Source organism: Hemitrygon akajei, chromosome 17 (assembly GCF_048418815.1).
Source record: "Hemitrygon akajei chromosome 17, sHemAka1.3, whole genome shotgun sequence".
NCBI classification, from domain to species: domain Eukaryota; kingdom Metazoa; phylum Chordata; class Chondrichthyes; order Myliobatiformes; family Dasyatidae; genus Hemitrygon; species Hemitrygon akajei.
This window is the reverse complement of record NC_133140.1, coordinates 72,448,411-72,700,138: the sequence shown is the minus strand read 5'-3', so window position 1 is coordinate 72,700,138 and position 251,728 is coordinate 72,448,411. Positions and strand designations below refer to the sequence as shown.

The 251,728-nt window shown below is 42.7% G+C and overlaps 3 protein-coding genes and 1 long non-coding RNA gene across 5 annotated transcripts; 2 read left to right on the top strand and 2 right to left on the bottom strand.

Moving 5' to 3' along the window:
- The first annotated feature begins 12,837 nt into the window (after positions 1–12,837).
- Positions 12,838–194,933, top strand: LOC140740831 (meckelin-like). 2 transcript variants are annotated; one of them, XM_073070373.1, is made up of 28 exons: positions 12,838–13,869; positions 71,398–71,480; positions 72,631–72,709; positions 74,814–74,889; positions 86,819–86,885; positions 90,135–90,170; positions 94,431–94,502; positions 98,955–99,070; positions 105,133–105,232; positions 109,412–109,489; positions 112,463–112,528; positions 114,239–114,383; positions 118,339–118,447; positions 120,263–120,356; positions 122,477–122,533; positions 128,818–128,916; positions 130,667–130,765; positions 137,367–137,462; positions 140,288–140,387; positions 144,028–144,158; positions 163,426–163,566; positions 168,453–168,533; positions 169,783–169,899; positions 171,412–171,528; positions 173,402–173,506; positions 177,793–177,895; positions 187,963–188,105; positions 191,223–194,933. In XM_073070373.1, the coding sequence occupies exons 2-28, from the start codon at positions 71,430–71,432 to the stop codon at positions 191,301–191,303; spliced, it is 2,559 nt and encodes an 852-aa protein (XP_072926474.1). In that variant the 5' UTR covers positions 12,838–13,869; positions 71,398–71,429; the 3' UTR covers positions 191,304–194,933. The 2 variants fall into 2 exon arrangements, with proteins under 2 accessions (XP_072926474.1, XP_072926473.1); XM_073070372.1 differs by lacking the exon at positions 12,838–13,869 and adding an exon at positions 53,459–53,734.
- LOC140740832 (protein phosphatase 1 regulatory subunit 3D) lies at positions 15,400–24,336 on the top strand. Its single transcript, XM_073070374.1, has one exon. It carries the CDS (start codon positions 15,612–15,614, stop codon positions 16,497–16,499), a length of 888 nt encoding a protein of 295 aa, XP_072926475.1. The 5' UTR covers positions 15,400–15,611; the 3' UTR covers positions 16,500–24,336.
- On the bottom strand, positions 49,766–53,196 carry LOC140740833 (uncharacterized). Its single transcript, XR_012101941.1, has 2 exons — positions 53,012–53,196; positions 49,766–52,575 (listed from the first exon to the last, which is right to left on the bottom strand). It is a non-coding gene; the product is annotated as an uncharacterized lncRNA (long non-coding RNA).
- Positions 194,934–207,625: 12,692 nt separating the features above from the next.
- On the bottom strand, positions 207,626–248,482 carry LOC140740830 (CBY1-interacting BAR domain-containing protein 2-like). The gene is made up of 8 exons (XM_073070371.1): positions 248,388–248,482; positions 244,388–244,622; positions 239,712–239,780; positions 238,731–238,796; positions 220,590–220,694; positions 220,096–220,209; positions 215,493–215,591; positions 207,626–210,127 (listed from the first exon to the last, which is right to left on the bottom strand). Exons 1-8 carry the CDS (start codon positions 248,402–248,404, stop codon positions 210,023–210,025), a joined length of 810 nt encoding a protein of 269 aa, XP_072926472.1. The 5' UTR covers positions 248,405–248,482; the 3' UTR covers positions 207,626–210,022.
- Positions 248,483–251,728: the final 3,246 nt, after the last annotated feature.

Here is a 251,728-nt window from a genome sequence, read left to right as displayed (position 1 = left end):
ACTTGAAGCTTCTTGCTCATAGTTTTGTTTGGATCTACATAAAAGTAGTTATTCCTCTTGCTTTATTCATGTGGCCTTAATTACTGAACTTGTTCATTGCCAGTATTATAGATACCACAGAAAATTAAATCTAACTCAAGACATCTTTAATAAGGTGAGTATTTTTTCTAATACTTAGTAAAATAGTGATTTTCATAGTGGATTACTAATCCAAAGCCATAAATCTGATCTCACTGTGGTGGATCATAAAACTGTAGTTAATTTATGATCATTTATGGTTATGTTGAACAACAACTTCAAACCTAAGCCCATCTTTTCATGAAAGAGAACTTACTTTTAATCCTCATGCATGAAATACATTTATGTCAAGGAATTGTGTAGGTGGTTTGGTCAAAGTTTAATGCTGTCAGGAAGACTGTTTCTATCATACTGCTATGATGAAGGTGCAATTGATGTACTTTTTAAATCTGAATCTGAACAACTTACAAGACAAAATCCTCTTTTAAAACCTTTACAACCTAGAAAGCAGTAGAAGTTTTGTTAGGACTGCATAATGTATCTAAAATTGTTGACACAGTTTAAAGCTGTACTTCCTTGTGTATCACAGAACAGGTTCGTTCTGATCCGTCGCAACATTTATGCTCCACAAGGCACCTCCTTACTTCTCCATCTAAACTGTTAAAATCCCCACTAATCATTATTTCCTTTGGGTTCTCTTAGTTATCATACTCTCCCATCCAGCAGCAGTCTGTCCATGCTCTTTGCCTCATACCCTCAGGTTCATTCAGCTTTTGGGATAGCATTCATCACCTTTAAATCAGTAATATTATAAATCTTGGGCATTGAGATATTTTCACCAGTTTTGAAAAAATCTTTGACTTGCAACATAAACACTTTCTCTCTCCACAGATGCTGTCTAATCTCATGAATGTTTGTAGCATTTTGTTTTTATTTTAAATTTCCAGCATCTGCAGTTTTGTTTTTGATTTTCACCAGCTTACTTGGTGTAGCATTTTGTGAAAATATTCATTTGCCTTTGTGCTGATGATCTTTTAAATAAAAAGTGCTTTTCATGTGAGAGTTTATGACATCATTGCAGATCCTGGGTGCGTGATGCTGAGTTGCTGTCCTAGCAAATGTTTGTTGGGGGTGGAGCATGGCAGAGTTTAGGTGGCTGACAGTGTTGCAGGTCTGTGCGGATCTTGCCTTCTGTTGCTCTGATTTCCTCCCACATCCCACTGAGCTGGTTTTTCTGGTTCAGAGTGGTTTGTTACCTGTCATCAGGACTACATTGTCTAGGCCTTCAGTATTCTGATAATGGATGGTGAGGTATATTAAGCACTTGTGACAAATGATTTTCATTGACCTTCCTACGTGGGAACTATACTTCATTTCCTTTGTAATCCCCGTCATGAGTGGGGTTGCATCCAGAATATGCTGAAGTTTGGTACCCTGTTTTCGGTCACAAACAGCATACTGTGGGTGCCAAATGCGTCACTAATGAGTACAATTCATTGTTAATGTATTACGAGTTTTGCCAGGTAGCTAAATTTGTTCTCTCCAGCCACAGCCACCATTATTATTTGGTTTCTTGAAATTACTTTTATTACTTCAAGAACCCTAGACTTTAATTGAGTTTCCCATGGCACTTTTACCAGAAACCCATATACCTATGCTAACCCCATTCATTCTTTCCTTGAGCAATCTTTTGCTTTATTTCGGTTGTCAGCATTATGACTCGGTTGTGTTCTGTAACGTTTCTTCATGGTGCTCCTTTGTTTTTACATGTCAAGAAGTCAGTCACAGCGAGCTGTCTTTATAATAACTGCATGCTCAGTAACTTGCAATTATTTGTAACTTAATGGTTTGCATAGTCCTGAAAGGAGGTAATAGTTGAAGTGATGAAAAACATTTGATCCATTTGTCATATCAGTTCTCTTAAAGGTCATTTTTATCTTAAGCATACAATGAGATATGTATTTTGAACTTTCTATAATAAAGGCTCCAATAGAGGTGAATGGTATGTCACAGAAGAAGTGCCCATTGAATTTTTCATTGTTTAGTATGGCCTTGCTCTCCACACAGACATTCTGCACAACATCCTATTCCATGGGGAACTAACTAGTCTTTATTGCACAGCTGAGACTGAACTTTTGGAGAATCATTGGTGTAAACCTTCCATTGGAAAAATTAAGCGGAGAGAAAGAAGAAGTAATAAATGTAACGTTTATCCTACTTTTCACTCATTATCCACCCAATTTTTCAAGGAGATTTTCTTCTACATCTGGTGCAAAGTTCCGCATGAAATCCTTTGGGATTTATTATATAATACTGTCCTCGCCCCTTTCATCCTTTCACATCAAAGTCTGTACTTTGTAATATAGGTAGTTAAAAGTAATTTTACCTGGGGAGATTAAGTGGTATTTCTAATGACATTTGTACATTTTCATAAGCTGTGAATGGCACATGTACATCAAAATTTGTTTCTGTGTAACAAAGTTACCAGGCATTGTTAATTATCCCAATTTGTGTCATAAACTGCATTGAAATTGTAAGCGAGCTTCACTGGCCTAAAGGGAAACATTAATTTGGTTTACAGTATCTGTGCTAGATTCAAACCTAAGCTGAAAGGATGACAAGCACATGAATCTTTTTGGGCATTTAATTTATCTACATGTCTTGGAAGATTTCTGAAAATGTAATTGCTGGAAGATGAAATACTGCTTCATGAATCATCCCATGCCAGTTTTAAGTTCAACAAATTAATTGTGTATGCCAGGTGCCCAGTGAGCTGTTCCATTTGTTATGAACAAGGATAATAATCTACTGGTTTCACTCAGCCCTTCTGACATAGTGTGATGGCTTCCACCCAATCTGTAAACCAAATTTCTACAGTTTGGCATCAAAACAGAAATAAAATACTGTTTTGTTACAGTTGAATCTCTTCCTCTTGTATGTTAAAGTAATTTTGGTATACTCTAAAGTATGTATATAAAATTCAAATGAAAATGGTGTGCATAACATCTTGGCAAATTGGCCCTGAAATACAAACCACGATTGTTTCTCAGTAATGATTATTTTGGGATTGCTGGAGGTTAAAGTAAAATATTTCTTTTGCATATCAGAAAGTTTGACACAACAGTCATTAAAAATTTACTAACTTGATATACATTTCACAAAACTGTTTACTTCTCATTCCAAAGTTTGCAATTATAATCTTTTAATTATTAAAGTTTTACATCATATGCAGGTGCAATGTGGTAAATGTAGAAGTTTGTTCTGTTACTTGAAACTAATAGGAAGCATCTTACACTATTTGAATTTAACGATATAGGCATTAAACTAATATGGCATGGCCAAAAAGTCATAAGTTACCACATTGATGAGTTTCTCTTGAGACCAACTCCGGATTGTTGTGTGTGTTGAATTGGCTCTTTTAAATTACTGAATCAGTTGGTGTGGATGACTTCTCTAGGCAGCCCATTTCAGCACTTCCTACACTTTCTGTTTTTCATTGTCTAAAATGTATCCCATTTTGCTTTGTTGGTCTTGTTTGCTGGAAGTAAATTGTAACATTAAGCATTCATTAATGTGATGAACTCACTCACTGTGTATAAATATTGTATTCACCATGTGGATGCTTCATGTCTAGATTCCAAGGTGAGTGTTTGCCTAACTAAATAATTGAGGGTGGCTTGCTCTATAGAACAATATTGTTTTGTTCCATGCTGATTAATGAAATAAACCAAGACGTATATTTTTAAATGCAGCATAGATAGTAGTTCATATATCTCACAGGCCATTGTCAAGCTGAGCTAGCATCACCTGAACTGATTTGTACTCTGTTAGTATACAATAAAAATCAAGCAGTATTAGGTGATACTAGACTGTTTTTATTTTGTTGATGTGTACAACATGAAATGGATCTAGGTTCATATTTGCTGCTCCTGGTCACCGACATGTAGTTGAAATATTAACCTATTCTGTAAAATGTTTGTTTTGATTGTTTATAGATAGGCACAAGTCACGGAAGTGCATACGGCCAAAATATTGAAAAACAGAACAGTCAGTTCATGACGTAATTGACTTCTCTGCCCCCCCCCCCCCCCCAAACAAATCCCCAGCCAAAACAAAAAAAATCTGTTGATTTGGCTCTTTTAAAAGTACTGGTGCAATTGGTTAGGATGACTTTCTCTGGGCAACCCATTACAAAAGTTCAGCACTTTCTGTACTTTCTATCCTGATCCGATTTTCATTCCCCTGAAATTTATTTATCCTGTTTTGTTGCATTTGCTTAAAGTAAATTGTTGAATAATGTAGCACACAAAGGACATAGAGTCTAAGTGAATCCATGTCAAATAGTCGATGAAAGCAAAAGAAAATATTTTTTATTTATTACAGTACAGCACAGATTAGGCCCTTCCAGACCATCAAGCCACATTGCCCAGCAACCCTGATTATCATTTGTACTTTACATCTGCAAAATTTGGCTTGTATGTGGATTTTTGGCTTGATGTGTCATTCACGTTAAGGGGTTAGCTTGTGAAGGGGGACAAGTTATCTCATGTTGGTTATGATGAGTTTACTGATTTTGAGAGATGTTTATTTTCATACACAACATCAACCTTTCAGACAATGCAAGACATGGTGCATGTTTCAGAAATGATTACACATTTAATACAATTTGAAGGCAGAACCTGACTAAATGGGCAATATGTTTCAATCGGCTGCCTCAACAAGCAGCAAGATTTTTATCATTCGATAAGCAGCCAAACTTTCATAAGAATATGGTTGATGGGGAGGGAGAGAAGCAGCCTAGGGATTGATCTTCATCGATCATAAACATTTACAACTGTTTATGATATACATTAATGATTTGGAAGAGGAGACAGTGTATCTATGTTTGCCTATAACACTAAATTGAATTAAAAAGAAATCGCTGAGGGTGTGGAGAATATGCTGAGAGGTATAGGTAGGCAAAGGACTGACAGATGGAGTACAATGTTGGCAAATGTGAGGTCGTCCACTTTGGAAGGAAAACTTAGATTATTTAAATAGTGAAAGATTGAAGCATGCTGTTACGCAGAAGGATTTTGGAGAGCTTGTGCATAAGTCGGTTTGTAGTAGCAACAGGTAAATGGAATGTTGGCTTTTGTTTCTGTAGCAGGTAGTTTGTTGTTACATTTTATGTAGTTCCTACCAAGGAACATTTTAAAGAGGAGCATGAACAGTACAAAAAATACTTGCACAATAATGTAGTTAATTAGATACCAGATGTGAAAATGAAGAAAGGAAAATAAGCAGATTCTGCCTACCTGAGTTTTTCCGGTATCTTATGCTTTTATTTTAATGTTCAGCATCTGCTTTTTTTCCTGGTTTTCATGTAGAACACAAGAGTTTAATGGTGGAGAAGAGAAAAATAACATTTCTGGTAATATTTCATAGGAGGTTGTTTGCAGGAACTTCATGAGTTGCTGTTGCAATTTCCGACTCTGTTCATGGATATTGCTTAACTGATTTCACTGTCCTTGAGATGCATCCCTGCTTAATTTGCTTAGGAATTAAGGTTTTTAAAATAATTTAAGTAAAAGGATAACCTGAAAAGACGGGGTTTATTTTTCTTTCTTCTTATCTGATACCCAGGTAAGTATTTTATAATGTATGTATTTAAAGTTTTAGTACAGTGTAACAGTTTGAATTCAGTGACATATTATACTCATGCACTTCCTTTAGAGATTCTTTGATAGACGCTGCACAAACATGTTTAGGGAAATCAATCACACTCTTGTGCCAGTTGGGCACAAGTTCAGGTTTTTGTGGAACTACCAGATATGATGCCTGTTGAATCCATCCATTGCTCTTTTTTTTCTGCCAAGTACATGTGCCTGAACAGAGAGACTCGTGTTTTACAAAATAGATTGTGCTGTTTCTCTGACTGACTCCAGGTATTTTCTACATCTCTGATGGTATCACCTGCCTGCTCGCCATATCCTTTGACGCTGTTGACCAATCAGGAAACAATCAACTTCCACCTTAACTATACAGGTGGACTTGGTGTCCACAGCAGTTTGAGGCAGAACATTCCACAGATTTACTACTCTTTGGCTAAAAAAATTCCTCCTTATCTCTGTTTGAAAGGGTCACCCTCAATTTTGAGGCTGTGCCCTCCAGTTCTGGATACCCCCATCATAAGAAACATCCTCTCCACATCCACCCTATTTAGTCCTTTAAACATTCAGTAGGTTTCAATGAGATCCCCCTGCATTCTTCTACATTCCGGTGAGTATAGGTCCAAAGCTGCCGAACACTCCTCATATGTTAACTCCTTCATTCCCAGAATCATCCTCGTGAACCTCCTCTGGACTCATCAATGACAGCGCGTCCTTTCTGAGATGTGGGGCCCAGAGCTGTTGATACTGCCTGACTATTGTGTTATGAAGGCTTAGCGTTATCTCCTTGCTTTTATGTTCTATTCCCCTTGAAATGTATGCCAACATTGCATTTGCCCTCTTTACCACAGACTCAACCTGTAAATTAACCTTCTGGGTTTCTTGTATGAGGAGCCCTAAGTCCCTCTGCACCTTCTGATGTTTGAACCTTCTCCCCATTTAGATATGCACACTATTGTTCCTTTTATCAAAATACATTATCATACATCTCCCAACACTATTATATCAACCACCTTTTTGCACATTCCTCCAGTTTGTCCAAGTCCTGCTGCAATCGCATTGCTTTCTCAGCACTACCTACCCCTCCACCTATCTTCATATCATCTGCAAACTTTGTCACAAAGCCATCAAATCCATTACCTAAATCACTGACAAACAATGTGAAAAGCAGCAGTCCCAATACTGACCCCTGAGGAACACCTCTAGTCATTGACAGCCAACCAGAAAAAGCCCCTTTTATTCCTGCTCACTGCCTCCTGCCTGTTAGCCATTCTGCTATCTATGCCAGTATCTTTCCTGTAACGCCACAGGATTTTATCTCGTTAAGGAAGCTCATGTGGCACCTTATCAAACACCTGAAAATCCAAGTAAATGATATTCTCTGCCTCTCCTTTGTCCGCCCCACCATGCTTGTTATTTCCTTGAAGAGTTCTAATGGATTTGTCAGGCAAGATTTCCCTTTACTGAAACCATGCTGACTTTGACTTATTTTATTCATCTCGAAGTACCTCAAAACCTCAGCCATAATAGACTTCAATGATTTAGCAACCACTGAGGCTAGGCTAACTGGCCTATAATTTCCTTTCTATTGCCTGCCTTCCTTCCTTCTTAAAGAGTGGAGTGACATTTGCAATCTTCCAGTCCTCCGGGATCATACCAGAATCAAGTGATTCTTGAAAGAACATGACCAATGCGTCTCTTCAGCATCCTCTCTCAGGACTCTGGGATGTAGTTATCTGGTCCAGGTGACTTGTCCATCTTAAGACCTTTGAGTTTGCCTATCACTTTGTCCTTTGTAATAGCAATGGCACTCACTCCTGCTCCCTGACACTCATGGATCACTGGCACATTGCTAGTGTCTTCCACGGTGAAGGACAGATTCAAAGTACCCATTAAGTTCATCTGCCATTTCTTTGTCCCCATTACTGCCTCACCAGCATAATTTTCCGGTGTGCCAATATCAACTCCCTTTTACTCTTCATATAACTGGAAAAAAATACTTCTGGTATCCAAATTACAGTATTAGCTAGTCTGCCCTCATTTTTAATCTTTTTCCTTCTTATAGCTTTTTTAGTTGCCTTTTGTTAGATTTTTAAATCTTCCCAATCATCCAACTTCCCACTCACTTTTGCTACTTTATCTGCCCTTTCCTTGGCTTTCATGCAGTCCTTAACTTTCTTCATCAGTCACAGTTGCCTACCCCTGACATTTGAGAACTTCCTCTGTGGGACATATCTATCTCGTGCCTTCTGAACTATTCCTAGAACTTCAGCCATCTGCTCTGCAGTCATCCCTGCCAGTATCCTCCTCCAATTCACCTGGGCAAGCTCCTCTCTCATGCCTCTGTAATTCCCTTTATTTCATTACGCTACTGATACATGTGTCACATACCCCGTGACCGGGTTACCAAACCAGCAGAAATGGAATAATATGTTGGAGTCTGGTGGTACTGTAACTAAGAGTGTTTATTAGTAAACTAAGTAATACAGTACAATAAAATGCAAATATACATATAAAACATGTTAGCAATGATATATACAGAAGTGTGGAAATATAAATCAAAACCAAGCTCTTTCAAAGTCTAGGGGTAAATGAATAGTCTTAAGATGATGCAGAGTTCAGTTTAAGTCGAGCTAGTTGCTGTGGGTACCATTGGACAGAGCGAGAGGTGAGCAGTTGCAGCAGGCAAACCTTACATTGTCTTCTTGTCCTGTTGTGCTGTTGCGGTCACCGACTGTGACCCCTCCGTTCCCGGCCAGACTGTTCTTCAGTGGTGATCCCTTCACCCAGGCGAGGGTGGACACACCCCACTGGTCTGCCTTCACACACTGTGAGCCTCTGATCGATCCTCCAAGCCCCCACCTTCCTGATGCTCTTTCAGTATCTCGTGGCGTGTCTGCCTGGGTCTGAGCAGACCCGTTTTTGTCTCCCCTGACGGGGTACCAGCCATCCATCAACTGTCCATGTCCATCATTTGGCCCCACCTTGTTGTCTCAGCAGGCACCTGGCACCGCTTTTCTGTGTCAGCAGGGATTCACACAAGCAGGCAAAAGTGTCCTTGGAGCAAAAGTAAACAATCATCGAAGAAGCCATAATACTAAATCATTCTCTCTCTCTCTCTCCCTCCATAGTTCACAGGGGGGTCAACTCTGGACCCCATCTCTGCCTGGTTTGCACATCACACATCTATTTCTCCCTCTGAAATTGCTGTACAAATTCAATCATATGATCACTGCCTCCTGAGGGTTCCTTTATCTTCCCTAATAAGATCTGGGTTATTACCCAACACCCAATCCAAGCCTTTCCCTGAGTAGGCTGAAGCACAAGCTGCTCTCAAAAGCTATATCGTAGGCATTCAACAAATGTCCCCTCTCGTGATCAACACCAACCTGATTTATTAATCCCCTTGCATATTCAAGTCTCTATTACAATTGTGTTATTGCCCTTATTACATTGCCTTTTCCAGTTCTGTTTGCAATCTTATCATCAGAGCCTGGCTACTGTTTGGAAGTCTATATATGACTCACATAATGGTTTTTTTACGCTTGTATTTTCTTAACTCCCCTCTCAGAGGTTCAACATTCTGACCCTATTTCACCTCTTTCTAAAGATGTAATTCCTCTCTTACCAATAGAGTCACATGCCTTCCTGTCTGTCCTATGGATAGAAAGTATATCCTTTGATGTTAAGCTCCTATAGCCTTCTTTCAGCCACAATGTCAGTCTGACCAATCTTTAATTATGCCATGAGTTCGTCCACCTTATTCTGAATGCTACGTGCATTTAAATACAGCACTGCTTGAATTCTGCCTCTGTGATACAATTTAACTCTTTGCTCTGTCTGCATTTGTACCCAATCATTAGCTTGTCCGTCCTTTCAGTCATGTTCCACCCATCATCTACCTGGCTGGCTCACCCTCAGTTCTATCATCCTGGTTCCCATCCCCCGCCATATTAGTTTAAATCACTTCCAACAGCTGTAGTATGTCTCCCTGGGAGCACATGGGGAGAAATAAAAGTACAAAATCTTAAATTACGGGGATTTTAACATAAAGAGAGAGTTATAGTATTCTCAGTGTCAGCAAAAGAGCTGGTCATTGACTTCAGGAAGGGGAGCAGTGCACGGTACTCCTGTCTACATCAATGGTGTTCATTTGAGGGCTTCAAATTCCTAGAAATGAACATCTCCAACAGCTGTTCTGGCCCAACTGTGGTGATGATACGGCCAAGAAAGTTCACCAGCACCTCTAGTTCCGCAAGGAAGCTAAAGAAATTTGGTATATCCCTGATCTTTCCGATTCCTATTAATGCATCACAGAAAGCATCTATCTGGGTGCATAACAGCTTGGTATCGCAACTGCTTTCCCCATGACAGTAAGAAACTAAAGGATTGGGGGCGCAGCTCAGCACGTTATGAAAACCAGCCTGTGTGTTGTTGCTACCTTAGTGAAGTTGCTGGCATTATCAAAGACCCCACCCAGCTGGGTATTCTTTCTCTCCCCCTCCCCCCCCCCCCCCCCCCCCATAGGGCAGAAGATTCAAAAGCCTGAAAGTATATACTCAGGCTACAGGACACCTTTACCCCACTCTTAAAAGACTAGTGAACCATTCAATAGTAGGATATGATGGATTATTTCTCTCTCAACCTACCTTGTTATGATCCTGCACATTATTATTTGTCTTAGATAGATAGATAGATACTTTATTCATCCCCATGGGGAAATTCAACTTTTTTTCCAATGTCCCATACACTTGCTGTAGCAAAACTAATTACATACAATACTTAACTCAGTAAAAAAAAATATGATATGCATCTAAATCACCGTCTCAAAAAGCATTAATAGCTTTTAAAAAAGTTCTTAAGTCCTGGAGGTAGAATTGTAAAGCCTAATGGCATTGGGGAGTATTGACCTCTTCATCCTGTCTGAGGAGCATTGCATTGATAGTAACCTGTCACTGAAACTGCTTCTCTGTCTCTGGATGGTGCTATGTAGAGGATGTTCAGAGTTATCCATAATTGACCGTAGCCTACTCAGCGCCCTTCGCTCAGCTACCGATGTTAAACTCTCCAGTCCTTTGCCCACGACAGAGCCCGCCTTCCTTACCAGCTTATTAAGACGTGAGGCGTCCCTCTTCTTAATGCTTCCTCCCCAACACGCCACCACAAAGAAGAGGGCGCTCTCCACAACTGACCTATAGAACATCTTCAGCATCTCACTGCAGACATTGAATGACGCCAACCTTCTTAGGAAGTACATTCGACTCTGTGCCTTCCTGCACAAGGCATCTGTGTTGGCAGTCCAGTCAAGCTTCTCGTCTAACTGTACTCCCAGATACTTGTAGGTCTTAACCTGCTCCACACGTTCTCCATTAATGATCACTGGCTCCATATGAGGCCTAGACCTCCTAAAGTCCACCACCATCTCCTTGGTCTTGGTGATATTGAGACGCAGGTAGTTTGAGTTGCACCATATCACAAAGTCCTGTATCAGTTTCCTATACTCCTCCTCCTGTCCATTCCTGACACACCCCACTATGGCCGTGTCATCAGCGAACTTCTGCACATGGCAGGACTCTAAGTCATATTGGAAGTCTGATGTGTACAGGGTGAACAGGACCGGAGAGAGTACGGTTCCCTGCGGCGCCCCTGTGCTGCTGACCACCGTGTCAGACCTACAGTCTCCCAACCGCACATACTGAGGTCTATCTGTCAAGTAGTCCACTATCCAATCCACCATGTGAGAGTCTACTCCCATCTCCGTTAGTTTGTGCCTTAAGATCTTGGGCTGGATGGTGTTAAAGGCACTAGAGAAGTCAAGGAATGTAATCCTCACAGCACAACTGACCCCCTCTAGGTGAGAGAGTGATTTGTGCAGCAAATACGCACTTTCATTGCACTTTCATGGTAGCTATTGTTTTTCAGTCTGTTACTATTTTTACCTTGTTCTACCTCAATGCACTGTGTAATGATCTGATGTATGTGTAGTTATGCAAGACAAACTTTTCACTATATCCCAGTACATTTGACAGTGAAATCTATTCCATTTCCCCCATTTCACCACCTCTCCCCACACCAAAACGCAAATTTTAGTAGGCCAGTTCAGCTAAGACAGGAATTTCATTAACAATTGTTTTTCACAGAAATGTCAATTTTGAAAGAGCTCAATCCCAATAAACATTAATTTGAATATCATGTTATTTCTATGTATTAATAAATGAACAAAAAACAAACTGATAAATGTTGAAGCTTTAATCAGAAAAGGAAATTATTATGGTCTTGAACTAAATATTATTTCAGTTCTAGGCACTGATGGCCGACAATAATAAGACAAAACATGTCATTACTTTTCAAATGAAGTTTACGCGGTCCTAACCAATATCAGTGAATCTGATCTAACCAGTTTGCAGATCCGCAAAGTGACTTGCTACTAAATTACTGTGGGTCGGTGACGCTTTCCTCTAGCCCGAAGCTTGTGGATTTCAGTCCAAGGTGGAACTGACACTCCAGTACTGCAGTGTCAGAGGTTTACCTTGGTGAGCTGTTAAACTAGGTTCCAACTGTTCTCTCAATTTGAAATTTTTAAACGTTCCAAGCTACTAACTTGGAGAAGAGCAGGAGCCTTTTTCTGGTGTTTTCAACAATATGCCTCAATCAGCATTGCAGAAACAGGTGATCCGCCTGTTATGATTTCCCTGATTTGAGGTGTTGCTTATATATAAACTGCCTCCTCTTTTACATTATTTAATAAAGAACCAAGTGTCAACACCATTGTAATGTAGCTGGATTGGCAAGGAAGAGCTTTGTTGTGGAAGTCTCTCTTACAATTAAAGTAGCACACTGCCATTTGCACTTACGGACACAGACTGACGTTAAGTACCTGAATATCAAGCGCTCTGAAATTAGAACGAAACGACTGAAACCTCCACAGGCGTTTCAAACGGCATTATAAAACTCGACCGAAATTACAGTTCCATCTGTTTGCAAATTAATTGTTGAGAGGGAAATATTTGTAACTGACAAAATTCGATACTTATTTCATGCTATGATTTAATAATAACAAGTTGGTCTGAGTCGTGTTGCTATCTTGTTGTGAACTATAATAGTTATTTTCTCATCGCAACACAGCCAGTGATGTTTTGGACATCTAAATGGTAAAGTATTTAAATACAATTTCATTTTCGTCCGTTACGATTCGTCTTTGCAGTGAGTCAGGTGCTACTATAGCCGCACGTGCAAGTCGTGAATATATCCGCAGTGCGTTCATTGCTCATTGATTTCTTCTCAAATTGGCCACGTCAGGAAATGTCGAGAGGTAAGCAAAGATTGAGACATCGTGTTTGTGTGCGTATGTAGCAGTCCTCCCCTCTGCCTCACATTGCTCGTGAACGTGACTTCACGCACGATCTCACTGGGCGGCTACAAATCAAAACCCGTAGCATGGCTAGATCAGAAATGAACCGTGTTTAAAAAATCATAGAAATGCCATCTCCACAATTGGCTAAGTTTAAAAAAAAGTACCGGAAATGTACAAGTCAAGGCGCAAATGAAAGAAAAACGGGACTTTAATCTGGATATCACACATCAGAATAAATTGTGTCAATATCTTGGAGCGAGTTGATCCCAACTCGTATTTTAATTACTAACTCCAGAAGTGTGGCTCTCCATCTATTGCAGTACCCATGAATAATTAAATCCTAAACATTGATATATTACGTGCGTAAGTATCTGGAGAGGAGTGTTTGAAGGCAAATAGTACTGCGGTCACTTGAATTGAGTACGACGTTCTCCTGAGGTGTTATCCATTGTTGAGTCCTCAGGTGGCTGTAGAGACCGATCCGGGATCCACATACTCTGGTGCAGTGTCAAAAATCAAATGCAAATAAAAGTATAATATACTCGTATGGGTAGATTGCATCGTATGTGGACTGAGGAAAGTTGGAGGTGATCCCTTGCTCTGTAATTTAAAACTTGCTTTGTGGACGGAGACAGGATGCAGCCGAAGAGACAATGAGTAACATACAGCGGTAGAATTGTTGGAAGAATGTAGTGAAATCTATGTAAACGATAGGTTTGGATCAGTGATTAATTACACCTGAAATAGCGCGGATTAAAAAAAAGAACATTGGAAATACAAGAAACAAGACTAGAATGACTTTATATTGACAATGAAGTTGCCAAGTTCAGCTAACAGTGTGGTTCGGTGAGTAACACTTCCTTCCAGTCAGCAAATTGTGGGTTCAAGTCCCACGCTGAAAACATTGCCATGAAGATCGAGACTGTAAGAGGATGGCTTTTAGGTGAGGTCTGCTTTTTCCCATTTATCATTGGGTCTGGAAATGTGTATCGTTACGGGTCTACAGGTCAGATATTGTTCCTTGCAATGGAATAGTGTTCAAGGTGGAATGCAGAGCAAGTTTGAGGCTTAAGGTGCTTGAAAACATGCAAATTAGCAGCACTAATGACCACTTGGCCCAATTGGTTCATATTTAATGAGATCTTGATTATTCTGATTTTTAAACCTCAACTCTGCATTCCTTTCACCCTTGTTTATCCAAATCATCTAACTCACAAAAAAATGGTTCCAGCTTTGTAGAAGAATTCCAAAGACCCCTGATCTTCTGAGAAAACTGATTTCCCTCTACCTTAAATGGATAACCCCTTTTAAGAGGGAGCCCTTGTTTAGATTCTTCTGCTAGAAGAAGCATTTTATCTATACCTGCCCTCAGAATTTCAATTAAAACCCTTCTCCAGTAGATACAGCCCAGCTTGTTCATCCATCCCAGGTTGCTTTGGCTGGTAAACCTTATGGGAACTGCTTCCAACACAGCACATTAACGACGTCTTTCCTTAAATAAAGTACTACATACAGATGGCCTTTCATTTCTAACCGAGCTCTTCCTCAAATGTGTCAAACTGGACACATTGGAGGCTGTGGTAGAACACAGGGCCCTATGGAAAATTCTGGCAATTCTGGACAATGTTTCTCACCCTCTGTATGCTACTTTGGCTGAACACAGGAGTACGTTTAGTAATAGACCAAGACAAAACGCCTCTCTCTCCGTCTTGTTTTACGGCGGTTGGCACCCAGCTTAATGGTGCATTACCGCCACGACAAAACGCCTAAGAGCGCTCTACATAGAGTTTCATTCTCAAACTCGGCCATTCGGCTCTATAAATGGTCAGCCTATAGCCGGAGAAGTGATGACCCCCCTCTTCTCCCCCCCCCCCCCCCCGTGTTAGCCTTTTTGGGGCAACTTGCTTTTTAAAAAATTCTTTCTTACCCCGCTTCTAATATTTGTATATCTGTGCACTTGTAATGTTACTGTAATTTCCTTTGGGATCAATAATGCATCTATTTCCGCCCCTCTCGAGAGCCCTGAATTCAAACCAGAGTCAGCCCGCGTCCGCCAACCATTTCCAATCCGCCTCTGTTCTACCCAACTCAACGAGGATTAACCCTGACATGCCCCATCTCTCTCCTGCTCTGCACTGAACTCGATTTGGATTCGCTTCTAGTGTCCGGGTTGAAATTATAATGTTGCTAAGCCCTCTTGGTTTCCACACCGTCCCTTTATATTTTTGATTAATGCTGCTGATAAGTTGTGATCCCAACGGGGCTTCTGTTTGATTTATTCGTCGCTACGTATGGTACTTTAAATTTTAAAGACGCACCCGCCCCCTTTTCTTCCTCCTGTTACACGCGTGGGACTCGATAGGGTGTTGCGAAGGCTTGATTGTCATCGACGTCATTGCGCTTTAAGCCCAGTTCCCTCTGTAGGCTGTTAAATGTATTTCCTCTCCTGGATATAGGAACACGTTCCGCAGTTCTACCGCAGACACAGAGCTATCCAGGCGTTCACCAAATCAACAAAATGTGGTTTTAACACGGAGGTTTGGCCCATCTCTTGCAAACCTACCCCAGCCTCAGCTCGCCTGTCCCTCATGGAGAAGCCGGAGGTTCATTCGAGCCTGTGCATACCTCGGAACTTCAGCTGCATAGCTAGTCTCAGTGGCAGCTTGGCTGGGGAATATGTCGGCTGTGGAGCGGAAGGAGAGCTCGACTGTCACCCCAAATGTCACCAACAGGAGAGGAGCCGAGAAGGGTCCAGCAACTGTGGTGGTCATCCCAGCCCGGGTCAACGCAGGAGGGCCAAGTCGCTGCCAGCCCCCGCCGAGCGAGGAGCCGCCTCTCTGGAGACAGCGTCTACCTGCCGGACCAGGAGGAAAAGTGTCCGCTTTGCAGACTCATTGGGTTTGGAGTTGACCACCATCAAGCACTTCTGCGATGCTGACGTGCCCCAGATCCCGCACCGGGTTATGGCTCGGCTGAGGAACGAACGACCCGATTGCCTGCTGCCCACCAAAATGATGGACATACTATTGGACAACCCAGCCCACACCTTGGAGCCCACGTTCAGCAACCCCGTCAGCTGTCCCGGCTTCCTGGAGAGGGTCAGGACGGATAAGGTGTGTCTGGAGTCCTTCTCCACTGACCAGTTCAGTATCCTGGGGCTCATCAGGGTCTCTAATATCGCCTTCGAGAAGCAGGTGGTAGTCAGGTATACTCTCAACCAGTGGACCTCTTTCGTGGACATCGTAGCCAGCCACAGCTCGCACTCTCCGGACGGCCAGACTGACAATTTCTTCTTCAAATTGATCACCCCGCTCTTTCTGGACATGGGTGGAACTATGCAGTTCGCCATCCGCTACTTGGTGGCAGGACAGGAGTTCTGGGACAATAATAAAGGTCTCAACTACCATGTTGTAAGTCACAAGGTTAAAGTCTCCCCTCCCAAGGACTGGGAAAATGGCTGGATTCATTTCATTTGAACGGAAAAGAGGAAACATTCTTTACCGTGTCTACATGGTGGTGTTTGAGAGTCGCATCCGGTCTATCTTGTCTCCTACAAGGTTTCGGTTTCTGTTTGAAAGTTTTAAGTCGTGGGGACCACTGAAAACTGGAAATCCTCCTTGACTGATTCCATTCAGTGTTGTGGCGGGAAAAGTTGTCCTCGGTCATTATAAGCAATAAGTTGAGTTCAGTTTCCGTTGTGAGGTGGGAGTGTCAATGTTTTTATGATCAGGTATACACGAATAGAAATCACCGACTTAACACGTTAATTTTTTTCCGTCTCCACGGAGGCTGCCTACTGAGTATGTCCAGCATTTTGTGTTTTAATAAGCTCGAGCAGTAACGGGTGTAAGGGTAGCCTGTGAAATTAACCACACGAGACTTCTTAAGCAGCTACAGGGAGAGGTGACTAAATTTCAGCAGACTTCCAAACTTGAGCCCTTTATATAAACCTTTTTTTACAGAAAAGTTTTTTTAAACCCTTTTTATAAAGTGCACTTTGCGTTTCCAAAATGGGACTTTTACTTGACTGCTTAATCAGCGAATAATATAACTAATTTTGAAGACTTGTACCATCTAGAAAATAATATCTGGACAACCTTTTCATCACCTTTGCAAACACTTCATAACCCTACATGCCACTTGCAGCAAATGAATGCAGACATCCTTTGACTCACTGGCAGTTCTCCAAGGAGGAAACCAGAATAACCTTTCAGAACTGACAAGGGTGCTGATGACAGGGGGTGAATTGCTTTATTAGGGTCTCTGGGAGCTTCCTGCAAAGGGAGTCAGACACAAATAATTTCTGTGTGGACCAAGTGTAATTGTGGGAGTATCATCCTGAGTGTTATATGCTCATAAATCTGTTATGGATAAAGCCAAAGGATCTGATTCTTGAAATATATAAAATGGTCTGCAAACGATATAAAATAGTGTGTTTAAAGATTTCTGTAATAATTAAATGTAACTCTAAAAAGTTTTAGAGTTTGTGAAGGTGTATATGTGGTGGGGAAGACAAAAACACTGTGCCCTTTGGCCAAAAGACAGATACCTTTAGGTTTCATTCATTGGTTCTTTAAAATATAAACCTTCCAAAACCCTTGCTTAAACCACAAGGTAAAGGTGGACAATTGAATCAGCATTATTAGCATCTCGTTGCAGATTTTAAGTTTGGTGATGCAATTATATTGCTGCTGAATCATTTTGGTGTAAGTTGAAGGTGTAGCAAATTGTTAGGTTTGTAGAGAATGGCTCAGCTATTTTATTTTCACTGTTTACTGTGTGTACAGTCTACTTGGCAATATGATTAGTGTGTCCAATTAAATATTCTCTGGCATTTTTGTGGATGAAATATACCTTTAAAATGAAAGCAGTATCTTTGCAATTGATATATAAGGTCTATAAGCTTTCTTCTGGTTTGGCATCAGTATTGCTCTTAAACAAGAGAAGGTCTGCAGATATTGGAAATCCATAGCAATTCATACAAATTGCTGGAGAAACTCCAGCATTCTGTGAGTGATCTTAGTTGGCCAGCAGGAGGATAAGAAGTTTTGCTTGATGTAGACCATGGTGGACATGACCAAATTCAATTTCCCATTTATTTATAAGCCAAAATATATGGAATTTAATAGCCCATTGGTTCCCAGAAGAGCAATTCTGTTTCCCTTTTCCCTAGCTCTTTCCCTTTAGCACTGCCAAATTATTCTCTCATGTGAAAATCATAAACACAAGAGATTCTGCAGATTTTGGAAATCCAAAGGAACAGACATAAAATGTTAGAGGGACTCAGCAAGTCAGGCAACATGTATGGAGAGGAATGTTTCAGGCCGAAGAGTCTCCAGAGAAAATGACTAACCTACTAAGTTCCTTCAGCAGTGTGCGTTTCTCTCAAGTGAATGCACATTTCCCATTTGAAGGTGCTGATTGATTCTATTTCCACCTCAATACAGGCAGAGTTCCAGATCATTATTGTCTACATGCTTCATTGTTCCCCTTGAATCTTCCATCCAAAAAACTCTTTGCCACAGCTGTTAAATCTGCTTCTATCTAAACCGCAATCTGCTACCCCTTTGATAAATCTCAAGTTGTCTTTGCCTTAAACAGAACAAGTCCACCTTCTCCAGTTTAACCCAATAACAGAAATCCTTTATCCCATGGAGTCATTAGTACTTCCTGGCCACTCTTCAACTTGAGAAGCATGCATATAATATGGAATTTAATACATTATATAGAACTTTAAGTAGGGTGCAAAGTATTAGCCGTTCACATGACGGTTAGACTTTCCAAAAATTGAGCTCTGAAGTTTCAAATAAAACAGAAGTGGGTAGTGTAGACATGTCAAATATGAAGATATTAAGCTTTAAGCCCTCTTAAGAAGCTTCCCATATCAATTTGAGTAGATAAGTGTTTACTGCTACACTTATTTTAGTTTTTTTTAAAAAAACTTTAATTGCTTTTCCACTGTACATAACACATTTAGATCATTTTTAAAAAGAACAATATTACATTCATTTTAGCACGAGCTGTAGGAAGACTGGAGAAACCCACATTGTTGAACTTGCAACCGAGAAAGCTGAAAGGTAACTTAAAGAATTTAAATTTCTGAGGGAGGTGTCAGGCGAAACTGCTTTCACTGACAGGTGGGCCAGGGTAAATAGCTAAAGAATGTACAATAAATTATCATATTTGGAGTGCACAGGCTGAAGGCACACTCAAAGGCAACTGGGGGGGGGGGGGAAGAACTGGATGAGAAAAGGGGTTTTGGGAAGAATAATTAAGTGGGACCAAATCCATAGTCATCACAGACTGGATGAGCCAAATGACATCTGTCATTTATATGGCCTTTGCTATGACTTAAAATCAATTACAGTTAAAATTACAGATGTTTATATTAAGGATTGTGTCAGCATGGACTTATTTCCAGAGTTGCTTCACTTAATGTTTTTTTTTAAAATGGCTTCCTAAAACAAAAAAATACTTTATTTCATTAACCAACCAAGGAAAAACACATAAGTTATATTTGATTAGACTTGAATATTTGTAACTCAGTGCATGCATTAATATTATTCGGGGATAGCTCCTATTGCTGTGCTGCTGCAGATTAGTTGTGGCTTTATTTGTACCTTAAAATATAAAGCGTTCAGATTGTTTGAAGCCTGAGCAGTTTTGAAAGTTAGAAGGGAGTCCCTTTTATTGTACGTTCAAAGTAAACTGAATTTGCTGGTGTGCCAATTTTGTGGTATTGTTCTGAGTAAAGTTCCCATAAATTATTTTGAAACCAGGTGAATTTAAGGGAAATGCCAATTTCTTTAACATTATTTCCAGTGTATGAGGAAACCTGCAGTATTGGGCCACACTTAGCCTGTACCCTAATCTTGAACTCCCTTTTCCTGTGATTTCCACTTCCCCACTGCTCAACATCTCCAGGGTACAGGCTCTAGTGTAGATTATAATCTAAAAGATCATTCTTTAATGTGTGGTCTCGGTGCTTACTGATAAATAACCTAAGTGCCTTTGGACATCCTGCAGCAATCAGTTGGAGATTTAAAGTTTCACATAGAAGGGAAATAAATGTTGCCAATGTTTAGAAGTAGACACTAAAGTTTTTGACAACGGTTGCAAAGTTTGGAAAAAGGAAGACAATCCAATGTATGTGCCATATCTAGTATCTACTGTTTTTTAGAAGTTTTATTAATCTCATTGTAGGCGTGGATGCAGGAACAGTTCACTTGCACTCCCCCATCCCCCCCCCCCCCACACTAAAACCTGCCCAGCCATTCGATGATTGCTTCTGATTCAGTGAGTCTCCAGTCCATTTTCCTACTTCATTGCCATGTGCTCTAAACCTTTTACAGTCCGAGCATTTAACAAGCAGCCTTAAAAATGAATGCCTGGGCATCTGAGAATGAGATTTACCACATTTTACACTCTTTTTCAGTCCTAAACCCTTTATCCTGAGATAATGCCCTCAATTTTGGACTCCTAACTAGAAAAAAAAGTACCTCTTAGCATCCACCCAGTTAGAAGTCTGCTCTACACAGTTAGGCATGGCTGTAAATATAACATTTCAAATGTACTATTGATCTGGTTCTGGACTAAACACTAAATATGGGTCAAGGGCATTGACTGAGCAAATCTTCCTGAACTGGATAAAGTACTAAGCAATTTGGTGTGGCAAGACTCAACCCAGCTTCAGCATTTTTTTTAGAATAGCCACTCAACCTGACCCACATCCAACTTGTATAGATGGGGGACTTGGGTGGCTGGGCTCTATTGAGAGTTTTGGCTAGTCCTAACCAATCTTTTTTTTGTAGCAATCAAGTTTTACTTAGTAATGTTACAGTGACTACATGGAAATGTTTATAATTTCTAAAACTACTGACTTGCCCATTCTCAGTATAAGCTTTGAGGTCACTTTATTTTACAGGAAATACCTAATAAAGTGGCCATTGATGGTATGTCCGTGGCCTTCTGCTGCTGTAGCCCATCCTTCAACGTTTGATGTGTTGTGCACTCGGAGCTACTCTTCTGCACATCACTGTTGTAACATGTGATTACTTGAATCGCATTCACCTTCCTGTCAGCTTGAACCAGACTGTCCAATCTTTGATCTCTGTCATCAACAGGTCATTTTCACTCACAGTACTGCTGCTTACTGGATTGATTTATTTTTTGCACCATTCTCTGTAAACTCTAGAGACTTGTGCATGAAAATCCCAGGAGATTAGCAGTTTCTGAGAACTCAAACTACCCTTTCTGGCACCCACAGTCTCATTCCACAATCAAAGTCACTTAGATCACATTTCTTCCCCATACTGATGTTTGGTCTGAACAACAACTGAATTTCTTGACCATGTCTGCATGCTTTAATGCATTGAGTTGATGGCACATAATTGACTGATTAGATAATTGCATTAACAAGCTAGTGTACCATATAAAGTGGCCACTGAGTGTATCTCCGTTCCTGGTTTAAGGGGAACTATAGTCCATCTTTCTCATGTATCAAAACATTGCCATTTTACCTCTGCTATTCTGTTCCATCAAGAGCAGATGGCTATTATTTTGCATAGTAGAAGAATCCACCTTGATTATATCAACTGTAAGAAAGGCTGATGATTGTGATGCAACTTTATTACACTGTAACCGCATTTTAAATCTACTATACCTTTTGGTTAAATAAATTACTGAGTTACTTCTGTACCATTAAGTTCTTGTTTAGTTTAACCAGTTGGATAGCTAAGCCACATAGATCAGAAAGATCCCAGATTTGATAATCTCTGGTTTGTGCTAAAATGCGTTGGAGGTGACGTGTTTCTGGGATATATGGAATAAGACCTATTCCTTTCATAGTTAAATAGTTTAATTCTCTGCTATCCAGTTTAGGAAATACCAGCACTCAATCTTATTTCCTCATGAAACTGCATCCCAACTTGAGTCAATACATTGATGGAGCAGGGAAATTGGAGAAACTAACCTGGATTCTTTACTTAAAAAGAAAAATTCTTATATTTCCATGCAGTAATATAAAAATCTTGTCAACCTTTTGCACATTAGCATCACAAATTTGCATATGACTGGCAGTGAAAACCACTTATTCTGAATAGGTGTGGTACTATTTAACTGATTAATTCAGGATACTGATACATAATTTATGTACTTCAACCTCATTTAGTTGAATAACAACCTACACCCATTATATGTCATGCTTCTGTGAAAGGTACCAAGATATTAGAGAATTATGAAATCATATCATAGAAGGTAATGATTGGAGCAGTTGTATCTACACCAGCTCCTGTCATGTAGTTCTCTTTGTCTCACTGACCACCTCCTTCCCCATGGCCCTGCAAATTATTTTCAAGTGCCTATCCATTTTTCTTTTGAAACCTCTAACTCTATTCTGTCATCCTAACTTAAGTGAGTTCTGAAGCCTAACCAATTCCTGTGTTGAAAGGAAATTATTTTCCTAAATTCCTCTATCTTTTGCCCATTCTTTACTTATGTGCCCTCTCCTTGACCTAACTGATAATGGGAAGATGTTTGCTATAAAACCTTAAGTAATCAATAAGATTTCTCTTCTTCCACACCTTCTTCACATTTCAAATATGCACATTAACGTGTACCTCCTGATTGTTCAAGTGGTAGACTACAGAAAATTGTACATCCATAATTATAGGAGTGCTGTTGACATGCAACAGTGGAATGACATTCACACATTCATGATTTTGAAGTATGCTAACATGGAAGAAAACTATTCACTATTGTCATCTTGGAGTTGCTTTCAGATAAGACACCAGCTCCCAGACTCTTGTAGAACAAAATGATGATAAGAAAGGGCAACCAAGGGACAGCTCCTATTCTGAAAGATATTTTTGGGCCAGTACATGTGAGATGGTACTTGAGAACCACAGAGCTCCTCCAGTATCTGTAGATGGCGTGGCAGCAGAGACAGCCTAAAATAAACAGACAACAGATAAGGAAATCAGTGGAAAGTAAGATGAGAGAATATGCATGACCTTAACCACCCATTTATATAATTATTTCTCACCACTGGGAATTTAAAATGTGATTGTGTAATGTTTTACTGTGATAAATGACTGTATTTTTACATGGATATAAAGAATTGAATCTATTTTTAAAAAATTAAACATCAGCATATGTTGTATTTGAATACAATTTCTGTCAGACTGTAACATTCAGGATTCATTATTTTATGTGTTTTGAAAATAAGTCTTTTTGACTCATTATTTTAAAATTTAAGTCACTGTTTACCCAACTACAGTTTGTATTTTTTCCCATTATGTAATGGCAGAGTTGGCATTTGTTTCCAGATTCTAACTGAACAAGCAATAGGACCTACTGTTAACATGGACTTAAAGTTTACCTGTATCAGCATCCCTTGGTGCAGTTACTAATTCTTACTGTTTTTATTTTATTCTGAAAGAATATCTGTAATTAATGGAGATTTTTGTTTGGAAAATGGTGAATTGTCAATGCTATGGAAATGTTAATGAGTCATTTGCACAGACTAGATTTATTTGATATCGAGCATTAGGATCTTCAGGGAGATTTATCAGAGGGTTTCCAGAAAACAGTTCTACCAAGGTGTATTATTTCCTCCTTGATCTATTTTCACAAGTTATTTTAAATGCACCAGCATCAAACTGCTAGTAAACTTGTACACACACTCTGATTTGCTGAATTCAGTTTATTTTTTGGTAATTTCAATGGTTCTTCATTTGGAAGGTGTTAAGTTTTTTGGCTTTGAGATATTGTCACTTGTGCAATAGTCTATCTGTGAACTATGCAATATTAATCTCAATTGGTTATCAGATCTGCCAAAGTATTTTAGATGGATATATATCAAACTCCTGTTATTTTTAGACATTGTCTTCATTCAGTGTAGTACATTTTTGATCTTTGTGCAATTCAGGTGGCTACTATTTGTTTGTCCATGTGTCTGCATGTTGTTTCATTTTATGGAGCGAAAACTTGTTATCAAAATAAGCTTTAAAATTATATCAAATGTTTTATGTCTTGTGTCAATTTGAAGGGAGTGATTTCTGTATTGATTTTAGTATCTGCAATGTTCAGTTTGTTGTCTGTACTTAATGCAGTAAATCTTGGTGAACAATTGCATTTTGTTATGATCAATATAGTTTGATTACAGAAACCAAACTTGTCATTGACTATTCTAGGCCAAGTTGCCTATATACAAAATAGTATCATTGTATTTTCTATTTGTGAACCTTGTAGTGTGGAAACATAGGTTTATATTTTTGTACGATGATGTCAATAAACTTCTGTGTTGCACTTCTATGTATGAGTATTTTCTTTAATACTGAATTTTTCAATTCTGGTCACCTCATTTATAGGAAGGATGTGGAAGCTATGGAGAGGGTGCAGAGGAGATTTACCAGGATGTTGCCTGGTTTGGAGAACAAGTCATATGAAGCAAGGTTAGCAGAGCTGGGACTTCTCTCTTTGGAGCGTAGAAGAATGAGAAGGGACTTGATAGAGGTCTACAAGATAATGAATGAGAGGCATAGGTAGGGTGGATAGTCAGTACCTGTTTCCCAGGGCACCAATAGCAAACACCAGAGGGCATATGTACAAAATTAAAGGAGGGAAGTTTAGGGGAGACATCAGGGGTAAGTTTTTTTACACAGAGGATTGTGAGTGCCTGGAATGACTTGCCAGGGATGGTGGTGGGGGCTAAAACATTAGGGGTATTTAAGAGCCTGTTGGACAGTTACATGGATGAAAGAAAAATGGAGGGTTATGGGGTTGTGTGGGTTTAGTACTTTTTTAAGGATTATAGAAGTATTTATAATGTCGGTGCAACATGGAGGGCTGAAGGGCCTGTACTGTGTTGTAGTGTTCTATGGTTCTATGGAATATTGCCTTTAAGTAAAGATGAAGAAATCTTTAATGTTAAAAGGAACCAAATTCAATCTGTTACTGCTTTGAGGCCTAGGAAAGTGCTCAGTTAATTTCCACTTGAAGTGCTTCCAAAGCTGGTTAATACATTTCAATAACTTTCAAAAATCCCTGAGGAAATGCATTATCTGTTACGAGGTGGTGATGAGAAATATCATGGAAGGGTAACTATCATCTTTGCCAAATCTTGTTGATTGGTTTGAACACCTTAATGGAACAGTATCAATATTTGCTTTGATGCCACACTTCCTCATTAGACCACACCATGGATCTGCAGTAATAACTGTCCTTGTTGTGGTTTCTCGTGCCCCACAAACGACCGGGAGACGCAGAAGATTCTTCAAGAAGTATTAAACTTTAATTTGCAAATCAAAGCTGAGACAGTCATTGAGCTAGTTGCTGATTGCCCACCGATTCTTGTACATAGCATTTTTTATAACAATCTCCTGGTTTAGTTGCATTAGCATATCCAATTGGTCTACAGTTGCGTATCACAAGTACATCCGCCACTATTGTTTCTACCCATTGACTTAATAATGTTCTAATCTACATCTCTTAGCTACCTCTCATTAACACCCCATTATCATCTACATTCTTAAGATTTCATTCTCCTACTAAATTGGATACATGCATAGCAAATAGCAAACTCAAAACTGACTACATAGTTTTGGTTACACAGCAAACAATGCAACTTTTATACTCCAATGTCCTCTTGACTGATTTATTGACGAGGAACATGTTATCATAAACTGGTCTCTGATAAGATTTCTCAGTTTTAGCACAGGAAATGGGAAATTTAATGTGGGAGAAATAAGCACTCACCATTTCCTGCAAATTAACTCAACATTCATGAAATTTGTACAAAATGTATATTATGTACAATATAATATTTGTAGAGGGATCTACAGCTCCAAGGGCTGTACTGAGTCAGTCTGAAGTTTCATTCTAGATGAGCATAAAAATCTTTAGGTGTTGGCTCCTGTACATTAAGGGAGTGCTGCATTGTTGAAGATGTTTTCGTCAGATGGTACATAAAACTGAAACGAAAAAGGAGAATGGCAGGTTGCTGCCTGGATTAGAGAGCATGTCTTAAGAGGAGAGGTTTAGCGAGCAAGGTCGTTTTTTTTTCTTTGCAGTGAAGGAGGGTGAGAGGTGACTTCATAAGGCATTGGTAGAGTGAACAGTCAGAGACTTTCCCAGGGTGGAAATGGCTAATACAATAGGGCATGATTTTAAGGTGATTGGAGGAAATATAGGAAGGATATCAGAGGTAGATTTATTACACAAGATTGGTAGATCCTTGGAACTGCTGCCACAGGTGGTAGTAGAGGCAGATACATTAAAGACATTTAAGAGATTCTGATAGGTACAGAGATGAAAGGAGGCAGAAAAGAAGTACCGTAGATTCCGGATTTTAAGCCGCTACTTTTTTCCCACATTTTGAACAGCTTTGAACTCTGCGGCCTTTAATACGGAGCGGCTAATGCATGGTTTTTTTTCATGCCGCCAAAAACATTTTGCCTCGTAACAGTAGACCAATAAAATTGATGAGTAGTTCACAGAGGTCCAATGAAATTGTACGATAAATCAAGCGCACTTTCACAATTAAATTATTGTAAATCAGTCATTTGTACTCACCCTCATCAACATGGAAAACACTCGAAGAAAAGCATTGTGCTGCCTTTATGGCAGTTATTTAGTTTATAATATTTTCGCTTAGTAATTCATTTGTTAGTTAAAGTTAGAACTGTTTTAACTATATTTGTTTTCTGTACTACATCCCGGGATGCTATGACGTCACACCCGGTTTCGCCGCGTCTTGTGGGAAAAATGCCGTTTGCGATAAACGGGAAGGCGGGGGGCGAGCGGCGGAGCAAAAACGCTGCTTTTAAGTTAAAGGCGATCAATAACTTTTCCTGGTAGACTGCAGTATATATATTTTTTACCAGTCGTTAGGAGATATTGGAATGTTGTTCAGTAAAAAAGTATACGCAACGTATATTTAAAAGTAGCCGCGTTACAGGCACGGTTCGAAAAAAAGCATTTGCAATATGTATTTGTTTATGTTACCATATGGATTTAATTAAAAGTTAAAAAATCCTCACGTGTAATATCTTTCTGTGTAAATATCTCATATTACAACGTGGGACACCTGCGGCCGAAAATCCGGTGCGGCCTAAAATCTGGTGCGGCTTGTACAAGTACAAAATTGATTTTCTTTCTAAAATTAGAGCCAGCGGCTTTTAATCAGGTGTGCTCTGTAGTCCGGAATCTACGGTATTAGGTTGATCTTAGAGTAGGTTAAAAGGCTGCACAACATCGTGGGCCAGAAGGCCTATACTGTCCTGTACTATTCTTGTATTCTAAAACACTGCAAACACGAAGTCTAAAATAAACAGAACACACAGAGTAAAGCAGGTCATGAAACCAATTCTGGAGAAAGCTTGCATTTCAATTCTGTGACCTTTAATCAGAAGTAGGAAAAGTTAGAAATCAAACACATCTTAAGTTGCAGAGGAGAGGGAGGATTGGAGAGTGTTAAGGGAATGATAGGGTGAGGACCAGAAGAGGCTAGATGAGACAAGTTGTGCTGGTGCCAGAATGAGAGATGAGTGAAGGGTTCTAATTCATCGCTGATCTGTCTGTGGGAGATACAGATAGAAGGAGCTGGATGAAGGTAGGAAGGATGAGATATAAAAGGTTAGAGTAAGGGGTAAGAGATTTAGAAGGAAGTTGAGAGGGTCTATTCTCACCTAGAGAGTGGTGACTACCTGAGGAATACTATTCAAGGGAGTGCTGGAAGCAGAAGCACTAACAACATTAACAAGTGTTCAGACAAGTCCTTGAATTGCCTATTTGTAGAAGGTTATGGACCTTGTATAGATGGGAGCCCAGTGACTAGAGTGGGTGTAGTGGGCTAAATGGCCTTTTTCTCTGATGTCTGACTCTTAACTGCTCATTTGAGTATGTGTCAAAATACCTTCAGGATTACTTGGAAAAAATCCAGAGTGTTATCTTGCTCTACAATCAAAGGATGTTGTAATGTTCATCAGGTTAGGAAGCAGATGACTAAAAAGAGAAATGCCTACATCTGGTCCGAGCTCCAGATTTTTATTTTGGCTTTAATCTTGTTCTCTTATGTCTTTGTTCATCTCTTTTTATCTACATCTCTTCCAGGCACACAAGTTGTGATTAACCATCCTTCACCGACAGGAAGTGATTATTTTATAGCAAATGTTGTGCAATGTGAAAATGTTACTTGTTGCAAGCTCTTTAGGGAGTGGTATACATAATTTACATAGAAGATGAAACTGATTTAATTCAATCCAAAGCAAAGATGCCAAGTTTGAATAAAGCAAACTACAAAGGCGTATTTTTACTGTGGTAGATTGTGAAAGGAGGGACTGAACAACCAAAATACTTAAACACAGTAACCCCTTATACACTGATCAGCTTCCAGAAACAGTGAGACACTATAGACATAGAGTGAATGATGAGCTCAATGAGAAATTAGTTAGTAAAAAGAAAACTTGGTATTAGAAGAATTAATGGAACTGAAAGCTACTAAATCCCAAGGGATTTACAACTAGGCGTTTAATGGTGGCAATGGAGATAATGCACTCATTGTCATCTCCAAATTTTCACACTTGAGAATGGTTCCCTCAAATTGGAAGGTAGCAAATGTAACCTCAGTATTTAAGAAAGGATGGAGAGCAGAAAGCAGGAATCTACAGACCAGTTAGCCAGAAGAAAGAAGCTGGGAAAATGCTAGAATATATTATTAAGGTAATAGACTGTTCGACTGTCCATTCCTACTGCCGTTTTCCAATGTAAAGAAAATTGTGCCTGACACATCTGTTAGCTTTTCTTAAGCTGTAAGAGTCAATAGAGATAAAACAAAAGCAGCTGATGTGATGCAGTGAATTTTCAGAAAGCCTTCAGTTATTGGAATTGGTTTATAATCATCACATGTATTGAGGTACAGTGGGCACCATATTTCATCTTGACGTGTCGAAGTTGGATTTCAGTCCAGTCCTCTGAAGAGTTTGTACATCCTCCCTGTGGAATGTGTGCATTTTCTTTGGGTACTCAGGTTTTCTTCTACAGTCTGAGGTACCGGTTAGTAGGTTAATTGGTCATTGCAAATTATCCTGTGATTAGGTTAGGGTTAAATCAGGGGTTGCTTATCTGCATGGGCTGAAGGGCTGATTCTGCAACATATCTTTAAATAAAATAAATAAAAATAAAATAAAACTTAGATTCGCATGCCATCCATACAGACCATTTCAAAACATAAATACATCAAAGCAGTACAAGGGAAGAGCAATAACAAAGTGCAGAATAAAGTGTTGCAGATACAGAGAAAGCACAGTCTAGGCAGACAAGGGCCATGGTGAGGTAGATTGTGAGGTCAAGAGTTCGTCTTTTATGCAGAAGAGGCAATAGACAATAAGTGCAGGAATAGGCCATTCGACCCTTCATGCCAGCACTGCCATTCAATGTGATCATGGCTGATCATCCACAATCAGTACCCTGTTCCTGCCTTCTCCCCATATCCCTTGACTCCGCTATCTTTAAGAGCTCTATCTAACTCTTTCTTGAAAGCATCCAGAGAATTGGCCTCCACTGCCTTCTGAGGCCGAGCATTCCATAGATCTACAACTCTCTGGGTGAAAAAGTTTTTCCTGAACTCTGTTCTAAATGGCCTACCCCTTATTCTTAACCTGTGGCCTCTGGTTCTGGACTCCCCCAACATCGGGAACATGTTTCCTGCCTCTAGCATGTCCAATCCCTTAATAATCTTATATGTTTCAATCAGATCCCCTTTCATCCTTCTAAATTCCAGTGTATACAAGCACAGTCACTCCAATCTTTCAATATATGACAGTCCCGCCATCCAGGGAATCAACCTTGTGAACCTACGCTGCACTCCCTCAATAGCAAGAATGTCCTTCCTCAAATTTGGAGACCAAAACTGAACACAGTCCTCCAGGTGTGGTCTCACCGGGGCCCTGTACAACTGCAGAAGGACCTCTTTGCTTCTATACTCAGCTCTCCTTGTTATGAAGGCCAACATGCCATTAGCTTTCTTCACTGCCTGCTGTACCTGCATGCTTACATGATGAACAAAGGACACCTAGATCTCATTGTACTTCCCCTTTTCTTGACCTGACACCACTCAGATAGTAATCTGCCTTCCTGTTCTTGCCACCAAAGTGGATAACCTCATATTTATCCACATTAAACTGCATCTGCCCTACTCACCCAACCTGTCCAAGTCACCCTGCATTCTCCTAACATCTTCCTCATATTTCACACTGCCACCCAGCTTTGAGTCATCTGCAAATTTGCTGTTACTTTTAATCCCTTCATCTAAATCATTAATGTATATTGTAAATAGCTGCGGTCCCAGCACCGAGCCCACTAGTCACTGCCTGCCATTCTGAAAAGGACCAGTTAATCCCTAATCTTTGTTTCCTGTCTGCCAACCAATTTTCTATCCATGTTAGTACCCCCAATACCATGTGCTCTAATTTTGCCCACTAATCTCCTATGATTATCAAAGGCTTTCTGAAAGTCCAGGTACACTACATCCACTGGCTCTCCCTTGTCCATTTTCATAGTTACATCCTCAAAAAATTCCAAAAGGCCCTTCTAAGAGTCTTATAACAGTTTAGAAGGATGGTGGTGGTGGGGGGTGGATGATCTCATTGAAACCTTTCAAATGTTGAAAGACATAGACAGAGTAAATGTGGAAAGGATGTTTCTCATGGTGCGGGAGTCAGGATAAGTGGGCACAGCCTCAGAATAGAAGGGCATCCATTTAAAACAGAGATGCGGAGAAATTTCTTTAGCCCGAGGGTGGTGAATTTGTTACCTCAGACAGCTGTGGAGACCAGGTCATTGGGTGTATTTAAGGCAGAGCTTGATAGGTTCTTGATTGGGCACAGCATCAAAGGTGATGGGGAGAAGGCTGGTTGGGGGGGGCGGTTGAGCTGAGGAGGGAAAAAAAGGATTGGCCATGGGCCAAATGGCCTATATCTATTACTATCTCTTATGGTCTTATGGAAATGGTGAATGTCATAGTGAGACAATACATTGTACAGGTGTGATCTCTCTCCCTAAAGAAGTACATGTTTGCAAAGAAGCAACTGTAGCAATGATCCACTGCATTGATTACTGGGATGGTGGATTTTGTTGTATGAGAAGAGATGAACCAAAATGGATCTGCATTCTCTTGTGTTTAAGATAATTAAATATGATTTCATTAAAATCTTCAATAATTCCTATGGACAATGATAGAGTAGCTAAAGAATTAGTGTTTACTTTGGATATTGTCTAAAATCAGAGTTCTCATCCTCAACATTCATGGTTGGCAATTTAGGATCAGAGGTGTGTAAACCATTGGAATTTTCTGCCCAGGATGGTTGTGGATGCTAAGTATATTCAGGATAAAAAGATACAGATATTAATAGAATTGTGAGATGAGGGATCAGTGCAAGAAAGTGATGAAGTTATGGCACAGCAGATACAAAGGGCCGGATGGATTATATTGTTTTGTTGGGTGACATGAGTAACAATACTAAACAGCCTCCTGAAGTATCTGCGGTGAAGGACAATGGTACACTCTTTGGTTTCCAATGTGGTGAGTCATCACTATCTGCCTTCTCTCTTCTATCTCTTGGCCTGTTCCACAGTTCGGATGTTGAACTTGCAACAAGTGAGCCTGCATTTGCATTGAGCCCGATTTTAAATGAAAAGCATTAACAAAGTCATCACAACTCTCAGGGCAAGTAGTTTACTGGGATCTCTGTCAAAAGGTTATTTCAGTGCAAGGACGTTTCTCAGGAAGTTGTTAACTTTCCACAAAGCAATCTCCTAATAGATAAAAGTTAAGATTCAAGATCAAGACTCAAGTTTGGTTACTGTCTTTTCCAGGACACAATTGTAAAGAGAATGAAAATTACATTTTGGCTCTGACGCAGCACTACAAAACACTATAAAATAAAGAACACTAATAATAATGTATAAGATACAATGAATATACAGTAACACATGAGATAGCTGTATACATTGATTGCATGTCCATAAAGTGACGCTAGGCTCTTTATGATTTCAAAGATTTCTAAGAGTCCCCAGAGAGTAGCTGAAGAGTTGATGTTTACTCTGGCAGCATCCTCAGTTAAACAAGATTTGGGTTTGGTTTTAAGCCTGCTTCACTTAAACAAGACAAATTCTTCAATCCTTAGTTAATGGGACTCACGGCTACATGGTAGAGAGATGTTGTTGAGTCTGAGTGCTGAAGTAACTACAGGGGATTAATTCCATGGTGTAGGGTTCACCTTGCTCGAGTATACCTGCTCTGTTGTTTCACACTGTTGATCTAAATGTTGAGATTGGCTGGACTTCTGATCATGATGCAAACCCATCACGTGTTGGTCAAGTACCCAGCTCCTCAAAGTTTAAAGTAAAAATATTCTCAAAGTACGTATATGTCACCATTTTCTACCGTGAAAATTTTTTTGCAGGCATTTACAGAAAAATAAAGAAATATAATAGAATTTATAAAAAGCTGTACAACAAAGACTGACAAACATCCAATGTACAAATAACAAAATAAAAAATGACTAAATAACACTGAGTTGCAAGATCTTGAAAGTGAGCCAAAGGATTGTAGAAACAGTGCAGAGTTGAGGTGAGTGAAATTATCTGCACTGGTTCAGATGCCTTGTAGCTGGAGGGTAATAACTGTTCCTGAACATAATAGTAATTAGGTTCAAAAGCCAAAGGCTTCTTTCTGATAGAAGGAGTGAGAAGAGACGGCCTGGATGATGGGGGCTTTGATGGATGCTGCTTTCTTGTGACAGTGCTGCTAGTAGATGTGCTCAGTGATGCGGAGGGCTTTGCCTGTGATGGCCTGGGCTGTATCCACCACTTTTAGCAGTCTTTTCTGTTCCTGGGCATTGGTTCTCTGTTGCACCATTCAGAAATTCCCATTTAAAGATATTTATTCTCCAGTACACATGGACATACTGCTTGATAGAAATGGTACAAGTCATTAAGAAGTAACCAGATAATTAAATCAGAAAATAACAACACACACAAAATGCTGGTAGAACATAGCAGGCTAGGCAGCATCTATAGGGAGAAGCGCTGTCGACGTTTCTCCCTATAGATGCTGCCTAGCCTGCTGTGTTCTACCAGCATTTTGTATGTGTTGTTTGAATTTCCAGCATCTGTAGATTTCCTCGTGTTTGCTCTTAAATCAGAAAATGTTGGTTGAAAGTAATAAGAGGAACTGTTTTCTGGATGATTATCAGATAGTAAGTATAGTGCTAGAACAGAAACAGGCCGTGTGACTCAACTGATTTTTTTTCATGCTCCACACGATCTCATCTTTGCACCTTAACATCTTCCTTCCTCTTTAGAAGTACAGATGCTATTGCCTCAGCTACTTCACTTTCTGATCAACTTTGTCTACAGAAATCCTGTCAATTCTTCAGTGAATGAAGTAGAAGAAAGAGTTGGCCAAACTTCAGTTGTTCTGCCTAGAGTATCAAAGGTTGAGATGATACCATACAGACGTGTTTAAAATTATGGGAAGCATATGTATTAAATATTTCATTAATACTTGAGTAATCTTGTGAATATATAGTTTGATTAAACATTCTTTGTTGTTTATATAGTTCATTATGGTTATATGTAAAAATGCATGAATTGCATACGTCATCATGTTACCACACAATGTATGTGTGCCTCACTTGAACAGGAAGTTCACTCACATTTCAGAATGCCATATCTTCCTTTGAATTAGTTTAATGTTTTGAAGTTACAAGCATAGCAGATGGGATAGACATTCAGAAGCTTTCCTCTGAAAGAACACAAATATCCCAGAGAACATAATTTTAATGTCAAAATGGGGTGGGGGGGGGGGTGGTAGGAGATTAACAATGATGTGAGGAGCAAATGGCAGGTGCCCGGAATAATTATCTGGATAGTAGTGGAAGCAACCAGTTTGATGGAGTTCAAGAGATTTTAGATACACACATGGATATGAAGGGAATGGAATGATATGGATGATAAACAGGAGGGCATTTAGTATAAATTAGCATCAATATCTGTGCAACATCATGGCCTGTCTAGTAACCTTTTGCTCAAGTTTATTGTTATGGTTATACAGTGTATAAATGCGAAGAAAATTAACTCTTTGCAGTAACAGTACAGCTCATTATAAACACAAAAACCACAAGTTAACATAAATTATACAAAACTTACTGTACATGACAGAATAAATATAATAGTAGTACAAGTTTTGAGAGAGAAGAAGAAATATTGGGATTTTGCAGGTTAGTTCAACAAACTGATGGTAGTGGGGAAGAAGCTATTGTTGAACCTAGTGTCTTGGAGAGATACAGCACAGGAACAAGCTCCACACTTCAGCTGGGTCTATGCCAACCAAGATGCTCTGTCCAAGCTAGTCCCATTTGCCAGTGTTTAGTACATAACCAAACCTTTCCATTCCATGTACCTGTCCAACAGTTGTTATTGTGTCTGCCTCTACCATTTCCTCTGGCAGCTCATTCCATATGGATAAAATCCCCTTTGTGCAGAAATAGTTCCCACTCAAGTACTCTTATTTTTCCCCTCTCATCTTAAACCTATGCCCTCTAGTTCTTGAATTCCCAACTCAAGTTCAAGTTTAATTATCATTTAACCATATATTAATATAGCCAAATGAAATAGCATTCCTCTAGGGCATAGGTGTCAAACACAAGGCCCGCGGGCCATATCCGGCCCGGCGTACAATTATATCCGGCCCGCGAGATCATTTTAGATAGATCTATTATTTTAATTATTAATGGCCTGGCGATATGAAGCGCTGATAACACACAAACTACAGATCCCATAATGCAGCGCAACAGCTGCCGATGGGCTATCCGGGAACATTCCCGCGTCAAGCGTCTGTTGCTGTATACAACGCTATTCTGAAGTCAAAGCTAACCCCTAACAATGGCGAAGAGAAAAGTTGATTCTGAAAAAAGAGTCTTTCAAAATCGATGGGTTGCTGAGTATAGTTTGTGAGATAGCCACTGATTTAAGAACACAGTTGATTGAAAGAAGCAACCCATTTATTGCATACTCGTTTGCTGTGGATGAAAGTGCTGATATGAGGGACACTGCACAGCTGGCTATCTTCATCTGAGGAGTGGACTCCAATTTGTGCGTTACAGAGGAAATATTGAACATTAAATCGATGCACGGGACAACGACAGGAAAAGACATTTTTGAAAATGTATGTCAAAGTGTAACCGACATGAAATTGCCCTGGGACAAACTTATTGGACTTACAACAGATGGAGCACCGGCGATGTGCGGTGAAAAAAGTGGACTAGTGGGAAGGATGCGGGTAAAGATGCAGGAGGAGAACTGTACTGGTGAGTTAACAACATATCACTGCATCATACACCAAGAAACGCTGTGTGGTAAAGTCCTAAAGATGGAACATGTAATGAGCACTGTAACACAAGCCGTAAACTTTATCCGAGCTAAAGGTTTAAATCACCGGCAATTTCAGTCTTTTATGCGGGAAATAGATTCAGAGTTTGCCGACATTCCTTATCATACAGAGGTGCGTTGGCTGAGTCGGGGAAAAGTTCTCAATAGAGTTTTTAAGCTCAACAAGGAAATCTGTCAGTTCATGGACAGTAAAGGAAAAGATTCCACAGTTTTGCGGGATGAAAAGTGGAAATGTGAGTTGGCGTTTCTGGCTGACATAACAACACATCTCAGCGTCTTAAACCTTCAGCTCCAGGGACGTGACCGCATGATCACTGACATGTATGATGCAGTGAAGGCATTTCAAGTGAAGCTGCTCTTATGGGAGACACAAATGCACCAGTGCAACTTGCCTCATTTTCCCTGTTGCCAAGTAATGTTGAACCAGGTCGGCGCAATGATGTTCCCAAATGCGCACTTTGCTGATAAACTGAGCGCACTTCGACTGAGTTCGCACGGCACTTTGGTGACTTTGAAGCGCAAAAAATTAATTTCGAGCTGCTTCGCAACCCATTTGCTGTTGACGTGGAAACTGCACCTGTACAGATTCAGATGGAGCTGATAGAGCTGCAGTGTAATGGGACACTAAAGGCAAAGTACGACACTGCAGGGCCCGTACAGTTTATTCGCTCCATTCCTGAAGCAATGCCTCAGCTCCGTCTGCATGCGGCTCGAACCTTGTGCATGTTTGGTAGCACATATCTGTGTGAGAAGCTTTTCTCAGTGATGAAGATTAACAAAACATCACACAGGAGTCGTCTCACTGATGAACACCTGCAGTCCATCCTGAGAATCTCCACAACACAGAACTTTACACCAAACCTAAACGAACTTATTGCCAAGAAAAGATGCCAAGCATCCAGCTCTGACAAAACGGCATAAGAGCAAAGAAAACTGAGTGTTTTGATTTGTTGTTGTTTTAACTTTTGCTGAAAAGCACAAATTTTATTTATATTTTCAGGGTTTTTTTGCAGCATGCTCATATTTCTAACTTGTATAATACTGACAGGAGATATTTTTATGGAGAGCAAAATATTTAAGTTATTTAAAGTTTTCGTTTATTTTTTCTGGAATAATATTCCTGTCTGTTTTTATTCATATTTATGTTCAAAAAATGTTTAGTTTTAGTGTGTTCAATAAATGTTTATCCTGTTCGGCCCGCGACCTAAAGTGTGCTTTGAGATTTGGCCCCATGTGCAATTGAGTTCGACACCTCTGCTCTAGGGCTAAGGTGCAAAAAAAAATATTAACAGAATATAGCACAATAGCACACATGGCTACAATTTCAGAAAAACATACATTCACAATAAGGAAAAAAATCTATCTGAGTTCCTGTGTGGCATGACTACGTAGATTGATTGTGAGTTGTCCTGGTCCTGCTTGTTCTTCCACTGAGTGAACACCGGAGGGCTGAACCGATAGGAGAGGCCAGTCTCCAAACCAATGCAGATCCCAGCACATCTCACAGAGGCTCTCCTATACTGCCTCAGCATCTCCTCCCCTGGTCAGTAGCAACAGGCGACCCTGCCGCCTACGCCCAGACTTCGCCACAACCAAGGCATCCAGGCAATGTGGCACCCTTGCCGATGGCATTGTCAATGAAGCAATCAACCAAACTTAGAGTAATCTTCGTTACCAATATCCAAAATAGTCTTGTGATTGCCAGAACAACTCTGGGAAAAAGATAGTCTGCATTCACCGTCATGATTTCTTTCACTTCTATAAGAACACCTCTCAGTCTTCTATGTTCTAAGAAATAAAGTCCTAACCAGTCCAAGTTCTTCCAATAACTCAGTCCCTCATGCCCTGGCAACATCCTTATGAATCTTTTATGCTTAATAACATTTTTCCCCTAGCAGGGTCACGAAAAATGAAAACAATTCTCCTAGTATGGTCTCACCAGCATCCTGTACAACAGCACCATGACCTTCCAACTTTATACTGAATGCCTTGACTTAATGAAGGCCAGTGTGCCAGTAACCTTCTTTACCAGCCTGTCCACCTGTGACTCCATTTTCACAGAACAATTTACTTGTGCTCCAAGATCCCTCTGTTCTACAGCACTGCCATTCACTGTGAAAGTCCTACCTAGATTTGGCCTTCCAAACTACAAAACCTCACACACCCAAATTAAACTTCATTTCAAAGGTTTCAAAGGTACATTTAATGTCATTGAAATATATACAATATACATCCTGAAATTCCTTTTCTTTGCAACCATTTGCACACTTACTGAGCTGATCAAGATCCTTCTGTAATTTGTTTTATAAACTTCATTGTACAGTATACCACCTATATCAAATGTGTAATTAAATGTTCCTGAACCTGGTAGCGTGGGACCCAAAGCTCCTGTACGTTCTGCCCAATAGTCGTAGCAAGAAGAGACCATGGACTGGATGGCGGGGTCCTTGATGATTGATGCCTTCTTTGTACTTACTGCCCATTCTGCCACTGGCATTTAGAACAGAAATTAAGGTCACCCATCTCTGCTGGTGTTCAGGGCTTCCTCTTGGTTTTCACTACTGTCAGTCATGCAAGACCCAAGAGATTCAGGAATACCATCGCATTCAGATGCAGAAGCAATCTTCATTGCTGTTCCTGTAGCAATTTTGTTTTACCAGTCAGGGTTGTTGGACCTGAACTGAACTCTCGAACCTGCAGGACAGGTGGACCACTATTAATCTGGCCCCTACCCTTTGACCTTTTCGGCATGGGTGACCCTACCAAGAGCCAAAGCATAAAGCCCTGACTCCAGCCAACGTGGTCATCGAGTCACACAAGCCTCCAAACCCTATGACAAGGTTGTGGTCCTCTTGGAGGACCTTCTTTGTAATTGCATCAATATGTTGGAGGCTGTGCATGCACCACTTCAGTGGAGATGTAGCATTTGCAGAGCTCCACTTAACAGTTTTCCTGCGTCGGTGAATTATTCTGTTGCCTTGTCGAATCTCTCTCGTTGAGTAAAGTTTACAAATATTCCAAGCAACCTTTGTTTGGGAGAGCTGTTGGATCAGCTTGATGCTTGTCAAGATTCGATTCTGCAGCAGCTGTGAGAGACACGTTCCCCAGCTGCAGAAACACTGAATATGTAGGTCGTACAGATCAGTTAATAAGATTGGACATGTACAATACCCCACAAAGAAAATTGCCAAGGCTCAAATAGTTTTAAACCTTCTATCATAGTTATAATATATGGGTACAAATGTGCAGGACCTATTTTAAACCATACAAATGTACAAGATTAAACATTATCCCCTACTCCCGTTATTCAGAGATGGTATAATTAGGGTGACATGGTAGCGTAGTGGTTAGCACAGCGCTCTACGGTACCAGCAACCTGGGTTTAATTCACATTGCTGCCTCTCCCGTGACCGTGTGGGTTTACTCCGGGTGCTCCGGTGTCCTCCCATATTCGAAAGATGTATCAGCCGGTAGGTTAATTGGTCATTGGAAATGATCTCGTGATTAGGCTAGGGTTAAGTCAGGGGACTGCTGGGCGGTGTGGTTCGAAGGGCCAGAAGGGCTTATTCTATGCTGCATCTCAATAAATAAAAGATAAATAATTTTTGTGCTCAGTTGTATTTGTTCCTTTTTCTCATGTGACCCTTTCCCCATCTGAAACCCTGTCTTACTTAGAATTTAAATTGTTCCATCCTTACATTCAGTATTGCCTTGATTTTTTTGTGTGATAAGTTCAAATTCAGACTCAGACATTTTCAAACAATGACCTGTGCTACATCTCTAGCTGATATTGCCTAGAGTCCTACTGGATTACATAACAAATCGCGTGATGGCCAATTAAATTTTCTTTGTACTTTTGGATGTGCGCCAGCTAAATAACTCCCATGAACCTGATAGAAGGCTTGGAGACTATGTCTGAGCTAGGTACTAAAAGGTGCCCAACACAATGTGTTTTGAGCTTGAAAGTGTTATCTTTCCTTGCTCCATTTCAAGAATTAATTCTAGTACAGAATAATATATTATTGAGTCCTAAGATTTGCATGGAAGGTACATGGATGCATCAATATTTTATGTTAAATTTTAAATTAAAGATACCAATTCATTTTGATGGCTTTACGGAAGATATTTCTTGGAATCTGTTCACCCATTTATCACCACTGACCCATTTTAACTCTTGGTTAGACAAAATCCTCTTTCATAATTAGCATTCTTCCTTTTATAAAATAAGATGAGCTTTGTCACACGTACATCAAAACGTGCAGTGAAGAACCTCAATTGCATCAACAACCAACACAGTCCAAGGATTGCTGGGGGGCAGCCCACAAGTGTCACCACGCTTTGGGCGCCAACATAACATGCCCACAATTTACTAACCCTACCCCTAACTCATAAGTCGTTGAAATGTGGGACCCAGAGGAAACCCACATTCACAAAGTGAATGTATGAACTCCTTAAAGAGAGCGGTGTGAATTGAAACTCTACCGGTGATCACTGGCACAGGCTTTTCTATAACCCTCACTGCCCGCTGGGAGTTATGCTGTCCCCTAATTCTGACATTTGCACAGCCCTGAACTTCAGTTGTTCTGCCACTGGTAACCCTGCTTTCAACTGCCTGGACATCAATGCTTTAATTCCCCTTCCTTTCTAAAGCTTTCCGAGGTGCTAATGCCTCTCTGCTTGTTTTAAGATCTCAACTGCTCAAAATAGTTCCTCATGTGATTCCATTTCAGATTTCGTTAAACCCATGCCCCCATCCCCGTGAATAAAGGCTGAGTGGTTTTTCAGTGTTAAAGGTTCTCTATGGTGGTTGTCCATCATGTCCGACGATGACAGGAAAATTGTGCGGGAGAGTTTTTGAAGTGGAAAAGTCATTGCATTGTGTCAGTTACAGTCTCTCAACCTCAGAAATCTGGATCCAGTGGTATGAACTAACATCACAAACCGGGGTCTTCCTTGATTGTAGTGGATAGCCATAACATCTTTCTGCCTTGTCACACCTTCGCTCTCCACGGAGCATTGCAGCACCACCTTCCTAGCTGTTGGATCTCATCTGCCCAGTCCCCGAAGCTGACTTTGAATGTTAGGACAGGCATGTCCCCATCTCTCCCCGCGGGGTTCAAGGTCTCTGGCCAACCTGCCTGCTGAGGCGGAGTACCACGGTATGGCCGTTGTCGCATGAAAACAGCTATTTGGAGCCACAGGTGAAAGCTGATTGTCCAGTGAGAACAAAAGGTGAGTTAGCTGCTCCAGAATGGACACAACAAGCCCCTTCACCAGAGATGCTACCCTCCCTGGACACCCCATACCATACACCACTAAAGGCTTTATAAATATAAATTATTGGTCGCATCATGAACCACTCTCAACTCCTGAGTGACCGATTGTATCTTTAACTGTCCAACATATAATGATATTATACATAGATTTTTTGTAAGAACCAATGCCTTCAAATGATAAATTACAATGCATTGTTTTTAACAAAAAAATTTATCAAACTGATTGAACACTTTGAACTCATTGAACTCTTCTAATTTTTAATAATGGATGTAAACACCTATAGAAGATGGGGTAGAATGCCAGCTGATTTTATTAAATACACCAATAAAAGTGGAGTGTGTGATCAGCACACTAACAATCATTGCAAACTTTGCCTGTGACCTCCCTCCCTCCCTGCTAGAATGGCTAAAACCGAAATAGATATTTTTGTGATGATAACCTTCTCCACTAACCTAACCCTTGGAACCTGATTCCTCTAGGTGTCATGTGGTCGACTATTAACATGACTTTACTGGCTGCTCACCTTCAGTGCAGGCAGCCAAACAGAAGGCTGTAACCGGAAGCTGCTGAGGGCAGGTTTGGTTGTTTTGGGGATTAAGTTCTCTGGCTCAATGCTCGTTTGCTGACCTATTTCTCTGCATCTGTGAAATATCTTGGGATTTTTTTAAAACTACCTTTAAAAGTTATATGAATGCGGATTATTTTGGGCTTTCTGCAGAATTGGTTGAAACTTATGTGAAGTGTGTCAAAGATTTTACACTATTCCAGCCTGTTTCTGAGGCCTTCACAGATGAAGCTGTAAATTGAGTTTATTCCACAAAAAAAATAAGTTGAATGATAATTCCCTGGACTCTGTATTAGTTGAGGTGTTGAGTTCAAGAGTTGGAAAATTATGTTACATTAGAACATAAGAAACAGGAGCAGGACTCAGCTCCACCTACCCACCTTTTCCTATAACACTTAATTTCCCCTACTATGCAAAAATCTGTATAACTATAATAAATATATTTAATGAGATAGCCTTTACTGCTTCTCTGGGCAGACAATTCCACAGATTCACCATTCTCTGGGAAAAGCAGCTTCTCTTCATGTCTGCCTTAAAATTTTTCCCCAAGTATTGAGGCCCTACCCCCTTACCCTATCTATATCTCTCTGTATCCTCAGTACAATTTGCTTCTCTGCTCAAGTCTTCAGCAAATTAGATGTACTACACTCGGCCCCTTCTTCCAAATCATCAATGTATATCGTGAAGTGTTGTGGTTCCAGCACTGATACCTGCGGCACTCAACACAATACTGATTGCCAACCAGAGAAACATTAATTGTCCCAACTCTCTGCCTTCAACTGGTTAACTAATCTTCTGTCCGTGCTAATACATTACCCTCAATTCCATGCATCCTTATGGATAAGACTTTCATGCGGCACCTTATCGAACACCTTCTGGAAATCTAAGTATACAACATTCACCTGTTCCCCTCTATGCATTGTGATCATTATATTCTCAAAGAACTCCAGCAAAGTTTGTCAAACTGTACCTGCCCTTCATAAATTCATGCTGTATCTGCCTGATAGAACCACTTCTAGATTAAAGATTCAAGATTGTTGCGTATCATTTCCTGTACTCAAGTGTAAAGAAGGACAATTATACCTTGGCTCCAATGCAGCATAAAAACCCCACAAAAAATAAAGAACACAATATTAATTAAAAACAATATATAAATTAGCTTATATACATAGGTTGATTATATCTTCATAAAGTGACACTAGGCATATAGTCTCCCTCCTTTTGTTTACATCCTTCTTTAAACAGTGGCATGACCTCTGCTGCCTTCCAATCTGCCAAGGACTGACCAGAGTCCAGAGAATTTTGGTAAACTATAACAAACACATTAACTATAACTTCTGCCATGTTTTTGGTACACTGGGATGCATCCCATCAGGACCAGTTTCAGCTTTATAAAACTCTAGTCAGGCCACATCTGGAGTGTAACATTCTATTCTGGTCACCATATTACTGGAAGGATGTGGAGGCTTTGGAGAGGGTGCAGAAGAGGTTTACCAGGATGCTGCCTGCATGTGAGGCCATTTGCTATAACATGAGGTTGGACAAACTTGGTTGTTTTCTCTGGAGTGGCAGAGACTGAAGGAAGACCTGATGGAGTTTTCTAAGATTATAAAAGGGATAGATAAAGTAGACAGCCAATATCTCTTATCCAGGATTGAAATGTCTAATACCAAAGAGCATGCATTTAAGGGAGAGGGTATAAGTATTAATAGATGTGTGGGGCAAGTTTTTTAAACAGAGAATTGTGGGTGCATTGATTGCGCTCCTTGTGGAGGTACTGGAGGCAAATAGAGGTGTTCAAAGTTGTAAAATTAGTCAGCTCCATCATGGGATCTAGCCTCCATAGTATCCAAGACACCTTTAAGGAGTGGCGCCTCAGCTTCCATCATCAAGAACCTCCAGCACCCAGGACATGCCCTCTTCTCATTGTTATCATCAGGAAGGAGGTACAGAAGTCTGAAGGCACACACTCAATGATTCAGGAGCAGCTTCTTCCCCTCTGCCGTCCAATTTCTAAATGGACATTGAACCCATGAACACTACCTCACGACTTTTTTTAAAAAATCTGTTTTTGCATTACTTATCTTAATTGAATTATTTAATATACCTATATATACTTACTGTATTTCATTTTTTTCTATACTTATCATAAATTGTTTTGTACTGCTGCCACAAAGTTAACTAATTTCATAACAAACACCAGTAATATTGAACCTGATTCTGATTCTTAGAAGGCACACGAGTGTGCAGAGAATGGAGGGATATGGACATCATGTCGGCAGAAGGAATTAGTGTAGTTAAGCACTTATTTAGAATTTCATAATCAGGTTTAATGTCACTGGCATATGTCGTGAGATTTGTTGTTTTTGCAGCAGTAGTACAAGGCAATATATAATAATAAAAATTGTGAATTATGGGGGAGATACATAATATAATACTAGTTTTGCCAGGTACAAAGTTGTGGGCTGAAGGCTAGCACTTTTTCCCCTGGAGCATGGGAAGTTGAGGGGTGACCATTTAGAAGTCTATAATATCACGAGTGATATAGATAAAGTGAATGGTTACAGACCCGTTATCTATAAGGGAGGGGAGTCCAAAATTAGAGAGGACAGGTTTAAAGTGAGAGGAGAAGATTTAAAATGATATTCGAGGGATGTTCAGAGATCCTTTTTATACAATAAATAGATCAGAATCAGTTTTATTATTTACTAACATATGTATGTTGTGAAATTTGTTGCTACCTGGCAGCAATATAGTGGAATACATAAAAATACTATAAATTATAATAAGAAATAAGTATAAATAAGTATATATTTATACTGCCAGCTGTAAATCGGGGTTCAAAAAATGAGTCGTGCAAAAAGAAAGCAAAAATAGTGATGAAGTGTTAATGGTTTCATTGTCCATTCAGAAATCTGATGGCAGAGAGGAGGAATCTGTTCCTAAAACGCTAAGTGTATGTTCCCTGTGGTAGTAATGAGAAGAGGGCGTGTCCTTAATGATGAATGGCATCTTTTTGAGGCATACCTTTTTCAAGATGTCTGTGATGGAGGGTAGTTATGATCTGGAACATGTGATAACAATAATACTAAACCAACGCGAAGAGTAGTGAAATGAATCATCGGAAAAGCATTTGAGAGAAAATAATTTACAGGGCCATGGGGAAATGGGGCCACAGGTTTGCTCACTGAGGACCTAACCAATGGGCTGAGTGGCTCTTTCTGCCTTAATAATCCTATGACTTGATTTTGGAGATCATTGAGATAAATGGAGCTCTGAGTAAAGCGTTTTGTGAGATGTTCTATTTGGCATTACTTTAGACATAGACCAGTACAGGCCTTTAACCTACTCTTAAGCTCAATCTAACCCTTCCCTCCTGCATAACCCTCCATTTTTCTTTCAGCTATGTGCTTATCTAAGACCCTCTTAAATGTCCTTAATATATCTGCCTTTACCTCCATCTGGCAGGGTGTGCCATTCACCCACTACTCTCTGTATAAAAAACTTACCTCTGATATCCTCCCTATACTTTTCTCCAACAGCTTAAGTTATGCCCTCTTGTATTATACATTTCTGGGAAAAAGCCTCTTGCTGTCCACAAATCTATGCCTCTTATCATCTTGTATATCTCTGTCACATCACCTCTCATCTTTCTTTGCTCCAAAGAGAAAAGCGCTACTTTGCTCAACTTTTCCTCTAAAAGCATGCTCACGAATCCAGAGAGCATCCTGGTAAATTTCCTCTACACCCTGTCTAGAAGTTCCATATCCTTCCTATAATGAGGCAACCAGAACTGAACACAATACTCCAAGTGTGGTTTAACTGGTGTTTTAAAGAGCAGCAACATTATTCATGGCTTTTTAACTCAATCCCCTACCTAATGAAGGCTAAGAGACCTTCCTAACCACCCTATCAACTTGTGCTACATCTCTGACGGATCTATGGATGTGAATCTACGATCCCTCTGTTCACCACACTGTTAAGGATCCTGCCATTAATGTATCCTGCCTTCAATTTCAATCTTCCATAGGGAATCACTCCACAATTTTCTGGTTTGAACTTCATCTGCCACATCCCAGCCCAGCTCTTCATCCTATCAATGTTTCATTGAACTTACAACAACCTTCGATACCATCCACAACACCAACCTTCATGTCACCTACTAACCCAGTGCTCTTGCCTTTAACTTGGATCAATAAAAAAATGCTTATTTTCATCAGTATTCTTTACAACATTTATATTTCTAATTTAAGTTGAATGTCTTTGCCTTAGATAAAAAAAGATTCACAGCATTAAACTTCCTTGGGAAATCTAGGTAAATGCTCAATTCAGCTGCTGTATATTGGCCTGATGGGATGATTTGCAGCAAAGCAATTTACTATTAAGGGATTGTTCTATACTGTATTCTCATTTTCTTTCTCTCCCTCCCTCCCTCTCTTCCCCCTCACTCTCTCTCACAGACATTCGCATTATATTAGTTGTCTGCCAGTCTCATTAAAGGAATGATGTTAAGCTTTGGGAACATGAATACACTGCAGGTTGTTTTATGGTTTGCAGTAATTAAACAGAGTATCAGTGGTCTCTAAAATGCTAGAATACAGATGCTGAATATGATGCAGAAAGGCATGCCATTCATATTCAGCCAGCAGAGGTTGCAGACTGGCACATCCTGACTACTGAAGAGAATTGAGCACCAGCTGAAAAGAAAGGAAGGAACGAATTTGAGGGCGATGTTCTCCGTGGATGAATGAAGGTGGGTGGTGTGATCCCCACCTGCAAACCTGAAGGGATGTGGTGTGTGCATGTCATAATGGTAACAGTAACAAGCCATGGAACTCAGGTTGGGTAACAGCCCCAGAGTTCCTTATTTCAGGAGAACAATAAGGAACTCTGCCAGCATCTACGGAGGGGAATAAACAGTCAATGTTTCAGGCCGAGAATAAGAACACATATCCAACAGTACAGTACAGGCCCTTCTGCCCATGCTGTTGTGCCATCCTTTTAACCTACTCTAAGATCAATCTAACCCTTCCCTCCCACATAGCCCTCCATTTTCCATTCATCCATGTGGCAAAGCGAGGGGAGGGGAAGAAGTTCATCTGCAGAAGAGATTCTGCAGATGCTGGAAATCTTGAGCAGTGCCCACAAAATGCTGGAGGAACTCGGCAGGTCACCTATGGAGGAGAATAATCGGTTGACATTTTGGGCTGAGACTTATCACTGGGTCCTGGTCAGACCTATCGTGGGCAGAATCTCTTCTTTGAGCTTTTGGAAAACGCATTTATTTTGTTTATTTGGGAGAAGGACTGTAGGGTTGCAATCTGAAATGTTCACAATCCATTTTCCTCCATCGTCGCTGCTTGACCCAATGTGATCCTCCAGCATTTTACATGTTGCTTCATCTTAATGTACTCAGTGACTGAGTCTCCCATATCCTCTAGGATTGAGAATGGATGTGGAGATTCTCTCTGATCATCGTCCTGAATGCCCAAACCCTGGGAATGAGGCTGAGAATTCACTGTAATGTCCCGGAGCTCCAGTAAATTACATGAATGGCTGGAGACTCGGGGTAAAGTCCAGCCAGTTTCCAGGTACAGCTGGGGAATGCTCCCATGGAACACAGTCCCTGCTTAGATCATTGCATGATTGACTCCTTTCTGTGGTACACTTTCTCTGATCTTTGATCGATTGGTGAGCAAGCAGAGCACAGCTATAAAAAGGATAATACGCACAAAACGCTGGAGGAATTCAACAGGTCAGGCAGCATCTATGGAAAGGAACAAACTGTCGAAATTTTGAGCGGAAGCCCTTTATCAAGACTGGTGAAGGGTCTCAGTGTGAAAGGCATCGATCATGTGGATAGCCAGAGGCCTTTTCCCCAGGGGTGAAATGGCTAACATGAGGGGGCGTAGTTTTAAGGTGCTTGGAAGCAGGTACAAGGGGGATGGTAGAGGTAAGTTTTTCACACAGAGAGTGGTGGGTGCGTGGAATACACTGCCAGTGAAGGTGGTAGAGGCGGATACAGGAGGGTCTTCTAAGAGCCTCTTGGATAGGTTCATGGAGCTTAGAACAATAGAGGGCTATGCGCTAGGGAAATTCTAGGCAGTTTCTAGAGTAGGTTACATGGTCAGCACTACACTCTGGGCTGAAGGAACTGTAACATGCTGTAGATTTCTGTGTTCTGTGCTTATTCCTTCCTATAGATGCTGCCTGATTCTGCTGAGTTCCTCCAGCATTTAGTGTGTGTTAGTTTGGATTTCCAGCATCTGCATAATCTCCTGTGTGATAATGCAGATTATGATAACTGGCATAAAGTTTAACGATTAGCTTCATTTGTCACACGTACATCAAAATAAACAGAAAAAGGCATTGTTTGCATCAACGGCTAACACAGTCCGATGAGCTGCTGGGGGCATCCTGCTAGGTCGCCTCACCTGCCACAACTTACTAACCTGTACATCTTTGGAATGTGAGTGGAAACTGGAACACCTGCAGGAAACCCAAGCCACCACAGGGAGAATGAAAAAAATTCCTTTAGACAGCGGCAGGAATTCAAAGTTCAATGTAAATGTTATTATCAAAGTACATATAGATCACCATTCACCTTCATGTGGCCATACTCAGCAAATTCATTTAACAGGATCAATGAAAGATCAACCAGAGTGCAGAAGACAACAAACTGTGCAAATGCAAGTATTAATAAATAGCAATAAATAACGAGAACATGAGATAAGGAGTCCTTGAAAGTGAGATCAGCAGTTGTCGGATCATTTCAATGATGGGGCAAGTGAAGTTTAGTGTAGTTATCCCTGTTTATTCAAGAGCCTGATGGTTGAGGGGTAGAAACTATTCCTGAACCTGTTGGTGCAAGTCCCGATGTCTTGTACCTTCTACCTAGCGAGAATTGAACCCCAATTTACAGCTGGCAGTTTGAAGCTCTTCGCTGACTGCCATGCGACCATGCATCCATATGGTATGGGCAGAGCTCCTCAAATTGGAAGTTATTATTTATGAATAACTGCATTCTTTATGATGAACTACACTGGCAGAACTAGTATGATCCAGCCCTTTGATGATTTAATCTGGGACAGCAGCCAGTGCCCTGTTGTAATGATGCCCAAGCAGTCAGCATTGTCTGTCACTACCAATGGAACTGAAGACATCTTCGGGATATGTAGTTTATCACGGAAATCTCAAGCAGTCAGTACTCCTCCACAGGCCATTCTGTTTTACAGATTTCTCCCATGTTCAGGAACAATTATTACTCTTCAGCCATCAGGCTCCTGAACCAGTGTAGATAGCTTCACTCACCTCAACGTTGAATTGATTCCACAACATATGGATTCACTTTCAAGTACTCTACAACTCATGTTCTCAGTATTATTTCTTTATTTTTTTATTTGTATTTACACAGTTTTATTGCCTTTTGAATATTGGTTGTTTGTAGGTATTAGTGTGTAGTTTTTCAGTGATTCTATTGTATTTCTTTGTTCTACTGTGCCTATAAGAAAATGAATCCCAGTGTAGCATGTAGTGAGATATAAATACTTTGATAATAAATTTACTTTGAGCTTTGTTATTGAGTGAAATTAACTGAATTGATAAATAAAACTTCACTTGCTTAAAGTGTCTTGTTTCTGTGACGCCCCCTGAAAATGCTGTCCTTTGTTGCAGTGAGGTCTGATGGATGTCAGTTATAATTACAATGCAGCGCTTTCCTTGTTTATGAAATAATCACTATAATTTATGTAGATTCCAATTCCCTCACAAATATTTTGATTAGGAATAACTGTATGTTTCCTTTTTTGTTAAATAAGATATCAAGATTTAGATAGGAATGTAGTGTAATGAAAGCTGGATGGTGAAGATCTAGAATTAACTCAGACTCAAAATAAAAAAAGACGACGCACATGAAATCCAAAGACAAAGTCAATAAGAGTAGTACTAGAAATGTAACTCTTACGATTGAGCACTGAGTGCTCAGCATGAGGCCTTTAAGTACAGACTTTCCATGAAGGAATGTGGCAGGCAAGAATTGGCAGTCTAACTCTTAAACAGACAGTGGCAGCTAACCATACTCCAGGGAACTGGAGCACCAAAACTTGGATCTCTGCCACTGTTCAATTGGGAACATGACGTGTAGGTGGCACGCTTAGTAAGTTTGCAAATAAAACCAAATAGAAGGTGTAGTGGTCCTAAAGATGATTCTTTAAGGTTACAACAGGACTTACTGGAAAGTGGGCACGGAAATGGTAGATGAAATTTAACCTGCACAAGTGTGAAGTGGTGCACTTAGCTTTTTCCTTCTCTCCCTAAACGCATTCCCTCTAAATGAAGCAAAAAAGAACTGCCGGCAATCTCACAGCATCTGTAGAAGCAAAGAGATGGTTGACGTTCAGGTGGAGACCTGCATCAGAACGTGTGATCACAAAAACTTTAGTGCTGATACAGGGTTCAAAGTAAAATTTATTATCAGAGTACATACATATCACCGTGCAGAACCCTGCGATTCTTCTCCTGTGGGCATACTTGGCAAATCTATAGAACAGTAACTGTAAACAGGATCAATGAACAACGGACTGTGCAAATGCAAATATAAATAAAAAGCAATAAATAATGAGTATGAAATATCAAGATAGAGTCCTTAAAGTGAGACCATCGGTTGTGGGAACACCAGAAACAGAAAGAGTTTAGTTATCCCTTTTTGTTCAAGAGCCTGATGGTTGAGGGCTAGTAACCATTCTTGAAGCTGGTGGTGTGAGTTCTGAGGCACCTCTCTGCTGGCAGCAGCGAGAAAAGAGCATGGCCTGGGTGGTGAGAATCTTTGATGATGGATGCTGCTTTCCTACGGCAATGTTTCATGTAGATGTGCTCAGTGGTTGGGAGACCTTTACCCATGATGTACTGGGCCGAATCCATTACCTTTTGTAGGATTTCTCACACAGAAGCACTGGTGTTCCTATGCCAGGCCGTGATGCAGCCAGTCAGCACATTTTCCAGCACACATAGAACCATAAAACATTCCAGCACAGAAACAGGCCTTTCGGCCCTTCTTGGCTGTGCCGAACCATTTTTCTGCCTAGTCCCACTGACCTGCACCTGGCCCATATTCCTCCATACACCTCTCACCCATGTACCTGTCCAAGTTTTTCTTAAATGTTAAAAGTGAGCCCGCATTTACTTCATCTGGCAGCTCATTCCACACTCCCACCACTCTCTGTGTGAAGAAGCCCCCCTAGTGTGCTATAGAAGTTTGGCAAGGTTTTCGATGACATGCCGAATCTCCACAGATTCCTGTGGAAGTAGAGGTTCTGCCGTGCTTTCTTTGCAATTATTTTTATACGATGGGTCCAGGACAGGTCCTCTGTGATAGTGACAGTCAGGTATTCAAAGCTACTGACCCTCTTCCCCCCCCCCCCCCCAATCCTCAGATGAGTGATGACTCATGGATCTCTGGTTACCCTCTCCTGAAGTCTACAATCAGTTCTTTGGTCTTCTTGACATTGAGTGAGAGGTTGCTGTTATTACACCACAGAGCCAACTTTCCAATCTCCCTCCTGTATGCTGATTCATGACACCTTTGATATGGCCCACAACCGTGGTGTTATCAGCAAAATTATATATGGTATTGGAGTTTGTCAGGATGCTGGAGCAGGGATCAAATCGCAGACACAGTACTGTGCACACAGTGGTATTACCGGTAATTGAGTAACAAATCCCAAGGTGCAAAGTCAACATCAAAGTTCAGGCAGAGATCAAAACGTCCAGAGAAATTTAAAAAACCAGAATCAGGAAACAGGCAGAGTCAATATACAGTCAGAGTACAGATACGAATGCTGGGAAGGGTCAGGATAATTCACTGGCACAATCTGACAACAGACAGGTGAAAACACAGGACTAAAACATACAGCAATAAACAGAGAGGCAGATGATAGGTGGAGCACAATGAGACACAGGTGGCAGCAATACAGGTAATAATGAGAAACAGATGAGAGGAGGAGTACTCAGTGATACAGGGGCCGGAGTAGAGCAGGAGCGGGGACAGGAGCACATGGGGCATGAAAACAAACAAGAGCGCATGGCAAAACAAAACCACAGGCTGACTGCTAAGGGGAAAACACATGAAAAGACAAATTGACATCCGTCGATACAAAGTTGACAAAAAGACTGGAGGAACTGACAGAGCTGTACTTAACCACAGTCAAAGGTGTAAAGCAAGTAGAGCAGGGGGCTAAGCACATGTCCCTGTGGTGCTCCTGTGCTGATGGAGATTGAGGAGAAGATGATTTTGCCAATCCGAACTGACTGGGGCCTGCAACTGAGGAAGGGGGTATTGAGGCCCAGGTCTTGGAGTTTATTGATTAGTTTTGAAGGGATGATGGTATTAAATGTTGAGCTGTAATCGATAAAGAGCATCCTGATACATGCATCTTTGCGGTCCAGTTGTTCCAGGTTTGTGTGAGGAGCCAATGAGATGGCATCTGCTGTAGACCTGTTGCTTCAGTAGGCAAACTGGATGGGATTCAAGTCACCATTCAGGAGCTGATATGCTTCAACACCAGACTCTCAAAACACTTCATCACAGTGGATGTAAATACCACTGGGTGATAGTCTTGGAGGCAGGTTACCACGCTCTTCTTGGGCACTGGCATGATTGAAGCCTGCTTAAAGTGGGTGGGTACCACACACTGCTGATTCAAGAGGTTGAAGATATCTGAGAACATACCAGCCAGCTGGTCAGCACAGGTCTTCATTGCTCACCCAGGTACTCCATCCAGACTGGTTGGCTTTCCTTGGATTCACTCTCTTGAAAGCAGCCCACACGCCATCAGATACTGAGACCAAAGGATCATCGGGAGACGTGGGGGTGCGTGATGGTTCCTCACTGTTCTGGTGATCAAAGTGAGCACAGAGGGCATTGAAGCTCTACTGTCCCCCAAGTTGTAGGAGGTTATGGCATTCAAACCCTGCCACAGCTGTGGAGCATCCTTCATTGATTCCAGTCTAGTCTTGAATTTCCATTTTGCCCTGGAAATGGCTTTCCGGAGATCATACCTGCACCTCCTGTAGTATTCTTGATCTCCAGACTTGAAAGCTTCTGATCTGACTCTCAGCAAATTCAGGGTTTCCAGTGTAGGCCCAAATGTCCCATCTATCTGCCTCCATAGGTGTTCTGAGTTCCTTCAGCTTCCAGTACCTGTTGTCTCTTGTGCCGCCACTAATTGCAGCCCTTTCTGTTTTCCCAAGGGAAAGAGAGGCTGTAAAATAAGAGAGAAAAAAATCAAAAACTGCAGGAAGAACTCCACGGGTCAGACAGCTTCTGTGAAGGGAAATGGACGGCGGACCTGAAACGTGCACATTCCATTTCAATTTTCTGTTGGTGCTGGACCCTCTGAGTCCCACCTGCAGTTTGCATTTAAAATTTTTTTTTACAACCTCTTTCCCTCGTGGGAAACAGTGTGGGCAAACAGAAAGGGTTAACAAACGCAGTAACATTTGCAGATGTTGGAAATCCAAAGCAACACAGAGACTGCTGGAGGGACTCAGCAGGTCAGGCAGTATCTGTGGAAAAGAATAAACAGGACTCGGAACGGAACAAAACCTATTACCTCCCAGCATCTCCCTTCCCCGATCTATCTGGCTTCACCCGAAATATTGACTGGTTTTTTTTTACTTCTGTAGACGCAGCCTGACCTGCTGAGATCCTCCAGCATGTTGTGTGTGTATCGCTCCATTGTCCCGCATTTTGCCGTTCCTTGCGTCGCCAAATTCAGCGCAAGGTCAGCAAAGATTTAAGCAACACACAAAATTATTGGGGGAATTTAGAAAATCAGGACATCATCTATGAAGGGAATTAAAGAGTCGACGTTTCCGTCCTGATGAAGGGTCTCCGGTGGAAAAGCTTTCTGTTATTTCTCTTCGCAGCAAGTCAGGCAGCAATCTGAGTTCCTTCAGCATTTGGAGCGCGTTGCTCGGGATTTCTTGCATCCGCAGGATCTCTTTTTTTTTAATCCCCCTCAAAGGTTTATTGTTTTATGGAGTAAATATGAGACTGGAGCCCAAAAATGTGTCGAGGAGGAAGTCACGTAACGGTGTTTAGCCTCAGAAAGATGCAGACGCCCCAGGGGGAGCAGTCGGGCCGGGGATTATCAGGAGATGTAATCTGACACTGCGGCTGGAAACCATAGCCACGCACCGTACACAAAGGGGAGCCGGGGAGGGTGCTTTCTCCTCGCTTCCTCCATTGCAGAATGCTGGCCGTGCTGTATCTGATGCTGGCCGAGCTGTGTCCGGGTGTGGACGCGGACAACTCCCTGCCCTTTGTCCAGCCCCAGTCCTGCGCCAGCTCCCACTTCTACGACGTCTCAGCCTTGCGGTGTTCGCCGTGCGGAGCGTCTCTCCGGCGAAGCGCTGATGGTAAGACGCCGGCCTGGTTCCTTCTTTTCCTCCGTTACGGCGGCACAACTCCTGCTCTGAAGCAATTCATCAGACGGCTTTGAACGGCCAGTATTTCACAGAGCAACCCAGTTGCTAGGATCACCTGATTGCATTGATTTAGTGTGCAATCCATTCAGTGTGAGGCCTAACTAACGTGAAGTGTTGAAAGATGATTAAACGATTTGTAAAGATACTTGGAGAACAATATAACTTTATTGAGGCCATCTTTAGAGTATTATGTGCGGGTTGTGCTCTCCGCATTATAGGCAGGAGGCGGAGACGTTGAAGAATCACTCGAGGACACCCACCAGCCGGGGGTCTTTCCCAATTCACACAAAATGCTGGAGGAACTCAGCAGGTCAGGCAGCACCTCAGGACTGAAGAAGGGTCTCGGCCCATAATGTCGACAAGTCTACTCTTTTCCATGGACGCTGCCTGGCCTGCTGAGTTCGTCCAGCATTTTGTGTGTGTTGTTTTGGATTTCCAGCATCTGCAGATTTTCTTGGCCTCATTCTCATTACTACCAACAGAGGGGAGGTGCAGGAGTCCGAGGATAGAAACAGCTTCTTCCCCTCCGCCATCAGATTTCTGAGCGGTCCATGAACCCATGGTGTGAACACGACCTCACTATTTTTGCTCTCTTTTTGCACTACATATTTCTACCGACCCACAGGCACACACAGATTGTAGTTTGTAGTGTAGGAGTTGCAGGATTGTTAGAAGTTGCAGGTTAGAGTGCTGCCTGCAACGTGCAACCTCAAAGATTTAGTTTGTTTGGGTGGAGTGATGACCTGACACAGAAAAAAATTCCAAGAGGCATGGATAGAATACACAGAGTTTTTTCCCCCCCAGGGTAGAAATTTTAAAGTCTAGAGGCATAGTTTTAGGGTGAGAGGCTGGGAGTTTATTAGAGATTTACTATAAACAAGATAAAATCTGCAGATGCTGGAAAGCAACACACACACAAAATGCTGGAGGAACTCAGCAGGCCAGGTAGCATTTATGGTAAACAGTAGAAGTTTTGGGTAGAAGGCAGGACTGGAGGGAAAAAAAGCAGAGGAGTAGATTTAAAAGCTGGGTGGAGGGGAGAGAGAAACACAAGGTGACAGGTGAAACTTGAGTGGGGGGGGGAATGAAGTAAGGAGCTGGGAATTTGGTGAAAGAGAAACAGGGCTGGAGAAGGGGGGGGGGTCTGATAGAAGAGGACTGAAGGCTATGAAGAAAGAAGAGGAGCACCAGAGGGAGGTGATGGGCAGGCAAGGAGATAAGCTGAGAGGGGGAAAAGGGGATGGGGCATGGTGAGGGAAATTGCCCTGCTAAGTTCCTCCAGCATTTTGTGTGTGTTGGTTGGAGATTTGTGAGGTAGATTCTTTACTACTCAAAGTGGTAGGCGCCCAGAACGTGTTGCAGGGGAGGTGGTGGTACTGGTTGAATACCCCTTATCCAAAATATTTGAGGCCAGAAATGTTTCAGATTTCAGATTTTTTTTGGATTTTGGAATATCGGTATCAGATTTATCATCACTGGCATATGTTGTGAAACGTGTTAACTTTAACTTTGCAGGAGTAGTACAATGCAATACATTATTAATATAGAAAAAAATGAATTGTAGTAAATATAAATATATAAAATAGTTAAGTTTAAAATAAGTAATGCAAAAACAGAAATAAATTTTAAAGAAGTGGTGAAACAAAGCTGCTGTCTTGCTTACTTTATAGCTGCATTAGTTTGTTGCGACCAGGTTGGGTATTCAGAGATATTGACACCCAGGAACTTGAAGTTGCTCACTTCTGATCCCTCTGTGAGGATTGGTTTGTGTTCTGAAGTGCACAATCAGCTCTTTGGTCTCACTGACATTGAGTGCGAGGTTGTTGCTATGACACCGCTGAACTAGCTGGTATATTTCCCTCCTGTATGCCCCCTTGTACTATCTGAGATTCTGCCAACAATGGCAATATAATCAGCAAATTTATAGATGGCATTTGAGCTGTGCCTAGCCACACAGTCATGGGTATAGAGAGTGTAGAGCAGTGGGCTAAGCACACACCCCTGTGGTGCGCCAGTGTTGATCGTCAGTGAGATGGAGTTGCTATTACCAATCTGCACAGATTGTGGTTGTCTGGTTAGGAAGTCCAGGATCCAGTTGCAGAGGAAGGTTCTGTAGCTTTTTGATCAGGACTGTAGGAATGGTGATGCTGAGCTATAGTTAATAAACAGCATCCTGACATAGGTATTTGTATTGTCCAGGAGATCCAAGGTTGCATGGAGAGCTATTGAGATCGTGTCTGCCTGTTGTTGCAGAGGGTCCAGGTCCTTACAGAGACAGGAGTCGATTCTAGCCATGACCGACTTCTCAAAACATTTTGTCACTGTAGACAGGAGTGCTACTGAGTGGCAGTCATTAAGGCAGCTTACACTGCTCTTCTTAGGCACTGATATAATTGTTGCTCTTTTGAAGCAGGTGGGAACTTCCAACTGTAGCAATGAGAGACTGAAAATGTCTTTGAATACCCCCCAGCTGGCACAAGTTTTCAGAACCTTACCAGGTACTCCATCAGGGCCTGCCGCCTTTTGAGGGTTCACCCACCTGAAAGATAGCCTGATCATATTTAAAGAGATGGCTTGGGATCGCCATCTTTTTGACTCTGAATTTATGTACTACCGGGAAGCAGTCCTTGTCTTACACTTGTTCATCACACATTTGTACTGATGCAGCCATTCAGCGTGTTAGATTTTCATTACCAACGATCTTGGCAAGCTCATCAATGAATTTCTCTGCTGTCTTGTGATCAAGCAGACACTTTTTCACCGTAAATCTTTAAAAAGTTAATGCCATTCCTTTCCTTTAGTTTCTGCAACCAGCCTGCTGAATAATTAGCTTCAATTTTCAGTTCAACGCGATAGATTTTTGGTGGTTTCATGGCCAGCATACCATTAATCGGTATATGTTCAAATCCACTCTTTCAATGTACACTCAGTATCTTAATTTTTCACTTTATGCAGTGTTTTTCTATTTTTCATTAAATTCTGTTCATTACATCTGTGAGGTCACATCTCAGAACTGACAGTGGTGCACAGAAACCTGTGCATCATCAGGGGAACTTCCCAGCGGCTTGTGGAATTTTTAATTTGTGACGTCATGTCAGTGCTCAAAAACAAATCGTATTTTGGAGGTTTTGGAACTTGGGATAAGGGGTACTCAACCTGTAGTAGACAAGATAGCAATGTTTAAGAGACACTTAAGACAAGGCTGTGAACCAGTATGGGGTGGAGGGGTATAGACCATGGGTGGACAGATTGGATTAATTTGGATTGGCATCATGCTTTGCTCAGAGGGTCTGTTCTTGTGTTGTACTGTTTTGTGTGTAGGAATGAAGGTACCCGCTCGGTGGGGAGTCCAAAATAGTAGGGCATGTCTGTAAAGTTAGTGCTAGGGTTATGGCAATGGCAAAGTGTTAAATTGTTTAAGGAATGTGGGAATCTGGGGCATTTTCTTCCCCCTCCAAAATAAAGCTAATCAAAAGGAACTGTATTCGCTGCAGTCTGGAGGAATGAGGGTGGATCTCATTAAATCCTAGAGAATATTGAAAGGCCTGTACAGAGTGGACATGGAGAGGATGTTTCCAATGCAGGTTGCATACTCCTTGTCTGAAATGCTCGGGGCCAGAAATGTTTTGGATTGTGGATTTTTAGGATGTTGGAATATTTAATGAGATAGCTTGGGATCGCCGTCATTTCCAACTCTGAATTTATGTGTTACCAGTAAGCAGTCTATGTCTTACACTGTTCATCACACACATGTACTTAACAGTACCATTAATATAATGAAAATCGAACGTGTGCAGGGAACCGTACTCTCTCCGGTTCTGTTCACCCTGTACACATCAGACTTCCAATATAACTCGGAGTCCTGCCATGTGCAGAAGTTCGCTGATGACACGGCCATAGTGGGGTGTGTCAGGAATGGACAGGAGGAGGAGTATAGGAAACTGATACAGGACTTTGTGATATGGTGCAACTCAAACTACCTGCATCTCAATATCACCAAGACCAAGGAGATGGTGGTGGACTTTAGGAGATCTAGGCCTCATATGGAGCCAGTGATCATTAATGGAGAATGTGTGGAGCAGGTTAAGACCTACAAGTATCTGGGAGTACAGTTAGACGAGAAGCTAGACTGGACTGCCAACACAGATGCCTTGTGCAGGAAGGCACAGAGTCGACTGTACTTCCTAAGAAGGTTGGCGTCATTCAATGTCTGTAGTGAGATGCTGAAGATGTTCTATAGGTCAGTTGTGGAGAGCGCCCTCTTCTTTGTGGTGGCGTGTTGGGGAGGAAGCATTAAGAAGAGGGACGTCTCACAAGAAGAGGGACGCCTCACGTCTTAATAAGCTGGTAAGGAAGGCGGGCTCTGTCGTGGGCAAAGTACTGGAGAGTTTAACATCGGTAGCTGAGCGAAGGGCGCTGAGTAGGCTACGGTCAATTATGGATAACTCTGAACATCCTCTACATAGCACCATCCAGAGACAGAGAAGCAGTTTCAGCGACAGGTTACTATCGATGCAATGCTCCTCAGATAGGATGAAGAGGTCAATACTCCCCAATGCCATTAGGCTTTACAATTCTACCGCCAGGACTTAAGAACTTTTTAAAAGCTATTATTAATGCTTTTTGAGATAGTGATTTAGATGTATATCATATTGTATGTAATTAGTTTTGCTACAACAAGTGTATGGGACATTGGAAAAAAGTTGAATTTCCCCATGGGGATGAATAAAGTATCTATCTATCTATCTAACAAAATCAGCACAACAGCATTGGGAGAATACCTGAATCAGCTGTTGAACAACAGCAAACAATGGCCGGCTTTCAATGATGCTGTGTTTGATTAAAAGGTTACAGCACACTGTATATATATTTTACTTTTTTTAGCTTTCATATAAGGTATAAAAATAATCATCATTATAGTCTTGTAAGATTTTCATAAGCAATGCTGTAGAAATTTAATACCATTATACTAGGTATAAAAACAATCAGCATCATAGACTTGTTCTGGTGCTAGATTTTTGTGAACAACAGACGCTTTAAAAATTTAATGTTGTGCCTTTTTCTTAAATTTATGCAACCAGCCAGCTGATTATTCACAATTGCCTTCAATTTTTAGTTCGCCGTGAAAGATCTTTACTTGTTTCATGATCAGCATAATGTTAAGTGGCATATGTTCACTCCGGTGCTGATGACACATGATCGAGATCTTCATTTTTCACTTTATGCAGTGTTTTTTTTAATTGTTATTAACTTTCTGTTCATTACATATGTGAGGCAACTTCTCAGAACTGTCTGTGAGGCGCATCGCCTGGGAACCTTTCCAGCATTTTGTTGAATTCTCCTTTTGTGACATAATGTCAGCGCTCCAAAAAAATTCAAAATTCGGAGCTTCTCGGATTTTGGAATTTCCGAGAAGGGATACTCAATCTGTATTAGAAGAGTCTAGGACCGGAGGGCATAGTCTCAGAAAACAAGGACATCCGTCTAGAACAGAGGTGAGGAGGAATTTCTTGAGCCAGAGGGCAGTGAATCTGTGGAATTTATTGCCAAAGATGTCTGTTGGAGATCAAGTCATTGGATATAATTAAAGTGGAGGTTGATTGGTTCTTGACTGGTAAGGGAGTCAAAGGCTATGGGGGAAGGCAAACAACTGGGGTTGAGAGGGAATATAAATCAGCCACAATTGAATAATGGAACAGACTCAAAGGGCTGAAGGACGTAATTCTGCTCCTATCTTGTGGTCTAAAAGAACTCAGATGATGGAAATATGAAGTAAAGATAGGATATGCTGGAAATAGCATGTCAGGCAATACCTGTGGAAAAGGGAAAAGTGATTGTTTCAGGTCTGAGATGAAAGTACCTCAGACATGAAACTTAACTCTGTTTCTCTCTCCACAGACGCTGCCTGACATGCTGAGTGTTTCCAGTATTTTTCCTCAAATGCAAGGTTAATTAAAAATTTAACCCTGAGATACATAGATTAAAAAAATTTGAATAGGTTAATAAGAGATTGGAAGCCAAGCTGAGAAATGGGATCTCAGAAAGCTTCTTGATACACAGTGATATGAATATGACACCAAGCCCCTACACTGGTTTAAATAGGTTAACGATCCTGATGTGAAGATGTTTAAGTTATTCTTTTGTATTTTTAGTCTTGGAGTTACAAATAAACATTGTAGGTGTTTATGGTATCTTTATTTGTTCCTCCTACTGGTAAAGAGTTTGAAGTTGCACAATGTGTCTATGTTCTTGAGAAGTCAAAATGCGAATGGATGTTTTATGCGGAACACATTGACCAAACCTCTGGTCTTTTAATATCTTTCAGTGAGTCTAGTTAAGTAGACTGGGGACATTTTGGCAACAGCAAAGGTGCTTATAAAAATGTAGTTTGATGCTGTTGTCGTCCATGCAAGATTGGCACTTCTAGTTTGAGAAGCATCACTTCTAGCATGACCCCAGTAGCACTGTTTAATATACTTCCCTCAAACTTTCTCTTAGTTCATCATGTTCAAACTTCCAGGAGTTGTGATCCTTCCAGAAATTAGTCAATGCTCAACCCACAGATGTTGCCTCACTTGCAAATTTTCCTGTTTTTATTTTTGATTTCCAGTTTCTGCAGGTTTTGATTTTCAAAATTTGATCCTTGTTTAATTATGTGATTTTTAAAAAAAATTCTTAAACAGACAAATGTATTGAGTTCTGGCATATAAACTGCTTCTTTAATGTCTCTTTGAAACAGTCCACTAACCCTCTAGGCTTCATGGCAGCCACTATCCAGTGCCCAAGGGAGCGACGGTAACTGACCCAAACAATTACTGCCGAGTATCCCTGACTTCAACAAATATGCTTTAAGCAGCTGGTAATGGATTGTATATAATTCCACCTTCCAGACCCTTTCTGGTTCGCCGACCACTGAAACCAGTCCACTGATGATGCTGTAGCCTCAGCCCTCCACTCCATCTTGTCCCACCTAGAAAACGATGTTGTTCATTGACTTCATCTTGGCATTTAACAGGACTGCCCCTCAGAGTCTGGTGGGTAAACTGTCCTCATCGGGACTCAACACGCCTCTCTGTAACTGGATTTTGGACTTCCTGATGGAAAGACCCCAGTCAGTCTAAGTTGGCATCAACGTCTCAAGCTCTTATCACGCTGGTGCCCTCCAGGGCTGTGTGGTCGCTCCACTGTTGACTCACAATTGTACTGTCAGATTCAGCTCAAACCACATCATCCAGTTAGCTGATGATTCTACAGTGGTTGGAGAGAGTTCAGAGAAGATTTACGAGGATGATTCCTGGAATGCAGGGGCTAACATATGAGGAGCGTTTGTCAGCTCTTGGAATGTATTCATTAGAGTATAGACGAATGAGAGGGGATCTCATAGAAACATTTTGAATGTTGAAAGGGTTGGACAGAGTAGATGTGGAAAGGCTGTTTCCCTTGATGGGTGAGTCCAGGACAAGAGGCCACAGTCTTAGAATTAGAGGATACCCATAGAGATTAGGAGAATTTTTTTTTAGCCAGAGGTTCGTGGATTTATGGAATTTGTTACCACATACAGCTGTAGAGGCCCGATCATTGAGGGTGTTTAAGGAGGAGATTCATAGGTATCTAATTAGTCAGGGTATCAAGGGATATGGGGAAAAAGCCAGAAATTGGAACTAGATGGGAGAATAGTTTAGCTCATGGTGGAGTGGTGGAGCAGACTTGATGGGCCAAATGGCCTACTTCTCTGCTCCTTTGTCTTGTGATCTCATCAGCAACAATGATGAGTCGGCATACAGAGAGGAGGTAGAGAGGCTTGACACGTGGCAAGGGAACAGCAACTTGAATCTCAATGTGGACGAGACAAAAGAGATGATTTTGGACTTCAGGAAGGCACAAGTTGACCTCCCTGCATTGCACATGATTGGTTTTGTTGAGTGTGCAAAGAGCACAAAGTTCCTTGGTGTGCGCGTAATGGACAATCGAACCTGGACCCACAGGACCTCCTCACTAGTCGAGAAGGCACAGCACAATCTACACTTCCAGAGGAGTTTGAGGTGCTTAAGGCTTCCTATACCCATTCTAAAACTTACTGCCGATGCATTCTCAAGAGTGTCCTGTCTGGCTACATCATTATGTGGTACAGAAGCTGCCAGGTGTCGGAATGCTAGACCCTACAGAGCACGGTAAAAACCACTGATAGGATCACTGGGGTCTCTCCTGTGACATTTACCAGGAGCGTTGTAGATGAAGGGTCCAAAGCATTGCTGAGGATCTCTATCACCCATCCCACAATCTCTTTGACCTAGTATCATTAGGAAGGAGGTACAGGAGCATCTGGACTAGGACTGTCAGAATGGGAAACAGCTTTTTCTCTCAGGCTCTGAGACGAATGAATACCCTGCCATCACCAAGGTCTTGTCACTAGGGCAGTGAACTGGAACGTTGACTGTTTATTCATTTCTATAGATGTTGCTTGACCTACTGAGTTCTACCAGCATTTTGTGTGTGTTGCTCTGGATTTCCAGCATCTGCAGAATCTCTGTGCTTGTGGTTGAGTGTGTTACTGTTGAATGTTTACCTGTGCTACGCACTGCATGCCTTTTGATTTGTATTTTATTAACTTATTTATGGTAATATTTAGTTCTTTGTGCTGTGTGTGATACTTGTTTTGTGGGTGCGCTGTAGCTGGGAAGCATGTTGTTTCGTCTGGTTGTATATACTGTACTGTGCAAAGTCTGGAGCACGTATATATAGCTAGGCTGCCTAAGAGTCTTGCATAGTGCTGTATTTGTCGATGTGGGGCGGAGAGTGAGTTTGCAGATCTGACAGGAGTAGAGGATGTTAAGAATGGCAAGGGTGGAGCATTGCGAGATGGGTGTGGGACAGGTGACAGAGGAGGAATGCCAGGGCCAGGGTAGACATGGGTGGGGTGGTGCAGGTGCAGACACATCCAGCCCTGAGACACCAGACAAGGTAATTTGATTCCAAACAACTGGTTTATTGATCATTACAGGATATCTGTCTGGTGCCTCCCACTTCCTCCCCGCTCCCTTCCCCTTTTCCCAACCATGATTACCCTCTCCCTGGCCCCCTTCCCACTCTCAGTCCACAGCAGAGACCCATATCAGAATCAGGTTTATCATCACTCACATATGTCATGAATTTTTTTAATGGCAGCAGTACAGTGCAATACATGAAATTACTACAGCACTGTACAAAGCCTTAGGCACCCTCTCTATATATATGTGCCTAAAAATTTTGCACAGTACTGTATCTGCAGTCAGGTGACAATAAAATTGAACTTGATCAGCATAATTCAATTACTGTGTACACAGAAAGATACAGCACAGGAAAAGGCCATTCAGCCCACAATGTTGTGTCAGACCAACTAAAAAGCAAATCCAAGTCATCCAAACATTAATCCCTCCCACCTATATCATGTCCATATCCCCTCCCCCATCTTCCTTACACCCGTGTGCCTATCCAAATGTCTCCTAAAAGCCTCAAATGTATTTGCCTCTATCACCAAAGCAGGCAGTGCATTCCAGGCATCCACCGTTCTCTGAGAAAAATACTTTCTCCTCACAACTCCTTTGACCTACCCCATCTCATCTCCAATGCATGTATTAGAGACCCTAACTATGGGAAACAGATACTCTCTGTTCACTCTGTGCCTCTCATAATCTTGTCACCCTCTATCCAATCTCCCCTCAGCCTCTGGCACTTCAAAAGAAAACAACCCAAATTTATCCAGCCTTTTGTGATAGAACATGCCCTCTAATTTGGGACTAAATTGAATGTCAGACTGAGATAAGTGTGCACTTGAAGTGAAAGGTTACACTCGGAAGCTTCATAACCTGACAGAATATAAATGATAAAACTTTATTTTTCTTTGATAAATAATGCAGAAGTTTGGGATGACAATTTTCATTTGGTGTAATAGAATGCATTGTACTAGCTGACTGATTATACTTGGAGATGCTGAAAACATATGGAGATAGAAAAGGCATCAGGGGCCACCGGGAGTGGAAATATGGCTCTGAAACCACATTGAATGGAGAGAAGAGCCAAATGGCCTGCCCCTACTCTGGATTTTGTATCCAAATAAACCACAGCAATAAATATCCTGTTATTAGTTCATGCTGTTTGTGCTGCTGTGAATGTCTATTCCTCTGCAGTATAAACTTTAAAGTTACCAGTCTCATTCTTTATCTGGATTATCTGCTTACTTTTTGAAAGTATTACATCAACATTACTGACTGACATGTTAAATGCATCTAATACTTTTCCATGTAGATTGACATTTGAATCTTTACATGATATTATCTTTATGCAGCATTCCACTGAGCTAGAAATTTGTGATAATTTAATCTGCTCCTTTTCTGTGCAGTTTTTAACTTGGACTTGTTTACATTTGCAAAGTATCTGATTTTTTGAACCAACACCAGTACCTCACTGACTACCAAGAGTAAGGCTTTTAGCTGCTCAATGCTGTTTCTGTGAGGAAGCTGAGGTACAGGTTCCTCAGGGAAACAAGTGCTTTGCTAGAAAGGCCTACCTGATCCTTCTGACAACTCTCTCATGTCCCTCTAGTTACTGAACAGCAAACACAGTAGTGGAGGGTCATGTACTCCATCTGCTTAATTTCTTACTTCATCACCCCTGCCGGGGCACAGGCCACTGACAGTAGCTCGCTTGAGTCCTCAGACCCAAGCCAGTCTTTTGAGTTGTCTTCGGGTGCAGCACATCTTCAAGGATCCTTGCTCTCCCAGGGATGAGGACTTGGAGCTTCTGTTGGGGTTTCTGTAGCACTGTTCTTATGGGTTGGAGTTGCCAGGCCTGTGCCCAACCCTCTTTTTCACAGCTGAGCTTGGGACCATCCATGGTGGAGTTGTATGCCTCTGGCCTTGAAGCAAAATTGTTGTGGGTAAGGAGGGGAGGAGTGGAATTCGAATTGGTTTATTATTGTCTGATGTACCAAGTTAAAGTGAGAAGCTTGTCTTGCATATTGTTCATACAGATCAAATTGTTACAGAGTGCATTGAGGTGAGCAAAGTAAAACAATAACAATGCAGAATAAAGTGCAACAGCTACAGAGAAAATGCAGTGCAGGTAGACCACAAGATGTAAGATCATAACGAGGTAGATTGTGAGATCAAGAATCTATTTTACCCTACCAGGAACCCATTCAATATCAGTGGATAGAAACCGTCCACTAACCTGGTAGTACGTGCTTTTAGGCTTTTGTACCTTCAGCTTGATGGGAGAAGGGAGAATGTCTGGGGTCAGAGGTGTCTTTGATAATGGTGGCTGTTTTACCAAAGCAGTGAGAAGTGTAGACTGAGTCTATAGAGTGGAGGTTGGTTTCCACAATGTGCTAATCTGTGGGAATGGGTTGTGGAGAGGGGAAAATGTGGGGATGATGTGAAGGGGGGGTTACGGAGTGAGAGATTGATGAAGGGGTGTTAGGGAGTGAGGGCTTGATGAATGAGGGCGTTCCAGAGTGAAGGATTGATGAATGGGGGTTAGGGAGTGAAGGATTGATGAAGGGGTTTAGGGTTATGGAGTGAGGGATTGATGAATTGGGGGGGGGGGGTTAGGATTACGGAGTGGGGGATTGATGAAGGGGGTTAGGGTTATGGAGTGAGGGATTGATGAATTGGGGGGGTTGGGATTACGGAGTGGGGGATTGATGAAGGGGGTTAGGGTTATGGAGTGAGGGATTGATGAAGGAGGTTAGGGTTACAGAGTGAGGGATTGATAAAGGAGGTTAGGGTTATGGAGTGAGGGATTGATGAAGGAGGTTAGGGTTACGGAGTGAGGGATTGATGAATGGGGTTAGGATTACGGAGTGAAGGATTGATGAAGAGGGTGAGGGTTACGGAGTGAGAGATTGATGAAGGGGTGAGGGTTGGAGTGAGAGATTGATGAATGGGGTTAGGGTTACAGAGTGAGGGATTGACGAAGTGGGTTAGGTTTACGGAGTGAGGGATTGATGAAGGGGTGGGGGTTACAGAGTGAGGGATTGGTCAAGGGGGTTAGGATTATAGAGTGAGGGATTGATGAAGGGGTTACGGAATGAAGGATTGATGAAGGGGGTTAGGGTTACGGAGGAGTGAGGTATTGATGGAAGCAGGACACTTGTTTCCTGATGAGTTAATTTTTTATCATTAGTAGTAGTGAGATCGCTCGAGATGATATGATGTTCTGTTGACGGGTTTTTCCCCTAAAGGAGAATGCATGTGTGTGACTTTGTTTAATGATGGGTGGGAGGCTGCTGCACGGACAGGCACCATAGAGTCCTTGGCAGATTAGCTCTTCAGTGCAAGATGACTAGGGACCCTCCACTGCTGCCTCCTTCCTCCACCTTCGCTGCCGTTGTGATGTGTCATTATCTTCTGCTAGCTCCACCATTGAGGTCTTAGTTGGATCGCTCTTTGTCTGGATCTTCCCCTTGACTTTACTGCCGTGGGTGACCCTACCAGGAGCTAAGCTCTGGGCGGCATTGCTCTTGGCATTTCAAGAACTCACAAGCCTCTCCACCACAACAAGGTGACGATCCTCAGAGAAAATGCTGATGATGAAAATACTTGTGGGACCAAATCTCTGACCAGTCTTAACCAAATACCATATCAGGGTAACTTGGGTGGTGAGTGAAGGATGTTGGCATCAGTTTAAAAAAATGTGGTAATGGAAGATTTTGAATGTTTGTTTTGAGATCTATTTGTATCTTACTTATAGACATCATTGTAGAAACAGAAAGTTCATTCATTTCACCTGAAGTCCTGCTTTTAAACAAAAAAATTGCCAAGAAAGGAAAAATGACCCCTGACAAGGAGCAAAATTAAAAATGACAAAGAAAAACAAATCAAGACCTAATTATGTTATAATTTCATTCAAAACGTAACATCCTAACAGAATCAGAATCAGGTTTAATATCACCAGCATGTCATGAAATTTGTTAACGTATCGGCAGCAGAACAATGCAATAAGTGATAAATGTAGGAAGAAATCAATAACTGAATGTGTGGAAAAAAATCAATTACTGGAATTTTATATATAATATATATTCAATAGTAAAATTAAAAATAGTGCAAAAACAGAAATTATAAAAAGTGAGGTTTTGTTCATGGGTTCAATGCCCATTTAGAATAACAGATGGCAGAGGGGAAGAAGCTGTTCCTGAATTGTTGAGCGTGTGCCTTCAGGCTTCTGTACCTCCTCCCTGATGGCAACAATGTCCCAGGTGATGGGGACCTTGATATTGGATGCCACCTTTCTGAGACTCCTCTCCTTGAAGATGTCTTAGATACTATGGAGGCTAGTACCCATGATGGAGCTGACTAATTTTACAACTTTCTGGAGATTCTTTTGATCTTGTACAGTAGTCGTCCCCCCCCCCCCCCCCCCCCCAATACCAGAGAGTGATGCAGCCTGTTAGGCTGCTCTCTTCAGTACATCTGTGGAAGTTTTCGAGTTTAGCATTCTCTTGGTTCTTGGCACTGAAGTGCCAAGTAGGTTACTTCCAGTGGTAGCTGGATGGCAGTGGATGTTGCTATTAAAACTTACCTCATTGCATTTGGTCAGAATATATAAATCTCAGAAAGTTCACTGTAATGTTTATCTGTATGTATCATTTGTGTCCCAGGTAGGAAGGACTTGTGAAGGTCAAATGGACTGCCTGCAATTCACAGAAACTAGATTTCCATTAATACAGTGAGAGTAATATAAATGGTTTGTGCACCTAGAGCATTAAGCTGTGAAGAGAGAGACTGAGGAACTCAAATGATCAATTTTATCAAGATGTCTTTGCAATTCAGGCTTTTAAGTTAATGACCTTGAGCTGCTGAATTCTGAGAATGGAAATGGGGAAGTGAAAAGTGTGAGAATGAGGAAGCAGAAAGAGTAGGTACATATGAGGTTTATATATTACATATTAGATTTTGCTGCTAAATATTCCTTTGCTACTTAAACATTTATTAACCTGCATTATTAGTTTTATGCATTCAGCCTCCAGCAATTACTCATATTGAAGCAATTCGGTTAAGTAGTCTCTGCTGTGGAAGAAAAATGATCAAATTTTTTTTCTCTTGTGTTTATTAACATTGTACATTTGATTAATTTCTCTTGGAGAAGATTAATCTACAGCCAATCGTCAATCATTTTAGTAAATGTCAACTTGGTGATAAAATGGTGACGTTGCTGGTCTTAGAACTTGAGACACTTGAGAAGTTGATGGTTCTGCTGGCGTCATGAGCCCCAGTTGGGATCTTGTGTGATGACATTGTAAAAGTTCTGCAAGGACATGTTAATTTGGTGCCTGAAGATGTTTTTGAGAGCTGCTTACTTGGCACGTGCAGTCGGGGACCAGAGGAAATGGAGATAAAAGAGATATTGCGGATGCTGGAATTTTGGATCACCGCACACAAAATGCTGGAGAACCTCAGCATGTCAGGCAGCATCTATGGAGAGGAATTAAACTATCGATGTTTCAGGTGGAGACCTGAAAGGTCTAGACATCAGGACTAGAAAGGAAGGGGGAGAAGAAGCTAGAATAGAAGAGTAGGGGAAGCAACAGGATCCAGTGGGTGATGTGTGAATTCAGGTGGTGGAGGGTAGAAAGGCATGACCATAGATTTATCTTGCTTCCAGTAACCAATTCCCCTTGTCTCTTATCCCTGCAACTCTGTAAAGCAGTGGATCAGGTATGTACCCAGGGCAGAAAAGCTGCAAAAGGTGAGCCTTTGACCCACAAATGAGGACCGCTGTTTTAAGTATTGCTCTAAGTGGGACTTGAAGCCACAGCTTTTGAACTCAGAAGCAAAAGTGCTGGCCGTTCATTCCAGATCGCCCAGCTCCACCTTTCTTGGACAGTTTCCCAAAGGTCTCCCGCGCAGGCCTGCGTAAGAAGGTGAGCTTGAGACTGGAAGCTGGGAGTGTCTGCCCTTCCAGATCACAAAGATATCGGTGGGCTGAAAAGCTGGTGGAGGGAGTACCTTCCATGGTCTGAAGTCTCCTTTGTTGGATCTGCAGATGGTACTGTCTAGAAGGTTCTGTGGAAATCAAGAGTGAGCGCAAACCTTGTGCTTACAGTTTTATTAGCTGTTCATGGCAGTTAAATAGCAATAAAACACTGAAGTAGGGAATTAACTGTGACTAACCAACTCCCTCTATTGCAGGTGAGGAGGGAAAAGAAAACAATTCTCTGAGCATAATACCTTGCCTCATAGTTGAGCTTCATATCAGAAACAAGTTCAAACTAGATAGATAAGGAAATTAACATAGAACAGTACAACACTGCGCTGGCTATTCAGCCCACAGTGTTGTGCCAACCTTTTAACCTATTCCAAGATCAATCTAACCCTTCCTTCCCACATAGCCCTCTATTTTCCTTTCATCCTTGTGCCTATCTAAAGCCTGATTTATACTTCTGCATCACATCTACGCCATAGCTACCGCGTACCCTATGCCGTAGGGTGATGTGCACCTCCCCAAAAAGTAACTCGCACGTCATGGCGATGCAGACCGTAGCAACTGTGATTGGTCAGCTTGGTAGCATCGCATTTTCTCCTAAGCATTTCTGGTTGCTTCTTTTCCGCCGTGTCTGTACACCGATGCAAAATAGATTAACCAAATCGTCAAATCTACCTGCCGACATGCGAAAATGTTTGAAATGCATTTCCTCGTCCATGTCTCTCACAAAGAAACTCAACACAGTGGCTTAGAAACCCCACCTCCGACTAGCGTTTTGGCGCACACCAACGCATGCTCGCTACAGCATAGAGCCTATGCAGAAGTGAAAATCAGGCCTATGGCGTAGCCCATACACACAAGTATAAATCAGCCTTAAGGGTCACTTAAATGTCCCTAATGCATCTGCCATTATCACCACTCCTGGCAGTGTGTTTCATGCACCTACCACTCTCTGTGTTTAAAAAAAAAGACCTATCTCTGATATCCCCCCTATACCTTCCCTCCAATCACTTTAAAAGTATGTCCTTTCATGTTGGCCATTGCTTCCCTGGGAAAATCACTGTCCGTCCAGTCTATCAATGCCTCTTATCAACATCTATACCTCTATCAAGTCACTTTTCATCTTCCTCTGCTCCAAAGAGAAAAGCCCTAGCTCACTCAACCTTTCCTCTAACGCAGGGGTACCCAAACTTCTTTATGCCATGGACCCCTACCATTAACCAAAGGGTCCGTGGGGCACAGGTTGGTAACATTTCCTCATAAGGCACACACTCTAATCCTGGCAGCATCCTGGTAAATCTCTACGCATTGTCCAAAGCTTCCACATCCAAAGAATCAAAATAGTCTTTTTTTTAATCTAACTTCTTTTGGCAAGTCTGTAAGGCCATAAGACATTGGAACAGAATTGGGCCATTCAGCCCATTGAGTCCAGTCTGCCATTCCATCATGTCTGATTTATTATCCCTCTCAACCCATTCTTCACCTTCTCCCCATAACCTTTGATGCCCTTACTAATCAAGACTTTATCAACCTCCGCTTCAAATATACCCAATGGCTTGGCCTTCACAGACAAGAACAGCCTATGGGACCATCTGTGATCTAGTTACACTGCAATGATGTCTCAGGCTTACAGAAATAAACTACAAAATTGCTGGACTAGTTATTGTTCAAATTACTGAAAATCCACTGAACATTTACAGACTAACAGGTGATAATACAAACTTGAAAGCAAGCATAAAGAAAGTTAAGCTACAAGAAAATTGTCAATTCAAACCCTAATCCAACACCTTCTAGGACCCGACTCAAATTTACAGGACTGGCAAATGGTTGATCATGGCAAGGGCCCCAGCCTTTTAGAACAGAGATGAGGAAAAATTTCTTTAACCAGAGGGTGTTGCTGAATCTGTGGAATTCATTGGCACAGATGGTTATGGAGGCCAAGTCACTGGATATATTTAAAGTTGATAGGTCCTTTATTATTAAGGGTGTCAGAGGTTACAGGGAGAAGACAGTTACCCTTCAGCCACGAAGCTCCTGAACCAGCAGGAAAACAACACTCACCTCGACGCTGAACTGATTCCACAACCAATAGACTCACTTTCAAGGACTCTAGAGCTTATGTTCTCTCTATTATTTATTTATTATTTTGTTTTTGTATTTGCACAGATTGTCTTCTTCTTTTGTACATTGGTTGCTTGTCAGTATCTGTGTAGTTATTCTATGGTATTCTTTGTTCTACTGTGGATGCCAACAAGAAAATAAATCTCAGGGTTGTATTTGGTGATATGTACTATGATAATAAATTTACGTTGACCTTCGAACTTGTGCATGAGATTGAGAGGAGTAATAAATCAGCCACGATGGATAGGTGGTGCAAATTCAATAGGCCAAATGGCCTAATTCTGCTCCTGTATCTTACTGAATGTGAATAAGTTCTCTCCTTGTGAATGGTGGTAAGATCAGTTCCTGTGATAGAATGATGTGGCCTTAGTGGGCCCAGGCGAGAAGGGGTAGAGGGGTTGATAGAAAGGAGAATAGCTGATCAGATGCACTGAGTTGGCCCTTTTATGCTCGAAATAAAGATGGCTCACAAGCAGGTGTAGTTTAAATAATTTTGTTTGTTTCTACTCCAGGTCTCCGCTGTATCTGTAAGGATGGTTATGCCATGATCAACACTGGATCACCTTTAGCACAGTGCATTCCATGCAGCCAAAATGTAAGTAACTGAAGGAAAATGAGTCACTCACTCCTCACCATTCAACTTGCTGGGCTTAGTGGGTTTTAGACTGCATGGGAAAGTTGGTGCACTGGCACTGTGCCAGAGTAAGCTCCCAGGACATCACTGCCTTAAAAAGTGGAGGCAAAACCTCACTTCAAAAAGAAAAATGCCTGGATCAGGTCCTGAAACGATGTTAATTGGAGGCCCAAGGACCCAAAGCCCTGAAGTGTCCATTTCTGGCTGGGATGCACACAGTGGCTCAAATCAGACTCCCTCCTTGCCTCAGATGTCTAATTCTTTGAGTTTAATGGCAAAGTGCTTTGTCATGATCCTCACTTATTGGAGTATCATCACTCCAGAGCATATATGTCAAACTCAAGGCCCGCGGGCCAAATCCGGCCCTCGGAATTATCTTTGGCCCACGAGATAATATCTAATTACTATCAAAGCTGGCTCCAGTAATCGAAGCGCCTATGCCGTATGATATGGCTAATGCTGAGTTTATTCAGGAACCAGGTTTTCAGGGTTTTTAGTGTTTATTCGGCAGTCTTGCTCGGCAGACTTCTTCATAAGAAACGGAATTTGTAAAGTGAAACACTTTGTAGTTATAGCAGAGACTGAGACACATGAGAGCAGGCTGAAAAAACGGAGGCAACGAAAGCTGCGTTCGCACGCGTCCGACTGATCCGGCCCGCATGAAGCTGCATTTTGCTCAATCCGGCCCGTGACCTAAAATGAGTTTGACACCCCTGCTCCAGAGTAAATATTGGAACAAGCACTCAGCTATAGCGGCCAAACTGTTACGTGATGCTTCCAACTTGATGGCTTGTCGATCCTCCATCTCCATTTTTAGCACTGTGCAAGACTTTTAAAATTACCATAAGTTTAAATAAAAATTAATACAGATTTCTTTTTCATGCTATTAATTTATTTACTTTTTATTGTAACTTATAATTTTGAAATGTGTTGTACTGTTCTGCTGCCACAAGACAAAAAATTTCACATTTGTCAGTGATAATAAACCTTATTCTGAATGAGTAGAAAACATTAGGAAGATTGAACTTTTGATCATCAGTCCTTTTGTGTTGTTCCTTTCTACGTTATGGAATGCAAGTCACTAACAATGTTAATTTTGCGCACTGTGTAGAATCAAGTTGTGTCGATGGACAGGAGATTCTGTTTGACGTGCACAGACTGTAAGCAATGTGGAGACTCACAGGTCCAAGGTAGGACTTCCTAGTTGTAGCCTGGCTCGACTACAACTGCAGGTTCAATACTCATCATTCATGGTAGTGGATTGGTTACTTCTGCGAGACCCTGCAATCCCTGGAGAAGGGGTTGTGACCTGAAATTGTCCATAGATCAGGGAGCTACAGACCCCAGGTTCCTCACATGTTTCCATTTCACAGAGGCTAGAGGGAGTACTCACAAGATGTGGGCATCTCTGCCAAGGTCAATATTTGTTGCCCATTCAATTATCTCTGAACTTAAGTGCTGGCTATTTCTAAAGAAGGAGATGCATCAGTTTCAATCTTTATTGGGTATGTTGGCGATATATTTACAGCTTCAATCAGTATCAAGGATCAAGAATAACATTCAGTGCCAGAGAGGACCACTCCTGTTCCTATCTTCTGATTTCATATTACGGAGTAGCTAGATGATTTCAGCAAACAATAAATTTCATGACATACAGTATTGTGCAAAAGTCAAAGGCACATATACAGTACAGTATATAGTTAGGGTGCCTAAAATTTTTGCAGTACTGTATTTGTCAACATGGGGTGGAGAGCGATTTTGTAACTCTGGTAGGCGCAAAGAACGTTGGGAATGCTGAGGGTAGAGCGCCGGGGCTTTGGGTCGGGCAACTGAGAAGGAGTGCTAGGCCAGGGGGGAATGGCATGGGTGCAGATATACCCAACCCTGAGACATCAGGCAATTGATTTCAAACAACTGGTTTATTGATCATTATAGAATGTCTTTCTGATGCTTCCCACTCCCTCCCTTCTCCCTTCCCCTTTTCCCAAACACGATTGCCCTCTTTTTGCCCCCTTCCCCTCTCAGTCCACAATAGAGACCCATATCAGAATCAGATGTAATCATCACTCACAGGTCTTGAAATTTGATTTTTTTTTTACCGGAGCTGAGCAGTGCAATACATAAAATTGCTACAGTACTTTGTCAAAATCTTTTGTTTTATATATGTGCCTATGACTTTTGCACAGTATTGTATGTCATTGATAATTAACCTGATTCTGATTCTGAGAATGCTTTTAAGTGTTTGTAGCAATTTCTGAATTATTTAATTACTTGGATTTAATTCCTGAATTACCTTGACAGGATTTCACTGTGTACTCGATCAGCAATCTAAACATCTACATACAGGCACAATTACATTAAGCACTGTGCTACAATACCCTGCTGTCAGTGGCTCTAATCAAAAGAGCCCATTTATCAATTCTGGGGTGGAGCTGAATTGAAAATTGTATTTTATTTTAAATTCATGAGTCTACATTCTGGATGGAAAAGACAAGCACTTCATTAAACTAGGCAGAATGTATGTGACGGAAGCAGGTAATTCAGTCCAACCATTCCAGACTCTGTTTTTGCCCCAGGGGTTTCCAACCTGGGCTCCACAGACCCCTTGGTTAATGGTCAAGGTCCATGGCACAAAAAAGGTTGGAAACCCCTCCTTTGCCCGTATCTGTCAGCACAACCACCTATTCTCACTCCTGTATTCAAGCCAGTTTTCGTTCTGTCTCCCCCAGCGTATTAACCATACCCTGGGAGTTTACTTCAACCTCTTCCCCCTCTTGGATATGAGTTCCACATGCTCACCATTTGCTAGATGCATGGCTAGTAAGCATGTGACATTGGTTCGCAAAGATATGTGAGACAAGTATTTATAGTATTTAGATACATTATTTTATGAACGTTTAAGTGGGGTCACATTGTAGAAAAGATGGGGAGGTGTAACTCTCAGGAAAGATGGTCCTTTTGAATTTTTTGTAACTATTTGATGTTGTTGCTGCAAAGTCAAAAGGACCTACTTTTGGTCCTTTGTTTTCCTACTTCCCCATCTGTGAAAACTTTTTTTTAATGGCAGTTTATTAAAATCTTTAGTAACTTCAAAGCGTTCCAATAGACAAGATGAAATGACTTGAGGAGAGTGATCTCACATACTTCTAGCTTGCTCCCAACTCTTGCTGTCAGTTTCTATGTAGCCTTTTTCTGCAAGTACCTTACTATTATCAAGGAGATTCAATGGACTGAATGTAACTAATTCTGTACTTTATGCATTCAGGAAGGATTCACAATCTTTTCTTTTTGCAGCAGAGAATTTGGCTTTGAGGACAGCAGAGTGTCAAACCTGTACCAACCAGACTGTACCAAATGCTTCGGGTAACATGTAAGTCCTTCACAGTCCGTGAATAATCAGGTTGTTCGCAGCTGTTCTTGACCAAGCTTGTAGAACCATTTCCAATGCAGGAGGCATCCATTGGCCCATCAAATGCATGCCAGGTTTTTATTGTCCAACCAATCCAGTTAGTCCCTTTTCATGTTTGTTTCTCAGATTTTGGATTGAAGGAAGATTTTCATCTTCCTGTGTCTCCTGGGAATTCAGCTCTATAGGCTTTGGCTGCCACGTTGTGATTGGCCATGGGACCTTCCTTCATGGTTCAGACAATGAGTGGCTGTAAGAAATTGTGGCCAGGTTGGATCCTCTTGTCCACATACTGGGATTTTAGGGGAGAAAATGGATCAGAATTTGGAAGTTCTTATTGAAGCTGATCTGTTGTTCTGTGTGGTTGGAAGGTTTAGTAAGTCACTAATAATGTTCACATGCTATTTAGGCATGGAGGCAGTTCTTTAAGGTTCTGAAGTTCAAAGTAAATTTATTACTGAAGTACATATATGTCACTGTATACAACTCTAAGATTCATTTTCTTGTGGGCATACTCAATAAATCCAAAATAGAGTAGTAACCATAATAGAATCAATGAATGATTGCACGAATTTGGGCTTTCAACCAGCATGCAAAAAACAGCAAAATGCCAATACTAAAAGAAAGAAATAATAATAAATATCACATATAAAGTAGTAATAATATAAATAAGATTTCAATGATGAGGCAAGTGAAGTTGAATGAAGTTATTCCCCTTGGTTCAAGAGCCTGATGGTTGAGGGGTAATAACTGTTCTTGAACCTGGTGGTGTGCATACTGAGGCCTTCTTCCTGATGGCAGCAGTGGGAAGAGAGCATGACCTGGGTGATGGGGGTCCCTGATGATGGATGCTGCTTTCCTGCGACAGCGTTACATGAAGGTGAGCTCAATGGTGAGGAGGGCTTTACCCATGATGGACTGGGTCGTATCCAATTTCCCTTGAAGATGTGTGCATGTGAGCACGCAAGTATCTTTTGCTACGAGCACATAAAGGAATTTAAACTGCTCACAAAAGGTTTTCACCATCGACCTCATTGGCATTTTAAGTATATTTCACGATCGTACGCAATCACGTTTCCTTTTCCGGTTTCTGATGTGGATGGCGTTGACAATGCGGAGTTTGCGATGATTCCTCTGCAGAAATTGGTCTAGCTGACATCGAGTAAGAGGTTATTGTTATGGAACCACTCAGCCAGATTTTCAATCTTCCTCCTAAAGGCTGATTTGTTACCACTTCTGATTTGACCTGCGACAGTGGTGTCTTCTGCAAGCTTAAATATGGCATAGGAGCTGTGCTTTGCCACACAGTCGTAAGTGTAAAGCACTTTTAGCAACATACTTAGTTATGGAATTTCTTATTTGGCAGAGAGAAGGATTGTGGATTAACAAACACAACTGCATGAGATTCAATTATGAAGTTTGAATGGAGCTAAATGGACAGCATTGTTCCCTTTCACTTCTAAACCTGATTTGTCAGAGTCAAAATTAATTTTGTCATAAGCCCAATTACGTATATGCACAGGTGAATTGACAACTTGTTTACAGCAGCATTGCAGACACATAGCATCATATAAGCAGCGTTCACCAAGAAAACCAAAAAATAGGCATGAATTGTATACGTTTTCCAAGAAAGAACCCAATCAGAACAGAAGAAAGGAAGTGAAACCCTCACACCTGCTCCCCCTCTGTGATCTCTGCTGGTGAGGCATTTAGTGAGACCCTCCCTCCCACTCCCCTCTGTGATCCCTGCTGGTGAGGCGTTTAGTGAGACCCTCCCTCCCACTCCCCTCTGTGATCCCTGCTGGTGAGGCGTTTAGTGAGACCCTCCCTCCCACTCCCCGCTGTGATCCCTGCTGGTGAGGCGTTTAGTGAGACCCTCCCTCCCACTCCCCTCTGCGATCTCTGCTGGACAGGAGTTTACTGAGACCCTCTCTCCCTGCTGCACCTCTGCGACTCTGCAGTCTCTGCTGATAGAAGTTCAGTGAGATCCTCTCTCACTGAACAACCCTCTCCCCCCACCCCCCATGACCTTTGTTGCTGTCTGCCTTGAAGAAAGAAAGTCAATGTTGGTGCAAATTTATTCAAGTGGCACTGGTGTTGCTAAACTGTAGTGATAAGGGTTTTGCTGGCTGGTTCAGGAACCGAGTTGTTGAAATGAAGTTATAATTACAATGAGGAACTGTTCTTCCTCATTGACTCAGTGTGGGATCCATACCTGGGATTTTTCTGAATGGTTTCTCACAGGTTCAATGGTGTTCAGTGCTTTAGTCATGTGAAGCCAGTTTGGAATCCAATTACCTGTAATCAGTGTAATCATTTTAAAGAAATGCACCGGTTGGGGGTCTGTCATCTCGATAGGGATCCTCACGCAGTATTTAGATGGGGTGCTAAAAGTTCGTTCATATGTTGTAATGATTCTACCTGCTTTGCAAAGGAAGCTAATTTGAAGCCCTGTTTACTGAGTGCAACCCAAACCCTTGTCCATGGACCCCACCAATGGAACTGCAGCACACGTTGTGCAGTCCTGGAGCAAATAGGCCTCGGGGAGTTGAAGCAACCTGCTGCATTGACGGGGACCAGATCACCAGAGAGGTCCAAGGCTTGACTTCTGAGCAGTCATTTTTCCAAGAATTTTGGAGCTTGTTCCTGATACCAGCTTACTTTATCCCCCCCCCCCCCCTTAGCTCCCCGATCGTGTTGCCAATGTGCACCACCAGATCACTCCCAGCCCCCATTCCTACTGATGCCTTCCATTGTCTGGATCCAACCCTCTCCACTTCCCTGAGTCCTCCCTCAGCCTCACTCCTACACCCAACTATCTGCAGCAGAGATCAAATAGAGAAGATGTGCATCACTCCAGTGTTAGTGGTGGAGGTTTTTTTTACAAACCCTGTGCAGGTCCCCAAGGGAGCGCTGGACTTTTTTTTTGTTAAAAGGCTGAACAATTATTTAGTCAGGAATTGTATTTATTGTGTGAATTTGTTGGTAAAATGGTGAGAGTGTGAGAGGGTTGTTTGGATTGTGTTCAGTAATTTGATGAATGTAGGCATGTTTATACAAGGCCTTCTTTATTAAGATTAAAGTGTGAGTCTGAAATGGCCTCTCTGCACTTTCTATCAGATGTCACTGGTGTTCTTGCCAAGGAAACTCAAACTGGAGAATGGCAGTATCTGTTTCAACAAATAACCTGCTGGAGGAACACAGCAGGTCAAGGGGCATCTGTTGCGGGAGGAGGGGTGAAGGAACTGTTGACGTTTCAGGTTGAAAACTTGCGCCAGGTCTGAGAATGGAGAGGGGAAGAGAGCTGGTGTGAAAAGTAGACAGGTGGGAAGACAGAGGCTGGAGATGAACTCAGATATGTTGGGCAGATCGAGCCAGGCAGGGAAGGGCAAGGGTGGGAGCTATGAGATAGAATTAGGTGGGTGATAGATAAATAAAGAGGAAGATAGAGCTTAAGAGATGTGAGGGGAGGGTGGAAATTGAAGGCAGCTGTGAGAATGCGATAAGGATCTGTGGTAAGGGTAGTGTCAGTGATTCATTTGTTGGCAGAATTCTCAGAAGATGATGTGGAGGTGTGAAAAAGATATGCATGTCTAGTAGTGTCACAACAACCACGTGCTCTACATCAACAAGACCAAAAACTGAGGGTGATCTTCAGGTAGGGGAAGTTGGGAGGACACACTTCAAGGGACCAGAGTTGGAAAGGGTGAGCTGCTTCAAGTTCCTGGGTGTCATCATCTCAGAGGATGTATCCTGGGCCCACCAAGCTGATGCAGTCATGAAGAAGACACACCAGTGGCTATACCTCATTAGGAGTTCGAGAAGACTTGCTTTGTCATCAAAGACTCTGGTGAATTTCTACAGATGTACCGGGGAGGGCATTCTGACTGGTTGCATCACCACCTGGTGTGGAGGCTCCAATGCACAGGATCAAAAGAGCGTGCAAAGCGTTATAAACCCAGACGGCTCCGTCGTGAGCACAACCCTCCCCACTTTTAAGTTCATCTTGAAAAGGTGATCCCGCAGGAAGGTGACATCTACCTTTAAGGACCCTCACCGTTTGGGACAAGCCCTCTTCCATTTACTATCACTAGGGAGGAGTTACAGGAGCCTGAGAGCCCACATTCAACGTTTTAGGAGCAGCTTCTTCCCATCTTCCATCCGATTTATGAATGGTCCAGGATGCTGCTTTGCTTTTCTTCTTTTGCACTATTTATTTAGTTTATTTTGTTATACCTTATGGTGATTTGTTATGCCTGCACTCTACTGCTGCCTCAAAATAAAATTCAGAGCTGATGTCAGAGACAATGAACCAGATTCTGATTCTGATTGGTTTGTCTTGGAAGGATGATTTTATGCAAGCAATATGTTGGTGCCATTAGGCAACACAATTAATAAAGTCCAGGATTCCACCACTGTCACCTTTGGTGCCAGTGACCCTGGATACTTTCAGACCATGAATTACACAGCCCCAGGTTCCCCATCATTTGGATCCAGAGAGACTCCATCTTCTGTCCACCCTACCTTCCCTTAACACCCCAACCCTCCCCCCTCCTCTGACACCACCAGCTCTCCTCTCCCCTCTGACTCCAGCTTTAATCACTGTTGTGTCTTCACCATTCTTTCCGACCTTCCCCTCTCTGAGGTGGAACATTCTGTCCTCAGCAAGGGCCTTATGTTTGTCCCCATTCACTGGCACCCCAGTGAGTTCCATGCCTGCCATGATGCCAAGCTCTTCCCACTTCTGTGGCACACTTCAAGCCCACTTCTTTGGCACAAATTCCCCACCCCATTCTGAAGATCCCTTCTCCCATCTCCAACCAACCCTCCTTTTCTTGGATGCTCTACTCTACTGCCTGTTTTACGAGACATAAACTGGCTCGACTTCAGCACTCCTCTGTTCTCTTCAAACCTTACCTCCTCTGAATGCACTGCCCTCCGCTCTCTCTGCACCAATCCCAACCTTACCATCAAACCCCCAGACAAAGTGGGTGCTGTTGTAGTGTGGTCAACTGACCTCTACCTTACTGAGACCAGGCGGCAACTCTCAGACTACCCCTCTTACCTACCCCCTGAAAAGGACCGCACTCTCTACCATCAGAAAACTGTCTCTGACACCATTACTGACCTCAGCCACTGCCACCTTAGCCTGCACTGTTTGCTCTTTCCTCGTATCCAAGATCCACAAACTAGCTAAGGCTTATTGTCTCTGCCGGCTCCTGCCATACTGAACTCATGTCCTCATACCTCAATTCCATTCTTTCCTCCTTTGGTTCAGTCCCATCCCACCTACATCCACGACCTTTCACATGCCCTTGATCTTCTCAACAACTTCCACTTTCCTGGCCGTGACTGCCTCATTTTCATCATGGATGTCCAGTCCTTATACACTTCTATCCCCCATCAAGAAGGCCTTAAAGCTCTCTGCTTTAACCACCACCCTCCTCTGTCTGCCAGAACTAGACCCCACCCTCAACAAATTCTCCTTTTACTCCTCCCACCTTCTCCAGACTCAAGGTGTAGCCATGGACACCTGCACGGGCCCCAACTGTGCCCGCCTTTTCGTCGGCTATATAGACAGTCCATGTCCAAGCCTTCCCTGGCAATGTTCCCCAACTCTTCCTGTGCTACATCAACAAGTGCATTGGTGCTGCTTCATGCACCCATGCTGAGCTCATCGATTTCATCAATTTTGCCTCCAACTTCCACCCTGATCTTAGATGCACTTGTCCATTTCCCTCTCCTTTCTCGATTTCTGTCCCCATTTCTGGAAACAAGCTGTCTACCTCTTCTCACCCTGTCTCCTGTAAAGATGCTATTCCCTTTTCTCAGTCCCTTCATCTCTTGTCACATCTATTCCCAGGATGAAGCTTTCTTTTCCAAGACATCAGAGGCATCCTCTTTCTTTAAAGAACAGGGTTTTCCTTCCTCCACCATCAACATCCACATCTCCATTTCCTGGACGTTGGCGCTCACCCCATCTTTATGCTGCCTTAACAGGGATAGAGTTCCTCTTGTCCTTACCTACCACCCCATGAGCCACTAAACATATCTTTCCTCCTCCCCCACTCTCTTCTTCCTGCAGGGATCTCTGTGATTCCCTTGTCCATTTGTCCCTCCTAACTAATCTCCCTTCTGGCACTTATCCTTCCCTGAAAGCTATACCTGCCCATTTACCTCCTCCCTTACCTCCAAGGCCTCAAAAAGTCCACCCTGGTGAGGCAACATTTCACCTGTGAATCCATTGGGGTTGTCTAGTGTATCAGATGCTCCCTGTGCGGCCTCGTCTACATTGGTGAAACCCAACATAAATTGGGGGACAACTTTGTTGACCACCTCCAGTCCATCCACCAAGAGTGGAATTTCCGATAGGCTAACCATTTTAATTCCTATCCCCATTCTCATTCCAATATCTTAGTCCACGGCCTCCTCTTTTGTCACGATGAGGCCACTCTCAGGGTAGAGGAGCAACACTTCATATTCCGTCTGGCTAGTCTCTAACCTGATGGCATGAACATTGATTTCTCATTCTGGCAAAAAAATTAGCTCCCTTTTTCTTCTATTCCCCATTTACCTCTTCTCCTCACCTGCTATTTTTTCTGCCTGGTGCCCCTCCTCCTCATTCTCCTATGATCCACTCTCCTCTCCTATCAGATTACTTCTCTCCAGCCCTCGACCTTTCCCACCCACCTGGCTTCACCTACAGGTATCACCTTCTAGCTAGTCCTTCTTCCCCTTCCCCCATATTTTTATTCTGGCATCTTCCTCCTTCCAGTCTTGAAGAAGGGTCTCAGCCCGAAATCTAAGGGGGAGCAATATCCTTGTGGGCAGGTTTGCTAGAGCTTCTGGGAGTGGTTTAAACTAATATGGCAGGGGGATGGGAATCAGTCTGATAGAGCTGAGGATGAGTCAGCAGGTTTACAAGTAGATGTTGGATGCAACATGTAACATGTTAAGAAGGGCAAACCAGTAATTGGGTACAACTACAGACCAAGCAAAGAGTTAAGTTGTAGCACAGAAGGGTGAAGAATGCAGGACTGAAGGTGCTATATTTAAATGCGCGTAGCATTCGGAATAAGGTGGATAACTTGGGGCACAATTGGAGATCGGTTAGTATGATGTTGTTGGCATCACTGAGTTGTGGCTGGAAGAAGGTCATAGTTGGGAGTTTAACATCAAAGGATATATGTTTGTACTTTGTTATCAAAAGGACAGGCAGGAAGGCGTAGGTGGTGGTGTGGCTCTATTAGTAAGAGATGGAATTACATCTTTAGAAAGAGGTGACATAAGGTCAGAGAATGTCGCATCTTTGTGGGTGGAGTTAAGAAATTGCAAGGGAAAAAAGCCATTATGGGAATCATATATCGACTTCAAATAATAGCCAAGATGTGGTGTTGAGATTGCAAAGGAAGCTGGAAAGAGTATGTAATTTAAGTGTAATATCACAATTGTAATGGGGGACTTCAATATGCAACGGGATTGGGAAAATCAGATTGGTGTCAGATCGCCAGAGAGGGAATTTGTTGAATGTCTACGAGATGGCTTTTTAGAGCAGCTTGTGCTTGAGCCTACTCGGGGAAAGGCTATCTTAGATTGGGTGATATGTAATAACCCAGATCTTATTAGTCAGCTTAATGTAAAGGAACCCTTAGGAGGCAGTGATCATAATATGATTGAATTCATACTGCAGTTTAAGAAGGAGAAGCACAAGTCAGATGTATCAGTAGCGCAATGGAATAAAGGGAATTACAGAGGCATGAGAGAGGAGCTTTCCCAGGTGGATCGGAGGGGGATACTGTCGGGGCTGAGGTGTCTGAAGTTTCTGGGAATGGTTCCCAAGGTGCAGGATAGATATGCCCCACAGGAGAAGTTGTTCTCAGATGGCAGGGCTAGGCAATCGTGGCTGACAAGGGAAGTTAAGGACTGTATAAAAGCAAGGAAAGGGCAAATAAGGTAGCAAAAGTGAGTGGGAAGTTGGATGACTGGGAAGCTTTTAAAATCCAATAAAAGGCAACTAAAAGAGCTATAAGAAAGAAAAAGGTGAAATATGAGGGCAGACAAGCCAATAATATAAAGTAGAATAGCACAGTGTTTTTTACAGTTGTATAAAGAATAAATGGGAAGTGGGAGTTGATAGTGGACCACTGGAAAATGATGCTGGTGAGGTAGTAATGGGGGTCAAAGAAGTGGCAGGTGAACTTAATAAGTACTTTGCTTCAGTCTTTGCTGTGGAAGACACCGGCTGTGTGCCAGAAGTCCATGAGTGTAAGGGAGCAGGAGTGAGTGCCTATTACAAAGGTCTTAAGGTAGATAAGTCACCTGGACCAGATGGACTACATCCCAGAGTCCTGAAAGAGGTTTCTGAAAAGATAAGACGTGCATTGGTCATGATCTTTCAAGAATCACTTGATTCTGGCATGATCACGGAGGACTGGAAGATTGCAAATATCACTGCACTCTTTAAGAAGGGAAGAAGACAAAAGAGAGGAAGTTATAGGCCAGTTAGCCTAACCTCAGTAGTTGGGAAAGTGTTGGAGTCTATTATTAAGGATGAGGTTTTGGAGTACTCGGAGACTAATGATAAAATAAGTCAAAATCAACATGGTTTCTATCAAGGGAAATCTTGTCTGACAAATCTGTTAGAGTTCTTTGAGAAAGTAACAAACAGGGTGGACAAAAGAGAGGCAGTGAATGTTATTTAGATGGAAGGCATTTGATAAGGTGCCTCACATGAAACTGCTTAACAAGTTAAAATCCTAAGGGGATTTAATGTGGTAAATTGGATCAGCAAATTTGCAGACGAAACAAAGATTGGAGGTGTAGTGGACAATGAGGAAGGTTTTCAAAGCTTGCAGAGGGACCTGGACCAGCTGGAAAAATGGTCTGACAAATGGCAGATGGAGTTTAATACAGCCAAGTGTGAGGTATTGCACTTTGGAAGGAAAAAACAAGGTAGAACATACAAGGTAAATGGTAGGGCACTGAGGAGTGCAGTAGAACAAAGGGATCTAGGGATACAGATACAAAATTCCCTAAAAGTGGCGTCACAGGTAGATAGGATAGTAAAGAGAGCTTTTGGTACATTGGCCTTTATAAATCAAAGTATTGAGTATAAGAGTTGGAATGTTATGCTGAGGTTGTATAAGGCACTGGTGAGGCCAAATTTGGAGTATTGTGTGCAGTTTTGGTCACTGAATTACAGGAAGGATATTAATAAGGTTGAAAGAGTTCAGAGAAAGTTTACAAGGATGTTGCTGGGACTTGAGAAACTGAGTTACAGAGAAAGGTTGAATAGGTTAGGACTTTATTCCCTGGAGCATAGAAGAATGAGGGGCGACTTGATAGAGGTATATAAAATTATGATGGGTATAGATAGAGTGAATGCAAGCAGGCTTTATCCACTGAGGCTAGGGGAGAAAAAAAAAACAGAGGACATGGGTTAAGGGTGAAGGGGGAAAATTTAAAGGGAACATGGGGGGGGGGTGCTTCTTCACACAGAGAGTGGTGGGTGTGTGGAATGAGCTGCCAGATGAAGTTGTAAATGCAGGCTCACTTTTAACATTTAAGAAAAACTTCGGCAGGTACTTGGATGAGAGGTGTATGGAGGGATATGGGCCAGGTGCAGGTCAGTGGGACTAGGCAGAAAAATGGTTTGGCACAGCCAAGAAGGGCCAAAAGGCCTGTTTCTGTGCTGTAATATTCTGTGGTTCTATGGGTCATAGGAAAGATACTGGCATGGGCTGAGAAGTGGCAGATGGAGTTCAACCCAGAGTAGTGTGAGGTGGTACACTGTGGAAGGATAAACTCCCAAGGCAGGGTACAAAGTAAATGGCAGGGTACTTGGTAGTGTGGAGGAGCAGAGGGATCTGGGGGTACATGTCTACAGATCCCTGAAAGTTGTCTCACAGGTAGATAGGGTAGTTAAGAAAGCTTATGGGGTGTTAGCTTTCATAAGTTGAGAGATAGAGTTTAAGAGTCTGGAGGGTAATGATGCAGCTCTATAAAACTCTGGTTAGGCCACACTTGGAGTACTGTGTCCAGTTCTGGTCGCCTCACTATAGGAAGGATGTGGAAGCATTGGAAAGGGTACAGAGGAGATTTACCAGGATGCTGCCTGGTTTAGAGAGTATGCATTATGATCAGAGATTAAGAGAGCTAGGGCTTTACTCTTTGGAGAGAAGGAGGATGAGAGGAGACATGATAGAGATATACAAGATATTAAGAGGAATAGATAGAGTGGACAGCCAGTTCCTCTTCCCCAGGGCACCACTGCTCAATACAAGAGGACATGCTTTAAGGTAAGGGGTGGGAATTTCAAGGGGGATATTAGAGGAAGGTTTTTTACTAAGAGAGTGGTTGGTGCGTGGAATGCACTGCCTGAGTCTGTGGTGGAGGCAGATATACTAGTGAAATTTAAGAGACTGCTAGACAGGTATATGGAGGAATTTAAGGTGGGGGAATATATGGGAGGCAGGGTTTAAGGATCAGCACAACATTGTGGGCCGAAGGGCCTGTACTGTGCTGTACTATTCTAGGTTCTATGATAGAGGAATGGCTGACAGGCAGAAGATAGTGAGTGGGAATAACAGGCCTTTTCTGGTTGGCTGCCTGTGACTAGTGTGTCCCTCAGGGGTCAGTATTGGGACCACTACTCTTCATATTGTTTGTCAGTGATTTAGATAGTGGACTTGATGGCTTTGTGGCAAAGTTTGCGGATCATATGAAGATAGTTGGAAGGGATGGTAATGCTGAGGATTGCAGCAGGACTTAAACAATTTGGTAGAATGGGCAAAAAATTGGCAGATGGAATATTGTGTTACATTTTGGTAAAAGGAATGATAGTTCAGACTATTATCTAAATGTGGAGAAAATTAAAAGCATCAGATGTACAGGCAGACTTAGGAGTCCTCGTACAAGACTCTTAAAAGATTAATTCACAAGTTGAGTCTGTGGTAAAGAAGGCAAATGCAGTGTTGGCATTTCTTTCAAGGGGAATAGAATATAAAAACAAGGAGATAATGCTGAAGCTTTATAAGACCCTGGTCAGTCTGCACTTGGAGTATTGTAAACAGTTTTGGGCCCCTTAACTCAGAAAGGATGTATTGTCATTGGAGAGAGTCCAGAGGAGGTTCACAAGGATTATTCCGGGAATGAAGGAGTTAACATATGAGGAGCCTTTGACAGTTTGCTAGATCTGTATTATGCTGGGGGATCACTTCAAAACTATTGAATGTTGAAAGGACTAGATAAGGTGGATGTGGAAAAGATGTTTCCTCTGGTGGTGGTATCCAGAACTAGAAGACACAGCCTCAAAACTGAGGGGCAACCATTTAGAACAGAAGTAAGGAGAAATTTTTTTAGCCAAAGAGTGTTGAATCTGCGGAATGCTCTGCCACAGACTGCGGTGGAGGCCAAGCCGTCGGTATATTCAAAGTGGAAGTTGCTGGATTCCTGATTGGTCAGGGCATCAAGGGATGTGGTGAGAAGGCAGGTGTATGAGGTTGAATGGTATCCGGGATCAGCCATGATGAAATGGTGGAGCAGACTCGATGGTCTGAATGGCCTAATTCTGCTTCTGTCTCTTTTGGAAACATCAACTGTTCATTCATTTCCATAGATGCTGCCTGAGTCCTCAGTTCCTTTGGTATTTTGTGTGTGTCTCTAAAATGGTCTAGATGTGGCTGTCACTGACTGAGGGATTTCTGAAACACCACTTCTTCCCTTTATGTGAGAACATGAAGAAAAAGTGTAGGGTATCTGCAGGAGTTGACACTTCTCCCTTCCCACTGTTTTGGGGGTATTGTGTGAACTAATTTGCTTTATCTACCTTTGTTGTTTGCTAATTGCCTTGGATTAGTCCTGGTTATCAATATATTTCCTTTTTCTCTGCCAGGTGTGTCCCCTGCCAGGAAACTTTCATTTTGACTACAAAGAGCTGCTCCTGTCCATCTAACAACTTGGTGAGCAATTCGCTGTTCCGGTGTGCACCGGAGGAGCTCAAGTAGATAGTGTTACACCCCCAGGCCCAGGTGAACTTTGCTGAATGCTTGAAACCTCTCAGGAATTACAACTTGAAACAAAAAATAAATCTGCAGATGCTGGAAATCAGACTGAAAATAGAAATACTCAGGTCAGGTAACATCTGTGGAAAAACATAAAGTCTTTACATACCAGGTCATCAGGCAGATCTGTTCATGTTGTTTAGATGATATTCTCCAGTAAAATATAAAAGTGATTTCAACCTGAAAGCTTGACTCTGTTTCTCTCTCCATGGATGCTGCCTGACTTGATGAGTGTTTGCAGTATTTTCTGCTTTTAACTTTGAAAACTTTGTTCTTTGCTCTAAACCTGCATCATCATCCGTGTTTGAAGTTGTAAGAGAGGATGGTGCAGGACAGGTGGGAGCAGAATGAGAAGGTACTTGAAGTATCGTCTTCAGTTTTGGTCGCCTCATTATAGGAAAGGTGTGGAAGCTTTAGAGAGGGTGTGGGCGTTATTTACCAGATGCAGCCTGGTTAAGTGAGCTATGACTTTTCTCTTTGAAGAAATGGAGGAGAAGTGACTTGATGGAGGTGTGTAAGATTATGAGAGGTATAGATAGAGTGGACGGCCAGTAATTTTTCCTTCTACAGCAATGGCCAATACCAGAGGACACATCCGTATAAGGTGAGTGGAGGAGAGGGTAGGAGGATGTTTGAGAGGTTTTTTACGTAGGTCCTGTTTTGCACTGCTGGGAGTGGTGATAGAGGTGGATATGTTAGGGGCTTTTAAAAGCTGCTCAAATAGGAACATAGATGTAAGAAAATGGCAAGCTATGAACAGTTTAGGAGGAAAGGGTTAGATTGATCATGATACAGGTTTATATGGGGCAGCCCAAGATTGTGGGCCAAAGGGCCTGTACAGTGTTCTATTTTAACCATGCACCATTTTGACTAAGAAATACATTATTTTCCCTTCTCACTACTGGCTGTAAATCCTGAAGCTATTTCTCCATTGGTAATGAGAAGACCTTCTGTACACAAACCATGGAGACTCAGAATGTCCTTGAGGACCAAAGGAGATGAGCAGTAACCCTCACATTGCATGGATGAATAAAAAAGATACTAAATCATGAGCTAAATATAGAAAAGGCTGACAGTCTCACTTTTATAAAACTATTGAACTGTATGTCACTAAGATATGATGAAGTTGAACTCACAATCTACCTAATTACGAACACAAGAAAATCTGCAGATGCTCGAAATCCAAAGCAACACATACAAAATGCCAGAGGAACTCAGCTGGCCAGGGATAATCAATGGAAAAGAGTAAGCAGTTGACATTTCAGGCCGAGACCCTTCATCAGGACTAGAAAGAAAGTTGAGAAGTCAAAGTAAGAAAGTGGGGGAAGGGGAGGAAGAATTGCAAGGTGGTTGGTGATAGGTGAAACTGGGAGTGGGGCGAAGGGGTGAAGTAAAGAGTTGGGAAGTTGATTGGTGAAAGAGATACAGGCTGGAAAGGGGGAATCTGATAGTAGAGGGTAGAAGACCATGGAAGAAAGGGAAGGGAAGCAGCACCAGAGGGAGGTGATGGGAAGGTAAGCAGATAAGGTGAGAGATGGAAACAGGACTGGGAATGGTTGGGGGGGGGGGGGTGCAATTACTGGAAGTTAGAGCAATTGATGTTCATGCTATCAGGTTGGAGGCTACCCAGATGGAAAATAAGGTGTTGCTCCTCTGACCTGAGCATGGTCTAATCATGACAGTGGAGGAGGCTATGGCCTGATATGTCAGGTTGAGAATGGAAAGTTCTGACTCGACGAAGCGGCCTCCCAATCTATGTTGGGTCTCACTGATATACCAGAGGCCACACTGGGACCACCGGATACAGTAGATGACCCTAACAGACTCGCAGGTAAAGTGTCACCTGACCTGGAAGGACTGCTTGGGGCCCTGAATCAGGGGCAGATGTGACACTTATTTCGCTTGCAAGGATAAGTACCAAGAGGGAGATTGGTGGAGAGGGACGAGTGGACAAGGGAGTCGTGTAGGGAACGATCACTGTGGAAAGCAGAAAGTTGAGAGAAGGGAAAGATGTGCTTGGTGGTGGGATTCCATTGGAGATAACAGAAGTTACAGAGAGTTCTGTGCTGGATGTCGAAGATGGTGGGGTGGTGAGAGGATGGGATGAGGACAGACATATACAAAATGGAAGAGAAGCAGGTGAGGGCAACGTTGATGGTGGAGGAGGGAAAGCCCCTTTCTTTGAAGAAGGAGGGCATCTCATTAGTTCTAGAATGAAATGCCTCAACCTGAGAGCAGATGTGGTGGAGACAGAGGAATTAAGAGAAGGAGATGGCACTTTTGCAAGTGACAGGGTGGGAAGAGGTATAGTCTAGGTAGCAGTGAGAATGAGAGGGTTTATAAAAGATATCAGTGGATAAACTGTCTCCAGAGATAGGGACTGATCCTAAACTACATTGACAACTGCATTAGTGCTGCTTCTTGCATCCATGGCGACTTCCATCTACTTTGCCTCCAACTTCCACCCTACCCTCAAATTTACCTGGTCCATTTTCAACACCTCCCTCCCCTTTCTTGATCTCTCTGTCTTTTGCTAATAGACTGACACGATGAGATAATCTGTAGAGATGGCATGGAAGTTTTTCATGGTACCCTGGTCTATATGACAATAATAAATTACCAGTTTAATTTCAATACTTGGCAGGTGAGGGAACATCTGATGGAAGAGAAACAAGAGTTGACGGTTCTTTGTCAGAATTGGGAAGGAAACAAAGCTTGTTAAGCTGAGGGTCATGGGGGAGGGGGTGTCATGAAACTGGAGGGATCATCTGGATAAGCTTCAAGCAAGGCTTTCTGGTTAATGACAAAGGATCTTCGATCTGAAACATTATTTCTTTTCCCAGAGTTATGGCCTGTCCTGATGAGTAGTATTTCTGGCATTTTGTTTCAGATTTTCAGCATCTGCAGTTTTCTACTGACTTTCACTTAATACTCTAGGCACCGGCTGGGAACATCATTAATTTCCCTTTACTTCCCTCTGGGTCTCCATTTAGTCAGGTTTTGGGTGGGAGTGGTGAGAGTCTAAAAGCTGGGTGAGAACATTCCAGATAATCTGTGTCTTTGCGCACGGGATAAGCCGCTGCTGAACATTTGAAATCATCTCTTACAAGTTTATAATGTTGCAGTTTTCTGTGATTCTCATTTCAGAGAGGAGGACTTTGCTTTGAAAGCACAGGAATGCCGGTAAGCATTTATTCTGTCTCACTGGGGACAAGGCAACTTCTAAACATGTCCATGTTGTTTACATTACTGATTTGTCACCTGTAATCTGTGGTAAACTGTGTAAGCTCAGTCACTCAGTTTGTTCAAGGGTAATGCAAGTTAATTTTTGGTCACTCTGGGGATTAAAGGATTTGAGGATGAGGACTCAGAGTTTGAGGAACTCCTGGTATTTTATGTGGATGGTCTACCCTTGTATTAAAAGGTGTGAGCAGGATTGAGGGTCCTGCTCCTATTCCTTATGGACTCAGTTGAGATTTGAGTTACATCTATTTCTAATATTGGAGGAATCATTTCATCTTCTAGTTCCTGCAGACCCCAGTGGCTTTTGTAGTCATGTCCCCTTGACTGCAGCCGTTTTCTTGACAACCGGGGGAATGCTGTACTAACATCAACTAGAAGAAGAAGAAGAATGCCCTTAACTCCTGGCAGAGTCATCGGGACGATGTCATGACAAGCTTTTTGCACTGATCTTTTTTGGTGATTGCTCATCCTGTGGTGTTTCTGTGGCATTCTCCAGTTTTTTTTACAAGGTCGAGTTGCTAGCCGACGCTCAACCCAGCACGGATAGAAAGCATGCAAAGGAGCCAGCTGGATTCGAATTCTGGACCATTCACTCCGGAGTCTAACGCTGATGCCACTACGTCACCAGTCAGCCTAATATCAACTAGTGATGGCTTGAATTCATTGAGCCTACCTGCCTCTGCTCTTCCCAGAGGAATGTATTACCGGTCTGCCCTGTTGCTATGGAGAGGGGTTGTTGCGGTGGAGATCCAAACTCTTTGAAATGGCCGTTGGGTGCTTTACACCATGGCTGGGTTTGAACACTAGGGGTTGGGATTCTGGTACGCTGCAGTCATGTATGTGCTGAGTGTAAAACTGTACCATCCAGTCCAAGAGGAAGGAGCCCATTCGGATCCTGCTGAGCTATGCTGCTTCATTTTCGAGGGTGTTCATGGGTTACAGATTGCTTGCACTGGTGTGAAACTCAACTTTGGGTAGGGGGAGGAGGACAACAACATTGTAATTAACCACAACGATAGGATAGGACAGTTGTATTTCTTGTAGCAGTTGGTAAAATTCCATCTTCCCCGGAACATACTGGTGCAATTCTATACTACTATCATGGAGAGCATCTTTACATCAGCCGTTACTGTCTGATTTGGTGCAGCATCCTCTCAACATATGAAAACTACAGCAAATTGTCAGGTCAGCAGAAAAGTTCATTGGCTGAAGTCTACCATTATTGCAGGACTTTTATTTGTCCAGGACAAAGACGTGGGCAGGAAAAATCATTACAGACACTACCACTCTTTTCCAAAAGCTCCCTTCTGTAAAGCACTATAGGGCTATTAAGACAAGCACAGAACACACCCTTCACCCCATCTAGTCCATGCTGAAACCATTTAAACTGCCTACTCCCACCGACCTGCACCGGGATCATAGCCCTCCATACCCCTGCTATCCATGTACCTATCCAAATTTCTCTTAAACGTTAAAAATGAACTCCACACCACATACTGGCTGCTCATTCCACACTTTCACAACACTCTGAGTGAAGAAGTTTCCCCTCATGTTTCTCTTAAATCTCACCTTTCACCCTTAACCCATGACCTCTAATTGTAGTCCCACCCAACCTCAGTGGAAACAGGCTGCTTGCATTTACCTTATCTATATTTGTCATAATTTTGTGTATCTCTACCAAATCTTCTCTCAATCTTCTGTGTTCTAAAGAATACAGTCCGAAACTATTCAACCTTTCCTTAAAACTCAGGTCCTTCAGACACAGCAACATCCTTGCAAATTTTCTCTGTACTCTTTCAAATTTGTTTACATCTTTCCTGTAGGTGGATGACTGAAACTGCACACAATACTCCAAATTAGGCCTCACCAACATCTTATACAACTTCAACATAACTTCCCATCTCCTGTACCCAGTACATTGACTTATGAAGGCCAATGTGCCAAAAGCTTTCTTTACGGCTCTGTCTACCTGTGACGCCACTTTCAACGAATTATGTACCTGTATTCCCAGATCCCTTTGTTCTACCACACTCCTCAGTGCCTTTACGTTCACTGTGTGAGACCTACCCTGGTTGGTCCTACCGAAGTGCAAGACCTTACACTTGTCTGCATTAAAATCCACCTGCCATTTTTCCAGCTGATGCAGATCCCTCTGCAAGCCATGATAACCTCCCTCACTGTCCACTACACCCCCAGTCTCAATTTGCTGATTCTGCCAACCACATTATCATCCAGATCATTGATATAGATGATAAACAACGAAGGACCCAGCACCAATCCATAAGGCACACCACTAGTCACAGGCCTCCAGTCAGAGAGTCAACCATCTACTACCATGCTCTGGCTTCTCCCACAAAGCCAATGTCTAATCCGATTTACTACCTCATCTTGAAAGCCTAGTAACCGAACTGAACCTTCTTCACCAGCCTCCCATGCGGGACTTCGTCAAATGCCTTCCACGTAGACAACATCCACTGCTTTGCCTTCGTTCACTTTCCTGGTAACTTCCTTGAAAAAATCTATAAGATTGGTTAGACATGACCTACCCCATTCATAAAGCTATGTTGACTATCCTCAATCAGTCCATGTCTATCCAAATACTTATAAATCTGGTCCCTTAGAATATCTTCCAATAACTTTACCACAACTGATGTCAGACTCACCAGCCTATAATTTCCTGGTTTATGTTTAGAGCCTTTTCTAAACAGCGGAACTGCATCGGCATCCTCCAATCCTCTGGTGCCTCCCCGTCACTGTCTTCACACAACTTAAAACGATTCTTCCCTCAGGCAGCTAATCTACTTCCCGGCAATAATGCTCGTGTGGATGTACCCAGTGGTGGGGAGGGTTTTAAATGAATAGTATCAGTGCAGACACCTACTGCAGATAATGGACTGCCTTCATACAATGCTTTCAACAATTGCATCCTCCAAATCTTCAGTTTCATTGTAACATTCAAGATGACTGTCGATACCTTCAAATTCTTTGTAGATCATACAAAGTAGTTGTTGAAGCAGTGAAATTGTTTCATTTTCACTCCCAGCTGTTTCTCGCATCTCCGAGCCCGAATGCTTGAAACTGCAGTGGGCAAAACAGTTCTGAATTGTCTTATTGCTTATTTCTCACCAACTGTCAGTGACAAAAATCATTGCTTTTTGAACACAACCCCATGCAACTGATGACATTTAAAAACGGTTTACTCTAAGCACGCTAATAACCGCACAAGTACATGCGACCGATGCTAGTTAGAAGCTGTTCGGCAACAGTCTCCTGCCCCAGTTAAGCGGCATAGTGTCCCAAGTAAAAAAAGGGAATTTCAGCCTTTTTCTTAATTTGTTTTTGTTCTTTTAAGGGTTGTCCCAAATAAGTAGCTGTTCCTATAAGCTGATAGCCCAATTAACCATATTTAAAGTGGAGGTTGATAGGTTCTAGATTAGTAAGGGTGTTAAAGGTTATGGGGAGAAGGCAGGAGAATGGGGTTGAGAGGGATAATAAATCAGGCATGATCAAATGGTGGAACAGACTTGATGGGCTGAATGGCCAAATTCTGCTCCTATGCCTTGTGTTCTGATCTTGGGATTGAAAAGGTTAGCATTTGAAGTGTTCGATCGCTCTAGGCCTGTACCTGATAGAGTTCAGAAGGTTGGAGGGGGAAGGGGAATCTCATTGAAACTTATCCGATACTGAAAGCCCTGGATAGAGTGGATGTGGAGAGGATGTTTCCATTAGTAGGAGAGCCTAGGATCTGAGGGCACAGCCTCAGAATAAAGCTGAGGTGAGGAGGAATTTCTTCATCTATAACGTGGTAAATCTGCGGAATTTGTCAGCACAGAGGGCAGTGGAGGCCAAGTTATTGGGCGTATTTAAGGCAGAGATCGATAGATTCTTGTTTAGGTGAAGGGTCATGGCGAGAAGGCAGGAAAACAGGTCAGTCATGATTGAATGACAGAGCAGACTGTGTGGGTTGAATCTTATGAGTAGCTCCCCAACTTTAATTGGACAATCCGCACTGTTTGTTCTCTCTCCGCCGCTCGCGTACGCATGGAGTATGGTTTCTTAGACGTGACAGAAGACTAGACAGTTCAGGAACTGCCATACAATGGCACTAAACGTGACCAGGGAAATGGGGTTGAGGTGGAATTACACTGTACACTGCATTATTTATGAAGCAAGCTTGAGTTTCATCATATTGTCTTTCAGGCCAGTTCTGCACCATTTCCAGATTCCATTTGGTATGAAATGCACCTTCAAGCAAGCTACCTGGCATGTAAAGTAAGTTGTAGCTTTCAAACTTGATTTTCATTCAGAGAAAAGCACAGTAACAAGCCCTTTCAGTTCAATGAGCCAACATCGCCCAATTACATATATGTGATCGATTAACCACTTAACCTATCAATGATTTAGATGATGGAATAGATGGCTTCGTTGCCAAGTTTTCAAAGATTGGTGGAGGGGCAGGTAGTGTTGAGCAAACAGGTAAGCTACAAAAGGACAGACAGATTAGGAGAATGGGCAAGAAAGTGGCAAATGAAATACAATGTTGGAAAATGCACTGTTATGCACTTTGGTAGTAGAAATAAACATGCAGACTATTTTTTAAACGGAGAAATTTCAAAAACCCTGAGATGCAGAGGGAATTGGGAGACCTTGTGCAGAACACTCTAAAGGTCAATTTGCAGGTAGAGTCAGTGGTGAGGAAGGCAAGTCCAATGTTAGCATTCATTTCAAAAGATCTAGAAAATAAGAGCAGGGATGTGATGCTGAGGCTTTATAAGGCACTGGTGAGGCCTCACCTTGAATATTGTGAACAGTTTTGGGCTCCTCATCTAAGAAAAGGTGTGCTGCCATTGGAGAGGATTCAGAGGAGGTTCACAAGGCTGATTCCAGGAATGAAGGGATTATTTTATGAGGAACGTTTGATGGCTCTGGGCCTGTACTTGCTGGAATTTAGGATGAGAGGGATCTCATTGAAACCTTTCTGATGTTGAAAGGCGTAGACAGAGTAAATGTGGTAAGGATGTTTCCAATGGTGGGGGAGTCTAGGACAAGAGGGCACAGCCTCAGGATAGGGGGCATCAGAGATGCAGAGAAATGTCTTTAGCCAGAGCATGGTGAATTTGTAGAAGTTGTTACTGTGGGCAGCTGTGGAGGCCAGGGCATTGGGTGTACTTAAGGTAGACATTGATAGGATCTTGATTGGCCATTGCATCAAAGGTTACGGGGAGAAGGCCAAGGGGTAGGGCTGAGGAGGGGGAAAAGGGATTCAGCCATGATTGAATGGCAGAGCCGTCTCGTTGGGCCAAATGGCCTAATTCTGCTCCCATGTCTTATGGACTTGCGGTCTAACCTATAGGTTAGTAGGTTAATTGATCCTCCCACATTTCAATGTACATCTTTGGAACGTGGGATGAAAGCAGAGCACCTGGAGGAAATCCACACGGTCACGGCGAGAACGTATAAACACCTTCCAGCCAACAGAGGAATTGAAGCCAAGTTGCTGGTGCTATAGTTTTTAGCTCACCACCATGCTACTGTGATGCCCGTTTTGTGGGAGTGAATTATCTTCAGTGTAACCCAGTGCTAATTTCAGTGGACCAGTTTACATAGGTGACCTCTAACACTGGTTTTATTTCTTGGGATTCTCTGGTGACTGAGAGGTTTTACCCTTGAACTACAGCAGATGTTACAACTGGAATTTGAAAACAAGTCCAGGGGTCGCTGCTATAAGACAGTTTCTGATCTTTAAAACACGTACAGGTCTCCCTTAATGAGTGGATTAACTCTTGTTTCACTTTGCACACACACTGACCTGTTGACTGTTTTCAGCAATTTATTTCAGACTTCCAGCATCTATAGATTTTTCTTGACTGTCATTGTTTTGAAGAAATTTCACCTCATCTCACTTCAATGGCCCATACCAAATTTAATGACTGTGAGCCGTAGCCTAGGGAAACATCTCCGCAGGATTATTTGTCATTCTTCTTCAGATGAAGGAGCTGAGGCCAAATCTGTTCTCTCTTACGGAATATAGAATAGTAAAGCGCAGGAATAGGCGCTTTGTCCCGTGATGTTATTTTGATCTAATTAAGCTCATGACACCTAATTAAATTAAAACCTTCTGCCTGAACATGATCCCATCTCTCCATTCTCTGCACATTCACGTGCCTATCTAAGAGGCTCTTGATCGCCTGTCTCGTAAGTGCTTCCATAACCACCCCTGGCAGGACATTCTCAGCACTCACCACTCTCTGTAAGAAGGAACTTGCCCCACACTTCCCTCTCACCTTAAATCCAAGCCACAGGGAAAAAGATACCAGCTGTCTGGCCTGTCTCTGCCTCTCCTTTCACAAACTTCTACCAGGACTCTCCTCAGCCTCTGTCACTCCAGAGAAATTGAGCGTAGTTTCATTATGGCGTATGCCCTTTATCTAGGCAGCGTCCTGCTAACCTCTCCACGTCCTCCACATAATGATAGCAGCAGTCCAGATGCAGCCTAACCAGAGCTTTATAAAGCTGTGAAATAAACTCCTGAACTCAGTGCCTCAATTAATAAAGGCCACCATGCTGTACATCTTCACCACCCTATCAGTGTGTGCAGCAACCTTCTGGAGCTATGTACCGGGACCCTCGAGACCCTTTGTACATCAACATTGTTAAAGGTTCTGCCACTAACTGTGTACTTTCCTTAACACTTCTGAAGTGTAGCACCTCACAGTTGTCTTACATTTCTCTGCCTGCTGGCTGCTTCCCTTCACAAAGTGGTCAGGAGAACTTTTGCTGCGCTCTCTGTGGGGGAAGTTGGCCTTTTTTCCAGATGAAGGGAGATGAAAATTGTACGTGATACTCCAGTGGAGGTCTCACCAAAGTCATTTATAATTATACTAATATGTTTTTGTTCTTGTACTCAAATCCTGCTGTAATAAAGACAGACAGACCTTCCCCTCTTTATAAGACCTGTCTTAAAATTTACCATCCCTGACCACAGCAACCCAGGTTTATTTCCTGCTGCTGTCTGTAAGGAGTTTGTACGTTCTCCCCATGACCATGTGGGTTTCCTCCCGGTGTTCCGGTTTCCTCCCTCAGTCCAAAGACGTACCGGTTGGTCAGTTAACTGATCATTGTAAATTGTCCTATGATTAGGTTTGGTTAAATCAGCAGTTGTTGGTTAGTGCAGTTTAAAAGGTTGGAAGGACCTATTCCTGCCTTATCTCAATAGATCAATCAATAAAATGAAAGCTGTTCTGTGATGTACTCCAGACCATTGAGAGTTTTTAAAACAATTAGGAGAATTTGAATCTGAAATATTTCCCATGACTTTACTCTCTAGTGGTCAAAATTTCTGTGAATTTTGAGTAAAACTGCTTAGTCAAATTTTCTGCAATAGAACCCTTGCTCTAGTACTTGTCCGCAGAGCAAGAACAATCTGGCTTGACAGAGTAGTCGAAATAAAAAGGTAACAGAATTAATCAGGTCATGCAAAATCTAAATTTGTAAAATGGCTACCAGCAGCAGGAGGATGAACTTCAGTCAGACAAATAGCAATAATGCAGCAACACATGAGAACTGATAAAATTATGAGAGTCATAATAGAAGCTTTTTTCCATGATGGAAATGTCAAATACTCGAGGGTGTGGCTTTAAGATGAGAGGGGGGAATGTTTAAAGGTCTATGAGGTATAGACAGGACGTGGTAAGTGTCTGGAACACACTGCTAGGGAAATGATAGAACCAGATACAGTAACAATGTTTCACAAGCAGTTAGGCAGAGATGAGCAAGCAGGAAATGGAGCGACATAGATCATGTGCATGCTGATGGGATTAGTTTGGATCAGCATTACAGCCAGCACTGACATTTGAGCCAAAGGTCCAATCCTTGCTGCAGTGTGCCATGTTCTCTATGAAGGTGTAACTGAGTTGCCTTGGCCTAACAGATGGGCTGTTGGCATCTTTGATTGGGAGTTGGTTGAGGAGCTAGGAGAAAGGAAGAGGCGGGTGTATTCCTTCAAGGTGAGGGAGTACAATCATTGCACAACACTGCAAATGATTCCAGCCCAAACCTTCCTCGGGCCACGTAGTTGTGGTGCTGTTTACTTGTCTGAACACCTTGCTATCATGACAAGCCTGTCTGGTGCAAACATTTACTGTTTACTGAGCTTGTGTAATGTTAGCCGGCCCAGATTCAGAAAATCCTAATGGTCAGGAAAGTCTGATCTGGATTAAGAGATTGCATATTGAATTGTCACTCAAAGTTCAGGGCGGAGGGAGAAGGAACATATCAATTTAGCACATTTTACTTTTGAAATAATAATTTCAATTGCTGCTGCAGAATGCCGAGTCTTAATTCAGAAAATGTAATCATGCAAAATTGTGAACTGAGATGAGCTAACCATGGTCTGATGAATGACCTTAGAACTCAACCCACAGCACTTCCTGTGAATGGTTAACATTTATTCAGTCTGCAGTATTGAACAACTGATGTTTCTGGATTGCTGTCAGAATTTATTTTTAAATCATGACTTCTCTTTTACTCATTTAGAAACAACAGGGTCTGATTACTATAAGCTGAAGCTGAGTGAAGATTTGAATTGGTGTCAGGATGTCTGTCACCTCCGGAGCTCAGTACTGGTTTGGTTTTGAGTAAATCCTCCGCATCCAAAGAAGGCCAAGTGCTCCCCCCTCTGCAGGGCAAGGAAACAACTTTAAAAGCCTTATCTTTTGTTTTCAGAACGTGGAATACAGTAATCAGACAGCATGCCAGCTTCTCACTAACCTGGTGGTGCTTGATGTGACTGGCTTGGTCAGCGGTGAGGCCCGCATTCTGTACCGAAACATACCTGCCATGTGAGTGTGATACCTATGAGGAGCAATTGATTAGGGTTGTCTAATAATGTTGCGGTGGCAAAGAACAAGATGTGTTCTTCAAAGTAAGTTCTTAGCCAAGTACCCTCTATGTCACCATGTACAATCCCGAAATTCATTTTCCTGCACGCGTTCACAGATGAACAAAGAAATTCAACAGAATTGATGAAAAACAACACATTAGCGAAGAGTGACAAAGAATGTGCAAAAGAAGACAAACTCTGCAAATGCAAAAAGGCAAATAATGATAATAATGAATAAATAAGTAAATAAATAAATAATACTGAGACCGTGACTTCCCAGCCACGTGAAAGATTTTGAGAGGGTTTATCAATGTAGCTACAAGGTGGCTGTTTCCTTTGACCAGCGAACCTACAGCAAGGGAGATTAGTCTCAATTTAAGGGTTGGCCATTTAAGACAGATGTGAGAAGGAATTTCTTTAGTCAAAGGATGGAATGTTTATTTGTTTAGAGATACAGCGCAGAATAAGCCCTTCCAACCCTATCAGCCGCACCATCCCAGCAATCCCTGATTTAGCCCTAGCACAAGCATGGGACTATTTACAAAGACCAATTAATCTACCAACTGCTACGTCTTTGGACTGTGGGAGCAAACTGGAGCACCCAGAGAAAACCCAAGCATTCTATGAGAAGGCTGTACAGTCTCCTTACAGATGCTGTCGGAATCAAACTCCGAACTCTGAAGCCCCGGGCTACAGTAGCATTCCACTAATATGTTAGAATTCTCTATACTGACTGTAAAACCTTACCTTGTCTTCAACTGAAAATCCTCATCCGTTATAGATTAGATTCATAAAGTACTACAGCACAGAAACAGACCCTTCAGCCCATCTAGTCAATGCCGAACTATTAATCTGCCTACTCCAGGGGTTCCCAATTCTTTTTAAACCATGGACCCAGGCTAGGAACCCCCCTAGTCCTAGTCCAATTGACCTGCATCCAGACCATAGCCCTCCCAATCCTCGTACCTTAGAATCAAATTTAATATCTCCAGCATATGTCGTGAAATGTGTTGTCTTTGCAGCAGCAGTACAATGCAATACATAATAATAGAGAAAAATGTGAATTACGATAAGTAGTGCAAAAATAGAAATAAAAAAGTAGTGAGTTAGTGTTCATGGGTTCAATGTCCATTCAGAAATCGGATGGTAGAGGGGTAGAAGCTATTACTGAATCATTGAGTGTGCGCCTGCAGACCCCTGTAACTCCTTCCTGATCATAGTAATGAGAAATTGCTTTTGAAATTTCACTTGCATATTTGAAATCAGACCTGTATCCACCACTTCCGCTGCACTTGTTTTGCTCATTAATACCACTGACAGATATTTGGCTTTGAGTCCAGCCCATTACTGGCTCCTCTCTTTCTGTGGTTAAGTACTGGAGACAAACTGTTCACTCACTTGTGTTTAGCCGAAAAATGATTCTTACTACCCACCCTGTTGATTCAGATTCCTATGGCAAACACTCATCTGGAGATCAGAAGGTTGTTAATTAAATGATATGTCTGCAATGGGACTTGTCCTGTAAATATGACTATTATCTAGCATTTCCTGGGGATGAATCATCTGGCATGGGAGTCTTGTGAACCTTGCACTTTTACAGATGAGTTAACTGACACAACTCTTCTGTTTTATCAAAGTGCCACCTTGAAGTAACATGACAAAGACAAGGTATTAATATATAGCTAGGGTGCCTAAGGCTTTTGCACGGTACTTTATTTGTATATGTGGAGCGGAGAGCGAGTTTGTAAATCTGGCCATTGCAAATGATGTTGGGAGAGGCAAAGTTGAGTTGCTGCGGGAGGGGTTAGGGACAGGTGGCAGAGAAGGACGGAGGGTGGCATGGGTACAGACACACCCAGCCCTGAGACACCAGGCATGGTCATTTGATTCCAAACAATTGGTTTATTGATCATTACAGAATGTCTCCCTGGTGCTTCCTGTCCCCTCCCCTCCCTTTTCCCAGCCATGATTGCCCTCTCCTTACCCCCTTTCCGCCCATTCCATGCACTCACCACTCTCTACGTAATCATCACTCACATATGTCATGAATTTTTTTTTGCAGTAGCAGCAATTGTACAGTGCAATACATAAAATTACGACAGTCTTTAGGGGAGGAATCCTTACCTGGTCTGGCCTATATGTAACTCCAGACCCACAGCAATGTGGTTGACTCTTAAATGCCCTCTGAAATGGCCTAGCAAGACTTTCATTTGTATCCAACCGCTAAAAAAGAGAAATACTGTGCACCCTAACTGTATATACAGTATGTGCCTAAGACTTTTTCACAGTATTGTCTATCTGCCCTGATCAAAGGTTGTTTCACTGTTTAGATGACAAGTTATTGCTGGCTATACCCAATTGCCTGATGCAGTCAAGATTACCCCAGGTAGTTTGTATTGGCAGCCCAGAGTCATTGAAGAAAAATTGCCAATGAGAGAACTTGTCACCCATGCAAGTGCACAGACTTGGAGGGTGGAATTCCCCCCCCCCCCAGTTATAGGTTTAAATGCCGATTGAGGAACCAATAATGCATGTTGTTGAGGAAGCTGTTTAAGCATGTTAAGAGTTTTCATCCAGCAGTTATTGCAATCTGGGCGAGACTGATTACATTATAAGATAAATAGCCTTGTTGGGTCTCTTAACAAGGCACCTTTCTTTCATACTGCAGAGTGGCATTGTAGCAGCTGAAAGCGGGAGTGAATCATGAGATAGTGATCAGGACAGAGAGCCACGTTGCACTAGATAAGATTGATTATCACCAACGGACCAGAGTTCAAAACCGAGTTCTCCCCTTTGAAAAGTGCTTTAAAAAGTGAATTTCTCTATGGCAACACAGCTGGAGCTGGGTGCCCAGGAAGAGTTGGTGCACTTGAAAGGTGAATGACTGCCATACAATCAACCTCACAGACACAGTGTCTGACCCAGGCTGAAACTGTAAACATGTCCTACCTACAAGGTTCCTATAGTGTGATTATAATAATTGAAGAATTGTCAATCTTTGCCATTTTTACACCACCAAGTGACAGCAGCTTAAATCTAAAATCTGAAAGTTACCCCCAATTAGACTATAAGACATAGGAGCAGAAGTAGCCCATTCGGCCCATTGAGTTTGTTCCTCCATAATGGCTAATTTATTACCCCTCTCAAACCCTTCCCTCCAGAACCTTTGATGCCCTTACTAATCAAGAACTTACCAACTTCCACTTTTAAGTATATCTAATGATCCCCTTTCTTACACAGGAAGCAATGTTTGCACCCTCCACAAAAGTATAGAAACATAGAAAACCTACAGCACAATACAGACCCTTCAGCCCACAATGCTGTGCCGAACATGTCCTTACCTTAGAAGTTACCTAGGGTTACCCATAGCCCTGTAATTTTCTGAGCTCCATGTACCTGTCCAGGAGTCTCTTAAAAGACCCTATCGTATTTTTCTCCACCGCTGTCGCTGGCAGCCCATTCCACGCACTCACCACCCTCTGTGTCAAACACTTACCCCTGACATCTCCTCTGTACCTACTTCCAAGCACCTTAAAACTGTGTCCTCTTTATCCTTAATAAATCAAAGAGCAGATGAGAACAGAAGTACTTACAAAGTGTTTTGCTGAGAAAAAAAGTCCAATAAAGTCAAATTGGAGGAGTAACACTTAATATTCCATTTGGGTAGCCTCCAATATGCTGGCGTGAGTATCAATTTCTCCAGCTTCCAGCACTTTATTCTTACTCCGCAGTCGCTGCTTTTCCATTCCCCATTCTCCCTCCCCTCATACACGTTCTCCTCACTTGCCTATCACCTTCCTCTGGTGCCCTTCCTTCTTCCCTTTCTCCTATGGTCCACTCTGCTCTCCTATCAGATTTCTTCTTCTTCAGCCCTTTACATTTTCCACTTGTCATCTCTCACTTCATCCCTCCTCACTGCCCCCTCCCCCTACCTTCTATCTCCTACCTCATCTGGTTTCACCTATCACCTTCCAACTTGTACTGTTTTCACTCCCTCCCCCCACCCCACCACCTTCTTCTGGTTTCTTGCCCCTTCCTTTCCAGTCCTGATGAAGGGTCTTGGCCCTAAAATTGACTGACTATTCCTTTCTGTAGATGCTGCCTGACCTGCTCATTCTCCAGCATTTTGTGCGCGTTTCTAAGTCTAAAAATGTTCTGCATTTCTGTGTCAAGAGGTGCTGAGCTTTTACCGGTTTACCAAATCATTAGCATTGTCTTCAATCAGCTCCGATCCCAAAATCCAAATTTTGTTTGGTTCATTATTCTGTAGTATGTATTTTAAAATTCAGTGGGTTGAAAATGAGTCACTTAAATAAAATGATAGTTTGATTTGAGATGCATTAGTGCATTGAAGGTGTGGCGGGGTGGAGATATGTGTCTGCCAAATGAGGTAGAAGGCATTCTTAACTCTGCTAACCTGCAGGTCGCCCTTGGGCAAGGTGTAAGACTTGTTTAGCCCTTCCAGTCAGGGTCACGTGTAGCCACGGGTGCAGGTGGCAGACGGTTGTATGAACAGTTGCAGCATATCTCAAGTCTTGGTTATGTGACCACTGATGCCAGGCAGACAATCTCTTGATAGTGGATGAGGTCACCCAACTTGTAAAGACACTGCCCAGAAGAACACAAAGGCATCAAATAAATGCATATGTTTGCTGCTGAATCCTGTAGTTATTTTAGAGTGCAGGCTTTACAGAAAGTTTTATTGTAGAACAACACAGTTGCCTTTGGAATCTTTTAAACAATATTCCTCATGTAAAATCCTGAGATTAATAATACACAGAAGTTGTAAGTGTGTTTTTACCTTGAGTATCATCCTGCTGAATGATGTCCGCTTGAGGCAAATATGATGCTCTCCCTTAATGGAGAACACCTGTACGTGATTTGTTTATCATGGGGAGGTTGATGCGTGGGCAGACACCACACAGTGCTTGACAGATCAGAATCAGGGTCCAGCGGTATGACTTGCAAGATGACTGGGGATCCTTCACTGCTGCAGCCTTCCTCCGCCTTCACTGCCGCTGTGATGTGTCATCATCTTCCGCCAGCTCCACCGTTGAGGTCTTAGCAATGCTCAGAAGATCTGGCGATCTCTGTGTCATGGTCCTTCCCCTTGCCAATGTCAGCTATTCCAGAATTTCTGGCGACACCTGCCTCAGAGGTAAAATTTAACAATAAATTGGATGATGCCAGAGCAGTGCCCTAACTCTGCATCGCCCAATGCCTTTCCAGAGGTAGCACCCAAGGACTTCAATTTCCTAGCTCTAAGAGTTACCTTCATGTATTTTTCCACAGATTTCCTGGTGAGAAACTTGTCTATTATTTGCAATAATATGAGATTCACCCTTACTCCCGTTTGTTAATACAAACATGTAATCGGCCAATCATGTGGCAGGAACGCAGTGCATAAAACAATGCAGACATGATCAAGAGGTTCAGTTGGTATTTAGGCCAAATATCAGAATGGAGAAGAAATCTGATCAAAATGACTTTGAATGTGGAATGACTGTTGGTACCAGACGGTGTAGTTTGAGTATCTCAGAATCTGCTAATCTCCTGGCATTTTCACACACGGTATTTTCTAGAGTTTACAGAGAGTGGTGAGCAGCAGTTTCTGTGGGTGGAAACACCTTGTTAATGAGAGGGGTCAGAGGAGAATGGCCAGACTGGTTCAAGCTGACAGGAAGGCAACAGAAACTCAAATAACCAGCCGATATAAGAGTGGTGTGCAGAAGAGTATCTCTGAATGCACAACACATCGAACCTTGAAGTAGATGGGCTACAGCAGCAGAAGAGCATGGACATACACTCAGTAGTCACTTTATTAGGTACAGGAGATACCAAATAAAGTGGACATTGATTGTATGTTCCCTCAGCATATTTATGCTTGGCCATGATGGAAGCTTGGTAGAAGTTATTTCCTGTGTTGAGACAGCTGCCCACATTTCTTTTAGTGGTTAGTTTTATCTTGTTTTCATTGGCTTAACTTGTGCTTTTTTATTTTCCCTTTTTGTTTTGCAAAAGGACTAACTATCTCCCGAAACTCTTCTATGTGGACTCAAATGTAGCCACATCCCTGGGTCAAACAGCCCCCAAGGGGCTCTCTTTCCGGAAGGATTCCCAGGTGAGTGTGCAGTAATCTTTCAGCACATTTTGGTTCAAGGGTTAAATTACTCGATAAAATTGGAGGATTACTGAAAACTGAAGTAGAAGCAGCAAAAAGGGCTGTTCATCCCTTCCTTCCAGCTCCGCAGTTCAATGAGATCTTTGCTAATCATTTACCTCAGCATCTTCTGCACCAGCCTCATGTCATTTCATTCACTTAACATCCAAAAATCTAACGACGTCTTCTCATGAGTACACCAGAAAATAGCAGCAGGAGTAGGCCTGTGGAACATGGTTGCCTGTCTCGGCTCCCCTTCTCTGCCATTTTGCCCATTTCCTTCATGTTTCAATTATCTATCTGTCTACACCTCTAATGATTTGGTGTGCACCACCCTCCAGACCAGTGAATTCCAGAGATTCATTACCCCTTGAAAGATGGAGGTTCTGCCTTCAGAATTAAGTGACTGGCCCCTTGTTTTATAGTTGTATCCCATCTTCTGCAACTCTTGGCCATGAATGGCTGGTCCATTATTTTAACACAGATTCTAGATACACCAGTGAGTGGAAGCATGAGCTCACTATCCACCCTGTCAGAGCGCCTTTGAATTTAATACATAATCCTTCGAGAAGTGTCATGCAGTTGACTTTCTTGTCAGAGGTCTGACCATTTATTTGATTGGTGTGAACAAATTTCTCTCTCCCTCAAAGCTGTTAGAGGATGGTAGCAAAGTTCGGGGTCTCCGGTTTGTGGATTGGACTGTAGTTCAATTGGACTCTTTTGATTTTGTGTTTTTGCGCCGGGGGCATTGATGATTTTCTTTGAATGGGTTCCATGTTTCTGTTTTGTTTTGTGGCTGTCTGGAGAAGATGAATCTCAGAGTTGTATACTGCATACATACTGTGATAATAAATATACTTTGAACTTTGAGATGTTAATGTTTCCTACCTCCATAAACTCAGTGAAGTCACTGTAAAACTCTCTTGGGTGTCTTAAAATTGTGAGGGTTGCCTTGCATTCTTAATGATATCAAAGTCAATCAAATGACTGAATCACGAGTGGTTGATCACCAATTACCAATACTGAAATTCCTCATTATTTAATTGAAAATTACCTTTCAAATCATTGTATTCAATAACATCCTAAGGAGCAGTATTTCAGTATGAATCAGTGCTGGAAGGATACATTCGCTCTGCGCTCTGTAACGACAGCTGCTGCCTACCTGCAGACACATACTTGATGGGCTAAAGCTAGGTCATAAAATGAATTGTGTTAAAAACAGATGTTCTGGAGTGATTTCAAGAGGGTAAATTAACTACAAGGTTTAGATAACCATTAGAAAACTCCCACAGATTTAAGTTTCACAGGTTCTGTTACCCTCTGAGTCTATGATCACTTCCAGCTGTTCCTGAAATTGTTCACAGCCAGGAAAGCATAATTGTGGTAAGGAGAAGTTTATTTTAGTTTTGGGTTGATGCTGAATCTTTATAGATCAATCTATTCGATCCATTCCCTCACCTTTCCCCAAATCCATGCAAATAATACAGTCAAGTTGCTGCTATCTCTGTCTCTAGTTATTGTTATTACATCTTTCTCTACCATCAAGGTTAAGCACCCTGTAGTTACTGCGGTTATCCTTCTCATCTCCCATCACATCTTTGCGATTTCCATTCCTCAGGCACCTTCCCAGAATCTGTCATCATCATCATTTTGTGTCATGTTGTATGATGTGGGCAATCATGGCCTTCCTATCCCTGACCTGGGCAAATTTTTTTAAAGAAGTAGTTTGCCATTGCCTTCTTCTGGGCAGTGTCTTTAGAAGACAGGTGACTCCAGCCATTATCAATACTGTTGCAAGACTGTCTGCCTGGCGTCAGTGGTTGCATAACCAGGACTTGTGATCTGCACCAGCTGCTCATACGACCATCCACCACCTGCTCCCGTGGCTTCATGTGACCCTGATCAGGGGTCTAAGCAGGTGCTACACCTTGCCCAAGGGTCACCTGCAGGTTAGCGGAGGGACGGATCACCTTACATCTCCTTTGATGGTGATGTATCTCCCCCCACCACCCATCGAAATCTATAAGCATTTCAAAGGTTACAGTCAGAGCCTCTCTAACTTCTCCCATTTTGTTCCTCAGCAACCTCAGACAAATCGCATCTGAACCGGGGGATTTATCCACTTCCCATGTAGTCAGCCTCCTTTATCATCGTAACTCATTCTGAATCTCAACATTTGAGACTCCGGCAGCATCTTGATGTTGAAGTACTCATGTACTGTCTCAGTAATGCACCCTCCCTTACTGAGCACTACTTACCTCTTTTGTCCTTGAATGAGTGTGAAAAAACTGTTTGTGTTTACTTTTACGTTCACTGCCAATCTTTTTACATGCTCTTCCTTTTCTTCTCTTCCTCTTTACTTTCTCCTTGAGTTTTCTGTGACTTCTGTTAGCAATCCGCTCCTTTCCCGGCTCTGTTTCACTGTCTCAGTTAGTCATTCACTCAGCTCCACAGTTAATTCCCCGGCTTTTCTCCACTCCACAGGAATGCGTCTGAAACACTTTCTCTCTAAAGGTCTCCCTCGGTTCAATTATAATATCCCCTACCAGCCTTTGATTAACTTTAACCCAGACCAGTCATTCTCCTTTTCAAATCTGCTGTTCTCTAATTGATTGCTTTTATGTTGCAAAAGTTTATATCCCCTTCCATAGCTATTCTGAGCCTTAAGATATTACACTTGTTATTTGGAGATTCCCCCCCATTGTTACTTGCTCCACTGGATCTGCTCAATTCCCTTGAACCGAGTTCATCAGAAATGTAGAGATCAAGAAGGTTATCCTTAACCCACCTTAAAACTTCTCCTCCACTCTGACCCTTGTGTTATTCCTACCATAGAATACATTTGAATAGATGCACTCTCCCATTAGCACTACCTTTTGACTTCTGTACATTTTTCCAATCATTCCCCCCTCCCTCCAAACAATGTTTCACCACTTGTGCCCTTCCCACTGGTTAGCAGCCTGTGGAATGGACCCAGCAGTGCACAAGTTGCACTTGTAGCCCAACAACCTAATCTGAATATTTGGGATTTATAATGTACATTTGTAAACATTTATTTATTTATTTATTGAGATACATCACTGCGTAGGCCCTTCCAGCCCTTTGAGGCATATGCCACTTAGCAATCCCCGGATTTAATCCTAGCCTAACCACGGGACAGTTTACAGTGACCAATTTACCTGTCAACTGGTATGTCTTTGGACTGTGTGAGGAAACCCACGCAGTCCCGGGGAGAACGTACAAACTCCTCACAGGCAGCAGCGGGAATTGAACTGGGGGTTGCTGGTACTGTAAATCGTTGTGCTGTCCACCTGTCCTATCAGATCATGTTGTGGTGATGTTTGTCGCTCTCAGTCCTGTTTGCACCATTGCTCTTTTTCCTTTGCACAGCCACTGCAAAGTCACCTGACACCGGGAGGCAACTGTAGAATCACCTGATTGTTCCTCTAACTCTGGCCTCCTGACTTTTCTCCTTCATCTCTACACAAGGGGGCAACACGCCAATGCTGCTAGTGATGTGGCTCAGAAACAGTCCCTTCAGCCCACCCTCTGTACTGACCCACTGAAAACACGATGAGTGCGTGAATGTGCAGAGGATGCAGGAATAATGTAAGAAGAAGGGGTTATTTTAGTTTGATGTCGAATTCTGAGTTTAGTTAGTTCAGTACAACATTGTGGGCTGAAGGGCATGTTCCTCTGCTGCACACTAATAATAATCCTGTTTGTTTTATTATCTTGGCCTTGATTGTACTCCAAGTAAATGGTTAATTAATTGGGCAATTGGTTTATTATTACCAGAATGCAGAATATGTTGTTTCATTAAATTTACAGAGAAAACAGTACAAGAAGGCAAAGTTCAAGGGCAACATTGAGATAGACTGAGAGATCAAAAGTTCATCATTGTCTCATAAGAGGACCATGCGGATATCTTATAACATCAGGATAGGAGTGGTCATAGGGTCATCGAGAACTACGGCACAGAAACAGGCCCTTTGGCCCTTCCAGCTGATGACAAAACCATTTAGACTGCCTACTCCCATTGACCTTGCTCTTGGGAATGGGAAACTGGAAGGATCTTTCCTGAACTGATATGTCCAGCTTGTTGTGTGTTTCAATTTTATCCTTTTTGTCTGCCAATAGATCACCTTAAAAATTGTGAAATATGACGCTGGCGGACATTTTCTTGGTTGGGAAGATGTCAGGGGAGGCACTTTACAGGTGAGAAATTGCTTGGTATCACCTTTGGTGTTGCTGCCACATGAACAGTTGAAACTGGAATATTGCAGATATCAAACTCAGTGTGTTATTGGCAGTATTCAGTTTTTATTTTAACTTCATGGGACCATAAGACCATAAGATATAGGAGCAAAATTAGGCCATTTGGCCCATTGAGTCTGCTCTATCAGTTCATCATGGTTGATCCAATTTTCCTCTCAGCTCCAATCTCCTCCCTTCGCCCCGTATCACTTCATGTCCTGACCATCAAGCATCTGTCAATCTCTGCCTTAAGCATATGTAAAGACTTGGCCTCCACAGCTGTCTGTAACAAAAAAATTCCACAGATTCACCACTTTCTGGCTAAAGAAATTCCTTCTCATCTCCTTTTTAAAAAGACAATATTCCATTCTGATGCTGCGAATGCTAGTCTTAGACTCCCCCACCACAGGAAACATTCTCTCCACATCCACCCTATCAAAGCCTTTCACCATCCACCTTAAGACCTTTGAGTTTGCTTGGCACTTTTTTCTTTGTAATAGCAATAGCACCCACTCCTGCTCCCTGACACTCACAGACCTCTGGCACACTGCTAGTGTCTTCCACAGTGAAGACAGATGCAAAGTACCCATCTGCCATTTCTTTGTCCACCATTACTACCTCACCAGCATCATTTTCCAGTGGTCCAGTATCAACTCTCACCTCCCTTTTATTCTTTATATGACTGAAAATCTTTTGATATCCTGCTTTATATATTGGCTAGTTTGCTCTCATATTTCATCTTTCCCCTTCTTATAGCTATTTTAGTTGCCTTTTGTTGGATTTTAAAAGCTTCCTAGTCATCCAACTTCCCATTCACTTCTGTAACCTTATATGCCCTTTTCTTGGCTTTTATGCAGTCTTTAACTTCCTTTGTCAGTCACGGTTGCCTACCCCTCCCATTGATAAAAACTTCTAATGTTGGACATATCTTTCCTTCACCTTGTGAACTATTCCCAGAAACTTCAGCCATCTCTGCTCTGCCATCATCCCCGCCAGTTTCCTCCTCCAATCCACCTGGGCAAGCTTCTCTCTCATGCCTCATTCCATTGCGGTACTGATACACGTGACTTACGCTTCTCCCTCTCAAATTGCAGTATGAATTCAATCATATTATGATCATGTCTCCTAAAGGTTCCTTTACATTAAGCTGACTAATAAAATTGGGGTTATTACATATCACCCAATCTAAGATAGCCTTTCCCCAAGTAGGCTCAACCACAAGCTGCTCTAAAAAGCCATCTCATAGGCATTCAACAAATTCCCTCTGTTGCGATCTGACACCAATCTGATTTTCCCAATCCCCTTGCATATTGAAGTCCCCCATTACCATTATGTCATTACCCTTATTACATACCTTTTCCAGCTCCCCTTTCAACCTCAACCCCTCATCGTGGTTACTATTTGGCCTATATATGATTCCCATAATGTTTTTCCCCCCTTGCAGTTTTTTAACTCCATCCACAAAGATTTGACATTCTCTGACCTCTTTCTAAAGATGTAATTCCATCTTATACTAATAGAGCCATACTACCTTCCTGCCTGTTCTTTTGATACAAAGTATATCTTTTGATGTGAAGCTCCCAATTTTGGCCTTCTTTCAGCTACGACTCAGTGATGCCCACAACATCGTACCGAACAATCGCTGTACCATGAGTTTGTCCACATTCTGCTGGATGCTACGTGCATTTAAATACAGCACCTTCAATCCTGCATTCTTCAGCCTTATGAATTTTGCCTCTGTGGTACAACTTAACTCTTTGCTCTGTCTGTAGATGTACTCAATCACTGGCCTGTTCTTACTTAACATTCATGTTACACCCATCATCCACTTGTAAACCTGCTGGCTTGTTCTCAGCTCTATCATACTGGTTCCAATCCCCCTGCCACATTAGTTTAAACCACTCCCAACATCTCTTGTAAACCTGCCTGCAAGGATATTGGTCTCCTTCGGATTCAAGTGCAACCCATCCCTTTTGTAGAAGTCACACCTGCCCCAGAAGAGGTCCCAATGATCCAGAAATCTGAATCCCTGCCCCCTCCTCCAGTTCTTCAGCCGCACATTTATCCGCCACCTCATTCTATTCCTATACTTATTGTGGCATGGTAGAGGCAGTAATCCCGAGAGTACTACACGAGGTCCTGCTTCTCTGCTTCCTTCCTAACTCCCTGTATTCTGCTTTCAGGACCTCCACCCTTTTTCCACTTATGTTATTGGTACCAATATGTACCACAGCTTCTGCCTGCTCTCCCTCCCTTTTCAGGGTATTGTCAGTATTATAATATGTGTACAAGATGATGAGAGGCATTGATCGTGTGGATAGTGAGAGGCTTTTTCCCAGGGCTGAAATGGCTAGCATGAGAGCACACAGTTTTAAAGTGCTTGGAAGTAGGTACAGAGGAGATGTCAGAGGTAAGTTTTTTGCACAGAGAGTGGTGAGTGTGTGGAATGGGCTGCCGGCGACGGTGGTGGAGGTGGATACGATAGAGTCTTTTATGAGACTCCTGGACAAGTATACGGAGCTCAGAAAATTAGAGGATTATGGGTAACCATAGGTAATTTCTCAGGTAAGGACATGTTCAGCACAGCTTTGTGAGCCGAAGGGCCTGTGTTGTGCTGTAGGTTTTCTATGTTTCTATTATTTCACTCATTCAGAGTTAACTGCTAAATTTCTAACAGTTGTCCACATTGAGAAACACCAAATCATTGACTCTGCCTCAGGGGCTTTGCTGCATAAGTTCTTTTTCCAGAGTTATTGTCACTTCACGAAGTAACAATACCAAACATGGACAGGTTCTCCAAAATGACAACCATGACATTTCCTGTAGAATGGACCACTGGTCCTGTTTTGACCAGACTGAATTACTATTTTCCTCATAGACCACACTGTAATTGGTCCACCTTGTCACACACCTTTATGTGTTTTTTTTTAACAGCTATGCCCCAACACACAAACATTGTTGGATGCAGCGTACAAATTTGGCTCTTTCTTCGTCCAGTCGGTGAGTCTTGTTGAAAGTGGGTGCAGAACTTTCTGGAACAACAGACAGTTTACTGGTGGAACTCGGGGGGTCAAGCAGGTTGTGGTGCAGCTGGGGTTGTTGGGTAACAAATTCTCCGTCTGATTCAGGCTTTTGACGATTGCTTTCCTCACATAGATTCTGCTGGACCTGCAGGGTTCCTCCAGCAGATTGTTTGTTGTTCAGATTCCTGCATCTGTAGCTACTTGCATTTCCTTAGATCATCTTGGATTATGTTTGTTTACCTTAATTCTGAAGGTACCGCTGAAGACTTAACATTTGTTGCAGGTTGAGAAAACCTTGAAACAAACACAAAATGCTGGAGGAACTCAGCAGGTCAGGCGGCAGCTATGGAGAACAATGAACATTTGATGCTTTGTGCTGAGATCCTTCATCAGGAATACTGAAAGATCTTGATGAAGGGTCTTGGCCTGAAATGTCACTGTTCATTCCTTTCCATCGATGCTGCCTGACCTACTGAGTTCCTCCTGCTTTTTGTGTTTGTTTCTCTGGATCTTGAGCATCTGCAGGATTACACCTGTTTCTGGCAACCCGAGTGTGAACTATGTCTTCTTCTGATGTCACATCAGTTCACACCAAAAATGGTCACTAAATTGGGACATTCTCACTTTCAGAAACCATGACTGTGTTTTTCTCTGAATGAAAAGGTTTAGAAGATAACTCGTGCTGCACAGATGCCAGGGCTGCCTATGAGGGTCAGGTCAGTTGAGCACCACTTTCTATGGTAGCTGTGCAGAGTTGTGGAGATGAGGGGCAATGGAGGCAGGCTGAATGCTGTCCTCCCTTCCTGTGGGCTGATCATCAGTTGGTAGCTCTTTAGCAGGCCGACTGGATAATGAGACATTATAAATTCAAGGGATTCTGCAGATGCTGGAGATCCAGGGTAACACACACAAAGTACTGGAGGAACGCAGAAGGTCAGGCAGCATCTATGGAAAGGAATAAAGAGTTTGAAATTTCAGGTTGAGACCCTTCATCGGGTCTGGAAAGGAAGGGGAAAGAAGCCAGAAGGAGAAGGTAGGGCGAGGAGAAAGAGCACCTACCAGAAGGTGACGTTTCTGCTTTTCCCCTCCTCTCTTTCCTTTTTCCATTCTGGCTCCCCTGTTACCCCTTCTCTTCTCCTCGCCTGCATATCACCTCTCTCTCTGGTGCCCACCCTCCTTCCCATTCTCCTATGGTCCATTATCCTCCCCTATCAGATTCTTCCTTCTTCAGCCCCTTACTTTTTCCATCTATCACCTCCCAGCTTCTCAATTAATCCCCCTCCCCCACCCACCTACCTGCCCCATCACCTGGCTTCACCTATCACCATCTGGTTTATACTCCGTCCTGCTCCCCCCCCCCCACCTTATTCTTTCTTCTTTCCCTTTTCAGTACTGATGCAGGCCTGAAATGTCAACTCTTTATTCCTTTCCATAGATGCTGTGTTCCTCCAGCATGTCTGTGTTTTAATGAGATGTTTATTGGCTTAGTGGAGTGCCGCTGGTAACTTTTATAACTGTTTAATCTCAGTGGAAGGGAAAACAGTGAACACCACCAGTTATCACAAGACTTTGTGTTTGCCCCCAAGTTGACCTCGTTTCCAATTGCTGACACGGTCTGTTGAAGCACTGGATCCAGGTTTGGAGACCAGGTGTTCATTAGCGAGTGATGCTCACTGCTTCATTTCAGTGTACAATACGAATCTCGGACCTTCTGCGCCGATTCCCGGAGCCAGTGCTTTATGAACTCTTTCTCCACTACAACGATAACCAAGAGCAGCCAAGGGTCTGGCCCATCCCAGTGCGCAGTCTGAATCTGGACAGGAATGGTTTGGGTAAGTCACTGCTTTCGTTCACCCTGCAGAGGCAGTGATGGTGAGGTGACTGCTTTGTATTTAGCATTTTAGTAGTATTTGAATAATATTGTAAATATATTTAGTTAAGCATTTTTGTTGATTTAAATAACCAATTACAAGTTAAATGTAAAAATAAGTGAATTGCATATGTCATGACACTACCATATGATCAGTGCGTGCCTTGCTTAATGTAAACTCGATCTAAGACTTGTATCTCTCAGCTCTCTTCCTTTGAATTAGTTTAAATTAGTTTAATGTTTTGAAGTTACAAAACATAACACTGATCAGAAACAGAGAGTGGTTGCACAGCGGATGGAAGCATTGGCTATCTGAATCTATGTTGTCTTATTGTAAACTATTTCCCTGTTAAATTAAATAAGTAGTGCAAAAAGAGAAAAAAAAGTAGTGAGGTAGTGTTCATGGGTTCACTGTCCATTCAGAAATTAGATGGCAGAGGGCAAGAAGCTGTTCCTGAATTGTTGACTGTGTGCCTTCAGGCTCCTGTACCTCCCCCCTGTTGGTAGCAATGAGAAGAGGATATGTTCTGGGTGATCAGGGTTCTTAATGATGAATGCCTCCTTTTTGAGGCATCGCTCCTTGAAGACATCCTGGATGCTGGGGAGGCTAGTGCCCATGATGGAGTTCACAACTTTCTGCAGTTTATTTCAATCCCACCCATACCAGACGGTGATACAGCCAGTTAGAATGCTCTCCAAGGTACATCTGTAGAAATTTGTGAGTGTCTTTGGTGACATAAAAGATCTCCTCAAACTCCTAATGAAATATAGCCATTGTCATGCCTCTTTGCAACTGCATCAATATGAAATATTAATAATGCCATCTTAAATATAGGGGGCACAGGAAAGAGATTTGCAGATGATACAAGTATTGTCCATGTGCATGACAATGAGGAGGTAAGGTTTGGAGAGAAGTTCCACCACAGAGTCAGACAGACCCTTTGGCCCATCGATCGATTCCCACCCAGAGCCCATTTACACAAGTGCAGAAGGGTCATTTGGGCAGAGAAGTGGTGATATAATTTAATCCATAGAAGTGTGAGAGAGTGAATTTGGGAAGACAAGGGAACAAAGAGTAAATAAACACTGGTGGACTGAATTGTTTGGAGGAACAACGGGGTTTTGGAATGTAGTGGGAAGACTGATAGAAGGTAGCCACTCTCTCTACACGATGATCCACTTTATTTTAATCTCCTGACCTTTCTCCTGTGTGGGAACGAAGCTCATCTGTAGCTGAAACGTTTTCACTCTGAAAGCCTCCCCCATAGTTCACTCACAATTCTCCTGCTTGAGCACACCTTCCTTGAGCAGCCAGAGCACTGATTGTAAGAGAACTGTGTATTACATTGAACAGACCACAGCTTGTGCACACTGCTCTGGTCACCACGTTACTGGGTGGATGTAACTGCACTGGAGAGTGCACAGAGATTAACAAGGGAATTGATATATTTGGAAAATTGTAGCTATGAGGAAAAGTGGGGTAAATCTTCTTTAGTACATAGAACAAAGTGGTGCTGAAATAAATAAAATAGTAACTTACATCTATACCACAAGTTCCATATCCTTCTACTCTCTGCTTTTCATGTGTCTAGAAGCATCTTAAGTATCTCCATTGTGTCTGCCTCCACCAGCACTTCTGGCAGCACACCCCAGACACCCACCACTCCCTGCATAAAAAAAATCTTGTTTGAGCTTCCCTCCTCTCACCTTAAATGCATACCTTTGTTAATAAATATTTGGCATTTGGACCCTGGGAAAAAAGATACTGTCTGTTTACTCTAATTGTGCCTCTCTTAATCTTATAAACTTCTACCAGGTTTTCCTTCCGCTTGTGCCACTCCAGAGAAAACAACCCAAGTTTGTCCATCTTCTCCTTAAAGCACAATAAACAGAAGAGGTTCTGCAGATGCTGGAAATCCAGAGCAACACACTCAAAATGGTAGACGAACTCAGCAGGTCAGGCAGCATCTAGAGAAAGGAATAAACAGTCGATGTTTTGTACTGAAACCCCTCATTGGGACTGGAAAGGACGGAGAAAGATGCCAGAATCCTGAAAACCCTCTTCTATTCCCTCATTGTTTTCTTGAGAAGGAGAACATTGAGGAAGAACTTAATTGATGTATACAAAGTTATGGGGGGCAGCCAACAAGGGGAATAAATTTAAAGCAATTGCTACAAGTATTAGATGGGGCAGAGAGGAAGTTTAGTTTTACCCAAAAGTTGTTGGAGTCAGGATATCACCGTCTGAAGATTCAAGATTGTTTAATGTCATGTCCAGGACGCAAATTTAAGGGAGCACATAATAATTGTTACTCCAGATCCAACGCAGCACAAAAAACGCAATAAGAAAAAGGACTTAATATTAAAAATAATACAAGAAATATACATAAGATAGCTTACATGCATAGACTGATTGTATGTCCATAAAGTGACACTAGACACAGGTGTGCTTGTACATAAGGTGATTTACAGAAAATGATAAAGTAGCGGTGGTTGGGGGTGTGGAGTGGTGGGTTAGTGGGAGGAGATGTTCATCAGCCTTATATAGTGGGTAGGCTGAAACCAGTAATGCATTGGTCAGTTTTGATCACCCATCGTAGAGCCTTCTAGTCTGCTGCAACGCAGTTCTGTTAAGCTGCTGGGTACAGCACATCTGTAGAATGATGTGAGTGTGGATGTGCATCGTCTTGCTCTTCTCAGCCTCCTCAGAAAATAGAGGTGTTGGTGAGCTTTCCTGATTGTGCAGAATGTGTCCTGGGACCATGAGACATTGTGCAAAATGTGCACCCCAAGGAGTTTGAAATTGTTAGTAGTTTCCATGGCTGTACCACCAAAGTAAAGAAGGGTGTCAGAGGTGCAAGTTCTCTGAAGACGGCAACCATCTCCTTTGACTTTTTGACTCTGAGGAAAAGGTTATTTGCCTAGCACCAGGGTGATGGTGGGGAGGATTCCCTCATCACAGCAGGAGAACTTGAAAGAGATGTGACCTGCATGACTAGGCAAAGATAATTCCCTCGTTCCACATCACTAAATCAAAGTGCTTTTGTGGGAGCATGCTGTGTGCAACTGGCTGCAGATTTTCTGCAAAGGTGACTGAAGAGGTATTGCATTGGCTTTCAGAGTTGTTGGTCTAGGACCTTAAGACATAGGAGCAGAATTAGGCCATCCAGCCCATCGAGTCTGCTCCACCATTTGATTATGGCTGATTTATTATCCTTCTCAACACTGTTCTCCTGCCTTTCCCTTATAATCTTTGACACCTTTACTAAACAAGGACGTATCAACCTCCACTTTAAATATACCCAGTAACTTGGCTGTAAGAGTAGAGTGCTGTGAAAAAGTCTTCGGCACATATATCTAGCTCAGGTGCCTAAGAATTTTGCACAGTACTGTATTTGTCAGCGTGGAGTGGAGAATGAGTGTAAATTTGGCGGGAGCGAGGGATGTTGGGAATGACAAGGGTGGAGTGCCGTGGAAGGGGTGAGGGAAAGGTGGCAGAGAGGAAGTACCAGGGGTGGGAGGTGACACGGGAATAGACACACCTAGCCCTGAGACACCAGGCAAGGTCAGTTGGTTCCATAGAAACAGTTTATTGATCATTATAGAATGTCTCTCTGGTGCTTCCTGCTTCCTCCTCTCTCCCTTCCCCTTTACTCAATCATGATTCCCCTCTCCCTGCCCCCCTTCCCTCTCTCAGTCCACAATAGAGACCCATATCAGAATCAGGTTTACATTACTCACATAAGTCACGAAATTTGTTTTTTTTCCCAGTAGCACAGTGTAACACATAAAATTACTACAGTACTGTGCAAAAGTCTCCGGTTCCCTAGCTATATATATGTCTAAGGTCTTTGCAAAGTACCGTATCTAAAAGTTTTGAGGCGGAGTTCACTAAATACAATGCTTTCTGTTGGCAGGAGCTGGAGCGCTGAGGAGGTTTTTTTTGGTTGATGGGCTGACAGGGAGAAGGGGTAGTCTCAGTAACCCACCGAGCTCGGTCACCTACGCTGAAGACCTCGTTCTAAGGTGAGAGGATAACCTGTAGAGGACCCTTCAATATTGGAATGCACACTTTGCCACAAACTACGTTTCTCCTATTCAGTCAGAAACCCAAGAATTTGTCTATTCCCAAGTTGTACTTGCTCAAGTACAACACTTTTGCTTTTCTGTCCTGTCATTGGATGGGATTACTGGACAGACACAGTTGTTGTTCCTTTCCGCGTCTTGTGGCGCATTGGGTGGCAACCTTGGCATTTCTTTAGTATTTTGTCTGTTTTTATGAGGCTGAGTTGCTCGCTCAATGCATGACCCAGCACGAATGGAAAGCGTGCAAGGAGCCAGCTGGATTCAAACCCGGCACTACTCACCTTGAAGTCTGGTGTGGGGGTCACTACACCACCAGCCGGCAATGGAATTGCAGGCTGGATTCCTGGAACACACAATGATGCAGCTATAGAGCTACTGGTTCCAGCAACCAGGGCCTATCCTAACCTTGGGTGCTGCCTTTGACAAAGTTGTACCTTCTTACAGTGATCATGTATTCCCTTCTATTTTTGTATTTCTATATTTTGCTGTGAACGCATGAAAGAAAGTAAATATCAGGCTAGTATTCGGTGACATGTTCAGAGATAGTCATCATTCGGAAGAGTTGCTTCATTTAGTAATGTGATCTTGTTCCCTTCCCAATCCCTCTGCATTATTACTACTGAGTGGAAAATTGGAGAATTGAAGAACAATTTTCATTGTTCTGGTCAGTGATAAATTGGAATTTTTATTGTTGCCCCGTGGATGTTTGTTGAACTCAGACCAGGGTCTGATAAACTACAGTGCTGTGCAAAACTCTTAGGTACACGTATATAGCTGTGGTGCCTAAGACTGTTGCACAGTACTGTAGTGATTTTATGTATTGTACTGTACTGCTGGCACAAAAAAAACAAATTTCATGACATATGTGAGTGATGATAAACCTGATTCATATTTGGTTTCTGTTGAGGACTAAGAGTTTTAATTTTTTAAAATTTCTTCATTATGGGATGTGGGCGTCGAGAGCTAAGCTAGCATTTATTGCCCATCTCTAATTGCCCTTGAGAAGGTGGTGATGAGCTGCCTTCTTGAATAGCTGCAGTCCCTGAAGTGTAGGTACACCCACAGTGCTGTTAGGGAGGGAATTCCATGATTTTGACCCAGTGACAATGAAGGAACAGCGATATCTTTACAAGTCAGGACGGGGAGTGACTTGGAGAGGGATTTCCAAGTGGTGCTGTTCCCAGGTATCTGCTGTTCTCGTCCTTCTAGATGGTGGTGGTCGTGGGTCTGAAAGGTGCTGCCTTGGGAACTTTGGTGTGTTGTTGCACTGCAACTTGTAGATAGTATACACACTGTTGCAACTCCTGAAAAGGGGGCAGGGAGAGGGGTATCATGGTTGGGAAAGGAAAAAGGGAGAAGATGGGGTGGGAGCAGGAAGCAACAGAGAGTAATTCTGTAGTGATCAATAAACCAATTGTTCAGAATCAGATGACGTTGACTGGTGTCTCAATGCTGGGAGTCTGCATCTGTGCCACTCCCTGCCCCTGGCACTCCTTGTTTGCCACATATGTCAATGAAGGTTCTCAGTCACCCAGGTCATTGTATATTAAGCAGTAATAAATAAAAGTAACTGGACTTCCCATGTTGTCGAGAAGATGTTTCGCAACTGAAGAAGCCTCTTGGATGAGTGACGAAACATCTTCAGGACAGCACAGCAAGTTCAGTTGCCTTGATTTACTACTGCTTGATACTCTGTGCTACAGGTTGAACCTGCCAGGTTGCTGTGGTGAAACGCAATCCTTTTTCTCAATCCAGGGCCTACCTACCAATTAACAACCCGACCAGTGAGCCACCCTTTTTGCTGACTATACAATATGCTCAAGCACAAGATCTTCAAGCACAGAGACAGGTAAGATCTCCTTTTCTGATATGGGGGAAGGATCTCTGATCAAACAGTTGTTGAAAGGTCAAATTTAATGTCAGAGAAATATATACAATATACGTCCTGAAATGCTTTTTCTTCACAAACACCAAAAAGGTCTGTTGGGGTTATATACTGTACCCAGTGTTCCTGTTGTGACCTCCTGTATATCGGCGAGTCCTGATGTAGATTGGGAGACTGTTTCGCCGAGCACCTACGCTCCAATGCCAAAAGAGGATCTCCCAGTGACACTTTGCCCCAAAGTGCATCACCACATTAGCTTAATTTATTTCTATCTGCCATTTCTTAACCAACTTTCCCTTTGGTCTAAATCCTGTTTTAATTTTAGATAATCTTCTGCACTGTTTAGCAGCACTCATTTTGGTGTCATCTGCAATCTTACCGACCATGCCAGCTACATTCTCATCCAAATTGTTGATAAATATGACAAACAACAGGGGATCCAGCAAGGAGTCCCGTGGCACACAGCAGGCCACAAATCTGAAAAACCTCCACCACTGTCATCCCTTCATGACTACTAAGCCATTTTTATATCAAATTGGCTGACTACCCTGCATTAATTATGCTTTAACCTTCTGGCCCAGCCTACCATGTGAAACTTGACGATCACCTTGTGGGTCCATGTAAATGATACCTACTTTTCCACCTTTATCAATCCTCCTGGCCACCTTTTCTGAAAACTGAATCTCATTCACGAGTCAAGATGACCCATGCTGACTATCCCTAGTCAGTCCTTGTCTTTTCACCTGCAGGTAGATCCTGTCTCTTGGAATACCCACTGGTAACCTCCCCCCCCCCACCCCCACACTTGGAATACCCACTGGTAACCTCCCCCCCACCCCCACACTGATGTTAGGCTGATTTGGCCCCTAGTTCCCTGGCTTGTCTCTGCAGTCCTTGTAAAGGTGCATCTTTAGCCCTTCTCCATTTTTCCATATAGCATGAGAAACTATGACTATGAGGCTTATCCCACCAGATGCCAGATATGTAGTTCTCTGCTTAATCCTTATATGGCTGTAGTATCCTTTACAGACTTTACAACCCAGTTATTTGCCTGTCTCCTAAGTTTATCTAGCTTCTTTTTAAGTCGTAATAGTAGTAGTGGTAGTAGTCATTGTAATAGTAGTAGTAGTGCGATCACTCAAGTTGAGTATGATGTTCTCCTAAGGGGTTATTCCCTTTATAGAGAATGCTTGGGTGTGACTGGTGTGTAGGCAGTCATCACATAGTTCTTGACCGATTGGGGTTAGGGTCCAGTGCAAGACAACTGGGAGCCTTCCTCTGCCTTCACTGCCCTTGGGATGTGTCATCAGCTTACGCCAGCTCCACCGTTAAGGCCTTGGTTGGATTGCTTTTTGTCTGGAACCTTCCCCCTTAATCTTACTGCTATGGGTGAACCTATCAGGAGCTGAGCTCTAGGTGGCATCCAGGAACTCAAGGCCTCTCCACCACAACAAGATGGCGATCCTCAGGGAAGCCCTCTTAAATACATTAGGCCCCTCAGTCGCTCTGTTCCACTCTCTAAAGCAGTGGAGAGAAGTGGGGATGAAGGTTGTGCTGCCTTTCCAGTGGGGTCTTAACTCATCCAAGTCATATCCTCACCTCTCAGTGAGATAAACTAGGCACCACGGTAGCGTAACAGTTCGTGCGACACTTACCGCTCTGGTCGTCAGCGTTTAGTGTTCAATTCCAGCGCCATCAGCAAGGCGTCTCTGTAGTCCCTATGGAACGTGTGGGTGTTCTCCGGATTCCACCCATACTCCAGAGGTGTATCGGGTAGGTGAATTGATCATTATAAATTGTCCCGTGCTTAGGTTAGACGTGGCGTGGTTCGAAGGGCTGGAAGCGCTATTATTGGTAAACAAAATAGAAATAAATAAATAAATAGACTGATTCAAACAAATCTGAAAATAATTCAAATGTGCTGACAGAGAACTCCTGAGGCAAAGTAGCTCTTTAGCAAAGGAGCCATCCTTGACAATTGGTGTTTGGAAAGAATTGCCTCTGGAATGGACGTTGCCTTGGTTACATAATTAGAACTGAGAAGGGCCCTCACTGATTATTTATTGCTTTTCCTCTCCTCCCAGCTGACATTTGCTGTTCAGTATGAAATGAACCAGGCTGCACGCAAGAGAGATACAGATGTAAGTAGAAAGAGCAAATCACATTATAACCTTGTCCTGTCTATTAACAATATTGAAAAATAATTGGAATATCTTCCAGCCTATAAAATTACTCCATTTCTCATCAGTTGCATCACTTGTTCATGTTAGTGGTATAAATCATTTGAAAATTTATTTTGAAACTCATTTAGTCGTGATTGGTTTTGGTGTCTCTTTTAACTAGCAGAACTTGCATGACACAAAGCAGCAGAGACATTATTGTGATTTCTGTTTCTTTTTTGGTTCAGGAGATTTTTGCCTCAGTGGCAAGATTAATATTTATTATTTGTCCCTCAGTGACCTTGAATGAGTGATGGATTTGTTTTACTGGGCAATGAGTTGCAGTACTACAGGCCTGGACTACCGATTAGGCCAGAGTGCATAAAAACAGCAGCTTGCCTTTCCTGAAAGACATCAGTAAACCAGATGGGTTTTTTCCAACGTTCCTACAGTTTGGTGCCCACCTTTCCAATCTCACTTTCATGTTATCTTTCACAACAGCTTTTTCGTGTAGAACTATGAATTAAGTTTAAATTCTCCCACTGATGCTAGGGACTTGAGCACATCTCTGGTCTATGAGCCCAAAACCTCTGGGTTCTGACTTTGCACAGTTTAAACCCTACACAGAGGAGATTCTGCTGATGCTGGAAATCTTGAGGAACACGCACAAAGTTTTGGAGGAACCCAGCTAGTCGGGCAGCTTCTTGGAGAGGAAATAAAGAGTTGACATTTCAGGCTGAGAGCAAGACTGATAAAGGGTCTCGGCCTGAAATGTCAGCTGTTTATTCCTCCCCCTTAGCTGCTACCTGACTTCCTGAGTTCCATGAATTTAGGTGTGCTCCTCATAGCTTAAACCCTGATAGGTCAAACTGAAAGCCCTATCGAAAAGAGCAACATAAGCTCTTTCATCATGTAGCAACTCACTGGAAAACGGAATGATGTCAGCAGATTAAACAAATCCCTATGATATATGCACACACAAGTTTTGGGGTTTCATGAAGCTTAAAATTTGTTAACACAGACATACAGTGTTGCTCCAAGGGACAGCTTTGCCTCCAGGAACTGTAATGTGGGGCTGATTTTATGCACATAATTGCTCTATAACCATCCTCCACTTAGTGCTTTCTGCTGGGTAAATCTGACGTCTGTTTAAATATAATATTTATACCAAACATGACCATTGTCAATTGGATCTAACCCAAATTTGAATACTTGCTCTATCCTGACTATTGGCACTTGAAGGAAAGTGGGATCGATGATTTGTTATGTTACGTGTACATTGTTCTTGGTCAAGAACAGAGAACAGAGGACAAATTCAGTAATACTAAACAGATCATTCTGGCCTGGATAAGACCTTAAGACTTAGGAGAAGAATTAGGCCATTTGGCCCATTGAGTCTGTTCTGCCATTCCATCATGGCTGATTTATTATCCACCTGAACCCCAATCAACTTTCACTTTAAATATACCCAGTGGTTCGGCCTTGAATTCTGTGGCAATGAATTCCACAGATTCACCACCCTCTGACTAAACAAATTCCTCCTCATAAATCTTGATAAAGTACGGAGCAAGTTCTGCACAGCACAGCCTGACTCAAGCCAAAATATTTTAGAAGAAGCACACATTTGTGTCTCATCAGCCAAGGGTCAGGTAGCCAGGAACAGGGTTAAATCATCCTGATTTTATCTCTTTGCTGAAGTTAATATTTTTGAGTCCATAGGCTGTTTGCTGTTTAAACAGACTGCACAGAATAAACAGACCTTGCTTTGTGCTAAACAGCCAGCTCTGTTTCATTGACTAATACATTCATGTCATTAGCTACACCGGCTGGATTGGCGAATTTCTAAATGCTAACTTGATTACTTGGTCAGCCAGAAGTCTGAAATCCCACCCCACTGGGTTCAAGAAAAGCCACTTCCCTACTAACCATTCTGTTCTTGAAACAACCCACATGATCTAGTCTGCAGTGGTCACCATCTTGCTGGACAGTATTGATCAAGGGGCATGGTGGTGTGCTGATTAACAACTTGACTGTCAGTCAGAAATCACAACCACTAATTCAGTGGCATGAGTTCAATTCCCACTACAACAGCTAGGGAATTTACCGTAAATATAAATAATTAAGAAAAATTGCAATTAAAATAGTGCCTTAGTAAAGGTGACTACTGGAACTACTGGATTTTCAAGAAACTCTAAGGTTCACTAATGTCCTGTGGGGACCGAAATCTGCCATTTTGTGTGTGATCCCTGATGACTCTCAACTGCCTTATAAGTTCAGACAATTAAGGACAGGCATCATCACCATTATGTGCTGTGTTGTATGGTGTGGGCGATCATGGTCTCATGACCATGATTGTTCTTGGCAGATTTTTCTACAGAAGTGGTTTGCCATTGCCTTCGTCTGGGCAGCGTCTTTACAAGGTGGGTGACCCCAGCCATTATCGATACTCTTCAGAGATTGTCTGCCTGGCATCAGTGGTCGCACCAGCTGCTCATATGACCATCCATCACTTACTCCCATGGCTTCACATGACCCTGATTGGGGGTCGCTAAGCAGGTGCTACACCTTGCGCCAGGGTGACCTACATGCTAGCGGAGAGAAGGAGTGCCTTTCACCTTGTTGTTTCATGAATGAAATCACTGGAGAGAAGTGCTGGTAGATAATGAAGTAGTCTCTTTATTCAACAAAATGAGATATAGCAGGCATCAGGTTGAAACCCCTTTTAGAGGAAATGACCTGCTTGACCCAACACTACGTGACATTTTATGTGCTAAAGATCAAAGAAAATTTTGGGCATTCCATATCTATAATGTGTTCTTTGAACTACACACCAAAAATTCCATATTTACAATGTTTCCTTTGAACTACACACTACAATTCCATATTTACAATGTTTCCTTTGAACTACACACTACAATTCCATATTTACAATGTTTCCTTTGAACTACACACTACAATTCCATATTTACAATGTTTCCTTTGAACTACACACTACAATTCCATATTTACAATGTTTCCTTTGAACTACACACTACAATTCCATATTTACAGTGCTTCCTTTGAACTACACACTACAATTCCATATTTACAGTGCTTCCTTTGAACTACACACTACAATTCCATATTTACAATGTTTCCTTTGAACTACACACTACAATTCCATATTTACAATGTTTCCTTTGAACTACACACTACAATTCCATATTTACAATGTTTCCTTTGAACTACCTACCACCTTCATACTCCCTCCTTGGTGCCCGTACTACCGACACCCAAATACAAATAATGAATTTAAGTCAGCGTTGTCTGGTCTCCCAGTTAACTGTGGTGTCTTCCAACTAACTTGCTTCACAGTTCTTAGGAACCCATTGTTCAGAGTTGCATTTTAGATTTAATCTTCAGTGCATGTTCAGACCTGAAGGTTGGTCACTGCAGTCAATATTTGCTATATGTCCTAACTCCAAAATGCCCTAACACATCTGCTTTGGTAGAAACATATCTCCACCCTGCCATCCAAGGTTAGACAACCAATAAGTCAAGTCTGCAATCAGGTAATTAAAATGATTTCACCAGTTGCTCCAGTGATAGATATGATGTGACTTTATGGATTCCGGTATGTGGCTTGTAAAGGATCTCGGCCTGAAACGTCGATTGTTGATTCATTTCCATAGATGCTGTCTGAGCTGCTGAGTTCCTTCAGCATTTTCTGTATGTGTTGACATGTGTTATCTGCTGGATTGCATCTATTTAATAGCTTTTTCAATTGCAACCTTCCGGCTGCAAACTGACTAAAGTTCATACTGCACTGCAAAAAGGTCTTTAGGGGATGATTTCGGTTCAGAACTCTCATCCAAGTGACTATGCTGAAAGCTATCCAGTACGTGAACAATTCAACAAAATGTTGTCGATTAACTTGTAGAGTAAATAATGCTCAAGTCTCTAAAATGCCAGGTGAGGGTTTCGGCAATGTCAGTAAACAGACAGTGAAGCTAGAAGATAATGTAACCTTGAATGTTTGCTGAATGTGTGTCCAAAAGTTATCCGTTTAATATTATGTCTCTCCTTTTGTTGTTCTTGCAAACAAGTATCATTGTACGGTTTGGTCCCCCTGATACTCTGTGTCAACGAAAGGGAAGAAGGTTTGTCTTTAATGCACTTGATATTAACTAAATTTGGACAGTGAAAGGAGCTTGAATCCTACACCATTCCCAATGCAAATTACAGGGTTTTCCAACTAGATGAGATGGTTGTCTGTCATTGCATAATGGTGCAGCTGGTAGAACTGCCATCTCAGTGCGAAAGACCTAGGTTATATTGTGACCTTGGTTGTTGTCTATGTGCAGTTCGCCCACTCTCCCTGTGACATTTTTTCAATGGGTGCTCCCTCCATCCCAATGACATTTTAGAAGGTAGGTTAATTGGACACTGTAAATTGTTCCTGGTGTCTAGGTGAGTGATTGAAACCGGGGGTGGGGGGGGGGGAGAGTTAATGGGAATGCAGGGAGCATTTTTGAAAAAGGGGATTCATGAAGGATCAATATTGATGGTTAGTATGGACCTAATGGGCTGATAGGTCTGTTTCAGTGACTCTATGAATATCATGACTTTATAGAGTGAGAGTCACACAGCCCAGAAACAGGCCCTTCAGCCCAACTCATCCATGCTGACTCTGTGCCCAGCAAGCCAATCTCACCTGCCTCTGTTTGGCCCATAGTCCTCTTAACCCCTCTATCCATGTATGTATCAAGAAGGCTTTTAAGTGTTGCTAATCTGCATGTCTCAAGCACTGTTTCTGGCAGCTCATTCCAAATATACACCGCCCTTTATGTGAAGATCTGTTACTTCCATTGGCTGCCTTTGGAGTTTTAAACCACTCCTAACTTTGGAATCCAGGTCTGCTTCCCACCTTGGTTGTATGGTGGGCATAAGGTGCCCCAAAAGCTAGCCTCAAACTTTTCTGAACTTCCCATGACTCTTAACAACATTTCCTCTACTTGCTCCATCTCCATGCCTATATATGTATATGGCTTTACCCTGGTTAGCTGAATCTCAGCTGCCAGCCTTTATATAAACCCTACCCTTTAGAATTTCCTACTGTTGACATAAGGCTCACTGGTCTGCATTTATCCTGATGCTTTTTCACCTCCTTGGGCTTCCTTCTCTGCCAAAGATGCAAAATTCTCGCCACAATACTTGCTATTTGCTCCTTTGCTTCCCTTAGCTCACTGGCATAGGCCTCAACAGGCCCTGCAGATTTGTCATCCTTTTGTGCTCTGCGACACCTAAATCAGAGCGGCCTGGTCACATAGCAGTTAGCTTAACACTATTACAGCACCATTTATAAGATTGTGGTTCAATTCCTGTTGCTATCTGTAAGGAGTTTGTACATTCTGTAAGGAAGGAGCATCTATCATCAAGGACCCTCACCATCCTCGCCATACTCCCTTCTCGCAACTACCACTGAGCAGGAGGCAGAGGAGCCTTAGGTCCCACACCACCAGGTCCAGGAACAGTAATACCCTTCAACCAACAGGCTGCTGAACTGGTGTGGATGAAGGCTGGTGACATCGCAGGAACTGTTAGCCCCTAGGTCGGTGGGTCTGAGGATTGGAGTTGCAAGTCCTTGGGTCCACTGAAGAGTGGAAGTCCCAACGTGGCATGACCTGGGCAGTGGACTCTCTACGTGTATGCGTGTGTGTATGGTTGGGAGTGAGGGACAGGGCTCACTTTGCTGCTTTTGGTTTATTATGTTGCTGCTTGTGTTGTTCTGTTGAGCACTGCGGGCATGCCATGTTGATGCCGGAATGCGTGGCAACACTTGCGGGCAGCCCCCCAACACATCTTTGAGTTGTGTTGGTCGTTAATACAAACAGTGCATTTCACTGTGTTTCAAAATACATGTGATAAATATCTGAATCTGAAGAGGTAATAAAAGATGATTAATAAAAATTGGCTTTGTCGGTGATCCCTATATCTGAAAACCAAATTCAAAATTCTACACAAAAAAAGAAATTGGCCCCTTCCAAAGAGCAGCAAATAGTTGGGAACTGGCCACAGACATTTTATTGATGTGAGTAAGCGGCCGGAGACATTTTGGGAAATTGCCAAGCACTGTTTCCAGTGCTGATCAACTCCTTAAATAGTACTGATGCATTGAGATGATAATATTTAAATTAAATACAAGTTTACCGGCAATGATGTTTCACAAACTTCTCTGGAGTATTTCACTCATTCTCTCTCCCGCTGGCTGTGGTTTCCCCATGCAGATCGCTCTGGGCGTCCTAGGTTCTTTGGCTGTTTTCACTGCCATGCTGGAGACGAGCAGCTGGAGGCGGAGGAGTGGACTAGAGTTCATTGACGTTGTGGTAAGGACAGTTCAATCACTGTCTGTTGGATGAAGGCATAGGGAAACAAACAACTTGCTTACCTGTAACTCAATACTGGCACGTTATTCCACATCCATTCTCGGTGATACTCTGTACCCTGGAGTAGAGACAGTGTACCCTTTGCGGACCACCAGCCAACCCCTCTTTGCAGGCATTGCATTCCCCCTTCCTTCCACAGATACTCCAACCCCTGTGGACACACTGTACACACCCCGTGCAGTGGCACAAAAGAGTAAGTGTAGCTGAAGAAGCCCCAGATCCTTTAATATTCATTCATTCTAATGACTGAAAATTTAGATGTGGCCCCCAAGGTTAACACACATGGTGCCCTCTTCTGCAGCCGCCAGCAATGCCCACCTGTGTGTCTGCTTTGTCTTCAATCCAACATCTCATGTTCCGCTATAAAAGGAGAGAGGATGTGCAGAGGACGTTTCCAATAATGGGAGAGTCTGGAACCAGAGGGCATAGCCTCAGAAAACAAGGATGTCCCTTTAGAACAGAGACGAGGAGGAATTTCTTTAGCCAGAGTGTGGTGAATCTATGGAATTCATTGCTACAGATAGATATGGAGGCCAAGTCATTGGGTATGCTTAAGGCAAAGATTGATAGGTTCTTGATTAGTAAGGGTGTCAAAGGTTTTGAGGCGAAGACAGGAGAATAGGGTTGAGAGGAAAAACAAATCACCCATGATCAAACAACAGACTTAATGGGCCAAATGGCCTAATTCTGTTCCTACATCCTATGGTCTTACTAACTACATTCTCCAACCCCATTGCTGACTCATCATGATTCCAACAGATCATGGCCTTGGTTCCACTTTGCTTTAATCCTTTCAAGAGGAAGCTGTCTCCTACAGCAGTCACATTTATACTTGTCCAGCTCAGGCAGCTTGTTCCCATCCACAGGCGTGAGTCTCGTCTCTGGGAACAGCTCTCAGGATAGAACGGTGATAAAGTTTGATGTTAATGTGACAGTCTGACCCCGAGGCTGTAAGTGCTTGGGATTGCAGCAGGGGAGTGGAGAGCAGTAAAATCAGCCCAGCAGCCAAGGGTTCTGACCAGCTGACAGGCAGTCATCCAGCTAAATGAGTCCAGGACTGAGACAGGGCCCAGTTACGATCCAGCCGATGTGGATGCTCTTTGTTCGCATTCGCAAACATCGTAAAACTGCAGGGAAACTTCACACTGATGTTAACAGAACTTGAGGACATGAGTTATTGGGAAAGGTTGAATAGGTTAGGGCTTTATTCCGTGGAGTGCAGGAGAATGAGGAGCGATCTTATAGAAGGAGGTATTGTATACAAAATAATGAGGAGTGTAGATAGGGTGCAAGTTATATCCCCTCAGGTTGGGCGAATCTAGAACTAGGGTTCATAGGTTTAGAGTGAAAGGTGAAATATTTAAGAGGAATGTGAGTGGGGGACTTCATTCAGAGAGTGGTGCGAGTGTAGAACAAGCTGCCAGTGGAAGTGGTAGATGTGAGCCAGTTGTAACATTGAAGAGAAGTTGGATAGGTACATGGATGAAAGAGCTATGGAGGGCCATGGTCCGGCTACTGGCAGAAGGAACTGTGCAGAACAGCAGTTCAGCCGAAGGGCCTGTTCCTGTACTGAGGTGCTCTGTGACTCTCTGATCCTTTTTCAAACAATTTATCAACCATTCTTTGAACATCCCAGTTAGGTTGGCCTTGGTCAGTGTTTGGCCCTCACTGTCTGTCTCATTTTACGCAGACTATTGTGAAATATTTTGCCTACTTTGCTGGAGCCCTGTCGAACACCTTCTTCCTTGTCACGTATGGTACTGGTGTCTACTGGCTTATTGTGTACAAGGTAAGGATTCCTGTTTCATTTTGTTTTAGTAATGAAGAAAGAAGTTTCTACATTTATATAGAGCACTTCATAACTTCAGAGTATCCCAAAACACTTCACAGTAGCATAGTGTTAACGCAACACTATTACAGCTCAGGGGATCGGAATTTGGAGTTCGGTTCCAACGTCGACTGCAAAGAGTTCTTCTCCCGTGAACGTGTGGGTTTCTTCCTGTGCTCTGCTTTTCTCCCACGGTCCGAAGCTTGTCAATTAATTGGTCATTGTAAATTGTCCCGTGATTAGGCTAGGATTGAATAGGTGGGTTGGAGGCTTGGTTCCTTTGGCCAGAAGGGCTTTTTCTAGGTTGTGTCTGTAAACAAATAAGTACATAGATAGTTAGATACATACGTTGGAAACATCATCACTGTTCTAACGTGGGAAGTACAGTGGGTCAATTTGCACATGGCAGAACCTCACAAATAGCAGTTTTTAGTTTGGGATAATTATGAGGTTCAGGGATTATTAAATCTAGTAAAGCTGTGCCTGGTTTCCAGAACTCCTGTACTCTTCTCTATACAGAGTTGTTACCTCCTCCTGATAGCGTGAACAGGTCCCTAGTTTAACATCTTACTTCAGATCAGGTTTGTTCTCACTTGACATACGTCATGCATTTTGTTGCATTGTGCCAGCTGCATAGTGCAACAATAAGACCATGGAGCGGCTGATAATACAGAATCTGAGGCCACAAACCAGGCACGCCCGGGATCCTCTTCAGTTTGCGTATAAGGAGAAGGTGGGAGTGGAGGATGCTATCACGTATTTGCTGCACAAATCCCTCTCTCACCTAGATGGGGTCAGTGGTGCTGTGAGGATTACATTCCTGGACTTCTCTAGTGCCTTTAACACCATCCAGCCCAAGATCTTAAGGCACAAACTAACGGAGATGGGAGTAGACTCTCACATGGTGGATTGGATAGTGGACTACTTGACAGATAGACCTCAGTATGTGCGGTTGGGAGACTGTAGGTCTGACACGGTGGTCAGCAGCACAGGAGCGCCGCAGGGGACCATGCTCTCTCCGGTTCTGTTCACCCTGTACACATCAGACTTTCAATATAACTCGGAGTCCTGCCATGTGCAGAAGTTCGCTGATGACACAGCCATAGTGGGGTGTGTCAGGAATGGACAGGAGGAGGAGTATAGGAAACTGATACAGGACTTTGTGATATGGTGCAACTCAAACTACCTGCGTCTCAATATCACCAAGACCAAGGAGATGGTGGTGGACTTTAGGAGATCTAGGCCTCATATGGAGCCAGTGATCATTAATGGAGAATGTGTGGAGCAGGTTAAGACCTACAAGTATCTGGGAGTACAGTTAGATGAGAAGCTAGACTGGACTGCCAACACAGATGCCTTGTGCAGGAAGGCACAGAGTCGACTGTATTTCCTTAGAAGGTTGGCGTCATTCAATGTCTGTAGTGAGATGCTGAAGATGTTCTATAGGTCAGTTGTGGAGAGCGCCCTCTTCTTTGTGGTGGCGTGTTGGGGAGGCAGCATTAAGAAGAGGGACGCCTCACGTCTTAATAAGCTGGTAAGGAAGGCGGGCTCTGTCGTGGGCAAAGTACTGGAGAGTATAACATCGGTAGCTGAGCGAAGGGCGCTGAGTAGGCTACGGTCAATTATGGAAAACCCTGAACATCCTCTACATAGCACCATCCAGAGACAGAGAAGCAGTTTCAGCGACAGGTTGCTATCGATGCAATGCTCCTCAGACAGGATGAAGAGGTCAATACTCCCCAATGCCATTAGGCTTTACAATTCAACCGCCAGGAGTAAGATATGTTAAAGTGCCGGGGTTGATTGTATTTAATGTATTTAAGAAAACTACTTAAGAACTTTTTAAAAGCTATTATTAATGCTATTTGAGAGAGTGATTTAGATGCATATCATATTTTTACTGAGTTAAGTATTGTTTGTAATTAGTTTTGCTACAACAAGTGTATGGGACATTGGAAAAAATGTTGAATTTCCCCATGGGGATGAATAAAGTATCTATCTATCTATCTAGTGCACTCTATAAAAATTACTGGTATCTTACAAAAATAAATGAATAGTGTAAAAGAGGAGCAGTGGGCTAGTGTTCATGGACTGTTCAGGAGTCTAGTGGAGGGAGGAAGCTGTTCCTAAATCACTGAATGTGGGCCTCCCCTCCCCCCCACCATGGTAATAATGAGAGGAGAACATGCTCACAATGGTGAGGTTCATAGTGGTCAATGAGGCATTGTTTTTGCAGATGCCCTTGATGGTGGGCAGGGCTGTGACCGTGACGGAACTAGCGGAGTGTACAACCACCTGCACTTTGGAGCCTCCGTACCAGACGGTGATGAAGCCGGTTAGAAGGCTCGCCGTGGTACATCTGAAGGACTTTGTTAAACTCTCAAAATCAGAATCAGGTTTAATATCACCGGCATATGTCATGAAATTTGTCGTTATGCAGCAGCAGTACATTGCAATACATAATAAAAACTGTAAATTACTGTGAAGTGTGTATGTGCATAGTTAAATAAGTAGTGCAAAAGGGGAAAAAAAAGTAGTGAGGTTGTGTTCATGGGTATAATGTCCATTCAGAAATCTGATAACAGAAAGAATAAGCTGTTCCTGAATAGCTGAATCCTTAAGGCTCCGAAATCTCCTTCCTGATGGTAGCAGTGTGAACAAGGCATCACTTGGGTGATAGGGTCCTTAGTGACGAATGCCACCTTTTCGAGGCATCTCTCCTTGAAGATGTCCTGGATGCTGGGGAGGCTACTGCCCATGAGAGAGCACAAGCCCCCCCCAGCATCTTTGTGACATACCAGACCGCCTGAAACTCCTAATGAAATGTAGTTGCTGGCATGTCTTCTTTTTAATTGCCTCAGTGTGTTGGACCCAGGAGAGATTTTCAGAGATATCTACACCCAAGAACTTGAAGCCGTTCACCCTTTCCCCTGCTGATCCCTTGATGAAAACTCCTTTTTCCCTTCCTAAATTGCACAATAAATTCCTTGGTCTTGCTGATGTTGAGTGTAAGGAGTGCACAGAGATAGTAAAAAGGAAATCAGACAGCAGAATATCATGTTGCATTTACAGAAAAAAAAACGCAATGCAGACAGACAACTAAAGGTTGTGATGAGCTGGATTGGGAATTCAGCCAGTCGGAATGCTCTCCACTGTACACCTGTAGAAACTTGCTTGGCTCTTGGATGTGCTTCTTTCTGCATGCCAGTCTGGGGTGTCAACAGAGGCTTTGTTTGGAATGAGTCTTGTGCCCACAGTTTTGTGACTCGGAGGTGAAAAATTCAGCAACTGAGCCAAATGTGACATCGATGTTTGTGTGGGCCTTGCTGCAATTCGGTAAAGTTAAGGGAGGTTAAGTGAAAGTCAAAAGTTAAAGTAAAGTTATTATCAAAGTACTGATATGTCACCATATACAACCCTAAGATTAATTTTCTTGCAGGCATTTTCAGGAAAATTAAAAAATGCAATAGAATTCATGAAAAACTATACAGAAACAAGTCTCTGTTGGTGCTGTATTGGCATCAACACCTGCACTTGGGAGGAACTTTATATTAACAAAGACTGACTGACAAACAACCATTTGGCAAAAGAAGTCAAATAATACAGAGAACATGAATCTGTAGAGCCTGAAAAGTAAGTGTGTAGGTTTATTTGTAGGAAGGGCACAACGGAAAACTCTTCACTCCCTGTTGGCTCTTCATCTTCATCTTCCCCTTCCCTCCTCCTTTTAATACTTAGTTCCTCCCGAAGACTTTATCACGTTATGTCTTACCAGTGAGATTGATTAATATGTGGCCTCTTTTGTGTTGTAATAAGTGACAAAGTCTTTCACAGAAGTCCTGTCGATCAAAATTTGGCACAGAGTCATATATTCATTATAGTTCGAGTGAGTATCTTTGATCATGACTAGGTTCAATATTGATTGCTCCATTTTTAAATGACTCACTGAGACATTTTAAAAGGTTATTATGAGCCATCTTATGGTTATTATGGCAGTCTTAGATTCAAACGTATTCCAGATTTGGGTAAAGACTGTAACAGTCCGTCAGTAAAACAAACTGGTTTCCCATTCTATGTTTGCTTAGCTAATTGAACTTAGAATTTCCCGGTTCTGATGGTTGATATTGAATTTGAATTCAGACTTCTGGGAATTCAGAGAAGGCAAAGAAATTTAGAGATGGGTTTCCAGAGTGTAGGGCAGAGTCTGTGAAGAGGTGAATGCACAAGTAGTTAGAATGGAAGGAAGACAAGAAACTATAGGGACATCAGAAACTACTCCAAACGTCCTTCTCATTACATTTTGACCATTCACAAGGATTGAATCCGAAGAAATTGAACATGTTTAAAGATTAGCTTCATTTGTCACATTTACATGGAATCAAATTAGCGAGGATTGTGCTGGGGGCAGCTCCCAAATGTCACCATGCTTCTGGTGTCAACATAGAATCCCCACAACTTCCTAACCCTAACCCTCACCTCTCCCAGTTTTATCTATCACCTACCATCTTGCACTTCTTCCTCCCCTCCCCCCAATTTCTTGTGCTGACTTCTCATCTTTTTCTCCAGTCCTGATTAAGAGTCTTGGCCCAAAATGTTGACTGCTTATTCTCCATAGATGCTGCCTGGCCTGCTGAGTTCCTCCAGAATTTGGTGTGTGTTCCCTAAACGTGTGTTTTTTGAACACGGGAGGAAACCGGAGCACCTAGAGTGAATTCATATAAGTCACGGGGGAGAACGTGCAAATTCCTTACAGACAGCTGCTGAATCAAACCCTGATCAGTGATTGCAGAACCTGGGCCTCTGTACCTCCCTCTTCAATTGGATCCTTGACTTCCTAACCGGAAGACCACAGTCTGTGCGGATTGGTGATAACATCTCCTCCTCGCTGACGATCAACACTGTCACAGCGCTGTGTGCTTAGCCCACTGCTCTACTCTGTGTATACACATGACTGTACGCCTAGGCATAGCTCAACTACCATCTATAAATTTGCTGACGATACAACCATTGTTGGTAGAATCTCAGGTGGTGATGAGGGGGCGTACAGGAGCGAGATATGCCAAATAGTGGAATGGTGCCACAGCAACAACCTGGCACTCATTGTCAGTAAGATGAAAGGACTTCAGGAAGGGTAAAATGAAGGAATACATACCAATCCTCAGAGAGGGATCAGAAGTGGAGAAAGTGAACAGCTTCAGGTTCCAAGGTGTCAAAATCTCTGAGGATCTAACCTGTTCCCAACATATTGATGTCGTTATAAAGAAGGCAGGACAGACTTTAGGAGCTTGAAGAGATTTGGCATGTTAACAAATACACTCAAAAATTTCTATAGTTGTATCGTGAAGAGCATTCTGACAGGCTGCATCACTGTCTGGTATGGAGGGGCTACTGCACAGGACCAAAAGAAGCTGCAGAAGGTTGTAAATCTAGTCAGTTCCATCTTGGGCACTAGCCTACAAAGTACCCAGGACATCTTTCGGGAGCGGTGTCTCAGGAAGGCAGCGTCCATTATTAAGGACCTCCAGCACCCAGGGCATGCCCTTTTCTCACTGCTACCATCAGGAAGGAGGTACAGAAGCCTGAAGGCACACATCAGTGATTCAGGAACAGCTTCTTCTCCTCTGCCATCTGATTCCTAAATGGACATTGAAGCTTTGGACACTACCTCACGTTTTCTTAATATACAGTATTCCTGCTTTTGCACAATTTTTAAAATCTATTTGATATACATAATTGATTTACTTGTTTATTTATTATTATGTTTTATTTTATTGATTATTATTAATATTTTTCTCTCTCTGCTAGATTATGTATTGCGTTGAACTGCTGCTGCTAAGTTAACAAATTTCACGTCACATGCCGGTGATAATAAACCTGGTTCTGATTCTAATGTGTAAACCCATTGTGCTAACCACTACACTACCATGCCAGTAGATGAATGAACAGACTCAAATGGATTGGAGAAGATAAGAGACTTTCTCGTCTGTACATGTATGGACAGGTACAATAAAAAACTTACCTGCAAGCAGCGTCACAGGCACATTGCATCGAATACACAACGTTCACAAGAGAAACAAAATGATACAAGATAAACTACAATTTGGAACAAAATGAATTCATTTTAGTTCACAGTGGTCATAATGTTGATATACTGAGGTAGTGATTGAATAGTGACATACGGAGGTTCTGTAGCTTGGTTTAAAATCTGGATGGATGACAAAGTGGCTGTTCTTGAACCTAGTGGTGCGGGACTTCAGGAATTTGTACCTCCTCTCCAATGGTAGTTGTGGGAAGATGCCATCGCCCAGATGGTGGGGATCTTTGATGATGGATGTTGCCTTCCTGAGATACCTCCTCATGTAGACTTTGCTGATGGTGGGAAGGGATGTGTCTGTGATGTACTGGGCCGAGTCCATTCAAATTGACATTGATCAGGATTTTAATCAGATTCTGATGTTTAATAGAGCAATATATCTATTGACATTCTAATTCTTCAATGAGGAGGCAGTTTTGCAGAAGACACTTCATGGTTTGTCAATAAGTCTTCCATTTGTTTCCCCAGGGCCAGCAGACCACAGTTGAGGTTACACTGCCATCTGCTGGTAGTGAGATTGAAACTGGCTTCATCATCTATGTGTCCTGTGCTTTTGTGCTGAAGGTGGGTGTTAAGCTCATGAAGCTCTGATGAGCCTCTTCCAGCATTTACTTCAGGTCAACACGCATTGCAACAAGTTTGATGTAGCATTTGTATGTCCCTTCCAATCATAGTTTGAAATTGCATCCAGTAATGTTGCTTGGGATTTGATTTATCTACTTACCCTTATGAATTTGTGGGAAGTAAAGCAGAACTTGCTACCATCTGAAGTTCAAAGGGTGTTCAGAAAATAGAGTGAGAAACCAACTTTTGGGTGTTTATCCTTGGAGATGTTCAAATTTCAACACGGGGCACATGTTGAAATGTCTGATAACACTGGACAACAAATCTTTTTGAAACTTTTGTTGCCTCAGAATTTTTTACGTTTATGATAGACTGCTTGAAGCTGAACAAAAGTATAATTTCAGACTACTTGTAACACAGAATTTGGAGAAACAAGAAACTAACTTTTATTGAGTATAGTACGTTTAATTGTATAACGGTGCAGATGCTTTGCAATGGTTCAACTAAGCAAAAGCTGTTTCATTGATGATTTTCATTTGTACTCAGTGTCCTGAGGCTTCTCGCTTAAGTGCCCACAATAGAGCATTGTGTTCAATTCTGGTCACCTCATTATAGGAAGGATGTGGAAGCTATGGAGAGGATGTAGAGGAGATTTACCAGGATGTTGCCTGGTTTGGAGAACAAGTCATATGAAGCAAGGTTAGCAGAGCTGGGACTTTTCTCTTTGGAGCGTAGAAGAATGAGAGGGGACTTGATAGAGGCCTACAAGATTATGAGAGGCATAGAGAGGGTGGATAGTCAATACCTGTTTCCCAGGACACCAATAGCAAACACCAGAGGGCATATGTACAAAATTAAGGGAGAGAAGTTTAGGGGAGACACCAGGGGTAAGTTTTTTACACAGGGTTGTGAGTGCCTGGAATGACTTGCCAGGGATGGTGGTGGAAGCTAAAACATTAGGGGTATTTAAGAGCCTGTTGGGCAGGCACATGGATGAAAGAAAAATGGAGGGTTATGGGGTAGTGCAGGTTTAGTACTTTTTTTTTTAAGGATTATATGGGTCGGCACAACATGGAGGGCTGAAGGGCCTGTACTGTGCTGTAGTGTTCTATGGTTCTAATACTTAGCCAGCATTGATGGATGCCAGTTGCCCTTCTCTATAACCACAATGTCCTGGTGAGACCTTTCACCATGCTCGTCACCGACAGTGTCAAGATTTGCAGGAACAAAGTCTGAATGAGAATGCAGATAATGGATCTTTAGTGACATGTTGCACTTCATGGTTTTGTATGCTTGAAGGATGTCGCCAACCAGCGGCACGTAGTTTGGTGATCTTTAGTTGCCAAGAAAATTTTCAACAACATCCTTGAATGCCTTCCATGTGATTTTCTCCGGTCCCACTAGAAGTTCTTTGAATTGCCTGTCATTGATGACCTGTGTGATTTGTGGACCAATGAAAATGCCTTCTTAAATCTTGGCACCAGTTATTCTGGGGCACATCTGTCTCAAGTATCAAAAACCTTCAGGGAATTTTATAGCCTTTCTGAAACCTGTCCTGCCATGCAGCATCAGGCCTGCCCGGACAAGATAGAAAAGTTTTTAGCTTTCATTGTGGGCAACGTTTTAATTGACTTGAATTATGAATTGAAATAACAAATATAAGCGATTTTTTTTTTAATGGTGTGCGAAAGGGAAGTGGTGATTTTCATGATCAGAGCCCAAAATCCATAAGATACACCCAAAAGTATTCAGGAAGCGAAATCTTTGTTTTCCAGTGTGATGGAAAGGAATGGTGAGAAAGCAGATAGAAATACTTAGGATCCTGCACCTCACCAATACAATACACAAGCAGCAAGTGTTTTACAACACTGTTTAGACAAAACTCGTTTTCACCCAGGACTACCGTAGATGTCGGATTATAAGCCGCTACTTTTCCCCCACATTTTGAACAGCTTTGAACACTGCGGCCTTTACTACGGTGCGGCTAATGCATGTTTTTTTTTCATGCCGCCAGAAACATTTTGCCTCGTAACAGTAGACCAATAAAATTGATGAGTAGTTCACAGAGGTCCAATGAAATTGTACGATAAATCAAGCGCACTTTCACAATTAAATTATTGTAAATCAGTCATTTGTACTCACCCTCATCAACATGGAAAACACTCGAAGAAAAGCATTGTGCTGCCTTTATGGCAGTTATTTAGTTTATAATATTTTCGCTTAGTAATTCATTTGTTAGTATTTTCTAGTTAAAGTTAGAAGTACTACATCCCGGGATATTATGACGTCACATCTGGTTTCGCCGCGTCTTGTGGGAAATACCGGTTTGCGATAAACGGGAAGGTGGGGGCATTAGACGAGCGCGAAACGCTGCTTTTAAGTTAAAGGCGATCAATAATTTTTCCTGGTAGGCTGCAGTATATATTTTTTTACCAGTCGTTAGGAGATATTGGAATGTATACGCAACGTAATTTGTGTGTTACCGATGCGTATGTATATTTAAAAGTAGCCGTGTTACAGGCATGGTTCGAAAAAAAGCATTTGCAATATGTATTTGTTTATGTTACCATATGGATTTAATTAAAAGTTAAAAAATCCTCACGTGTAATATCTTTCTGTGTAAATATCTCATATTACAACGTGGGACACCTGCGGCCTAAAATCCGGTGCGGCTTGTACAAGTACAAAATTGATTTTCTTTCTAAAATTAGAGCCAGCGGCTTTTAATCAGGTGCGCTCTGTAGTGCGAAATCTACGGTATATTGTAAGAGGATGGGATTGAAAGTTGCCCTGCCCTAACTTTGTGGAACATGGTTTTCTTTCAGGCACTACAGCTAATTCACATCCTCATGGTTCAAATGACTGTGTCTATCTTCCTGATAGACTGGGAGAAGCCCAAGGGAAGACAATTGCCTACATCAGCAGGTAGGTTTAATTAACCCATTAGTGGTTAAAGGCAGTTGATACTTTGCAAAGCAGGCATTAGCTACAGTGATTCCTGCTTTACCACAGTGATTATGTTTCAACAACAGAATTTTATTGGGTCATTAGGAAGACCTGAAGGGTAAAGGTTGGTTATGCTAGTCCCTCACATCCTTCCTCAAGTCTTAGTCCCCCTCCACCAGACCCAAATGCTCAAATTGATCTAAGCACAAGAGCTTTTGAAGGAACTGGAAATCTTGAGCAACACACACAACACACACAAAATGCTGGGGGAACTCAGCAAGTCAGACAGCATCTATGGAGAGGAATAAACAGTCGACATTTTGGGCTGAGACTCTTCACCAGGACTGGAAGGTCGACTGTTTATTCCTCTCAAATTCACCTGTTTGTTCTCATCTCTCCAGAGCTGCAGGTAAAATTACATCAGGTCAGTTTTCACCTACTATGTCTGCCATGCTGGCTTTACAACCTGGTTGTTTTAATCTTTTTCTTTAAAGCTATGATGAAAAAGATTGTTTTCCTGCCTGGTATCGCAAGCTGCATCAGCATTACCAGATTGGCAGCCACAGTCCTAGCCATTTCTTCTCTTTCAATCAACATCACAAAACTAGATGACCAGGGCATTATCATCATATGAGAGTTGCAGTGGAGTCATACAGCATGGAGACAGGTCATTCAGTCCACAATATCCACACTGACCAGTGGCCACCCATGAATGCAGGAACTCCTAGTCTACCTCATCACTGCCCTTGGCACTTTATTTGTCTACCTGCACTGCATTTTCTCTGTAACTGCAACACTCACAGAATGCAGGAGGAACTCAGCAGGCCAGGCAGCATGTATGGAAAAGAGTAAACAGTCGACATTTCAGGCTGAGACCCTTCATCAGGACTGAAAGGAAGAGGGAAAGTCCGAGTAAGAAGGTGAGGGGAGGGGAGGAAGAAGTACAAAGTGGTAAGTGATAGGTGAAACGGGGGGGGGGGGGGGGAGAGAGCATGAAGTAAAGAGCTGGGAAATTGATTGGTGAAAGATAAAGGGCTGGAGAAGGGGGAATCTAATAGGAGAGGGTAGAAGACCATGGAAGAAAGGGAAGGGGGAGAAGCACCAGAGGGAGGTGAGGAGATAAGTGAGAGGGGGAAACAGGAATGGGGAAATGGTGAAGGGGGAGCCAATTACTGGAAGTTTAAGAAATTATTATTCATGCCATCAGATTGACATATATTCTGGATTCTGTTTTCCTTTTCCACCTCAGTGTTCTTGGATATGGAATGATCTGTCCGGATGGCATTTCATTGTTTCTCAATATATGTGACAATAGGATATTATACCAGGGCTTACATGATTCAGGTGCCTGTCTAGACACCTTAAATGCTGTTAGCTGCCACGCCATCTAGATTACAGTTGTATATACACTTGTAAAACACATTAAGGTTCATAAAGTTCTTTGCAAAAGGTGTAGAATAAATGCATAAGCAGAAGAAATTCTGCAGATGCTGGGAATCTTGAGTACACACACAAAATGCTGGAGGAACTCAGTCAGGCAAGATCAATGGAGGGGAATGAACAATTGATGTTTTGGCCCGAGACCCTTCCCCCACACTGCCACCTTCCCCCTCACCTGCCAGCTTGTACTTTTCCACCAGTGACGGTGTGGTGTCCAAGCTGGACTCAGTGCTGCCCCCAGTGATCGCTTGGTAGAAGACAAGCTGTATTGTGCTCGACAGCAGACTGCTGCAACATTCATGGACAGCATTTTGGACTATTTATTTTTTTTGCTGTGTGACTGTATTTTACTGATATGCCTCGTGACTGCTGGTACTGTGTTTTGCACCTTGACCCTGGAGCAACACTGCTTCGTTTGGCTGTATTCATATATGGTTGAAAGACAATTAAACTTGAACTTCAACATCTACTACCCCCCCTCCCTCCCTCTCCCATCCTTTTATTCTGACTTTTGCTCCCTTTTGTAGCATCCAACACTAAGGACCCCTACCCAGGACAATGGCCTATCTTCATTACTAGCATCAGTGAGGAGGTACAGGAGCCTGAAGACACACACTCAATGTTTTAGTAGCAGCTTCTTCCCCTCTATAATCAGATTTCTAAATGCACAATTAATCCATGAATACGACCTCACTGATTTTGATCTCTTTTTGCACTTTTATATGTATAGATATAGATATATCTATGTACCGTGTCTATTATTGTAACTCAAAGTTTCAAAGGTTCACTTATTATCAAAGTGTACAACTGTGAAATTCTTCAGTTCTCCGGGTAGCCATGAAACCAAAAATGAAAAGAAAGGCAGCACGATTATCTACCCCCAAATCACACCTCCCCGCAAGAACAAGCAAACAAAAATGGATCAGGTACATCAAACCCCCCTTCCCCCTCCCCCCAATTCCTCTTACTGCACACAAAAAAACAAACAAAACGAATCAGGCACACCAGCCCCCAAAACCCCACCCTGCTCAAAAAAAAATCAACAAATCGGATCAGGCACATTAATCCCCCAAATCCCTCTCCCCACTCAAAACAACAAATGAGAAGCTCAGGCAAAAAAACATACAGAATATAAAAACTATGAATGAAAGACTTGATAGTCAGAGGCTTTTTCCCAGGACTGAAATAGCTATCACGAGAGGGCACAGTTTTAAGGTACTTGGAAGATGTCAGGGGTAAGAATTTTACTCAGAGATTGGTGAGTGGAATGGGCTGCTGGCGACGGTGGTGGAGGCGGATACGATAGGGTCTTTTAAGAGACTCCTGGATAGGTACATGGAGCTTAGAAAAGTAGAGTGCTATGAGTAACCCTCAGTAATTTCTAAAGTAAGTACATATTCGGCACAGCATTGTGGGCCGAAAGGCCTGTACTATGCTTTAGGTTTTCTATGTTTCTATGAAAAAAGAGTCTATAGTCCTGAATCCAAATCCAAACTGCAGAAGCAACCTGGGTGACATGGCTCCACAGCATCGGGGTCCCCCCCCCCCTCCACTACAGAGCAACTGATCAAAAGGCCAGCAGTCCCTTTAACTGGTGAACAATGGGAGCCAAATATTAGATTGTGCATTGTGCCCCTGCCTCCCACGATCCTCTCGGAGACTGCAGAGCGCAGGAACACCCAAACGTTCTCCAAGCCCCATAACACGGGCTCCAACGGTTCCAGAATCATGTTCAAGACTAGAAACAGATAAAAGAGACATAAAAGAAGTGAAAAAGATGGCTTCATGATCTATCCAGAAGATGTCGACCAAAGGAGCTTTGAACGCAGGTGCCATCATGACTGGAACTGCAGAATATTTTATGCATTGCACTGCACTGCTGCCACAAAAAAAAAATTCACAAGATAGTTTGTGTTAATAAACCTGATTCTGATTCTGCTTCCTGATGAATGTTCACGGCCCAAAACACTGAGTGTTTATTCCCCTCCATAGACGCTGCCTGACTTGCTGAGTTCCTCCAGTGTTGTTAAATAAATGCGTGCCCTTTTCTAATTATGTTAGTTTCACTCATTGTCATTATGAGTGGGGTTTTGAGATCACATGAACTCCTCCCGCAAAACTGGTGATTTACTCTCTGCAGTCCCCCTAGCTGACTGTACTGGTGTTACCGTTTCTACAGAAAGCAAACCGGGTCCCTCATCGGTCAGTATCTGGCGCACGTACTTCATTGCTAACGAGTGGAACGAGATTCAGACAAAGAGGAAAACCAATCCAATTCTGCAGCTTGTTCTTATTCTCCTACTGCTGGAGGTACGTGGTCTTTTCACATATAATGCAGTGGACCCTAACACTGATTTTGGTTTGGGAAGTTCATGTATAAAGAAACAGGAGCAGGAATAAATTACACAACTGCTCAAACTTATCCTGTCAATCGGTAACGTCTAAACTTCTACACGGTCCCAGAACTTGTAGGATAATCTGTGAAACTGACAGGAACTTGTGGACATGAAGGGGTTAGAGTGGGAGGGCACAGCCTTAGAACAGAGGGATGTCTCTTTTGAACAGAAATGAGGAAGAATTTCTTTTGCCAGAGGGTGTTGAATCTTTAGAATTCATTGTGCAGAGAGGGCGGTGGAGGGCAAGTCTTTAGGTACATTTAAAGCGGAGGTTGATAGGTTCTTGATTAGTAGGGGTGTCAAAGGTTACAGGGAGAAGGCAAGAGAATGGAGTTGAGAAGGAAAGTAATCAGCCACGATGGAGTGTCAGAGCAGACTCTGTGCTGAATGTTCTTTATCTGCATTTGTGCAGTATGATTGGAGATAGCCGCAATGTTCAGCTCCACCACAAGGTGGGCTGTTGTAGCGTTCAGGGACACAGCTCAGAATTTCTGTACTGACGTGAATTACACCTTTCTATACATTACGTTCTGTAACAGCCACTGAAGATTGTCGGCTTCGTTGAAATAAGTGTACTGGAGATGTTAACAGCATTAGGGTCAACTAGTGACTGCTGGCAACCTTATAAATTGCAACAATTACGTTAGCCCATAAATACTAATGAATCCAGGAACTGATCTCGTGAGAGGCACTCACATAAATTGCTGGAGTAGCTCAGAATGTCAAATCAGCGTCTATGGAGGTGAATAACAGTTGACCTTTAGGGCCGAAACCCCTCATTCGGACCAAAATGCAACTTGACTCGCTGAATTCCCCCAGCATTTTCTGTGTGTTGCTCAAAATTCCCAGTGTCTGCAGAATCTCTTGTGTCTATTGATGTCAAGAGGCTTTGTCATACCCTCTAAGGGAAATAAATGTGAACTTCTGTCTTGACATAAACCTACACAATAAAAGCAAACTTCATTATTTTGGCAGTTCAGAAATAACAGTTTTATGTTTTTTAAACTTTTAATATGTTTTAGAGAAAGGAAAATAAAGATTAGGACATAAGAACGTAAGAAACGGGAGCAAGAAAAGGCCATATTGAGGTAGAAATCAGAACTGAAATAACCATAATACCATAAGAACATAAGACATAGGTACAGAATTAGGCCATTCAGCCCATCGAGTCTGCTCCCCCATTCATCTGCCTTCTCCCTGCAATCTTTTGACACCCTGACTAATCAAGAACCTATCAACCTCCGTTTTAAGTAAATCCAGTGAATTGGCCTCTACTTAGCTTTTTGGATACAATATGTATCCTTGGATGTTAAGCTCCCAACATGGATCGATGGTGTCAGTGTGCACCACAACCTCTGGCCGGTCACCCTCCCGTCTGAGAATCTTCTGCGGCTGCTCTGAGATGTCTTGGGCCACAGGACCTGAGGGTCAGCACACCATTGTGGCATCTCTTCCATGGCCACAGACTTTCTTGTCCGTTCCCCCGAACTAGTGAGACTCATATCACTATTGCTCTGCCTGACTTTACCCTGCCCTGCTGAGCCACAGCCCCACTGGCTTGGCTGCTGCTTCTGTGTCCTTATAGGTCGCCCCATCCAGCCGTATCCAAAGGGATACGCTTACTTCTGGGGGTAAAACCTGCACTGACTGCTTACTCATCTTACTTCTCCTGGGGGGTCGCCCATCCACTAACTGAAGCCTGCACTCTGGGTGACCACTTCAGTAAAAGTCTTCAGCCTTTTGGGTGGCCCTAAGTACATCCAGCTCTTGCTTCAGGTCCTTGACCTTGTCAGTCAGGAGCTTGATGTTGGGTGCACTTCCTGCAGATGAGGGAGACTGTCATGTCCTCTGAGGTCCCGCATTTCACAGGAGAGGCATTCCACTGCCTGAACTACAACACTGTTTACACTTGACACTTCTTAACATCTCAAGCATTAACATAAAATTTAAAAAAAAACATATTTTCTATATTTTTGACTTAGGAGGCAACTCCGTGGAACTGTATCCCTACGTTAGTTTTGACCATTAATGTTGTCAGCTATTTTTTTATTTCTCTGACCTCAGATTTTTCTGTTATTCAGCCAGAACATCCCACATAATTGCTGTGCTGTTGGAGATTCCTCTATGGCTTAGTGCCTGTCTATGCTTAGTTTCACAATGTGTCCCTCATCAGGTACTGACCAGGCCTGCAGAGTTAAATCAGAAGCAAAAATTCCATCTTCTCCTTGTCTTTTCATTATCACTGTGACAAAAACTCAAATCAGAATTGGTAACTTCCAAGATGGGACAGAAATGACATCTGAAATTTTGGCAAACTTCTATACGTGTCTGGTGGAGAGTATATTGACTGGCTGCATCACAGCCTGGTATGGAAACACCAGTGCCTTTCAAAGCTAATGGATTTGGACCAGTACATCACAGGAAACCATTGAGCACATTTATACGAGAAGCTGTCATAGGAAAGCAGCACTTATCGTCAGACATTCCCACCACCCAGGTCACGCTCTCTTCTTGCTGCTGCTATAGAAGGTACAAGAGCCTCAGGACTCAGACCCAGGTTCAAGAACAGTTACTACCCCACATCCATCAGTCTCTTGAATATAACAATACTCAACTTCATTTGCCCATCATTCAAGTGTTCCCAAACGAATGATCCCACTTTGAAGATTCTTTATCTCATTATTTCATGTTATTTATTTATAATGTTACGTATCCCGTAACTGGATCACTTACCAGCAAAGATAGAGAGGTCCGCTGAAGTCTGATGGTACCATTTTTAAACGTTTTTATTTATAAAGGGGCACAAAAGTAAGGTTAATACAAACATTCAGATAACATACGTCGTCAATACTCAATCTAAAGCGCAGGTATAGTAATAATCAATAAGAAATAAGCTCTATCGTTGTCTAGGGGTAATATATATATCGTCCGCTGTATATCTAAAAGTCTCTTGCGGTCACTGCAGTTCCACCAGCTGCCGTCTTTTGGGGTGTCGCGGTGGTGCACTTTGTTAGAGAGAGAGAGATAGAGATTGCATGGAACAGTTACCCGGCGGGTTTTTCCAACCTTTATGAGTTCGATCCGTCGGAGTCTCATTGGGGAATGGCCGCTCACTTGTGGCCTCTCCTGTAGCTAAGCCGTTCTTCCGTGGTGAGGTCGCCAATCCCAGGCAAGGAAAAGACGCACACGAACCCCCCCACCGGCTGTCGCTATTAAACGCTGTCACAGGATTTCTAGCGTGTCTTCTGGTGCGTCTGGGGGGCCGTCTTTACAACCCCTCTTTTATCTGGACTCACGGGGTCTCAGATGTCAATCAGGTTGGGATGATGCAATCTCTCTCCGTCTCTCCACCCACGTTGCCCTGAGGGTATACACGTAGTACAGTTCCCAATTCACAAAGGTGTCTCCACGAGACAATGACCACAGTCGCCAGCTTTTGCCTCACCGTGAAACGAGGGACACCGCACGTATCTTTCTCTTCTCTTGGGTCATTGACCCCCCCTTCACTAGGGCTCTTGCGATTCTCACAAAGGAGGGGGCTGGGGTCATAACAATAGCTACTTATATATATTTATATTTGCACAGTTCGATGCCTTCTGCACTCTAGAGAATAGTAACTATAACAGGATCAATGAAAGGTCAACCAGATTTGCTGAGTATGCTCACAGGAAAATGAATGTCAGCATTGTATGTGGTGATATATTTGTACTTTGATAATAAAGTAACTTTGAACTTTGAATTTTGAAACGAGGAAGAAGTGGCCTAGAACATTGTCCATAATCTGCTTCTCTTAGCGTACTTTGCTTTCGACTGGAAAGGGGAAAATATCCCATTGTTCCCTCAGGTTAGCATGAAATTAGTTTGTGGTCTGGCACAGGCAAGATTAACACTTGAAATCACAAAATTCCCATGAGTTAGTGCAGTTGAGGGATTAGTGACCATACAGATGCCAAATTCCTCTGGCCACTTTTCAAAGAACAAAGCAAATTCCTTTCAGTGTAGCTGAACCCGATGCTCTGTCTTGTATCAAATGAGCAGGAAGGAACGCATCAATTGTTCCAGAGACGACCAGGACAGTGTGCTGGAATGCTTTGAGCAGCCTCTGTGAAGCCTGGAATTCTTTCTTTTGCTCATTCTGACTTCTCTGCCGATTTTCACACAGTGTGTTGTCAACCTAAAAGAAGTAGAGTACATTGAAATGATGGGGCATATTTGTGATAGATAAAGTGGTCATGGAGAGAGAGAGAGCGTGAGAGAGCCTAGGACCAGAGAGTATAGCCTCAGAATACAGGGATGTCCCTTTATATCAGAGGTGAGGAGGAATTTCTTTAGCCAGAGGGTGGAGAATCTGTGGAATTCATTGCCACAGACGGCTGTGGAGGCCAAGTGATTGGTTATATTTAAAGTGGAGGTTGATAGGTTCTTGATTATTAAGGATGTCAAAAGCTACAAGGAAAAGTTGGAGAATAGGATTGAGAGGGATAATAAATCAAATGTGATGAAATAGTGGAGCATACTCATGGGCCAAATGGCCTATTTCTGCTCCTGTGTCTTATGGTGTTATACTAAGAGGTAATTGTAAATGGCAGAGCAGGCTCAATGGGCCAGCTGGCCTACTCTAAATGGGGGAGCACGGTAGAGTAGCAGTTAGAGCAATTGCGTTACAGTGCCAGCAATCACTGATCAGTTTTTGGTTCCCTTGCACTGTCTGTGAGGAGTTAGTATGTTCTCTCTGTGACTGCGTGAGTTTCCTCCACATGCTCTGGTTTCCTCCCACATTCCAAAGAAGTGCGGGTTAGCTGTTAGTGAGTTGTAGGCGTGCTATGTTGGTGCTGAAAGCATAGTGACAATTGAGGGTTGCCCCAGCACAATATTTGGATTGCGATGTTGATGCAAAACGATGCATTTCACTGTTTGTTTCTATGCAGATGTGACAATAAAGCTAATCTTTATCTTTTATTACATTTACTCCTGCTCCTATTTCCTATGTTTCTTATTCAGTAATGGAGTGGTTATATTGCTGGATTAGGACTCCGGAGGCTTGAACATAAATTCAAATCCAATCATGGCAATTTGAGTTCAATTAATTAAATAAAATCCTGAATGAAAAGCTGGTAACAATAGTGGGCATTGTGAAACTGGTGGATTCCTATAAAATGCAGGCGATCCTACAGGTGCTAGAGATCTTGAACAACACACTGAAAATGCTGGAGAAAATGGGGTGGCACAACGCTTCACAGTGCAGGCAACCCGGGTCTAATTCCCACCACTGCCTGCAAGGAGTTTGTGCATTCTCCCAGTGATCACGTGGGTTTCCTCCGGATGCTCCGGTTTCCACACAGTCCAAAGATGTACCAGTTGGTAGGTTAATTGGTTTTTGTAAATTGTCCTATGGTTAGAGTAGGGTTAAATCAGGGGTCGCCGGGTAGCGTGTCTCAAAGGGCCGTAAGTGCCCATTCCGTGCTGTATCTCAATAAATTAAAACTCAGCGAGTCAGGCAGCATCTATGGAGTTGATGTTTCATGCCTGGACACTTCATCAGGATGGGAAACGAAGCGGCAGAAACAAGCCTTTCTAGCCCTGATGAAGAGTTTTGGCCCAAAGTTTCAACTTTTATTCTCCTCCATAGATTCTGCGTGATCATCTGGGATCCTTGTTAGAAAAACCTTTCTGATCCACCAATGCTCTTCAGGGAAGGGACATAGAACATACAGCAGTATAGCACAGGAACATGATGTGCCGATCTAATTAAACTAGGCATTAAATGTCTAACTGAACTGAACTAAACTAAACCTTTCTGCCTGCAAGGAAGGGAGTTTTCCTTCCATACCTTGTCTGAATCCAGGCTATTCTCTGTGGTTGACTCTTATTTCTCCTCTCTAATGTTCTATTCAGCCACAAACTGCTGTGTGCTCAGCATGAGCGGGCTGGGCTGAAAGACCTGTTTCCATGCTGTATAACTGTATGACTCTGTGAGCAGCTTTGACACATAGATTGCAATGGATCAAAATGGCTGCACTCTGCATCTCTCTCAGGGGAGGGGCACCTGGAATCAAACAATAGATGCTGATGTATTGCTCGGTGTGCAATATAAAAAGATTATTTTTGCTCCAATAATATTTCCTTGGGGAAAGAATAAAGAATTTCTTAACTCTGGCAAATGGAACACTCCGAGAGCTGCTGTCAGACCCAGGAGAGTAATGAATTGAAGGTCGTTCTTGTCTCCTCCAACAATGCCCCTCAGGAGGACTAAACTAGGATTAAAGATTCACACACAAAGCTGTTTGCCTGAGGTTGGTAGTAAGTGTCCACATGATGACAGTGTTATATAACAGGTCTTAGATATCTCATGCTCTTTTATGTCAAGATCTGACTAAATGTCACCCCTGTCCTTCTATTTTGTCCAGTGCATCTTGATCCGGGTTTACTGCTTGTAAAACTGATTGACACTACAATGTACAATAACACACATAAGCCTCTTCAGTCCTGGTTCAGTACTACAACACAAAACTTTATTCTGCATTGTTGCTGTTTTACCTTATTCTACTTCAGTGCACTGTAGAACATAGAACATTACTACATAGTACAGGCTGTTTGGCCTACACTGTTGTGCTGATCTTACAGCCTATTCTAAGATCAATTTAATCCTTCTCTCCTATGTAGTCCTCCATTTCCTATCACTGTGTAATGCTTTACTCTGTATAAACAGTGTGCAAGACCAGCTTTTCACTGCACCTTGGTATATGCGACAATAATATATCAATAAATCAACCCAAAACATCTACCATCACTTTTCCTCCAGAGTTCCCCAGTGGTCTGACTTTTCTCCAACCTCCTCAGTCTGTTAAAGTATAGCAGTATTACTGGCTTCATAACAACACTTTTATTTGCCCCCTGGCTCTTCTAATATGAAGGTACGCTTGCCAAAAATGTCAAAGAGGATACCTAAAGTTTTTCAGAATTGGAATCAGGTTTATTATCACCAGCATGTGTTGTGAAATTTGTTAATTTAGCAGCAGCAGTTCAATGCAATACATAATATAGAAAGAATAAAAATAAATGAGTAAATCAATTACTGTAAATATATATACCGGTATGTATGAAAAAGCTAGATTAAAAATAGTGCAAAACAGAAATAATAAAAATTTTAAAAAGTGAGGTAGTGTTCATGGGTTCAATGTCCATTTAGGAATCGGATGGTGGAGGGGAAGAAGTTGTTCCTGAATCGCTGAGTATGTGCCTTCAGGCTTCTGTACCTCCTATCTGATGGTAACAGTGAGAAAAGGGCAAGGGTCCTTGATGATGAATGCCACTTCCTAAGGCACTGCTCCTTGAAGATGTCTTGGATATTATGGAGGCCAGTGCCCATGATGGAGCTGACTAACTCTACAACTTTATGTAGTTTCTTTCAATCCTGTGCCGTAGCCCTCCACCCTCCCCATGCCAGACTGTGATACCGCCTGTCAGAATGCTCTCCATGGTACATCTATAGAAGTTTTTGAGTGTTCTAACTGGCAAACCAAATCTTTTCAAACTCCTAATGGAATATAGCCACTGTTTTTCCTTCTTTATGTTGGGACCAGGTTAGAGATCTTGATATCCAGAAACTTGATTTTGGTCACCCTCTACGTTCCCTCGTCTTGCCCATCCTGAAGTCCACAGTCAGCTGTTTCGTCTTACTGACACTGAGTTCAGATATATAAAGAGTAAAAGAGAGATTAGAGTGGATATCGAACCACAAGAAAATGATGCTGGAGAGGTAGTAATGGGGGGCAAAGAAATGGCAGATTAATTTAATAAGGTATTTTGTGTCATTATTCACCGTGGGAGATACTAGCAGTATGCCGGAAGTTCAAGAGTGTCAGGGGGCAGAAGTGTGTGTAGTTGTGATTACTAAGGAGAAGGTGCTTAGGAAGCTGAAAGATCTGAAGGTAGTTAAGTCACCTGGACTAGATGTTGTACACCCCAGGGTTCTGAAAGAGGTGGCTGAAGAGATTGTGGAGGCATTAGTAATGATCTTTCAAGAATCACTAGATTCTGAAATGGTTCCGCAGGACTGGAAAATTCTTTAAGAAGAGAGGGAGGCAGAAGACAGGAACTTATGGGCCAGTTAGCCTGACTTCAATGGTTGGGAAGATGTTTGAGTCCATTAAGGATGAGGTCTCAGGGTTGATGGAAGTGCATTATAAAGTAGGCCAAAGTCAGCATGGTTTCCTTAAGGGGAAATCTTGCCCGACAAATCTATTGGAATTCTTTGAGGATATAACTGGCAAGATAGACAAAGAAGAGTTAGAGGATATTGTTGTTCTGGATGTTCAGAAGGCATTTGACAAGGTGTCATATACTTTGATAGAAGGTATAAAGATGTAGACTATTGTCTAAATTTAGAAAATTTAAAAATCAGAGATGCAAAGGGACTTGGGAGTCCTTGTACAGGATTCCCTAAGGGTTAACTTGCAGGTTGAGTTGGGTTGGTGGTAAGAAAGTCAAATGCAATGTTAACGTTCATTCCACAGGACTGAAATGTAAGAGCAAGGATGTGATACTGAGGCTTTATAAGGCATTGGTCAGCCACATGGAGTATTGTGAGCAGTTTTGGGCCCCTTATTGAAGAAAAGATAGGCTAGCATTGAAGAGGGTCCAGAGGAGATTCACAAGAATAATTCTGGAAATGAAAGGGTTATTATATGGGGAGCTTTTGATGATGGTGGGCGTTGATTAGCCTGTACTGGCTGTAGTTGAGAAGAATGAGGAGGGATCTTATTGAAACCTATTGAATATTGAAAGGCCTAGACAGAGTGGATGTGGAAAGGATGTTTCTTATAGTCTAGGACCAGAGGGTGCAGCCTTAGAATAGAGGGACACACATTTATAACAGATATGAGAAGGTATTTCTTTAGTCAGAGAGTGGTGAATCTGGGGAATTCTTTGCCACGGATGGCTGTGGAGACCAAGTCATTGAGTATATTTAAAGCAGAGGTTGATAGGTTCTTGGTTAGTAACGGTGTCAAAGGTTATGGGAGAAGGCAGGAAAATGGGGTTAAGATAGTACTTTTGTACCTTCTCCCCGTGACCATATGGGTTTTCTCCGGGTGCTCCCACGGTACAAAGACATACCAGTCAGTAGGTTAATTGGCCATGGTAAATCGTCCTGTGATTAGGCTGGGGTTAAGCTAGGGATTGCTGTGCAGCACGGCTCCAAGAGCCGGAAAGGCTGACTCTGAGATAGTGGTATCTCGGTAAATAAATAAATCAGCCACAATGGAATGACGGAGCAGACTCGATGGGCTGAATGACCATCCTATGCCTTATCGTCTTAATGTCTAATGATTACTGTGGTGACACGGCTAAACACCTTCGTCCAACAGCCGCTGTTCAAGTTCAGCTGCAGCAGCGACAGTGGATAGGCTGGAGGTCACAGATGTACGAGGTGCTGGTGAGGCCATACTTAGAATGATGGCATCAGTGAGAAGAGAACATGGTCTGGATGGTGGGAGTCCTTGATGTCGGATGCTGCTTTCCTGTGACAGCGCTCCTTTGAAATATGCTCAGAGGTGGGAAGGGCTAAACCCATGATCGACTAGGCTGTATCCACTACTTTTTTTGTTGGCTCTTCCATTCAAGAGCATTGGAGATTCCATACCAGGCCATGATGCAACCAGTCAGTATTCTCTCCACCACAGATCTATAGAAGTTTGTCAAGATGACATGCTGAGTCTTTGCAAACTTCTGAGATAGTAGAAGCACTGCCATGCTTTCTTTGTAATGACACTTGAGTGCTGGACTCAGGACAGATCCTCTGAAGTTATAAAACCAAGGAATTTAAAGTTCCTGACCCTCTCTATTTTTGATAGCCCAATGATGATTGGCTCATGAACCTCCAGTTTCACCCTCCTTTAATCAGCTCCTTGGTCTTGCTGACATTGAGTGGGAGGTTATTGTTGTGGCACCACTCAGCCAGGTTTTTGATCTCCCTCTATATTCATCAACACCTTTGATTCGACCAATAGGAGTGTCATTAGCAAACTTGAATATGGCATTGGAGCTGCACTAAGCCTCACAGTCATACAAATAAAGGGAGTAGAGCAGGGGGCTAAGCACACAGCCTTGTGGTGCACCCCTGCTGATGGTGATTGTGGATGAAATGCTGTTGCCAACCCGAACTGATTGGGGTCTGCAAGTGAGGACATTGAAAATCCAGTTGCACAAGGAGATATGGTGGCCCAAGTCTTGAAGCTTATTGATTAGCTTTGAGGGGATAACAGTGTCAAAAGCATATCAGTGCACCTGCACTATTTTACATTATGTTGTCTCTTTTACTGAGGCAGTGAGAAGTGTAGAAAGAATCCACGGGGAGGAGGCTAGTTTACACGGCTGCAACTCTCTGCAGTTTCATGCAGTCACCAGCAATGCAAGCCAGGGTGCAACCAGATAGAATGCTTTCAACCGTGCTTCAATAAAAATCAGTGAGAATCAAATGGGCCATGCCAAATTTCTTTAACCTTCTGAGGAAGGTGAAATTTCTTGGCTGCGGTGTCTTGCTTGGACCAGGACAAGCTATTGATGATGTTCACTCCTAGGAACTTGGAGCTTCAAGCCTCTCAACTTCAATGTGAACAGGAATGTGTATAGTGCCTCCTTCCCAAAGTTAGCTCTTTTATTTCACTGACCTTGTGGGAAAGGTGGTTGTCACGACATCATGTCACTAGACTCTCTATCTCCATCCTGTTCTATGATTTACAATTATTTGAAAGTTGGCCCAATTTGGTGGTGGCAACTGCAAACTTGTAGATGGAGTGGGAGCAGAATCTGGCCATACATTTTGAGGATAGAGGGAATAGGGCTGATGATACAGCCATGTGAGCTGTCAGCACTGGGAATCATGGCAGAAGTGCTGCACCTATCCTTACTGATTGTGGTGTTTTGGTAAGGAAGTGAAGGGCTGGAACTGGAGATGCTGAGTCCCAGATCTAGAGTTTGGTCATGAGTTTGCTTGGAACTATAGTTACTGAAGTTGGAACTGTCGCCAATAAAGAATAATTTCCTGTCCAGATGCTCCAGAGATGAGCATAGGGCCAGAGAGATGGCATCTGCCATGGACCTGTTCCAGTGGTAGGAAAATTGTAGTGGATCAGGGTCGTCCCGAAGGTTTCTGTGGATTCAGGTACATTGAGGTAGGTGGTGACATTCCAGTCACCTTCTGTTCTAAATGTGCATGGAATCCATTAAGATGAACATGAAGGGATGTGTGAACTGTGGGCAAATGGGAAGATAAGATTCGAAGAATACATCAGCTTTATTTGTCACATTTACATAAAAACACTGTGAAAGGCTTAGCTTTGAGTCAATAACCAGCAGAGTCCACGGATGTGCTTGGGAGCAGCTGATTAGTGTCGCCATGCTTCTGGCACTAACATAACATGCCCATGACTTACTATTCCCAACCTGTATGTCTTTGGAATGTGGGAGAAAACCGGAGCGCCTGGAGGAAACCCATGCAGTTATAAGGAGAACATGCAAACTCCTTACAGGCTCCTTACAGAATTGAACCAGTGATTGCTGGCACTGTGAAGCTGTTGTAGTGACGTGCCACCCTCTAGCTTGGGTAGGCATCTTAAGCAGCAGGGACTGGTTGGGCAGAAGGGTCTGTCTCCATTTGACTTTCAAACTCCAGGCTGTTTAAGCAGTGTAGAATCAGAATTGAGTGGAATCCATTGCCCAGTCAAGGTCTATGCACATTTCCATCCGGAGGAGGCTGTGTTTATGCACCATTTGTGAATTGGAGCACGCTGAATTTCCCCTTCCTGACTTGAGGTGTGACAGAAATGCAGCATCACCTTCCGACACAGCAGACTGTGACTTTCCCGGAATCCTCCTTTGAGCAGAGGACACTTACATATAAATAATTGGCTTAAAGGCTTTCAAAATTACTTGCAGCTGTGCACAACATGAATAATAGAATAATTTCCATTCAACCCACGAATATTGGTGTCTGTACATGCAGCCATATTTCACTCCTTCTATGTAATTTTCGTGTTATAAATAAATCAAACTGCTTTTGTTTGACTATAATTCCCTGACAGGGTTCCATTTGAGTTAAAGTATACAACTATGTACTGTAATTATCTATGAAGAAAATTTCAAACTATAAGGAACTCAGACTGATTTTACTAATTGCAATAATGTAAACTGAATGAAGCTTTGAGCTACTCGACTGCCTGGATTAACGTAGATGGAACACTGGGCTTCCTAGATATAGGCATGAATTAATGTACAAGGACATTTGAAAACCTTCTCAAAATCAGTAGAGTCATAGAACAATATAACATGGATACAAGGCCTTCGGTCCAATGAGTCCATGTCCGCCATGTTTTCCGGTGCTCCCAGTGACGCCAATCTGTTACTATCTTTGCTTTCAGTTAGTCCTGACGAAGGGTCTCGGCCCGAAACATCGACAGCGCTTCTCCCTATAGATGCTGCCTGACCTGCTGTGTTCCACCAGCATTTTGTGTGTGCCACCTCTGCACTGTTGAGACCCATTGCAAATTGGGGGCTCTTTGTTGAGTAACTCTGCTCTGTCCACCATGAAAGGCAGGATCTCTCAGTGGCTTATTCATTATGTGCTGTGTCATATGACGTAGGTGACCATGATTGTTTTTGGTAATTTTTTCTACAGAAGCAGTTTGCGATTGCCTTCTTCTGGGCGGTGTCTTTACAAGGCATTATTAAAACTCTTCAGAGATTGTCTGCCTGGTGTCAGTGATCCCATAACCAGGCTTGTGATATGCACCAGCTCCTCGTATGACCATCCACCACCTGCTCCCGTGGCTTCATGTGACTCTGGTCAGGGGGCTAAGCAGGTGCTGCACCTTGCCCAAGGGTGACCCTGCAGGCTAGTGGAGGGAAGGAGCGCCTTACATCTCCTCAGGTAGAGATGCATCTCCACCCCACCACCCTTCTCAGTGGCTACCCATTTCAGTTTGACTTCCCATTCCCATTCTGACATGTCTGACTATGACCTCCTCTACTGCCATGATGAGGATGGAGGAGTAACACCTTAGATTCTGTTTGGATAGCATCCAACCTGATGGCATGAACATTGATTTCTCCAACTTACGCTAATTTCTCCCCCTCCCTCCTTCACTCTTTTCAGTCGCCATTCTGATTACCCTCTCAACCCCTTCTCTTCTCCTCACCTGCCCATCACCTCCTTCAGGTTCCCCTCCTCCTCCCTTTTCTCCCATTGTTCACTGGCTGGCTGGTGGCGTAGTGGCATCAGCACCGGACTTCAGAGCAAAGGCTTCTGAGTTCGAATCCAGCCGGCTCCCTTGCACACTTTCCATCTGTGCTGGGTTGAGCGTCGAGCTAGCAACTTGGCCTCATAAAAATAAGAAAGCCTGCTAAAAGAAATGCCGTTATGATGGCGTCCCGATGACTCCACTCAGAGTTAAGGGCTTTCCTCTTCCTCCTCCTCCTCCTTTTTTTCTCTTTCTCTCTCTCTCTCTCTCTCCGCCTCCCCCTTTCCAGCCATGATGAAGGATCTCAGCCTGACTCTTCATTCTCCTCCATAGATGCTGCCTGACTTGCTAAGATTTTCCTGCATTTTGTGCACATTGATCAAAATTTCTGTCATCTTCAGAACCTCTTGTGTCTATGTGGTCCACCTAGTTAGTCCTAATTTCCTGCATTTGGCCCAAGGAGAAGTGAGAGTTATTTCATAGTGTCATGGGAATGGAATCAGGCCTTTCAGCCCATTGCATGAAGTACCCACTTCGAACCCTATTCTTCGCTAATACCTCTGTTCTCCCCACATTCTTCCACACTTCAGGCAACTTACAGTGGCTAGTTGGCTGACCTATCAGAATCAGGTTTATTATCACCAGCATGTGTTGTGAAATTTGTTAATTTAGCAGCAGCAGTTCAATGCGATACATAATATAGAAGAAGAAATAATAATAATAATAAATAAGTAAATCAATTACAGCATACATTATTGAATAGATTAAAAATCATCCAGAAAGCAGATATATATTTAAAAAGTGAGGTAGTGTTCATGGGTTCAATGTCCATTTAGGAATTGGATGGCAGAGGGGAAGAAGCTGTTCCTGAATCACTGAGTGTGTGCCTTCTGGCTTCTGTATCTCCTACCTGATGATAACAGTGAGAAAAGGGCATGCCCTGGGTGCTGGAGGTCTTTAATAATGGATGCTGCCTTTCCCTGAGACACCGCTCCTTGAAGATGTCTGTATACTTTGTAGGCTAGTGCCCAAGATGGAGCCAACTAAATTTACATGCCTCTGCAGCTTCTTTTGGTTCTGTGCATTAGCCTCCCCCCCGCCCCCCCCCCCCCCCCAATACCAGACAGTGATGCAGCTTGTCAGAATGCTCTCCATGGAACATGTATAGAAGTTTTTGAGTGTATTTGTTGTCATACCAAATCTCTTCAAACTCCTAATGAAGTTTAGATGCTGTCTTGCTTTCTGTATAGCTGCATTAATATGTTAGGACCAGGTTAGGTCCTCAGAGATCTTGACATCCAGAAGCTTGAATGTTCCCACTCTCTCCACTTCTGATCCCTCTAAGAGAATTGGTATGTGTTCCTCTGTCTTACCCTTCCTGAAGTCCACAATCAGCTCTTTTGTCTTACAGACGTTGAATGCAAGGTTGTTGCTGTGACACCACTCCACTAGTTGGCATATCTCTCTCCTGTGCACCCTCTTGTCTCCATCTGAGATTCTACCAACAATGGTTGTATTGTCAGCAAGTTTATAGATGATGTTTGAGCTATGCCTAGCCACACAGTCATGTGTATAGAGAATGTAGAGCAGTGGGCTAAGCACACACCCCTGAGGTACGCCAGTGTTGATCGTCAGCAAGGAGGAGCTATTATCACCAAACCGCACAGATTGTGGTCTTCTGGTTAGGAAGTCAAGGATCCATTTGCAGAAGGAGGTACAGAGGCCCAGGTTCTGTAACTTTTCAATCAGAATTGTGGGAATGATTGTATTAAATCCTGAGTTATAATCGATGAACAGCATCCTGATATAGGTGTTTGTGTTGTCCAGCTGGTCTAAGGCCGTGTGAAGAGCCATGGAGATTGCATCTGCTGTTGACCTATTGTGGCGATAGGCAAATTGCAATGGGTCCAGGTCCTTGCTGAGGCAGGAGTTCAGTCTAGTCATGACCAACCTCTCAAAGCATTTCATCACTGTAGATGTGAGTGCTACCGGGCGGTAGTCATTAAGGCAGCACATATTATTATTCTTAGGCATTGGTGTAATCTGCACATCCCTGGGACACAGTCAGAAACCAGAGCACTAGGAGAAAGTCCACATGGTCACAGGGAAAATATGTAAACTCCACATAGATACTATCCTAGACCAGGATTGAACCCAGGTTTCCTGCCTCCAAGGCATCTGCTAAACTAACTGCACCCTGCAGTACCCCCATTGAGATTACTAAATTGTCATTCACTGAAGTAAGATTTAGAACTAAGAATATCACATGGTTTAATTCCTCCTCTGAAGAATTGATTCAATTGATTGATTTTTTTTGTTCAGAGAAGTAATTTCTGTAGGAGCAGTGGATTCCCCTGAATTTCCTTCCCTCTGCTGCTTACGGAGATCCAAACAGAATCTACCCCATGCTTAATTGTGCAAATAAATATCATCTGAAAGATGTGGTTACTATTGTTCTAGTGTGGGCAGAAGTTCCTGGAAGGAGATGAGGATGAGATTATTATTATTTTTTAATTCAGCGAGCTGTTGTGATTTGGAATGCTTTGCTTGAATGAGTGTTGAAGGGGGAATTCAGTAACTTCTTAAAAAAAAACTGGGAAAGGGCTGGTGAGTGGGATTTATTGAATTCCATTTACAAACTGCTGTCATTGTGAACTGTGTTGTTCTATGAGATAAAATGAGATATAAAAGATAGAAGCAAGCACGGTGCTATTAATCCTTCTCCATTGCTCAATGTCTCTGACTAATTCTGTACCTTGTTATCTTTCCTGTCAGGTCACTTCAATTCCTGAAGTTTCTAAAAATGTATTAGACCTTAACACAATGAGACATAGGAGCAGAATTAAGCCATTCAGCCCTTCAAATCTGCTCCATCGTTCCATCATGGTTGATTCTTTACCCCTATCAACCCCATTCTGGTGCCTTCTCTTTGATGCCCTCATTGATCAAGAACTTATCAAACTCCACTTTAAATACACTAAATGACTTGGCCTCCACAGCTGTCTAGATTCACCACCCTCTGGCTAAAGAAATTCCTCCTTTGTTCTAAAACAGATTTTCCCAACCTGGGGTCCACTGACTTCCTGCTTAATGGTATTGGTCCATGGTCTAAAAGAGATTGGGAACCCCTGTTCTAAAGGGATGTCCTTCTACTCTGAGGCTCTCTGGTCCTAGACTCCTCCACTATTGGAAACATGTAGAGTCATGAGTGAGGAACTAGCCAAAGTTGATTGGAAAGGGACACTTGCAGGGATGATGGCAGAACAGAATTGGCTGGAGTTTCTATTCAGGAGGTGCAGGATAGATATATCCGGAAGAAGTACTCTAAAGGGAGGATAAGACAACTATGGGTGACGAGGGAATTCAAAGACAGCATAAAGGCAAAAGAGAGGACATATAATATACCAAAAAGTACTGGGAAATAAGAGGATTGGGAAGTCTTTTTAAACCAACGGAAGACAACTAAAAAACTATAAGGAGAGAAAAGATGAAATAGGAAGGTAAGCTAGCCAATGATATAAAAGGGGATTGATTGGTCAGACCACTTGGAGTATTGTGAGCAGTTTTAAGACAAAGATGAAGAAGTAGGCCACTAAGCCCATCGAGTTTGCTCCATCATTCAATCATGCTGATTTATTATCCCTCTCAACCCATGATGGGGGGGGGAGGGGTTCTCATTGAAACCTTTCGAATATTGAAAGACCTAGACAGAGTGTATGTGGAGAGGGTTTTTTCTATTGTGAGTAAGTCTCGGACCAGAGCAAATGACCTCAGAATAGAGGGACTTTCCATTTAGAATAGAGATTTGAAGGAATTTCTTTAGCCAGAGGGTGGTGAGTCTGTGGAATTTATTACCATAGATGGCTGTTGAGACAGAGTCATTGAGTATATTTAAAGTGGAGTTTGATAGTTTATTGGTTATTCATGGCATCAAAGGTTATGGGAAGAAGGCAGGAGAATGGGTTTGAGAGGGACAATAAATCAGCCATGATGGGGTGGCCTAATTCATATTGTCTTAAACATCCTCTCCATGTGCACTCAATATTCGTTAGATTTCATGTGATTTCTCGCCCCCCCCCCCATTCTTCTAAACTCCAATGAGCACAGCCCAATCAAATGCCCAAAGGCATCAAACACTCCTCATACATTAACTCTTTCACACCTGGAATCATTCTTCTGAACCTCCTGTTGATCCTCTCCAATGCTAGCATATCTTTTCGTAGATAGTTGGTTGGTTGGTTGGTATCCGTCTGTTTCAAAGGACAATGGGGGATCATCATCATTGTCATCACAAGCCTGGGGCAGAAGGTACGGAGATCCCTAGATGCTTAGTCGTCAAGATCCTCTCTCAGCCTCACCAGGGTAGTCCAAAGGAAAGCTAATGAAGCAATACGTTTGGCACCAGCTGGTGGAAGGATGTTCAATGATGTCCTACTGCCTTAGGGGCTCCACTCCGGATTTGCTGTACCTGGGTTTACTCCCGTAGACTTCATCGCTCCCGAGGCTGCCCACAAGGCGGGGTGGGGGGGGGGGCAATTTACCCATAGCTGGAGATTTACTCAGCTTTTTTTAAGATAAGGGGCCCAAAACTGCTCACAATAATTCGTGTGGTCTGACCAATGCCGTACAAAGCTGCAGCGTCACTTCCTTGTTCTTGTATTCTAGTCCTCTTGAACTGATTGCAAACATTGCCTTTGCCTTTCTTATCTCAACCTGCAAATGATCCTTTAGGGAGGTCGACAGGTTCTTGATTAGTCAGGGTGTCAAAGGTTAAGGGGAGAAGGCAGGAGAATAGTGTTGAGAGGAGTAATAAATCAGCCATGATGGAATGGTGGAGCAGCCTCAGTGGGCCGAATGGCCTGATTTTGCTCCTGTGTCTTAATGGTCTTAACGATGACTGCAAATTTAGTAAATTTAATGAACTTCTAAAGCAAAGAACTGCAAATATTGGAATGAACAGATCAGGCTAGATTTGTGAAAGGAAAATTAGAGAGACCATTCCACATAAATAATAAAAACTCAAGTTCAAGTTTATTGTCATCTGACTGTACATGTATACAACCAAATGAAACAATGTTCTTCCCGACCACGGTGTGCCAAACAACATATATCACACACAGCACATAAACCAAAATACTATACTATAAATAAATTAATAAAATATAATTCAGAATGCATGTAGTAGCACAGATAAACAGTAAACAGCTCACTGTCCTAGTGATGAGACCTTGGTGCTGACAGGGTATTTATTAGTCTCACAGAAGCTGTAACCCAGTCTGGCAGTCCTAGTCCTGATGTTTCTGTACCTCCTTCCTAACGGTAGTGGGTCAAAGAAATTGTGGGATTGGTGGTAGGAATCTTCAACAAAGCCTTGGGCCCTTTGTTTTCAATACTCCGGGGGTATGTCGCAAATAGGGGGGATGGAGACCCTTTTGATCCTCTCAGTGGTTCTTACTGTCCTCTGTAGGGTCTTGCAGTCTGATGTCTTGCACACACTGTAGCAATGTAAAGAAGTCTGTATCCGTCTTCCACATTTAGTTTAAATGACTGCATTAACCAGTGGTTTGGTTGAATGCCTGAGAGTAAACAGTCTATGTACAATAGAGACAAAAGAGACTGCAGATGTGCAATCGGGAACAAGAGGAAAACTGCTGAAGGAGCTCACCGGCTTCAATGAAGAGAAATAGACAGCTGAGATTATCTGTCGAGACCCTTCATCTGAATTGGTCTATTATACAAAGTACAAAATCAATTTCCTTCCTGGACAGTGTTTTTAAAGAATGGGAGTCACAGAAACTACCTCAATTTCTCCCGTTAAAAGCAGGGCAGTTTTTCCAGAAATAAATGTAGTGTATCAAAGGTAGTTATAATTTAATATCCAGTCATTTCTTCTCTGAGTATCTTATAGAATTATCACTAAATGAAGCTTCTTAAAAATTTCAGGTTGTTGGCTTAAAGAACATCGCCAGAAGAGATCTGAATTTGAATCTACACCCTGGTCCGGATGTTGATCTGGCACCCTGGAGCCCAATTCTCCGATACGGGATATCAATGTCAATGTGGCTAATAGTCGGCTTAGCTCAGGTATGGAAACTGATCTCATTGTGCTGCCAAATGGATGACACTTCTGTTGGATTAGTAAGTAAATCTTCAGATGTATTTAACCAATGGTTAATATTAGTTAGAAATTCCCATTCAAAGTCAATACACAGAGGTGTAAAGCTAGCTAGAAATTTAGAAATATAGCAGGGGAAATATTTTCTTTCTGAAGGAAGAACAGAAAAAAACATTTCTTTAACACCTTTGTTGACTTCAGGAGGTCTAATGCGCTTGAATGGTTCATTTTGTAATGCCAGAAGCCAGAGCCAAATTGGAGTATACACGAGTACATGTATGTCCTTGAGTACTGAAGAACTTACTTACAGCAGCATCACAGGTACATCACAGTATTCACAAAAAATGTAAATAAAGCATGCAGAACCAAGAGAAATCAGTTTAGGTGTAAAGTGGTCATAGTGTTGCTATAATGTAAAGAACAGGAATTCAAAATCAGAAATAGGTTGAATATCACTGACACGACATGAAATTGTGTTAACTTTATGGCAGCAGTTCTGTGTAATATATGATAAATATAAAAAACTGAATTACAGTAATTTTATATATATGTGCAAGTGTACACACACACGCACGCACGCACCCCTGGTCAAAATTTCTGTTATTGTGAATAGCTAAGCGAGTAAAAGATGACCTGATTTCCAAAAGGCATAAAGTTAAAGATAACACATTTCTTTAATATTTTAAGCAAGATTACTTTTTTAATTTCCATCTTTTACAGTTTCAAAATAACAAAAAAAGGAAAAGAGCCCGAAGCAAAAGTTTGGGCACCCTGCATGGTCAGTACTTAGTAATACCCCCTTTAGCAAGTATCACAGCTTGTAAATGCTTTCTGTAGCCAGCTAAGAGTCTTTCAATTCTTGTTTGGGGGATTTTTGCCCATTCTTCCTTGCAAAAGGCTTCTAGTTCTGTGAGATTCTTGTGCCATCTTGCATGCACTGCCCTTTTGAGGTCTATCCACAGATTTTCAATGATGTTTAGGTCAGGGACTGTGAGGGCCATGGAAAAACCTTCAGCTTGCACCTCTTGAGGTAGTCCATTGTGGATTTTGAGGTGTGTTTAGGATTATTATCCTGTTGTAGAAGCCATCTACTTTTCATCTTCAGCTTTTTTTTTTACAGACAATGTGATGTTTGCTTCCAGAATTTGCTGGTATTTAATTGAATTCATTCTTCCCTCTACCAGTGAAATGTTCCCCGTGCCACTGGCAGCAACACAAGCCCAAAGCATGATCAATCTACCCCCATGCTTAACAGTTGGAGAGGTGTTCTTTTCATGAAATTCTGCACCCTCTTTTCTCCAAACATACCTTTGCTCATTGCGGCCAAAAAGTTCTATTTTAACTTCATCAGTCCACAGGACTTGTTTCCAAAAGGCATCAGGCTTGTTTAGATGTTCCTTTGCAAACTTCTGATGCTGAATTTTGTGGTGAGGACATATGAAAGGTTTTCTTCTGATGACTCTTCCATGAAGATCATATTTGTGCAGGTGTTGCTGCACAGTAGAACAGTGCACCAGCACTCCAGAGTCTGCTAAATCTTCTTGAAGGTCTTTTGCAGTCAAACAGGGGTTTTGATTTGCCGTTCTAGCAATCCTACGAGCAGTTCCTTCAGAAAGTTTTCAGTCCTCAACTTGACCTCCACCGTTCCTGTTAACTGCCATTTCTTAATTACATTACTAACTGAGGAAATGGCTACCTGAAAACGCTTTGCTATCTTCTTATAGCCTTCTCCTGCTTTGTGAGCATCATTTATTTTAATTTTCAGAGTACTAGGCAGCTGCTTAGAGGAGCCCATGGCTGCTGATTGTTGGGACAAGGTTTGAGGAGTCAGGGTATTTATAAAGCTTTGAAATTTGCATCACCTGGTCTTTCCTAACGATGACTGTGAACAAGCCATAGCCCTAACAAGCTAATTAAGGTCTGAGACCTTGGTAAAAGTTATCTGAGAGCTCAAATTTCTTGGGGTGCCCAAACTTTTACATGGTGCTTCTTTCCTTATTTTCACTCTAAAATTGTACAAAACAAAAATAATACACTAATCTTGCTTAAAATGTTGAAAAGAATGTTGAAAAACAAATAAAATGTAGTGAGGTAGTGTTCATGGGTTCAATGTCCATTCAGAAATCAGATGGCAGAGGAGAAGAAGCTGTTCCTGAGTTTCTGAGTGTGTGCCTTCAGGCTCCTGTACCTCCTTCCCAAATGCACTGAGATACAGTGAAAAGTCCTGCATACTGTTCGTACAGATCAGATATTAGTGCTTAATAAATCGATCATGTATTATGCCTCTTTCTTGACTTACGAAAGAACCTTGGATCAAAAACAACAGAATCCAACAAAGGTAAGATGGTAACAATGCAGAACAAAGTTTAACAGCTACGGAGAAGGCGCAGTGAAGGTAAACAATAAGTTGCAAAGTCTTAATAAAATAGAGGGTGAGGTTCAGAGTCCAAATTATCGTACTAGGGAACTATTATATAGTCTCATAACAGTGGGATAGAATAAGTATACTCATCTCAGGCTTCCAGCCAGGTACAGGTATCGATTATAACCGATGTTTCGATGACAAGCTCCGCCATCTTCATCAGGGATGATGCCCAAGCGTATCTAGTCCGGTGGTATTTATACCCCTGTAGTCCATTCCTCCTGATTGATTAGTCCTCATCCAATTAGGTTTCCACTCTCCCACCTTGTTTATGTTCAAATTCCAGTTCTTACTTAGAGCGAGACCTTTGTCTTTGTTAAAATTCATTTTTTCTATAGTTTTATTTCAAAACTGGGGTAGTAGGGTAGAATCTGAATTAGAATGAGGTTTATTATCACTGGTATGTGACATGAAATTTGTTACAAGAACCAAATTGTTCAGATAATTTGTTCAAGTGATGTTGTTTGGCGTTTGAATATTAGTTAAAGCATCATGGAGAGTCTCCTGCTCTTAAAATATCAATGTGGACACTCTAGTGTGTAGCTGAAAGGAAAATGTAGTTTTAATGTAATATGTCATTAGAAATAGGCATCTCTACCAGAACAGTTCTCCCTCAGACAATCTGAATGGATTTCTGTGTGGGATTTGAATGCTGAGCCCTGGTGAGAGTGGAACCAAGTGAGCTATTAATAACAGTCTGCTTCATTGCCTGGTTAGAGTAGGACCAAGTGAGCCACCTGTAACAGTCTCCTGTATTCTGTAGTTACTTCAGTAACCCAATGTGCAGTGTTCATTGTAACCTGATTTCACACAGAATGCCTGATTTAACACAGGGTGTTGAACACTTCTTTCATGTCTGCTCCATTGTGACATTGCCTAGATTTTCTTGCTTAGTGGTTTCCATTTCAAGTACATGATTCCCAAAAGGCTAACATCAAGATCCAAGATTATTTAATATCATTTCCAGTACACAAGTGTAAAGGAGAACAAAATAATTGTTACTATGGATCTGATGCAGCTCAAAAATATCATAATAATAATAAAATACAAAAAATATAAATACATAAGATAACTTATTTACATAGATTGGTTGTATGTCCTTAAAGTGACACAAAGCACAGGACTGCATGCAGAACACTTAGAAATAGCAAGTTATTAGAAAAGCAAACAGAATATTAATGTTTATTGTTTGGGGTAAATGAATATAAAAGTATATTTTAGTTAGATAGGGCATTGGTGAGATCACATTGGGAGAACCGTGTCCAAAATTGGTCTTCTTACTCTAGGAAGGATAGTAATTTACCAGGAATAGATAGGTTTAAGTTTATTAGACCAATATTTGGAACACACAAAATGCTGGAGGAACTCAGCAAGTTGGGCAGCATCCATGAAGGAGACCAAACAGTTAATGTTTCAGGTTAAGATTCATCATCAGAACTATTAAGAGTCTCTGCCCAAAATGTTGGCTATGTATTCCTCTCCATAGGTGCTGCCTGATCTGCTGAGTTCCTCTAGCATTTTGTCAGTGCTATTCAAGATTTCCAGTATCTGCAGAATCTCTTGTTTTGTTGTGTTTAATGCTTGGAATCGTTGGTTTATCTTGTAAGGAAAGATTGGATAAGGTAGGTTTGTATCCACTGGATTTTAGAGGAATGAGTAGGGACTCAATTGGAACATGTTAGATCCTGTGTGGTATGTTGAGGATAAGTGGATGTTGAGAAGATGTTTCCCTTTGAGTTTAAAATGAAAAGGAACTGCTTAAATATGAGTGGCTGCCCATTTTCAACAGAAGGATCAAAATCTGTTCTCTCAGAAAGTTTTGAGCCTTAAGAACTCTTCTTCAGAGAAGTGGCAGGACCAGCTTATTTGAATATTTTAAGACTGAGGAAAATTGATTCTTGAGCAAACGAATATCATCGATAGACCAAAGTGCAGAGCTGGTTACTATGTATTTATATTTATTCTGTTTTTTAATTGTGTTTTTTTGGGGCTACATCAGATCTGGAGTAACAATTATTTAATTCTGCTTTACACTTGTGTGCTGGAAATGACATTAAGCAATCTTGAATCTTGGACTTTGAATAATTGATCAGCCAAGATCTTATTAAATGGCGGAACAAGTTTGTGGGATCAAGTGACCTTCTCCTGTTGCCAATCCATGAATGACACTGTGTGCAGATGGTTCCATAACTATCTACTTATGTCATCCCCAGTGTGAGGCATTGCATATCCTTTTGTGTAATGGAGATGTGATCATAGGACTAGTCAGGAGAAGGCATCAGAGAGGAACTCATAGTAACCTTCTTATAATTGCTTCCCCTCGACCAGTGGAAAAGGGCTGGTTAGTTTGATTTTTCAGTGGGAATGCTGCATGTATTCAGATCTGGGTAAACTTCATTCAGTGGTAACTGAAGATGTTCTGACTTCTTACAGGCAGTCTTCTTCATTGGGATCTATGAACGATTTGTTGAAGACAAGATAAGGCAATTCGTTGACTTGTGCTCCTTAAGCAATGTGAGTAACTTGTGTGTACTGCTTCTCTGGCTGCCCTGTATGCAGACCAGGTTCCAGCTTATTTTCATTTAACCATGCACACCTATACAGCTAAACAAAACATCGTTCCTCTGGGGCCAAAGTGCAAAACACAGTACGTATAGTCAGATACAGCACATATAATTATGATGGACACAATACAGATGGAGTTAATGCAAGCAGGTTTTTTCCACTGAGATTGGGTGGGACTAATACTTTAAGGGGAATATGAGGGAAACTTCTTCAATCAGAGGGTCCTGAGAGTGTGAAAACAGCTGCCAGTGCAAGTGGTGCTTGATTTCAACATTTAAGAGAAGTTTGGATAGGTACATGGATGGTAGGGGTATGGAGGGCTATAGCCCCTGTGCAGGTCAATGGGAGTAGGCAGTTTAAATGGTTTGGTATGGACTTGATGGGTTGAAGGGCCTGTTTCTGTGCTGTACTTTTCTATGTCTCGATGATTCTAAGTCTCCCGCTCGCTGTGAAAATGGGGGACATCTCGCTGTCTATTATTAGGGAGAGAGAGACAACCTGTGGTTTGTCGAATGCTGGATGAAATGCAATAGTCTGTGGGGTAACTGCAAGGTCTGTGTCTTTGCTATCGCTTAGCTCACGCTTGTGCTCGGTAGTGGGTGCGCTTTTTTTTGCTGGAGGGGATTGTTGCCTTGCTACCACTTACGCACAGGAGGGGGGAACTGGGGGGGGGGCTTTGGGGTTCTCATGTTTAACTGTCGTTCATGCTTTGGGGGACTTCTGTTTTCATGGATGTTTGCGAAGAAAAAGCATTTCAGGATGTATATTGTATACATTTCTCTGACATTAAATTGGACCTTTGAACCTTTGAAAGCCTGCCTCAGTATAGGCGGCCTGCAGTCAGTGTGGGTAATGAGTGCACCGATGTAAAGAAAAATTGCACCATTGTGCAGTGTGCATGTGCACCATTGAAAAGCATTGTACATGCCTAAAGCCACCTGTACAAGGGACTCACAGGGGACCCAGAATGAAGATACACAGGCTTTGGATCATGTAGCCGTAGCAATGTGAGAATAGATGTTCCAATATCCAGCCATCTTCTTTTCCTGTCGAAACTTCCTTAACTCACTGCAATAGTCCTCACAAAAGCTGGTGACCCTTTTTTCCCCCAAGTTTCACTGTAAAATAGAAATAACAGCACCTTTTTCTTTTTTTGCCTGTCGACAAAGTATTTATAGTTCTTTTACATTGCTCACAGGTATCGGTTTTGGTCTTGCTGCATAAGTGTTACGGTTTCTACATCCATGGACGATCAGTGCACGGTCAAGCTGACATTAATATGGAGACAATGTATCTCAATCTTAAGAAAGAAGAGGTAATCAGCTGATTCATTTTATCAGTTTGGGCTAGTTTTATCTTGAAAGCAAATATAATTTGCACCCACCCAAGAACCAATAAAATTGGAAGAGGATTATGTCATGTGACCTTTCATTCAGTAATACTTTAACTTCTCCTTTGACTGATGTCCATTTTCCCATGAACTAACCTTATCCCCTGATTGATTTAGTTCAGTAATCTACGAATCCCACATTTGAATATTTGTGATAACTGAACAGTAACTGTGCGATCACTTGTTGAATATGATGCTCTCCTAAGAGGTTATTTCCTTAATGGAAAATGCCTGCTCTTGACTTTGTTTAACGTAGAGAGGCTGTAGCACAAGGAACCACCACGTGGTCTTTGACAGATCAGGGTCAGGGTCCAGTGGTATGACATGCAGGACAATTGGAGACCTTTCATTGCTGCAGCCCTCCTCCACCTTCACTGCTGTTGTCACGCGTCATCGTCTTCCGCCAGCTCCAGCGTTGGATCGCTCTTTGTCTGGAACCTCACCCATGGGCGACCCTACCAGGAGTTAAGCTCCAGGTGGCATTGCTGTTGGGATCTCAGGATCTCACAAGCCTCTCCACCCAGACAAAGTGGAGGCAGACAACTGAACAGCAGCAGAGTGGCTCAGCTAGTTAAGCTGCTGCCTCACAGTGCAGAGACTCGGGTCCAAGCCTGATCTGTGTAGACTGCTTGTGTTTTTTCCCCAGGTACTCTGGTTTCCGGCCATACCCCAGGGGCATGTGGGCCAGAAGTTTATTTGGTTATAGAAAATTACTTCGAGCGTGTAAATTCATGGTAGAGGGTCGGGAGAATGAGGTTAATGTAGGATTAGAGAAATGGCATATTTGCCATGGACTCCTTGCCTGGTTCAGTGCTACATCTCTCTACGATTCTATGATCAACTTCCCACTGTGTCAGAATGCCTGACGCACGATACTTGTGACGAAAGAAATTTCTCCTCATTTTGGTCCTATAAGGAAAAGTCTTTGTCCTGTAACTATGATATGCAGGTATTTCCTTGGCAAATGGGGCAGATCTCTTAACCTGGAGGTGGTTAAGTGAAGACACAAGAGATTCTGCAGATGCTGGGAATCCTGAGCAACGCACACAAGTTGTCTGAGTTCCTCCCGCACCTGGTGGCAGTTGGGTTCAGGAGTGTTCGGCAAATAGGATGGAGGAAAATGAACACCTTGACTCATTTGTGTATGAACAATTTTTTTTTGTACTCAAGGGTCAAAATTTGGACTAGCTTTTTCTAGATATTTGCTCTTTTCAGCCAAAGTTTTCTCCGTTTGCTGTATAAAGGGTAACTGGATGTCCCAGGGTCTGAAATAGGAAGATCTACACTTATCAGAGATGCCAGTGAACACAAACAAGGAGTAAAAGTGATGGAAACAATGAGGTAGTGAGGGAAGGGACAACAGCAGATGGAAATCAGGATGATGACGGCTCTGAATTAGCTTACTGACGTTCTTTAATCTTTCCCTTTTTCTAACAGGATAATCTTTGTGCAATGAGAGGCCTTGAGCCCAACATGGAGATCCAGACTTTTGAAGTCCTAATTTCTAGCAAGGTCAGACAACAATATGACAGGATACTATCACCATTGAATGAGGTACTTGTTTTTCTTTTCTATTGACTTGTTATCATTTTATTGGAAAGATTGCTTCATTTTAAAAAAATGAACTATTAGCCTCCAGTCTTGCTGAGGAAGTTGTTGATATTTTGGGGAGACTTTTTAGTTCTATGTGTAGTCAGCCTCCATTTGTTTAGCTGTTTACACTGTAGGTGCTAGAATTCTACCCCTACCCTCATCTCTTCCATGTTCCCCTCTTCTTCTCCATTTGGATGCACCAACAAACCTTCCCTATTATCCAAGCCTCTAAAATCTCCTCCTTGTTCTTGCCGAATACACCTTCTTTGAAGCAAAGTGGCACACAGAAAATGCTGGAGGAACTCAGCAGGTCAGGCAGTATCCACAGAGAGGAATACAGCTGCAGACTGAGACGTTTCATCAGGACTGTTTATGGATGCTGCCTGACATGCTGAGTTCCTTCAGCGTTTTGTGTGTGTTGCTCTGGATTTCCAGCATCTGGAATTTCTCTTGTACTTATGATTTGAAGCAGAGTGATGACATTGGGAGCCGGAGACACAACAAAAGCAGGATTTATGACAGCTTCTTGCAGTCTTGGTAGTTGACATGGATGTGCTAACAAAACCGTTAGTCTAGGTCATGACAGCAGGATAAATTTTTACAGCTCAAGGTGTTAAAGGAACTTTGGAGGAGAACTGAGGGATTGAAAAGCATCTTAGAAATGGGGGAAGAATGTTCAGTTATGCAAAGATAAACAAGGTTTTGGATGCTATTATAGTTGAACTTTGAATTCTGACTAATCATTTGGTGTCTAGGTAATCACAGATTTAGTTTGGAGTGTATGGTTTTGGCAGAAAATCAATGGTTCAAGTTCAAGTTTAATGTCTTTCAACCAAACATATGTATTCAGTGAAACAAAACATCATTCCTTTGGGACCAGGATGCAACATTTCTGTACCCTCAGATGCAGCTGACCTGCTGAGTTTTTCCAGCATTTTTTCGTTTATCTAAATTCCATTTTCTTCTTATGCTTAATTTCCATGCAGCAAATAAATTATTCCCAGTCATACACGGTGATTGTTGTGTTAAAGCTTTCTACTCTGCCTTTGGAATTCATTCCACTCTGGAGCCAACATAGAGCACCCACATTCCTCCTCCCAACTACCTCCCACGTAAGCTAATCTTACGTATACAGGACCACACGCAACAGTTACCTGCACGTTGTGTTTTATAGGATTGATTTTTTGTTCATATTTATTGAGTTTGTATAGTACTTTTCTGCTGCATTAGATGCTAAGTAACAATCATTCTGTTCTCCTTTACATTCGTGCACTGAAGAATGACAAACTACCTTGAATCTTCAGTTGTGACGTTCTGCAGGTGTGATTATTGCTTACTGCCCATTACACCACTTGCAGTTAGGGCAGCAATGAAGGTCCTCCATCCCTGTCTGTCCTTGGCCACTCAGATATAGAAGGATTCTTCATTGCTGTTCCCATAACAGTTTTGTTTTTCCAGTGGGGCTTGCTAGCCCTGAGCTGAACCCCCAAATCTAGAGGGCCGGTGGACCATTCTTAGTCTGGCCTCTACCCTTTCACCTGTTTGACGTGGATGACCCTACCAAGAGGCAAAGCATAAATCCAGCCAACATAACTCTCTGGGTCATTGAGGCACACAAGCCTCCAAACCCTAAGAGGACGTTGTGGTCCTCTTGGAGGAGATGTGATTATACAGTTTAATGCAATTGACTGGGTTAGGGTTCTGGGCAAACTTTTTTTTAAATTTGTGCATTGGACTTTGTTATACAACGACAGAGACTAAACATATGGCCGAACTTGATCTTGGAAGTGGAACCCTTTGATCGCTTCTTCATCCATGTTGTTTATCCTTAAAGGTGGCAAGAAGGAGTCATGCCAGGCCTCTGGACTCCCCCACTCTGCAGCAGAACCTGAAGGCATACTTCACAATGAACAAGTTCCTTTCATCCTTCCTGGAACACGTGAGCTGGCACATCCTACTTTGCTTGTTGCGTGATGTTGCTAAATAGTGAATTTTGTAGTGGGGTTGCCAGTGTTAAAAATGATTTTTAGAGGTTAATTGGTATTTCTGGGTGAATTGTGTGAAACTTCTACAGAAACCCACTGTCAGGGCACCAATAAAGGCCAATGACCCTACCTACCTGTGATGCCGCTTTCAAGGAATTATCCCTCTGTTCCACCGCACTCAGTGTCCTGCTGCTTACCGTGGAAGCTGTACACTGGGTTGGCCTCCCCAAGTGCAACACCTCACACTTGTCATCTGCTATTCTTCAGCCCATTTTTTCAGCTGGCCCCCATTCTGCTGCAGACTATGAAAGTCTCCCTTGCAGTACACTACATCCCCAATCTTGGTGTCATCTACAAATTTGCTGATCCAATTATCACATTATCATCCAGATCATTGATATAGATGGCAAACAACAACAGACCCAGCAGTACACCGCCAGCCACGGGTCTCCAGTCGGAGATAACTCATTGCCTCTCTTTCCCGTTGTCAGCTATCACAACTGCAACAGATGCCTACGGGGTAAATTTTAAAACCTCCCTGAATTCCCCTGAATGCAATAAAATATATTTCCATGCTCTGACCAACAAGGCTAGCATTGAATAAACACTCCCGTGCCTAGTGAAGCGGGTGCTGAATATATTTCCATGATCTTCTGCTGCTGCAGCCCATCCACTGCAAAATTTGACATGTTGTGCATTCAGAGATGCCTTTCTGCACACCACTGTTGCAAGCTGTGGTTATATGAGTTATTGTCACCTTCCTGTCAACTTGAACCAGTCTGGCTATTCTAGATTTCTTTTATACTTTCATCCCCGTACCTCCTAGACTGCTTCAGGCTGGTTTGTGATGTTGAGTTCTCTATAATCGCATTTAACCTTCTCTCTTTCGTCTTATCCTTCATTTCATGTTCCTCAGCATTGCTGAGAGTGGAGGATAGGGAGCCTTTTCATGTAATTAATACGGTTTTGTTCCGAATCTTCGCCATATCCCTTTTGAAAGGTCTTCCACTGCTCTGGCACTGATTTGCTTTCAAGTAGCTGTTTCCAGTCTCTGCTGCGGTTCATATCTTATCCCAGTAATGCTGGCCTTTCTCCAGTTCTGAACTGTTACTCCCAGCCTGTCTTTGTCCTGTTTTCATAGCCACAATAAACAGTGGGAGAGAAACATACTTGCAGCGGAGAGACCAGTGGTAAGATGATTGATTGGGAATGTGTTTTTAATATTTTGCATGACAGCAACTATGACCCTGATAAAACTGGCTGTTGAGTTTTGAAAGCAAAAAATTGTAGCTTGCTTTTAACAGCTGGCATTTGTTTATGATGGGAGCAGTTCAGCTGAGACACTCAGAGTTCAAAGTAAATTTATTATCGAAGTACATATATCTTCACCATATACTACTGTGCAATTCATTTCCTTGTGGGCATTCAGAATAAATACCAAGAAGCACCATAGAATCAATGAAAAAGTGCACACAACAAGACAGACAAAGAACCAATATGCAAAAGGCAACAAACAGTGCAAATACAAAACAATAATAATACATGAATATGGATAAATATTGAGAACATAAGATGAAGAGCTTTTGAAAGGGAGTCCGTAGGTTGTGGGAACAGTTGAGTGATGGGACAAGTGAAGTTGAATAAAGTGATCCCCTGTGGTTCAAGAGCCTGGTGGTTGAGGGGTAATAACTTTTCCTGAATCTGGACATATGCACACAGACAGAGTTGTGCACATCATGTGTACACACAGGAACAGTACATGTGTGTGTATGTGTGCAAGTACAATGCAAATTGTGCATAGACTGTTTCTGGGAGGGTGGGTACGTGTGCACAAGTACGCAGCACATAGATAAATATATAAGGCCAGACAAAATACGCACACACAAGTAGACACTCCTACTCCCCCACTTTCCCACTTCCATGCTCTCCCATTCGCTTCCTCTCTTCCAACTCCCTCACTCCTCCCTAACACTCTCCATTCACTCTCACTCATTCACTTTCTCACTCACTCTCTTATTCTCTCACTGTCTCTGCTTCTCAGGCCATTAAGTTGGCTGCACTTACTTTTCAGTGGGAATGGTGCTTGTAGGAAACAGACTGTACTATACATTTGCTTCCAGTCAATCTTGTTGGCTGGAACTGCTGTTCTTTTAAATAGCATCTTATTAACATTATGTTTGTGTCTATGTCCACTGTCAGTTTTAAGTTATTGCTTTCCCTGAACTCCTTGTCTTCTCTGCATCCTGTCTCCCAGTTGTTTGAAGTTATTGCTAGGACTTGGGTGAAGGCAGTGCTATCATCCCCCTTCTTAGCCTCAGAATATACTTCAGCACTTTGTGATTTTTGCAAGATGTCATCTGGTATTAATTGTGATGAGCAGCAACAAGGTCTTGTGTGTTTTCTGTTGTCTCAGTCACACTTATGAGAATTTGGGGACCAAGATGTTACATGCAATTGACTTTATTCTAAATGAACGGCCAGATTCACAAAATATGCCTAGGTTGACATAACACCCCATTACTCATGACTAAAGTACTTCTATGTCATGGACTCATGGGAAAAGGCTCTTTGGCACATACGCATCCATGCCAACCAAGGTGTATGTTCAAGCGGATACCATTTCCCATATCTCTCTAAACTCTAGTTATCCATTTAGCTGGCCACGTACTTCTTAAAGATATCTATGTCTTGTTCTTAATTATGGAGCACCTTATCAATTCTTTCCAAGTGTTATGCTGTTCATTTTACTCAGTGCTACATTGATCCACTTTATTGTTCTCCCTTCTATGTGAAAGGACAGGTCTAGAACTGTTTATAGTCAAAATATAACTGTATAAGAAATGATAATAAAAAAGCTAGGGGTTACAGCAAGAAGGAGTTGGGTACTGTTTTTTAAAAATTATTTAATATAAATTAACGTAACATGACTCGCTTAGGTAGGCTTCTTAGTCATCATAGATGACTTAGGCCCAATGGCCTGTCTCGATGTTGTGTTACTCTATGACTTACCAGCTTGGTAAGGAGCCAGTGAGGTTGAAATTCCACGCCTTTCAAAACATTCACGCTGAAATCCAAGCCTTTGATAATTGTTTTGAGTTTGCAAACAATGCTTTTATTGCATGGGTCAATTAGCTACAAGCCTCCCTCCAAAACATGATCTAGTCTATCCTCCTGTGCGGATGTGATTTTACAGGAAGAGAAACAAAGATTTACTTGTCTGTAAAGCAGAATGAAAGGACTTCCTTGCAGTTTCTTGAAAAGAGCCACGTCTTCCTGTTGACTGGGTCCAATCTTTCCTCAGCCATAAACCAATCAGTTGGTTATTTACCTCATCACTGTTACGAGGTTTCCCACAGGACACGGGACTTTCTTGTTAGGTTTGAACTGCTATAGGAGATTCTAGCTTTGACATATTTTAGTATTAGGAATATTTGGAACTAAATAAAAAGAAAAAGACTCCTGTTCCTTAAGTATATTTCATAATCTCTTAATGACCCCAGTTCTTTACAGCGGGTGAGGTGTCCACTGTTAAATGTAGAAAACACAGCAACAGATCCCAGAGAAAGAAATTTGATCTTCTGTGTTTTTCTGTGTAGTTGATTGAGTGTTGTTTTTCTGACAGTGAAATGGGTATATAATCTCCATTATATACCCTTCCTCCACTTGAGAGTTCAGAAGGAGCCCTGGTTTGACAGATCCTTTGAAAGATGGCCCCCCTGACAGTGCAGCACACCCACTGCCAAGTCAGCCTGGAAACACCCACTGCCAAGTCAGCCTGGAATTTCCAAGTTAGGTTTGCTGGAGAGGAAGGAACTCAGAATGCACATTCAGAGGTGAGAATTTAGCACAGTAGCTTAGTGGTTAGTGCTTCAGAGCATCAGTGATCACTGATTAAGGTCCAATTCCCACCACTGTCACTAAAGAATTTGCACATTCTCCATGTAACTGTTTCTTCCATCTGCTCCAGTTTCCAAAGATGTACGGTTAGGGTTAGCAAGTTCTGAGCAGGCTATGTTGGCTCCAGAAGCATGGGAACATTTAAGGAATGGCCCCCAGCACAGTCGTCAGACTGTCTTGCTCATTGACACAAGTGACAAATGTCACTGCATATTTCGATGTTTCAATGTACATGTGACACATACAGCTAATCTAATGCCTGGCTAACCATGCACCTGTTTGCCAGGTAGCATCAGCTCTTCGTCCATTTCCTGTGTGATGTGGTGTACTGCTCTCTACACAGGCTTACAAAGACATGGACTACGTTGTGAAGGAAAAGCTCTTTCTGGAACGCATCTTGGACTTTGAGTTCCAGCGATCAGATGACAGAAGTTTCTTTTATAATGGTAAGAACTACAGGTTTGGCAATATCTTGGAGCCCAACACCATATTCAAGACATTCAAGATTGCTTAATGTCATTTCCAGTACATTAGTGTAAGGGAGAACAAAATTGTTGTTACTCTGGATCTGATGCCGCACGAAAAACCCACAATAAGATAAATATCACAACAATGAAAAAACATCAATATTATTACACAAGATAGCCTTTATACATACATTGATTGTATGTCCATAAAGTGACATTAGGCACAGGAGTGCCTGTACATAAGGTCAGGGGTCACCAACCTTTTATGCACCATGGACTGGTTTAATATTGCCAATATTCTTGCCGGGGGTGGGGGGTTGTGTTAATCACGACCGGAATATAGGTGTTAAGTCAACTATAAGTCACTTATAAGTAGCTAATACACTCAATTTCATTTCTAAAAGGGTTTATCTAACGAATTTAATATTAAACACACCACGCATATTTTCCTCGCATGAATATAGTGATAAGTCAATTTTAACTCACTTATAAGTCAATAGCATCATAACATTTTAAGTAATGTTTGGATATTAAACACACAGTACATATTTTCCTTGAGTGAACAAATAAAATCATTGCAACACACCATATATAACCATATAATAATCACAGCACGGAAACAGGCCATTCCGGCCCTCCTAGTCCGTGCCGAACTCTTAATCTCACCTAGTCCCACTGACCTACACTCAGCCCATAACCCTCCACTCCTTTCCTGTCCATATACCTATCCAATTTTACCTTAAATGACACAACTGAATTGGCCTCTACACCAGTGAGAGGACAAGGTAAGGGCCAGAAGCCATGGCAGTTGCAGTCCGGAGAGAGCGACCGACCGAGTGAGAAGTGCGACAGGGCGTGCACCCCCCCCCCCCCACCCCCATAGGTAGGTAGAATCTATCGGCCAACAAAAGTTTAGCTTGAGGGATGACTTTCAGTAGATCACAGCAAGGTAGCTGCTCTGCTACTTATGAAACCCTGAGCCCGAATTAGGTTGTCTGCAAATAATTTAGCACCGGGTTTCCCACGAATATTCGGTGTGCTAAACAGGTTTAGAGGCGGCGCCCATCTGTCCGCGCTCCAGGCCAGTAGCAACGGCACTTGCCCGAAGCCAACCAGTGATCCCTGGCTCAAGGGTATCACTGCGTGTAGGTGACTGATGACCTCGCATGTGTTCAAGTTCAATAGTGGGCATGAGAGGGAATGAGGAAAGGTGCAGCTGACTCAGATCGTTTCGTATCGCCAAATCATATCGTTTCCTCGCACAGTGGTTGGGGACCACTGCATAAGGTGACTGACAGGAAGTGATAAAGTAGTGGTGGCTGGGGCTGTGGATATGTGTATTAGTAGGTGGTAGAGGCAGGTTCAGTATTGTCATTTGAAGTAAAATTGGATAGGTATATGGACAGGAAAGGAATGGAGGGTTATGGGCTGAGTGTAGGTCAGTGGGACTTAGGTGAGAGTAAGCGTTTGGCATGGACTGGAAGGGCCGAGATGACCTGTTTCCGTGCTGTAATTGTTATATGGTTATATGAGATGTTGATCCGCCTTACTGTTTGGGGAAATAACTGTTTTTGAGTCTGGTGGTCCTGGCATATCCTTATAGCTTTACATCGTTCACATAGCTGGACATCTCCAACCTTGTTATTCTGGCTCCTTCCCTCTTCCTTTCTATTCCTGAAGAAGGGTGTCAGCCCGACAGGTCGACTGTTTACTCCCCTCCAGGTCATGGATGCTGCCTGACCTGCTGAGTTCCTCCAGCATTTTGTATGTGTTACTCTGGATTAATAGCATCTGCGAAATCTCTTGTATTTATGTACAGATGGCTCTCCTTATCCACGAATTCCGCATGTGCGAATTCAACCAACCGCGAATCACGAAAACCCGGAAATGCTCTTCCAGTACTTGTTGTTCGAGCATGTACAGACTTTTTTTCTTGTCATTATTCCCCAAACAATGCAGTAACAACTAACAACTATTTTACATAGCATTTACATTGTATTAGCTGTTATAAGTAATCTAGAGATGATTTAAAATATACGGGAGGATGTGCGTGAGTTATCGTGGATCGGGATCGAAAAAAATCGGAAGTTCTCTTACTAAGTAAGTCGGAACAGGTACATCCGGTATTATTTAGCGTCAGTTAGCCAAACGTTTGCATTTGTATAGCGTATATATTTTACCTTTCTATGCATATAAAACACTTAAGAACATATGTTTCAGCGCCGGGCTCGGGAAGTTCCTGAGTTCGATCTAGTGACAGATTGCTATTGAGTGCGCTCTCCACCATGTGGCTTGATGTGGAGGATCAGAAACCCAAAACGCAATAATTAAACCACTGCGTTGCTTTGTAATAATTGAAGCTTTCATTGGGGCAGGACCTTTCACATGCTCTATTAAAATTGTTCCGATCGTTGACCGACTGTAGCCTAACGCTTTTCCAATGACTGATGGCGTTTCATCTCTTTCCGATCGCTTTATTACTTCCACCTTATTTTCAATTGCGATCGTGATTATTTTCATGAACAGAAACACCGCGGATTCAGAGCTACGCCGGGTCCTAATGCCCACCGCTCTGACCATGTTAAATAAAGTCCGGGGTTCCGCTGGGTCCTAAAGACCACTTCACTGATTCAGGTTAAATCAGGGACTTGAGCATCTGCGATTTTTGGTAACCGCGGGGGTCTCGGAACCAATCCCCCGCGGATAAGGAGGGCCGACTGTATATATCCTGTTATTTATCCAACTTCCCATTATACTGTTTTCTTTTACCTGCCCTCATCTTAGCATTTGAATAAACCCATCTTGCCCCATTGCTTCCTCAACTTTTCAGCCTTTACCCCACGATGTTCTGCATCAGCAAACATTCCCAGTTGCAAGCAGACAACAGAATTGATGTGCAGAATCTGTTCCATTTGCGCAACCTCATTGTGGTATTTTTATTGGCTTTGGTGAAGGCATTGTTTTGAGTTTGGCTAAAGAAGTTCTGAGAGCAGTTGTACAAGTTTAACATGCTCCAAGGCCATTGGATTTCCTCCCTGAACCAGTGACCCTGCCAAAAAATTGAGATGTAGTTAACCATGAAGAGTTTTCCCTCATAGTGTGAAATGTTGACGAGTATATTGTAAAGAATTGTGCTGAATTCACTGTTGATTTTTCTGGAATGGAATGAAATGAATACGCCCATGTATGCAGCTTTGCATTTTTTGTAGAGTGTAAAATAAATGCCTCTCCAATTTAGAGCTGGGTGTAGATTTCAGTATAACTGTACCAGCAAGAACCCGTGCTTTTATCATCTCCTGACCTTCATCAGCTCTGTGCTGAATGTTCTTTGACCTCTTCTCCGATGTCTCCATATCTTCTGTCCTCTCCTTGTCTTTCTCAGCACTTGCAAAAACCCAGGTTTGGTAACATCCTCTATTGATACCTCATTTACCTCACAGGCTCCACAGATTTTTCGTGACTTGTGCCTCGTGATGTCCAGCATCACTTGACCTCCCCAGCTGTGAACAGATGCCAAATGTTGGTGTGCAGAATCTGGTCCATTACTACTGTCCCACACTAGGATAGCCAGTATGTATCCTGCCTTCACCTCTCACCTCACCTCAATCAGCCCATTATCCAGAGGCAGGAAATGTTCAGTGGCAAGTTCTTCCCTCTTCCCAGGCGATAACTCCCTTCTATCCCATCCCTCCACCTCACTCCCAGGAGGCATTAGAAAGTCAGTGTAGCTCACTATTCTGGAGATATTTTTATTTTATTGCGATACAGCACAGAATAGGCCCTACAGCTCTTCAAGCTGCTCAGCTCAGCAACCCACTGTGGCCTAATCACAGGACAATTTACAATGACCGATTAACCTACCCATCGGTACGTCTTTAGACTGTGGAAGGAAACCAGGAGCACCCAGAGGAAACCCACGCAGTCACAGGGAGAACGTACAAACTCCTTACAGGCAGTGGTGGGAACTGAACGCTGGTTGGTTGTACCGTAAAGCATTGTGCTAACCACTATGCTGCCGAGTCCCTATATGGGTAGCGGCCATAAGATCTATACAAGAGAAGGAGTAGGGCTTAATCATTCCACTCCTTGAGACTGCTTTGCCGTTCAATAGAATAGACGGCTGATCTAACCTCAATCTCAATCACCTGCCTGATCCCTATAATCCCCTGTACTACAGAACTCTGTTCTGCTTAATCTTAAATATTTTTAATGGTTCTATGTCTGTAACTGGAAATTCCAGAGGTTCTTGACGTCCCTGACTACAAGCAGCCATGAATCATCTACCTTTCAAATACCTTCAAACTCTACTGTATTTCATCAAGGGCACCGCTCTTTCTTAACTGGGAACAGTGTGGCATAATGAAAACTTCGAGATTCAAACCTTAATTTTATAAAGTATGAAGTATTGTTACGAACCCCGTAACTGGGTCACTTACCAGCAAAGATAGAGAGGTCCGTTGAAGTCTGAGGGTACTATTTTTAAACATTTTTATTTATAAAGGGGCACAAAAGTAAGGTTAATACAAACATTCAGATAATATACGTCGTCAATACTCAATCTAAAGCGCGGGTATAGTAATAATCATCAATAAGAAGTAGCTCTATTGCTTTGTCTAGGGGTAAAAATATTGTCCGATGGAAATATAAAAGCCTCTCGAGCTCATGCAGGCTTTAGCCGTTTGGGGACCGCTGGGTTTCACTTGTTGGAGAGAGAGAGAGATTTTTGGTGAGAAAAGAAACTTGCCAGTCTTTTTGGACGCAAGCCGTTGAATCGGGAACGTGGGTTCCCCGTTGTCAGTTCGAAGTCCTTTTCTGTGTTATCAGCCACCCGTTCCCCGGGCTGGGGGAAATGGACCACACGTGGCTTCCGAATAGCTTCCCGTTATCACGGGAGCGATGAGCGATGGTGTCTCCTTCTGGTGCGTCGCTAGGGGACTGCCCCCTGCAGCCCCTCTTTTATCTTGACTTTGCAGGGTTGTAGATGTCAATCAAGGTGGGGTGATTCAATCCCCACCCCACATGGCCCGAGGGTGTACACGTAGCCCTGATAGCTGGCACGTAGCATAGGGTTGCAATCCACAAAGGTGTCTCCAAGAAACAATGGTCAAATCCGTTGCGTTGTCTTTCTGAGGATTCTCTCTCATTTCCTGGGTCCAAGACCCGAATTAATAGCGATCTTGCGATTCTCAGGAAGGAGGGGGCTGGGATCATAACAGTATACAATTTAATTTTTTTCCAAATTTAAATATTTCAGTTGATGCCAATTTTTTTGGCCTAGGAAAGTGGAGCAGTGATATGAGATTAGGCAGAAAATGGAAGCCCTTTGCTCGAGCAGAGGGGTGAGCTTTCAGAATGGCAGCAAGTGGACGCTGGGATACCTGCTCAGCCCACCTTTTGGGTCCTGTAAGGCTCTGGTTATTTTCCCATCACTGTGAATCGGTTACCATCCCAAGGAGCCCAAGATGGACCAGTGAACCTAAACTGGCAGTAGAGTGCACAAATGGGTGGCACACTCCTTGCAGAGAGCCAGGATCGTCAAGATGACGCATTTTAGTCTGTCTGAAACTGGTTGGTATTCTGGTATTGGGAGACATTTGGACAGGTACGTGCCTAGGAAGGGTTTAAAGGGATATGGGCTAAACACAGACAATTGGGTCTAGCTTAGGTGATCACCTTGGTTCTCTGGATATGTGAAATGAAGGGCCCTTTTCTGTGCTGTGTTCTCTTTGACTTACCAGCTTGGTAAGGAACTGGAGCGGTCCAGATTCCGTGCTTCAATCCATACTAAGTCTTGTTCTCCACTCACCTCTTGTGTGCTAACCTACATCGACTTCTAATTGGGCAGCAACACTTTGAAAATTTACCTGCTCATTTTCAAATCCCTCCATAGCCTCACCCCCCCTTTTTTTTCCCTCAGTAATCTCTCCACCTCTCCCTCCTATTTCACAACCTGCCCATTGGAGCAAACACTTAATCACCTGCTCAGAGGTTATATATGTCATTGAGGGTTCATTTCCGCTTGTTAATGTTCCTAATAAACTGGATATTTGGCAATTTTTTAATATGATATACACTCAGTGACCTTTTAGTAGGTACCTCTTGTACCTCATCAAGTACCACTAAATGTATGTTCTGCTGCTCCAGCCCATTCAGTTCAAGGTTCGATACGTTGTGCGTTCAAAGAAACTTCTCTGCACACCACTGTTGTAATGTGGTTACTTGAGTGACTGCTGCCTTCCTATCAGGTTGAACCTGTGAGGCCATTCACCTCTGACCTCTCTTATTAAAAATGTGTTTTCACCCACAGAACTGGCGCTTATTGGATGTTTTGTGTTTTCCACACCATTCTCTGCAAGCTCTAGAGTTTGTCCTGCATGAAAATCCCAGGGGATCAGCAGTTTCTGAGATTCTCAAACCACCCTGTCTGGCACCAACAATCATTCCGCTGTCAAAATCACTTAGATCACATTTCTTCCTGATTTTGTAGTTTGAACTACAACGGAACCTCTTGACCATGTCTGCATGCTTTCATGCATTGAGTTGCTGTCACATAATTGGCTGATTAGATATTTGCATTAATGAGCAGATGTACCTAATAAAGTGGCCACTGAGTGTAAATGTAAACTGTGGCTTGAGTTTAATGTGTTTGTACCATAAATCCCATGGGCTCTATGAAGTTAAGGTTTACTTTCTTCTTTCTAAAAGCATATACCTTTTCCATGAGATCATTTTCTGAAATATTATTTTCAAAGTTCAAAGTAAATTTATTATCAAACTACATATACGTCACCATATACAACCCTGAGATTCATTTTCTTGCGAGCATACTCAATAAATCTCAAGAATAAATTCTGGATCCACAAAGCAAGGTCCCCTTGGATCCCATGCCTCCATACTTTCTCAATAAGCCTTGCATGATTTATCTTATCAAATGCCTTGCTGAAGTCCATATACACTACATCTACTGCTCTACCTTCATCAATGTGTTTAGTCACATCCTCAAAAATTAAATCAGGCTCATAAGGGATGACCTGCCTTTGACAAAGCCATGCTGACTTTTCCTAATCATATTATGCCTCTCCAAATGTTCATAAATCCTGTCTCTCAGGATCTTCTCCATCAACTTACCAACCACTGAGGTAAGACTCACTGGTTTTTAACTTCCTGGGTTATCCCTACTCCCTTTCTTGAATGAGGGAACAACATCCGCAATCCTCCAGTCCTCCGGAACCTCTCCCGTCCTTGTTGATCATGCAAAGATCATCGCCAGAGGCTCAGCAATCTCCTCCCTCACTTCCCACAATAGCCTGGGGTACATATCATCTGGCCCCAGTGACTTATCCAACTTGATGCTTTCCAAAAGCTTCAGCACATCCTCTTCCTTACTACCTACATTCTCAAGCTTTTCAGTCCACTGCAAGTCATCCCTACAATTGCCAAGATCCTTTTCTGTAGTGAATACTGAAGCAAAGTATTCATTAAGTACCTTTGCTATTTCCTGCGGTTCCATACACACTTTTCCACTGTCACACTTGATTGCTCCTATTCTCTCACATCTTATCCTCTTGCTCTTCACACACTTGTAGAATGCCCTCTCATGGTCCCTCCTAGCTCTCCTAATTTCATTCTTAAGCTCCTTCCTGCTAGTGTTATAATCTTCTAGATTCCTATCATTACTTAGTTTTTTGAACCTTTCATAAGCTCTTCTTCTTGACTAGACTTACAACAGGTTTTGTACATCACAGATCTTGTACCCTACCATCCTTTCCATGTCTCTACAGAACGTAACTACTGAGAACCCCACGCAAATATCCCCTGAACGTTTGCACACTCTTTCCGTACGCTTTCCTGAAAACATCTGTTTCCAATTTATGCTTCCAAGTTCCTGCCTGATAGTCTCCAATTTCCCCTTACTCCAATTAAACATTTCCTTAACTTGTCTGTTCCCATCCCTCTCCAATGCTATGGTAATAATAATAGTAAATAAATAAGCAATAAATATCGAGAACATGTGATGAAGATTCCTTGAAGGTGAGTGCAGGAAAGATAAACATTCATTCATAAATCCACCTTTACATGAAGTAACTGATTGGATTATATACAATTATGAGAGGCCAGGCAGGGTAAGTAGTCAAAATCTTCTTGCCATGGTGGATGTATCAAAAGCAAGATGGCATCGGAGTGGTCGGAGTTTTAAAAGGAAAGCAGTTAAGTCTGTAGCTGTGTACTGGAGAGTATATTGACTGGCTACACCTTAGCCTAATATGGAAACACCAATACCCTTGAATGGAAAATCCTGTAGGTAGTGGATTCAGCCCAGTACATCATAGTAAAGCCTTCCCAATCTCTGAGCACTTCTACATGGAATGCTGTCATAGGGTCCATCATCAGAGATCCCCACCACCCAGCCCATTCTCTCTTCTCACTGCTGCCTTCAGATAGAAGGTACATGTGTCTCAGGACTTGCACCATCATGTTCGAGAACAGTTACTACCCCTCAAATATCAGGCTCTTGAATAAAAGGGCATTCCTACAGCCAATGATCTGACTTTCAAGGACTCTTTATCTCATGTTCTCGTTATTCATTGCTATTTATTTATATTTGCTTTTGCACAGTTTGTGGTCTTCTGCACTCTGATCATTCATTGATCCTGTTATAGTTACGATTCTATAGATATGCTGAGTGTGCCCACAAGAAAATGAACCTCAGGGTTGTATATGGTGACATATATGTACTTTGATAATAAAATTTACTTAAAACTTTGAAGTGTGTCACATTGACAAAGGTTGATCTCTGGAATGTGCTGCTAGAGGAGGTGGTTGAGTCAGAAACAGTTACTGTGTATCTGCATTTTAGTAAGCAAAGCATAGCGGCAAATGGTCCTTATGTGGATAAAATGGAATTAGTAAAGCTGGGCTAAAAGTTTGGCAGGGATGAGTTGTTTCTTTGCTGTACAACTCGGTGACTCAATGGAATAATATGAGATTCACTGTAAAGCAGTGGGAGCTTTCTTGTTGCTGATGTGTAACTGCACTTAAAGGCAAGGTTAGATAGGAGAGCCAGAACATCTTGCAAACGTTATTTGCTATTCTTTATCATTCATGTCTTCTCTTCCTTTAAAGCACTCCTTAAAAGCTAAAACTTGAATTTTTGATTGTCTGTTCTCGTGGTTTGGTACCAATTTTGTTTGTTAATGTTCCTGAGCTATTGTCCCAAAATCTGAGGCACATATATGTAGCTAGGGTGCCCAAGACTTTATCACAGTACTGTAGTAATTTTAAGAATTGCACTGTACTGCTGCCACAAAAAAAATTTCATGACATGATGATAAACCTGATTCTGATATGGGTCTCTGTTGTGGACTGAGAGTGGGAAGGAGGCAGGGAGAGGGATTCATGCATGGGTGGGAAAAGGGGAAGTGAGAGGTGGGAGGAGCAGGATGCACCAGAGAGACGTTCTGTAATAATCAATATGCCAGCTGTTTGGAATTAAACGACCTTGCTGGTGTCTCAGGGCTGGGTGTGTCTGCACCGGCACCATCCCTGCCCCCGGTACTCCTTCTCTGTCACCTGTCGCACACCCCTCCCGCGGCGCTCCACCCTCGTCATTCCCAACACCCTTTGCTCCTGCCTGATTTACAAACGCGCTGTCTGCTCCAGATCGGCAGGTACAGGACTGTGCAAAAGTCCTAAGCACCCTAGCTATATATATGTGTGTCTAAAACCTTTGCACAGGACTCTACCTCGTGATACCTTTGGTGCTTTGGATGAGTTGGTTTTGGCATTTCTTTGCCTGACGTTGACATTGGCCAACATCATTTGCCATCGTAGTCTATGCTAGAGGATAAGGGGACGCACTGCCCTGTGTGTGAGGAAGCAGTCCGAGTTCTGCTGGAGGTTGTGCCTCACCCACCTCGCCGTCATGTCAGCCTTTGTTTTTTCAGTTTTTATATAGTACTTTTTCAGCGGTTAGCGCTCCCAGAGAGAGGCACCGCATGTTGTGAAGCTTTGCCATTCAACGATTTCTCACTGTTTTTTGTTTTCAGATGAGCGGATGCTCTTCAGCAGTGCCCTCTATTACGGCCACGAGTTGGTGCTGCTGCTTTTCGACGCTCTGCTCTTCTCCGTCGTGGATCTGGGGACCCAGGACTTTGTTCTGGCGGCCATCATCACTTACTTTGTACAGAAGGTAAAGCGGCACCTGACGAAAAGCAGCCCGAGCTAAAGGTTCAAGATGAGCTTGTCACACGTACATCGAAACATCCAGCGAAATGCAGTGTTTGCATCAAATAAAATGAACAAATATTGTTCTAGGTTTCGCCGCGGTTCCAGCACCAGTGTAGCCAGTCCACAACCCAATAACACTAACCTTAACTGTACGTGTTTGCAATGTGGGAGAAACCCGGAGCACCCAGAGGAAATCCATGTGGTCACGGGGAGAGCTTACAAACTCCTTAAGGCAGGGGTGGGAATTGAACCCTGATCTTAAAGCTGGCGCTGTCATCGTGTTATGCTAACTGCTATGCTATTGCGCTGTCCTCAGGAGTTTGGAGCCCTGTCTGATCTTTTTCTGAGAATGTACAATCTGATTTGTTCCTGGCCCGGTAAACATTCAGATAATGTCCCCTTGACCTTAACCTTACAGAGTCATCGGAATGGAAACAGGCCCTTTGGCCCAGTGAGTCTGTACTCATCACCAAACACTGATTACATTCATCCTGTGTGAGTCCCATTCTGCCCACATTCCTGTCAAATCCCCTCTGGAGATTCTTCCATTCTTATATGCCCTAGGGCCAGTGCAGAGTTACCAATTAGCCTACCAACCCGTGTACCTTTAGGTCGTGCAAGCAATCCCATGCGGTTATGGGAAGAGTGTGCGAACACCACACAGACAGCAACTCAGGCTGGGGTTGAACCCAGGTCATCGGTGCTGTGAGACAGGGGCTCCTCTAGCTAGACTGCACCCTCTATTATTCTTTGTACACCTGCTACAGATCACTTTTCACTCTCAATCCCTCTTAATTTGGCTCTTTTGATGCCTTGTATCAATCCGGTGAATCTCCTGCCACTTTCTTCTTCCTGAAGTGTGATATCCAGTGTGGAACACAGTACTTCTGACAGGAACTAACCATAGCTTTGCATAACAGAAGCACCAGTGGCTCCCCTCTGTATCCCTTTCTGTTAAAGGTCAATATTCACTAACATTTTTACTTGTCCTTTGTAGCCATCTGTTGCTGTAGGGTGATGTATGTATTTGATGTAATGTTGTAATGATGCTGGGATGGCAAAATAATGGTCTAAGCCTCCATTACAAACACCTGATTTATAGACCCTTACATACAAATGAGTTCCCATGATATTAATCAGTCCTGTCTGCATAGATACATTTGTTCCTGCAGCAGCAGAGCTAGTTTCTTCTTTCTCTCCACTTTTCACAATTGTTCTTTCTTATCAGTCTTGTGAACTTTTCAAGCCATTCACTGCAATACTATGGAGGTATTGTCACCATATTGCATGATTTCTCTGATGTCTGTAAAAATGGAATCCAATCATTACCCAGTGTACCAGACACCAGGCTGGCATTGACTCACAGAGGAAGTATTCCTTTTTGGCCTCTCTCTGCAGCAGACCATGCCTCAAAGTCTGCTGTCGATGCCACTACACCACTGGTCCGCTGACTGCTCGAGTCCTTCAGGCAAATTTGGTTCTTGCATGTCTGTTGACAGATGACTATTCCTTGGTTCACTAAATACAGCCAGACAAACATCAGTAGACTGTCCTTCTTCTCTGCAGTATCCTCTATGTGCCCATATTTTGTGCAAAACTGAATTTCTTTTCCTCGCTCTGATGGAATTTTCACCAATCTCTTAGCTACTGTTCACCATCGGTGATTTCTCAGTACTGATACTCCTGATCTCTTGATCTGTCATAACCTGTCTTGCATCTCACTCCTCCCTTCAGCTCTACTCCACTCTTCCCCCAGTTCTGACCTGAAACCTTCACCAGTTTAAATCCCCAGATGCTGCTTGACTGGCCTACTTCTTCCAGAATTTTCTATTTTGACGTAGATTTTGTTGGCTGTGAATCTGTGGAATTCATTGCCACAGGCAGCTGTGGAGGCCATGTCATTGGGTACATTTAAGGCAGAGGTTGGTGGATTCTTGATTAGTCGGGGCATGAAGGGACATGGAAAGAAAGCAGGAGAGTGGGGCTGAGAGGGAAAATTGGATCAGCCATGATGAAATGGCGGAGAGGACTCGATGGGCCAAGTGGCCTAATTCTGGCTGCCCCAGTATGTTTTGGTCTTTTGGCTTGCACTCAATGTGTATCAGTTCACTGGCTAAGCAAAGCAATTAAAAAAATATAAAAACTTACTAGCAAGATCCCATCCAAGTACAAACATGCCTGACCTCAATCCGTAGTGTTGAATCAGTGTGTTGTACTGTGTTAAAAAATAGAAAGCACAATGTTTAGACTGACATTCCAGTGCAGAGGGAGTGGTAGGCCTGCTTTTGAATAAACCTTTATCTTTATTATCTAATCCTTCAGGTGAAAGTTACACTAACCCATGATACTACTTCAGGAAAGAGCAGGATATTTCCCACCAGGGACTTAGCCAATATTTGGCCCTTGAATAAATAGATCAGGAAAATGGGTTATCTGGTGATTACTATGTTATGACTGGAGCATCGGAGGCTGAGGGGAGATCAGATAGAGGTTTACAAGACTATGAGAGGCATAGATAGTGTGGTCAGAGAGTATCTGTTTCCCAGGGTTGAAATGTCTAACACCAGAGGGCACGCATTGAAGGTGAGAGGGGGTAGGTTCAAAGGGGACGTGAGGGTTAAGTTGTTTACTCAGAGAGTTGTGGATACTTGGAATACGCTGCCTGGTGTGGTGGTACAGGCAAGTACATTAGAGGTCTTTAAGAAATGTTTGATAGGCAAATGGATGTAAGGAAGATGAAGTGATATGGACATTGTGCAGGTGGGAGGGATTAGTGTTTGGCTGTTTTTGATTTGTTTTAATTGGTTCAGCACAACATTGTGGGCCGAATGGCCTGTTCCTATACTGTACTCTTCTATGTTCTGTATGTTGACTGTGAGAGCACACCGGACACATACTGACTACCTACCGTCCTTTGTTAAGGACAATTTAAAAGTATTTCACTGGAAGTAACATACTTAAAGACATAAAAGCTCCCACAGGAATCCAAGTCTTTTGCAATTAGCATCTCTGATTGGGACAATTGAGAAATTATTAATCCTATTTAATTCAAAAAATGTGCTTTTTCTTGTAAAATTAGGTTCTGGAAACAGTAAGAGAGGCGATTTCAAGGAGGAATTTGGCTACAAAGACACTGGTTGATGAAAGGTTTCTCATCTAGAATTACTCAGATATTAGCCACTGTATGGATGGGACCAGTTCAATTCTTACCACTCTCGCACAAGTGTGGCTTTTACACAAGAGTAATTATTTGATATGCCCAGTCCAACGTTTGTTACCAAAGGACAGTTGATAGTGAAGCCACAGCAGGGAAAAAAAGATGCCTCGCGGATGGGAACAACACAGACGTGGATGAGATGCAGCCAAGCAAAAAAGGAAAATTAAAAGCAGGCAGATTGCTGATTGAAGTGGTGAATGGAGTTTCATATCTGCTTGTGTTTCCTTGATTTGAAAACGGCACAAAATTGCCAACAGCCCATTGAAGGTGGTCTTCTAGAGGGCCAACATCTTCACAAAGGTTTCTCATCGCACAGGGATTGTGTTTAAGTCTTTGAATGATCTCCCTTGTTGATGGTTGGGTGCCAACAGTTTCACAGTACAATTCATGTGTGTTGCTCAACATTTCCAGCATCTGCAGAATCTCGTGTCTTTGGTATGTTGATCTACTGCAGTCACCTGATGAAGGGTCTTGTCCCAAAACGTCGACTGTTTATTTTCCTCCATAGAGCAATTATTCGTGTGTTGTTCACAATAGAATCACAATTTGAGGCATTAGTGCCTCGGTATAGAATGAGTGGAGGTGCGGGGCAGGTGCGGGGGACAATCACCAGCTGAAGTTGGACTCATTGTTTAACATTACATCACATGATGCTCTCCCTCGTACCTGCAACTCCCATCAGTAATTCCATTACCCATAAACACTAGGCTTCCCATTGACAATTGGTGATGTAGACTTCTTAGTAAGCAGTTGCCCAAGAGCAGGGGTGGCAAACCTACGGCATGTGTGCCCAAGATGGAGCATGCTAAACAATTTGTTGGTGCACTTTATGCAGTGCCACCCCTTGATTCCTTAAATCCCACCCATATAATAAAAATCATAATGATTATCTTTACTACAAATTAATTTTTACAAACTAAGAGCGGTGAGATGTTTTCCCCGGAAATGTCCACATCGGCTTGGCACCAGCTGGACAGTTGGGAGAACAGGCAGCATTGGATGATACGTTTTGAAATCCTCATAGACCTGGTGTACAAGGGTGCATTTGGCACCCTTGACACACATCTCACCTTTAATATTCTTCCAGTATTTGAATAATAAACAGTTACATTAACAATACTATTTAGAATTGACGTTATTTTCCTATTTTCTTCTTAAAAGATTAATATTAATACAATATTAATATTAAAAGATTAATAATTTAATAGCTGAACAGGTTTTCTAAACTACTTTGTTTATTTGTATGTCTCTGTTACACTTTTATTAATGGTAAAGCAATGAATACACATAAATAAGCAACAAGATTCATTCTTTTCATTTAAAATAAGACCAGAATTATTGATACTAATTCAGTAATGAATGATAATCTCTGCTCAAAATTACCATTGTGGCATGTGAGAGAATTTTTGAGATTATCGCCAACTTGAGTGTACGCTGTCAAAGAGGTTTGCCACCCCTGATCCGCAGTGTTTCAATGGGCTATATAATATCTAATGTGTCATTTCGATTCTAAAGAGAAAAGATGCCCTGCAACTTCATTGGATTAGCCTCCATAGTAAGTCTCCCCCAATATTTTTTATCAAATTAAATAAATATAAATATAATTGATTTAATGTTCATTTAATTTTCCTCACTGTGTCAATCCTTGGAGATTATAGTTCCTGCAAGATCTGGGCAGTCTTGGAGTGTTAACAGTGTTGGATGGGGAAGAATAATTGAGGGAGGGAAGGGCGAAGGAAGGGGTTGTTCACAAGGTGGAACTGCTAGGTGGAGGTGGGTGTTAGCACTACAATTTCAGGATGGTGAAGATGCTCTGGGGAAGATGGAGACTTGAGGCCCAGGTCTCTGTGGCAGCATGGAGTATTATCAATGTTGCAGACCCTTCCTTTCAGTAAGGATGCCTGATGCGGTACCTTTGGAATTATAGATGCACTCTTTGCTAGATGCTCATAGTTGACAACATTGAATAAATCATGGTGATAATCCATTGGACCCCTCTTCCAAGATTCCTTCAGCTGACTTTCAGAGGAAGAATATAACATATTGATACCAATGCAATTAGTGAAACCAACCACGGTAACTTAGAGGCAACTAAATTCTCCCTGTGCAGTGAAAGGTAATGCAGTGGGTGTTAATGCTGCAATTTAACTTGCATCTCTGGATTGTTCATGTATGATCGATCCATATACCGGTACATGAATTTCAATCCTGCCACTGACATTGGGGTATTTGTGGCCAGATTTGATTAATTAAATCAGTTTGAATACTAAGCCATTAACAGAAGTGGTGATAAGGCCCATCTGTTTCACCCATGTCCTTAGGCGAGGAAGCGTGGTGTGCTGCTGTCTGCACCACATGTGTCTCAGACACCAGCAAGTTGATTAACATCTAGCTGATAGTGAAGTGGCCCAGTAAACCACTTAGTCGCTTCAGCTGGTTGTGTCAAAAGATGAGGAGCATGTCAAAGGCAGCAAACTTCACCACCACCTTCTCAAGGGTACGTTGCCATCAATGCCCATGTTCTGTCCAAAAATAAACAACCCTTATTATATTGTCTATACCTAATGGAACAAGAGTACTCCAGTAGCAATGGGTCATAGAAACAGACCCTTCAGCCCACTGAGCTACCACTAACTATCAACGACCCATTTACACTACAGTAATCCAACATTAACCCCATCAAAGTAAATGTATGTATTATTGAAGTACATATGTGTTATCACACACTACTTTGAGATTATTTTTCCATGCAGGCATTTACAGGAAAATAAATGCAACAGAATTGATGAAAACTGTAGATAGACAAAAACTGACAGGCAACCAATGTGCAAAAGAAGGCAAATTGTGCAAATAGAAAAAATAAATAATACCGAGGACCCGTGGTGCTGTGTCCTTCAATGTGAGTCTGAAGGTTGTGGAATTGGTTTAGAGTTGTGGTGAGTGAAGGTCTGAAGGCGATTAAAGGTAATGATGTTTCAGAGCTACAAGTACTCTGAAAGCAGCCTGGACCAGGGTCTCGAGAGAAAAGGGAGAATTAAGAAGCGGCAAGACAAAAGTGAATGTGTACCGCAGTCTCACTTTAGGAAAAAATATAATTACACAAAGACCGACAAACAACCAAAGTGCAAAAGAGGCCAAACTTTGCAAATAATAAAGAAGTAAATAAATAACACTGAGAGCCTCCCCACATTTTCATCAATTTCCCCAGATTTTACAGAGACCAGTTAACATCCTTGGGTTGTGGGAAGAAACTGGAGAACCCAGAGGAAACGCACAAGGAAACATGCATACTCCACACGCGCAGTAGCAGAGGCCAGGACCGAGCCTGTGCCTCTGGTTCAGTGAGGCAGCTTTCACTGCATCACCCACTGATCTTGGGAAAAGTGACATTACTGGAAACTCTTTGTCATTTGAATCTCCAATCCTGTGTTGAGTGTGTCCCTTTGTATTAGTTACTTTTCATCTTTGAACCATGGTGTTTCAATAACATATTTTGAAAAATTGTATGCTATTTAAATGCCTAGTATAATTTACAGTTTTGTATTTATATTCTAATAAATGTTTTGGATTTAACAGTGTTTAACTGTTGCAATTTGTATTTCAAAGTCACGGTGCATGTGGGCACAGGTGCAATGGAAAACTTACTTGCAGTAGCATTAAAGGCACAATATTCGCAAGATAAACAAACATATCCTACAAAATTATACAGGAAAGAAGACAATTAAAACAAAAATAAAAATCCACTGTAGTGGAATGGTCAAAGTAGTTATGATTTTGCTGAGGTAGTGATTAGGGTTGGGCAATTGGTCCAAGGGATAATAAGTAATCCAAGATAGAATGCTGGAACAGACTGGATGGGCCAAAAGGCCTAATTCTGCTTGTATGTCTGATGGTAATGGTCTTATGGTACTGAATATTTGAAGGGAAGTAAGCATTCTCGAACTGGTAACGTGGGTCTTGAACTTGGGCTTCGTATAGGTCAAACCAATCTGATTAAATAGCCAAAGGGGTTAGGGTTTTCTATTTTTAGGGCTTTTGTATTTTAGGTCCACAGTCTCTCAGTGAATTGCCAATAGAAGTGACATTGCACCTTTCTGTGAGTCATTCTCAAGATCCCAGCTTGTCCGTAAGGCAGAACAAGAGTTAAATTTCAAATGTGGCTCAACAGGGCAGAGTCAGGCCTCTTGACAAAGCAAAGGCCCAACACTCCGAAGCTGCTGAGTGGGAGTTTAGTCTCTTGGAGGGACTCATTTTCAGCTGGCTTATTAAATGAAGCCACTTTGCCTTTTGTCAAAAGATCCCACAGGATTTTTAGAAAGCAGGAGTTCTTGCTGATCTTCTAACTAGTATTTATCCTTCAGCCAGTGTTGGTAATGAAAGCAGATCATCTGATAACACACGCAAAATGCTGCTGGAACACAGCAGGCCAGGCAGCATCTATAGGGAGAAGTGCTGCCGACGTTTCGGGCCGAGACCTTTCATCTGATAATTTGCTTTTGTGGAATCTTACAGACTGCTATGCTTCTTACAAATAACAGGGGCTACACTTCAAAAGTGCTCAGGCCCACCTCCCCAATGGTGTGCAAGGTGCCAGGAAATACTCCCCACCCCACCCTCCCTTTCTTCCATGGTTCTATCCCGTCCGATTTCTCCTCCTTCCACCAATCCCTTCTATCTTCCACCCACCTTCCCCCTCACCTGGTTTTACCTATCACCTGCCAGCCACCTCCCCCACCACATTATTCTCCTTTCCTGCCACCTTCTTCCCCTTCCTTTCCAGTCTCGTTGAAGGTTCTCATCCCAAAACGTCGACTGTTAATTCTCCTCCACAGAAGCTGCTTGACTTGTTGAGTTCCTCCAGCATTTTGTGTGTGGTGCTCTGGAAATGCATGTTTGTTCTTTCTGGTAATGTTCTTTGTCATTACATAATTTAACAGGAGCAAGTTGAGACTGGAGCCTGTGAATAATTTCTCTGATATCTTGAGGGAAAATATAGCCCTTGGTATAAGGGAACAGTGATGCTCATTGTTAATTCATCGATAAGTTGTGACTGTGCAAATTGGTGGCTGCATCCCGCACTGCCAATCCCTTTTGCCAAGTAGAATGCTTTACATGAGAACTAAGCCACAGATAATAATGCCTGTTATTAATTTTAACACATATGATACTGATTATATACAAACAGATCACACATTTCTCAGTAAATAGTTTTCAAGTGATCTCATGGTCCCGTTTTTGAGCTTAATGAGAACATTTCTCTCAAAAAAGGTTCCCAGTGGAATTAACTCATTCTGATCCAATTAAAGGGATTTCCTCGTAAAATCTGCTGTAGTTTTAAAGATTAGTTTTTAAAAATTAGTCACATGTACATTGAAGCATACAGGGATATGTAGGTTTGCATCAATGACCAATAGAGACCAAGGTGCCAACATAGCATGCTCACAACTTAATAACTCTAATGCCTTTGGGATGTGGGAAGAAACTGGAATGCTGCAAGGAAACCCAGGCAGCCATGAGGAGAAGATATGAACTTCTAACAGACAGCAGCAGGGATTAAATCTGAATTGCCAGCACTGAAGTGGTTCGCTAACCGCTACATTACTGTGTTGCTATCAAATGGAGTCCGTGATGGGAATGTGGGCACAGAGGTGGGGGGAGTGTGGTTTCTGCAGACGGGCGCAGGAGGACCTCATGAATCTCATAGCCATCGTGGTCAAGGGAGGGAGGTTTGGATTGAGTGATGTGGCTTCCGGCTCCAGTCCATCACTGGAATTCAATGGGGAAAGGACTCACTGAGGATCAGCAGGGACTGGTGCCATGGGGGAAGGGTGGTGCAACAGATGGACAAGGCTTTGTGACTGCAAGCCAAAAGAAGCTGGGATTGGAAATTGAGAGGAAGGAGTGACATTTGGATGTGAGGTACATTGGGGGTTGTGCAGAGTTCAGTTATGTGTAGGGTTAGAAAGAGGGTGTTTCCTTGTAGAGTGGCATTAAATCATGATCATCCCAGGAATGACCTATAACCTTTGGTTCATGGTCGTGCCTGAAACAAGTTGATTGGTTCTCAGGTAATGAGATCAGCACAAGGGTGAAACACAATTGGGGACACACAGGTGAACTTTTTGCACAGCACTAAGAACAGAAGTTCTTAAGAATAGGAAAGAGCCGTGGAGTAGGCCATGTGAATCTACAAACCTGCTGCACCATTCGCCAAGGACTTAGCTGAGCTTCTACCTCAGCTCCATTGTTCCCATAATCCTTGATTCAATATCTATGTTTTGAATGAACCTAGTGAAGGAGCCCCCACAGTGCTTGGAACTGAAGATTCAACATCCAGCATCAGAGTGAAGAGCTGCTTCTCATCTGTTTTGCTGTTGGGTTTGCATTCTTCAGTGGTTCAAGGAGTGAGGGGATGTTCTGACTGAAGTATAGAAGATCCTGAGGGGCTTTGACATTGAAATGCTTTCACTAGTGGGAGACTCGAATGGAAAATAGGGCTGACAAATTTTATCTCACAGAGGGTAGTAAATCTCCAGAACTTTCTTCCCAGCGAGTCGGTGGGGTGAGCTCATTAGAAGTATTTAAAATTGAGCTAGATAAATGTTTGAATGTTTGGAGGGCTGGGGGCAATAAGGATTGGGCCAAGTGGAGGAGGTCACACTGGGGGCAGATCCCTCATGACTGCTGCTCCTGTTCCCGTTTTCTTGTGCATTTAAGTTATGAGGGTTCATTTTCTTCCATCGATACAAACTGCCTCATACTGTGGTAGAGGTTCTTTGTCACGAAATTGTTGTATTCTTGCAGCAAGTCATAACCACAAGAGATTCTGCAGATGCTGGAAATCCAGAATAACATACAAAATGCTGGAGGAACTCAGCAGGTCAGGCAGCATCTCTGGAAATGAACAAAGAGTAGACATTTTGGGCTGAGATCCTTCGGGACTGGAAGGAGAAGAAGTACAAGCTAGAAGGTGAGAGGTGGACAGGTGGATAGGGGAGGGGGATGAAGTGAGAAGGTGGGAAGTGATGGGTGGAAAATGTAGAGGGCTGAAGAGGAAGAGATCAGATAGGAGAGGAGAGTGGGCCATGGAAGAAAGGGAAGGAAGAAGGGCACCAGGATGGAGGTGAAATGCAGGTGAGAATAAGAGAGGAGCCGGAGTGGAAAATAGAAAAAGAGGGAAGGGGGTTGGTGAAAATGATCAGAAGTAGAGAAATCAATATTCATGCCTTCCGGTTGGAGGCTACCCAGATGGATAATGAGTTGTTGCTCCTTCACCCTGAGAGTGGACTCACCGTGGCAGTCGAGGAAGCCATGAACTGACATGTTGGAATGGAAGTGGAGTTGCTTGTTGTGGATGGAGCAAAGATGCTCGCCAAAGCACTCCCCCAATCTAGATCGGGTCTCACAAATGTACAGGAGGCCACATTGGGAGCACCGGATACAGTGGATGACCCCCAACAGATCTGCAGGTGAAGTGTTGCCTCACCTGAAAGTAGTGTCTGGGGCCCTGAATGGAGGTGAGGGGGGAGATGAAGGGGCAGGTGTAGTACTTCTGCTTGCAAAGGTAAGTGCCAGGAGGGACATTAATGAGGAGGGCTGAATGGACAGGGGAATCATGGAGAGAGCAATGCCTGCAGAAAATGAAGAGTGGAGGTGGATAGGGGGAAAGGTAAAGATGTGCTTGATGGTAGGTGTGGTGATATCACGTGCAATGATGTGCCAGTACCTGATTGGACAGCACTGAGCATGTACGGGGTTTGCCAGAGTGTTTCAGCATGTGGTGGGGTTAAGATGTTTTAGTTTATTATTGTAAATAAAAGTTCTCTAATTCTTCCAAAATATGATTCTTAATTGTTAACCCACGGTATGTTTAAACAGAAGTAACAAAACAGTAGGATCCTATTGAAAATGCAGAGGTTCATGGGGTGATAGATAGGAGAAGAGGGACTCTATCCCTGTTAAAGCAACGGTAAGATGTGTGCCCCTCCACCTTCCTTTTCTGCCATGTTCTACTGTCCTCCCCTATCAAATTTCTTTTTCAGCCCTTTACATTTTCCACCTATCACCTCTCACATTCTCACTTCATCTCCCTCCCCCATCCACTTGATTTTACCTATCAGCTTCTAGCTTCCCCTACTGTTAACCCGCACCCCCCACCCCCACCTTTCCAGGCCCCGATCATTGACAATTTATTCCTTTCCAGAGATGCTGCCTGACCTGCAGAATTCCTCCAGCATTTTGTATGTGTACTCTTGTAGACTTGGTTGGCCTATTTTGGATAGGTCGTTTCTTTGTCCTGTGGGGGGGTTTCCATCAATTGGTGACTGTTCATAAATTTGTGCCCCCTCCCTCTAGGAAGAGGATGAATTTTCCAGGACACGGACATCACCAGGTAATGTTTGGACATCTTTAAAAAGTAAGTAGATACTTTACTTTGCATTTTTATAAATAAGATGTTTTCAAAAGTTCAAAGTACGTTCATTATCAAAGTATGTATACATTATATAACTTGAGATCCGTCTCCTTACACAAAACAAAGAAACCGCTAAAGACGCATTTAATAAAATGTCAAACGCCCAGTGCACAGACAGAAAAAAAGAAAAATTGTGCCAACGATAAAAGTAAGCAAATAAAAATAAGCTTATAGTTTTATAACTATCAGTGTAAAAGTGAAAAATTTAAAAAGCTGCAGATGCTAGATATCTGGAAAAAAAAAGAATGTACTGGAGGAACTCAGTGGGTCAGGCAGCATCTGTGGAAAGAAAAGCAGAATTGATGAAGGGTCTCAGTCTGAAACGTTGGCTTAATTTCCCTCTATAGATGCTGCCTGACTTGCTGTGGCTCACACTTTCCAGCATCTGCAGAATCTCGTGTTAACAGCATTAACGTTTCAGGTCCTTGTGCAGAACTGAACAAAGAAAACAAGGATCAGAGAAATTTGGCTGGGCAATGAAGGGAATACTGTAGCCAGTGAGCTTAAACTGCCACTGAAGGGGCAGTTAAGCTCCTTCAACTATGGAATACATTGTGAATGTTGTGAAATCTTGATGTTGCTGTACAGTTCTACTGAGGTGTACCAGGAAGAGCAGAATAAATGATGTAAAGCAAAGAAAAGGGGGAAGGAATTGCAAGCACATGTGGCCAGTCCTGAGGGCAACAGAAAGAAGGTGCAAGTTGTCTGAAATTGCGAAGTTCAGTATTGAGTCCTGCAGGCTGCATCATGCCAGATGCAAAATGAGGTGTGCCTTGAGCTTCGTTACAACAGTACTGGAGGCTACAGACTGAGGCCAGAGGTGGAGGGGGATGGAGAAATGGCCGGTCACTGGAAGCTCAGGGTGACCCTTGTGAACTGAATGTGTGGATGCTCCACAAAGTGATCACTTGGTCTGCTCTCGGAATGATCAGATTTTGCTCCAGATTCCTGCGTCTGCAGCCTCTTCCGTCACTGCTAGAATGACTGTCGTCATCATTGTTATGAGCTGTGTTGTATGACGTAGGTGATCATGGTCTATCCATGACCATGATTGTTTTTGGCAAATTTTTCCAAGGAAGAGGTTTGCCATTGCCTTCTTCTGGGCAGTGTCTTTACAAGCCGGGTGCCCCCAGCCATTATCGATACTCTTCAGAGATTGCCTGCCCGGCATCAGTGGTGGCATAACTGGGACTTGTGATGTACACCAGCCGCTCATACGACCATCCAGCACCTGCTCCCATGGGTTCACGTGACCCTGATCGGGGGCTAAGCAGGTGCTGCACCTTGCCCAAAGGTAACCAAGAATAACTGTACTGCTGTTCAATGTTCCTTTTCACCAGAATGAATACACGTATATCTGGAGCAGTTGTCACCCATATGAAAGTTGGAAAATATACACAAGTCCATAAGACCATAAGACAGAGGAGCAGAATTAGGCCATTCAGCCCATTGAGTTTGCTCTGTTATTTCGTCATGGCTGATTTATTATCCCACTCAACCATTCTCCTGCCTTCTCCCTGTAACCTTTGATGCCCTTGCAAATTACGAACCTATCAACCTGCTTTAAGTATACCCAATGACTCGGCCTCCACGGCTGTCTGTGGTATCGTACTTTTAGTTGTCAAGCGAAGTCTGTATTAATCACTTACCACTCATTTACACTAATCCTACACTAGGTTCATATAATCACACAGCATGGAAAAAGGCCCTCAGTCCAATGTGTCGATGCCAACCAAGATGCCCATCTCATTTGCCCACATTTGGCCCATATCCCTTTAAACTTTTCCTGTCCAAGTAATTACCTAAGTATCTTTTAGATATTGTGATTGTACCTGCCTCAACCATTTCCCCTAGCGTTAATCCTAATTTTTACTCTCCCCACGCTCTCATTCACCCCTCCCCCCACCATACACATGCATTCTGCCACTCACCTACACACTGGTGGCAACTTACACCGGCCAATAAACCAACCAGTCCACACGTCTTTGGGATGTGGGAGGATGTACAAGTTCTGTCCCAGACAACAGATCAGGTCAGGATTGAACCTGGGTTAACGGAATTATGAAGCCGCCTCACTAGTGTCACTTTGCCTTTTCATACAGGAGCAAATTTTAAAAACTACCATTCTCTTAAGAAAACATGGCCAGCCATTTCCTGATGGTTTCTGTGAAGTTGAAAAGTCAACCTCTTTCCAGGGGCAGGGCCATTGACAGACAGGCAGCCACCATTCGATTGAAACTTCCCAGAACATAAAGCAACAAGCCTTAAACTGACTCCAGATGTGCTCACTTGGAGCATTTTGCCACAGGGTTTGCACTTTCTGGCCTTAAAGAGACGGGCTGCATGGAATGCAGTTACATCATTGTGCATAACGCTCCAAACTCTGGGTCAATCCACAGCAATTCAGCCAGTTTTTAAATACTCAAATCAATATGTTCATATGAAATATCTTCCAGGTTTCTTCCCATGACATTGGTCAACATCCATCCTCTGCTGAATTTTCCACAGGGAGATGCACCACAGGAACTTGCCAAGACTTTTTCTATAGCACCTTCCAAACTCACCACTAATCCTCTTCGAGGAATGTCATCAGTTCAAAGAGCCTTTCTGAATGTACGCCATTCTGAGCTGGAAATTCATTCCTTTTGGATTGTAGAACAATATTTTATTATTATGCCTGTCATCATCATCATCACCAAGGGCAGCGCAGTGGTCAACAAAACACTTTACAGTACCAACAAACCCAGGTTCAATTCCCACTGCTGCCTGTAAGGAGTTTGTACGTTCTCCCCATGACCGCGTGGGTTTCCTCCGGGTGCTCCTGTCTCTTCCCACATTCCAAAAGCATGCCAGTTAGCAGGTTAATCGGTCAATGTAAGTTATTCTGTGTTTAGGCCAGGATTAAATTGGGGATTGCTGGGCATTGTGTCTCAAAGGGCCGAAGAGCCTATTCCACACTGTATCTCAATAAATCAATGATATAATATAAATAATTATGTGCCGTCTCAAATGATGTAGGCAATCATGGTCTCATGATTGTTCTTGACAAATACTTCCCACAGACATGATTTGCCATTGCCTTCTTCTGGGCAGTGTCTTCACAAGATGGGTGACCCCAGCCATTATCAATACTCTTCAGAGATTGTCTGCCTGGCGTCAGTGGTTGCATAACCAGGACTTGTGATATGCTCCAACTGCTCATGTGACCATCCACCACCTGCTCCCTTGGTTCAAGTGACCCTGATCAGGTGTGGGGGCGGTGGGAGCTAAGCTGGTGCTACACATTGCCCAAGGGTGGCTGCAGGCTGCAGAAGGAAGGAGCACCTTAGACCTCCTTGGGTGGAGATGTATCTCCACCTCGCCACCCAATTATGGCTGTAGCATGGATTAAACTTCGGAAATCCCTTGATTCACAGAAGAAGGTATAATACCTTCCAGGAGAAGAGACATGTCTCCTCAGTATAGTCAACCTGTGACTATTGAGAGTAATTATCATCACAACATCACAAGCTTTAGGGAGGGTGCAGAGGAGATTTACCAGGATGCTGCCAGGATTAGAAAGCATCTCTCATGAGGAAAGGTTGGGCGAGGTGGGGCTGTTCTCTTTGGAGGATGAAAACAGGCTTGATAGAGGGGTCTAAGAGGATAAGAAGCATCAATTTTTCCAGGGTTGAAATGGCTAATACAAGGGGCCATAATTTTAGGGAGATTGCAGGAAAGTGTAGGGTAGATGTCAGAGGTAAGTTCTTTACACAGAGAATGGTGGGTGCATGGAACACCCTGTCAGGGGCAATGGTACAGCCATTTGAGAAACTCTTAGGTGACAGAGAAATGAAGGGTTATATTTGGGGGTAAGGTTTAGATTGATCTTCGAGCAGGTTAAAAGGTCACCAGTGCATCATGGGCTGATGTGCCTGTACTGTGTGATATTGTTTTATGTTCTATCACAAGGAATCAAATCCCCTGCTTACGTACAACTAGAGCACAGCAGTTAGCGTAACACTATCACAGCGCCAGCAACCCGAGTTTAATTCCCGCCATTGCCTGTAAGGAGTTTGTACATGCTCCCCATGATCGCATGGGTTTCCTCCGGGTGCTCTGGTTTCCTCCCACATTCCAAAGACGTACCGGTCAGTAAATTAGTTGGTCACATGGGTGTAATTGGGCAGCACAAGCTTGATGGAATGGGAGGGCCTGTTATCATGCTGAATCTCAAAATAACATAAATAAAAATCAAGAGTACTTAATAATGGTGAATAAATATTGGTTCTTCCATAAATAAATAAACAAGACAGTTGGCTTGACTGTAAAATCCTCTGATGTGATGCAGCTGCACAAAAAATAGACAAACCTATTCATTTTGTTCTTAAACAAGTACAATTGACTGAATTGACATGAGTACAAGAGGGGATAATTTCCATGGACAATGCAAAGACACAGATAATGCAACATCAAAATGTAGTAATTATTTTTGTCTTCATTATTCCTTAAAAATATGCAGCTTGGGGATTGTTTATGGTGGTAGCAATTTCGAATTTTCAAGCACTCCTATGTTCTGCTCATTGGCCAGAAGCACCTGTTACCATTTAGAGGGATTTGAAGATAGTTTTACAGTACGGTCTGACTCCCTATGACAGAGCATGGCTGTACAAATAAGCTTGAAAGTTTAATCACATTTTAATATACTTGGGCTGGAGTCTAACTGTAGCTAATGCATTATTGATTGTATATAATGCATCTACTTAATGTATTCTTGCATTCTCTAGATGCGCTCTGGAAGTACATTTAAAGACTGGTGTGAGACTTATTTAAACCAACAGAACAGAGACCTCTGAATCATTGATGGTAAATCAATCATTGCATGGTTAATGTATGAGCTGCTAGATCAGCCTGTGGTTAATCAGGAGTTTGCTGCAGGCACCGTTGTGATATATGGGGTGTTGAACCACAAGGCTGAGTGAGATATTTATGGGAAGAAATATTGCCTGACATCTCTGGTCTTCCTAAACAGAAATAAGTTCCAAAGTCTCCATGTCCATTCCTTCACCAATACTCCCTGGAGAGGTTATAGGGCAGTACAGCACAGTGCACAATGTTGTGCTGACCTCCCCTCCCACAAGGCCATCCATTTTGCTTTCATCCATATGCCTATCAAAGAGCATCTTAAGTGTCACTAATGTATCTGCCCAAACCCAGCAGTACATTCCATACACTCTTCACCCTCTATCTGTAAAAAATTCATACCTCTGACCCTACCCTTATACTTTCCTTCAATCACCTTAAAAGCACCACCATCACCATGTTGTATGATGTGGGCGACCATGTTCTCATGACCATGATTGTTCTGGGCAAATTTTACTACAGAAGTGGCTTGCCATTGCCTTCTTCCGGGCAGTGTCTTTACAAGGTGGGTGACCCCAGCCATTATCGATACTCTTCAGAGATTGTCTGCCTGGCGTCAGTGGTCACATGACCAGGATATGCGATTATGCACCCATATGATCATCCACCACCTGCTCCCGTGGCTTCATGTGACCCTGATCGGGGGCTAAGCAGGAGCTACACCTTGCCCAAGAGTGACCTGCAGGCTAGCGGGGTGGAAGAAACATGTTACACCTCTTTTGGTAGAGATGTATATCAAACTCACCACCCACTTAAAAGTATGTCCCCTCATATGAGCCATTTCCACCCTAGGGAAAAACGTCTCTGGCTGTCCACTCTATCTTTGCCTCTTTTCATCTATCAAGTCACTTCTCATCCTCTTTCGCTCCAAAGAGAGACCCAGCTTGCTCAACCTTTCCTCATATGACATTCAAGATTCAACATGTTTAATATCTTATCCAGTACAGAAGTGTAATCTAAACAGGGCGGCATCCTGGTAAATCTCCCCTGCACCCTCTCTAAAGCTTCCACATCCTTCCTATAATGAGGTGACCAGAACTGAACACAATACTCCGAGTAAATAGGGCATTTCTTCTTTGCTCTGACCAGTCAAGCCAGAAGGTTGTTCTAAATAAAACTACTTGCCACATCGATAGCAGTACCCTTTTAGCATAATCATCCATCTGCTGTGGCAGCAGAGAGAGATGGCCCTTGCTTTGTGAGACTTACCCTTTTCTCAATACACAAAGATTAGACTCCATCTGACTACTAAACATTTGCGATCTTCTGAGCGGCGTTGCAGAGTAAACACCAGCCACTCTACTCTTGTGCATCTGATGGAAAGTGTGGCTGTGATGGACTTGTTTCCTCCAGCTGACTGCTGCCTCAGTTCCCTGTTTGTTTTCTATGCTCAAGGGGCCCTGCAGAAGGAGAACACAATGCTGGCAGCTCTCCAAGGCTGCTTATCACAGAGGAGATGGGATGGGGTACTCAATAATCAATACAGTTGACCACATTGACATAACTCTTTTGGGTGTTCACAAAAAACGGGGGATCTTGTCCCACTTTCCCAGTTTGATGACAGTAAAACAAACCAAGGTTTTCTCCAGCTTCTCTCCCCCCCCCCCCCCCCCCCCCACCATCCCAAAGGCATTTGGGTTGGTAGTTTAATTGGCTGCTGCCCATAATGTGTATCTTGGGGGCAGAATCCAGGGGGGAGTTGATGGAAATGTGAAGATTAGTGTAGTCCTGGAGTAAATGGGTGTTTGATGGTCAGCATAGACTTGATGAGCCAACGGGCCTTTTTTCCCTGTTCTCTGATTTTTTTTGACTCTCTGTGAATCAAACCCAGTATCCCCTCTCTGTTTAGTCAAAGAACCTTCTGATGAAGGGTAAGTGAGCATTCCAAGAACAGGGAAAAATATGGACAATGTTGAGAGGCTGACTAATCACTGATAGAGAATGAACTGTGAGTCCAGTTCACTGGATCACTGGTTGGACCGTTGGCGGGGTTGCTGCATTGCCTCGGTTGTGGCGAGGACTAGGCTGGAGCAGCCGCCCAGGAGAGGAGACACTGAGGCGCTGTAGGGAAGCCTCTGTGGGGTGTGCTGAAACTGTACCGGGTTGGGCACTGGCCCTCCCACTGGTGCTGCCCTCCAGTGTTTGCTCGGCGGAAGAACAAGTTGGACTACAGTCATGTCACTCAGGTCTATGTTACTTTTATGTTTTTTGCTGTGTGATTGTGTGTTTTTCTGAACTCATAACCATATGTGCTATTTGTGCTGTGTGGTACGTGCTGTTGGTAATGTATGTCGCCTTGTGTCCCTGGAGGAACGCTGTTTCATTTACCTATGTTCATGTATGGATGAATGATAATTAAAGTTGAACTTGAACTTGACTCGAACAAATACTTGAACCAAACTGAACCTTTATTAAACATATCACAACTGCCGGAGGGATAAAATACTCCATCTTTTTCTATGAAAAAGCAAATAACAACAGATGCCTGAAATAAAACAGAACATTTTGGAAATCATCAACGAGAGAAAATCTGCAGATGCTGGGAATAAGAGCAACACACACAAAATGCTGGCCAGGCAGTGTCCACGGAAAAGAGTACAGTCGACGTTTTGGGCCAAAACCCTTCGGCAGGACTGGAGAAAAAAAGCCGGGGAGTAGATTTACAAGGTGTGGGGATGGTTAAGAGAGCCACCAGGTGAGAGGTGAAACCTGGAGGGGGAGGGATGAAATAAAGAGCTGGGAAACTGATTGGTGAAAGGGATTGGTGGCCTTCTGGCTCTTCCACCAATCAGCTTCCCAGCTCTTTACTTCATCCCCCCGCCTCCAGGTTTCACCTACCACCTGGTTTTTCTCTCTCCCCACCCTCACCTTTTAAATCTACTCTTCAGCTTTTACTTACAGTCCTGCCGAAGGATTTTGGCTCGAAACATTGGCTACTCTTTCTCATAGATGTTGGAAATGTTCAGCAGATCAGGCAGCCTCTGTAGAGAGAGGAACAGAAGCTGTGTTTCAGCTTGATGACCCTTCACCAGAACGGGGAAAGGTTGGAGTTAGGTGCAGAGGCGGTGGGGGGGAGAGACGTGAACAAAAACAAGGTTTTTGATTGGCTGGGTGTGGAGATATTACAAAAAGAATAATAGATGTGGTGAAAGAAGCTTGTAAAGGCCTTGAGTGGATAACAAGATGTCAATCTGTGAAGAGATGAATAAATAATTAGCAGCGGATGAAATAAGGAAGTGGTGGAACTGAATGCTGGAAATGTAACATATAAAGCTGTGAAGATTGATAATCTGCAGTCAGTGAACTCAAAGTCTTGTAAGTTGTAATGGATCTAATTGGAAAATGAACTGATATTTCTTGACGTTAGGCTGGACTTTGCTGGAATCGTGTTGGAGACCAGCAGCAGAAAGACCAGAATAGAACTGGGGTGGGGAATTATAGTGACAGCCACTCTTCTGGACTGAACAAAGGCATTACACAAAGCAGTGTCCCAATCTCCATTTGGTTTCCAAAATGTACATGAGATACGCTTTCAGCTCTTCTGCTGGCTGGGGTCATGTTACCCTACCTGACTCAATTTTCAATGGATTCTCTTCATGCTTCCTGTCACCTTTAAGATACTTTCACCACTGGATACATCTTCCACTCTTCCCCCTTTCAGCTGCACCATTCCCTTTTTGACTCTCTGGTCTGATTTTCCATCTCTATGAACCAAACTCCTTCACACAACACTCTCCATATGAAGTATAATACACTTCTCTTTTAACCCATTCTTTCCCACCATCCAGATGCCCCAACAGTCCTAGCAGGTGAAGAAGTGATTCACTTACTTTTCTTCAATAGTTTATTAAGAACTCAGTCAACAGTTTTATCAAACTACTATAAGAATGTTAAAAATGCATTTAATACTTACAACATGTCCGAGAAAGCCAAATACCATCTGGGTGACCACTTTGCAGAACACTTCTGATTAGTCCACAAGAGAGACGCTACAACTTTAATTCCCTCTTGCTCTGATCCACCTGTCTGTGACCTCCAATACCAGTCAACAAGAAGAACAAAGTTTGAGGAATAACACTTCATCGTCTATCTGGGAGATTGCAGATATTGGAATTCTATATCAAATTCAATAATTTTAGTCAGGTAGCATTTTCTATTTGTATCAGAACTGGCTAGCTCTTCTGTCGAGTACCTGTATCTTCTTTCTTAATATGAGCTTGGTCTCTTGCTGCACAGATACTTGTTAACATCCTGGCCATTTCCAATATTCTCACGTTGGCTTCAGATTCAGCAACTGTTCTGACCTGCATTTCACAACACTAACATGCTCCTTCTTTTATCTCTATCTTCCTTCATTAACCTCTGAACCAGATGGTTCTGTCAGCATGGAAAACTCATCAGCTATCCTGGCCTTGGTCTATTGCAGATATTCACTTTGTCCTATCCATGCCTCTCCCACTTGCTTTGCAACTTAAAACTTGTCTTTCCACTTTACCAGTTCCAATAACTCTTTAATTTTGCTCTTCTCAAAGATTCAAAAATTCAAAGTACAGTTATTATCAAAATATTTATGCAGTACAGAGCCCTGAGATTCTTCCTCCTGCAGACGGTCATGAAACAAAGAAACACTATGGAAACCATCAGAGGTCTCCACAGATGCTGATTGGCCTGCTGTGCGTTTCCAGCATCTTCAGATTTTATTCCAAATTTACATCATCTGCAGGCTTTCTTTTGATTTTTACCTTACCAAATGGTTTGTAAAAAATCCAATTCACTCATCTGATTCTCAGAAACAATAATTTGGAAACTGGTATTTCAAAACAAACTAATAATGTAAAATGCTTTGTAGATTCTCAACGGAACCTGAAGCTGTTATTGCTGCTGTTTTGCATATTTATATGTCTGCTTGCTCCATTATGATAGTGCCAATAACATGATACTGTCTTACATCAACAGGCACCTCACAATTTATGTCAAACTGTCAAGCTTCAGGCCATGCCACTCAGGGATTTGTATTAATATTATTTTGTGACTCTATTTACTGGATCATAACTATATGTGCAGTGTGTGACTATATGTACTGTGTTTTTCACCTTGACATAGAGGAACGATGTCTCGTTTTGCTGTATATATGTGTATGGTTAAATGACAGTCAACTTGAACTTGAAATACTGGAATTACATGGTGGGAGAGCAGTGTAAAGAAACGTTTTTCTGGATAAACAACTATTCTTGGGAAGGGAATGGAGGAGCCATCAGTGATAGATGTCTGATTTTCTAATCTTTGTCTATTGCTCGTATTCTTCAGCACTGATTTCCTGCAACTCCTCAACTTCCTCCGCTTCATCCACCTCATCCTCTTCTTCATCCTGCTCGTCCTCAGAAACCTTTTCCTGAAAATAAATGCAAAGAATGCTCGAGGGAGTTTGAAGATGTGAAAATCTCCAGAGCTTAATGCAACAAGTATGTTGTAGAGAGGTCGGCTCAGCCTAAAGAGAGGGAGCAGATGTGGGATGTTTTGAGGAGAGGGTGTAACTGACAGAGCCCTCATACAGTCATACAGGCCCTTTGGCCCAACTGGTCCATGCTAACCAAGACCCCCCCATCTTACGCTAGTCCCGTTTGCCTACATTTGGCTCATATCCCTCTAAACCAGGGGCTCCCAACCTGGGGCCATAGATCTCTCGGTTAATGGTAAGGTCCCATGGCATAAAAAGGTTGGGAACTCCTGCTCTAAACATTTTCTATCCATTCTCCTGCCCAAGTTTCTTTTAAATATTGTTAATGTACCTGTTTCAATCATTTCCTCTGGGTGGTGAAGTAATTTGGAGGATGGAGATAACTTGGGATGAAGAACGCAAGTTTGGGTAGGCTGCTGATCTGATTGAAAGATAACTTGGGAATAGGGAATGGGGTGTGGGTAGGCAGCTGATCCCATTGGGAGATTAAAAAAATCAGCCATGACTGAATGGCAGAGCAGACTTGATGGGCCAAATGGCCTAATTCTGCTCCTTTGTCTTATGGCCTAATGGTCTATATCAGTGATTTGGGTAAATTAGGGCTGGAAGAGGTTCACAAAATTGATCCTGGGAATGAAAGGGTTAACATATGAAGAACATTTGATGGCTCTGGCCCTGTATTTACTGGAGTTTAGAAGGTTGTGGGGGATGTTCATAGTGAAACATTGAAGACTGAAAGGCCTAGATAGAAATGATGTGGAGAGGATGTTTCCAATTGCTGGGGAGTCAGGATACAAAGATGTCCCTTAAGAAAAGAGATGAGGAGGAATTTCTTTGGCCAGGTGGTGGTGAATCTGTGGAATTCATTGCAACAGATAGCTGCGGAGGCCAAGTCAATGGATATATTTAAAGTAGAGGTTGATAGGTTTTTGATTAATAAGGGCATCAAAAGTTATAGGGAGAAGGCAGGAGAGCAGGGTTGAGGGGGAAAGTAAATCAGCCACGATCAATGGTGGAGAGTCTCACGGGGTGAAATGGCCTAATTCTTCTCCTATGTCTTATACTCGTATTGACATGCAGTCTAGGTGGGAAGAGGGTGACTTGGGATGGAGAAGACTTTCTGATTTGGGGTATGGGTGTGATGTGGCTTGAGGGTGTGTTTTATGATATGGGAGCACTGCCTGGACGGGGCATGGGACTGAGTTATGATTTGGGGTATGGGTGTGATGTGGCTTGAGGGTGTGTTTTATGATATGGGAGCACTGCCTGGACGGGGCATGGGACTGAGTTATGATTTGGGGTATGGGTGTGATGTGGCTTGAGGGTGTGTTTTATGATATGGGAGCACTGCCTGGACGGGGCATGGGACTGAGTTATGATTTGGGGTATGGGTGTGATGTGGCTTGAGGGTGTGTTTTATGATATGGGAGCACTGCCTGGACGGGGCATGGGACTGAGTTATGATTTGGGGTATGGGTGTGATGTGGCTTGAGGGTGTGTTTTATGATATGGGAGCACTGCCTGGACGGGGCATGGGACTGAGTTATGACCTGGGGTAGAGGATGGTGGGATGAATGGGGCAGGATGGGCTTGTGCTTTGCCACGTGATTTAAAACAGCATTCTGTAAGTATGGATAAATATAACTTGAAAGGGATCATTTTAAATTACAAGGTCAGTTCTTTTAAACTTTTAAAAATAAAAACACACGAAAGCTTTTAACTTTTATATGCTAATTTATATAGAATGTAATTTCAAGCCCGGAGTCTTTGGACTTCACTGAAGTACTGGAGTCACTAAAGTACCTTACTGATAGGGAGATCAGAGTAAAGGAAGGTCATTCCGAATGAGCTTGCAAATAAAGATTAAATTGGCTTTATGTATCACATGTAAAATACATCAAAATATATAGTGAAATGCGTCGTTTGCGCCAAATCATATCAGCCGGGCAGCCCACAAGTGTCACTACGCTTCCGGTACCAGCCAACAACTCACTAGCCTGAACCTTTGCGTCTTTGGAAAGTGGGAGGAAACCAGAGCACCCGGAGGAACACAATGCTGTCATGGGGAGAAAGTTCAAACTCCTTACAGGCAACAGCGGGAATTGAACCCCCCCACTAGAACTGCAGTAATACTGTTATGCTAACTGCTATGTCACTGCGCTACTTTACCCATTAACAGGGTTGCCTTACCCAGGCAAAGTAAACAGAGTCTTTGGTCATCAGTCAAAGTATTCTCATTTGAAACGAGTTTACGTATCTGCAAAATCTCAGAAAATTTATGACATAGTATGAGGCTTTTCAGCCCATCTTGTTGGTTTTATCATGGCTCTTCAAGAGCTGGTCCAGGTACTACTTAAATGTGAGGAAGATTTCTGCCCTTCATAAGTGTTTTCCAGACCCATGCCACATTTCCTCATTTTCATTCATTCTACTGATATCTTTAAGTCCTGATTTTTGATCCCCTGCTGAGGAAATTAGCCTCTTCACAGCTATGTGCTCTGGGAGTAATTATATTGAAAGCATTGTTAAAATTGAATCCAGGTCTGTCATCTTTCCTTCATACCATTTTGTGAGACTTCAATTTTAGCTTTCATATTAGGCTTATTTAACATCTCTCACTCTTAATATTAGCTCTGTTCCTTTTCTGGAAAACTTTGCGAATGTCAAGATAAAAGAAATATAATCAATTGATCTGTTTCAATTTCTGTTCCAGAACCAGCATTCATAATCTCAGTAGAAAGTGGAAAATGAGTGTGCAGCACTTTGGACACAGAGGGGGTATCAGTGCCTGCTGTTCAATCTGCCTGAATCTCTTTTCTGCTGAATCACTTTCTGGTTTTCAGAGGGGATGCGGGAGAGGTAAAGAAGGGATATATCAAAGAGTGAGGCTGCAGTCACCTGACTCAATGCAACTGATCACCACTTGGGAGTGGCACAAGAGATCATTTATTTTATTGATGGCATGCTTGCCTCATTCAAAGGGTTGTAACAACCCTTTAAAAAGGTCTTGAGTTTTCACCTTGGTCACAGCTTTCCTGTCTGATAGCCACCCTCCACTAGGATTCTGCAACACCTCAATAGATTTAAAAGCAACTACTCTGCTGAACTGTGCAAAACTCTAGCTATATATATATGTACATAAACACACACACATATATATATATATATGTACACACACATATATATATACACACACACACACACACACACACACACACACACACACACACACACACACACACGAATATATATACATACATATACCTAAGGCTTTTGAACAGTACTGTATTTTTGTATTTGTCAACGTGGAGCGGAGAATGAGTAAATCTGGCGGGGAGCAAACCCGTTGGGAATGGCGAGGGTGCAGCCCTGCAGAAGGGGTGTGGGGCAGGTGGCAGAGAAGGAGTGCCAGGGTTGGGAAGGGGGCAGTGGTGTGGATGCAGACACACCCAGCCCTGAGACACCGGGCAAGAGAATTTGATTCCAAACAATTGGTTAATTGATCACTTCCGAATGTCTCTCTGGTGCCTTCCCCTCTCCCTTCTCCTTTTCCCAACCATGATTCCCCTCTCCCTGCCCCCTTCCCACTCTCAGTCCACAATAGAGACTCATATCAGAATCAAGTTTATCATCACTCACATATGTCATAAACTTTTGTTTGTGGCAGCAGTACAGTCCAATATATAAAATTACTACAGTACTGTTCTAAAGTCTTAAGCATCCTAGCTATATTCTGTATATGTGCCTAAGACTTTTATGCCACTGTAGTAAGACAAGGACATCTGAGTTACTGTCGTCTTCCTGTCAGCTTGAACCAGTCTGGCCATTCTCCTCTGACCTCTCTCATTAACAATCAGAACTGCTGAAAATTTTTTTCTTTTTCCCACCATTCTCTATAAACTCCTGACATTGTTGTGCATGAAAATCCCAAGAGATCAACAGTTTCTGAGGTACTCAAACCACCCTGTCTGGCACCAACAATCATTCCACATCAAAGTCACTTTTCCTCCCCATTCTCATGTTTGGTCCGAACAACAACTGAACCCCTTGGCCATGTCTACGTGCTTTTATACATTGAGTTGCTATGATGTGATTGGCTGATTAGATATTTACAAACAAGAGACCATGGGTATCTAATAAAGTGGCCACTGAGTATATTTGTCAGTAACACACGGTGAATCTAAATGCTGCAAGTGGCAGCAAACGTCACAATTAATTGATCCTTCTCTGAAAGGAAACTCTCATTGGTTACTTCCCAAACCGCAGCCCTGAGGGAGTGACGGGAGCAGGTTCGACAGTAATCATCAAACATGAAGGAGATCCACAGTTGAAGGGGAGAAGTATTCCAGGGAATTAGGAAAAAGAGAAAGTGAGGGATTGTTTTTCAAAAGAACAAGAAAATACTCAATGGATTCAGTGGTATGACTGCCGAATAACAATGGTGCATGTGTTTTCCTTGTCTGGTATCTGTCGTGGTCCCATCTGGCAATTCCCCATTACCTCTTTAATTGGGCCCGAACCCCCTGGCCTGATTTCCAATCGTTCCCAATTCAGCAAATTACACACACCTGCTTCCCATCAGTAACTGCAGGATAAAAACCCTGGAAACACAACAAGGAACTGCCAATTTGTTGGTCAGCTCCTGTATGAGTGATCTTGTCTTGTGGTTATTTAGAACTGGCAGTTCTTAGTTCTGCACCATCTCCTGGATTCTCCACGTGAACCTTGTCTCTGTATAAAGACTCTCTGAGATACTGGCTCTCTGTTCGCAGTGGTGCTAATGCCTAATGACTCTGCCTCAGTGCCTGTGTCCTGCACCTGGGTTCGTTCCCCAGCCACGTCCCTGCGACAGTAGTTCCTCCTTTATTCGCCCAGGGTGTTACTCAGCTCTGAGTGCAGAGTGACGGGGTTGCACTATTACAGTGCCAGTGGCTTGTGTTTAGTTTCTGCCACTGTCTGTAAAGAGCTCTCCCCATGACAGTATGGGTTTCCTCTGGGTATTCCAGTTTGCTCCCACATTTCAGAAACATACAGAATAAGGTTATTAAGTTGTGGGCACGCTCAATTGGTGTCTGAAGCATTGCAACAGTTGCTGACTGCCCCCAGGTAGTTGATACATACAACACGTTTCAGTGTACATGTGACAAATAAAGCTCATCTTTAAAAGTCCATTGTGACGTGGTGCAAATTTGATGGACTATATGGTCTTCTCCTGCCCATCTATCTTCACTGTTTGCGTTCTCCCAGCTTGTAACATCCCACTTTCCGTTGAGGCAATAATTGAAATATTCCGCATTACCTGTCGGCCAGCGGAGCGTCGAGTAGCCAAGGTGCTGTGAGCTTGAGATGGACGTGCATCGCTCTCGAGTTCACCAATGGAGATCTGTGACCTAAACGCCTGCAGGAGAGAAAAGGCACATCTACACTTAGAGTATTGTGTTGAGTTCTGGTCGCCTCGTTACAGGAAGGATGTGTGGAAGCTTTGGAGTGGGTTCAGAGGAGATTTACCAGAAAGCTGCTTGGATTAAGAGAGCATGTGTTTTGAAGAAAAGTTGAACAAGTTAGGGCTTTTCACTATGGAACGAAGGAAGATGTGAGGTGACTTGATAAATGTTTATAAGACGATAAGAGCCATAGATCAAGTGGACAGCCAGAGACTATTTCCCAGGGCAGAAATGTCTAATACAAAGGGAAATAATTTTAAGGTGATTGGAGAAAAATATAGGGTGGGGATGTCAAAGGTTAAGTTTCACCATAGAGTGTGGTAGACACATGGAATGTGCAGTCAAGCACTGAGGTGGAGCAGGTAGATTGGGGACTTTTTAGAGACTCTTAGATAGACAGATAAAAGAAAGATGGAAGGCCATATGGGAAGGGTTAGATTGATTTTAGAGCAGGTTCAAAGGTCAACACAACACGATGGGTGAAAGGGCATGTACTGTCTTGTAATGTTCTGGAACAGGTGTTCTATAGCAATGAGAAATGAAATCTAGTGAGCAGAGGAAAAGAACTGAGGCTGTACTGCCTCCTATTGAGCTACTTCTTTTGGTCACCTGCTGTGGTGAACTACATATACCTGTCTGGACACGCCCCCTTGCTGACTGCTCCTGTGGCTCCTCCCACTGACCGTGGCTCCTCCCACGGACCCCGGTATAAAGGCGATTGGAGACACAGCCCCGGTCTCAGTCTCCAGGATGTAGTGTGGTGGTCAATTGCTGCTTGTTCTTTCTTCCAGCCAATAAAATTGATGCACCATCAATAACTCTCGGAGACGTGAGGCGAGATATAGGCTTTTATTGGCTGGAAGAAAGAACAAGCAGCAATTGACCACCACACCTGCCCATTTGCTCTTCAGTGCCCCAGGGTACATGGGGAAGGGAAGCTTGCTTTAGCTGATCCCCCACATCAAAATTAGAGTGCAGCACACTTTATACTTGCTAAATGTTTTTGGCAAGATAAATTAATGATGTGGGAACACTATCTTCACTGGTGTTATCATAGAGGCCTAATCACAACAGAAGCTTTGTTTATGATCTAGATGTGGCTATTGGGACAATATTTTCATAGAGTCATACAGCATGGAAAAGGGCTCCTCAGAACACTGACTTCACACTGACCATACACACTAAGCCCATAGCGTTCTCCAGACATTCCAACAACTCCCTCAAATTCTAACACCTGGATTAAGATGGCACTACTCAACATGGGCAACAGCTTACTGGTCATTTTGAAAAGCAAGAACTCCGACTAAATACCCTATTAATAACACTTTTTATGTGGAAAATTGTGGTAAACAATCACCGCAAACAATGCGGAGGTGAGCTGAAGCGAGGCTGGTCCGAGTGTCGAGGCATGCAGGTGCGGGACAAAGCCAGAATGAGGCGGAGGCATGTTCCAGGAGAATCTGGAGAGAAGTGGCAATGTTGGAACCTTGGGGCAAAGTTGGAACAAGTGGAGCGGAGAAAGACTGAAGCAAAGTTGTTTCGGATCCTGCCCACCTAAACGGAGAGCAAGGTTCGATCCATCTAAGCACCATGCCAATTTGGAAAGTCTGAGTACAGGCTGGAGGTGGCCCAGAGCGTATCGTTGTGGCAGGGTCCAGGTGATTGGACAATTTAAATAGGGGCCAGGCGGACTGAAAAGGTAGGGTGTTGGGACCAGAGGTGAGGGTTGAGTCAGTTCTGCTCTGCGACATTTTACTCTGCTCCTCTTCGCGCTGAGGCTGAGGCTGTGCCCCAGCTGCTATGTGCTTTGTGTCTGGGAGCTTCATGCCGATTTGCCCTGCTAAATGATGAACTGAGACCGAGGCTGTGGGCCTACTCCAGCTGTCTCAAGCTCCGGGCCTGTGGACTCAGTTTGGTTTGGGATGCTGTTGCTTGTTTCTATTGTTTGCATGATTCGCGTTTTTTCCCCTCTTCCTCTGTGCATTGGGTGTTTGTTAGTCTTTGTTTATTGGGTTCTTTTGGGTTTCTTGTTCTTGTGGCTGCCTGTGAGCAGATGAATCTCAAGTTTGTATAATTTATACATATGGCTGATTGGTGGCTGATTAACCACCAATTTTCACATTTTTGGAAGAGTCATAGAGCACCATGCACAGAAGCATGCCCTTTGGCCCATCTTGTCCATGCCAAACTGTAATCCTGCCTTGTCCCATCAATTTGTACATAGCCCATAGCCCTCTCATTCATGTAACTTATCAAAACTTTTCTTAAAATGGTTGCAATTGAACTCATATCCACCACTCGGTCCACACTCGCACCACCTTCTGAGGGAAGAACGCCCCCCCCCCCCCAATTCCCCTTAAGTATTTCACTTTTCACCCTTAAACTTTGACCTTTAGTTCTGGTCTCACCCAACCTCAGTGGAAAAAGCCTGCTTGCATTTAATCTTTCTATTTGGGAGAACATCAGAGCACATTGAGGAAGCCCACACAGTCACAGGGAAAGCACGTAAACTCCACACAGACAGCTCGAGATTTGTGAGGCAAAGACTCTACTAGCTGAGACACTGTGCTGCTGCTTAAAGTTCTACAACCATGTTGATGACATTATGCTGCTACTGATCTTGATCTGGGAGGGTGCTCCAGACTAATACTTAGCAAGTTGCAGTGCCAAGCACCCAAATAGATAGTTGCTTGACATTCAGGGAGAAGTCAGGAAGCCTGGCAAAATTAGGAATTTCTCCAATCAGAGGCTGGAAACAGCACAAGAGCCACTTCACATTTTTCACTGAGAGAGTGGTTGGTGTGTGGAATGCACTGCCTGAGTCAGTGGTGGAGGCAGATACACTAGTGAAGTTTAAGAGACTACTGGACAGGTATATGGAGGAATGTAAGGTGGGGGGGTTATATGGGAGGCAGGGTTTGAGGGTCGGCACAACATTGTGGGCCGAAGGGTCTGTAATGTGCTGTTCTATTCTATTCTAATGTCACAGTGAACACAGCCAATGGAGGCCTCCCCTGAATCCTGGAATGCATGGGGTGGGGGTGCATACAAGACATGTAAATCGAAACATGAATGCAGAACTGATGCTGGGATCTCATGTGCCGGTTTGAGTCCGAGGAGATCTGAGGCCCTTAGAGCATAAAGTTGTTGTGAAATGATTTCTAGGTTGCTGAGGTCCACTAGGAACATCGACTGTGAGCACAGGAAAACGATTTTGCCCTTGTACAAAGCTTGGTCAGAACTCAGCACGTCCAGATTTGGCCCCTTCAATTAATTTTTTTTCGCTGTCCTTTTAAATCTCTAGTGCCTTAATTTAATCTGATTCAGAATATTAATCGATTAAAAAATAATCCGAATTTTCAGTTATTGGCTTTCATTTGTTCGTACGTTGCTTTCAGACTTGAGCTCATCTTGGAAGTAGCCAGGAAGTGTTAGCTGTTCACTGGAAAATGCAATCAGCCTTGTGGACAGTTGGAATTCTGAAGCCTATGACTAATTCCTTACTGCTGATTGTGGGCGATCAGCTGATTTTGGAAAAGGTGAAGAGCAAACAAGATAATCCTGGGTCAAGCTACTTTCAGCCAAGTACTTTTTAGGCCTTGGTATCTTACTTACACTTTTGAGAAGGCTCGGAGATCATCTATTTACATATAACAACGTTATGAAGGATGGCTATTGTGTTCCAGTTGACGGTTTGTTCTGGTTGGATTAGTTAGGACAGGAAATCATGATTTTAGTTTGCTGGAACTGGATATTGAGAGGAGGTGTTTTTTTTTCAAACGAGCAGAGGCCCTCTGGAACACCAAGCTGTTCTTCCCACAGTACTAACCCGCTGTTCCTTCAAGCTAGATATGATCTAGAATGAGGTAATCATCATTTGTTAGTTTAGCAGATAGGCACTAAAAGGAATTCTGTCCATCCTGATCTTCTGAACTAATTTTGGTTGCCTTGGGATTCTTGTGAAAATAATTCACATTTTCTTTCCCAAATCAATCTTTACCTCTTTTGGGCAATTGACTTTGACTGGGTATTTATTGTGATGTTCAGAGGTAGGGCAAATTAATTGAAGTGGGGAGTTCTTTTCCTCTCTGTCAATCTGCCCTTATTCATATGTTCATGCAGTATGCCACTCTGAAGGTTCTAAAGCCTATAAAACTTAAAGCATTTTTATAAATATGTTAGACCAGTGTTTCAAACAATGGTGTTGCTTTCATAAACGTGACTTCTTCCAACATTCCTGAAACTCAGATGAAGTCAGACAGGGTGAGGAGCTCCACACTTTGCTCTACAGATTCATGGCCACTCTTTGTCTCTTCTCCGGTCATTGGTCTGTCAGCCTTGCTGATGCCATGCTGAAAAGTATTGTGCATTATTTCACAAGTTTATTTTTGAAAAAGAAAAATCCAGGCCTCAATCTGTTACAGGAACTGAACTCAGTTACACTCACTCATACTGTACCTCAAGGTCCTTCCCTTCGTCCAAGTTGTTCAAACACTGGAAGGCATTTGTGTACACCTCAAGGGCTTTGGCATGGAATATCATCTCAATCGTCACGAAGTTTGTGAAGATATCCTATGGGGAGAAAAACAAAACACTCCTGAAAGCATTCCTGGTGTGGTGATCAATAAGCTGTCTTAGAGGAGTCACTTGCCCCTTCTCTGGCCTCTCTCAAGACCCCTGTCTTGATGATGCTTTGAGAAATGCATTTCTTGTTACAGGCACAAAACCGGTGCTCATGAAAGACGGAATGGACTGAGACTGGAAAAGGGAACAAGCCACTTGAGAAACAGGTGCTGCTCAAATGTAAAGATCATAGTCTGACGCATAATGAAGGCACAGAAAGACCGAGTAGTGATGTGCAGAGACCTCTGAACCTGGGAAGAGTGTGGCAAAGAAAAGTCTTCAAGCAAGGTGGGAAACTAATCTCTAACAATGAATAGCTGTCTTCATACCTTCAGGTCCTTGAGTTTCTGCTTCTGAAATTTGAAAATGATCTCTTCCAGCTGATATGTAGTGTGGTTGACATCGACTGAAGCCTTCTGCACGTTGGCTTCAGCCTAGGGTAGAAAAGCCAACACTCTCATTCAGTCAGAGTCATTAATATGGAAGCAACACATAACCCTTGTACAGATTCACCATTGTCTGAAACACACATTGCACTCCACACTGCAGGACAGAGAATGGCACGCAGAATGAAACACACATTCCTCTCAGATCAAACAGTTTGCCTTGATATTTCTTAACAGCAAAAAGAAACGTGCATGTTTTGTAATCTGCATTTTAGAGTATCTCCTCTATTTGGGCTGATATTTTGTTCCATTTAGTTTTTGAAACTATTTCTAGTGAATTATACCATGGAATAAAATATCTAGACAGGAGGAAGGGTCTTTAACAAAGGATCTGCCTTTCTCATGTCCATGATTGCTAGGTTGACTGGACAATGATCTGCGTCTTTGTTCACACACAAAATACTGGAGGAACTCAGCAGGCCAGACAGCATCTATGGAAAAGAGTAAATAGTCGATGTTTCCAGCCGATGAACATTTTGGCTGATTGACGTTTTCCATAGATGCTGCCTGGCCTGCTGAGTTCCTCCAGCATTTTGTGTGTGTTGCTCAGATTTCCAACATCTGCAGATGTTCTTGTCTTAGCGCATCCTTGTTCCCCTGGTTTCAAACGTGTCACAGCAGCAAATCATCAGGACCATTGATACAGAAATATTCATCAGGGAAACTAGATGCTGGAAAAACAAACCAGAGAGGCATCATCTGTGGAAAATGATGCATCCCGAAAGGGTCTAATTTGATAGCAGAATCCATGAGAATAAGAGAGGAGTCCCCCTGTTTCTAGGTCAGACAAAGGGTCTTTGAGCTGAAAATCTAATCTGTTTCATTTCTCTTTGACACAGAGATGTGGGTTCAAAACCCACTGTGGCAGCTGGGGAATTTATACTCAAGTAAAGCTGGGAAATTAAATGAAACTAATCTCTCTAACGGTGGCCGTGAAACCGCCAGAGAGTTGTAAAGACCCATCCTGTTTACCAGTGCCCAGCAGGGAAGGAAATACACTGCATCTACTCCATTAGGCTTCTGTGTGATTCCAGGCCCAGTACCATGATTAGCTGTTTGCCCAGTTGGAGGGGAATTAGAAATGAGCAGTAAATGCCTGCATTACCAGTGGCATCAACATGTGAACATTTGACAGCAGAACCCTGTTACGAAGTTCCTGTCACTATAATACTCAAGTTGTGGGTGCTGAATGAAACATCACATTCAAGCAGCCTCATTGAAAATGGAGTCGTCAAGCAAACAGCATTAATGAAGAAATGAAGCGACAGCTAACATGAGGGTTACTGTAGATTCAGGAAGTCCACAGGAACACACACAAAATGCTGGAGGAACTAAGGACTCCTGATGAATCGTCCCAGCCAGAAACATTAATTGTTTATTCCACTCCATAGGTGCCGTCTGCCCTACTGAGGTCTCCAGCATTTTGATGTGTGTGTTGTGTTAAATGCTAGACCTTGCACCCGTGTTTGATCCCAGCTGGGTGGAGCAAAGTAATTTTTTCTTCCTTATCGGTTGTGTGCCAGGGTTACTATGCAGGATCCTCCTGTTCATTAGTACAGCGGCAAACATTCACCCTGGGACTACTGCACCTCAAGAAGGCAACTCCAAACTGTGCTTTCGAGAGGCAGGCTGTTTGGGCATTAGTTGTTGGCCCTGAGAGTGAGTGACCTTCTCCCAGAATCTTAGAGGATTCCTCTTAGGAGAGAGGTAAATTTCCTTCGCATCCTTCAGGAAGAGCACAGCAGCCAGTGTAATGCTATTATAGCGCTAGAAACCGAGGTTCAATCTCTGTTGCTGTCTGTGCGGAGTTTGTACGTTCTCCTAGTGACCACCCTGTGGCTGCTCCGGTTTCCTCCCACATTCCAAAGACACACAGGTCAGTAGGTTAATAGGTCACTTGGTGTAATTGGGTGGCGTGGGCTCGTTAAGCCAGAAGTGCCTGTTACCGTGCTGTATCGTGAAATAAACATTAAAATAAAAACAAGTAAAGATTACACTTCCTCTCAGGAATGTCCCTACTCCCTGCCACTTACCTTTTCAGCAACTTCCTGTCAGTGACATACCTACTTCCTGCACCTTCCCTTTCCCACCCCTAGCAACAGAATGGGAGGCCCACCAAACCGAGCACAGATAACATCACACCACATACTCGAAGGAGATGTCACTTACCTTCACCAAGGCCGACTACAGCGATTGATCAGAAAAACGATGAATTATTTACTGATCTCACAACTAGTCGAAGGAATACCCCAGGAAAATATTTCAGAATGTTTCTAGCTTTGATATGATGAGAAACATTAAGTGGTGGGAAGTACAGTGTTTCTGCTTAAAATCAAGGCCGGTTGCTGCTGTGGTAATCTAATCAGACATTGACAATGCTCCTGGAGTATTCCTGAAACACTTTCATATTAGCACGTAGTTTGCTATCCACAGTGAATTAAAAAGTGCCCTTAGCCATCACTGATTTCAGCTCTTTCTATGGACTAGGTTAGATGCTGTGTACTTTGGTGACCAGTCTCAGTGGTCATCCTTTGGATGTGGGACAGACCAGGCCTGATGGTAATCTTGTTCTGGCACAATCCTGACCAGAAGATCATCCGGCAAGATGGTGGCACAACTGGTCGCAGAGACCTCTACGGGGTCAACAAAGGGTGCAACTGTTGTACTTAAATGTGCACCTAATGAACACAAGATTCTGCTAAACGTTAAGAACTCAAAGGACTGCAGGTCTACACCATCAGCGAGTTGCCCGCTGATGGAGGTAATTAAGGAGCTGCACAATGTGCTGCTGCTTGGGTTGATGGAGGTGTGGTGAACTACATATACCTGTCTGGACACGCCCCCCCGCTGACTGCTCCTGTGGCTCCTCCCACAGACCCCTGTATAAAGGCGATTGAGGTCTGAGCCCGGCCTCTCTGTCTCCAGGATGTAGTATGGTGGTCAACCACTGCTTGTTCCTTCTTCCAGTCAATAAAAGCCGATATCTCGCCTTTACGTCTCAGAGTGAGTTATTGATGGTGCATCAGGAGGCTTACTGTCGAATAGCGAGTGGCCATTGTGGTCACTTTTCTTGTGTTTTCAAGACCCCTTTGGAGGGTATTGTTAATCTGGTACACCATGAGTTCGATTCATTGATGGGGCGGATGGAGGAGGCCTAGTACTCGGTGGCAGTGAGGAGTAGGCCTGAAGCCATGGTGTCCCCTGTTTATAGCCCCCAGAGATGAAGCTTCATCGGGGGTAGTGTGGCATGCTGTCCAGAACAGGGTTGGAGCTGCCCCCCCCCCCCCCCCCCCCCACACAGGGTTTCACTCGGCAAAGAACAAGCTCTGTTATGGCCGACTACAGATTTTTAGCAGCACTCAATGGACTCGGGCTGCCGGAGGCGAGACATCCGAGCCATCGTGCTCTACCAGGGGCAAGTGAAGTGCAGTTGTGGCAAATGAAGATTTAAATCGGACTGAGGGGTCTGGTCTGGTTGTGGTTCTTACTAATATTCTATACGTGCTTGTATGTGCATATGGACTGGGCCCCAAAGCCATGGATTCACCTAAAGGGAGTCGGGCAGCGGGGTGAGAGCTGGGTGTCAAAGCCATGGTGTCACCGAGTGAGCATCGAGGGCCAGTCTACAGATGATATTAGTGGGCTGGGGGGGGATATAATCCAGACTTGTACACATCAAGCTGTGGTGTGGCGGGTTGGGGGAGGGAGGGGGGACTCAGAACTTTTACTTAGTGGTTGTGGCCTCGTGTGCGACTGTTGGTAACGTGCACTTTGCATCTTGACCCCGGAGTAACGCTGTCTCATTTGGCTGTATTCATGAGTAGTTAAATGACAATTAAACTTGAATTGAATTGAATAAGATGAAGGAGCAGAAATAGTCCAATTGGTTCGTTGGGTTTGCTTCGCCATTCAATCTTTCATCCCCAATATCCTCCCTTTTTCCAGCAACCCTTAATCCCCTTGCCAGTCAAGAGCCTAGCACCCTTTGACTTAAATACAAACAATGACTTGGATCCACAGCTATGTGTGGCAAATAATTGCACAGATTCACTGCCCTCTGGTGAAAAAATTCCTCCCGATCTCAACTTTCAAAGGATGGTGCTTAATTCTGAGGCTGTGCCCTTGGATTCTGGACTGTCACTAATGGAAACTTCCTGCCCACATCCACTCTATCCAGGCCTTTCAGTATTTGAAACGTTTCAATGAGATCCCTCCTCATCCTTCAGAACTCCATCAAGTACACCCAAACTCCCCTCATTCATTAAGCTTTTGACTCAATTGACTGACCACTTGGTCATTAAAAAAGTAACGAATTCCCTTACAAGGTTATCACTGGATAATGATTATCAACGAGATTCCTAGCTGCAATTTTTTAACCCAAGATCATTTTGAGTCCTATGCAATAGTGTCAAGGTCCATCTGTTCAATCTAAGCTTCAGCAATCTTTGTCACCTGCATCAGTCAACACCATTTTGGGCAGCAGTTCTGTTGACTGGGAATTCAGTAGCTGGATAAGGATGGAGAAAAACTGGCCTTTGGTCTGTAGTGCTAAGTGTTGTAATGTCTTTTGCAATAATAAGTGGTGATTAGATGCACTTCCCTACACCTCAATGAAATAATTAGAGATTAATTTCTCCCCAATGGGCTTTGATCAATATTGAATACCTTAATTACCGCTCACAACCAGTTTCGAGCTTAAATGTGGCAAATTACATCATTAACACCATTAGTCAATCCTTGGGAAACTTCTGTTTCCAAGCTCTTTTTGAAGTCTTATTTCTGAGATACAGATCTGAAACGCACACACGTACCATTGACTAGGATGATCGATTAAGGAAGAAAACAGCAACATTATATAGCAATATCTCATCTCATTTGCATTTTAAATTTCAAAAACTGTGACATCTACACAAAATATGGAATGTTTAATTTGTTTCTGCAATCGCAGCCAAATACACACAGTCTATTACAAATTGGTAAACTGGTACATCTCCAAGTTTGCAGATGAGACCACCATGATGGGCTGTATCTCAGATAATGACAAATCAGAGAATAGGATGGGGACAGAGAGCCTGGTGAAAGGGAGTGATGACAACAGCCGTTTCCTCAACGTCAGTTAAAGAAACGAGCTGCTCACTGACTCTGTGAAGGGAGAGGATGCAGTGCACACACTCCCAGTTTTCAGCCATCGTGATGAGGTGGAAAGTGTTGAGAGTTCCAGGTTCCTAGGAGTGAATATCACCAATAGCCTGTTGGGGTACACCCACGTTGCTCTCACGGCCTAGAAAGTTCACCAGCACCTCTACTTCTTCAGGAGGCTAAAGAAAATTGGCTTGTCCCCTTTGAACCTCATCAATTTTTACCGATGTTCCATAGGGAGCATCAACTGCTCTGTATGTGACTGCAGAGAATTGTGGACACAATTCAGCACATCATGGAAACAAGTCTCCCCCTATGGGCTCCATCTATGCTTCATGATGCCAACATAATCAAAACCCCACCCACCCAGGGTATCTGCTCTGCTTCCAGAGTTCAAAGTTTAAAGTATATTTATTATCGAAGTATGTATACATTATACAACCTTGAGATATGTGTCCTTACAGAAACCCAAAAGAACCTATTAAAAATAACACCCAATGTGCAGAGAGAGAGAGAGAGAGAGAAAAAAACAAATTATACAAACAGTAAAAGTAAGCAAATAGCATTTAGAAGGAAAGTGAGTCCATGGACACGAAACTGAGAGCAGGCCCAAAGGCTCGGGCTTGGTTTAGCACAGAGCAGCACACGGAGCCTGGAGCAGCCTCTCACTGTGCTGAAGATGAAAAAAGCCGAAAGCATGGACCACCAGGGTGAAGAACAGATCCTCCCCTGATCTTACAACACTGCTCTACGGTTCCCTGGTACGATAAGGTGGACTCTTGACCTCTTGGACTGTACCACTGCCAGAAAGCAACAAACTTCACAACATTTCTCAGTGATAATGAACCTGATTCTGATTTAATCTACCTTGCACCTTATTGTCTATCTGCACTACACTTTTTCTGTAATAGTAACACTTTATTCCACATTTCATTATTGTTTATACTACTTCAATGCATTGCTGTAATGAAGTGATCTATATGAATAATATGTAAGTATAACTCCTTCCCTCCTTTTATACCCATCTCCCAGTTGAGTTCCCACCATCTTCTGTATCTGATAAGTGCTGTCCTTTCTTTTCCTTAACCCTACTTTGTTGTCATAGTGATTGAGTAGATGTTTTAATTATGGCTTTACCTCAGCTTTATTCAAAGGCACCACTACATATTTTATCCTTAATTTTGAGTGATCGCTTGGCAGGAACTTCTGCCACCTCGTTTCCTTCCACCCCAACGTGGGCAGGAACCTATATGAAATGTATACACAGGCCTGGACCCTGGAACTTCAACAGATGTTGTCCAATTTCAAGAAGAATGTCTGGTCTACAATTTGAGGTATCTCTTCCAGTACTGTAGATATCAAGACTGAGAATGAAGCAGAGCACAGAAGTATAGAATCAGTGTGTACTTCTTTGGCCCATTCCAAGGCTAAATGAAAGTAACCTTCTCAGATATGAATACCAATACTTCGATAATTTTTTCTTAATAGTCACCTGAAACATTGGAACATAAACAGAAACACCTATACAACCTGTCACTGGATCTCTTGAACCATCATGTAGATATGCAAGAATCCATAATATCTGCCTTGCTTATATTGCTGAATTTTCTGTGCCGCTGGTAAAGAATCACTCTCCATCTTGATCTTTCCCTGAAGGCCCAAATCAACCACAGGCAAAGGGAAAAACCATGGAGGAGTGACGGAAAGGGGTAAACTGGGACCAGAATCCATGTTAGACAACCTGAGATCTTGTACCTATCCATTACCCATCCACCGAAAACTGAAGAGCTTAAGAATCCAGCACTCCCAACATTCTACTATTGTTGCCAATGTTGGACGATCAACTTTATGTCCTCTTACATTAACCCAATAAATCATTGCCAACTGTATGAAACCTGCGTAGATGTAAAGGTATTTCACCCACTTCTACCAGTAATGCCAAAATTGGGGATGATTTAATAGCTCTACAATATAATTTCAATGGGTTGAGCTTGAACTTTATCTGGGGGTTTTAAGACCACTTGTAAGGCTGACCCATAAGCAAAGACAGATCTTATTGAAGCAATGTACATCTGTTTCATTGGCCTCCTACTAACACCCCAATCACATCCAATTAAGCACCTAAGCACATTAAGGGATTTTTTACACTTCTCTAGAATTTTATCCACATGCACCTTCCATGTTAGCCTTGTGTCCATCAACATACTTAGAAACTTTACCACTGACTCTTGTTAAAGAGATTTATCATAAAACTTGAGATCAATTGTGGGTGTAATGTTCCTTTTAGAAAAATGAATAAATTGAGCCTTAGCAACAGAAAATTTAAACCTCCTCTGACATCCCTATTCCTCCTCTTCATTAATGGTTGCCTGTTTTTTCTTAATAACATAATTTACATTTCTGCCTCTCTTCCACACTGTCATCATCATTAGCAGCATATAACCATATTGAAATGGCTGAGCCAACATTTAACAAAGTATCATTAATCATAATATTAAAAAGGAGTGGGCCTCACAACATTCCTCTGTCAAATCCCATTCTCTATCTCGTACTCCTTGGAGAAACTTGCTCCCACCCTAACTTGTAACTATCTGATCACATAAAAAATCTTGAAACCAATTGAACAGTTACTGCTTATTCCTATCCTTTCCAGTTTAAACCCTTGTGGCCCTAACATTTCGGAAACTTTCCCTACATCAAAGAAAACCACTACCACTAAGTGTTTATTAACTTGGGCCTTATGAATGTCAGATGCCAAATTTAACACCAATTCCATGTGCATTCTCGCTTTACAAAATCCAGATTGGAATACAGCTGATTTTTCACTACTTTCCACAAGATAAGAAACCCTTGCTATAACCATCCATTCCAATATCTTACATACATGTGAAGTTAGCAAAATAGGACTATAATTGGAAGGATGTAAGATCCTTACTAGGTTTCAGTCTAGGGATAACAACCACTAATTTCCAGGATTAGTAATATCCACAACCACTAATATCCAGGAAGGAAGTTGCCCTTCAACCTATATTGTATCAAAGAATTTCAAAACCAACATAAGTTTTGAATCTGATAACCATGTAAGCATATTATGATAAATATCATCTTTCCCAGGTGATATCTGACCAGTACTATTTACAGCCCTTTTAAATTCAGACAGTATAAATTCAACTTCCAAGCAGGAACTGGAACATTCTTTCTTCTTAGCAATCCGAGGACTGCTTGCCAAAACTGTTTCTCTATAAAGTCTTTGTTCTTTACTTAAATTGGCCAAACTATGTACACTGACTAATGTTTTTGCTAATAATTCCGCTTTTTTCAGAGTCAGTTACTGTAACCTTCTCCCCACCATACAAAACCGGTAATGCATCAAGTTTCCTAACTCCTCCAATTTTCTGTAGCAAATTCCCCCACCTGGATCTCTTTCCCAATGCTAACGCAGTATGTTCTCCAATATATTTTCTTTGCCCTTCTCACTACTAACTATAGCTTGAAATCTTTTATATTGTATGAAAGATGAATAGGAGTAATACTGAATAACTTTCCTAAAAGCTTCATTCCACTCCTTCATAACTCTTATTTTCAGCTGTCCACCAGGGAACAGCTCTTCTTTTATTCTCTCTCAATGATCTGGGAATTGATTCCTTACCTAATGAGCTCAATATTATCCTGAACCAAATAGTCAGGAAACCTACTTTCACATAAAATCATCAAATATATCCCAAACTGCTTTTTAACATCCACCTGGGGATATGAGATCCTTTCCTCTGATACCCATCTACAGGCAATGTACAAATAATGGAGAAATGATCACTCCTCACTGTTGCATCTTTATACACTTCCCAGTTACACATGCTGTAGATACCAGCGCGAGATCTACAGCAGACGCTGTGTTGTTAAATAGATTTATTCTTGTACGCCTACCATCATTCAAGGACGTCAAACACTTCCTCCAGAGAGTCTTCCACCACCATTCCATTCATATGTGTGCCACTAAACCCCACATAGTACTATGAACATTAAAATCCTTACACCATATGTTATTTTTGCATTTCTACCCATTCTTTCCAATAGAAACATAGAAAACCTACAGCACAATACAAACCCTTCAGCCCACAATGCTGCACTTACTTTAGAAATTACCTAGGGTTACCTGTAGCCCTCTATTTTTCTAAGCTCCATGTACCTATCCAGGAATCTCTTAAAAGCCCCTATTGTATCCTCCTCCACTACCATCGCCAGCAGCCCATTACGCTCACTCACCACTCTCTGAGTAAAAAAGCTTACCCCTGACATCTCCTCTGTACCTACTTCCAAGCACCTTAAAACTGTGCCCTCTTGTGCTAGCCATTTCAGCTTTGGAGAAAAGCCACTGACTATCCACATGATCAATGCCTCTCTTCATCTTATACACCTCTATGATGATGATCATCTGTCATCCTCCACCACTCCAAGGAAAAAAAAGGTGGAGTTCACTCAACCTATTCTCATAAGGCATGCTTTTTAATCCAGGCAACATCCTTGTAAATCTCCTCTGCACCCTTTCTATGGTTTCCATATCCTTCCTGTAGTGAGGTGACCAGAACTGAACACGGTACTCCAAATGGGGTCTGACCAGGGTCCTATATAGCGGCAACATTACCTCTCAGCTCTTAAACTCAATCCCATGGTTGATGAAGGCCAATGCACCATATGCCTTCTTAACCACAGAGTCAACCTGCATAGCAGCTTTAGTGTCCTGTGGACTGGGACCCCAAGATCTCTCTAATCCTCCACACTGCCAAGAGTCTTACCATTAATACTATATTCTGCCATCATATTTGACCTACCAAAATGAACCACTTCACACTTATCTGGGTTGAACTCCATCTCCAACTTCTCAGCCCAGTTTTGCATCCTATCAATGTCCCACTGTAACCTCTGACAGCCCACCACACTATCCACAACACCCCCAACCTTTATGTCATCAGCAAATTTACTAACCCATTACTCCATTTCCTCATCCAGGTCATTTATAAAGATCACGAAGAGAAGGGGTCCCAGAACAGATCCCTGAGGCACCCCACTGGTCGCAGGCCTCCATTTGACCCATCTACAATGACTCTTTGCCTTCAGTGGGCAAGCCAATTCTGGATCCACCAAGCAAGGTCCCCTTGGATCCCATGCCTCCTTACTTTCTCAATAAGCCTTGCATGGGGTACCTTATCAAATGCCTTGCTGAAATCCATATACACTACATCTACTGCTCTTCCTTCATCAAAGTGTTTAGTTACATCCTCAAAAAATTCAATCAGGCTCGTAAGGCATGACCTGCCTTAGACAAAGCCATGCTGACTATTCCTAATCATATTATGCCTCTCCAAATGTTCATAACTCCTGCCTCTCAGGATCTTTTCCATCAAATTACCAACCACTGAATTAAGGCTCAATGGTCTATAATTTCCTGGGCTATCTCTACGCCCTTGCTTGAATAAGCGAACAACATCTGCAACCCTCCAATCCTCTGGAACCTCTCCCGTCCCCATTGATGACGCAAAGATCATTGTCAGAGGCTCAGCAATCTCCTCTCCCACCTCCCACAGTAGTCTGTGGTACATCTCATCCAGTCCCAGCGACTTTTCCAACTTGATGCTTTCCAAAATCTCCAGCACATCCTCTTTCTTAATATCTACATGCTCAAGCTTTTCAATCTGCTGTAAATAATCCCTACAATTGCCAAGATCCTTTTTCATAGTGAATACTGAAGCAAAGTATTCATTAAGTACCTCTGCTATCTCCTCCAGTTCCATACACACTTTTCCACTGCCTCACTTGATTGGTCCTATTCCCCCATGTTTTACCCTCTTGTTCTTCACATACTTTTAGAATGCCTTGGGGTTTTCTTTAATTCTGCTCACCAAGCCCATCTCATGGCCCCTTCTGGCTCTCCTAATTTCATTCTTAAGCTCCTTCCTGCTAGCATAATCTTCTAGATCTCTACCATTACCTACTTTTTTGAACCTTTGGTAAGCTTTTCTTTTCTTCTTGACTAGATTTTCAACAGCCTTTGAACACCATGGTTCCTGTACCCTACCATCCTTTCCCTGTCTTATTGGAACGTACCTATGCAGAACGCCACACAAATATCCTCTGAACATTTGCCACATTTCTGCCGTACATTTCCCTGAGAACATCCGTTCCCAATTTCTGCTTCCAAGTTCCTGCCTGATAGCTTCATATTTCCCCTTACTCCAATTAAACCCTTTCCTAACTTGTCTGTTCCTATCCCTCTCCAATGCTATGGTAAAGGAGATAGAATTGTGATCACTATCTCCAAAATGCTCTCCCACTGAGAGATCTGACACCTGACCAGGTTCATTTCCCAATACCAGATCAAGTACAGCCTCTCCTCTTGTAGGATTATCTACATATTGTGTCAGGAAACCTTCCTGAACAACTCCACCCCATCTAAACCCCTTGCTCTAGGCCTAGGGAGATGCCAATCAATAGTGACAGAGGATGAGAGGTGACCTGATAGAGGTCTATAAGATGATGAGAGGCATTGATTGTGTGGATAGTCAGAGGCTTTTTCACAGGGCTGAAATGGCTAACATGAGAGGGCACAGTTTTAAGGTGCTTGGAAGAAGGTACAGAGGAGATGTCAGTGGTAAGTTTTTTTCACGCAGGGAGTTGTGAGTGTTTGGAATTTGCGGCCGGTGATGGTGGTGGAGGCAGATACAATAGGGTCTTTTAAGAGACTCCTGGATAGGTACATGGAGCTCAGAAAAATAGAGGGCTATGGATAATCCTAGGTAATTTCTAAGGTAAGGTCATGTTTGGCACAGCTTTGTGGGCCGAAGGGCTGTATTGTGCTGTAGATTTTCTATGTTTCTAATATTTGGGAAATTAAAATCTCCTACCACGAGAACCCTGTTATTATTACACCTTTCCAGAATCTGTCTGTCTCCTTATCAGCTCCTCGATGTCCCTGTTACTATTGAGTGGTCTATAAAAAACACCCAGTGGAGTTATTGACCCCAATATATCAAGTGTTAAACTTTCACAAGGGTTATACAAATTTATTATCTATGCTTTTATATTCTTTCCCCAAATTTCAACCACAATTGACTCATAAACAGCCACAATCTCCAAAACTCTATATGCTATCCCATTTTTAGCAAAGATAAAAACTCTCCTCCTCCATTGCCCATTTTCCAATCACATCTGATTATAACCTTGTATCTTAAAACCTAGACAAGATTTCAAGCAGGTTTTTCATACACTTATAACATCAGGTTTATTTGGTAAATCTTCAATAAAGTTTTTAATCTCTTGACCATTAGCTAACAGGCTTCTCGCATTCCATTGTAAGATTAGAAAAAACATTAACAACTCTCCTTTGAAGTCTGAACATTATTTACTCTTCCTTGTAAGGCATCATTAATAACTTTTCGAGTTAAGTCTTTTATCTCTTAAGTTTTTTTCTGCAGCTTTAATATATTTTTTATTTTTTTCTGAACTACTTTTAGTTTGTGCTGTACAATCTACCACATCTGCCATGAAAGTGACCAACTTTAGTTTATCAACAATTAACAAATCCTTTGATATACAATCATGCACTTTACGTACTATCAGTATTCTGGATATTAATATCGTTCGTTGACACTGTCTTCTGTACTTCCTGCAGAGCCTCTGTATAAGATATGTCCATTTCTATACAAACACACTGCACTTCCATAGCTTTCTTATATACAGGACACCCTGCATAATCAGTGCTATATTCTCCTCCACAGTTGCTACAGTTTAGCCTAACACCTTTTTCCACAATTGTCGTAATCATGTTCTCCACATTTACCACACCATTTTTTACCCTTACACACAGCTGCTACATGACCAAACTTCTGACATTAAAAACATCTCAGAGGGGGTGGCACACAGACTCAAACCATATAATTAATATCATCTAAATTAACCCTATGCAGCATCTTTTTCCCATCAAATGTAATCAACACCAATAAGCTATCTGTTCTAAATCAATTATGAAACCCATCACTTAGTGTCCATCAATTTTTCCCCAACTAAATTATTTTTAACTTGGTCCATGGCTACATCTAGAGGCACTCCAGAGATTACTCCCCAAAGCTGCTGTCATTCAATAAAATTCCTTGGTGTTACTTTCTTTCCCCCCACAGCTTTTAACCCCAAAGCTTTCTCACATTATTTACTATCTTCACAAACTGCTAAGATTACCCCATCTCTTTAAGGCTTTACACCCACAATATCTTCTAATGCTTTTTAAAAATCCTTAGTTAGTCTAATTGGATTGCTTTCAGAAACAGAACCACATTCAAAACTGAACAAAGCCTTAAACTCTTCCTTCCTACTTCTGTTTAAATCCCGTCTACTACCTTCATTACTGGATATGCCACTACAATCCTCAAACGGCTGCTGATTTTTCCATTTCCCAGAAGCCTGCCATTCAACCTCCTTCCTACAACTTCTATTACCCAAAACCACTTCCCGCTTGCTACTTCAGTCTTCTCCATTGCTTCCTGCCATCTCTACCCCACTTCCTGCCTGACAGAAGACTCCCAACAGCAGGCTTAGTCCTTTTCTCCGACCCCAGTCAACTTCACCACATCCTCCCTAGATTCAGAACTGTGTACTCTCTCCACGTCCCTCTCTAAAGCTTCCAAATCAATATTAATTTAACCCTGGTTAAGCTCAGGATGGGAATTCCTCCTGGTGCATTTGACTCAGGAACTCATTGGGTTAACTTTAGTTCACTTGCCATGTCAAGTGTTAGCTAGGGACTCGGTCAGTAGCACGCTCATCTTGGAGTCAAAGCGATGAGAGTTCAAGTTCCACTCCAAGGGGCTAATTACAAAAGTCCATGCAGATCCACAAAAAGCACCAGAGGAGCAGTTGGGCATTTGAACAGGTTTTAGAACATTACCAACTGAAGCTTTTTATTAGTTCCTGCACTGGAATATGTTTCCTTTACTGGTAAAGCTTCCATGTGACCTGTGTTCGTAGTCGATGAGGTGCAATTGTGATATTCTGAAAAAGAAATACTTGAAAGAATATTTGAGCTTGTGCCATGTTTGGGAATGTCTCTCTTTGGGATTCTCTGTTAACCTGGCCAACCTCTGGAAAACAGAGTCAGATACAATTTTTAAGCAAGGGTTTCAAAGAACTTGTGGACTAGCATAGATATAGTAGTGAACTGCCCATGATATTCATTCAGTAGACCAGAGTCCTGGATCAATAATCTTGAATGTGAATTTGTTTGGTTAAAATATATGGAAATAAAAACTCTGAAAGAGTAAAAGTCATTGTGAAGCTGTAGGTAAAAAAGTCATTCAGTTGTCCTGGCAGAAATTAATCTCATGGGCCTGGCCTTAACGTAACTTAAGTCCCACCGGCAATATATTTAACTTTCAACTGGTCAGTAAAAACGAATTAAACTATCGGAAAAAATAACTTCCTATCACCTTCTCAACTAGAAATGGGCTCCTTTCCCAGAAATGCCATCTGTTTCTGTTATGTTCACAATAGCTCATAATCTGACAAATAGTGCTTAATTTTGCACACTAAATTGCTCATTATATTGTTAAAGTCACTGTAAATGTACTCACTGTGAATTTAACAGATCGGTGCAATATATTTGCAAATGTACTCTAGCAAATGTTATTGGTCTCCACTGTTTTTATACATTGATAATGCTGTCACCATTGAAGGCTTATTAATGAGGATATAACCACAACATGGAATAATGCACATTTAATTGTTTTATTTTCTAATGTAAAATCAGTGGATAGAAGAAAACTTGTATTAATAAAGTAACTTTATAATGAAGAAAATTGTCCCAAGGCACTTGACTGGAATGCTAACAAATAATTTACACAGCATGGCCAAAGAGATGGGATTTAAGGAGAGTTTTAGGAACAAGAAGGAGGTAGAATTTGCAAGGGAGGGAAGCCCAGGTCCAAGGAGTCTGGCAGTCGAAAAGACAGAACTTTTGATCGTAAAGGGATTAAATTAAGGGATGCTTTGGATTTGGAGCAACATAGAATCTTGGAGCACAGCCAGGTTGTAGAAAATTTCAGTGACAGGGAGGAATGTGACAATGAAGAGCTCTGAAGGAGAAGGTACAGGAGCCTGAAGACACATACTCAATGTTTTAGAAACGGCTTCCTCCCCTTCACCATCAGATTTCTGAATGGCAATAAACTCACGTACACTATCTCCCTATTTTCTTGTTTTGCACTACTTTATATATAAAATTGTATTTTATACTTTTTTTATAATGTATTACAATGTATTGCTGCAGCAAAATAGCAAATTTCACGACATATCCCTGTGATATTAAATCTGATTCAGAAGGTGGAGAATGTTAAAACTGAGCTGCTGATTAAATGAGATCCAATGTGGAACATTGATCATAGAACAGTACAGCTCAATACAGGCCCTTCAGCCCACAACTTTTTAACCTACTCCAGTGTCAATCTGACCCTTCCCTTCCCCATAGCTCTCATAGCTCTTCGTCCATGTGCCTTCACAAGAGTCTCTTATTGTCCCTCATGTACCACTAGAGTGTTCCACGCACTTACAGACAGACATACTTTACTTTACTTTCCATGTACAAAAACTTACCTCTGATGTCCCCTCTATACTTCCTCCAATCACTATAAAATTATACCCTCCAGTATTAGCTATGTCTACCCTGGGAAAAAGGTGCTGTCTGGTCCATTCTATCTATGGCTCTTATCTTCCACAGAAGTACACGGGAAAACATTCTGACAGGCTGCAGCACTGTCTGGCATGGGGTGGGGGTGGGGGTACTACTGCACAGGACTGAAAGAAGCTGCAGAGGGTTGTAAATTTAGTCAGCTCCTTCTTGGGTACCAGCCTACAAAGTACCCAGGACATCTTCAAGGAACGGTGTCTCAGAAAGACAGCGTCCATTATTAAGGACCTCCAGCACCCAGGGCATGCCCTTTTCTCACTGTTACCATCAGGTAGGAGGGACAGAAGCCTGAAGGCACACATTCAGCGATTCAGGAACAGCTTCTTCCTCTCTGCCATCCGATTCCTAAATGGACATTGAACCCTTGGACACTACCTCATTTTTGAAATGTATATTATTTCTGTTTTTTGCACGATTTTTAATCTGTTCAATATATGTATACTGTAATTGATTTACTTAATTATTATTATTTTATTTTGTTGTATTTTTCTTCTATATTATGCATTGCATTGAACTGCTGCTGCTGTTAAAATTCAGGTCACATGCCGGTGATAATAAATTCTGATTCTTAAACACACAGTGGCCACTTTATTGGGTACACCTGTACACCTGCTCGTTAATGTAAATATCCAGTCAGCCAATCATGTGGCAGCTCCTCAATGCACGAAAGCATGTAGACATGGTCAAGAGCTTCAGTGGTTGTTCAGACCAAGCATCAGAATGGGGAAGAAGTGTGATCAAAGTGACTTTGACCATGGAATGATTGTTGGTGCCAAATGGGGGAAATGCTGATCTACTATATTTTTCATGCACAACTGTCTCTAGAGTTTACAGAGAATGGAGTGAAAAGAAAAACAACATCCAGTGAGCGGTAGTTCCATGGGCCTTGTGAATGAGAGAGGTCAGAGGAAAATGGCCAGACTGACGGTAACTCAAATTATGTTACAACAAATCGTGTTACAACAGTGGTGTGTAAAGAACATCTCTGAACGCACAGCATATCGAACTTTGAAGTTGATGGGTATGAACATACACTCAGTGGCCACTTAATTAGGTGTAGGTGGTACCAAATAAAGTGGCCACTGAGTCTATACTCTCACATTCATTTAAATAGCTAGTTTAGAATATTTTTTCAATAAAGTGTTCAAATGATGTCCGAAACCTGTGAGCACAAAGATTGAGAAAGAGTGAAAAGATAATAGAATAAATCAATGAAGTGTTGATCAGGTGATCTCCACAGATAGAAGATTTGAGTATTATGAAATGGTGGGGGTTTGGAACAGTGGGAATGAGGAAGCAACTGGTCATAGATTTGTAGAGTGATAGTGAATGGAGGTAGGCATTCCAACCCAATTCGTCCATGCCAACCAAAGTTAGTGCCATTTGCCACATTTCGGCCATATTCCTCTACCCCCTCCTATTCTTGAACTGATCCAAATGAATTTTAAATGTTGTTATTATACTACTTTTATTATACTGTTATTATACTACTTTTATTATACTGTTATTATGCTATTATATTACTTTCCCTGGCAGCTCATTCCATATATTCATCTCTGCATGAAGAAGTTGTTCCTCAGGTCCTACCTTTCCCTTCTGACCTTGAACGTACAGTATGCCCTCTAGTTTTTGGGTTCCCTTTCCCTGGGAAATAGACTGTATTCACCCTGTCTTTGCCCCTTATAATTCTATACACCTGTCTGTCTATGATTTTAGACACCATTGAACTGAACATTCCTAGACTGTTTCAAGGACTCTGTGGTTCGATATTTTATATTCTATATCTTTTTCACTCATGTATTATCATATGTGGTAATTGTTTTTTTTGCACTTTGGGTGTTCGATGTCCTCTTTGAATGAGTTCCATAGTGTTTCTTTGTTTCGTGGCTGTCTGGGGGAAGACGAATCTCAGGGTTGTATACTGCATGCATACTTTGATAATAAATGTACTTTGAATCTTTGGTGTTTGGTGGTACACTGCTGTGAGGCTTTCTTGGGATTTGGTCCACCCAAGGTGATCCTGCCCAACAATTGCCCCAGAATTAAGTGAAGAATTTCATCATTATTTCAGTAGCTGAATGAACAAGGATTATATAATTTTTTGAATGTCAAAAGGATACAATTCCTTGCCTGTCCGAGGGGTTCTTTTGTTTCACCTTTTGCAGAAGCTCCAGTTCTTTCATTTCACGATTTCTGACACTGTTGAATTTTTTGATATCAGCCTGATTTAGGTTAAAAAGTAATAAGAAAGAGAAGAGGTTAGCACTTCTTCAACACATTAAAATGTAGAAACTTTAACTACCTAGCTTGTAATTTGTTAATTGAGCCTTTTATTATAATAGGAAAACTAATTTGTATAAACCTTGTGATTTTGGGAGCCCCATGGGAATCTATTGGAAACCAATCCATTCCCTGGATGAACGGCAAAAATGCTGGAGGAACTCAACTGATCAGACAGCATCTGTGGAGGGAAATGGACAGCTGACATTTTGGGTTGAGACCCTTCATCTGGACCATTCCTTCCCTGGATTATATTGTTGGGACCTTTGTGGTATTAAGACCCTCTTCATTTTCAGCATCTCTGCTCTGCTCTGATGGTTTGATTTTTTACATCAGAGCTTCAGAGATCTCTGTTCTTCAATAGGTATTTTCACTCTAACAGTGATTAACACAACCCTTTATTTTACTTACTTCATGTAATATCCCTTTCCCCCAATCCTGCTTGACATAACCTCCCTTCCATGACAGAGAAACAGACCTTTCAGTCCACAGGCCAGTTGACTTTATTCCATCTTCTCTCTGCTAAGTGCGTCAGCATGGCAATCTAATTCCTCTCTTCATTGTGCAGCCGTGCTATCCACTTCAAAGACATGGGAATTATTTTGGATAGAAAAGATTGAGAGGGATTTGGGCCAAATGCAGGCAATTGGGACTAGCTCAGATAGACATCTTGGTCAGCAATGACAATGTTGTGCCAAAAGACCTTTTCCATTTTGTACAACCTTATGATTCTGACTCTATCCTACTGCAGTAAAGGTGCTATATCTTATGAATGGCCTTTTGTGTCTGAATGGGAAATTTTTCCTTAACTCAGCATCTACTCAGAGTACAGAAATACAAATCAGGAAATAACGTACCCGTTTGGATTTCGTCAGTGGTCCATAAGCCTTGAGTGGTCCGATGACTTTAACATCCAATCTCTCCACCTAAAATAATTCAGAATGGAAGGCAAATAAGCAATTAGACCAACGGCCCGTCTGGCAGAGAAACCACTGCAACAAGCCTAATTGAGAAGTTACTAAACAAGAAGTATGAAATGAACCAGGACCACTATGTAGCTGCATTCTTGCTTCTCCTCATAGCTTAAGGGGGGCTGGTGTTGAGATTTGGTTACCTGACTGAGCAGCCTCTGAATTGGCTGCATGTTGCTCGAACAACTTCCAAAGTTTGTGACACATATTATAACTTTCAGGAAGTTTTTTTTGTTGCAGCTTCTAGTTATTTATTTATTTATGTGTGTATGTACACAGTACAGAACAGGCCCTTCTGGCCCTTTGAGCCTCACAACCCAGCAAACCCCGATTTAACCCTCCCTAGCCTAATCATGGGACAATTTACAATGACCAGTTAACCTACTATCTAGTATGTCTTTGGACTGTGGGAGGAAGCCAGAGCACCCGGAGGAAACCCACATGGTCACGGAAAGAAAGTAGAAACTCGTTACAGACTGTGGCGGGAATTGAACCGGGGTCGCTGGTACCGTAAAGCGTTGTGCAGTAGTTACTCTGCTTCTCATGCATCTGGTGCCTCAGTAGTAACACTGTTGGCATTATTGGAGCTATTTCCCAGTTTGACGGTGCTGGTTATAACTGATTGGATTGAGGTCCCAGCATTTAGCTGCTGAGCTCCTCATGCAATTGGTATGGCTCCTCAGTAGTAAAATTACTGGCATCTCTGGAGCTTCGAGAAAAGCATAGAAACCTATTGAGAGAAGGTCAAGAACTACAAGGGCAATGGGTATCGAAATTTCTATTGGTGAAGACATTATGTCTTTAGACACATCAGATTGGGTGATGAGCAATGTTCACAAGACTGACATCACAGAGGCAAGTGACCTTCTGTGAGATGACCTTTAGCCACACTACTGACACACACAAAATGCTGGAGCATCTATGGAAAAAAGTATAGTCCACGCTTCGGGCCAAACCCCTTTGACAGGACTGGAGAAAAATAAAGCTAAGGAGTAGGATTAAAAGGTGGGGGGGGGGGGGGTGAGGGGAGAGAGAACCACCAGGTGATAGGTGAAACCTGGAGGGGGAGGAATAAAGTAAAGAGCTGGGAAACTGATTGGTGAAAGAGACAGAAGGCCAAGGAAGAAAGCAAAAGTGAGAAGGAGCACCAGAGGGAGGCGATAGGCAGGCAAGGAGATAAGGTGAGAGAGGGAAAAGGGGATGGGAAATTGAGAAGGGGGGAGTGTTGGGGGCATTACCGAAAGTTTGAGAAATTGACGTTCGTGGCATCAGGTTCGAGGTTGGTTCCATATTCCAAATGGAATATAAGGTGTTGTTCCTCCAAGGAGGAGAGTGGTGGTGGAAGGGAACTGGTTGGGTCTGGTGTCCAGAAAGAAATGGGGAGCTCTGAGGACTTCCTGGTGGGGATGGAGGTATATAGGGACTGGACATCCATAGTGAAAATAAGGTGATGGGCACCAGGGAGCTTGAAATCCTTGAAAAGATCAAGAGCGTGTGAAGTGTCATGGATGTAGGTAGGAAGGGACAGAATTAGGGGGGATAAAACAGTCGCAGTATGCAGATATGTGTACAGTGGGCCAGGAACAAGCTGAAACAACGAGTCTACCTGGACAAGCAGGTTTGTGAATCTTGGGTAGGAGGTAGAAACGGGTGGTGCGGGTGAGGGAACTATGAGGTTGGTGGCGCTGGATGGGAGATAGTGTGGGAGACAATGGCCTGGTATTCCTTAGTGGGGTCCTATTCAAGGGGTAAGAGCAGGTGTCTGAGATTTGGCACGGAGCCTCAGCAAGGTAAAAGACATCAGTAGATATGCTGTCTCCAGAGACAGAGACAGTGAGAGTAGACATTGGTGGATAAGCTTATCCTTTGGCTCCTCCCACTTCCTTCAAACAAGAGGTTTAGCCATGGGCACTCGATGGGTCCCAGCTATTCTTGCCTGTTTGTCAGCCATGTGGAACAGTCCATGTTCCAAGCCTACACTGGTGACCATTCCGCACTTTTCCTACGATACATGCCCACTGCATTGGTGCTGCTTCCTGCACCCATGCTGAACTCGTCGACTTCATCCACTTTGCCTCAAACTTCCATCTTGCCCTCAAATTTACCTGTTCCATTTCTGACACCTCCCTCCCCTTTCTTGATCTCACTGTCTCTATGTCCGGAGACAGCTTATCCACCAATGTTTATTACAAACTCACAGACTCTCACAGCTACCTGGAACTACACCTTGTCTCACCCTGCTTCTTGTAAAAACGCCGTGCCCCTTTCTCGATTCCTCCGTCTCTACTGCATCTGCTTTCAAAATGAGGCTTTTCATTCTGGAGAAGTCCTCCTTTTTCAAAGTAAGGGGCTTCGCTTCCTCCACCATCAAAGCTGCCCTCAACTGCATCTATTCCATTTCACGCATATCTGCTCGTACCCCATCCTCCTGCTATCCTACCAGGGATAGGGTTCCTCTTGTCCTTACCTACCACCCCACCAGCCTCCACGTCCAGCACATAATTTTCCAGAACTTCTGCCACCTCCAACGGGATCTCACCACCAAGCACATCTTTCCCCCCCCACCACTTTCTATTTTCTGCAGGGATCGCTCCCTACGCGACTCCCTTGTCCATTCATCCTTCCCCACTGATCTCCCTCCTGATATTTATCCTTGCAAGTGGAACAAGTGCTACACCTGCCTCTATACCTCTTCCCTCACTACCATTCAGAGCCCCAAACAGTCCTTCCAGGTGAGGAAACTCTTCACCCGTGAGTCTGTTGGGGTCATGTACTGTATCCCGTGCTCCCAGTGCGGCCTCCTGTATATCAATGAGACCCGACGTAGATTGGGAGACCGCTTCACCGCGCATCTGCACTCTATTCGCTAGAACAAACGTGATCTCCCAGTGGCCACCCATTTTAATTCCACTTCCTATTCCCATTCCAATACGTTCATCCATGGCCTCTTCCTCTGTTGTGAAGAGGCCACACTTAGGTTGGAGGAACAACTCCTTATATTCCATTTGGGTAGCCTCCAACCAGATGGCATGAACATCGATTTCTCAAACTTTCGTTAATGCCCCCATTCCCCCCCTCTCCATTCTCCATCCCTTTTTCCCTCTCTCACCTCATCTCCTTGCCTGCCCATCGCCTCCCTCTGGTGCTCCTTCCTCCCTTTTCCTTCTTTCATGGCTTTCTGTCTCTTTTACCAATCAACTTCCCAGCTCTTTACTTCATCCTTCCCCTCTAGGTTTCACCTATCACCCAGTGTTTCCCTCTCCCCACCCCCCACCTTTTAATTCTACTCCTCGGCTTTTTCTCTCCAGTCCTGCTGAAGGATTTTGGCCCGAAACGTCAACTGTACTCACTTCCGTGGATGCTGCCCAGCCTACATTTCCTCCGGCATTTCGTGTGTGTTGCTCGGATTTCCAGCATCTGCAGATTTTCTCTTGTTTAGCCATGCTGCTGTGGCTGGGATGGATTCTGGACATTTATCAAAGTGAGCGCAACTCTCAGCTCTTGGCCACTGGATCATTCCAGGCAGCAGCTGCAGGTCGATGCATTTCTCCACCCACTACAGCAACAAAGCAGCTACCCAGGTGTTAGGTCCAAAGAAAAGATTTCATGTTTTGCTAGTTTAATGAGAAGATGCCATTTAGGATACGGGAATTTTCCACCATTGTAAACTTTCCACATGAGCAGTCAGATATTGACTGTACTCAGAGCAGCACACAAAATGGTGGAGGAACCCAGCAAGTCAGGCAGATTAGCAGTGTTGTGACTCTAGAATGAATTATTGTAGAATCTGTGAAACAGAGGGAGCTATTCAGCCCACTGTATCCATACAGCCTGTCTGGTACCATTCTCAAACTCTCAGATTTATATACAGCAGGGAGCAATGTGATTACTTGCTTGCGTGAAGCTCATGGTCTAAGCAGTATATATGGAAAAAAATAAATGAATTAATGACCCAAAATAACTATGGTACTTCAAATCCTGATCCAAAAAGTGATAATCTTATTTATATTTTTTTGTAACACATACAAAATGCTGGAGGAACTCCGCAGGTCAGACAGTATCTTCAGAGAGGAACAAGCAACTGACATTTCAGGCTGAGAATTACCTGCCAATTGCCACCTTCTGGTGTTCCTCCCCTCTTTTCTTTCTTTCTTCCATAGTCTACTGTCTCTTTCACCACTCAACTTCCCAGCTCTTTACTTCATCCCTCCCATTTCATGTTTCTCCTAGTGTTTCTCTCTCCCCTCTCCCCCCACCCTTTTAAATTTACCCTTCAGCTTCTCTTCTCCAGTCCTGCCAAAGGGTTTTGGCCCAAAACATCGACTGTACTCTTATCCATGGATGCTGCCTGGCCTGCTGAGTTCCTCCAGCATTTCGTGTGTGTTGCTCGGATTTCCAGTATCTGCAGATTTTCTTTTGTTTGTGATTTCTCCAGCATTATACATAAGTTGCTCTGGATTTTCACCATCTTCATATTCTCTTGTGTCTATATTCCTTTGCCCCTGCAAATAATTTTCAGTTGTGGATCATCAAGTAAATTGTGTTTGAAAGGGAACTTTTACCTGTGCCTGACGATAGTCCTGAACTTTAGACAACTCCTCTCCAAAGCCCTTAAGGCACATTCGCATCTCCGGGTGCTCAGTGTTTGCAAAGTCCATGATCTGTCTTATCAGGAGATCAACCTTGTCCCTCAGTCTGGCTGTCTTCCGGGTGTAAGAAGCCAGCAGCGTGCAAAACTGGCCAAGGTACTTCTCGGCGCTGGCCACCGTACCTTCCATGATCTTGACCTGAGCATCCCTTTGCAAAGCAAACATTGAATGAAAAGAGGGCAGTCAAAAGACATACCGGTTAATAGGTTAATTGGTCATTGTAAATTGACCTGTGATTAATCGGTGGGTTATTGGGCTGGTGGCTCAAAGGGCCGGAAGGGAAAGTTCTGCGCTGTATCTCAAAAAAAGACAGTAACTTCTGACGAGAAATCCAGACAAAGGAAGACATCAACTACATACGAATAAAACTCTGGATGGAAAACCAGCCGAGTTCCAACATTGTAAGTGGAATTGTGTTGGGCCAGATCCAATCATTTCTGTGCTTACGCCAGACTGAAAAGACAGTGATTTCTTCCTAACTTTACAGCAGTCATTATCTCTCTCTATTAGTGTAAATTTCAGATTGGGACAATCCATCACTTTTTCATTGTCCACTCACCTTTCAGGTAGCCTCGTGTATTCATTGTGGTGGAATTCGGGGTTCATTTCCCACCGCTGTCCGTGAGGAGTTTGCACCTTCTCCCCATGACCCCGTGGATTTCCTCTCACATACAAAGATGTATGGTTAGAGTTAGTGAGTCGTGGGCTTGCTTGTTATGGTCCGGTCCGGAACCCGCATTCCAGGTCTTGATCTGGTCCATGGACTCCGGACTCCGGGTCTTGTAGCTGTCCCTCCTTTCACCCTTAAATCCAAATAGGATTATCTTGGTTTAAGGAGGAGCATCTGATGCCTATCAGTTGGCAGGTGTATATAAGGGGCTCTGGGACTGAGTCTATTTGGGGGTTTGTCCTGCTTTCATTCTGTTCATCCTGGCTTGGAGTACCCACCGTTAATCAACTGGTTCTGTAAGTCTGTTCTCGTAGTCACCCTGGACTGAGCTCCCTTCCGATCCCTTGCCTCTGTTGGGTAAGCAGGCCGGACTGCTGTTGCCTGGTGGGGTCTCTGACCCTTTCCTACCCCTCTCTTCCAATGGGTTGTGCCCTGCACCTGCCCAGATGCCCCATGACCTGCACAGACCCCTGTGTTCCTGCCTGGGAGGCTGGGCCCTGCCCAGGAGCTATGTGACCTGCCTGGGGTCTATCCTCTCAGCCTTCCTTGTCCCATAGACCCATCCTCTAGCCTAGCCAGGGTCCCGCCTCGCCATGAACTATCTCTGAACACCAGGATCACCTTTGAATGCCACGGTCTCCCCATCTTGTTCTATCCTTTAGTTGTTCCTGTCCTGCATTTGGGTCCAGTCTCCATGTCCCCTTGTGACATTGCTATGTTGATGCCAGAAGCATGGTACCACTTGCAGACTGCCCCCAGCACAACCTCACTGTTTTGATTTAATGCATAATATATTTCACTGTAATGTTTTGATTTAGGTGTGGCAAATAAAGCTAATCTTTAAAACAAACTGTTGTCTTCAAGTGGCAGTCATTTAGGACTGGAACTGAGGGAGATGAATCTCTGGAATTCTCTAACCTCAGATGTTGTGAGGCTGGATCACTGAGGGCATTTCGAACATAGAACAGTACAGCACAGGAACAGGCCCTTCAGCCCACAGTGTGCTTAGCCAGCTTAAAAAAGTAAATCTAAAATCCTCACAAAGCTAATCCCTCCTACCTACACCATGTCCATATCCCTCCATCTCCCTCATATTCATGTGCCTATCCAAACATCTCTTAAAACCCTCTGATGTATTTGCCTCTGTCATCATACAGGGCAGCACAATTCAGGCATCCATGATTCTCTGAGTAAAAGAATTACCCTCCTCACCTCCAATTCATGCCTTCTCGTATGAGACATTTTATAAACCTCTATCAGCTCTCCCCTCAGCCTCCAGCGCTCCAGAGAACACAACCCAAGGTTGTCCAGCCTCTTGTGATAGCACACGCCCTCTAAACCAGGCAGCATCCTGGGAAACCTCTTCTGCAACCTTGCTATAGTGGGGTGAGCAGAAATGGGTGCACCACTCCAGATGTTGGCCTAACCAGAGTTTTGTAAAGTTGCAACATAACTTTGTGACTTCTGAACTCAATGCCTCGACTCGTAGAAGCAAGCATTCCATCTTAAACACCCCATCAACCTGTGTAGCCACTTTCAAGGAGCTATGAACTCTCTGCTCAGCAACACAGTTAAGAGTTTTGTCTCCTTGCCTTCGCCCTACAGAAGAGGAGGGTAAAATGTTAAAAGCTCAGGGAATAAAGTGCTCTGGGGAAAGCAGCATACAAGGGGAGCTGAGGTGTGGGGCAGATCAGCCATGACCACATGGAGTGGTGGGGCAGGTTTGAGGGGCTGAGTGGCCTACTCCTGCTTTCTTACAAAATGCTTCCATTATAAAATGCTCATTCTTGTTTTCAAAATTCTCCATGGCCTTGCACTTCCCTGTCGACTGAGAAACATCTCGACAACTATTATGTCATGCCCCCTTAGGATCTCAAACGCTTCAATTGGATTAACGATCATTCTTCTTCACCCTTGCTGGGACAGGAGCCGTGAGCACGGAGGATAGAATTTTGCACGAGTTAGGAAGTGCATCAAATTTGCGGACATCACAGAAGCAATTTATTTGCTATCTGATTGAAACCTACTAGATAACGGAAAGGCCTAGACAGAGTGGACATGGAGAGGATTTTTCACTGAGCAAGAGAGTCCAGAATCTGAGGTCAGAACCTCAGAAACTATTGACATGGTGGCCTTGTCACCTGTTCATATCCTGGACATTGTTTTAGGTTGTTATCTTGGTGCCCACTTGAAATCACATGATGAGACAGGGTGTGTGTGTGTGTGTGTGTGTGTGTGTGTGTGTGTGTGTGTGTGTGTGTGTGTGTGTGTGTGTGTGTGTGTGTGTGTGTGTGTGTGTGTGTGTGTGTGTGTGTGTGTGTGTGAGACAAAAAGGAGGGGGAGTGAGAAAGGGAGTGGGGAGAGAAAAGAGAGAGAAGGGGAGAGAGAGAGGGGGGAAGAGAAAGAGGGAGAGAGAATGTGTTTGTGTGTGAGAGAGAGAGAGGGAGAGAGATGGAGAGGGGGATTGTAGGATAAAGGGAAGTAAATAGATACAGAGAAGATATTGATCTGAGCAGGCAGATTCACAGGAGAACTTTAAGGTCCTCAGTGCCCTCTGACATTGCTCCAGCATTCTTCCCAGGGCAGGAATGGATGCTGATGACAGTAGTGATGTGGGATTAACAATAAGCTCAGTGCATAAACGACTGGCTAGTGTTGTGGCTTGCCGACAAATGCCCTTTAAGGTAAGATACTATTGTTTTGTGTTTTCTTTCCCAGTTGTAAAAGATCCCCATTTTCCACATTCCAGAGAACAAGGATGGAGAATTTCCATGAAAGTAGGCCCTCTACCACAAACGATTAAATTCTTGGATACATCGGGCCTTGACTTGCTGAGTTTGATCTTCTCAGAGATGACATCATGACTGGCATTTCACCTGAAAGATTCCGCAGATGCTGGAAATCTTGAGCAACACACACAAAATGTTGGAAGGGAATAAACAGTCGAAGTTTTGGGGGATCTCAGCCCAAAACGTTGACTGTTTATTCTCTTCCATGGATGTTGCCTGACTTGCTCAGTTCCTCCAACATTTCATTCAACTTATTCCTGGACATGTGCGATTTAAAAGTAGATTCTGCTTAAACTGGTTGCATTCTGGGTTCAGCATGGATACCAAGAGCTATTTGGGTTACGATCTTTCACCAGTGGCTGACACTGGCCCACTTTAACTCTCATCTTAGTTTTCCTTCTCTTTTCTCTGCCAACATTTTTTGGATATGGATTCAGAGGCTCCTTGACCTTACCTTGATAATGAATTCATTGGTGCAGAAATGGTAAATTCCTCCCTTGTTTTAACAGCAGCTGTGTCCAGGTCGGAAGGCAAAGCCTTGCTGGAACATTGGTGCCCTGGTTGTTATAGTGACAGTAAACAGATCACACTCTGCGTCATCTTTATGTTTACAAGCTTTCTCAGCAGTCAGCAGGTGGCAGCAAAGAACTGTGGTGTTATCATCCACCTCATCTCCATCTCACAATTTCAAACTTTTGGGTAAGTCTGCATCTCATTCCCCTATATTCTAATAAATGAAAATCAATCCTGGTCAACCTCTCCCTATAATTCAGGCCCGCCAGTCTTGGCAACATCCTCTTAAGTATTCCTTGCACTCTTTCCAGGTTGACCACATCTTTCCTATGACAAGGTGACCAAAACTGAGCATGGTGTTCCCAAGTGCTGCCTCACTGCTGGTTCTCTGCTTTCCTCCCTCAGACACAACGGTAAGGTCACTGTAAATTGCCCTGTGGTTAGGTTAGGATGAATCGGGGTTGCTGGGGAAGACATGGCTTGAAGGTCTGGAAAGGCCTAGTCTGTATTGTATCGCTAAGCAGATAAATAAACAAACTGGAACACCAAGTCCCAGCTTCTGCACTCTAACTTATGAAGGCCAGCATGCTGAACACATTTTTAGGTAATGCCCCCCCCCCCCCCCGCCCTTCACCATTTCCCATCCCCTTATCCCTCTGTCACCTTATTTCCTTGCCAGCCTATCGCCTCCCTCTGGTGCTACCAAACCCCCCCCCCCCCTTCTTCCATGGCCTGCTGTCTCTTTCACCAATTTACTTCCCAGCTTTTTACTTCATAACCCCCCCCCCCCCCCGGTTTCACCTAAACCTGGTGTTTCTCTCTCCCCTCCTCAGTTTTTTTTTCTCCATTCCTGCCGAAAGGTTTTGGCCCAAAACGTTGACTGTACTCGTTTCCTGGATGTTGCCTGGCTTGCTGAGTTCCTGCAGAATCTTGTGTGTGTTTTTCACCATCCTTTCTGCCTGTGATGCCGTTTTCAAAGAACTCTGCATTTGTACACCTGAGTTCCTCAGTTCCATAACACTTCCCTGTGTCCTACCACTCACAGTACAAGTCCAAAGCTGGTTTGACTTTACAACGTGCATTCCTTTATACTCATCTGTAGTGAAGTCCACTTGCCACTCCTCAGCCCACTTCCCTAACTGATCAAATCCCTGTGTAATCTACAATAACTTTCTTCACTATCAACACCACTTCTTAATTTGGTGTCATCCACAAATTTACTGATCTCTTCCACCTGAGGTGACTGAAGAAGTCTGGCATGAGCCCCCAGATCCTCAAAACCATCTACAGGGTGCATTGAGAGCATCCTGACTGGCTGTATCACCGCCTGGTATGGGAACTGCACCAACCTTGATCACTGGGCACTGCAGAGTGTGGTATAGGCAATGGGCCATGAGTGGTAGATGTGAACCTCCCTCCATTGAGGACATTTCCTGCATAAAGAAGGCCTGGAAGATCATCGAGGACACCAGTCACCCCAACCATAAACTGTTTCAGCTGCTTCCATCTGGCAAACAGTACTGGAGCATTAAAGCCAGGAACAACAGGCTACATGGCAGCTTCTTTCTACAAGCCATTAGACTTATAAATTCACATGTCTGTACATTGCGACGGGGTCATAATGCAAAGATTTTTACTCCCTCATGTTGTGGGGCGGATAGAAGATTTAAGTAAATTCAAATTCGAATTCAAGCCTTGTGCATTTGCATCCGAATCAGTTATACAAATGATGAATAGCAAAGGGTCCCAACACTGACCCCTGCGGCACACCAGTTGTCACCAGCCTCCATTCTGAGAAGCAACCTTCATCCGCCACCCTCTGCTTCCTCCTCCCTGAGCCCATCTTGCAAGCTCTCCATGAGACCTAACCTTAAAGAGAGCTTATCAAGCAACATCATGTCCAAGTACTTGTTAAGGTCTAAATCCACAACATCCACAGTCCCATCATCATCTACTTTTCCTGTATTATCAAAAAAAACTACTACAGTGTTTGTCAGGCATGACTTCGCACGACCAAGACCATCTTGACTCCTCCTAATCAGACTTTGTCTATCCCAGTGCGGGTAGACCCTGTCCCTGAGAATTCCATTCCCCACTACTGATGTCAGGCTGACTGGCCTGCAGCTCCCTGCTTTCTTTTTAAAACAACAGAACAACATTAGCCACCTTCTGCTCCTTGAGAACTTCACCAGTGACCAATGTAGCAAATACCTTTGCAAGGGTCTCTGCAATTTCCTCTCTAGCCCCCAGGACATCCAAGGCTGCACTTGGTCATGTCCTGGGGAATTATGTACGTTAAGATAGATAGATAGATAGATAGATAGATAGATAGATACTTTATTCATCCCCATGGGGAAATTCAACTTTTTTCCAATGTCCCATACACTTGTTGTAGCAAAACTAATTACATACAATACTTAACTCAGTAAAAAATATGATATGCATCTAAATCACTATCTCAAAAAGCATTAATAATAGCTTTTAAAAAGTTCTTAAGTCCTGGCGGTTGAATTGTAAAGCCTAATGGCATTGGGGAGTATTGACCTCTTCATCCTGTCTGAGGAGCATTGCATCGATAGTAACCTGTCACTGAAACTGCTTCTCTGTCTCTGGATGGTGCTATGTAGAGGATGTTCAGAGTTATCCATAATTGACCGTAGCCTACTCAGCGCCCTTCGCTCAGCTACCGATGTTAAACTCTCCAGTACTTTGCCCACGACAGAGCCCGCCTTCCTTACCAGCTTATTAAGACGTGAGGCGTCCCTCTTCTTAATGCTTCCTCCCCAACACGCCACCACAAAGAAGAGGGCGCTCTCCACAACTGACCTATAGAACATCTTCAGCATCTCACTACAGACATTGAATGACGCCAACCTTCTTAGGAAGTACAGTCGACTCTGTGCCTTCCTGCACAAGGCATCTGTGTTGGCAGTCCAGTCTAGCTTCTTGTCTAACTGTACTCCCAGATACTTGTAGGTCTTAACCTGCTCCACACATTCTCCATTAATGATCACTGGCTCCATATGAGGCCTAGATCTCCTAAAGTCCACCACCATCTCCTTGGTCTTGGTGATATTGAGACGCAGGTAGTTTGAGTTGCACCATATCACGAAGTCCTGTATCAGTTTCCTATACTCCTCCTCCTGTCCATTCCTGACACACCCCACTATGGCCGTGTCATCAGCGAACTTCTGCACATGGCAGGACTCTGAGTTATATTGGAAGTCTGATGTAAGGTTGATGTAAGGTAAGGTTGCATATACCTTCTCCCTGGCAATGTGA

What these genes read in the sequence shown, in the direction of transcription:
- LOC140740830 (XM_073070371.1), bottom strand. An exon ending in AGAAACTCAAGGACCTGAAG is followed by an intron (nt 220,210 to 220,589) that starts GTATGAAGACAG and finishes TTCTCCCCATAG; the next exon opens with GATATCTTCACAAACTTCGT. An exon ending in ACGAAGGGAAGGACCTTGAG is followed by an intron (nt 215,592 to 220,095) that starts GTACAGTATGAG and finishes TCTCTCCTGCAG; the next exon opens with GCGTTTAGGTCACAGATCTC.
- LOC140740832 (XM_073070374.1), top strand. Translation starts at nt 15,612, where the DNA reads ATGGAGAAGCCGGAGGTTCATTCGAGCCTGTGCATACCTCGGAACTTC.
- LOC140740831 (XM_073070372.1), top strand. Translation starts at nt 53,569, where the DNA reads ATGCTGGCCGTGCTGTATCTGATGCTGGCCGAGCTGTGTCCGGGTGTG. An exon ending in TCTGGACAGGAATGGTTTGG is followed by an intron (nt 114,384 to 118,338) that starts GTAAGTCACTGC and finishes TTCTGTTGGCAG; the next exon opens with GAGCTGGAGCGCTGAGGAGG. An exon ending in TAGAGTTCATTGACGTTGTG is followed by an intron (nt 128,917 to 130,666) that starts GTAAGGACAGTT and finishes CATTTTACGCAG; the next exon opens with ACTATTGTGAAATATTTTGC.